Source organism: Fringilla coelebs (genome assembly GCF_963513975.1).
Source record: "Fringilla coelebs genome assembly, chromosome: 21".
Lineage (NCBI taxonomy): Eukaryota > Metazoa > Chordata > Aves > Passeriformes > Fringillidae > Fringilla > Fringilla coelebs.
The window spans coordinates 12,248,644-12,534,461 of record NC_140047.1 but is presented as its reverse complement, the minus strand read 5'-3'; the positions used below and the strand labels follow the sequence as shown (position 1 = coordinate 12,534,461).

Genomic DNA, 285,818 nt, shown 5'->3' with positions numbered 1-285,818 from the left:
GATGCCCCTGGGATGCCCTTTGCAGCTGCAGTGTGCCCGTAGCTCTGGGCCTTTTAGTTTGCAGAACCCTAACCCTAGGCGTAACCCTAACCCTAGACCGGGCAGCCAATCAGCCTAGGGTTAGGGCAGGTGCCAAGGAGAAAGCCCTCGAGGAGGCCAGCTTGTGGCAGTTTTGCGATGCCCCTGGGATGCCCTTTGCAGCTGCAGTGTGCCCGTAGCTCTGGGCCTTTTAGTTTGCAGAACCCTAACCCTAGGCGTAACCCTAACCCTAGGCCGGGCAGCCAATCAGCCTAGGGTTAGGGCAGGTGCCAAGGAGAAAGCCCTCGAGGAGGCCAGCTTGTGGCAGTTTTGCGATGCCCCTGGGATGCCCTTTGCAGCTGCAGTGTGCCCGTAGCTCTGGGCCTTTTAGTTTGCAGAACCCTAACCCTAGGCCGAACCCTAACCCTAGGCCGGGCAGCCAATCAGCCTAGGGTTAGGGCAGGTGCCAAGGAGAAAGCCCTCGAGGAGGCCAGCTTGTGGCAGTTTTGCGATGCCCCTGGGATGCCCTTTGCAGCTGCAGTGTGCCCGTAGCTCTGGGCCTTTTAGTTTGCAGAACCCTAACCCTAGGCGTAACCCTAACCCTAAACCTAGGCAGGGCAGCCAATCAGCCTAGGGTTAGGGCAGGTGCCAAGGAGAAAGCCCTCGAGGAGGCCAGCTTGTGGCAGTTTTGCGATGCCCCTGGGATGCCCTTTGCAGCTGCAGTGTGCCCGTAGCTCTGGGCCTTTTAGTTTGCAGAACCCTAACCCTAGGCGTAACCCTAACCCTAGGCCGGGCAGCCAATCAGCCTAGGGTTAGGGCAGGTGCCAAGGAGAAAGCCCTCGAGGAGGCCAGCTTGTGGCAGTTTTGCGATGCCCCTGGGATGCCCTTTGCAGCTGCAGTGTGCCCGTAGCTCTGGGCCTTTTAGTTTGCAGAACCCTAACCCTAGGCGTAACCCTAACCCTAGGCCGGGCAGCCAATCAGCCTAGGGTTAGGGCAGGTGCCAAGGAGAAAGCCCTCGAGGAGGCCAGCTTGTGGCAGTTTTGCGATGCCCCTGGGATGCCCTTTGCAGCTGCAGTGTGCCCGTAGCTCTGGGCCTTTTAGTTTGCAGAACCCTAACCCTAGGCGTAACCCTAACCCTAACCCTAGGCCGGGCAGCCAATCAGCCTAGGGTTAGGGCAGGTGCCAAGGAGAAAGCCCTCGAGGAGGCCAGCTTGTGGCAGTTTTGCGATGCCCCTGGGATGCCCTTTGCAGCTGCAGTGTGCCCGTAGCTCTGGGCCTTTTAGTTTGCAGAACCCTAACCCTAGGCCTAACCCTAACCCTAACCCTAGGCAGGGCAGCCAATCAGCCTAGGGTTAGGGCAGGTGCCAGGGAGAAAGCCCTCGAGGAGGCCAGCTTGTGGCAGTTTTGCGATGCCCCTGGGATGCCCTTTGCAGCTGCAGTGTGCCCGTAGCTCTGGGCCTTTTAGTTTGCAGAACCCTAACCCTAGGCGTAACCCTAACCCTAGGCCGGGCAGCCAATCAGCCTAGGGTTAGGGCAGGTGCCAAGGAGAAAGCCCTCGAGGAGGCCAGCTTGTGGCAGTTTTGCGATGCCCCTGGGATGCCCTTTGCAGCTGCAGTGTGCCCGCAGCTCTGGGCCTTTTAGTTTGCAGAACCCTAACCCTAGGCGTAACCCTAACCCTAGGCCGGGCAGCCAATCAGCCTAGGGTTAGGGCAGGTGCCAAGGAGAAAGCCCTCGAGGAGGCCAGCTTGTGGCAGTTTTGCGATGCCCCTGGGATGCCCTTTGCAGCAGCAGTGTGCCCGTAGCTCTGGGCCTTTTAGTTTGCAGAACCCTAACCCTAGGCGTAACCCTAACCCTAGGCCGGGCAGCCAATCAGCCTAGGGTTAGGGCAGGTGCCAAGGAGAAAGCCCTCGAGGAGGCCAGCTTGTGGCAGTTTTGCGATGCCCCTGGGATGCCCTTTGCAGCTGCAGTGTGCCCGTAGCTCTGGGCCTTTTAGTTTGCAGAACCCTAACCCTAGGCGTAACCCTAACCCTAGGCCGGGCAGCCAATCAGCCTAGGGTTAGGGCAGGTGCCAAGGAGAAAGCCCTCGAGGAGGCCAGCTTGTGGCAGTTTTGCGATGCCCCTGGGATGCCCTTTGCAGCTGCAGTGTGCCCGTAGCTCTGGGCCTTTTAGTTTGCAGAACCCTAACCCTAGGCGTAACCCTAACCCTAGGCCGGGCAGCCAATCAGCCTAGGGTTAGGGCAGGTGCCAAGGAGAAAGCCCTCGAGGAGGCCAGCTTGTGGCAGTTTTGCGATGCCCCTGGGATGCCCTTTGCAGCTGCAGTGTGCCCGTAGCTCTGGGCCTTTTAGTTTGCAGAACCCTAACCCTAGGCCTAACCCTAACCCTAGGCCGGGCAGCCAATCAGCCTAGGGTTAGGGCAGGTGCCAAGGAGAAAGCCCTCGAGGAGGCCAGCTTGTGGCAGTTTTGCGATGCCCCTGGGATGCCCTTTGCAGCTGCAGTGTGCCCGTAGCTCTGGGCCTTTTAGTTTGCAGAACCCTAACCCTAGGCGTAACCCTAACCCTAACCCTAGGCCGGGCAGCCAATCAGCCTAGGGTTAGGGCAGGTGCCAAGGAGAAAGCCCTCGAGGAGGCCAGCTTGTGGCAGTTTTGCGATGCCCCTGGGATGCCCTTTGCAGCTGCAGTGTGCCCGTAGCTCTGGGCCTTTTAGTTTGCAGAACCCTAACCCTAGGCCTAACCCTAACCCTAGGCCGGGCAGCCAGTCAGCCTAGGGTTAGGGCAGGTGCCAAGGAGAAAGCCCTCGAGGAGGCCAGCTTGTGGCAGTTTTGCGATGCCCCTGGGATGCCCTTTGCAGCTGCAGTGTGCCCGTAGCTCTGGGCCTTTTAGTTTGCAGAACCCTAACCCTAGGCGTAACCCTAACCCTAAACCTAGGCAGGGCAGCCAATCAGCCTAGGGTTAGGGCAGGTGCCAAGGAGAAAGCCCTCGAGGAGGCCAGCTTGTGGCAGTTTTGCGATGCCCCTGGGATGCCCTTTGCAGCTGCAGTGTGCCCGTAGCTCTGGGCCTTTTAGTTTGCAGAACCCTAACCCTAGGCCTAACCCTAACCCTAACCCTAGGCCGGGCAGCCAATCAGCCTAGGGTTAGGGCAGGTGCCAAGGAGAAAGCCCTCGAGGAGGCCAGCTTGTGGCAGTTTTGCGATGCCCCTGGGATGCCCTTTGCAGCTGCAGTGTGCCCGTAGCTCTGGGCCTTTTAGTTTGCAGAACCCTAACCCTAGGCGTAACCCTAACCCTAACCCTAGGCCGGGCAGCCAATCAGCCTAGGGTTAGGGCAGGTGCCAAGGAGAAAGCCCTCGAAGAGGCCAGCTTGTGGCAGTTTTGCGATGCTCCTGGGATGCCCTTTGCAGCTGCAGTGTGCCCGTAGCTCTGGGCCTTTTAGTTTGCAGAACCCTAACCCTAGGCGTAACCCTAACCCTAACCCTAGGCCGGGCAGCCAATCAGCCTAGGGTTAGGGCAGGTGCCAAGGAGAAAGCCCTCGAGAAGGCCAGCTTGTGGCAGTTTTGCGATGCCCCTGGGATGCCCTTTGCAGCTGCAGTGTGCCCGTAGCTCTGGGCCTTTTAGTTTGCAGAACCCTAACCCTAGGCCTAACCCTAACCCTAACCCTAGGCCGGGCAGCCAATCAGCCTAGGGTTAGGGCAGGTGCCAAGGAGAAAGCCCTCGAGGAGGCCAGCTTGTGGCAGTTTTGCGATGCCCCTGGGATGCCCTTTGCAGCTGCAGTGTGCCCGTAGCTCTGGGCCTTTTAGTTTGCAGAACCCTAACCCTAGGCGTAACCCTAACCCTAACCCTAGGCAGGGCAGCCAATCAGCCTAGGGTTAGGGCAGGTGCCAGGGAGAAAGCCCTCGAGGAGGCCAGCTTGTGGCAGTTTTGCAATGCCCCTGGGATGCCCTTTGCAGCTGCAGTGTGCCCGTAGCTCTGGGCCTTTTAGTTTGCAGAACCCTAACCCTAGGCGTAACCCTAACCCTAGGCCGGGCAGCCAATCAGCCTAGGGTTAGGGCAGGTGCCAAGGAGAAAGCCCTCGAGGAGGCCAGCTTGTGGCAGTTTTGCGATGCCCCTGGGATGCCCTTTGCAGCTGCAGTGTGCCCGCAGCTCTGGGCCTTTTAGTTTGCAGAACCCTAACCCTAGGCGTAACCCTAACCCTAGGCCGGGCAGCCAATCAGCCTAGGGTTAGGGCAGGTGCCAAGGAGAAAGCCCTCGAGGAGGCCAGCTTGTGGCAGTTTTGCGATGCCCCTGGGATGCCCTTTGCAGCTGCAGTGTGCCCGTAGCTCTGGGCCTTTTAGTTTGCAGAACCCTAACCCTAGGCCTAACCCTAACCCTAGGCCGGGCAGCCAATCAGCCTAGGGTTAGGGCAGGTGCCAAGGAGAAAGCCCTCGAGGAGGCCAGCTTGTGGCAGTTTTGCGATGCCCCTGGGATGCCCTTTGCAGCTGCAGTGTGCCCGTAGCTCTGGGCCTTTTAGTTTGCAGAACCCTAACCCTAGGCGTAACCCTAACCCTAGGCCGGGCAGCCAATCAGCCTAGGGTTAGGGCAGGTGCCAAGGAGAAAGCCCTCGAGGAGGCCAGCTTGTGGCAGTTTTGCGATGCCCCTGGGATGCCCTTTGCAGCTGCAGTGTGCCCGTAGCTCTGGGCCTTTTAGTTTGCAGAACCCTAACCCTAGGCGTAACCCTAACCCTAGGCCGGGCAGCCAATCAGCCTAGGGTTAGGGCAGGTGCCAAGGAGAAAGCCCTCGAGGAGGCCAGCTTGTGGCAGTTTTGCGATGCCCCTGGGATGCCCTTTGCAGCTGCAGTGTGCCCGTAGCTCTGGGCCTTTTAGTTTGCAGAACCCTAACCCTAGGCCTAACCCTAACCCTAGGCCGGGCAGCCAATCAGCCTAGGGTTAGGGCAGGTGCCAAGGAGAAAGCCCTCGAGGAGGCCAGCTTGTGGCAGTTTTGCGATGCCCCTGGGATGCCCTTTGCAGCTGCAGTGTGCCCGTAGCTCTGGGCCTTTTAGTTTGCAGAACCCTAACCCTAGGCGTAACCCTAACCCTAGACCGGGCAGCCAATCAGCCTAGGGTTAGGGCAGGTGCCAAGGAGAAAGCCCTCGAGGAGGCCAGCTTGTGGCAGTTTTGCGATGCCCCTGGGATGCCCTTTGCAGCTGCAGTGTGCCCGTAGCTCTGGGCCTTTTAGTTTGCAGAACCCTAACCCTAGGCGTAACCCTAACCCTAGGCCGGGCAGCCAATCAGCCTAGGGTTAGGGCAGGTGCCAAGGAGAAAGCCCTCGAGGAGGCCAGCTTGTGGCAGTTTTGCGATGCCCCTGGGATGCCCTTTGCAGCTGCAGTGTGCCCGTAGCTCTGGGCCTTTTAGTTTGCAGAACCCTAACCCTAGGCCGAACCCTAACCCTAGGCCGGGCAGCCAATCAGCCTAGGGTTAGGGCAGGTGCCAAGGAGAAAGCCCTCGAGGAGGCCAGCTTGTGGCAGTTTTGCGATGCCCCTGGGATGCCCTTTGCAGCTGCAGTGTGCCCGTAGCTCTGGGCCTTTTAGTTTGCAGAACCCTAACCCTAGGCGTAACCCTAACCCTAAACCTAGGCAGGGCAGCCAATCAGCCTAGGGTTAGGGCAGGTGCCAAGGAGAAAGCCCTCGAGGAGGCCAGCTTGTGGCAGTTTTGCGATGCCCCTGGGATGCCCTTTGCAGCTGCAGTGTGCCCGTAGCTCTGGGCCTTTTAGTTTGCAGAACCCTAACCCTAGGCGTAACCCTAACCCTAGGCCGGGCAGCCAATCAGCCTAGGGTTAGGGCAGGTGCCAAGGAGAAAGCCCTCGAGGAGGCCAGCTTGTGGCAGTTTTGCGATGCCCCTGGGATGCCCTTTGCAGCTGCAGTGTGCCCGTAGCTCTGGGCCTTTTAGTTTGCAGAACCCTAACCCTAGGCGTAACCCTAACCCTAGGCCGGGCAGCCAATCAGCCTAGGGTTAGGGCAGGTGCCAAGGAGAAAGCCCTCGAGGAGGCCAGCTTGTGGCAGTTTTGCGATGCCCCTGGGATGCCCTTTGCAGCTGCAGTGTGCCCGTAGCTCTGGGCCTTTTAGTTTGCAGAACCCTAACCCTAGGCGTAACCCTAACCCTAACCCTAGGCCGGGCAGCCAATCAGCCTAGGGTTAGGGCAGGTGCCAAGGAGAAAGCCCTCGAGGAGGCCAGCTTGTGGCAGTTTTGCGATGCCCCTGGGATGCCCTTTGCAGCTGCAGTGTGCCCGTAGCTCTGGGCCTTTTAGTTTGCAGAACCCTAACCCTAGGCCTAACCCTAACCCTAACCCTAGGCAGGGCAGCCAATCAGCCTAGGGTTAGGGCAGGTGCCAGGGAGAAAGCCCTCGAGGAGGCCAGCTTGTGGCAGTTTTGCGATGCCCCTGGGATGCCCTTTGCAGCTGCAGTGTGCCCGTAGCTCTGGGCCTTTTAGTTTGCAGAACCCTAACCCTAGGCGTAACCCTAACCCTAGGCCGGGCAGCCAATCAGCCTAGGGTTAGGGCAGGTGCCAAGGAGAAAGCCCTCGAGGAGGCCAGCTTGTGGCAGTTTTGCGATGCCCCTGGGATGCCCTTTGCAGCTGCAGTGTGCCCGCAGCTCTGGGCCTTTTAGTTTGCAGAACCCTAACCCTAGGCGTAACCCTAACCCTAGGCCGGGCAGCCAATCAGCCTAGGGTTAGGGCAGGTGCCAAGGAGAAAGCCCTCGAGGAGGCCAGCTTGTGGCAGTTTTGCGATGCCCCTGGGATGCCCTTTGCAGCAGCAGTGTGCCCGTAGCTCTGGGCCTTTTAGTTTGCAGAACCCTAACCCTAGGCGTAACCCTAACCCTAGGCCGGGCAGCCAATCAGCCTAGGGTTAGGGCAGGTGCCAAGGAGAAAGCCCTCGAGGAGGCCAGCTTGTGGCAGTTTTGCGATGCCCCTGGGATGCCCTTTGCAGCTGCAGTGTGCCCGTAGCTCTGGGCCTTTTAGTTTGCAGAACCCTAACCCTAGGCGTAACCCTAACCCTAGGCCGGGCAGCCAATCAGCCTAGGGTTAGGGCAGGTGCCAAGGAGAAAGCCCTCGAGGAGGCCAGCTTGTGGCAGTTTTGCGATGCCCCTGGGATGCCCTTTGCAGCTGCAGTGTGCCCGTAGCTCTGGGCCTTTTAGTTTGCAGAACCCTAACCCTAGGCGTAACCCTAACCCTAGGCCGGGCAGCCAATCAGCCTAGGGTTAGGGCAGGTGCCAAGGAGAAAGCCCTCGAGGAGGCCAGCTTGTGGCAGTTTTGCGATGCCCCTGGGATGCCCTTTGCAGCTGCAGTGTGCCCGTAGCTCTGGGCCTTTTAGTTTGCAGAACCCTAACCCTAGGCCTAACCCTAACCCTAGGCCGGGCAGCCAATCAGCCTAGGGTTAGGGCAGGTGCCAAGGAGAAAGCCCTCGAGGAGGCCAGCTTGTGGCAGTTTTGCGATGCCCCTGGGATGCCCTTTGCAGCTGCAGTGTGCCCGTAGCTCTGGGCCTTTTAGTTTGCAGAACCCTAACCCTAGGCGTAACCCTAACCCTAACCCTAGGCCGGGCAGCCAATCAGCCTAGGGTTAGGGCAGGTGCCAAGGAGAAAGCCCTCGAGGAGGCCAGCTTGTGGCAGTTTTGCGATGCCCCTGGGATGCCCTTTGCAGCTGCAGTGTGCCCGTAGCTCTGGGCCTTTTAGTTTGCAGAACCCTAACCCTAGGCCTAACCCTAACCCTAGGCCGGGCAGCCAGTCAGCCTAGGGTTAGGGCAGGTGCCAAGGAGAAAGCCCTCGAGGAGGCCAGCTTGTGGCAGTTTTGCGATGCCCCTGGGATGCCCTTTGCAGCTGCAGTGTGCCCGTAGCTCTGGGCCTTTTAGTTTGCAGAACCCTAACCCTAGGCGTAACCCTAACCCTAAACCTAGGCAGGGCAGCCAATCAGCCTAGGGTTAGGGCAGGTGCCAAGGAGAAAGCCCTCGAGGAGGCCAGCTTGTGGCAGTTTTGCGATGCCCCTGGGATGCCCTTTGCAGCTGCAGTGTGCCCGTAGCTCTGGGCCTTTTAGTTTGCAGAACCCTAACCCTAGGCCTAACCCTAACCCTAACCCTAGGCCGGGCAGCCAATCAGCCTAGGGTTAGGGCAGGTGCCAAGGAGAAAGCCCTCGAGGAGGCCAGCTTGTGGCAGTTTTGCGATGCCCCTGGGATGCCCTTTGCAGCTGCAGTGTGCCCGTAGCTCTGGGCCTTTTAGTTTGCAGAACCCTAACCCTAGGCGTAACCCTAACCCTAACCCTAGGCCGGGCAGCCAATCAGCCTAGGGTTAGGGCAGGTGCCAAGGAGAAAGCCCTCGAAGAGGCCAGCTTGTGGCAGTTTTGCGATGCTCCTGGGATGCCCTTTGCAGCTGCAGTGTGCCCGTAGCTCTGGGCCTTTTAGTTTGCAGAACCCTAACCCTAGGCGTAACCCTAACCCTAACCCTAGGCCGGGCAGCCAATCAGCCTAGGGTTAGGGCAGGTGCCAAGGAGAAAGCCCTCGAGAAGGCCAGCTTGTGGCAGTTTTGCGATGCCCCTGGGATGCCCTTTGCAGCTGCAGTGTGCCCGTAGCTCTGGGCCTTTTAGTTTGCAGAACCCTAACCCTAGGCCTAACCCTAACCCTAACCCTAGGCCGGGCAGCCAATCAGCCTAGGGTTAGGGCAGGTGCCAAGGAGAAAGCCCTCGAGGAGGCCAGCTTGTGGCAGTTTTGCAATGCCCCTGGGATGCCCTTTGCAGCTGCAGTGTGCCCGTAGCTCTGGGCCTTTTAGTTTGCAGAACCCTAACCCTAGGCGTAACCCTAACCCTAACCCTAGGCAGGGCAGCCAATCAGCCTAGGGTTAGGGCAGGTGCTAAGGAGAAAGCCCTCGAGGAGGCCAGCTTGTGGCAGCTTTGCGATGCCCCTGGGATGCCCTTTGCAGCTGCAGTGTGCCCGTAGCTCTGGGCCTTTTAGTTTGCAGAACCCTAACCCTAGGCGTAACCCTAACCCTAACCCTAACCCTAGGCAGGGCAGCCAATCAGCCTAGGGTTAGGGCAGGTGCCAAGGAGAAAGCCCTCGAGGAGGCCAGCTTGTGGCAGTTTTGCGATGCCCCTGGGATGCCCTTTGCAGCTGCAGTGTGCCCGTAGCTCTGGGCCTTTTAGTTTGCAGAACCCTAAACCTAGGCGTAACCCTAACCCTAACCCTAGGCAGGGCAGCCAATCAGCCTAGGGTTAGGGCAGGTGCCAAGGAGAAAGCCCTCGAGGAGGCCAGCTTGTGGCAGTTTTGCGATGCCCCTGGGATGCCCTTTGCAGCTGCAGTGTGCCCGTAGCTCTGGGCCTTTTAGTTTGCAGAACCCTAACCCTAGGCCTAACCCTAACCCTAACCCTAGGCAGGGCAGCCAATCAGCCTAGGGTTAGGGCAGGTGCCAAGGAGAAAGCCCTCGAGGAGGCCAGCTTGTGGCAGTTTTGCGATGCCCCTGGGATGCCCTTTGCAGCTGCAGTGTGCCCGTAGCTCTGGGCCTTTTAGTTTGCAGAACCCTAACCCTAGGCGTAACCCTAACCCTAACCCTAACACTAGGCCGGGCAGCCAATCAGCCTAGGGTTAGGGCAGGTGCCAAGGAGAAAGCCCTCGAGGAGGCCAGCTTGTGGCAGTTTTGCGATGCCCCTGGGATGCCCTTTGCAGCTGCAGTGTGCCCGTAGCTCTGGGCCTTTTAGTTTGCAGAACCCTAACCCTAGGCCTAACCCTAACCCTAACCCTAGGCAGGGCAGCCAATCAGCCTAGGGTTAGGGCAGGTGCCAAGGAGAAAGCCCTCGAGGAGGCCAGCTTGTGGCAGTTTTGCGATGCCCCTGGGATGCCCTTTGCAGCTGCAGTGTGCCCGTAGCTCTGGGCCTTTTAGTTTGCAGAACCCTAACCCTAGGCGTAACCCTAACCCTAACCCTAGGCCGGGCAACCAGTCAGCCTAGGGTTAGGGCAGGTGCCAAGGAGAAAGCCCTCGAGGAGGCCAGCTTGTGGCAGTTTTGCGATGCCCCTGGGATGCCCTTTGCAGCTGCAGTGTGCCCGTAGCTCTGGGCTTTTTAGTTTGCGGAACCCTAACCCTAGGCGTAACCCTAACCCTAACCCTAGGCAGGGCAGCCAATCAGCCTAGGGTTAGGGCAGGTGCCAAGGAGAAAGCCCTCGAGGAGGCCAGCTTGTGGCAGTTTTGCGATGCCCCTGGGATGCCCTTTGCAGCTGCAGTGTGCCCGTAGCTCTGGGCCTTTTAGTTTGCGGAACCCTAACCCTAGGCCAAACCCTAACCCTAACCCTAACCCTAACCCTAGGCCGGGCAGCCAATCAGCCTAGGGTTAGGGCAGGTGCCAAGGAGAAAGCCCTCGAGGAGGCCAGCTTGTGGCAGTTTTGCGATGCCCCTGGGATGCCCTTTGCAGCTGCAGTGTGCCCGTAGCTCTGGGCCTTTTAGTTTGCAGAACCCTAACCCTAGGCCTAACCCTAACCCTAGGCCGGGCAGCCAATCAGCCTAGGGTTAGGGCAGGTGCCAAAGAGAAAGCCTTCGAGGAGGCCAGCTTGTGGCAGTTTTGCGATGCCCCTGGGATGCCCTTTGCAGCTGCAGTGTGCCCGTAGCTCTGGGCCTTTTAGTTTGCAGAACCCTAACCCTAGGCGTAACCCTAACCCTAACCCTAGGCCGGGCAGCCAATCAGCCTAGGGTTAGGGCAGGTGCCAAGGAGAAAGCCCTCGAGGAGGCCAGCTTGTGGCAGTTTTGCGATGCCCCTGGGATGCCCTTTGCAGCTGCAGTGTGCCCGTAGCTCTGGGCCTTTTAGTTTGCAGAACCCTAACCCTAGGCGTAACCCTAACCCTAACCCTAGGCCGGGCAGCCAATCAGCCTAGGGTTAGGGCAGGTGCCAAGGAGAAAGCCCTCGAGGAGGCCAGCTTGTGGCAGTTTTGCGATGCCCCTGGGATGCCCTTTGCAGCTGCAGTGTGCCCGTAGCTCTGGGCCTTTTAGTTTGCAGAACCCTAACCCTAGGCGTAACCCTAACCCTAACCCTAACCCTAGGCAGGGCAGCCAATCAGCCTAGGGTTAGGGCAGGTGCCAAGGAGAAAGCCCTCGAGGAGGCCAGCTTGTGGCAGCTTTGCGATGCCCCTGGGATGCCCTTTGCAGCTGCAGTGTGCCCGTAGCTCTGGGCCTTTTAGTTTGCAGAACCCTAACCCTAGGCCTAACCCTAACCCTAACCCTAACCCTAGGCCGGGCAGCCAATCAGCCTAGGGTTAGGGCAGGTGCCAAGGAGAAAGCCCTCGAGGAGGCCAGCTTGTGGCAGTTTTGCGATGCCCCTGGGATGCCCTTTGCAGCTGCAGTGTGCCCGTAGCTCTGGGCCTTTTAGTTTGCAGAACCCTAACCCTAGGCGTAACCCTAACCCTAACCCTAGGCCGGGCAGCCAATCAGCCTAGGGTTAGGGCAGGTGCCAAGGAGAAAGCCCTCGAGGAGGCCAGCTTGTGGCAGTTTTGCGATGCCCCTGGGATGCCCTTTGCAGCTGCAGTGTGCCCGTAGCTCTGGGCCTTTTAGTTTGCAGAACCCTAAACCTAGGCGTAACCCTAACCCTAACCCTAGGCAGGGCAGCCAATCAGCCTAGGGTTAGGGCAGGTGCCAAGGAGAAAGCCCTCGAGGAGGCCAGCTTGTGGCAGTTTTGCGATGCCCCTGGGATGCCCTTTGCAGCTGCAGTGTGCCCGTAGCTCTGGGCCTTTTAGTTTGCAGAACCCTAACCCTAGGCGTAACCCTAACCCTAACCCTAACACTAGGCCGGGCAGCCAATCAGCCTAGGGTTAGGGCAGGTGCCAAGGAGAAAGCCCTCGAGGAGGCCAGCTTGTGGCAGTTTTGCGATGCCCCTGGGATGCCCTTTGCAGCTGCAGTGTGCCCGTAGCTCTGGGCCTTTTAGTTTGCAGAACCCTAACCCTAGGCCTAACCCTAACCCTAACCCTAGGCAGGGCAGCCAATCAGCCTAGGGTTACGGCAGGTGCCAAGGAGAAAGCCCTCGAGGAGGCCAGCTTGTGGCAGTTTTGCGATGCCCCTGGGATGCCCTTTGCAGCTGCAGTGTGCCCGTAGCTCTGGGCCTTTTAGTTTGCAGAACCCTAACCCTAGGCCGAACCCTAACCCTAGGCCGGGCAGCCAATCAGCCTAGGGTTAGGGCAGGTGCCAAGGAGAAAGCCCTCGAGGAGGCCAGCTTGTGGCAGTTTTGCGATGCCCCTGGGATGCCCTTTGCAGCTGCAGTGTGCCCGTAGCTCTGGGCCTTTTAGTTTGCAGAACCCTAACCCTAGGCCTAACCCTAACCCTAGGCCGGGCAGCCAATCAGCCTAGGGTTAGGGCAGGTGCCAAAGAGAAAGCCTTCGAGGAGGCCAGCTTGTGGCAGTTTTGCGATGCCCCTGGGATGCCCTTTGCAGCTGCAGTGTGCCCGTAGCTCTGGGCCTTTTAGTTTGCAGAACCCTAACCCTAGGCGTAACCCTAACCCTAACCCTAGGCCGGGCAGCCAATCAGCCTAGGGTTAGGGCAGGTGCCAAGGAGAAAGCCCTCGAGGAGGCCAGCTTGTGGCAGTTTTGCGATGCCCCTGGGATGCCCTTTGCAGCTGCAGTGTGCCCGTAGCTCTGGGCCTTTTAGTTTGCAGAACCCTAACCCTAGGCGTAACCCTAACCCTAACCCTAGGCCGGGCAGCCAATCAGCCTAGGGTTAGGGCAGGTGCCAAGGAGAAAGCCCTCGAGGAGGCCAGCTTGTGGCAGTTTTGCGATGCCCCTGGGATGCCCTTTGCAGCTGCAGTGTGCCCGTAGCTCTGGGCCTTTTAGTTTGCAGAACCCTAACCCTAGGCCTAACCCTAACCCTAACCCTAACCCTAGGCAGGGCAGCCAATCAGCCTAGGGTTAGGGCAGGTGCCAAGGAGAAAGCCCTCGAGGAGGCCAGCTTGTGGCAGCTTTGCGATGCCCCTGGGATGCCCTTTGCAGCTGCAGTGTGCCCGTAGCTCTGGGCCTTTTAGTTTGCAGAACCCTAACCCTAGGCCTAACCCTAACCCTAACCCTAACCCTAGGCCGGGCAGCCAATCAGCCTAGGGTTAGGGCAGGTGCCAAGGAGAAAGCCCTCGAGGAGGCCAGCTTGTGGCAGTTTTGCGATGCCCCTGGGATGCCCTTTGCAGCTGCAGTGTGCCTGTAGCTCTGGGCCTTTTAGTTTGCAGAACCCTAACCCTAGGCGTAACCCTAACCCTAACCCTAGGCCGGGCAGCCAATCAGCCTAGGGTTAGGGCAGGTGCCAAGGAGAAAGCCCTCGAGGAGGCCAGCTTGTGGCAGTTTTGCGATGCCCCTGGGATGCCCTTTGCAGCTGCAGTGTGCCCGTAGCTCTGGGCCTTTTAGTTTGCAGAACCCTAAACCTAGGCGTAACCCTAACCCTAACCCTAGGCAGGGCAGCCAATCAGCCTAGGGTTAGGGCAGGTGCCAAGGAGAAAGCCCTCGAGGAGGCCAGCTTGTGGCAGTTTTGCGATGCCCCTGGGATGCCCTTTGCAGCTGCAGTGTGCCCGTAGCTCTGGGCCTTTTAGTTTGCAGAACCCTAACCCTAGGCCTAACCCTAACCCTAACCCTAGGCAGGGCAGCCAATCAGCCTAGGGTTAGGGCAGGTGCCAAGGAGAAAGCCCTCGAGGAGGCCAGCTTGTGGCAGTTTTGCGATGCCCCTGGGATGCCCTTTGCAGCTGCAGTGTGCCCGTAGCTCTGGGCCTTTTAGTTTGCAGAACCCTAACCCTAGGCCTAACCCTAACCCTAACCCTAACCCTAGGCCGGGCAGCCAATCAGCCTAGGGTTAGGGCAGGTGCCAAGGAGAAAGCCCTCGAGGAGGCCAGCTTGTGGCAGTTTTGCGATGCCCCTGGGATGCCCTTTGCAGCTGCAGTGTGCCCGTAGCTCTGGGCCTTTTAGTTTGCAGAACCCTAACCCTAGGCCTAACCCTAACCCTAACCCTAGGCAGGGCAGCCAATCAGCCTAGGGTTAGGGCAGGTGCCAAGGAGAAAGCCCTCGAGGAGGCCAGCTTGTGGCAGTTTTGCGATGCCCCTGGGATGCCCTTTGCAGCTGCAGTGTGCCCGTAGCTCTGGGCCTTTTAGTTTGCAGAACCCTAACCCTAGGCCGAACCCTAACCCTAGGCCGGGCAGCCAATCAGCCTAGGGTTAGGGCAGGTGCCAAGGAGAAAGCCCTCGAGGAGGCCAGCTTGTGGCAGTTTTGCGATGCCCCTGGGATGCCCTTTGCAGCTGCAGCGTGCCCGTAGCTCTGGGCCTTTTAGTTTGCAGAACCCTAACCCTAGGCGTAACCCTAACCCTAACCCTAGGCCGGGCAACCAGTCAGCCTAGGGTTAGGGCAGGTGCCAAGGAGAAAGCCCTCGAGGAGGCCAGCTTGTGGCAGTTTTGCGATGCCCCTGGGATGCCCTTTGCAGCTGCAGTGTGCCCGTAGCTCTGGGCCTTTTAGTTTGCAGAACCCTAACCCTAGGCGTAACCCTAACCCTAACCCTAGGCAGGGCAGCCAATCAGCCTAGGGTTAGGGCAGGTGCCAAGGAGAAAGCCCTCGAGGAGGCCAGCTTGTGGCAGTTTTGCGATGCCCCTGGGATGCCCTTTGCAGCTGCAGTGTGCCCGTAGCTCTGGGCCTTTTAGTTTGCAGAACCCTAACCCTAGGCCAAACCCTAACCCTAACCCTAACCCTAACCCTAGGCCGGGCAGCCAATCAGCCTAGGGTTAGGGCAGGTGCCAAGGAGAAAGCCCTCGAGGAGGCCAGCTTGTGGCAGTTTTGCGATGCCCCTGGGATGCCCTTTGCAGCTGCAGTGTGCCCGTAGCTCTGGGCCTTTTAGTTTGCAGAACCCTAACCCTAGGCCTAACCCTAACCCTAGGCCGGGCAGCCAATCAGCCTAGGGTTAGGGCAGGTGCCAAAGAGAAAGCCCTCGAGGAGGCCAGCTTGTGGCAGTTTTGCGATGCCCCTGGGATGCCCTTTGCAGCTGCAGTGTGCCCGTAGCTCTGGGCCTTTTAGTTTGCAGAACCCTAACCCTAGGCGTAACCCTAACCCTAACCCTAGGCCGGGCAGCCAATCAGCCTAGGGTTAGGGCAGGTGCCAAGGAGAAAGCCCTCGAGGAGGCCAGCTTGTGGCAGTTTTGCGATGCCCCTGGGATGCCCTTTGCAGCTGCAGTGTGCCCGTAGCTCTGGGCCTTTTAGTTTGCAGAACCCTAACCCTAGGCCTAACCCTAACCCTAACCCTAGGCCGGGCAGCCAATCAGCCTAGGGTTAGGGCAGGTGCCAAGGAGAAAGCCCTCGAGGAGGCCAGCTTGTGGCAGTTTTGCGATGCCCCTGGGATGCCCTTTGCAGCTGCAGTGTGCCCGTAGCTCTGGGCCTTTTAGTTTGCAGAACCCTAACCCTAGGCGTAACCCTAACCCTAACCCTAACCCTAGGTCAAGCAGCCAATCAGCTTCGGGTTAGGGCAGGTGCCAAGGAGAAAGCCCTCGAGGAGGCCAGCTTGTGGCAGCTTTGCGATGCCCCTGGGATGCCCTTTGCAGCTGCAGTGTGCCCGTAGCTCTGGGCCTTTTAGTTTGCAGAACCCTAACCCTAGGCCTAACCCTAACCCTAACCCTAACCCTAGGCAGGGCAGCCAATCAGCCTAGGGTTAGGGCAGGTGCCAAGGAGAAAGCCCTCGAGGAGGCCAGCTTGTGGCAGTTTTGCGATGCCCCTGGGATGCCCTTTGCAGCTGCAGTGTGCCCGTAGCTCTGGGCCTTTTAGTTTGCAGAACCCTAACCCTAGGCGTAACCCTAACCCTAACCCTAGGCCGGGCAGCCAATCAGCCTAGGGTTAGGGCAGGTGCCAAGGAGAAAGCCCTCGAGGAGGCCAGCTTGTGGCAGTTTTGCGATGCCCCTGGGATGCCCTTTGCAGCTGCAGTGTGCCCGTAGCTCTGGGCCTTTTAGTTTGCAGAACCCTAACCCTAGGCCAAACCCTAAGCCTAACCGTAACCCTAACCCTAGGCAGGGCAGCCAATCAGCCTAGGGTTAGGGCAGGTGCCAAGGAGAAAGCCCTCGAGGAGGCCAGCTTGTGGCAGTTTTGCGATGCCCCTGGGATGCCCTTTGCAGCTGGAGTGTGCCCGTAGCTTTGGGCCTTTTAGTTTGCAGAACCCTAACCCTAGGCCTAACCCTAACCCTAGGCCGGGCAGCCAATCAGCCTAGGGTTAGGGCAGGTGCCAAGGAGAAAGCCCTCGAGGAGGCCAGCCTGTGGCAGTTTTGCGATGCCCCTGGGATGCCCTTTGCAGCTGCAGTGTGCCCGTAGCTCTGGGCCTTTTAGTTTGCAGAACCCTAAACCTAGGCGTAACCCTAACCCTAACCCGGGCAGCCAATCAGCCTAGGGTTAGGGCAGGTGCCAAGGAGAAAGCCCTTGAGGAGGCCAGCTTGTGGCAGTTTTGCGATGCCCCTGGGATGCCCTTTGCAGCTGCAGTGTGCCCGTAGCTCTGGGCCTTTTAGTTTGCAGAACCCTAAACCTAGGCGTAACCCTAACCCTAACCCTAGGCAGGGCAGCCAATCAGCCTAGGGTTAGGGCAGGTGCCAAGGAGAAAGCCCTTGAGGAGGCCAGCTTGTGGCAGTTTTGCGATGCCCCTGGGATGCCCTTTGCAGCTGCAGTGTGCCCATAGCTTTGGGCCTTTTAGTTTGCAGAACCCTAACCCTAGGCCTAGCCCTAACCCTAGGCCGGGCAGCCAATCAGCTTAGGGTTAGGGCAGGTGCCAAGGAGAAAGCCCTTGAGGAGGCCAGCTTGTGGCAGTTTTGCGATGCCCCTGGGATGCCCTTTGCAGCTGCAGTGTGCCCGTAGCTCTGAGCAGTTTAGTTTGCAGAACCCTAACCCTAGGCGTAACCCTTACCCTAACCCTAGGCCGGGCAGCCAATCAGCCTAGGGTTAGGGCAGGTGCCAAGGAGAAAGCCCTCGAGGAGGCCAGCTTGTGGCAGTTTTGCGATGCCCCTGGGATGCCCTTTGCAGCTGCAGTGTGCCCGTAGCTCTGGGCCTTTTAGTTTGCAGAACCCTAACCCTAGGCGTAACCCTAACCCTAACCCTAGGCCGGGCAGCCAATCAGCCTAGGGTTAGGGCAGGTGCCAAGGAGAAAGCCCTCGAGGAGGCCAGCTTGTGGCAGTTTTGCGATGCCCCTGGGATGCCCTTTGCAGCTGCAGTGTGCCCGTAGCTCTGGGCCTTTTAGTTTGCAGAACCCTAACCCTAGGCGTAACCCTAACCCTAACCCTAGGCCGGGCAGCCAATCAGCCTAGGGTTAGGGCAGGTGCCAAGGAGAAAGCCCTCGAGGAGGCCAGCTTGTGGCAGTTTTGCGATGCCCCTGGGATGCCCTTTGCAGCTGCAGTGTGCCCGTAGCTCTGGGCCTTTTAGTTTGCAGAACCCTAACCCTAGGCCTAACCCTAACCCTAACCCTAACCCTAGGTCAAGCAGCCAATCAGCCTAGGGTTAGGGCAGGTGCCAAGGAGAAAGCCCTCGAGGAGGCCAGCTTGTGGCAGTTTTGCGATGCCCCTGGGATGCCCTTTGCAGCTGCAGTGTGCCCGTAGCTCTGGGCCTTTTAGTTTGCAGAACCCTAACCCTAGGCCTAACCCTAACCCTAACCCTAACCCTAGGCAGGGCAGCCAATCAGCCTAGGGTTAGGGCAGGTGCCAAGGAGAAAGCCCTCGAGGAGGCCAGCTTGTGGCAGTTTTGCGATGCCCCTGGGATGCCCTTTGCAGCTGCAGTGTGCCCGTAGCTCTGGGCCTTTTAGTTTGCAGAACCCTAACCCTAGGCCTAACCCTAACCCTAGGCCAGGCAGCCAATCAGCCTAGGGTTAGGGCAGGTGCCAAGGAGAAAGCCCTCGAGGAGGCCAGCTTGTGGCAGTTTTGCGATGCCCCTGGGATGCCCTTTGCAGCTGCAGTGTGCCCGTAGCTCTGGGCCTTTTAGTTTGCAGAACCCTAACCCTAGGCCTAACCCTAAGCCTAACCCTAGGCCGGGCAGCCAATCAGCCTAGGGTTAGGGCAGGTGCCAAGGAGAAAGCCCTCGAGGAGGCCAGCTTGTGGCAGTTTTGCGATGCCCCTGGGATGCCCTTTGCAGCTGCAGTGTGCCCGTAGCTCTGGGCCTTTTAGTTTGCAGAACCCTAACCCTAGGCGTAACCCTAACCCTAACCCTAGGCAGGGCAGCCAATCAGCCTAGGGTTAGGGCAGGTGCCAAGGAGAAAGCCCTCGAGGAGGCCAGGTTGTGGCAGTTTTGCGATGCCCCTGGGATGCCCTTTGCAGCTGCAGTGTGCCCGTAGCTCTGGGCCTTTTAGTTTGCAGAACCCTAACCCTAGGCGTAACCCTAACCCTAACCCTAACCCTAGGTCAAGCAGCCAATCAGCCTAGGGTTAGGGCAGGCGCCAAGGAGAAAGCCCTCGAGGAGGCCAGCTTGTGGCAGTTTTGCGATGCCCCTGGGATGCCCTTTGCAGCTGCAGTGTGCCCGTAGCTCTGGGCCTTTTAGTTTGCAGAACCCTAACCCTAGGCCTAACCCTAACCCTAACCCTAGGCCGGGCAGCCAATCAGCCTAGGGTTAGGGCAGGTGCCAAGGAGAAAGCCCTCGAGGAGGCCAGCTTGTGGCAGTTTTGCGATGCCCCTGGGATGCCCTTTGCAGCTGCAGTGTGCCCGTAGCTCTGGGCCTTTTAGTTTGCAGAACCCTAACCCTAGGCCTAACCCTAACCCTAACCCTAGGCCGGGCAGCCAATCAGCCTAGGGTTAGGGCAGGTGCCAAGGAGAAAGCCCTCGAGGAGGCCAGCTTGTGGCAGTTTTGCGATGCCCCTGGGATGCCCTTTGCAGCTGCAGTGCGCCCGTAGCTCTGGGCCTTTTAGTTTGCAGAACCCTAACCCTAGGCCTAACCCTAACCCTAACCCTAGGCCGGGCAGCCAATCAGCCTAGGGTTAGGGCAGGTGCCAAGGAGAAAGCCCTCGAGGAGGCCAGCTTGTGGCAGTTTTGCGATGCCCCTGGGATGCCCTTTGCAGCTGCAGTGTGCCCGTAGCTCTGGGCCTTTTAGTTTGCAGAACCCTAACCCTAGGCGTAACCCTAACCCTAACCCTAGGCAGGGCAGCCAATCAGCCTAGGGTTAGGGCAGGTGCCAAGGAGAAAGCCCTCGAGGAGGCCAGCTTGTGGCAGTTTTGCGATGCCCCTGGGATGCCCTTTGCAGCTGCAGTGTGCCCGTAGCTCTGGGCCTTTTAGTTTGCAGAACCCTAACCCTAGGCCTAACCCTAACCCTAACCCTAACCCTAGGCCGGGCAGCCAATCAGCCTAGGGTTAGGGCAGGTGCCAAGGAGAAAGCCCTCGAGGAGGCCAGCTTGTGGCAGTTTTGCGATGCCTCTGGGATGCCCTTTGCAGCTGCAGTGTGCCCGTAGCTCTGGGCCTTTTAGTTTGCAGAACCCTAACCCTAGGCGTAACCCTAACCCTAACCCTAACCCTAGGCCGGGCAGCCAATCAGCCTAGGGTTAGGGCAGGTGCCAAGGAGAAAGCCCTCGAGGAGGCCAGCTTGTGGCAGTTTTGCGATGCCCCTGGGATGCCCTTTGCAGCTGCAGTGTGCCCGTAGCTCTGGGCCTTTTAGTTTGCAGAACCCTAACCCTAGGCCTAACCCTAAGCCTAACCCTAGGCCGGGCAGCCAATCAGCCTAGGGTTAGGGCAGGTGCCAAGGAGAAAGCCCTCGAGGAGGCCAGCTTGTGGCAGTTTTGCGATGCCCCTGGGATGCCCTTTGCAGCTGCAGTGTGCCCGTAGCTCTGGGCCTTTTAGTTTGCAGAACCCTAACCCTAGGCGTAACCCTAACCCTAACCCTAGGCAGGGCAGCCAATCAGCCTAGGGTTAGGGCAGGTGCCAAGGAGAAAGCCCTCGAGGAGGCCAGGTTGTGGCAGTTTTGCGATGCCCCTGGGATGCCCTTTGCAGCTGCAGTGTGCCCGTAGCTCTGGGCCTTTTAGTTTGCAGAACCCTAACCCTAGGCGTAACCCTAACCCTAACCCTAACCCTAGGTCAAGCAGCCAATCAGCCTAGGGTTAGGGCAGGCGCCAAGGAGAAAGCCCTCGAGGAGGCCAGCTTGTGGCAGTTTTGCGATGCCCCTGGGATGCCCTTTGCAGCTGCAGTGTGCCCGTAGCTCTGGGCCTTTTAGTTTGCAGAACCCTAACCCTAGGCCTAACCCTAACCCTAACCCTAGGCCGGGCAGCCAATCAGCCTAGGGTTAGGGCAGGTGCCAAGGAGAAAGCCCTCGAGGAGGCCAGCTTGTGGCAGTTTTGCGATGCCCCTGGGATGCCCTTTGCAGCTGCAGTGTGCCCGTAGCTCTGGGCCTTTTAGTTTGCAGAACCCTAACCCTAGGCCTAACCCTAACCCTAACCCTAGGCCGGGCAGCCAATCAGCCTAGGGTTAGGGCAGGTGCCAAGGAGAAAGCCCTCGAGGAGGCCAGCTTGTGGCAGTTTTGCGATGCCCCTGGGATGCCCTTTGCAGCTGCAGTGCGCCCGTAGCTCTGGGCCTTTTAGTTTGCAGAACCCTAACCCTAGGCCTAACCCTAACCCTAACCCTAGGCCGGGCAGCCAATCAGCCTAGGGTTAGGGCAGGTGCCAAGGAGAAAGCCCTCGAGGAGGCCAGCTTGTGGCAGTTTTGCGATGCCCCTGGGATGCCCTTTGCAGCTGCAGTGTGCCCGTAGCTCTGGGCCTTTTAGTTTGCAGAACCCTAACCCTAGGCGTAACCCTAACCCTAACCCTAGGCAGGGCAGCCAATCAGCCTAGGGTTAGGGCAGGTGCCAAGGAGAAAGCCCTCGAGGAGGCCAGCTTGTGGCAGTTTTGCGATGCCCCTGGGATGCCCTTTGCAGCTGCAGTGTGCCCGTAGCTCTGGGCCTTTTAGTTTGCAGAACCCTAACCCTAGGCCTAACCCTAACCCTAACCCTAACCCTAGGCCGGGCAGCCAATCAGCCTAGGGTTAGGGCAGGTGCCAAGGAGAAAGCCCTCGAGGAGGCCAGCTTGTGGCAGTTTTGCGATGCCTCTGGGATGCCCTTTGCAGCTGCAGTGTGCCCGTAGCTCTGGGCCTTTTAGTTTGCAGAACCCTAACCCTAGGCGTAACCCTAACCCTAACCCTAACCCTAGGCCGGGCAGCCAATCAGCCTAGGGTTAGGGCAGGTGCCAAGGAGAAAGCCCTCGAGGAGGCCAGCTTGTGGCAGTTTTGCGATGCCCCTGGGATGCCCTTTGCAGCTGCAGTGTGCCCGTAGCTCTGGGCCTTTTAGTTTGCAGAACCCTAACCCTAGGCCTAACCCTAACCCGAACCCTAGGCCGGGCAGCCAATCAGCCTAGGGTTAGGGCAGGTGCCAAGGAGAAAGCCCTCGAGGAGGCCAGCTTGTGGCAGTTTTGCGATGCCCCTGGGATGCCCTTTGCAGCTGCAGTGTGCCCGTAGCTCTGGGCCTTTTAGTTTGCAGAACCCTAACCCTAGGCGTAACCCTAACCCTAACCCTAACCCTAGGTCAAGCAGCCAATCAGCCTAGGGTTAGGGCAGGTGCCAAGGAGAAAGCCCTCGAGGAGGCCAGCTTGTGGCAGTTTTGCGATGCCCCTGGGATGCCCTTTGCAGCTGCAGTGTGCCCGTAGCTCTGGGCCTTTTAGTTTGCAGAACCCTAACCCTAGGCGTAACCCTAACCCTAACCCTAGGCCGGGCAGCCAATCAGCCTAGGGTTAGGGCAGGTGCCAAGGAGAAAGCCCTCGAGGAGGCCAGCTTGTGGCAGTTTTGCGATGCCCCTGGGATGCCCTTTGCAGCTGCAGTGTGCCCGTAGCTCTCGGCCTTTTAGTTTGCAGAACCCTAACCCTAGGCCTAACCCTAACCCTAACCCTAGGTCAAGCAGCCAATCAGCCTAGGGTTAGGGCAGGTGCCAAGGAGAAAGCCCTTGAGGAGGCCAGCTTGTGGCAGTTTTGCGATGCCCCTGGGATGCCCTTTGCAGCTGCAGTGTGCCCGTAGCTCTGGGCCTTTTAGTTTGCAGAACCCTAACCCTAGGCCTAACCCTAACCCTAACCCTAACCCTAGGTCAAGCAGCCAATCAGCCTAGGGTTAGGGCAGGTGCCAAGGAGAAAGCCCTCGAGGAGGCCAGCTTGTGGCAGTTTTGCGATGCCCCTGGGATGCCCTTTGCAGCTGCAGTGTGCCCGTAGCTCTGGGCCTTTTAGTTTGCAGAACCCTAACCCTAGGCCTAACCCTAACCCTAACCCTAACCCTAGGCCGGGCAGCCAATCAGCCTAGGGTTAGGGCAGGTGCCAAGGAGAAAGCCCTCGAGGAGGCCAGCTTGTGGCAGTTTTGCGATGCCCCTGGGATGCCCTTTGCAGCTGCAGTGTGCCCGTAGCTCTGGGCCTTTTAGTTTGCAGAACCCTAACCCTAGGCCTAACCCTAACCCTAGGCCGGGCAGCCAATCAGCCTAGGGTTAGGGCAGGTGCCAAGGAGAAAGCCCTCGAGGAGGCCAGCTTGTGGCAGTTTTGCGATGCCCCTGGGATGCCCTTTGCAGCTGCAGTGTGCCCGTAGCTCTGGGCCTTTTAGTTTGCAGAACCCTAACCCTAGGCGTAACCCTAACCCTAACCCTAGGCCGGGCAGCCAATCAGCCTAGGGTTAGGGCAGGTGCCAAGGAGAAAGCCCTCGAGGAGGCCAGCTTGTGGCAGTTTTGCGATGCCCCTGGGATGCCCTTTGCAGCTGCAGTGTGCCCGTAGCTCTCGGCCTTTTAGTTTGCAGAACCCTAACCCTAGGCCTAACCCTAACCCTAACCCTAGGTCAAGCAGCCAATCAGCCTAGGGTTAGGGCAGGTGCCAAGGAGAAAGCCCTTGAGGAGGCCAGCTTGTGGCAGTTTTGCGATGCCCCTGGGATGCCCTTTGCAGCTGCAGTGTGCCCGTAGCTCTGGGCCTTTTAGTTTGCAGAACCCTAACCCTAGGCCTAACCCTAACCCTAACCCTAACCCTAGGTCAAGCAGCCAATCAGCCTAGGGTTAGGGCAGGTGCCAAGGAGAAAGCCCTCGAGGAGGCCAGCTTGTGGCAGTTTTGCGATGCCCCTGGGATGCCCTTTGCAGCTGCAGTGTGCCCGTAGCTCTGGGCCTTTTAGTTTGCAGAACCCTAACCCTAGGCCTAACCCTAACCCTAACCCTAACCCTAGGCCGGGCAGCCAATCAGCCTAGGGTTAGGGCAGGTGCCAAGGAGAAAGCCCTCGAGGAGGCCAGCTTGTGGCAGTTTTGCGATGCCCCTGGGATGCCCTTTGCAGCTGCAGTGTGCCCGTAGCTCTGGGCCTTTTAGTTTGCAGAACCCTAACCCTAGGCCTAACCCTAACCCTAGGCCGGGCAGCCAATCAGCCTAGGGTTAGGGCAGGTGCCAAGGAGAAAGCCCTCGAGGAGGCCAGCTTGTGGCAGTTTTGCGATGCCCCTGGGATGCCCTTTGCAGCTGCAGTGTGCCCGTAGCTCTGGGCCTTTTAGTTTGCAGAACCCTAACCCTAGGCGTAACCCTAACCCTAACCCTAGGCAGGGCAGCCAATCAGCCTAGGGTTAGGGCAGGTGCCAAGGAGAAAGCCCTCGAGGAGGCCAGCTTGTGGCAGTTTTGCGATGCCCCTGGGATGCCCTTTGCAGCTGCAGTGTGCCCGTAGCTCTGGGCCTTTTAGTTTGCAGAACCCTAACCCTAGGCCTAACCCTAACCCTAACCCTAACCCTAGGCCGGGCAGCCAATCAGCCTAGGGTTAGGGCAGGTGCCAAGGAGAAAGCCCTCGAGGAGGCCAGCTTGTGGCAGTTTTGCGAAGCCCCTGGGATGCCCTTTGCAGCTGCAGTGTGCCCGTAGCTCTGGGCCTTTTAGTTTGCAGAACCCTAACCCTAGGCCTAACCCTAACCCTAACCCTAGGCCGGGCAGCCAATCAGCCTAGGGTTAGGGCAGGTGCCAAGGAGAAAGCCCTCGAGGAGGCCAGCTTGTGGCAGTTTTGCGATGCCCCTGGGATGCCCTTTGCAGCTGCAGTGTGCCCGTAGCTCTGGGCCTTTTAGTTTGCAGAACCCTAACCCTAGGCCTAACCCTAACCCTAACCCTAACCCTAACCCTAGGTCAAGCAGCCAATCAGCCTAGGGTTAGGGCAGGTGCCAAGGAGAAAGCCCTCGAGGAGGCCAGCTTGTGGCAGTTTTGCGATGCCCCTGGGATTCCCTTTGCAGCTGCAGTGTGCCCGTAGCTCTGGGCCTTTTAGTTTGCAGAACCCTAACCCTAGGCGTAACCCTAACCCTAACCCTAACCCTAGGTCAAGCAGCCAATCAGCCTAGGGTTAGGGCAGGTGCCAAGGAGAAAGCCCTCGAGGAGGCCAGCTTGTGGCAGTTTTGCGATGCCCCTGGGATGCCCTTTGCAGCTGCAGTGTGCCCGTAGCTCTGGGCCTTTTAGTTTGCAGAACCCTAACCCTAGGCGTAACCCTAACCCTAACCCTAGGCCGGGCAGCCAATCAGCCTAGGGTTAGGGCAGGTGCCAAGGAGAAAGCCCTCGAGGAGGCCAGCTTGTGGCAGTTTTGCGATGCCCCTGGGATGCCCTTTGCAGCTGCAGTGTGCCCGTAGCTCTGGGCCTTTTAGTTTGCAGAACCCTAACCCTAGGCCTAACCCTAAGCCTAACCCTAGGCCGGGCAGCCAATCAGCCTAGGGTTAGGGCAGGTGCCAAGGAGAAAGCCCTCGAGGAGGCCAGCTTGTGGCAGTTTTGCGATGCCCCTGGGATGCCCTTTGCAGCTGCAGTGTGCCCGTAGCTCTGGGCCTTTTAGTTTGCAGAACCCTAACCCTAGGCGTAACCCTAACCCTAACCCTAGGCAGGGCAGCCAATCAGCCTAGGGTTAGGGCAGGTGCCAAGGAGAAAGCCCTCGAGGAGGCCAGGTTGTGGCAGTTTTGCGATGCCCCTGGGATGCCCTTTGCAGCTGCAGTGTGCCCGTAGCTCTGGGCCTTTTAGTTTGCAGAACCCTAACCCTAGGCCTAACCCTAACCCTAACCCTAACCCTAGGCAGGGCAGCCAATCAGCCTAGGGTTAGGGCAGGTGCCAAGGAGAAAGCCCTCGAGGAGGCCAGCTTGTGGCAGTTTTGCGAAGCCCCTGGGATGCCCTTTGCAGCTGCAGTGTGCCCGTAGCTCTGGGCCTTTTAGTTTGCAGAACCCTAACCCTAGGCCTAACCCTAACCCTAACCCTAACCCTAGGTCAAGCAGCCAATCAGCCTAGGGTTAGGGCAGGTGCCAAGGAGAAAGCCCTCGAGGAGGCCAGCTTGTGGCAGTTTTGCGATGCCCCTGGGATGCCCTTTGCAGCTGCAGTGTGCCCGTAGCTCTGGGCCTTTTAGTTTGCAGAACCCTAACCCTAGGCGTAACCCTAACCCTAACCCTAGGCCGGGCAGCCAATCAGCCTAGGGTTAGGGCAGGTGCCAAGGAGAAAGCCCTCGAGGAGGCCAGCTTGTGGCAGTTTTGCGATGCCCCTGGGATGCCCTTTGCAGCTGCAGTGTGCCCGTAGCTCTGGGCCTTTTAGTTTGCAGAACCCTAACCCTAGGCCTAACCCTAACCCTAACCCTAGGCAGGGCAGCCAATCAGCCTAGGGTTAGGGCAGGTGCCAAGGAGAAAGCCCTCGAGAAGGCCAGCTTGTGGCAGTTTTGCGATGCCCCTGGGATGCCCTTTGCAGCTGCAGTGTGCCCGTAGCTCTGGGCCTTTTAGTTTGCAGAACCCTAACCCTAGGCCTAACCCTAACCCTAACCCTAACCCTAGGTCAAGCAGCCAATCAGCCTAGGGTTAGGGCAGGTGCCAAGGAGAAAGCCCTCGAGGAGGCCAGCTTGTGGCAGTTTTGCGATGCCCCTGGGATGCCCTTTGCAGCTGCAGTGTGCCCGTAGCTCTGGGCCTTTTAGTTTGCAGAACCCTAACCCTAGGCCTAACCCTAACCCTAACCCTAGGCCGGGCAGCCAATCAGCCTAGGGTTAGGGCAGGTGCCAAGGAGAAAGCCCTCGAGGAGGCCAGGTTGTGGCAGTTTTGCGATGCCCCTGGGATGCCCTTTGCAGCTGCAGTGTGCCCGTAGCTCTGGGCCTTTTAGTTTGCAGAACCCTAACCCTAGGCGTAACCCTAACCCTAACCCTAGGCCGGGCAGCCAATCAGCCTAGGGTTAGGGCAGGTGCCAAGGAGAAAGCCCTCGAGGAGGCCAGCTTGTGGCAGTTTTGCGATGCCCCTGGGATGCCCTTTGCAGCTGCAGTGTGCCCGTAGCTCTGGGCCTTTTAGTTTGCAGAACCCTAACCCTAGGCCTAACCCTAACCCTAAACCTAGGCAGGGCAGCCAATCAGCCTAGGGTTAGGGCAGGTGCCAAGGAGAAAGCCCTCGAGGAGGCCAGCTTGTGGCAGTTTTGCGATGCCCCTGGGATGCCCTTTGCAGCTGCAGTGTGCCCGTAGCTCTGGGCCTTTTAGTTTGCAGAACCCTAACCCTAGGCCTAACCCTAACCCTAACCCTAACCCTAGGCCGGGCAGCCAATCAGCCTAGGGTTAGGGCAGGTGCCAAGGAGAAAGCCCTCGAGGAGGCCAGCTTGTGGCAGTTTTGCGATGCCCCTGGGATGCCCTTTGCAGCTGCAGTGTGCCCGTAGCTCTGGGCCTTTTAGTTTGCAGAACCCTAACCCTAGGCGTAACCCTAACCCTAACCCTAGGCCGGGCAGCCAATCAGCCTAGGGTTAGGGCAGGTGCCAAGGAGAAAGCCCTCGAGGAGGCCAGCTTGTGGCAGTTTTGCGATGCCCCTGGGATGCCCTTTGCAGCTGCAGTGTGCCCGTAGCTCTGGGCCTTTTAGTTTGCAGAACCCTAACCCTAGGCGTAACCCTAACCCTAACCCTAGGTCAAGCAGCCAATCAGCCTAGGGTTAGGGCAGGTGCCAAGGAGAAAGCCCTCGAGGAGGCCAGCTTGTGGCAGTTTTGCGATGCCCCTGGGATGCCCTTTGCAGCTGCAGTGTGCCCGTAGCCCTGGGCCTTTTAGTTTGCAGAACCCTAACCCTAGGCGTAACCCTAACCCTAACCCTAGGCCGGGCAGCCAATCAGCCTAGGGTTAGGGCAGGTGCCAAGGAGAAAGCCCTCGAGGAGGCCAGCTTGTGGCAGTTTTGCGATGCCCCTGGGATGCCCTTTGCAGCTGCAGTGTGCCCGTAGCTCTGGGCCTTTTAGTTTGCAGAACCCTAACCCTAGGCGTAACCCTAACCCTAACCCTAACCCTAGGTCAAGCAGCCAATCAGCCTAGGGTTAGGGCAGGTGCCAAGGAGAAAGCCCTCGAGGAGGCCAGCTTGTGGCAGTTTTGCGATGCCCCTGGGATGCCCTTTGCAGCTGCAGTGTGCCCGTAGCTCTGGGCCTTTTAGTTTGCAGAACCCTAACCCTAGGCCTAACCCTAACCCTAACCCTAGGCCGGGCAGCCAATCAGCCTAGGGTTAGGGCAGGTGCCAAGGAGAAAGCCCTCGAGGAGGCCAGCTTGTGGCAGTTTTGCGATGCCCCTGGGATGCCCTTTGCAGCTGCAGTGTGCCCGTAGCTCTGGGCCTTTTAGTTTGCAGAACCCTAACCCTAGGCCTAACCCTAACCCTAACCCTAGGTCAAGCAGCCAATCAGCCTAGGGTTAGGGCAGGTGCCAAGGAGAAAGCCCTCGAGGAGGCCAGCTTGTGGCAGTTTTGCGATGCCCCTGGGATGCCCTTTGCAGCTGCAGTGTGCCCGTAGCTCTGGGCCTTTTAGTTTGCAGAACCCTAACCCTAGGCGTAACCCTAACCCTAACCCTAACCCTAGGTCAAGCAGCCAATCAGCCTAGGGTTAGGGCAGGTGCCAAGGAGAAAGCCCTCGAGGAGGCCAGCTTGTGGCAGTTTTGCGATGCCCCTGGGATGCCCTTTGCAGCTGCAGTGTGCCCGTAGCTCTGGGCCTTTTAGTTTGCAGAACCCTAACCCTAGGCCTAACCCTAACCCTAGGCCGGGCAGCCAATCAGCCTAGGGTTAGGGCAGGTGCCAAGGAGAAAGCCCTCGAGGAGGCCAGCTTGTGGCAGTTTTGCGATGCCCCTGGGATGCCCTTTGCAGCTGCAGTGTGCCCGTAGCTCTGGGCCTTTTAGTTTGCAGAACCCTAACCCTAGGCGTAACCCTAACCCTAGGTCAAGCAGCCAATCAGCCTAGGGTTAGGGCAGGTGCCAAGGAGAAAGCCCTCGAGGAGGCCAGCTTGTGGCAGTTTTGCGATGCCCCTGGGATGCCCTTTGCAGCTGCAGTGTGCCCGTAGCTCTGGGCCTTTTAGTTTGCAGAACCCTAACCCTTGGCGTAACCCTAACCCTAACCCTAGGCCGGGCAGCCAATCAGCCTAGGGTTAGGGCAGGTGCCAAGGAGAAAGCCCTCGAGGAGGCCAGCTTGTGGCAGTTTTGCGATGCCCCTGGGATGCCCTTTGCAGCTGCAGTGTGCCCGTAGCTCTGGGCCTTTTAGTTTGCAGAACCCTAACCCTAGGCGTAACCCTAACCCTAGGCCGGGCAGCCAATCAGCCTAGGGTTAGGGCAGGTGCCAAGGAGAAAGCCCTCGAGGAGGCCAGCTTGTGGCAGTTTTGCGATGCCCCTGGGATGCCCTTTGCAGCTGCAGTGTGCCCGTAGCTCTGGGCCTTTTAGTTTGCAGAACCCTAACCCTAGGCCTAACCCTAACCCTAACCCTAACCCTAACCCTAGGTCAAGCAGCCAATCAGCCTAGGGTTAGGGCAGGTGGCAAGGAGAAAGCCCTCGAGGAGGCCAGCTTGTGGCAGTTTTGCGATGCCCCTGGGATGCCCTTTGCAGCTGCAGTGTGCCCGTAGCTCTGGGCCTTTTAGTTTGCAGAACCCTAACCCTAGGCGTAACCCTAAACCTAACCCTAACCCTAGGTCAAGCAGCCAATCAGCCTAGGGTTAGGGCAGGTGCCAAGGAGAAAGCCCTCGAGGAGGCCAGCTTGTGGCAGTTTTGCGATGCCCCTGGGATGCCCTTTGCAGCTGCAGTGTGCCCGTAGCTCTGGGCCTTTTAGTTTGCAGAACCCTAACCCTAGGCGTAACCCTAACCCTAACCCTAGGCCGGGCAGCCAATCAGCCTAGGGTTAGGGCAGGTGCCAAGGAGAAAGCCCTCGAGGAGGCCAGCTTGTGGCAGTTTTGCGATGCCCCTGGGATGCCCTTTGCAGCTGCAGTGTGCCCGTAGCTCTGGGCCTTTTAGTTTGCAGAACCCTAACCCTAGGCCTAACCCTAACCCTAGGCCGGGCAGCCAATCAGCCTAGGGTTAGGGCAGGTGCCAAGGAGAAAGCCCTCGAGGAGGCCAGCTTGTGGCAGTTTTGCGATGCCCCTGGGATGCCCTTTGCAGCTGCAGTGTGCCCGTAGCTCTGGGCCTTTTAGTTTGCAGAACCCTAACCCTAGGCGTAACCCTAACCCTAACCCTAGGCAGGGCAGCCAATCAGCCTAGGGTTAGGGCAGGTGCCAAGGAGAAAGCCCTCGAGGAGGCCAGGTTGTGGCAGTTTTGCGATGCCCCTGGGATGCCCTTTGCAGCTGCAGTGTGCCCGTAGCTCTGGGCCTTTTAGTTTGCAGAACCCTAACCCTAGGCCTAACCCTAACCCTAACCCTAACCCTAGGCCGGGCAGCCAATCAGCCTAGGGTTAGGGCAGGTGCCAAGGAGAAAGCCCTCGAGGAGGCCAGCTTGTGGCAGTTTTGCGAAGCCCCTGGGATGCCCTTTGCAGCTGCAGTGTGCCCGTAGCTCTGGGCCTTTTAGTTTGCAGAACCCTAACCCTAGGCCTAACCCTAACCCTAACCCTAGGCCGGGCAGCCAATCAGCCTAGGGTTAGGGCAGGTGCCAAGGAGAAAGCCCTCGAGGAGGCCAGCTTGTGGCAGTTTTGCGATGCCCCTGGGATGCCCTTTGCAGCTGCAGTGTGCCCGTAGCTCTGGGCCTTTTAGTTTGCAGAACCCTAACCCTAGGCCTAACCCTAACCCTAACCCTAACCCTAACCCTAGGTCAAGCAGCCAATCAGCCTAGGGTTAGGGCAGGTGCCAAGGAGAAAGCCCTCGAGGAGGCCAGCTTGTGGCAGTTTTGCGATGCCCCTGGGATGCCCTTTGCAGCTGCAGTGTGCCCGTAGCTCTGGGCCTTTTAGTTTGCAGAACCCTAACCCTAGGCGTAACCCTAACCCTAACCCTAACCCTAGGTCAAGCAGCCAATCAGCCTAGGGTTAGGGCAGGTGCCAAGGAGAAAGCCCTCGAGGAGGCCAGCTTGTGGCAGTTTTGCGATGCCCCTGGGATGCCCTTTGCAGCTGCAGTGTGCCCGTAGCTCTGGGCCTTTTAGTTTGCAGAACCCTAACCCTAGGCCTAACCCTAACCCTAGGCCGGGCAGCCAATCAGCCTAGGGTTAGGGCAGGTGCCAAGGAGAAAGCCCTCGAGGAGGCCAGCTTGTGGCAGTTTTGCGATGCCCCTGGGATGCCCTTTGCAGCTGCAGTGTGCCCGTAGCTCTGGGCCTTTTAGTTTGCAGAACCCTAACCCTAGGCCTAACCCTAACCCTAACCCTAGGCAGGGCAGCCAATCAGCCTAGGGTTAGGGCAGGTGCCAAGGAGAAAGCCCTCGAGGAGGCCAGCTTGTGGCAGTTTTGCGATGCCCCTGGGATGCCCTTTGCAGCTGCAGTGTGCCCGTAGCTCTGGGCCTTTTAGTTTGCAGAACCCTAACCCTAGGCCTAACCCTAACCCTAACCCTAACCCTAGGCCGGGCAGCCAATCAGCCTAGGGTTAGGGCAGGTGCCAAGGAGAAAGCCCTCGAGGAGGCCAGCTTGTGGCAGTTTTGCGAAGCCCCTGGGATGCCCTTTGCAGCTGCAGTGTGCCCGTAGCTCTGGGCCTTTTAGTTTGCAGAACCCTAACCCTAGGCCTAACCCTAACCCTAACCCTAGGCCGGGCAGCCAATCAGCCTAGGGTTAGGGCAGGTGCCAAGGAGAAAGCCCTCGAGGAGGCCAGCTTGTGGCAGTTTTGCGATGCCCCTGGGATGCCCTTTGCAGCTGCAGTGTGCCCGTAGCTCTGGGCCTTTTAGTTTGCAGAACCCTAACCCTAGGCCTAACCCTAACCCTAACCCTAACCCTAACCCTAGGTCAAGCAGCCAATCAGCCTAGGGTTAGGGCAGGTGCCAAGGAGAAAGCCCTCGAGGAGGCCAGCTTGTGGCAGTTTTGCGATGCCCCTGGGATGCCCTTTGCAGCTGCAGTGTGCCCGTAGCTCTGGGCCTTTTAGTTTGCAGAACCCTAACCCTAGGCGTAACCCTAACCCTAACCCTAACCCTAGGTCAAGCAGCCAATCAGCCTAGGGTTAGGGCAGGTGCCAAGGAGAAAGCCCTCGAGGAGGCCAGCTTGTGGCAGTTTTGCGATGCCCCTGGGATGCCCTTTGCAGCTGCAGTGTGCCCGTAGCTCTGGGCCTTTTAGTTTGCAGAACCCTAACCCTAGGCCTAACCCTAACCCTAGGCCGGGCAGCCAATCAGCCTAGGGTTAGGGCAGGTGCCAAGGAGAAAGCCCTCGAGGAGGCCAGCTTGTGGCAGTTTTGCGATGCCCCTGGGATGCCCTTTGCAGCTGCAGTGTGCCCGTAGCTCTGGGCCTTTTAGTTTGCAGAACCCTAACCCTAGGCCTAACCCTAACCCTAACCCTAGGCAGGGCAGCCAATCAGCCTAGGGTTAGGGCAGGTGCCAAGGAGAAAGCCCTCGAGGAGGCCAGCTTGTGGCAGTTTTGCGATGCCCCTGGGATGCCCTTTGCAGCTGCAGTGTGCCCGTAGCTCTGGGCCTTTTAGTTTGCAGAACCCTAACCCTAGGCCTAACCCTAACCCTAACCCTAACCCTAGGTCAAGCAGCCAATCAGCCTAGGGTTAGGGCAGGTGCCAAGGAGAAAGCCCTCGAGGAGGCCAGCTTGTGGCAGTTTTGCGATGCCCCTGGGATGCCCTTTGCAGCTGCAGTGTGCCCGTAGCTCTGGGCCTTTTAGTTTGCAGAACCCTAACCCTAGGCCTAACCCTAACCCTAACCCTAGGCCGGGCAGCCAATCAGCCTAGGGTTAGGGCAGGTGCCAAGGAGAAAGCCCTCGAGGAGGCCAGGTTGTGGCAGTTTTGCGATGCCCCTGGGATGCCCTTTGCAGCTGCAGTGTGCCCGTAGCTCTGGGCCTTTTAGTTTGCAGAACCCTAACCCTAGGCGTAACCCTAACCCTAACCCTAGGCCGGGCAGCCAATCAGCCTAGGGTTAGGGCAGGTGCCAAGGAGAAAGCCCTCGAGGAGGCCAGCTTGTGGCAGTTTTGCGATGCCCCTGGGATGCCCTTTGCAGCTGCAGTGTGCCCGTAGCTCTGGGCCTTTTAGTTTGCAGAACCCTAACCCTAGGCGTAACCCTAACCCTAAACCTAGGCAGGGCAGCCAATCAGCCTAGGGTTAGGGCAGGTGCCAAGGAGAAAGCCCTCAAGGAGGCCAGCTTGTGGCAGTTTTGCGATGCCCCTGGGATGCCCTTTGCAGCTGCAGTGTGCCCGTAGCTCTGGGCCTTTTAGTTTGCAGAACCCTAACCCTAGGCCTAACCCTAACCCTAACCCTAACCCTAGGCCGGGCAGCCAATCAGCCTAGGGTTAGGGCAGGTGCCAAGGAGAAAGCCCTCGAGGAGGCCAGCTTGTGGCAGTTTTGCGATGCCCCTGGGATGCCCTTTGCAGCTGCAGTGTGCCCGTAGCTCTGGGCCTTTTAGTTTGCAGAACCCTAACCCTAGGCGTAACCCTAACCCTAACCCTAGGCCGGGCAGCCAATCAGCCTAGGGTTAGGGCAGGTGCCAAGGAGAAAGCCCTCGAGGAGGCCAGCTTGTGGCAGTTTTGCGATGCCCCTGGGATGCCCTTTGCAGCTGCAGTGTGCCCGTAGCTCTGGGCCTTTTAGTTTGCAGAACCCTAACCCTAGGCGTAACCCTAACCCTAACCCTAGGTCAAGCAGCCAATCAGCCTAGGGTTAGGGCAGGTGCCAAGGAGAAAGCCCTCGAGGAGGCCAGCTTGTGGCAGTTTTGCGATGCCCCTGGGATGCCCTTTGCAGCTGCAGTGTGCCCGTAGCCCTGGGCCTTTTAGTTTGCAGAACCCTAACCCTAGGCCTAACCCTAACCCTAACCCTAGGCCGGGCAGCCAATCAGCCTAGGGTTAGGGCAGGTGCCAAGGAGAAAGCCCTCGAGGAGGCCAGCTTGTGGCAGTTTTGCGATGCCCCTGGGATGCCCTTTGCAGCTGCAGTGTGCCCGTAGCTCTGGGCCTTTTAGTTTGCAGAACCCTAACCCTAGGCGTAACCCTAACCCTAACCCTAGGTCAAGCAGCCAATCAGCCTAGGGTTAGGGCAGGTGCCAAGGAGAAAGCCCTCGAGGAGGCCAGCTTGTGGCAGTTTTGCGATGCCCCTGGGATGCCCTTTGCAGCTGCAGTGTGCCCGTAGCTCTGGGCCTTTTAGTTTGCAGAACCCTAACCCTAGGCCTAACCCTAACCCTAACCCTAGGCCGGGCAGCCAATCAGCCTAGGGTTAGGGCAGGTGCCAAGGAGAAAGCCCTCGAGGAGGCCAGCTTGTGGCAGTTTTGCGATGCCCCTGGGATGCCCTTTGCAGCTGCAGTGTGCCCGTAGCTCTGGGCCTTTTAGTTTGCAGAACCCTAACCCTAGGCCTAACCCTAACCCTAACCCTAGGTCAAGCAGCCAATCAGCCTAGGGTTAGGGCAGGTGCCAAGGAGAAAGCCCTCGAGGAGGCCAGCTTGTGGCAGTTTTGCGATGCCCCTGGGATGCCCTTTGCAGCTGCAGTGTGCCCGTAGCTCTGGGCCTTTTAGTTTGCAGAACCCTAACCCTAGGCGTAACCCTAACCCTAACCCTAGGCAGGGCAGCCAATCAGCCTAGGGTTAGGGCAGGTGCCAAGGAGAAAGCCCTCGAGGAGGCCAGCTTGTGGCAGTTTTGCGATGCCCCTGGGATGCCCTTTGCAGCTGCAGTGTGCCCGTAGCTCTGGGCCTTTTAGTTTGCAGAACCCTAACCCTAGGCGTAACCCTAACCCTAGGCCGGGCAGCCAATCAGCCTAGGGTTAGGGCAGGTGCCAAGGAGAAAGCCCTCGAGGAGGCCAGCTTGTGGCAGTTTTGCGATGCCCCTGGGATGCCCTTTGCAGCTGCAGTGTGCCCGTAGCTCTGGGCCTTTTAGTTTGCAGAACCCTAACCCTAGGCCTAACCCTAACCCTAGGCCGGGCAGCCAATCAGCCTAGGGTTAGGGCAGGTGCCAAGGAGAAAGCCCTCGAGGAGGCCAGCTTGTGGCAGTTTTGCGATGCCCCTGGGATGCCCTTTGCAGCTGCAGTGTGCCCGTAGCTCTGGGCCTTTTAGTTTGCAGAACCCTAACCCTAGGCGTAACCCTAACCCTAGGCCGGGCAGCCAATCAGCCTAGGGTTAGGGCAGGTGCCAAGGAGAAAGCCCTCGAGGAGGCCAGCTTGTGGCAGTTTTGCGATGCCCCTGGGATGCCCTTTGCAGCTGCAGTGTGCCCGTAGCTCTGGGCCTTTTAGTTTGCAGAACCCTAACCCTAGGCGTAACCCTAACCCTAGGCCGGGCAGCCAATCAGCCTAGGGTTAGGGCAGGTGCCAAGGAGAAAGCCCTCGAGGAGGCCAGCTTGTGGCAGTTTTGCGATGCCCCTGGGATGCCCTTTGCAGCTGCAGTGTGCCCGTAGCTCTGGGCCTTTTAGTTTGCAGAACCCTAACCCTAGGCGTAACCCTAACCCTAGGCCGGGCAGCCAATCAGCCTAGGGTTAGGGCAGGTGCCAAGGAGAAAGCCCTCGAGGAGGCCAGCTTGTGGCAGTTTTGCGATGCCCCTGGGATGCCCTTTGCAGCTGCAGTGTGCCCGTAGCTCTGGGCCTTTTAGTTTGCAGAACCCTAACCCTAGGCGTAACCCTAACCCTAGGCCGGGCAGCCAATCAGCCTAGGGTTAGGGCAGGTGCCAAGGAGAAAGCCCTCGAGGAGGCCAGCTTGTGGCAGTTTTGCGATGCCCCTGGGATGCCCTTTGCAGCTGCAGTGTGCCCGTAGCTCTGGGCCTTTTAGTTTGCAGAACCCTAACCCTAGGCGTAACCCTAACCCTAGGCCGGGCAGCCAATCAGCCTAGGGTTAGGGCAGGTGCCAAGGAGAAAGCCCTCGAGGAGGCCAGCTTGTGGCAGTTTTGCGATGCCCCTGGGATGCCCTTTGCAGCTGCAGTGTGCCCGTAGCTCTGGGCCTTTTAGTTTGCAGAACCCTAACCCTAGGCGTAACCCTAAACCCTAGGCCGGGCAGCCAATCAGCCTAGGGTTAGGGCAGGTGCCAAGGAGAAAGCCCTCGAGGAGGCCAGCTTGTGGCAGTTTTGCGATGCCCCTGGGATGCCCTTTGCAGCTGCAGTGTGCCCGTAGCTCTGGGCCTTTTAGTTTGCAGAACCCTAACCCTAGGCGTAACCCTAACCCTAACCCTAACCCTAGGTCAAGCAGCCAATCAGCCTAGGGTTAGGGCAGGTGCCAAGGAGAAAGCCCTCGAGGAGGCCAGCTTGTGGCAGTTTTGCGATGCCCCTGGGATGCCCTTTGCAGCTGCAGTGTGCCCGTAGCTCTGGGCCTTTTAGTTTGCAGAACCCTAACCCTAGGCCTAACCCTAACCCTAACCCTAGGTCAAGCAGCCAATCAGCCTAGGGTTAGGGCAGGTGCCAAGGAGAAAGCCCTCGAGGAGGCCAGCTTGTGGCAGTTTTGCGATGCCCCTGGGATGCCCTTTGCAGCTGCAGTGTGCCCGTAGCTCTGGGCCTTTTAGTTTGCAGAACCCTAACCCTAGGCGTAACCCTAACCCTAACCCTAACCCTAGGTCAAGCAGCCAATCAGCCTAGGGTTAGGGCAGGTGCCAAGGAGAAAGCCCTCGAGGAGGCCAGCTTGTGGCAGTTTTGCGATGCCCCTGGGATGCCCTTTGCAGCTGCAGTGTGCCCGTAGCTCTGGGCCTTTTAGTTTGCAGAACCCTAACCCTAGGCCTAACCCTAACCCTAACCCTAGGCCGGGCAGCCAATCAGCCTAGGGTTAGGGCAGGTGCCAAGGAGAAAGCCCTCGAGGAGGCCAGCTTGTGGCAGTTTTGCGATGCCCCTGGGATGCCCTTTGCAGCTGCAGTGTGCCCGTAGCTCTGGGCCTTTTAGTTTGCAGAACCCTAACCCTAGGCGTAACCCTAACCCTAGGCCGGGCAGCCAATCAGCCTAGGGTTAGGGCAGGTGCCAAGGAGAAAGCCCTCGAGGAGGCCAGCTTGTGGCAGTTTTGCGATGCCCCTGGGATGCCCTTTGCAGCTGCAGTGTGCCCGTAGCTCTGGGCCTTTTAGTTTGCAGAACCAAACCCTAGGCATAACCCTAACCCTAGGCCGGGCAGCCAATCAGCCTAGGGTTAGGGCAGGTGCCAAGGAGAAAGCCCTCGAGGAGGCCAGCTTGTGGCAGTTTTGCGATGCCCCTGGGATGCCCTTTGCAGCTGCAGTGTGCCCGTAGCTCTGGGCCTTTTAGTTTGCAGAACCCTAACCCTAGGCGTAACCCTAACCCTAGGGCGGGCAGCCAATCAGCCTAGGGTTAGGGCAGGTGCCAAGGAGAAAGCCCTCGAGGAGGCCAGCTTGTGGCAGTTTTGCGATGCCCCTGGGATGCCCTTTGCAGCTGCAGTGTGCCCGTAGCTCTGGGCCTTTTAGTTTGCAGAACCCTAACCCTAGGCGTAACCCTAACCCTAGGCCGGGCAGCCAATCAGCCTAGGGTTAGGGCAGGTGCCAAGGAGAAAGCCCTCGAGGAGGCCAGCTTGTGGCAGTTTTGCGATGCCCCTGGGATGCCCTTTGCAGCTGCAGTGTGCCCGTAGCTCTGGGCCTTTTAGTTTGCAGAACCCTAACCCTAGGCGTAACCCTAACCCTAGGCCGGGCAGCCAATCAGCCTAGGGTTAGGGCAGGTGCCAAGGAGAAAGCCCTCGAGGAGGCCAGCTTGTGGCAGTTTTGCGATGCCCCTGGGATGCCCTTTGCAGCTGCAGTGTGCCCGTAGCTCTGGGCCTTTTAGTTTGCAGAACCCTAACCCTAGGCGTAACCCTAACCCTAGGCCGGGCAGCCAATCAGCCTAGGGTTAGGGCAGGTGCCAAGGAGAAAGCCCTCGAGGAGGCCAGCTAGTGGCAGTTTTGCGATGCCCCTGGGATGCCCTTTGCAGCTGCAGTGTGCCCGTAGCTCTGGGCCTTTTAGTTTGCAGAACCCTAACCCTAGGCGTAACCCTAACCCTAGGCCGGGCAGCCAATCAGCCTAGGGTTAGGGCAGGTGCCAAGGAGAAAGCCCTCGAGGAGGCCAGCTTGTGGCAGTTTTGCGATGCCCCTGGGATGCCCTTTGCAGCTGCAGTGTGCCCGTAGCTCTGGGCCTTTTAGTTTGCAGAACCCTAACCCTAGGCGTAACCCTAACCCTAGGCCGGGCAGCCAATCAGCCTAGGGTTAGGGCAGGTGCCAAGGAGAAAGCCCTCGAGGAGGCCAGCTTGTGGCAGTTTTGCGATGCCCCTGGGATGCCCTTTGCAGCTGCAGTGTGCCCGTAGCTCTGGGCCTTTTAGTTTGCAGAACCCTAACCCTAGGCCTAACCCTAACCCTAACCCTAGGCAGGGCAGCCAATCAGCCTAGGGTTAGGGCAGGTGCCAAGGAGAAAGCCCTCGAGGAGGCCAGCTTGTGGCAGTTTTGCGATGCCCCTGGGATGCCCTTTGCAGCTGCAGTGTGCCCGTAGCTCTGGGCCTTTTAGTTTGCAGAACCCTAACCCTAGGCCTAACCCTAACCCTAACCCTAGGCAGGGCAGCCACTCAGCCTAGGGTTAGGGCAGGTGCCAGGGAGAAAGCCCTCGAGGAGGCCAGCTTGTGGCAGTTTTGCGATGCCCCTGGGATGCCCTTTGCAGCTGCAGTGTGCCCGTAGCTCTGGGCCTTTTAGTTTGCAGAACCCTAACCCTAGGCGTAACCCTAACCCTAGGCCGGGCAGCCAATCAGCCTAGGGTTAGGGCAGGTGCCAAGGAGAAAGCCCTCGAGGAGGCCAGCTTGTGGCAGTTTTGCGATGCCCCTGGGATGCCCTTTGCAGCTGCAGTGTGCCCGTAGCTCTGGGCCTTTTAGTTTGCAGAACCCTAACCCTAGGCCTAACCCTAACCCTAACCCTAGGCCGGGCAGCCAATCAGCCTAGGGTTAGGGCAGGTGCCAAGGAGAAAGCCCTCGAGGAGGCCAGCTTGTGGCAGTTTTGCGATGCCCCTGGGATGCCCTTTGCAGCTGCAGTGTGCCCGTAGCTCTGGGCCTTTTAGTTTGCAGAACCCTAACCCTAGGCGTAACCCTAACCCTAGGCCGGGCAGCCAATCAGCCTAGGGTTAGGGCAGGTGCCAAGGAGAAAGCCCTCGAGGAGGCCAGCTTGTGGCAGTTTTGCGATGCCCCTGGGATGCCCTTTGCAGCTGCAGTGTGCCCGTAGCTCTGGGCCTTTTAGTTTGCAGAACCCTAACCCTAGGCGTAACCCTAACCCTAGGCCGGGCAGCCAATCAGCCTAGGGTTAGGGCAGGTGCCAAGGAGAAAGCCCTCGAGGAGGCCAGCTTGTGGCAGTTTTGCGATGCCCCTGGGATGCCCTTTGCAGCTGCAGTGTGCCCGTAGCTCTGGGCCTTTTAGTTTGCAGAACCCTAACCCTAGGCCTAACCCTAACCCTAACCCTAGGCCAGGCAGCCAATCAGCCTAGGGTTAGGGCAGGTGCCAAGGAGAAAGCCCTCGAGGAGGCCAGCTTGTGGCAGTTTTGCGATGCCCCTGGGATGCCCTTTGCAGCTGCAGTGTGCCCGTAGCTCTGGGCCTTTTAGTTTGCAGAACCCTAACCCTAGGCGTAACCCTAACCCTAACCCTAGGCCGGGCAGCCAGTCAGCCTAGGGTTAGGGCAGGTGCCAAGGAGAAAGCCCTCGAGGAGGCCAGCTTGTGGCAGTTTTGCGATGCCCCTGGGATGCCCTTTGCAGCTGCAGTGTGCCCGTAGCTCTGGGCCTTTTAGTTTGCAGAACCCTAACCCTAGGCCTAACCCTAACCCTAGGCCGGGCAGCCAATCAGCCTAGGGTTAGGGCAGGTGCCAAGGAGAAAGCCCTCGAGGAGGCCAGCTTGTGGCAGTTTTGCGATGCCCCTGGGATGCCCTTTGCAGCTGCAGTGTGCCCGTAGCTCTGGGCCTTTTAGTTTGCAGAACCCTAACCCTAGGCCTAACCCTAACCCTAACCCTAGGTCAAGCAGCCAATCAGCCTAGGGTTAGGGCAGGTGCCAAGGAGAAAGCCCTCGAGGAGGCCAGCTTGTGGCAGTTTTGCGATGCCCCTGGGATGCCCTTTGCAGCTGCAGTGTGCCCGTAGCTCTGGGCCTTTTAGTTTGCAGAACCCTAACCCTAGGCCTAACCCTAACCCTAACCCTAGGCCGGGCAGCCAATCAGCCTAGGGTTAGGGCAGGTGCCAAGGAGAAAGCCCTCGAGGAGGCCAGCTTGTGGCAGTTTTGCGATGCCCCTGGGATGCCCTTTGCAGCTGCAGTGTGCCCGTAGCTCTGGGCCTTTTAGTTTGCAGAACCCTAACCCTAGGCCTAACCCTAACCCTAACCCTAGGCAGGGCAGCCAATCAGCCTAGGGTTAGGGCAGGTGCCAGGGAGAAAGGCCTCGAGGAGGCCAGCTTGTGGCAGTTTTGCGATGCCCCTGGGATGCCCTTTGCAGCTGCAGTGTGCCCGTAGCTTTGGGCCTTTTAGTTTGCAGAACCCTAACCCTAGGCGTAACCCTAACCCTAGGCCGGGCAGCCAATCAGCCTAGGGTTAGGGCAGGTGCCAAGGAGAAAGCCCTCGAGGAGGCCAGCTTGTGGCAGTTTTGCGATGCCCCTGGGATGCCCTTTGCAGCTGCAGTGTGCCCGCAGCTCTGGGCCTTTTAGTTTGCAGAACCCTAACCCTAGGCGTAACCCTAACCCTAGGCCGGGCAGCCAATCAGCCTAGGGTTAGGGCAGGTGCCAAGGAGAAAGCCCTCGAGGAGGCCAGCTTGTGGCAGTTTTGCGATGCCCCTGGGATGCCCTTTGCAGCTGCAGTGTGCCCGTAGCTCTGGGCCTTTTAGTTTGCAGAACCCTAACCCTAGGCGTAACCCTAACCCTAGGCCGGGCAGCCAATCAGCCTAGGGTTAGGGCAGGTGCCAAGGAGAAAGCCCTCGAGGAGGCCAGCTTGTGGCAGTTTTGCGATGCCCCTGGGATGCCCTTTGCAGCTGCAGTGTGCCCGTAGCTCTGGGCCTTTTAGTTTGCAGAACCCTAACCCTAGGCGTAACCCTAACCCTAGGCCGGGCAGCCAATCAGCCTAGGGTTAGGGCAGGTGCCAAGGAGAAAGCCCTCGAGGAGGCCAGCTTGTGGCAGTTTTGCGATGCCCCTGGGATGCCCTTTGCAGCTGCAGTGTGCCCGTAGCTCTGGGCCTTTTAGTTTGCAGAACCCTAACCCTAGGCGTAACCCTAACCCTAGGCCGGGCAGCCAATCAGCCTAGGGTTAGGGCAGGTGCCAAGGAGAAAGCCCTCGAGGAGGCCAGCTTGTGGCAGTTTTGCGATGCCCCTGGGATGCCCTTTGCAGCTGCAGTGTGCCCGTAGCTCTGGGCCTTTTAGTTTGCAGAACCCTAACCCTAGGCGTAACCCTAACCCTAGGCCGGGCAGCCAATCAGCCTAGGGTTAGGGCAGGTGCCAAGGAGAAAGCCCTCGAGGAGGCCAGCTAGTGGCAGTTTTGCGATGCCCCTGGGATGCCCTTTGCAGCTGCAGTGTGCCCGTAGCTCTGGGCCTTTTAGTTTGCAGAACCCTAACCCTAGGCGTAACCCTAACCCTAGGCCGGGCAGCCAATCAGCCTAGGGTTAGGGCAGGTGCCAAGGAGAAAGCCCTCGAGGAGGCCAGCTTGTGGCAGTTTTGCGATGCCCCTGGGATGCCCTTTGCAGCTGCAGTGTGCCCGTAGCTCTGGGCCTTTTAGTTTGCAGAACCCTAACCCTAGGCGTAACCCTAACCCTAGGCCGGGCAGCCAATCAGCCTAGGGTTAGGGCAGGTGCCAAGGAGAAAGCCCTCGAGGAGGCCAGCTTGTGGCAGTTTTGCGATGCCCCTGGGATGCCCTTTGCAGCTGCAGTGTGCCCGTAGCTCTGGGCCTTTTAGTTTGCAGAACCCTAACCCTAGGCCTAACCCTAACCCTAACCCTAGGCAGGGCAGCCAATCAGCCTAGGGTTAGGGCAGGTGCCAAGGAGAAAGCCCTCGAGGAGGCCAGCTTGTGGCAGTTTTGCGATGCCCCTGGGATGCCCTTTGCAGCTGCAGTGTGCCCGTAGCTCTGGGCCTTTTAGTTTGCAGAACCCTAACCCTAGGCCTAACCCTAACCCTAACCCTAGGCAGGGCAGCCACTCAGCCTAGGGTTAGGGCAGGTGCCAGGGAGAAAGCCCTCGAGGAGGCCAGCTTGTGGCAGTTTTGCGATGCCCCTGGGATGCCCTTTGCAGCTGCAGTGTGCCCGTAGCTCTGGGCCTTTTAGTTTGCAGAACCCTAACCCTAGGCGTAACCCTAACCCTAGGCCGGGCAGCCAATCAGCCTAGGGTTAGGGCAGGTGCCAAGGAGAAAGCCCTCGAGGAGGCCAGCTTGTGGCAGTTTTGCGATGCCCCTGGGATGCCCTTTGCAGCTGCAGTGTGCCCGTAGCTCTGGGCCTTTTAGTTTGCAGAACCCTAACCCTAGGCCTAACCCTAACCCTAACCCTAGGCCGGGCAGCCAATCAGCCTAGGGTTAGGGCAGGTGCCAAGGAGAAAGCCCTCGAGGAGGCCAGCTTGTGGCAGTTTTGCGATGCCCCTGGGATGCCCTTTGCAGCTGCAGTGTGCCCGTAGCTCTGGGCCTTTTAGTTTGCAGAACCCTAACCCTAGGCGTAACCCTAACCCTAGGCCGGGCAGCCAATCAGCCTAGGGTTAGGGCAGGTGCCAAGGAGAAAGCCCTCGAGGAGGCCAGCTTGTGGCAGTTTTGCGATGCCCCTGGGATGCCCTTTGCAGCTGCAGTGTGCCCGTAGCTCTGGGCCTTTTAGTTTGCAGAACCCTAACCCTAGGCGTAACCCTACCCTAACCTAGGCCGGGCAGCCAGTCAGCCTAGGGTTAGGGCAGGTGCCAAGGAGAAAGCCCTCGAGGAGGCCAGCTTGTGGCAGTTTTGCGATGCCCCTGGGATGCCCTTTGCAGCTGCAGTGTGCCCGTAGCTCTGGGCCTTTTAGTTTGCAGAACCCTAACCCTAGGCCTAACCCTAACCCTAGGCCGGGCAGCCAATCAGCCTAGGGTTAGGGCAGGTGCCAAGGAGAAAGCCCTCGAGGAGGCCAGCTTGTGGCAGTTTTGCGATGCCCCTGGGATGCCCTTTGCAGCTGCAGTGTGCCCGTAGCTCTGGGCCTTTTAGTTTGCAGAACCCTAACCCTAGGCCTAACCCTAACCCTAACCCTAGGTCAAGCAGCCAATCAGCCTAGGGTTAGGGCAGGTGCCAAGGAGAAAGCCCTCGAGGAGGCCAGCTTGTGGCAGTTTTGCGATGCCCCTGGGATGCCCTTTGCAGCTGCAGTGTGCCCGTAGCTCTGGGCCTTTTAGTTTGCAGAACCCTAACCCTAGGCCTAACCCTAACCCTAACCCTAGGCCGGGCAGCCAATCAGCCTAGGTTAGGGCAGGTGCCAAGGAGAAAGCCCTCGAGGAGGCCAGCTTGTGGCAGTTTTGCGATGCCCCTGGGATGCCCTTTGCAGCTGCAGTGTGCCCGTAGCTCTGGGCCTTTTAGTTTGCAGAACCCTAACCCTAGGCCTAACCCTAACCCTAACCCTAGGCAGGGCAGCCAATCAGCCTAGGGTTAGGGCAGGTGCCAGGGAGAAAGGCCTCGAGGAGGCCAGCTTGTGGCAGTTTTGCGATGCCCCTGGGATGCCCTTTGCAGCTGCAGTGTGCCCGTAGCTTTGGGCCTTTTAGTTTGCAGAACCCTAACCCTAGGCGTAACCCTAACCCTAGGCCGGGCAGCCAATCAGCCTAGGGTTAGGGCAGGTGCCAAGGAGAAAGCCCTCGAGGAGGCCAGCTTGTGGCAGTTTTGCGATGCCCCTGGGATGCCCTTTGCAGCTGCAGTGTGCCCGCAGCTCTGGGCCTTTTAGTTTGCAGAACCCTAACCCTAGGCGTAACCCTAACCCTAGGCCGGGCAGCCAATCAGCCTAGGGTTAGGGCAGGTGCCAAGGAGAAAGCCCTCGAGGAGGCCAGCTTGTGGCAGTTTTGCGATGCCCCTGGGATGCCCTTTGCAGCTGCAGTGTGCCCGTAGCTCTGGGCCTTTTAGTTTGCAGAACCCTAACCCTAGGCGTAACCCTAACCCTAACCCTAGGCAGGGCAGCCAATCAGCCTAGGGTTAGGGCAGGTGCCAGGGAGAAAGCCCTCGAGGAGGCCAGCTTGTGGCAGTTTTGCAATGCCCCTGGGATGCCCTTTGCAGCTGCAGTGTGCCCGTAGCTCTGGGCCTTTTAGTTTGCAGAACCCTAACCCTAGGCGTAACCCTAACCCTAGGCCGGGCAGCCAATCAGCCTAGGGTTAGGGCAGGTGCCAAGGAGAAAGCCCTCGAGGAGGCCAGCTTGTGGCAGTTTTGCGATGCCCCTGGGATGCCCTTTGCAGCTGCAGTGTGCCCGCAGCTCTGGGCCTTTTAGTTTGCAGAACCCTAACCCTAGGCGTAACCCTAACCCTAGGCCGGGCAGCCAATCAGCCTAGGGTTAGGGCAGGTGCCAAGGAGAAAGCCCTCGAGGAGGCCAGCTTGTGGCAGTTTTGCGATGCCCCTGGGATGCCCTTTGCAGCTGCAGTGTGCCCGTAGCTCTGGGCCTTTTAGTTTGCAGAACCCTAACCCTAACCCTAACCCTAACCCTAGGCCGGGCAGCCAATCAGCCTAGGGTTAGGGCAGGTGCCAAGGAGAAAGCCCTCGAGGAGGCCAGCTTGTGGCAGTTTTGCGATGCCCCTGGGATGCCCTTTGCAGCTGCAGTGTGCCCGTAGCTCTGGGCCTTTTAGTTTGCAGAACCCTAACCCTAGGCCGAACCCTAACCCTAGGCCGGGCAGCCAATCAGCCTAGGGTTAGGGCAGGTGCCAAGGAGAAAGCCCTCGAGGAGGCCAGCTTGTGGCAGTTTTGCGATGCCCCTGGGATGCCCTTTGCAGCTGCAGTGTGCCCGTAGCTCTGGGCCTTTTAGTTTGCAGAACCCTAACCCTAGGCGTAACCCTAACCCTAAACCTAGGCAGGGCAGCCAATCAGCCTAGGGTTAGGGCAGGTGCCAAGGAGAAAGCCCTCGAGGAGGCCAGCTTGTGGCAGTTTTGCGATGCCCCTGGGATGCCCTTTGCAGCTGCAGTGTGCCCGTAGCTCTGGGCCTTTTAGTTTGCAGAACCCTAACCCTAGGCGTAACCCTAACCCTAGGCCGGGCAGCCAATCAGCCTAGGGTTAGGGCAGGTGCCAAGGAGAAAGCCCTCGAGGAGGCCAGCTTGTGGCAGTTTTGCGATGCCCCTGGGATGCCCTTTGCAGCTGCAGTGTGCCCGTAGCTCTGGGCCTTTTAGTTTGCAGAACCCTAACCCTAGGCGTAACCCTAACCCTAGGCCGGGCAGCCAATCAGCCTAGGGTTAGGGCAGGTGCCAAGGAGAAAGCCCTCGAGGAGGCCAGCTTGTGGCAGTTTTGCGATGCCCCTGGGATGCCCTTTGCAGCTGCAGTGTGCCCGTAGCTCTGGGCCTTTTAGTTTGCAGAACCCTAACCCTAGGCGTAACCCTAACCCTAACCCTAGGCAGGGCAGCCAATCAGCCTAGGGTTAGGGCAGGTGCCAAGGAGAAAGCCCTCGAGGAGGCCAGCTTGTGGCAGTTTTGCGATGCCCCTGGGATGCCCTTTGCAGCTGCAGTGTGCCCGTAGCTCTGGGCCTTTTAGTTTGCAGAACCCTAACCCTAGGCCTAACCCTAACCCTAACCCTAGGCAGGGCAGCCAATCAGCCTAGGGTTAGGGCAGGTGCCAGGGAGAAAGCCCTCGAGGAGGCCAGCTTGTGGCAGTTTTGCGATGCCCCTGGGATGCCCTTTGCAGCTGCAGTGTGCCCGTAGCTCTGGGCCTTTTAGTTTGCAGAACCCTAACCCTAGGCGTAACCCTAACCCTAGGCCGGGCAGCCAATCAGCCTAGGGTTAGGGCAGGTGCCAAGGAGAAAGCCCTCGAGGAGGCCAGCTTGTGGCAGTTTTGCGATGCCCCTGGGATGCCCTTTGCAGCTGCAGTGTGCCCGCAGCTCTGGGCCTTTTAGTTTGCAGAACCCTAACCCTAGGCGTAACCCTAACCCTAGGCCGGGCAGCCAATCAGCCTAGGGTTAGGGCAGGTGCCAAGGAGAAAGCCCTCGAGGAGGCCAGCTTGTGGCAGTTTTGCGATGCCCCTGGGATGCCCTTTGCAGCAGCAGTGTGCCCGTAGCTCTGGGCCTTTTAGTTTGCAGAACCCTAACCCTAGGCGTAACCCTAACCCTAGGCCGGGCAGCCAATCAGCCTAGGGTTAGGGCAGGTGCCAAGGAGAAAGCCCTCGAGGAGGCCAGCTTGTGGCAGTTTTGCGATGCCCCTGGGATGCCCTTTGCAGCTGCAGTGTGCCCGTAGCTCTGGGCCTTTTAGTTTGCAGAACCCTAACCCTAGGCGTAACCCTAACCCTAGGCCGGGCAGCCAATCAGCCTAGGGTTAGGGCAGGTGCCAAGGAGAAAGCCCTCGAGGAGGCCAGCTTGTGGCAGTTTTGCGATGCCCCTGGGATGCCCTTTGCAGCTGCAGTGTGCCCGTAGCTCTGGGCCTTTTAGTTTGCAGAACCCTAACCCTAGGCGTAACCCTAACCCTAGGCCGGGCAGCCAATCAGCCTAGGGTTAGGGCAGGTGCCAAGGAGAAAGCCCTCGAGGAGGCCAGCTTGTGGCAGTTTTGCGATGCCCCTGGGATGCCCTTTGCAGCTGCAGTGTGCCCGTAGCTCTGGGCCTTTTAGTTTGCAGAACCCTAACCCTAGGCCTAACCCTAACCCTAGGCCGGGCAGCCAATCAGCCTAGGGTTAGGGCAGGTGCCAAGGAGAAAGCCCTCGAGGAGGCCAGCTTGTGGCAGTTTTGCGATGCCCCTGGGATGCCCTTTGCAGCTGCAGTGTGCCCGTAGCTCTGGGCCTTTTAGTTTGCAGAACCCTAACCCTAGGCGTAACCCTAACCCTAACCCTAGGCCGGGCAGCCAATCAGCCTAGGGTTAGGGCAGGTGCCAAGGAGAAAGCCCTCGAGGAGGCCAGCTTGTGGCAGTTTTGCGATGCCCCTGGGATGCCCTTTGCAGCTGCAGTGTGCCCGTAGCTCTGGGCCTTTTAGTTTGCAGAACCCTAACCCTAGGCCTAACCCTAACCCTAGGCCGGGCAGCCAGTCAGCCTAGGGTTAGGGCAGGTGCCAAGGAGAAAGCCCTCGAGGAGGCCAGCTTGTGGCAGTTTTGCGATGCCCCTGGGATGCCCTTTGCAGCTGCAGTGTGCCCGTAGCTCTGGGCCTTTTAGTTTGCAGAACCCTAACCCTAGGCGTAACCCTAACCCTAAACCTAGGCAGGGCAGCCAATCAGCCTAGGGTTAGGGCAGGTGCCAAGGAGAAAGCCCTCGAGGAGGCCAGCTTGTGGCAGTTTTGCGATGCCCCTGGGATGCCCTTTGCAGCTGCAGTGTGCCCGTAGCTCTGGGCCTTTTAGTTTGCAGAACCCTAACCCTAGGCCTAACCCTAACCCTAACCCTAGGCCGGGCAGCCAATCAGCCTAGGGTTAGGGCAGGTGCCAAGGAGAAAGCCCTCGAGGAGGCCAGCTTGTGGCAGTTTTGCGATGCCCCTGGGATGCCCTTTGCAGCTGCAGTGTGCCCGTAGCTCTGGGCCTTTTAGTTTGCAGAACCCTAACCCTAGGCGTAACCCTAACCCTAACCCTAGGCCGGGCAGCCAATCAGCCTAGGGTTAGGGCAGGTGCCAAGGAGAAAGCCCTCGAGGAGGCCAGCTTGTGGCAGTTTTGCGATGCTCCTGGGATGCCCTTTGCAGCTGCAGTGTGCCCGTAGCTCTGGGCCTTTTAGTTTGCAGAACCCTAACCCTAGGCGTAACCCTAACCCTAACCCTAGGCCGGGCAGCCAATCAGCCTAGGGTTAGGGCAGGTGCCAAGGAGAAAGCCCTCGAGAAGGCCAGCTTGTGGCAGTTTTGCGATGCCCCTGGGATGCCCTTTGCAGCTGCAGTGTGCCCGTAGCTCTGGGCCTTTTAGTTTGCAGAACCCTAACCCTAGGCCTAACCCTAACCCTAACCCTAGGCCGGGCAGCCAATCAGCCTAGGGTTAGGGCAGGTGCCAAGGAGAAAGCCCTCGAGGAGGCCAGCTTGTGGCAGTTTTGCAATGCCCCTGGGATGCCCTTTGCAGCTGCAGTGTGCCCGTAGCTCTGGGCCTTTTAGTTTGCAGAACCCTAACCCTAGGCGTAACCCTAACCCTAACCCTAACCCTAGGCAGGGCAGCCAATCAGCCTAGGGTTAGGGCAGGTGCCAAGGAGAAAGCCCTCGAGGAGGCCAGCTTGTGGCAGTTTTGCGATGCCCCTGGGATGCCCTTTGCAGCTGCAGTGTGCCCGTAGCTCTGGGCCTTTTAGTTTGCAGAACCCTAAACCAAGGCGTAACCCTAACCCTAACCCTAGGCAGGGCAGCCAATCAGCCTAGGGTTAGGGCAGGTGCCAAGGAGAAAGCCCTCGAGGAGGCCAGCTTGTGGCAGTTTTGCGATGCCCCTGGGATGCCCTTTGCAGCTGCAGTGTGCCCGTAGCTCTGGGCCTTTTAGTTTGCAGAACCCTAACCCTAGGCCTAACCCTAAGCCTAACCCTAGGCCGGGCAGCCAATCAGCCTAGGGTTAGGGCAGGTGCCAAGGAGAAAGCCCTCGAGGAGGCCAGCTTGTGGCAGTTTTGCGATGCCCCTGGGATGCCCTTTGCAGCTGCAGTGTGCCCGTAGCTCTGGGCCTTTTAGTTTGCAGAACCCTAACCCTAGGCGTAACCCTAACCCTAACCCTAGGCAGGGCAGCCAATCAGCCTAGGGTTAGGGCAGGTGCCAAGGAGAAAGCCCTCGAGGAGGCCAGCTTGTGGCAGTTTTGCGATGCCCCTGGGATGCCCTTTGCAGCTGCAGTGTGCCCGTAGCTCTGGGCCTTTTAGTTTGCAGAACCCTAACCCTAGGCCTAACCCTAACCCTAACCCTAGGCAGGGCAGCCAATCAGCCTAGGGTTAGGGCAGGTGCCAAGGAGAAAGCCCTCGAGGAGGCCAGCTTGTGGCAGTTTTGCGATGCCCCTGGGATGCCCTTTGCAGCTGCAGTGTGCCCGTAGCTCTGGGCCTTTTAGTTTGCAGAACCCTAACCCTAGGCGTAACCCTAACCCTAACCCTAGGCCGGGCAACCAGTCAGCCTAGGGTTAGGGCAGGTGCCAAGGAGAAAGCCCTCGAGGAGGCCAGCTTGTGGCAGTTTTGCGATGCCCCTGGGATGCCCTTTGCAGCTGCAGTGTGCCCGTAGCTCTGGGCTTTTTAGTTTGCGGAACCCTAACCCTAGGCGTAACCCTAACCCTAACCCTAGGCAGGGCAGCCAATCAGCCTAGGGTTAGGGCAGGTGCCAAGGAGAAAGCCCTCGAGGAGGCCAGCTTGTGGCAGTTTTGCGATGCCCCTGGGATGCCCTTTGCAGCTGCAGTGTGCCCGTAGCTCTGGGCCTTTTAGTTTGCGGAACCCTAACCCTAGGCCAAACCCTAACCCTAACCCTAACCCTAACCCTAGGCCGGGCAGCCAATCAGCCTAGGGTTAGGGCAGGTGCCAAGGAGAAAGCCCTCGAGGAGGCCAGCTTGTGGCAGTTTTGCGATGCCCCTGGGATGCCCTTTGCAGCTGCAGTGTGCCCGTAGCTCTGGGCCTTTTAGTTTGCAGAACCCTAACCCTAGGCCTAACCCTAACCCTAGGCCGGGCAGCCAATCAGCCTAGGGTTAGGGCAGGTGCCAAAGAGAAAGCCTTCGAGGAGGCCAGCTTGTGGCAGTTTTGCGATGCCCCTGGGATGCCCTTTGCAGCTGCAGTGTGCCCGTAGCTCTGGGCCTTTTAGTTTGCAGAACCCTAACCCTAGGCGTAACCCTAACCCTAACCCTAGGCCGGGCAGCCAATCAGCCTAGGGTTAGGGCAGGTGCCAAGGAGAAAGCCCTCGAGGAGGCCAGCTTGTGGCAGTTTTGCGATGCCCCTGGGATGCCCTTTGCAGCTGCAGTGTGCCCGTAGCTCTGGGCCTTTTAGTTTGCAGAACCCTAACCCTAGGCGTAACCCTAACCCTAACCCTAGGCCGGGCAGCCAATCAGCCTAGGGTTAGGGCAGGTGCCAAGGAGAAAGCCCTCGAGGAGGCCAGCTTGTGGCAGTTTTGCGATGCCCCTGGGATGCCCTTTGCAGCTGCAGTGTGCCCGTAGCTCTGGGCCTTTTAGTTTGCAGAACCCTAACCCTAGGCGTAACCCTAACCCTAACCCTAACCCTAGGCAGGGCAGCCAATCAGCCTAGGGTTAGGGCAGGTGCCAAGGAGAAAGCCCTCGAGGAGGCCAGCTTGTGGCAGCTTTGCGATGCCCCTGGGATGCCCTTTGCAGCTGCAGTGTGCCCGTAGCTCTGGGCCTTTTAGTTTGCAGAACCCTAACCCTAGGCCTAACCCTAACCCTAACCCTAACCCTAGGCAGGGCAGCCAATCAGCCTAGGGTTAGGGCAGGTGCCAAGGAGAAAGCCCTCGAGGAGGCCAGCTTGTGGCAGCTTTGCGATGCCCCTGGGATGCCCTTTGCAGCTGCAGTGTGCCCGTAGCTCTGGGCCTTTTAGTTTGCAGAACCCTAACCCTAGGCGTAACCCTAACCCTAACCCTAGGCCGGGCAGCCAATCAGCCTAGGGTTAGGGCAGGTGCCAAGGAGAAAGCCCTCGAGGAGGCCAGCTTGTGGCAGTTTTGCGATGCCCCTGGGATGCCCTTTGCAGCTGCAGTGTGCCCGTAGCTCTGGGCCTTTTAGTTTGCAGAACCCTAAACCTAGGCGTAACCCTAACCCTAACCCTAGGCAGGGCAGCCAATCAGCCTAGGGTTAGGGCAGGTGCCAAGGAGAAAGCCCTCGAGGAGGCCAGCTTGTGGCAGTTTTGCGATGCCCCTGGGATGCCCTTTGCAGCTGCAGTGTGCCCGTAGCTCTGGGCCTTTTAGTTTGCAGAACCCTAACCCTAGGCCTAACCCTAACCCTAGGCCGGGCAGCCAATCAGCCTAGGGTTAGGGCAGGTGCCAAGGAGAAAGCCCTCGAGGAGGCCAGCTTGTGGCAGTTTTGCGATGCCCCTGGGATGCCCTTTGCAGCTGCAGTGTGCCCGTAGCTCTGGGCCTTTTAGTTTGCAGAACCCTAACCCTAGGCGTAACCCTAACCCTAACCCTAGGCCGGGCAGCCAATCAGCCTAGGGTTAGGGCAGGTGCCAAGGAGAAAGCCCTCGAGGAGGCCAGCTTGTGGCAGTTTTGCGATGCTCCTGGGATGCCCTTTGCAGCTGCAGTGTGCCCGTAGCTCTGGGCCTTTTAGTTTGCAGAACCCTAACCCTAGGCGTAACCCTAACCCTAACCCTAGGCCGGGCAGCCAATCAGCCTAGGGTTAGGGCAGGTGCCAAGGAGAAAGCCCTCGAGGAGGCCAGCTTGTGGCAGTTTTGCGATGCCCCTGGGATGCCCTTTGCAGCTGCAGTGTGCCCGTAGCTCTGGGCCTTTTAGTTTGCAGAACCCTAACCCTAGGCCTAACCCTAACCCTAACCCTAGGCCGGGCAGCCAATCAGCCTAGGGTTAGGGCAGGTGCCAAGGAGAAAGCCCTCGAGGAGGCCAGCTTGTGGCAGTTTTGCGATGCCCCTGGGATGCCCTTTGCAGCTGCAGTGTGCCCGTAGCTCTGGGCCTTTTAGTTTGCAGATCCCTAACCCTAGGCGTAACCCTAACCCTAACCCTAGGCAGGGCAGCCAATCAGCCTAGGGTTAGGGCAGGTGCTAAGGAGAAAGCCCTCGAGGAGGCCAGCTTGTGGCAGCTTTGCGATGCCCCTGGGATGCCCTTTGCAGCTGCAGTGTGCCCGTAGCTCTGGGCCTTTTAGTTTGCAGAACCCTAACCCTAGGCGTAACCCTAACCCTAACCCTAACCCTAGGCAGGGCAGCCAATCAGCCTAGGGTTAGGGCAGGTGCCAAGGAGAAAGCCCTCGAGGAGGCCAGCTTGTGGCAGTTTTGCGATGCCCCTGGGATGCCCTTTGCAGCTGCAGTGTGCCCGTAGCTCTGGGCCTTTTAGTTTGCAGAACCCTAAACCTAGGCGTAACCCTAACCCTAACCCTAGGCAGGGCAGCCAATCAGCCTAGGGTTAGGGCAGGTGCCAAGGAGAAAGCCCTCGAGGAGGCCAGCTTGTGGCAGTTTTGCGATGCCCCTGGGATGCCCTTTGCAGCTGCAGTGTGCCCGTAGCTCTGGGCCTTTTAGTTTGCAGAACCCTAACCCTAGGCCTAACCCTAACCCTAACCCTAGGCAGGGCAGCCAATCAGCCTAGGGTTAGGGCAGGTGCCAAGGAGAAAGCCCTCGAGGAGGCCAGCTTGTGGCAGTTTTGCGATGCCCCTGGGATGCCCTTTGCAGCTGCAGTGTGCCCGTAGCTCTGGGCCTTTTAGTTTGCAGAACCCTAACCCTAGGCGTAACCCTAACCCTAACCCTAACACTAGGCCGGGCAGCCAATCAGCCTAGGGTTAGGGCAGGTGCCAAGGAGAAAGCCCTCGAGGAGGCCAGCTTGTGGCAGTTTTGCGATGCCCCTGGGATGCCCTTTGCAGCTGCAGTGTGCCCGTAGCTCTGGGCCTTTTAGTTTGCAGAACCCTAACCCTAGGCCTAACCCTAACCCTAACCCTAGGCAGGGCAGCCAATCAGCCTAGGGTTACGGCAGGTGCCAAGGAGAAAGCCCTCGAGGAGGCCAGCTTGTGGCAGTTTTGCGATGCCCCTGGGATGCCCTTTGCAGCTGCAGTGTGCCCGTAGCTCTGGGCCTTTTAGTTTGCAGAACCCTAACCCTAGGCCGAACCCTAACCCTAGGCCGGGCAGCCAATCAGCCTAGGGTTAGGGCAGGTGCCAAGGAGAAAGCCCTCGAGGAGGCCAGCTTGTGGCAGTTTTGCGATGCCCCTGGGATGCCCTTTGCAGCTGCAGTGTGCCCGTAGCTCTGGGCCTTTTAGTTTGCAGAACCCTAACCCTAGGCGTAACCCTAACCCTAACCCTAGGCCGGGCAACCAGTCAGCCTAGGGTTAGGGCAGGTGCCAAGGAGAAAGCCCTCGAGGAGGCCAGCTTGTGGCAGTTTTGCGATGCCCCTGGGATGCCCTTTGCAGCTGCAGTGTGCCCGTAGCTCTGGGCTTTTTAGTTTGCGGAACCCTAACCCTAGGCGTAACCCTAACCCTAACCCTAGGCAGGGCAGCCAATCAGCCTAGGGTTAGGGCAGGTGCCAAGGAGAAAGCCCTCGAGGAGGCCAGCTTGTGGCAGTTTTGCGATGCCTCTGGGATGCCCTTTGCAGCTGCAGTGTGCCCATAGCTCTGGGCCTTTTAGTTTGCAGAACCCTAACCCTAGGCCAAACCCTAACCCTAACCCTAACCCTAACCCTAGGCCGGGCAGCCAATCAGCCTAGGGTTAGGGCAGGTGCCAAGGAGAAAGCCCTCGAGGAGGCCAGCTTGTGGCAGTTTTGCGATGCCCCTGGGATGCCCTTTGCAGCTGCAGTGTGCCCGTAGCTCTGGGCCTTTTAGTTTGCAGAACCCTAACCCTAGGCCTAACCCTAACCCTAGGCCGGGCAGCCAATCAGCCTAGGGTTAGGGCAGGTGCCAAAGAGAAAGCCTTCGAGGAGGCCAGCTTGTGGCAGTTTTGCGATGCCCCTGGGATGCCCTTTGCAGCTGCAGTGTGCCCGTAGCTCTGGGCCTTTTAGTTTGCAGAACCCTAACCCTAGGCGTAACCCTAACCCTAACCCTAGGCCGGGCAGCCAATCAGCCTAGGGTTAGGGCAGGTGCCAAGGAGAAAGCCCTCGAGGAGGCCAGCTTGTGGCAGTTTTGCGATGCCCCTGGGATGCCCTTTGCAGCTGCAGTGTGCCCGTAGCTCTGGGCCTTTTAGTTTGCAGAACCCTAACCCTAGGCGTAACCCTAACCCTAACCCTAGGCCGGGCAGCCAATCAGCCTAGGGTTAGGGCAGGTGCCAAGGAGAAAGCCCTCGAGGAGGCCAGCTTGTGGCAGTTTTGCGATGCCCCTGGGATGCCCTTTGCAGCTGCAGTGTGCCCGTAGCTCTGGGCCTTTTAGTTTGCAGAACCCTAACCCTAGGCCTAACCCTAACCCTAACCCTAACCCTAGGCAGGGCAGCCAATCAGCCTAGGGTTAGGGCAGGTGCCAAGGAGAAAGCCCTCGAGGAGGCCAGCTTGTGGCAGCTTTGCGATGCCCCTGGGATGCCCTTTGCAGCTGCAGTGTGCCCGTAGCTCTGGGCCTTTTAGTTTGCAGAACCCTAACCCTAGGCCTAACCCTAACCCTAACCCTAACCCTAGGCCGGGCAGCCAATCAGCCTAGGGTTAGGGCAGGTGCCAAGGAGAAAGCCCTCGAGGAGGCCAGCTTGTGGCAGTTTTGCGATGCCCCTGGGATGCCCTTTGCAGCTGCAGTGTGCCCGTAGCTCTGGGCCTTTTAGTTTGCAGAACCCTAACCCTAGGCGTAACCCTAACCCTAACCCTAGGCCGGGCAGCCAATCAGCCTAGGGTTAGGGCAGGTGCCAAGGAGAAAGCCCTCGAGGAGGCCAGCTTGTGGCAGTTTTGCGATGCCCCTGGGATGCCCTTTGCAGCTGCAGTGTGCCCGTAGCTCTGGGCCTTTTAGTTTGCAGAACCCTAAACCTAGGCGTAACCCTAACCCTAACCCTAGGCAGGGCAGCCAATCAGCCTAGGGTTAGGGCAGGTGCCAAGGAGAAAGCCCTCGAGGAGGCCAGCTTGTGGCAGTTTTGCGATGCCCCTGGGATGCCCTTTGCAGCTGCAGTGTGCCCGTAGCTCTGGGCCTTTTAGTTTGCAGAACCCTAACCCTAGGCCTAACCCTAACCCTAACCCTAGGCAGGGCAGCCAATCAGCCTAGGGTTAGGGCAGGTGCCAAGGAGAAAGCCCTCGAGGAGGCCAGCTTGTGGCAGTTTTGCGATGCCCCTGGGATGCCCTTTGCAGCTGCAGTGTGCCCGTAGCTCTGGGCCTTTTAGTTTGCAGAACCCTAACCCTAGGCGTAACCCTAACCCTAACCCTAACCCTAGGCCGGGCAGCCAATCAGCCTAGGGTTAGGGCAGGTGCCAAGGAGAAAGCCCTCGAGGAGGCCAGCTTGTGGCAGTTTTGCGATGCCCCTGGGATGCCCTTTGCAGCTGCAGTGTGCCCGTAGCTCTGGGCCTTTTAGTTTGCAGAACCCTAACCCTAGGCCTAACCCTAACCCTAACCCTAGGCAGGGCAGCCAATCAGCCTAGGGTTAGGGCAGGTGCCAAGGAGAAAGCCCTCGAGGAGGCCAGCTTGTGGCAGTTTTGCGATGCCCCTGGGATGCCCTTTGCAGCTGCAGTGTGCCCGTAGCTCTGGGCCTTTTAGTTTGCAGAACCCTAACCCTAGGCCGAACCCTAACCCTAGGCCGGGCAGCCAATCAGCCTAGGGTTAGGGCAGGTGCCAAGGAGAAAGCCCTCGAGGAGGCCAGCTTGTGGCAGTTTTGCGATGCCCCTGGGATGCCCTTTGCAGCTGCAGTGTGCCCGTAGCTCTGGGCCTTTTAGTTTGCAGAACCCTAACCCTAGGCGTAACCCTAACCCTAACCCTAGGCCGGGCAACCAGTCAGCCTAGGGTTAGGGCAGGTGCCAAGGAGAAAGCCCTCGAGGAGGCCAGCTTGTGGCAGTTTTGCGATGCCCCTGGGATGCCCTTTGCAGCTGCAGTGTGCCCGTAGCTCTGGGCCTTTTAGTTTGCAGAACCCTAACCCTAGGCGTAACCCTAACCCTAACCCTAGGCAGGGCAGCCAATCAGCCTAGGGTTAGGGCAGGTGCCAAGGAGAAAGCCCTCGAGGAGGCCAGCTTGTGGCAGTTTTGCGATGCCCCTGGGATGCCCTTTGCAGCTGCAGTGTGCCCGTAGCTCTGGGCCTTTTAGTTTGCAGAACCCTAACCCTAGGCCAAACCCTAACCCTAACCCTAACCCTAGGCCGGGCAGCCAATCAGCCTAGGGTTAGGGCAGGTGCCAAGGAGAAAGCCCTCGAGGAGGCCAGCTTGTGGCAGTTTTGCGATGCCCCTGGGATGCCCTTTGCAGCTGCAGTGTGCCTGTAGCTCTGGGCCTTTTAGTTTGCAGAACCCTAACCCTAGGCCTAACCCTAACCCTAGGCCGGGCAGCCAATCAGCCTAGGGTTAGGGCAGGTGCCAAAGAGAAAGCCCTCGAGGAGGCCAGCTTGTGGCAGTTTTGCGATGCCCCTGGGATGCCCTTTGCAGCTGCAGTGTGCCCGTAGCTCTGGGCCTTTTAGTTTGCAGAACCCTAACCCTAGGCGTAACCCTAACCCTAACCCGGGCAGCCAATCAGCCTAGGGTTAGGGCAGGTGCCAAGGAGAAAGCCCTCGAGGAGGCCAGCTTGTGGCAGTTTTGCGATGCCCCTGGGATGCCCTTTGCAGCTGCAGTGTGCCCGTAGCTCTGGGCCTTTTAGTTTGCAGAACCCTAACCCTAGGCCTAACCCTAACCCTAACCCTAGGCCGGGCAGCCAATCAGCCTAGGGTTAGGGCAGGTGCCAAGGAGAAAGCCCTCGAGGAGGCCAGCTTGTGGCAGTTTTGCGATGCCCCTGGGATGCCCTTTGCAGCTGCAGTGTGCCCGTAGCTCTGGGCCTTTTAGTTTGCAGAACCCTAACCCTAGGCGTAACCCTAACCCTAACCCTAACCCTAGGTCAAGCAGCCAATCAGCCTAGGGTTAGGGCAGGTGCCAAGGAGAAAGCCCTCGAGGAGGCCAGCTTGTGGCAGCTTTGCGATGCCCCTGGGATGCCCTTTGCAGCTGCAGTGTGCCCGTAGCTCTGGGCCTTTTAGTTTGCAGAACCCTAACCCTAGGCCTAACCCTAACCCTAACCCTAACCCTAGGCAGGGCAGCCAATCAGCCTAGGGTTAGGGCAGGTGCCAAGGAGAAAGCCCTCGAGGAGGCCAGCTTGTGGCAGTTTTGCGATGCCCCTGGGATGCCCTTTGCAGCTGCAGTGTGCCCGTAGCTCTGGGCCTTTTAGTTTGCAGAACCCTAACCCTAGGCGTAACCCTAACCCTAACCCTAGGCCGGGCAGCCAATCAGCCTAGGGTTAGGGCAGGTGCCAAGGAGAAAGCCCTCGAGGAGGCCAGCTTGTGGCAGTTTTGCGATGCCCCTGGGATGCCCTTTGCAGCTGCAGTGTGCCCGTAGCTCTGGGCCTTTTAGTTTGCAGAACCCTAACCCTAGGCCAAACCCTAAGCCTAACCGTAACCCTAACCCTAGGCAGGGCAGCCAATCAGCCTAGGGTTAGGGCAGGTGCCAAGGAGAAAGCCCTCGAGGAGGCCAGCTTGTGGCAGTTTTGCGATGCCTCTGGGATGCCCTTTGCAGCTGCAGTGTGCCCGTAGCTCTGGGCCTTTTAGTTTGCAGAACCCTAACCCTAGGCGTAACCCTAACCCTAACCCTAACCCTAGGTCAAGCAGCCAATCAGCCTAGGGTTAGGGCAGGTGCCAAGGAGAAAGCCCTCGAGGAGGCCAGCTTGTGGCAGTTTTGCGATGCCCCTGGGATGCCCTTTGCAGCTGCAGTGTGCCCGTAGCTTTGGGCCTTTTAGTTTGCAGAACCCTAACCCTAGGCCTAACCCTAACCCTAGGCCGGGCAGCCAATCAGCCTAGGGTTAGGGCAGGTGCCAAGGAGAAAGCCCTCGAGGAGGCCAGCCTGTGGCAGTTTTGCGATGCCCCTGGGATGCCCTTTGCAGCTGCAGTGTGCCCGTAGCTCTGGGCCTTTTTAGTTTGCAGAACCCTAAACCTAGGCGTAACCCTAACCCTAACCCGGGCAGCCAATCAGCCTAGGGTTAGGGCAGGTGCCAAGGAGAAAGCCCTTGAGGAGGCCAGCTTGTGGCAGTTTTGCGATGCCCCTGGGATGCCCTTTGCAGCTGCAGTGTGCCCGTAGCTCTGGGCCTTTTAGTTTGCAGAACCCTAAACCTAGGCGTAACCCTAACCCTAACCCTAGGCAGGGCAGCCAATCAGCCTAGGGTTAGGGCAGGTGCCAAGGAGAAAGCCCTTGAGGAGGCCAGCTTGTGGCAGTTTTGCGATGCCCCTGGGATGCCCTTTGCAGCTGCAGTGTGCCCATAGGTTTGGGCCTTTTAGTTTGCAGAACCCTAACCCTAGGCCTAGCCCTAACCCTAGGCCGGGCAGCCAATCAGCTTAGGGTTAGGGCAGGTGCCAAGGAGAAAGCCCTTGAGGAGGCCAGCTTGTGGCAGTTTTGCGATGCCCCTGGGATGCCCTTTGCAGCTGCAGTGTGCCCGTAGCTCTGAGCAGTTTAGTTTGCAGAACCCTAACCCTAGGCGTAACCCTTACCCTAACCCTAGGCCGGGCAGCCAATCAGCCTAGGGTTAGGGCAGGTGCCAAGGAGAAAGCCCTCGAGGAGGCCAGCTTGTGGCAGTTTTGCGATGCCCCTGGGATGCCCTTTGCAGCTGCAGTGTGCCCGTAGCTCTGGGCCTTTTAGTTTGCAGAACCCTAACCCTAGGCCTAACCCTAACCCTAACCCTAGGCCGGGCAGCCAATCAGCCTAGGGTTAGGGCAGGTGCCAAGGAGAAAGCCCACGAGGAGGCCAGCTTGTGGCAGTTTTGCGATGCCCCTGGGATGCCCTTTGCAGCTGCAGTGTGCCCGTAGCTCTGGGCCTTTTAGTTTGCAGAACCCTAACCCTAGGCCTAATCCTAACCCTAGGGCGGGCAGCCAATCAGCCTAGGGTTAGGGCAGGTGCCAAGGAGAAAGCCCTTGAGGAGGCCAGCTTGTGGCAGTTTTGCGATGCCCCTGGGATGCCCTTTGCAGCTGCAGTGTGCCCGTAGCTCTGGGCCTTTTAGTTTGCAGAACCCTAACCCTAGGCCTAACCCTAACCCTAACCCTAGGCCGGGCAGCTAATCAGCCTAGGGTTAGGGCAGGTGCCAAGGAGAAAGCCCTCGAGGAGGCCAGCTTGTGGCAGTTTTGCGATGCCCCTGGGATGCCCTCTGCAGCTGCAGTGTGCCCGCTGATCTGGGCCTTTTAGTTTGCTGAACCCTAACCCTAACCCCTAACCCTAAACCTTAACCCTAACCCCCTAACCCTAACCCTGGAGATAAATGCTGAAAAATACCCTAAGCCTGCAGATAAACACTGAAGAATAAACTTACCTGTCATCCAATTTGGCGGCGCCCAGTATGTCATGTGACACAGGACTATATGGCGGTGTCCTCTAGTCACGTGGTATGCGGCAAGATGGCGGCACCCAGCGAGTCACGTGTTCTGCTGCAAGATGTCGGCACCCATGGTATCGCCTGATGCAGGACAGAATGGCGGTTTTCGGGACAGATGTTTTTTCCTCGGTTTCTGGTGCTTTTTTGTTCTTTCTGCGCATCCCGGGTAGACGTGCTGCTAACTCTGCTTCGTCAGTGACCAGCGGTGTCGCGGCAAGTTTTTTTTAGGGAGCAGTTTTTTTATCGGCATTTCGGTCGGGCAGCTGGCAGGATGACTATGTCGTGGGGTCTTTTTTGAGGCACGACGCATCAGTTACATCATTAGTGAGCGCCTGCAGCGCCCCACGCAAGACAGCAGGGGGCGCTGTGAGTGCAATGCAGTTTGAAGGACAGCAGGGGGCGCTGTGAGTGCAATGCGGTTTGAAGGAGGGCAGGGGGCGATGAGTGGGTGTTGGGACGAAGGGAGACGGGACATCCTTTGATCATCTTTATTAGGCGAATACAGCAGGTTAAATACATTTCTTAATAAGCTTCATACATATTGCAAATGCTGAGCTCAGGATTGGTTCGCTTACTTATCATCCAGTTACATCTACTTCTACAATCTTCTAGGTTTTTATTGTAAACTATTGAAACTGATCTCACTATTCTGGCAAGGTATTATCCTCCTACCTCTTCATGTTGCAGTATGGTCACTATGACCCAGCTTTACCATTGGACACTGACTGATGACTGTCAGGCCTGTATACATGCTCTCTGTCAGCTAATCCTCCCTGCTATGTCCCTTGCTAGCAAGGCAGTCCTGCACAAAATCCTTATACATTTCCCCCGTTTTCTTTTTGGACAAGCAAGGTTTGATTAAATGCAGCAGATATCAACAATATTTTGCAAGCATATACAAAAACAAGGCAAAATTAACACTACTAACAAAGCTATAATGCTTACTATAATACCAGCTTTAGCAATAGCACGTAGCCAGGACCCCAGGCCTAAGGATTTAAGCCCACTATCAAGACCAAGGCCTGATTCTACCTGCAAGTTCTCAGTCAGCCTCCGCAACTCAGAGAGCTGGGCGTGGATAGACTGAGAATGGTCAGAAAGGTTCATACAACACATGCCTTCAAATTCTTCACAACTATGGCTTTGTGCAAGCAAAAGAAAATCAATTGCAGCTCTATTTTGAAGCGTTGCATGGCAAATAGAATTAACATCAAGCAAAACGCTAGAAAGCGCCATAGAAGTAGCATTGGTTTATTTCGCGAGCCAGCATCCCAACTTATTTAGGGTGTCATGGGCACCTGCAGCTGACACCCCTGGAGCTAGAAAGGATGCTGTAATAATGGCCTCTGGGGACCAAAACTTTACATCGTCTTTACAGTCAGCAGTAAATGCATGGGCCATTCTTTTACTGTATAATGGCAGCAGCTCATATTCAATATCATGGAAGTGTTTGGTGTAAGCAGAGACAGCTGTCCAATTGTACATGGCCCCCCTGGCAGCATAGATGGGATACTAGGCTAGGCACGGTCTCCATATATTAAAAAGTAACCTGCTGGCAATTGAATAGGGTCATTTGATGAGATTGACACCTTCTTTGTAATATAACTGCACTAGATGGTTGCATTATGGTATTTGTATCATAGAGAAAGAAATATTTCTAAATGAAATTAGTACATTTAATGGTAGGCTTCACTTAGCAAACTACTTGGTGTAAAGCAAAAATGTGTGTGCAGAAGCTTCAGACTGACAGTGATTTTTGCTTTAGTGTTTTTTGTTTTTAAACTCTTGATGGAAAGGTACATTTGTAAAAAAGTAATTTGTTGCAATTCCACTTGTTATTGAGCTATCTGCCACTGTTGCCTCATATGCAGACACAGATATCATATATAGGCTTTATAGTATTCATCTGCAAAATAGTCTTTTAACTTTCTCTCTTTTTATGTCATACGAAAATTACTAAAGATGTTTTCTATAGTCACCTATAAAATACCAGATGTTAGTACAAATTATATAAACCTCTATTTGCTAATATTTTAAGTAGCCACCAAAATACTAGAAATCACTAGAAACTACAAGCATCATTTATCAGTACAAAGCTAAAATAGTTTTGTTCCTCTTTTTAAAGGCAATTGCTCAACCCACACCCTGTCTTCTGTTTTCTATCAGGAAAGTCCATGCAATGGCAGTCTTTATAAAGATGTCTTAATTGTGCTCACAGGTCACAGCTTAGCAAGGCGTGGACACCCTCAGGGAGTGGTATTACAGAAACCGCACAGGTGACAGTCTTTCCTCTATAAGAATTTTCAGCAGAGGGGATGTCCGTGCAAGCGTGAGTCTTGCTACTCCTGTCACTGTAGCATTTCCTTCATGGGTGGGCTACTAAGGTGGCCATTTCTGCGTCCCTATGATGCTGACATCTGCGCCGGCGTCCAAGAGTGCAATCAGGGTGTTGGTGTGACCTTGATACTGAACGTCAATATGTTTTTTAGGACAATGCTTTAAGTCCACTGTTAACAAAGCCATTGTTCTTGTGGAGCCAAAACTACTCTCACCCCGTTGCTGCTTGTCTAGTGATAAAGTTCCTCTGGTTAATTGAGGCAAGGGAGTAATTCGTGATCCGGCCCAACAAAGGGAACAACGTTTGTGCCATTATTTGTATTTTTCTTGTATAATCAGCATCAATAAGTCCAACAAGAATAGTAAATCCCACCATGCTGGCAGACGAGCATCCAATCTATAAAGCCACCACTGATTGTCCACTTGCTGTAACAGGACTTTTAATCCCCGTGGGAATACGCTGAGGTTTACAGTCTCTTAAGGAACAGTCCACTGAGGTTGCTAAGTCCAAGCTGAGGCTTCAGCACCAAGTTCTCTGATACATCCTCATGGGTCAGAGGAGCAGCAAACCTGGTCCATCGGGCAGTTGGTGACATGGCCTGACATTTGCTAAGTGGATTGCCTAAAGCACACAAACAGGAATAGATGTTTAGAGTTGCTTCAGAAAGTGAGACCTGAGCAATAACCACTGCTTCAACACACTATTCAATGCTCACCGTGCCTACCTCACCTTGACTGCTGATATCTGCCTTGACTTCCTAAAAAGAAAGACCAAGAACAGTGCTGTGACAGAGTCACCATTTCCACTCCTCCTGCAGAGACAAACACTGACTGACCTGCTCGGGGGATGCCCCTCACCCAGGATGGGGCACGCAGCCCTAGATTTTATGCTTCCTCACCTGAAAGAAAGTGAGGAAAGAAGTCAAAGTGCTGCAGGATAATTTAAGAGCCCCAGACATCTTGTGTCCATCTACAAATCCTATCTAGAGTCCCACTACACCCCACATTACCAATTTCAAGTCCCAGGGACATCTCCTATACCACCACACTATGCAGCAGGGCAGAGCAGCTCCAGCACAAACCTGTGCAGACACCCGTGACACAGGACAGGACATGACAAACAATGGGCACACAACAGGATCAGAAAGCATGAGGCAAGGAAAATGACTGCAAGGACTGAGAGAAGGCAAAATGAGATAACTGAGATGAGACCGAAGGTGAGCTGATGAGGCTCAGAGAATCCTAGAGGAAGAAGATGCTAACTGAATGCAGTTCTTGGAATAAATCAAAGATGGATGCCTGAGAATACTACAGTCAGAAGCCTCTACTTGATCTCACATTCTAACAAGTCCTAATCTGACATTGTGGATCCTTGTGAGGCACAGCTGTCCATACAGCTCAGAACAAGACCTGAGAAGACATGGGACTGGATGCTTCTAAAGAGAGAAGAGATTCTGATGCCTGTCTGAGCTCCCAAGTCAAGAGTTCTATGGCATTGATGCCAGGATAAAGAACATAAAGAACACAGATCACAGATGCCAAGAATGGTTTCTGATAAGCCCCTCAAAGGGCTAAGGTAAAAGACACGACATACCCAAACAACACAGAATGCATGACAGACAAGTGACACCACAGATACTGGGACTGCTCTGCCCTGCGCACCCCAGCTCTGTCATCAAATGTGAGAATTTCCTTTTATGTGGTCTAAGGAGCCACTTCATGGACACTCCCATCTCCAAAGCCAAATCAAAAACCCCTCCTGGTAACTCATGATCATCCCCTCTGTGGGTCTTAGCCCTCTACTTATCTCTCAGATATCTGGGCATGCCAGTCTGTGTCAGGTGCACAAGAAGGCCACCTGGCCATCTGGGAAGCTCCTGCTGTCACCAGGCTGTTGTCTCTCAGTCTGCCAAGAGAAAGGAAACCAAACATCAATGCACAACCTCAGCAGCACAGCAGCCAAAACACAATTCTGCTACTCACTATTCTCCTGAGAATGCCCGGCTCCTCAGGCCCCAGGCTTCAGGCTTGCTCGGAGGCCAACACCATTGTGGCAGGGTGCACCTGGGTTAAGGGGAGACAAGGTGACGTGGCACTGCTGACACCTGAGGGGAGCCTTGCTCCTCCTCCTCCTCCCTACCTCCCCAACTCACCACATCTCCTCAGCAGTTGCCGAAATCTACCTTGGTGACACCTGCGAATAGAAAAGGCTGAGGCTTCATCACCAAGTCCTCTAATGCATCCAGAGGGCTCACAGGAGCAGCAAACCCCGTGCATCGGCCAGTTGGTGACGGGGCTTGGCAGACTCCAAGTGGATTGGCTAAAGGACACAAACAAGAATAGATGCTTAGACTTGCACCAGAAAATGAGACTTGAGCAATTACAACTGCTTCAGCACACTATTCAATGCTCACCTTGCCTACCTCAACTTCACTGCTGCTCTCTGCCGTGACTTCCTAAAAAGAAAGACAAAGAACCGTGCTGCAACAGAGTCACCACTTACACTCCCCCTGCAGAGACAAATGGTGACTGACCTGCTCGGGGGATGCCGCTCACCCAGGATGGGGCACTCTGGCACAGATTTAATCCAGATGAATCTGAAAAAGTTAGGACAAAAGTCAAAGAGCTGCAGAATAACTTAAAAGCTCCAGACATCTTGTGTCCATCTACAAATCCCATATACAGTCCAACTGCACCCCACATGACAAATTTCAAGTCCCCAGGACATCTCCTTTTGCACCAGGCTAAGCAGCAGGGCTGAGCAGCTCCAGCACAAACCTGTGCAGACACCCGTGACACAGGACAGGACGTGACAAACATCGGGGACACAACACGAACAGAAATCTCTGGGCAAGGAAAATGACCAGAAGGACTGAGAGAAAGCAAACTGAGATGACCGAGTGAGGAGAGATGTTGAGCTGATGAGGCTCAGAGAATCCTAGAGGAAGAAGATGCTAACTGAATGCAGTTCTTGGAATAAATCAAAGATGGATGCCTGAGAATCCTACAGCCAGAAGCCTCTACTTGATCTCACATTCTAACAAGTCCTAACCTGACATTGTGGATCCTTGTGGGACACAGTTGTCCATACAGCTCAGAACAAGACCTGAGAAGACATGGGACTGGATGCTTCTAAAGAGAAGAGATTCTGATGCCAGCCTGCGCTCATGAGTCAAGAGTTCTACAGCATTGATACCAGACCAAGGAAGGCAGGGATCACAGATGCTAAGAATGATGCCAGGGTTTCTGATAAGCCCCTCAAAGACCTAAGGTAAAAGACATGGGATACCCAAACAACACAGATAGCACAACAGACAGGTGACATGACACACATCGGGACTGCTCTGCCCTGTGCACCTCAGCTCTGTCATCAAAAGTGAGACTTTCCTTTCATGTGGCCTAAGGAGCCACTTCATGGACACCCCATCTCCAAAGCCAAATCAAAAACCCCTCCAAGTGGGTCCTACCCCAGCACCCCACTTCCATCCCCTCTGTGGGTCTTAGCCCTCTACTTATCTCTCAGACATCTGGGCATGCCAGTCTGTGTCAGGTGCACAAGAAGGCCACCTGGCCATCTGGGAAATCCTTGCTGACACCAGGCTGTTGTCTCTCAGTCTGCCAAGAGAAAGGAAACCAAACATCAATGCACAACCTCAGCAGCACAGCGACCAAAACACAGTTCTGCTACTTGCCAGTCTCCTAAGAACGCCCAGCTCCTCGGGCCGCAGACTTCAGGCTTCCTCGGAGGGTGACGCCATTGTCACAGGATGCACCTCGGTTAAGAGGAGACAAGGTGACATGGCACTGCTAACACCTGAGGGGAGCCTCGCACCTCCTCCCGACCTCCCCGACTCACCACAACTCTTCGGCCATTGCCAAAGTCTGCCTGGGTGACACCTTTGAACAGAAATGGCAGAGCCTTCATCACCAAATTCCATAACACATCCAGAGGGCTCACAGGAGCAGCAAACCTGGTCCATCGGCCAATTGGTGACAAGGCCTGGCACAATCCGACGGGACTGACTAAAGGGCACAAATGAGAATGGATGCTTAGAGTTGTACCAGAAAGTGAGACCTGAGCAACAACAACTACTTCTATACACTACTCACCTTGCCCAGCTCACCTTTACTGCTGGCATCCAGGGTTACTTCCTAAAAAGAAAGACAAAGAACAGTGCTGTAACACAGTCACCATTTACACTTCTGCTGCAGAGACAAACATGGACTGACCTGCTCAGGGGTAACCCCTTCACCTGGGATGGGGCACTCTGGCACAGATTTAATCCAGATGAATCTGAAAAAAAAGGGAGCACAATAGTCAAAGTGTTGCAGAATAACTGAAGAGCCCCAGACATCTTGTGTCCATCTACAAAACCTATCTAGAGTCCCACTACACCCCACATTACCAATTTCAAGTCCCAGGGACATCTCCTATACCACCACACTATGCAGCAGGGCAGAGCAGCTCCAGCACAAACCTGTGCAGACACCCGTGACACAGGACAGGACGTGACATGACAAACAATGGGCACACAACAGGGACAGAAAGCACGAGGCAATGAAAATGACTGCAAGGACTGAGAGAAGGCAAAATGAGATAACTGAGATGAGACCGAAGGTGAGCTGATGAGGCTCAGAGAACCCTGGAGGAAGAAGATGCTAACTGAATGATTTATTCCAAGAACTGCAAAGATGGATGCCTGAGAATCCTACAGCCAGACTCCTCTACCTGACCTCACATTCTAACAAGTCCTAATCTGACATTGTGGATCCTTGTGGGGCACAGCTGTCCATACAGCTCAAAACAAGACCTGAAAAGACATGGGACTGGATACTTCCAAAGAGAGAAGAGATTCTGATGCCTGTCTGAGCTCCCGAGTCAAGAGTTCTATGGCATTGATGCCAGGATAAAGAACACAAATCACAGATGCCAAGAATGGTTTCTGATAAGCCCCTCAAAGGCCTAATGTAAACGACATGACATACCCAAACAACGCAGAATGCACGATACACAAGTGACATGACACACACTGGGACTGCTCTGCCCTGCACATCTCAGCTCTGTCATCAAAAGTGAGACTTTCCTTTTATGTGGCCTAAGGGACCACTTCATGGACACCCCCATCTCCAAAGCCAAATCAAAAACCCCTCCTGGTAACTCATGATCATCCCCTCTGCGGGTCTTAGCCCTCTACTTATCTCTCAGACATCTGGGCATGCCAGTCTGAGTGAGGGGCACAAAAAGGCCACCTCACCATCTGGGAAATCCTTGCTGACACCAGGCTGTTGTCTCTCAGTCTGCCAAGAGAAAGGAAAGCAAACATCAATGCATGATCTCAGCAGCACAGCAGCCAAAACACAACAATTCTGCTACTCACCATTCTCCTGAGAATGCCCGGCTCCTCAGGCCCCAGGCTTGCTCGGAGGCCGACACCATTGTCACAGGGCGCACCTGGGTTAAGGAGAGACAAGGTGATATGGCACTGCTGACACGTGAGTGGAGCCTCGCTGCTCCTCCTCCCTACCTCCCCAACTCACCACAACTACTCAGCAGTTGCCAAAGTCTACCTTGGTGACACCTTCGAATAAAAAATGCAGAGGCTTCGTCACAGAGTCCTCTAATGCATCCAGAGGGCTCACCGGAACAGCAAACCCGATCCATCAGCCAGTTGGTGACGGGGGCCTGGCAGAGTGGATTGCCTAAAGGGCACAAATGAGAATGGATGCTTAGAGCTGCACCAGAAATTGAGACCGGAGCAACAACAACTGCTTCTATACACTACTCACCTTGACTGCTGGTATCCAGAGTTACTTCCTAAAAAGAAAGACAAAGAACAGTGCTGTAACACAGTCACCATTTACACTTCTGCTGCAGAGACAAACACTGACTGACCTGCTCAGGGGTAACTCCTTCACCTGGGATGGGGCACTCTGGCACAGATTTAATCCAGATGAATCTGAAAAAAAAGGGAGCACAATAGTCAAAGTGTTGCAGGATAACTGAAGAGCCCCAGACATCTTGTGTCCATCTACAAAACCTATCTAGAGTCCCACTACACCCCACATTACCAATTTCAAGTCCCAGGGACATCTCCTATACCACCACACTATGCAGCAGGGCAGAGCAGCCCCAGCACAAACCTGTGCAGACACCCATGACACAGGACAGGACGTGACAAACAATGGGCACACAACAGGGACAGAAAGCACGAGGCAATGAAAATGACTGCAAGGACTGAGAGAATGCAAAATGAGATAACTGAGATGAGACTGATGGTGGGCTGATGAGGCTCAGAGAACCCTGGAGGAAGAAGATGCTAACTGAATGATTTATTCCAAGAACTGCAAAGATGGATGCCTGAGAATCCTACAGCCAGACTCCTCTACCGAACCTCACTATTCTTACAAGTCCTAATCTGCCATAGTGGATCTATGCCAAGTGCAGCTGTCCATACAGCTCAGAACAAGACCTGAGAAGACATGGGACTGGATGCATCTAAAGAGAGAAAAGATTCTGATGCCTGTCTGAGCTCCCGAGTCAAGAGTTCCATGGCATTGATGCCAGGAAAAAGAACATAAAGAACACAGATCACAGATGCTAAGAATGGTTTCTGATAGGCCTCTCAAAGGCCTAAGGTAAAGGACATGAGATACCCAAACAACACAGAATGCACAATAGACAAGTGACACGACACACACAGGGATTGCTCTGCCCTGCGCACCTCAGCTCTGTCATCAAATGTGAGACTTTCCTTTTTTGTGCCCTAAGGGGCCACTTCTTGGACACCTCCATCTCCAAAGCCAAATCAAAAACCCCTCCCGGTGGGTCCCACCCCAGCACCCCACTTTCATCCCCTCTGTGGGTCTTGGCCCTCTACTTATCTCTCAGACATCTGGGCATGCCAGTCTGTGTCAGGTGCACAAGAAGGCCACCTCGCCATCTGGGAAATCCTTGCTGACACCAGGCTGTTGTCTCCGAGTCTGCCAAGAGAAAGGAAAGCAAACATCAATGCATGATCTCAGCAGCACAGCAGCCAAAACACAACAATTCTGCTACTCACCATTCTCCTGAGAATGCCCAGCTCCTCGGACCACAGACTTCAGGGGTGCTCAGAGGCAGACACCATTGTGGCAGGGTGCACCTGGGTTATGGGGAGACAAGGTGACGTGGCACTGCTGAAACCTGAGTGGACCCTCGCTCCTCCTCCAGACCTCCCCGAGTCACCACAACTCCTCAGCCATTACCAAAGGCTACCTGGGTGACACCTTTCAACAGAAAGGGCAGAGGTTTCATCACCAAGTCCCGTAACACATCCACAGGGCTCACAGGAGCAGCAAACCTGGTCCATTGGCTGATTGGTGACAAGGCCTGACACACTACGAGGGGATTGCCTAAAGGGCACAAACAAGAATGGATGCTTAGAGTTGTACCAAAAAGTGAGGCTTGAGCAATAACAACTGCTTCGGTACACTACTCACCTTGCCCAGCTCACCTTTACTGCTGGTATCCAGGGTTACTTACTAAAAAGAAAGACAAAGAACAGTGCTGTAACACAGTCACCATTTACACTTGTGCTGCAGAGACAAACGATGACTGACCTGCTCAGGGAATATGCCCTCACCCGGGATGGGGGCTGCTGGAACAGATTTAATCTATCTCAATCTGAAAATAAAGTTAGGACAATAGTCAAAGAATTGCAGGATAACTTAAAAGCTCCAGATATCTTGTGTCCATCTAGAGACCAACAACACCCCACATTACAAATTTTCAGGTGCCCAGGACTTCTCCTATTGCACCAGACTATGCAGCAGGGCAGAGTAGCTCCAGCACAAACCTGTGCAGACACCCGTGACACAGGACAGGACACGACAAACAACGGGGACACAACACAGACAGAAATCTCTTGGTAAGGAGCATGACTGCAAGGACTGAGAGAATGCAAAATGAGATAACTGAGATGAGATCGATGGCAGGATGATGAGGCTCAGAGAACCCCAGAGGAAGAAGATGCTAACTGAATGCAGTTCTCGGAATAAATCAAAGATGGATGCCTGAGAATCCTACAGCCAGAATCCTCTACCTAACCTCACCATTCTTACAAGTCCTAACCCACCACAATGGATCCTTGCAGGGTGCAGCTGTCCAGACAGCTCAGAACAAGACCTGGAAAGACATGGGACTGGATGCTTCCAAAGAGAGAAGAGATTCTGATGCCAGTCTGAGATCCTGAGTCAAAAGTTCTATAGCACTGATGCCAGGCCAAGGAATGCAGGGATCACAGATGCTAAGAATGATGTCAGGGTTTCTGATAGGCCCCTCAAAGGCCTAAGGTAAAAGACAGGACATACCCAAACAACACAGAATGCATGACAGACAAGTGACACCACAGATACTGGGACTGCTCTGCCCTGCACACCTCAGCTCTGTCATCAAAAGTGAGACTTTCCTTTCATGGGGCCTAAGGAGCCACTTCATGGACACCCCATCTCCAAAGCCAAATCAAAAACCCCTCCAAGTGGGTCCCAACAGCACCCCACTTTCATCCCCTCTGAGGCTTTGGCCCTCTGCTTATCTTTCAGACATCTGGGCATGCCAGTCTGTGTCAGGTGCACAAGAAGGCCACCTCGCCATCTGGGAAATCCCTGGTGACGCCAGGCTGTTGTCTCTCAGTCTGCCAAGAGAAAGGAAACCAAACATCAATGCACAACCTCAGCAGCACAGCGACCAAAACACAGTTCTGCTACTCACCATTCTCCTAAGGATTCCCAGCTCCTCGGGCCCCAGGCTTCAGGCTTGCTCAGAGGCCGACACCATTGTCACAGGGTGCACCTGGGTTAAGGAGAGACAAGGTGATGGGGCACTGCTGACACCTGAGTTGAGCCTCGTCCCTTCTCCCTACCTCCCAGACTCACCACATCGCCTCAGCAGTTGCCAAAATCTACCTGTGTGACACCTGTGAATTGAAAAGGCTGAGGCATCATCACAGAGTCCTCTAATGCATCCACAGGGCTCACAGGAGCAGCAAACCCGATCCATCGGCCAGCTGGGGATGGGGACCTGGCAGAGTGGATTGCCTAAAGGGCACAAATGAGAATGGAAGCTTAGAGTTGTACGAGAAACAGAGATCTGAGCAATAAAAACCGCTTCTCTCCAATGCTCACCTTGACTGCTGGTATCCAGGGTTACTTCCTAAAAAGAAAGACAAAGAACAGTGCTGTAACACAGTCACTATATCCATCCCCCATGCAGAGACTAACAACGACTGACCTGCTCAGGGAATACCCCCGCACCTGGGATGGGGCACTCTGGTACAGATTTAATCCATATGAATCTGAAAAAAATGTGAGGACAATAGTCAAAGTGCTGCAGGATAACTTAAGAGCTCCACACATCTTCTGTCCATCTACAAATCCCACCTGGAGTCCAACTACACCCCACATTACAAATTTCAAGGCCCCAGGGACATCTCCTATACCACCACACTATGCAGCAGGGCAGAGCAGCTCCAGCACAAACCTGTGCAGACACCCATGACACAGGACAGGACACAACAAACAATGGAGACACAACAGGGACAGAAAGCACGAGGCAAGGAAAATGACTGCAAGGACTGAGAGAATGCAAAATGAGATAACTGAGATGAGACTGATGGTGGGCTGATGAGGCTCAGAGAACCCTGGAGGAAGAAGATGCTAACTGAATGATTTATTCCAAGAACTGCAAAGATGGATGCCTGAGAATCCTACAGTCAGAAACCTCTACCTGACCTCACATTCTAACAAGTCCTAACCTGCCATAATGGATCCTTGCAGAGCGCAGCTCCCATACAGCTCAGAACAAGAACCTCAGAAGACATGGGAGTGGATGCTTCTAAAGAGAGAAGAGATTCTGATGCCTGTCTGAGCTCCTGAATCAACAGTCCTACGGCATTGGTGCCAGGATAAAGAACACAGATCATAGATGCTAGGAATGGTTTCTGATAGGCCCCTCAAAGGCCTAAGGTAAAAGACAGGACATACCCAAACAACACAGAATGCACGATAGACAAGTGACACGACACACACAGGGACTGCTCTGCCCTGGGCACCTTGGCACTCTGATCAAAACTGACACTTTCCCTTTATGTGGCCTATGAGAACACTTATTGGATATCCTCATCTCCACAGCTGACTCAAAACCCCTTGCAGCCAGCCCCATCCCAGAGGTGCCTTTTCATCCCCTCTAGCCCTTGACTTATCTCTCAGGCATCTGGAGATGCTGATCCCTCTCCGGTGCACGCCGTCAAGGAAGCTGCTGCTGACAGCACTCTGTTGTCTCTGAGTCTGCCAAGAGAAAGGAAACCAAACATCAATGCACAACCTCAGCAGCACAGTGACCAAAACACAACTCTGCTACTCACTATTCTCCTGAGAATGCCCAGCTCCTCGGGCCCCAGGCTTCAGGCTTGCTCAGAGGCCGACACCATTGTGGCAGGGTGCACCTGGGTTAAGGGGAGACAAGGTGATGCGGCACTGCTGAAACCTGAGTTGAGCCTCACCCCTTCTCCCAACCTCCCCGACTCACTACAACTCTAAGGAAATTGCCAAAGGCTACCTGGGTGGCACCTGTAAATTGAAAAGGCTGAGGCTTCATCACCAAGTCCTGTAACACATCCACAGGGCTCACAGGAGCAGCAAACCCGATCGGTGTTGGGGGCCTGGCAGAGTGGATTGCCTAAAGGGCACAAATGAGAATGGAAACTTAGAGCTGCACCAGAAACAGAGACCTGAGCAATAACAACCACTTCTCTCCACTGCTCACCTTGACTGCTGATATCCAGATTTGCCTCCTAAAAAGAGGGAAAAAGAACAGTGCTGTAACACAGTCACCATTTACACTCCCCCTGCAGAGACAAACACTGACTGACCTGCTCGGGGGAACCTCCTCACCCAGGATGGGGCACACTGCCCTGGATTTTATCCTTCTGCATCTGAAAGAAAGTGAGGACAGAAGTCAAAGTGCTGCAGGATAACTTCACAGCTGCAAACATCTTGTGTCTATCTACAAATCCCATCTAGAGTCCAACTAAACCCCACACTACAAATATCAAGTCTCCGGGACTTCTATTCCACCAAGCTATGCAGCAGGGCAGAGCAGCTCCGGCACAAATATGTGCAGACACCCGTGACACAGGACATGACAAACATGGAGACAGTAAACACAACACATTATGCTACAAACAGAGGGACACAAGGATAAGGGAAGAGTTCCTGGCAGGATTAATAATGGCAAGGACCAAGAGGATGCAAAAGGACATGACCGATGCTAAGATGACAGTGGATGGAGGAAGCTCCACTAAGGAGCAGAAGAAAAGACGGGAACAGAGTGACCTAAGAACTGTTGGTCACAATGACCAAGATGCCTGTGAGACAATGCTACATTTAAAATGCTCTCCATATCATACCATCTTATAAGGCCCTGAATGTACAGCTCACAGCTGGAAAGGATGGATAGTGATAGGCCTGGAAACAAAGCCTCAAAACACACCTGACTCGATGCTGCTGAGATGTGACTCGGATGTGGCTGAGCCCACAGGTAAAAGAACAAATTATATTGGCATTGTGCCGAGAAGTGCGAGCGTTTGAGAAGCCAGAGATGATGGCTGATACTCATGGTGAGGGCCTCAAGAGGAAAAGGCAGAGATATCTGATCCAAGGTACCCCAAAGACACACGAGGTAACACAGGACACCAGACAACACAACACAGACTGGAGCTGTTCTGCACCGCATACCCTACAGCTGCAATGAAAAGTAGAGCCTCTCCCTTTAGCTGTCCTAAGGGGCCTCTTAGAGGACATCTCTTCACCCTCTTCTAATTTTTAAATCTGTCCCAGGAATTTCCAACCCACTACTCTCCCATCCTCCCACCTCCAGGCCGTGGCCCCCAACTTATCTTTTGGATGACTGGTGATGTGAATTGGACCTGAAATGAGCCTGCCTCAGAGGGCCCCGTGATGGCCTCTTAGCCTCTCGCTCAGCTACAATAAAGAAAACCAAGAACAATGTATGAGTTCAGGGTTATGTGGGCCAGATCCCAGCAAGTCAGCTACTTACCCTCACCTGAGTGCACCTGGGTCTTGAGTCTCCAGCTGCATCCTGATTCCAAGGCTGTGCCTGTTATCCTGAGTGGCACCTGGGTTAGAGAAAGGAAAATTAGATGGCATTCATCTGAGTGCAGTGGAGGAGTTTGTGTGCTCTAAGACCTGGGAATATCTCCACTACACATGTAAAAACACTTTGGGAGCCCCTCAAACAGACACCCTTTCTCACCCTGCTGCCTTCAACCCCCCCCCAATAACTCCTAACCAGACACCTGCTCACCCTCCCTCTCCTCGTCACAATCCTCAACTCACCTGAGGCCTCAATCTCAAACACCATCTTTGGCACTGGGCAGATGCCTTTTGGGACACGACGAACCTGCTGAAAAACGTGCTGTACTTGACCCAGCCTGGAGTTTCTGGAAGCTGCACTCCTCCTGAAAAAAATAAATAAAAAACAACAAAATAAGAACAAAACCAGGAATTACAAAAGCACTTTACCACCCCTGAACACACAACCCAAAACGATGAACTTAAATACTCCCTGTGTTCAATGCTGCTTTCTTCCAGGATCTTCAAAGCCTCTATGACTTTAGATGCCCAAAAGCACCTACAGAAAACAAGCAGAAAAAGCCTCATCACAGAAACAAAAGGACAGCACTTACCCCAGCACAGCCCAGAGACAGAATGAAGCCCCTAGCCAAGGCTGGGGTTAATATACCCCTGATTGTGCCCACCCCTCGTTCCCACCACACCCAGGAAAAGGGAGGGGGCAAATCCCACCGGGTATAAAAGCCCTCGGAGCAGCTGCAGCTGGTTTGGCTCCTCTGACTTGGATTCCAGGGGGTAAAGGGCTTGATAGAGAAAAAAAACTCTTCAGAGAAATAACAGCACTTTCTTTTTTGCCACAACTACTTGGGGAAGAAAACTGGTAAGAGATAAAACTTCAGGAAACCAGTAAGAAATAAAACTTCAGAAAACTGGTAAGAAATGAAACTTTGTGCTTAGGAAGCACAGCTAGGTGAATCAGGTAATTTGCTGCTAACTTACATAATTATTCCTACAGGTGTCGCCCAGATAGCCTTGATGACTACTGAGAAGGAGAAGAATGTTAATGATGTGAAATAGTGTAAGCCTCCATGGGACTGCTAATTAGGTTTATCCATATTGTGAACAAAAATAATAAATCAATAAAAGCCTCCTTGGCAGTATAAGGGTGAAGGAGATGCCAGGCTCACCCTTCTCTGAGTTATCTGGTCCTAAGGTACAGAATGAAGTGCCCTGAAATGCACATTTAAACGCTTAAAATGCTGGCCCTCAGGGCCCCTCTCGGCTTCTGTGAGTCATCCTGAATCCCTCTTATTTGCCCCTTTGCCCCTCAGCCCCCTCTCAGCTCCTGTGTGTCACCCTTAGCCCCTCTCCTTTGCCCCTCAGCCCCCTCTCAGCTGCTCTCAGCTCCTGTGTGTCACCGTCAAGGCCCCCATACCCCTCAAGCCCCCTCTCAGCCCCTTAGTGTCACCCTCCAGCTGCCCCTGCCACCCTCAGCATCTCAGTGTGTCACCCACTGTCCCTTCTCCCTGCTCCTCCCTCAGCTCCCAGCCTCTGCCACTCTCAAGCCCCCCGTTTGCCCCTCAGCCCCCCCTCAGCTCCTGTGTGTCACCCTCAAGCCCCCCCTTTGCCCCTCAGCCCCCTCTCAGCTCTTGTGTGTCACCCTTATTCCCTCTCCTTTGCCTTTCAGCCCCCTCTCAGCCCCTCGGTGTCACCCTCCAGCTGCCCCATGCCCCTCAAGCCCCCTCTCAGCTCCTGTCTGTCACCCTCAAGCCCCCTCTTAGCTGCCCCTCGACTCCGGTATGTCACCCTTAGCCACTCCCCATTTGCCCCTCAAGCCCTCGCTCAGCCCCTCTGTGTCACCCTTATTCCCTCTCCTTTGCCCCCCAGCCCTCAGCCTCTGTCACCCCCAAGCCCCCCCTTTGCCCCTCAAGCCCCTTCTCAGCTCTTGTGTGTCACCCTGAATCCCTCTCCTTTGCCCCTCAAGCCCCCCTTTTGCCCCTCAGCTCCTGTGTGTCACCCTCGAGCCCCCCCTTTTCCCCTCAAGCCCCCCCTTTGCCCCTCAAGCCCCCTCTCAGCTCCTGTGTGTCACCCTTAGCCCCTCTCCTTTGCCCCTCAAGCCCCCCTTTTGCCCCTCAGCTCCTGTGTGTCACCCTTGAGCCCCCCCATTGTCCCTCAAGCCCCCCCTTTGCCCCTCAAGCCCCCTCTCAGCTCCTGTGTGTCACCCTTAGCCCCTCTCCTTTGCCCCTCAAGCCCCCCTTTTGCCCCTCAGCTCCTGTGTGTCACCCTTGAGCCCCCCCATTGTCCCTCAAGCCCCCCCTTTGCCCCTCAAGCCCCCTCTCAGCTCCTGTGTGTCACCCTTAGCCCCTCTCCTTTACCCCTCAAGCCCCCTCTCAGCTGCCCCTCAGCCCCTGTGTGTCACTTTCAAGCCCCCACTTTGCCCCTCAAATGTCCCCTCAGCTCCTGTGTGTCACCTTTAGCCCTCCCTCTGCCCCTCAAGCCACCCCTCAGCTCCTGTCTGTCACCCTCAAGCCCCCGCCATGCCCCTCAGCCCCCCCTCAGTTCCTGTGTGTCACCCTTAATCCCTCTCCTTTGCCCCTCAAGCCCCCTCTCAGCCCCTCAGTGTCACCCTCCACCCTAACCCTAGGCTGGGCAGCAAATCAACCTAGGGTTAGGGCAGGTGCCACAATTAAAGCCATCGCAGAGGCCATGTTGTGGCAGTTTTGGGATGCCCTTGGGATGCCTTTTGCAGCTGCAGTGTTCCTGGAGCTCTGGGCTTTTTAGTTTTCAGAACCCTACCCCCTAAACCTAACCCTAACCCTAGGCCGGGCAGCAAATCAGCCTAGGGTTAAGGCAGGTGCCACAATTAAAGCCATCGCAGAGGCCATGTTGTGGCAGTTTTGCGATGCCCTTGGTATGCCTTTTGCAGCTGCAGTGTTCCTGGAGCTCTGGGCCTTTTAGTTTTCAGAACCCTACCCCCTAAACCTAACCCTAGGCCGGGCAGCAAATCAGCCTAGGGTTAAGGCAGGTGCCACAATTAAAGCCATCGCAGAGGCCATGTTGCGGCAGTTTTGCGATGCCCTTGGGATGCCTTTTGCAGCTGCAGTGTTCCTGGAGCTCTGGGCTTTTTAGTTTTCAGAACCCTACCCCCTAACCCTTAACTCTAACCCCAAACCCTAACCCTAAAAACACGTGCTTCCGGTTTCAAAATGGCGGCGCCCGCCAAAAACCACGTGCTTTTGGTTTCAAGATGGCGGCGCCCGCAAAAAAACACGTGCTTCCGGTTTCAAAATGGCGGCGCCCGCCAAAAACCACGTGCTTCCGGTTTCAAAATGGCGGCGCCCGCCAAAAAGCACGTGCTTCCGGTTTCAAAATGGCGACGCCCGCCAAAAAACACGTGCTTCCGGTTTCAAAATGGCGGCGCCCGCCAAAAAACACGTGCTTCCGGTTTCAAAATGGCGACGCCCGCCAAAAAACACGTGCTTCCGGTCTCTAAATGGCGGCGCCCGCCAAAAACCACGTGCTTCCGGTTTCAAAATGGCGGCGCCCGCCAAAAAACACGTGCTTCCGGTTTCAAAATGGCGGCGCCCGCCAAAAAACACGTGCTTCCGGTTTCAAAATGGCGGCGCCCGCCAAAAACCACGTGCTTCCGGTTTCAAAATGGCGGCGCCCGCCAAAAAACACGTGCTTCCGGTTTCAAAATGGCGGCGCCCGCCAAAAAACACGTGCTTCCGGTTTCAAAATGGCGGCGCCCGCCAAAAACCACGTGCTTCCGGTTTCAAAATGGCGGCGCCCGCCAAAAACACGTGCTTCCGGTTTCAAAATGGCGGCGCCCGCCAAAAAACACGTGCTTCCGGTTTCAAAATGGCGGCGCCCGCCAAAAAACACGTGCTTCCGGTTTCAAAATGGCGGCGCCCGCCAAAAAACACGTGCTTCCGGTTTCAAAATGGCGGCGCCCGCCAAAAAACACGTGCTTCCGGTTTCAAAATGGCGGCGCCCGCCAAAAAACACGTGCTTCCGGTTTCAAAATGGCGGCGCCCGCCAAAAAACACGTGCTTCCGGTTTCAAAATGGCGGCGCCCGCCAAAACCCACGTGCTTCCGGTTTCAAAATGGCGGCGCCCGCAAAAAAACACGTGCTTCCGGTTTCAAAATGGCGGCGCCCGCCAAAAAAACACGTGCTTCCGGTTTCAAAATGGCGGCGCCCGCCAAAAAACACGTGCTTCCGGTTTCAAAATGGCGGCGCCCGCCAAAAAACACGTGCTTCCGGTTTCAAAATGGCGGCGCCCACCAAAAACCATGTGCTTCCGGTTTCAAAATGGCGGCGCCCGCCAAAAAACACCTGCTTCCGGTTTCAAAATGGCGACGCCCGCCAAAAAACACGTGCTTCCGGCTTAAAATGGCGGCGCCCAGGACGGGGTTTTTTCCTTAGTTTCTGGCACTTTTTTCTTGCTTCCCGTGCCTCCCGGGTGGACGTGCTGCTATTCCAGTGCAACTGCACCCAACAGCGGCACGGGATGTTGGTTTCAGGACACGGTTTTTGTGTCGGTGTTTTGGTCTGGCAGCTGGCTGGACAACTGCATTTTGGGGGTCTTTCCTGGGGTGTGTCGCTATTCTGATGTCATTGAGTGGCTCTGTGAGTGCAACGCAGTGCACAGGACAGAAGGGGGCGCTGTGAGTACAGGTCACGAGGCACTGTGCATGCAATGTGGTGTGTGGGACAGCAGGGGGCACTGGTGGTGGCAGCTGATGGGCACCTGGTATGGGGAGCTGGGTTAGGGGATAGGGTTGTTGGTGGAGGGGTGTCAGGAGCTGGGTTAGGGGGTGGGGTGGGGGCTGGTGATGGTGCTTGATGAGCACCAGATGGGATGGCGTGTGGGTGGGAGGGGCTGGGTAGGGGGACCCTCTATACTATATATAAAAAGAAGAAACACTATATGTCCGGTGCAGCAGTAGAAATTTTCAGGCCCCCCCGGGGAGTAAATGGGGTGCTTTTTTTCTTTTTTTTTCGCGTGCTTCACAGGGGGTGGGTGGAACTTGGTGATTGACAGGGGGTGTGGGTCAGGGGGCTGGCAGGGGGTAGGGTGAGGGTGATTGACAGGGGGGTGGGGTGAGGGGGTGGGACCTGGTGATTGACAGGGGGTGGGAACTGGGTGATTGACAGGGGGTGGGGTTAGGGGTGGGGTATTGGTGATTGGTGGGGGGCCTGGTGATTGGCAGGTGAGGGGGGTGGGACCCAGTAATTGATAGGGGGGTGGGGCTGGGTGATTGACAGGGGGTGGGAGGGGATCCCTATACCCTATATATAAAGAGAATAAAAACTATGTCTGGTGCAGCAGTAGGAATTTTGGTGCTCCCGGGGAGTAAAGGGAGTGCTTTTATTTTTTTTTTTTTTTTTACTCCCTGGGAGCCTGAAAATTCCTACTGCTGCTTTTTTAAATCTAAAGCTAGAAAGGAAAGGAAAGTTAGAAAAAGGGAGAGAGAGAGGAAAGGGGTGAGAAGAAGAGGGAGAGAAGAGAGGGACAAGAGAGAAAGGACAAAGAGGGACAAGAAGAGAGAGAGAGAAGAGAGACAGAGAGAGAGAAGAGAAGAGAGACAGAGAGAGAAGAGAGTGAGGAGAGAAAAGAGACAGAGTGAAGAGAGAAAAAAGAGAGTGAAGAGAGAAAAGAGACAGAGAGTGAAGATAAGAGAGACAGAGTGAGAAGAAGAGATGGAGTGAAGAGAAGAGAGACAGAGATTGAGGAGAAGATAGAGAGAGTGAAGAGAAAAGGGACATAGAGACAGAGAGTGAGAAGAAGAGGGACAGGGAGTGAAGATAAGAGAGACAGAGAGTGAAGAGAAGAGGGACAGAGAGACAGAGGGTGAAGACCAAAGACACAGAGAGTGAAGAGAAAAGAGAAGAGAGACATAGGGTGAAGAGAAAAGGGACATAGAGTGAAGAGAAAAGGTACAGAGTAAGGAGAGAGAGAACACAGAGAGGGAAGAGAGAGAAGACAGAAAGGCAAGAAGACAAAAAAAGGAGATGGGACAGAGAGAGAGAAAAGACAGAGACAGAAAGGAAACTAAAGGAGGAGAGGGGTGTGAAAAGAAAAGGTGAGTTTAATAACTGAAGGAAGATGAAGGTTAGAGGGAAAAGAAAAGGAGAGCAAGAGACTGAAAACAGAGAGGAGCTAGGGGGAAGAGAAAAGGAGAGTGAGAAACTGAAGAAAGACAAGAGCTAGAGAGAAAATAAAATAATTAGAGTTACAGTTAAAGTGAAACAGGGCTAGAGGGAAAGACAGATTAGGAAGAGAACACAGATAGGAGAAGAAAGACGACTTACTTACCTTTACAGGGAAAAAGGGGAAAAAAAGCTGCAAGGTATAGACAAGAGAGAGAAAGATAAATACAGTCAGAGACAAATAGTGACACAGACAAACAGAAAGAAGGAAAGACAGAGGCAGAGACAGAGAGTTAGAATGAGTGAGGACCAGAAACAAGGGGTTAGACATAGATGGTAATTTAGAAATAGAAGACTAGAGGGAGGAGGAAAAGGAGGGAACGGGGCAATAAAGTGACACAACCGCACCAAAAGGACACGAAGGCCGTGGTTGGGGGAGGGTGGGGGTTATCTTTATTAGGGTTGATTGAACTTTATTAAATGAATTATTTTATTTACACTTTGGCAAAACACATAGAAATGTTGTCTACAAATGTAGGTACAGATACAATCCATATACACACTGGAAAAGGTCTAATTTACATAGACAGCAATACAGGGAAATGCAGCAACTAATGCAAATACAGAAGAATACAGAACAATACAACACAGAACCCATATTTACACAATATAATAGCAATATACAGAATGCAAATACAGAAGAATACAGAACAATACAACACAGAACCCATATTTACACAATATAATAGCCTTTTGTATATTTTCATTACAAGATGATGTATTGTTACAGGAAACCCAGAACAACAAAGGCACACAGAAAACAATGCTCTACCTTTAACAGCCCCCTCAGAAAACACATAAACTCACCGTTGCTCTCATTACAACTGCTAAATAAGACACTGGTAATCATTGGTCCTCGGGATTTTTTCTACTGCACCAGGCTATGGGGCAGGGCAGAGCAGCTCCAGCACAAACCTGTGCAGACACCCGTGACACAGGACAGGACAAACAACGGGGACACAACAGGGACAGAAAGCACTTGGCAAAGAAAATGACTGCAAGGACTGAGACAATGCAAAATGAGATGACCGAGGAGAGAATGACAGCAAGCTGATGGGGCTCAGAGAACCCTGGAGGAAGGAGATGCTAACTGAATGATTTATTCCAAGAACTGCAAAGATGGATCTCTAAGAATGCTACGGTCAGAATCCTCTACCTGAGCTCACATTCTTACAAGCCCTAATCTGCCATAATGGATCCTTGTGGAAGGCAGCTGTCCATACAGCTCAGAACAAGACCTGAAAAGACATCTGACCGGATGCTTCTGAAGAGAGAAGTGGCTCTGATGCCTGCCTGGAAAGGATGGATGGTGATACACCTGGAGACAAGGCCTCAAAAAACACCTGACTCGATGCTTCTGAGATGAGAGTCAGACACTGCTGAGCCCACCTGTAAAACAACAAATGACATCGCCATTGTGCCGAGAAGTGCTAGCGTTCGAGAACCTAGAGATGATGGCTGATGCTTTTGATAAGGGCCTCGAGAGGAAAAGGCAGAGATATCTGATCCAAAGGCACATTAGCGAACACAGTACACCAGACAACACGACACAGACCGGAACTGTTCTGCGCTGCGCACCCAACAGCTGCGATCAAAAGTAGAGCCTCTCCCTTTAACTGTCCTAAGGGGCCTCTTAGAGGACATCCCTTTACCCTCTGCTAATTTTTAAATCTGTCCCAGCAATTTCCAACCCATTACTCTCCTACCCTCCCATCTCCAGGCTGTGGCCCCCAACTTATCTTTTGGATGACCAGTGATGTGAATTGGATCTGAAATGAGTCTGCCTCAGAGAGTCCTGTGATGGCCTGTTAGCCTCTCGCTCAGCTACAATAAAGAAAACCAAAACCAACATATGAGTTTAGTGTTATGTGGGCCAAATCCCAGCAAGTCAGCTACTTGCCCTCTCCTGAGTGTGCCTGGGTCTTGAGTCTCCAGCTTCATCCTGGGTCCAAGGCTGTGCCTGTTATCGTGAGTGGCAACAGGGTTAGAGAAAGGCAAAGTTACATGGCATTTCTGTGACTGCAGTGGATGAGGCTGTGTGCTGTAAGACACGTGAATGCCTCTGCTATGCTTGTGAAAAGCCTTGGGGGGCCCTCAAATAGACACCATTTCTCACCCTGCTGCCTTCAACCCCCCCAGTAACTCCTAACCAGATACCTGCTCACCTTCCCTCTCCTTGTCATAATCCTCAACTCACCTGAGACCACAATCTCAAACATTATCTTTGACACTGGGCAGATGCCTTTTGTGACACAATTAATCTGCTGAAAAAAGTGTTGTAGTTGAAACAACCTGGAACTTCTAGAAGCTGCACTCCTCCTAAAAGGAAGAAAAAAAACCCAACAAAATAAGAACAAAACCAGAAATTACAAAAGCCCTTTACCACCCCTAAACACACAACCCAAAATCATGAACTTAAATACTCCCTATGTCCAATGCTGTTTACTTTAGAGTATCTTCAAAGCCTCTATGACTTTAAATGCCTACTGAAAAGAAGCTGAGATAAGCCCAAAAGGCCTCTTCTCAGAAATGAGAGACCTCTTATCCCAGCAGATCCCAGACAGCCAGAGAGGGAATGAAGCCCCTCAGCCAAGGCTGGGGTTAATATACCCCTGATTGTGCCCACCTCTCGTTCCCATGACACCCAGGAAAAGGGAGGGGCCAAAACCCACCAGGTATAAAAGCCCTCAGAGCAGCTGCTGCCGTTTGGCTCCTCTGACTTTAATTTGAGGGGAATAAATAGCCTGATACAGGAGAAAACTCTGCAGGAAAATAACAGCATTTTCTTTTTTGCTACTGCTACTGTGAGGAAAAGGGCAAAAAACAGGTAAGAAATAAAGCTTTATATTCAGGCAGCAGGGCTGGGAAGTTAGGTAATTGGCTATCAACTTACATATTTAGTCCTTAGTGACTATTAGGTATTGCTGCATGCGTGACTAAGTACGGTGGAGAGGAAGACTAGTTTTATAAATAGCCAAAGTCTCCTCGGGACCTCTAAGTACAACTATCTACATTATGACTAAAACAGGAAAATAATGTATTCCCAGGCAGCATTAGGTGTAAGTATGTGCCAGGCTCACCCTCCTCTGAGATACTGGTCCTAGGGTACAGATAGAGGTATCCTGAAATGTAGTTTTAAACCATTAAAATGCTGAAAAAGGAAGAGCTTCCTTTGAGTCAAGCACTTAAAATGAGGAAATGGGCAGTGGCTGCCACTAAAACTGATAAAAATGCAAATAAATCTCTGGTGCTCTTTAATTTAATCCCTTAAAATACTGGGGAAAGAGGGAGTTTCCTCACTTTAAATCTCTCCAGTGATGAAAAAAGAGGGATTTTTCCCTCCATCCAATCCCTTAAGAAGGGGGAATGGCTGGGCTTTGCCCTCAATTTAAGCCTTAGGACATCAACAAGGGGGCGGTTACCCTTAATTCCAACTGATAAAAAACATCATCAAGGTTTTCTCCTTCTATTTAAACTAGAAAATGATGGAAAATTTGGATTCCCTGTCAATTAATACTCCTAAGTGCATAAAAAAGACAGGGATTCTTTCAACTGAGACCACTGAAATTGCAGGGAAAGCAGATTCCCTCACCGTTTGAACACCAAAAATAATGGAAAAGGAAGGTTTTTCTCTTGATTTAAACCCCTTTTCTCCCGATACTCTCTCTTTTCTGGGAGTGCTGTGGAGGGTCTGGGAGCTCTAGGGAGGGACTGACACAATAAAAGGAGAAAGTTGAAATCTCTCCCCTGGAACCCCACGTCCTGCCCAGGTGGTGCCGCTTGGCAAGAGGGCCCTTCCCTTGGCATTTTCTCAAAGCGCTGCTCTGTGCCCAGGTGGGTCTGCCTGCGCCGTGGTCCCTTGCTGAATGTTCCGACCGTGGTTCCTAGAGGGACGCTTGGGATACCCCCGTTGGCCCCTCTGGACTGGTGGCTCCGTGTGTGGGTGTGCCCGGGTAACCCTCTGACAATGGTCGGTCGCACAGGTGACTGCCACACCTTGGAGTGGGAGGTGAGGTGAAGAAAGGTCCCGTGGGGAGTTCCCTCCCCTACACGGCCCTTAAACAATGGGGTGTCGGACTTTCCTTTCCAAGGAAATTGATGGTCTTTCCTCTCTGTGTGCCCGTGGCCAAAACTGGGATTAGGCCTCCAAAACTGCAGACAGTGAACGGTTTCTCGCAGACTGCAGCTGCCTTTTTGGAGGGTGTGTACTCTGACCCTGACCATAATTGTCAAAATTATATAAAGAGTCCTAAAATGGCTTTGAAAAAGCCCCAAAAATACCATAAAGAATCCCAGAAAAGTCCTAAAAAACCTTCCAAAATCCCCGAAATATCTTTAAAAGTCCTAGGAAAAAAATCAAAAACACATGCTCAGCCTCCAAACTATACCTTTTGCTCTCTAGTCCTCAGATGTCATCCCTACCCTTTTAGCAGTGGGTCTTCTTGTCTCTGAGGGTTCTGTCGTGGTCCTGGTGTGAGGCTTGCTGTCTTGCCCCACCGGGAGGGTTCCGGGGTGATCTCGCTGTTTGGGTTGCTGTGTTGTGCTGCTGTTGAGGGAAAAGGCTGTTGTTAGGGGGGCTGGTTAGGGTGAAGTTAGGGCTGAGGTAAGGGGTGGTACGCCTGTACACAAACTTACCTCCTAAGGTGTACTCTGTACCCCTGATCTCCACTGGACTGGCCAGCCCTCAAGCCCTCTCCCTTTACCCCTCAACCCCTCCTTCTGCCCCCCAGCCCTCAGGCTCTGTGCATCACCCTTGAGCCCCTTCTCTGCTGCCCCTCGACTCCTGTGTTTCATCCTGAATCCCTCTCCTTTGGCCCTCTTCCCCCAGCTTCTCCGTGTGCCCTCTGGCTGCGCCTGCCACCCTCGGCATCTCTGTGTGTCGCCTGCTGTACCCCTGTCCCTGTTCCTCCCTCGGCTCCCGGCCTCTGTCACCCTCGAGCCCCTGCGGTGCCCCTCAGCCTCTGAGTGTCGTGCCATGAAAAGACCCTAAAAACCCCCAATCTTAAAAATGTCCTAAAACCCCTTCAAAATACCCTTAAAATACACTAAGAACCCTGTACTTTTAAGAAACACCTAAAACACCCCAAAAATCCCTAAATATACCCTAAATAGTCCTAAAAGAGCTAAAAAAATACCCCAAAAATCCTTAAAATTCCCTGGTAAGACCTTTAAAAAAAACCCCTAAATATTCCCTTAAAAACAGTAAAAATACCCTAATCCATATAAAGTCCTCTTATACCCTCAATAGTCCTAAAAAAGCCCCAAGAACACCCAACAACCCCCTAAGAAGTTCTAAAAAGTGCTAAGAAAGCCCTTAAAATACCCTAACAAAATCATTTAAAAGCCCTAAAAGTATCCTACACATTCCCATAAAGTCCCTAAAAAACTCCCACAAAAAAACCTTAACATTTCCTTTTCAGGCCCTGAAAAGAACACTAAAAAAAACCCTACAAAACTACACAGTCACCAGTTCCTACCTTTCACTCTCTAGCCCACAAACATCATTGCTACCTTTTTATTACAGTTGCTGCCTTGTGCTGCTGTTGGGGAAAACTGGTGATGTTTAGGGTGAGTTTAGGGCTGGGGAGAGGGCTTCTGCACCTGTAGCCTAACTTTACTTGCTACTCTGTCTTGTCCTTTTTACCCCTAACCTGCAGTGTGTGCTGTCCACCTGTCAAACCACCCCTCTTTGCCCACATGTCTTTGTGTCACCCCCAGCCCTCCAACTTTGTCCCTTGGTCCCCTGACCTCGACTGCGAGCTCTCCACCTGGGTAGGGGTGGTTTTTAGGGTGAGGAAAAGGTCAAGGCTTCATCAATGAGCCCTGTACTCCTTCCCGAGTTCCCGTGAGAGCGACGAACAAGGTATGTTGGCCCATTTTTTATGCTCAGCATAACATGCATGGACCATTTAAAACATGCAAACAATAATGGATGCTTAGAGTTGCATCAGAAACACAGGTAGACAAATACGTAAGTTTTAAACAACAAAACTCCAAAAAAACTCCACCAGAAAACCCAGCTCCAATTACCTATAACCACCTACCTAATATAAAAACAAAGACCCCATGTCCAATCCCCCTAATAAAACCTGTAAAATCTTTACCAAAAAATCCCTAAAACTAAAAAAACCCTTCCTGTTACCAAATAAAAGAAACATGTCTTTTGATCTATACAAAATCATTAACCTAACACATAAAAACCACAAAAATATAAAACCTTACTGAACAGCATTACATGCTAATTTCATTACAACATATAAAATTCCACCTATTTTTAACATAACAAAATCTAACTACAATAAAACCTTAAAAACCTCACTAAAAATAAAATTTGAAAATTCCATTATAACCTGAAAACTCATACATTACTCATACATACTAAACATGGATTTTCTCCAAAAAAAATATTCCTAAAACCCAAATATCTCAAATAAACATTTAAAATAGCTACTAGTACATAAAACAATTAAAAACCTGGCCTCAACTATCTAAAACCATGTATAATAACTCTTCTTAAAAAACACCCCAACAAATACCAATTACCACCTCAACAATACACCATCAGCAACACCCAACAACTCAAAATACTGTCATTTCTGTCCAAAAAATAAACTAAAGCACCAAAAACAAAAACAAAAAAAAACCCCACAAACCAGCAAAACCCACTCACCCTTTAACAACCCCATTTAACCTACACACATAACCAAAACAAATAAAAATTAACTATAAAGTATCATACCTTATTTAACTCCACCATTAAACACTGCTTTACCAAGCTTAATTTTAAAAAAAATCACAAAAACCAAATTACAAGTAGTAAATAACACCAAAAAATAAACCGACGCACTATATACCACCAAAAAATGCATAAAAGTCACATATAAATGCCCCTATTTATTAAACGGCACTGCCATTAAATATATTTACCTGTATGTATACATAAATGTATACATACAATTAAAATAGATTAATATGAGCATTAAACCGACACTATAATAAAATAAGACATCCTAAAGTGATCATATAATAGGATATCTGCTATCATCCTCATCCAAATCCTCTCTAAACTATATTGCCAAACACCAACAACAGAAAAAAATTCCATCTTTTACTTATTTTACCTAACTTCTCATGTATTAGCCAAAATGAAAAATTTGGTCAAAACTGTAATTTCTTCTTCTAAAGCTATTCAGCTTTCTTCTAAAACTCTTAACTACTCCGATACAAAAAACCAAACCACCAAAACCCTCATGACGAGAAGATGCTCGTCACACCCCCTCTGCTATTCCCTCTGCCCCTGCCGCTGGATGGACGCAGCAATGAAAAAACGCACACCCGGAGGTCTCACGACACAGTGCGAAAAGCATGGAACGCTGTTTCCAGAAGACGCCCGCGGTATTACTTAAAGCTGTGGCTCGCTTACAGAGCAACACCAACAAATCCAACACACAAAAAGCCTGCGTGGTCGGGGCTGGGTTTTTTTTCACCTTCCCTCCTTTCAGTGACTTTCGCAAGCACGCTCCGAAGACGAGGAGCCGCAAGCGTCCCCCAGCGCCCCTTGCCGGGACTCGCTCCCGGCTGGCGCCGCTCCGGGGGCGGGAGGCGCCGGGAAGGCCACGCGAGCCACGGGAACGGCGGCACTCGGCGCCCCGGGGTGGCCCGGCGATCCCGGCACCGGATGAAGCGCGGCTCCCGGCAAGAAAGCGGCTCCGCCGGCACGCGGGGCCAGCGCCGCGCCGAGAGACTTCCACCCGCTCCCACCTACCTGCCCGGCGGGGCTGGCACCGAGCCCGAGGGCCCCGGCGGCGCCTGGGCCCCGCGCCCGGAGTGGACAGAGCGGAACCGGCCGGAGCAGCGCGGCGCCCGTGCCGCCCCTCCCGCCCGCCGGCCCGGCGAAGCTCCCCTCGCCTCCGCACGGCTCTCGCCGGCGCGTCCCGCCCGCGCGCCACCCCGGAACCGCCCTGGCGGGACTTTCCGGCACGAGGTCGCTTCCGCCGCCTGGACAGGGGCGGGCACGGGGGTCGGGGAGGTGCAGCCCTGTTCCGACGCTGCTCGCCCACCCCCGCCCGCTGCTCCCGGCCCGCGGAGCGCTGCGACCGCGCCCCTGCCGCCCGCCGAAACCAGCCCGCCGGGCCACCCTCGCCCCTGCCATCCACTTCAGTCATCGTGTCCTTTTGCACTCCTGAATCTCCTTCACCCCTCCCTTCTATCTACAGACACCGCCCCGCTCGCCGCTCGCTCCCCCCCTCGCCTTCCCTCGCTCGGCAGCTGCTCTTCGCCCGCGCCCCTTGCACCCAGCGGCGAGGGACAGGGCGGTGGCTCGGGGGGTCTGCAGTACCGCTCTCTGTCCACAAGGTGGCAGACAGACCGTGGTCCTCGATTTGCCCCACCTTTTCCTGCGCCATGTTGAGAAGGTCAAGCGACTCCGCGACATCGGCGACACGCCACTCCAAATATGGCGAGAGCCATGACAGGACCCGGGCAGAGAGAGGCGTTTCGTCGATGCCTGTCAGCAACCCGCCGCAATAAGCCCGCTCGTGGCGCCGCTGACCACACAGCCCGTGTTCGCGGCACTTGAAATGCCACACAAAATCCCTCCAGGGCCGCTTCGGAGTCGGCGTGTCGTGCAGGCAGCCCGTTTAGACAGACCGCGGTCCTCGATTATCCCGCCCTTTTTGCCGCCACCTTGAGAAGGTCAAGAGAGTCCGAGACACCCGCGGCATGCCACTCCCAACATGGCGGCCGCGCGGCTGCCTGCCGCTGCAGGGCTGCAGTACCGCGCTCTCCCACAGTGCGGCAGCACTGCCGCGCACCCCAGCCGGGGCTGCCTTGGGGCTGCGGGCAGGGAAGGCGGAAAAAAAGAACAGGGGCGATCCCCGCCAAAAACTCCTCTAAAATAAGTGCCCAGGATTTCTCCCGGAGCAAAGCTGCCCCTGCCGAGAACTCGTGCTGCCCTGGCAGTGCCAAGCACCTCCTGCAAACTGGCATGAGGAAATGCAGGGGGTGAGTTTTTCTGCGCAGAAGTTCTCAAAGACCAAAGGTGAGGGCATCTAACCCTAACCACAACAACTTAGCTAGGTCTAAAACGTACTGGCAGTGGGGAACCTAATCCACTGTGCCACCACTGGCCCCTTTCTAAAGCATTCCACTGCAGTCCTAAAACTTTGCTTTTTCAGAGGGTGTTTCCTCTGACCCTGACCATAATCTTCAAAATATGCTAAAGAACCGTAAAATGGCTTTGAAAAAGCCCCAACAATACCCTAGAAAAGTCCTAAAAAACCTTCCAAAATTCCCGAAATATCTTTAAAAGTCCTAGGAAAAAAATCAAAAACACATGCTCAGCCTCCAAACTATACCTTTTGCTCTCTAGTCCTCAGATGTCATCCCTACCCTTTTAGCAGTGGGTCTTCTTGTCTCTGAGGGTTCTGTCGTGGTCCTGGTGTGACGGTTGCCGTCTTGTCCCACCGGGAGGGTTCCGGGGTGATCTCGCTGTTCGGGTTGCTGTGTTGTGCTGCTGTTGAGGGAAAAGGCTGTTGTTAGGGGGGCTGGTTAGGGTGAAGTTAGGGCTGGGGTAAGGGGTGGTATGCCTGTACACAAACTTACCTCCTAAGGTGTACTCTGTACCCCTGATCTCCACTGGACTGGCCAGCCCTCAAGCCCTCTCCCTTTACCCCTCAACCCCTCCTTCTGCCCCCCAGCCCTCAGTTCCTGTGTGTCACGCTTAACCCCTCTCCTTTGCCCCTCAGCCCTTCTCGGCTGCCCCTCGACTCCTGTGTTTCATCCTGAATCCCTCTCCTTTGCCCCTCTTCCCCCAGCTTCTCTGTGTCACCCTCCAGCTGCCCCTGCCACCCTCAGCATCTCTGTGTGTCACCCACTGCCCCCTCTCCCTGTTCCTCCCTCAGCTCCCAGCCTCTGCCACCCTCAAGCCTCCGCAGTGCATCTCAAGCTGCCCCTCGGCCTCCATATGTTGTACCATGAAAAGACCCTAAAAAACCCTAAAGATTTTCAAAATGTCCTAAAAATCCCACAAAATCCTAAAAATAGCCTCAGAATATGGTTAAAATACACTAAAAATACCCTACTTTTAAAAAACCCTGAAAGCACCTCTAAAAATCCCCAAAGAACATTTAAAAATCCCTAAATATACCCTAAATAGTCCTAAAAGAGCTCTAAAAATACCCCAAAAATTCCTAAAATGCCCTGATAAGACCCTTAAAAACCTAAAAATTCCCTCAAAAACCCCAAAAATACCCTAGTCCTAAAAAGTGCTCAACATACCTTCAATAGTCTTAAAAAAGCCCCAAGAACACCCAAACCACCCCAAAAATTCTTAAAAGTACTAAGAAACCCCTTAAAATAACCTAATAAAATCTTTTAAAAGCCCTGAAAAAGCCCTGAAATGATACTAAACTTTCACAAAAAATTCCTAAAAACTCCTCCAAAAAAGACCTAAAATATCCTTTTAAAGCAATGAGAAAAGCCCTAAAAAATTCCCTAAAAACCTGCTCAGCCCCCAACTCCTGTCACTCTCTAGACCACAAACATCATTGCTACCTTTTTATTAGGGTGGCTGCGTGCAGCTGCTGAGAGAGTTCTGGGGCTGTCCCACCATTAGGGTCGCTGCCTTGTGCTGCTGTTGGGGAAAACTGGTGACCTAGGAGTGCTGTTTATGGTGACCTTAGGTTGGGGGTGAGGGCTGCTGCACCTGTACCCTAACCCTACCTGGTATTCTGTGTCCTTTGCACCCCAAACCCTCAGTGTGAACTCTCCACCTGTCAAGCCTCCCCCTCTTTGCCCCTGAGCCCTCAAAGTCTGTGTGTCACCCCCAGCCCCCCAACATTGTGCCTTGGCCCCCTGACCTCCACCGTGCACTCTCCACCCGGTTAGGGGTGGATTTTAGGGTGAGGTTAGGGGTGGTGTGAGTGCTGGCTCACCTGTCCCCCTCAAGCAGCCCCCACTTTTCCCCTCAAGGTGTCTGCTCCCCCTCAGCCTCTCCTTGTCACCCTCAAGTTCCCCACTGCAGCCTCTCAGCATCTCTGCGCCTGGAGCCATCCAGTTGCTCTTAAAGCCCCCTTCTGCCTCTCAGCTGCCCCCATCCTCTGTGTCATCCTCCAGCCCACCCCCCTCAGCCCGCAGCCCTTTGTGACACCCTGCAGCCCACAGACGTTGTCCCTGCCTGTCTTATTTAGATGTTGTCCTGCTGCGAGAGCTGCACTGTCCTCCAAGGGTTCAGGCTCCCACGGGCTGCTGGACGGGACTCACAGGTGGGCGGTGAGTGAAATAATGGATGGAGCAGGGAGCGTGGTGGGGAGAGGTGAAAGGCAGAGTGAGGGATGGAGCAAGAGTGGGCTGGAAAACAGAGTAGGTGTTAGGGGTGGAAAAGGGGATGCAGCAGTAGGGGGCTGAGATGAGGAGATAAGGGTTAGGAGGAAGCACCTCATAACTCCAAGACCAAACCTGCGGCCAACGAGAACTTTGAGTTACCTGGGAGCACCAAACGCCTTCGGCAAACCGATGTAAGGAAACTGGGGTGGTGAGTTTTGTTTCCCATGGAAAAGGGACAGCATTCGTGTCCATGGGCCTGCACCCTGCCCAGGACCTTTGGTCTCGAGTGGGCTGCCACCTCCTAAAATTCCAAACATTGCAGGTGAGACAGGGGCTTGAAACTTGGGGTAGAAACCAATTTTGGATTTAGCTGGTAAAGTCTGCTGGTGAAACTTGTGTAGTCTGTTAATTGGTGTACTTGCAAAAAGGCCTGCAGAGAGAACAAAGGAAGGTCAAGGCTACTTAGAAAGGAATGCAGGCATCCAAGCTGAAGAGAGATAAGAGAGGGGCCCCCACCATCGGAAAAAGTGAATCTGGATTACAACTGAGTGCATGACCTTGTCCCTGTGTGAGTAAAAGTTTGAGGTTTTGCCGGCAGCCATCGCCGAGTGCTGAGGGGCCCCCTGGTCGATAGGGCAACTTGGGATGGGTATAATTTTAACCCAAGTCTCGGGACAGAGCTGATGGCTCCTTTAGGACAACAATATTTACATGTAGAAGCAATTCCCTCACTTTCATCTCATTTTTATTTAATCCCCAATAATTCGATACATATCACAAGCAATGTGCAGTTCTGGATTTTCCCTGTACGCTATTTGTACAAAGGACTTGAACACAGAACGCAGTCGTGATTCAATTGAATCAATCCTGGTTTACATTTCAAAGGGTCGCGCTGTGAAAAACATGTTCACTGTGCTGTGAAGATTTAAAAAGTTTATTAAAAGACAATAGGAGACAAGAACCATAAAGCAAAGGTTATTAAACTATTTTACATTTTCCAGGAACTATTTTACGTGGCTCCTCCTCGGGTCCGCCTTTTAGAGCATGCATGTTTCTTGGCTGTGGTTTTGGCTCCTCTTCATCACTTCCAATTTGGTCCTTGGTCCATATTTTATTCAGATGGAGAGTGCTGATAGTTGGCATATCTGTAGCACGTGTCCTCATCCTGTGTTCATTGGATGTTATCTCATCCAAGCAGGCATTTAAACACAAGCACAGCTATTTCACTGCTATGTCTAAGCTTAATTAACAGTAGAAATAGAAGCTATATTTTTACAACAAAGTTACCTTAACATCGCACATATAGAATCCATTTTAATATATGTGAAAAGCCAATATTATAGTATGTATCTAAAACATGGCACTAGCACTGCATTTCCAGATCTGGACTGCTCAGCTACCCTCGTGGCCACATTCAAGTATGTGTGCAGCCCCAATCACAGCCCTGCAGTGCTTACAGCTCCGGCCTTACAAGTCCCCTTTCTGAACATGGGTGCTTTTGGCCCACAACCCACAAACTTTATTTCACTACCAGCTATGTTTTTCCAGCTCCAGTGGAAGATTTCTCCAGCTCTGCTTCAGGGCAGGTTCTGCTGCCCTTCAAAGGGAAGCGTATTCATCTTGGCTCCAGCTCTGCAACAATTCAGCTCCCCCCTGAGGGCTGCTAGGCCCACCCCAACATCAATATCCCAGCCCCACCGTGACTGCAAATCCTGCTCTACAATCCCCTGTAACTGTGACAGCTCCTGCATGAGTTCACCTTGATGCCCAAAAGTCCATTCTCAGGTCTAGATTCTTTTCCATTTTCATTCAAAGTCCCAGCCCTGCAGTCCACTTCGCACCCCACAGTGATTTCACCTCCAGCCCTACATTGGAAATCACAGACCTAGGCAAAATCCTGGCATCATTAGGATTTTGAGGCACAATGTTGCAGCTCCCATTTCAGATCCACGTGTCCATTTTCAGTCACTATACGAAGTACCAGCATCGATGTCCAGGGCCTACAATTATACTGGTGCGAGAACACTGGAGAATTGTAAAAACACGACAGTTCCTATGCCGCGTCCAGCCCCAATGCCAGCCCTGCAGTGATGAAAGCACTGGCCCTAAAGACACCTTCACACACAGAGCAATTTCAGCTCTTGAGCCACAAGCTTTATTACACTGCCAACTCTCTTCTTCCAGCTCCAGCTCTGTGTTTCTCCAGCTTCAAAGGCCAGCTTCTTGGCCTCGGCTCCAGCTCAGCAACACTGCAGCACCCACCCGAGAGTCTCTAAGCCCACCCCACCATCAAGATTACAGCCGCACCATGATTTCAGGTCCCGCCCAACAATTCCCGGGCAGTGTCACAGGGCCAACAAAAGTTCACCTTGGTGCCCACAGCCCCATTCACTGATCTAGTATCTTTTCCATTATCATTCCAAATCCCAGCCCTACAGTCCACTTCCCAGCCCCACAGTGATTTTGGCTCTATCCCAGGAGGTACCATCACATACCTAGATAGTTTCCCGCCATTGACAAGGCATACAGGCGCAAAGTTGCAGGGCCCTTTTCCACCCCACACAACCTATTCTCCTTTCAGTCACAATACCCAGCCCCTGGATCCATGTCACAGGCCTACAGCGGTTTCAGCACAAGAACAGTACAGCCTCTGCGGCAGCCCTGTGGTTCCTATGCTGTGTTCGTCCCCGATCCCAGAGAGGCAATGATGACACCTGGAGGCACAGTGACTTCAGCCCTTTCAGCTCTTGACCCACAAGCTTTATTTCACTGCCAGCTCTCTTCTTCCAGCTCCAGCTCTGTGTTTCTCCAGCTTCAAAGGCCAGCGTCTTGGCTTCGGCTACAGCTCTGCAGCACTGCAGCTCCCAACAGAGAGTCTCTGAGCCCACCCCACCATCAAGATCACAGCCACACCATGATCTCAGGTCCCGCCCAACAATCCCCAGGCACTCTCACAGGGCTACCATAAGTTCAACTCAGTGCCCACAGCCCCATTCACAGATCTAGTATCTTTTCCATTTTCAGTCCAAATCCCAGCCCTACAGTCCACTTCGCAGACCTACAGTGATTCTGGCTCTATCCCTAGAGGTACCCTCACATACCTAGGCAGTGTCCTGCCATCCACGGCGTGTGCAGGCACAAATTTGCAGGGCCCTTTTCCACCCCACACAACCTAATCTCCTTTCAGTCACAATACCCAGCCCCTGGATCCATGAAACAGGCCTACAGTGCTTTCGGAGCAAGAACAGTAACAGTCTCTGTGGCAGCCCTGTGGTTCCTATGTCGTGTTCAGCCCCGATCCCCAGAGACGCAATGATGACACCAGCAGGCCCAGTGATTTCAGCTCTTTCAGCTCCTGACCCACAAGCTTTATTCCACTGCCAGCTCTCTTCTTCCAGCTCCAGCTCTGTGTTTCTCCAGCTTCAAAGGGCAGCACCTTGGTCTTGGCTCCGGCTCTGCAACACTGCAGCTCCCACCTGACAGTCTCTAAGCCCACCCCACCATCAATATACACGCCTCACCATCACATCAGGGCCTGCCCAACAATCCCCAGGCACGTAGACTGACCCTGCCTCATTTTGCCTCAATGCCAAGAGTCCCATTTCCAGCCCTTTAGATTCTTTTCCATTTTCATTCAAAGTCCCAGCCCTGCAGTCCACTTCCCAGCCCCACACTGAGTTCTGCTCCATCCCTAGAGGTACCACCACACACCTAGGCAGTATCCTGCCATCGACGGGGTTTTCAGGCGCAAAGTTGCAGGGCCCTTTTCCACTCCACACAACCTGTTCTACTTTTAGTCACAATACCCAGCCCCTGGATCCATGAAAAAGGCCTACAGTGCTTTCAGAGCAAGAACAGTAACAGTCTCTGTGGCAGCCCTGTGGTTCCTATGCCGTGTTCAGCCCCGATCCCAGAGACGCAATGATGACACCAGCAGGCCCAGTGATTTCAGCTCTTTCAGCTCCTGACCCACAAGCTTTATTTCACTGCCAGCTCTCTTCTTCCAGCTCCAGCTCTGTGTTTCTCCAGCTTCAAAGGGCAGCACCTTGGTCTTGGCTCCGGCTCTGCAACACTGCAGCTCCCACCCGACAGTCTCTAAGCCCACCCCACCATCAATATACACGCCTCACCATCACATCAGGGCCTGCCCAACAATCCCCAGGCACGTAGACTGACCCTGTCTCATTTTGCCTCAATGCCAAGAGTCCCATTTCCAGCCCTTTAGATTCTTTTCCATTTTCATTCAAAGTCCCAGCCCTGCAGTCCACTTCCCAGCCCCACACTGAGTTCTGCTCCATCCCTAGAGGTACCACCACACACCTAGGCAGTGTCCTGCCATCGACGGGGTTTTCAGGCGCAAAGTTGCAGGGCCCTTTTCCACTCCACACAACCTGTTCTACTTTTAGTCACAATACCCAGCCCCCGGATGCATGTCACAGGCCTACAGTGCTTTCGGCGCATAACCAGTACAGTCTCTGTGGCAGCCCTGTGGTTCCTATGCCGTGTTCAGCCCCGATCCCAGAGACGCAATGATGACACCAGCAGGCCCAGTGATTTCAGCTCTTTCAGCTCCTGACCCACAAGCTTTATTTCACTGCCAGCTCTCTTCTTCCAGCTCCAGCTCTGTGTTTCTCCAGCTTCAAAGGGCAGCACCTTGGTCTTGGCTCCGGCTCTGCAACACTGCAGCTCCCACCCGACAGTCTCTAAGCCCACCCCACCATCAATATACACGCCTCACCATCACATCAGGGCCTGCCCAACAATCCCCAGGCACGTAGACTGACCCTGCCTCATTTTGCCTCAATGCCAAGAGTCCCATTTCCAGCCCTTTAGATTCTTTTCCATTTTCATTCAAAGTCCCAGCCCTGCAGTCCACTTCCCAGCCCCACACTGAGTTCTGCTCCATCCCTAGAGGTACCACCACACACCTAGGCAGTGTCCTGCCATCGACGGGGTTTTCAGGCGCAAAGTTGCAGGGCCCTTTTCCACTCCACACAACCTGTTCTACTTTTAGTCACAATACCCAGCCCCCGGATGCATGTCACAGGCCTACAGTGCTTTCGGCGCATAACCAGTACAGTCTCTGTGGCAGCCCTGTGGTTCCTATGCCGTGTTCAGCCCCGATCCCAGAGACGCAATGATGACACCAGCAGGCCCAGTGATTTCAGCTCTTTCAGCTCCTGACCCACAAGCTTTATTTCACTGCCAGCTCTCTTCTTCCAGCTCCAGCTCTGTGTTTCTCCAGCTTCAAAGGGCAGCACCTTGGTCTTGGCTCCGGCTCTGCAACACTGCAGCTCCCACCCGACAGTCTCTAAGCCCACCCCACCATCAATATACACGCCTCACCATCACATCAGGGCCTGCCCAACAATCCCCAGGCACGTAGACTGACCCTGCCTCATTTTGCCTCAATGCCAAGAGTCCCATTTCCAGCCCTTTAGATTCTTTTCCATTTTCATTCAAAGTCCCAGCCCTGCAGTCCACTTCCCAGCCCCACACTGAGTTCTGCTCCATCCCTAGAGGTACCATCACACACCTAGGCAGTGTCCTGCCATCGACGGGGTTTCCAGGCGCAAAGTTGCAGGGCCCTTTTCCACTCCACACAACCTGTTCTACTTTTAGTCACAATACCCAGCCCCCGGATGCATGTCACAGGCCTACAGTGCTTTCGGCGCATAACCAGTACAGTCTCTGTGGCAGCCCTGTGGTTCCTATGCCGTGTTCAGCCCCGATCCCAGAGACGCAATGATGACACCAGCAGGCCCAGTGATTTCAGCTCTTTCAGCTCCTGACCCACAAGCTTTATTTCACTGCCAGCTCTCTTCTTCCAGCTCCAGCTCTGTGTTTCTCCAGCTTCAAAGGGCAGCACCTTGGTCTTGGCTCCGGCTCTGCAACACTGCAGCTCCTACCCGACAGTCTCTAAGCCCACCCCACCATCAATATACACGCCTCACCATCACATCAGGGCCTGCCCAACAATCCCCAGGCACGTAGACTGACCCTGCCTCATTTTGCCTCAATGCCAAGAGTCCCATTTCCAGCCCTTTAGATTCTTTTCCATTTTCATTCAAAGTCCCAGCCCTGCAGTCCACTTCCCAGCCCCACACTGAGTTCTGCTCCATCCCTAGAGGTACCACCACACACCTAGGCAGTGTCCTGCCATCGACGGGGTTTTCAGGCGCAAAGTTGCAGGGCCCTTTTCCACTCCACACAACCTGTTCTACTTTTAGTCACAATACCCAGCCCCCGGATGCATGTCACAGGCCTACAGTGCTTTCGGCGCATAACCAGTACAGTCTCTGTGGCAGCCCTGTGGTTCCTATGCCGTGTTCAGCCCCGATCCCAGAGACGCAATGATGACACCAGCAGGCCCAGTGATTTCAGCTCTTTCAGCTCCTGACCCACAAGCTTTATTTCACTGCCAGCTCTCTTCTTCCAGCTCCAGCTCTGTGTTTCTCCAGCTTCAAAGGGCAGCACCTTGGTCTTGGCTCCGGCTCTGCAACACTGCAGCTCCCACCCGACAGTCTCTAAGCCCACCCCACCATCAATATACACGCCTCACCATCACATCAGGGCCTGCCCAACAATCCCCAGGCACGTAGACTGACCCTGCCTCATTTTGCCTCAATGCCAAGAGTCCCATTTCCAGCCCTTTAGATTCTTTTCCATTTTCATTCAAAGTCCCAGCCCTGCAGTCCACTTCCCAGCCCCACACTGAGTTCTGCTCCATCCCTAGAGGTACCATCACACACCTAGGCAGTGTCCTGCCATCGACGGGGTTTCCAGGCGCAAAGTTGCAGGGCCCTTTTCCACTCCACACAACCTGTTCTACTTTTAGTCACAATACCCAGCCCCCGGATGCATGTCACAGGCCTACAGTGCTTTCGGCGCATAACCAGTACAGTCTCTGTGGCAGCCCTGTGGTTCCTATGCCGTGTTCAGCCCCGATCCCAGAGACGCAATGATGACACCAGCAGGCCCAGTGATTTCAGCTCTTTCAGCTCCTGACCCACAAGCTTTATTTCACTGCCAGCTCTCTTCTTCCAGCTCCAGCTCTGTGTTTCTCCAGCTTCAAAGGGCAGCACCTTGGTCTTGGCTCCGGCTCTGCAACACTGCAGCTCCCACCCGACAGTCTCTAAGCCCACCCCACCATCAATATACACGCCTCACCATCACATCAGGGCCTGCCCAACAATCCCCAGGCACGTAGACTGACCCTGTCTCATTTTGCCTCAATGCCAAGAGTCCCATTTCCAGCCCTTTAGATTCTTTTCCATTTTCATTCAAAGTCCCAGCCCTGCAGTCCACTTCCCAGCCCCACACTGAGTTCTGCTCCATCCCTAGAGGTACCACCACACACCTAGGCAGTGTCCTGCCATCGACGGGGTTTTCAGGCGCAAAGTTGCAGGGCCCTTTTCCACTCCACACAACCTGTTCTACTTTTAGTCACAATACCCAGCCCCCGGATGCATGTCACAGGCCTACAGTGCTTTCGGCGCATAACCAGTACAGTCTCTGTGGCAGCCCTGTGGTTCCTATGCCGTGTTCAGCCCCGATCCCAGAGACGCAATGATGACACCAGCAGGCCCAGTGATTTCAGCTCTTTCAGCTCCTGACCCACAAGCTTTATTTCACTGCCAGCTCTCTTCTTCCAGCTCCAGCTCTGTGTTTCTCCAGCTTCAAAGGGCAGCACCTTGGTCTTGGCTCCGGCTCTGCAACACTGCAGCTCCTACCCGACAGTCTCTAAGCCCACCCCACCATCAATATACACGCCTCACCATCACATCAGGGCCTGCCCAACAATCCCCAGGCACGTAGACTGACCCTGCCTCATTTTGCCTCAATGCCAAGAGTCCCATTTCCAGCCCTTTAGATTCTTTTCCATTTTCATTCAAAGTCCCAGCCCTGCAGTCCACTTCCCAGCCCCACACTGAGTTCTGCTCCATCCCTAGAGGTACCACCACACACCTAGGCAGTGTCCTGCCATCGACGGGGTTTTCAGGCGCAAAGTTGCAGGGCCCTTTTCCACTCCACACAACCTGTTCTACTTTTAGTCACAATACCCAGCCCCCGGATGCATGTCACAGGCCTACAGTGCTTTCGGCGCATAACCAGTACAGTCTCTGTGGCAGCCCTGTGGTTCCTATGCCGTGTTCAGCCCCGATCCCAGAGACGCAATGATGACACCAGCAGGCCCAGTGATTTCAGCTCTTTCAGCTCCTGACCCACAAGCTTTATTTCACTGCCAGCTCTCTTCTTCCAGCTCCAGCTCTGTGTTTCTCCAGCTTCAAAGGGCAGCACCTTGGTCTTGGCTCCGGCTCTGCAACACTGCAGCTCCCACCCGACAGTCTCTAAGCCCACCCCACCATCAATATACACGCCTCACCATCACATCAGGGCCTGCCCAACAATCCCCAGGCACGTAGACTGACCCTGCCTCATTTTGCCTCAATGCCAAGAGTCCCATTTCCAGCCCTTTAGATTCTTTTCCATTTTCATTCAAAGTCCCAGCCCTGCAGTCCACTTCCCAGCCCCACACTGAGTTCTGCTCCATCCCTAGAGGTACCATCACACACCTAGGCAGTGTCCTGCCATCGACGGGGTTTCCAGGCGCAAAGTTGCAGGGCCCTTTTCCACTCCACACAACCTGTTCTACTTTTAGTCACAATACCCAGCCCCCGGATGCATGTCACAGGCCTACAGTGCTTTCGGCGCATAACCAGTACAGTCTCTGTGGCAGCCCTGTGGTTCCTATGCCGTGTTCAGCCCCGATCCCAGAGACGCAATGATGACACCAGCAGGCCCAGTGATTTCAGCTCTTTCAGCTCCTGACCCACAAGCTTTATTTCACTGCCAGCTCTCTTCTTCCAGCTCCAGCTCTGTGTTTCTCCAGCTTCAAAGGGCAGCACCTTGGTCTTGGCTCCGGCTCTGCAACACTGCAGCTCCCACCCGACAGTCTCTAAGCCCACCCCACCATCAATATACACGCCTCACCATCACATCAGGGCCTGCCCAACAATCCCCAGGCACGTAGACTGACCCTGTCTCATTTTGCCTCAATGCCAAGAGTCCCATTTCCAGCCCTTTAGATTCTTTTCCATTTTCATTCAAAGTCCCAGCCCTGCAGTCCACTTCCCAGCCCCACACTGAGTTCTGCTCCATCCCTAGAGGTACCACCACACACCTAGGCAGTGTCCTGCCATCGACGGGGTTTTCAGGCGCAAAGTTGCAGGGCCCTTTTCCACTCCACACAACCTGTTCTACTTTTAGTCACAATACCCAGCCCCCGGATGCATGTCACAGGCCTACAGTGCTTTCGGCGCATAACCAGTACAGTCTCTGTGGCAGCCCTGTGGTTCCTATGCCGTGTTCAGCCCCGATCCCAGAGACGCAATGATGACACCAGCAGGCCCAGTGATTTCAGCTCTTTCAGCTCCTGACCCACAAGCTTTATTTCACTGCCAGCTCTCTTCTTCCAGCTCCAGCTCTGTGTTTCTCCAGCTTCAAAGGGCAGCACCTTGGTCTTGGCTCCGGCTCTGCAACACTGCAGCTCCCACCCGACAGTCTCTAAGCCCACCCCACCATCAATATACACGCCTCACCATCACATCAGGGCCTGCCCAACAATCCCCAGGCACGTAGACTGACCCTGCCTCATTTTGCCTCAATGCCAAGAGTCCCATTTCCAGCCCTTTAGATTCTTTTCCATTTTCATTCAAAGTCCCAGCCCTGCAGTCCACTTCCCAGCCCCACACTGAGTTCTGCTCCATCCCTAGAGGTACCATCACACACCTAGGCAGTGTCCTGCCATCGACGGGGTTTCCAGGCGCAAAGTTGTAGGGCCCTTTTCCACTCCACACAACCTGTTCTACTTTTAGTCACAATACCCAGCCCCTGGATCCATGTCACAGGCCTACAGTGGTTTCAGCACAAGAACAGTACAGCCTCTGCGGCAGCCCTGCGGTTCCTATGCCGTGTTCGTCCCCGATCCCAGAGAGGCAATGATGACACCTGGAGGCACAGTGACTTCAGCCCTTTCAGCTCTTGACCCACAAGCTTTATTTCACTGCCAGCTCTCTTCTTCCAGCTCCAGCTCTGTGTTTCTCCAGCTTCAAAGGCCAGCGTCTTGGCCTTGGCTCCACCTCTGCAACACTGCAGCACCCACCCGAGAGTCTCTAAGGCCACCCAAACATCAAGATCAAAGAGACAGCATGATTTCTGCTCCCGCCCAACAGTCTCCAGGCACTGTCACAGGGCTAGCATAAGTTCACGTCGGTGCCCACAGCCCCATTCACTGATCTAGTATCTTTTCCATTTTTTTTCCAAATCCCAGCCCCACAGTGATTTTGGCTCTATCCCTAGAGGTACCATCACATACCTAGGTAGTATCCTGCCATCGATGGCGTGTGCAGGCACAAGTTTGCAGGGCCCTTTTCCACTCCACACAACCTATTCTCCTTTCAGTCACAATACCCAGCCCCTGAATCCATGTCACAGGCCTACAGTGGTTTTGGCGCAAGAACAGTACTGTGTCTGAGGCAGCCCTGTGGTTCCTAAGCCGTGTCCAGTATCGATCCCCGAGACGCCATGGTTTCTGGTCCCACCCGACAGTCCCCAGTAATTCTGACGGCCGCTGCATAAATTCACCTTAGCGCCCACAGCCCTGTTCACAAGTCTAGTATCTTCTCCATTTTCAATCCATGTCCCAGCCCCACAGTGATTTCTGCTGCATCCCAGATGTTCTGACACACACACAGGCATTATCCTGCCACCGACGGGATTTTCAGGCGCAAAGGTACAGCCCCCTTTTCCACTCTGCACAACCCATTCTACTTTTAGTCACAATACCCAGTCCCTGGATGCATGTCACAGGCTTACAATGGTTTTGGCGCAAGAACAGTAAAGGCTCTGTGGCTACTGTGTGGTTCTTTTGGGGTGTTCAGCCCCGATCCCAGAGATGCAATGATGACAACTGCAGGCCCAGTGATTTCAGCCCTTTCAGCTCCTGACCCACAAGCTTTATTTCACTGCCAGCTCTCTTCTTCCAGCTCCACCTGCGCTATTCTCCAGCTCTGCCAGACAAGCGTGTTCCAGGTTGAGATAAGAAGGTTTTGTGTTTGGGTGCAGTTGTGAGGTTTCAGCTCCAGGTCCCGATACCATTCTCACCCCATTCTAGCAGTTGCTGTTCTATTTTTGGCTTTTTCATTTTTTGTCCTATTCTATGATTTTACAGTGAGTATCCCTTTTAGCAGTGATCGATGCTATAACACTGTGATCCCCACCCTGGCCCCAGTGATTTCAGATCCAATCCCACAAGCTTTATTTCACTGCCAGCTCTTCTGTTGCTCTTCCTGCTCAACATCTTCCTAGCAGTACTACATAATGCTACTTGTGCTTCTCAGGGCAGGATCTTTGTTTTAGCTCTAACTCTGTGTGGTGTGAGCTCAGATCACAGCCCTTACAGCAATTTCAGGTTCGACCATGCAGTTCACCTCCCAGCTCCACATTCCCTATCCCAGCCCCACAGGGGTTTTACCCCAAACCCTACCATATTTCTGTCTCCTCCAGCTCTGCTGCCTCAGCTCCAGCTCCTCAGCTTCCTACTGCCTGCAGCTAAAAGCTGCTTCTGCTTCTCACTGCAGCTTGAGGCTGTTGATAAGGTCACAAATCAGTTACTGCCATCATTTCAATATGTCTAGAAACTGTCCCACCCACACTCATGGCATTCCAAGTTTGGGGACACTTGAGGCCTGAAGCCCAACATCTACCTTCCCCCTCACCCTGGGTCTCAGCCCAGCACCTGCACAAAGGCCCCCTCACCTCCCCCCAGGCAGCTCCAGGGGCTGGGAATAGCTACCGAGTGCCAAAAGGCACCCCTGGGCTGGTTCTTGGGCCCTCAAACCCTCTGAGCCCCCACACATGCAGCCTCTGTTTGGTACCATGGGGCAGGGGCTGGGAACTCCCAGGCATGTCCTGCAGGCCCTGTACTGCAACTCCATACCCTTCTCCCATGGCATTTATCTAGCCCCAGCATTTCCACCACTCCACATTGTTTTGGGCCTGACTCATGCCAAAGTCCTTATTCCACACCCTGGGGGTTTGTCCCCACTGATCTCACAACTGGTGTTTCAGCCCCAGTCCCACAACCCTTACTGAATTACCATCAGATATCTAATAAAGAAAACAAATTAAACCAAAAAAATGTAACAAGCAAAATAATAACAAAATAAAGAAAAAAATCCTTATTACTAGAAGCAAAAACAAAATAACTAAAATGTAAAAAATCAACTTTATTCGCAGTATTCTGAACATTAATTTAATCCCGAAATCGCAAAATGTCTACTTCCCGGCCGCCAATAAGAGCAGCCGGTCACCCCCACGCCGCTCCAGGCCCCACACCAGCCACCAGCTATCCAAGCCGCGCAGGGCCCGGCAGTAAGAACCGGACAGCGCCAGCCCCCAGACGCTGCCGGAGGCGTCGCGTCCGTGCTCACCAGCGCTCCCCAGATCAGCTGCCGCGGAGGTCCCGTCCTGGCGCAGCGCCGCTCCTCGGATCGCGCATCCATCCATCCAGTCGCTCCCAGCTCCGCCGCCGAACTGACACCTGCGCCACTCCAACGCACGCTATTTATCCCCCAGGGCCGGGCCAGCCAGCCAATCACAACCCGACGCAGCGCCGGCCCCACCAATCCCAGCCCGCCCATTCCCGCCGCTCTCGGCTCCGCGACCCCCCGCGGTCCCCTCAAGTACAGCTCCCGCCGCTGCAGGGGCCGCGTCCGCCTGCTCCCCGCCGTCTGCCCGTTTCCCTGGGAGAAATCCCGGCGAAAACCTGAACTGGAAGCTCCCGCCCGCCCTTCCCGGCCCCAACAGCGCCTGCCGAGGCTGCGGCAGCGGGGACACAGCTCCGCCGGCTCCCAAAGCGGCAGTGGCGGGAGCGGCGTCTCAGGCGTACGGGGGAGTGGAGCCAGGCTGAGGGGCCGGGCCGCGACTGAGCGGGCTGAGATTGGCGGGACCGCGCCCGGATTGAAAGGGCGGCTGTGATTGGACAGGGCGGGAAAAGGCGGGCCGTGATTGGCAGGTTTAGGCGCCGTGAGGCTGCGGCCGGTGGGAGCGTGGGGCGGAGCCCGGGCTGCACGGAGGGCTCGCGGCCGCCGGGGGTCCCGTTCGCGAGACTCCCGTACCCTTCTCCGGCCCTCTCTCGTGCCCAGGTCCCGGCGAAAAGACCCTCGCAGAGCCCCTACCGGAGCGCCCCATCGGCACTCAGGGCAGGGGGCAGGGAGGGGCGCAGCCCGGGAGTGGTTCCGGGCCGCAAAGGCGGACTCTCCGACAGCAGGGCGGACCAGGGAGCGGCGGCGACGTGGTGAGGAGGGGGCTCCGCAGCAGGGAGTGGGGAGGGCATGCAGAGCCCGCTGCGGGCTCTGAGCGCCTCTTCTCCCGCGGTGCTTCCGCTTCTGTGGGGACTTTGCCTGCTCCGACTGGCCGAGAGCTTCCAGAAAGAAGGCAAACACGGGGAGGAGGAAGGAGAGGTAGAGAGAGGGGCAGGTGGGAAAGCCTCACAGAGCCCAGGCTCCACCCCGAACCCGCCCCGCCCTGCCTGTGATGCTGCGCTCGGCGGAGCTCCGCTATTATCTGCTGCATTCGTCCGGATTCGCCTCTCCGGCGCAGCTCGGCTCGCTTCGGCCGAACTCGGAGCCGCTTGCTCCGTTTGGCGCAGCTCTGCTCGCTTCGGCTGAACTCGGAGTCCTCGCTCTGGTCGGCTCAGCTCCCTGAGGGCGGTGCCGCCTCACGTCCAACGCGCACAGCTCGCTGCTCTCTTGCTGCCGAGTCCCGTGCGGCCCGGCCGTCCCATCGACATTCCCCATGGAAGATTAGACAAAGCAGTTTCTATGTTAAACCGTTTTTATCCTATAAAGGAGAAAACTTCTCAGCGTCCATCGTTTTCTCATTTTTCTTTTTAATTTCAAAATCAAAATTTTGAAAACCTACTCAAGCACAAGATTTATTAAATAGTCAATAAAGTTGTCCAGTAAATTTCATAACCTAAAGAAAAAGTTGTACTTCTGTTTCCACAGAAAAGAAATCACAGGAGATTGCTATTTACCGTGTCAAACCTTATCTAAAACACGCAAGAAAAACCAACATAAACAGTTCTAAAACCAAAACAAAACTTATAAGCAACTCTAACTAAAACCACCAATCCAAATACACTGTTTATCAGTCACCAATCCTAAAAACCCATTTCCTACATACATTGTTAGTATACCTGTTAACAACTGAACTTATCCCTCAAAAAATACAAATTGTAAATCAAATAATCCATAATGTAAACTCTTAAAAAACCATTTATACACTCTTACCCAAATTACATTAAACCACTCAAATTAAAATTACTAAAATTAACAGACAAAAAGATTTGTATAATATTTAGTTAGAAAACTCAAAAAAAACACAAAAAAGATACCTCAAGGAATCAAAATTATAATTTAATACAATTAAAAGGACCAGGATTGAACATAATAACACACAAAAAACCCCCCATAATCACTCAAACACAAATTCGCTCCTCAATAACAATTCCCACGAGTGCGACGAACCAGGTCTGACGGCCAGTTGCTGAGGGGGTCTCGGCCTAATTCCACCGGACCGCCTGAAGCGCACAAAGGAGAGCGGAGGCTGAGAGATGCAGCAGAAAGTGAGACCTGCGCAACACCAACCGCTTCCATCCGGGGGCCACTGCTCACCTTGCCCACTTACCTTCACTCCTCCTGCTTCACTTCCTAAAAATAAAGGCAAAGAACAGTGCTGTAAACACAGTCACCATAAACACTTCCCCTGCAAAGGCAAACGGCGCCTCACCTGCTCGAGGGAACCACTCAGCAGGCACCGGGCGCTCTGCCACGGATTTCATCTGGCAGCACCTGAAAGAATGGGAAGACAAAAGTCAGAGCACTGCAGGATAACTTAAGAGCTCCAGACGTCTTGTGTCAGTCTGCAAATCCCATCTGGAGTGCAGCTACACCCTGCATTACCAATCCCCAGGCCCCAGGACTTGTGCTATTATACCTACACCAAGCTGTGCAGCAGGGCAGAGCAGCTTCAAGCCAAACACCCAGACACCCGTGACACAGAACAAGACAAACGAGGGGACACAACAGGGAGAGAAAGCTCTCGGCGAGAAGGATGCCAGCGAGGACCAAGAGAAGGCGGGACAAGATGACCTAGGTGAGAGTGATTATAGTATGGGGTTTTTTTTACTCCCAGGGAGCCTGAAAGTTTCTACTGCTGCTTTTTTATTCTAAAGCTAGAAGGGGAAACAGCGTTAGAAATACAGGTAGAAATAGAGAGAAAGAAAGAAAGAATTTTAAAAGGTTAGAGAAAAAAAGAGAATTAAAGAGAGAAAGACAGTGAAAAAGGAAAAGGGTGAGAGTGAAAAAGGAAGAGTGAGAGTGAAAAAGGAAGTAAGAAACAGTGAAAAAAAGAAAAATGAGTTGGACTGAAAAAGAAAGAAAGACGTTTGGGAGGGGAGGTGCTGACTAAGGTTCCTCCCCGCACAGGAGCGAAGAACCCGTTTGATCCTTTCGCGGGACTGCAGCTCCCGGCGGCGGAGAACGGACCGGTGATTCTCAGCCCGAGACTACAACTCCCGGCAGGCCTCGCTGACGGCGCAGCAGCTTACGCAGCGGCCGACGCGGCATATGAGTGGTTGGCGGGCCGGGGCGGACGCGTGGGGCCGTGCGCCGGTGGAGCGGGATGTGCGCCGGGAGCTCCCGGCGCCTCTCCCGCGCGGGACGGAGCCGCGGGAGCGACGCTGGAGGGACGAAGCCTCCGTCTGGCCGCCCGCATGGAGCTGAGCAGCGCGGAAGGGGCGTCCACCCGGTTCCTCGGCCTCACTCAGCGGTACCGGTGGCGGGGGCTAAGCTCGGGTGGGGTGGTGCGCGGCGTGGCGTGCTCCGATGGCGGAGCGCGAGGCGGTGCTTTGCTTCCGCGGACCGGGAGCTGGAGGGGCCGCCCGGGCGAGCGGCGCTGGACGCTCCCGCGGCGGGCTAGCGGAGGCGCAGGAGCCCCCGAGCTGCAGCCGTCTCCCTCGGGCTGCTGCAGGTGGTGTGGGCGGAGTCGGACGAGCGTCTTCAGAGTCGCTTTCTCAGCGTATTGAGTGTTGTAAGCAGATTGCGCTGCGATATCAGTGGAATTACACGGCTGCTGACTGCGTTAGCGCTTGTGACTCTCTCTTCAGTGAAAACGGATGGACCGGTAGTGGCTAGTAAACACATAGATGGCAAGGAGAATGGCAAGCCCGAGGAGCTTGCAGGCTGTATCCTTCTGATCGCACCGGTCCAATCTGCAAACTCACCCCGTCTGCCTCTACCCTCCCGTCCCCCAAGTAAAATGCTTTCCAGTGTTAAATTTCTGAAAGACAAAACTTGTGATTTGACGCTAGGGTCCAAAAAGCGTCTGCGTTTAGATTAGCAAATGCGTTTAATTTTACTTCGTTGTTCAACTTTCAGGACTGTTTTGTAGGAGTTTCTGTTGAAACGGGAAGAAGCTAGTCCTCTCTCCTCTTCATCGTTACTGTTCATTTGTACAACTGCACCTATGTTTCCAGAAAAATGGGAAAGGGAGGTGGAGTATACTATGTAGATGCCGTACAAATTCATGGAAGCTGGTTAGTTATATTCATATGAATAAAGGTGCATCTGTATTTAAATACTTTGCAGTGTAAGTAAATTTTAAATTATTAAGCCCAACTAATGTGAAGCACTGATGAACTCCTTAGTGCTTAATGATCTTAATATGATGAAAACTACTCTAAAAGTGTCATAACTGGAGCAGCCATTTTTCTTATCTAGATCGGGACTGAGGAAGGATGAAATTCAATGAAGAGAATTAATATGAACAGTCGATTTTAATCACAGTGTATTTTTTAAATTAGCAGATGTGATATGTCAGAGGGTTGAGTACAAATCTTGGTGGTAACCAAGAATGGAGAGCCAAAGAGGTATGCAGGTGCAGGAATTTGTTAGGGAGTACATGTGCCTAGGCAAATTACATGATCATATGAATCTTACCTGTGCCTAAATTGAAGCCTAATTTTTATGAGGTTACCGTTTATGGTAAGTGTTTATGTTGATGTGAGATTCTGCTTTAATTACAAGATATGAAACAGGTGATGTGTGATATACAGTAGTTAGGTTGAGAAGAAGCAGAGATTTGCTCTTGGGTATAATTCTGATTTGTGAAAGGACTGCTAGTGTGTTTGAAGTTTAGGTATGTTTTAGGTAGTTTGAATTGGGACACAAATGACAATATTAAAGCAGTCTTGTTTTAATCATTAGCTCAGATATACTCCTGTTTTATAAATTATTGAGAGTGCTGTCAGAAAAATGCTTTTGATACAAAAGGGTGTGGTTTGTGGCCAAGCAGTCTGTCTTCAAATTAGTGGAATGTAGTTTGTGAAGAGGCGGTGAGTAATGTGATACAATGGTATGAGGTTGGTAATGCAGGTGGATTTTGAATTTCATGTTCTAGGATTTCTTTTGTTTGCTATCTTTGTTAAGGTGGTGGAAGGAAACCTTGGAAATGCTGTTGTTTCCTTGTGCTCTTACGTTAAAATACTGGTTTATTTTCTCATTATGTGTCGGCTGAAAAAAGACTGACAAAAATCAACCTAGTAAATGTGGTCTTACTGAGTTGTATAGTGCAATTGTCCTCTTTGAGGCATTAAGTTTACTTTTTGAACATGGTTATGAGCCACCACCTGCTTTGGAACTCTGGTTGTGTCATGCCTTAGTAATTTAATCATAGCTTTTGCTTCCAGTCAGGACATGGACATTTGCTTTGGGAGTAATGTGAAAGCCAGACTGCAATGGCTGGTAGAGATTGTGCATGCTGTAAGAAGTGTTCCCTGCGGCAATGAGTTTATGTGCTGTGAACCCTATTCGGCAGAAATGACCTTTTTCTAATGGCAGGGTATAGCATTGCGGGAAATGTAAGGCTAGTTGACTTGTGTGCACTGATGAAGTGTTTGTATTCCAGCTCCGTCTCTGAAGATCTGGGTTGCAGACGTGGAGAGTTTAGCAGAAAGCATTATGGATCTGTGGAACTTGTAAGTATACATAGCCTGTCCTTCAGTTTATCAGCTTATAATGCAGAGCTCTAATGCTTTTTTTTTCCAAGTAAAATAATTGGATCTAGTTTGGAAAATGTGCGTTCTCAGCTAGACTTGAAAATTATAAGCTAATATAAAGTGACTTCTGAATAGATATGTATCAGACCTGTGATAGATCTTTTTACTACCTTATTAATTAATTTTTCATTTTAACAGGAAAGGAAGCTTTATATAAATACTGTGTTTACCTCCAGATGGAAATTGAGCCTTTTTTCCTCTTAGAAACGGAAATTAGCAAAATATTAGGGTAGTATTTAATGAAGTACTAGCAATTATGTAAGCTATAAACTGTGTACATACATGTGTATGTAATTTTATATGCACATGACTAGTGTGAGAGGGCTGAAAACTAAATGACCTAGTCAGAATTAGGATTTTGAAAATGGTTCCCTAGAATCAGTCAGTTATTCTGCCTTTGCTTGAAATTCAGATATTAAGTTGGCACTACGTTCTTCTTATATCAATTTCTTCTGCATTGTAAAAATATGTCAGCAGTGTCATTCTGATTACAAGGTCATAATGAAATTACATAAATTTACTGTAGGATAACAGAAGTGGGGAGGAGTTAAGAAAATTATCTCCAGCTCTGTTACTATGGGATGAAATTGCAAGTCTTCTACAAGCTGTAGTTGTAATTTTAAAGTTCTTGGGTAGTATATTTACTAACGTGTATGTAAATTGGGTGTAAAATCGTTGCCTAGTTGCTGGAAGTTGCATTGCAGGAACACTAGGTTCCTTTCTCTTCTTTCCATACATTCTACATAAAAGATGTGTGTTTTAATCCAAAAATGCAAGTAAACTGTTTTCTGGCAAGAGGATCTTTCATTCCTAGTACTTAATGTCTTTTGCTGGAAAATAAAAAGTTAATTATAATAATTATTAATTCACAGTAAGTTCACATGAGTGGTCTCATTTCTTGGTTGTTTTTTTTTTTTTTTTTTAATTCTGCTAGCATTTTATGAAAGTGTGTCATTTTTGGAGTACAGATGTTTAAAGGTTCTTTTTGCCCTTCCAAATTTCTATATGTTTCAAATTTAACTTTTCCTGCTTCATGTTTTCCACAGTAGCATCTCATTTATGTCTCAGAGTTCTTACCGGGTCATTCAAAATCTTTAGTCAAATTGGTAACAGTTAGACTGATCCCCTCTCTGTGGGGAGGCATGGTGCCAGAAACAAAAAGAAATGGTAGCAAGTTTTGATTGCTGATCATATGGCTATTTTTGGAAATAGAACCTCTAAGTTAAACTCTCTTATAGCTTATATCTAGTGATGCTGATGGAGCCATTCAAAGAGCTGGACGGTTCCGTGTGGAAAACGGCTCCTCTGGTGAGGTAAGTGCTCAAAAATACTCATAGAATGCTGAAGAAAATTATTCAGCTTCAGTTATTTTTCACTTACAAAAGATGCATTTGCAGTCACTTGCTAAGGAAGAGGACTTTGAAAATTGTGGCATTTTGTTTCATTTTGGTAGCATTTTTGCTCACTCAATCGTGTTAGGAGAAAAATATGTCTGAATGATGCTTCCTAGTCTCTAGTTCATCACTCTATATCTATCCTTTCCTGTTGGTACTATGATGTTCAAACTGACCTCTGTGCTTTAAAGTTTGCTCCTTGGTGTGGTGAGGTTTGGCTTCATTTTTTTGACTCTTAGCTGTCTTTTGGCAGCTGTGCTTATCTTTAAATAAGAGAGAAATAGGTTGAGTGGAGCCTTGGAGAGTAATTCCCTTCATCTTTCTTGCTGCTAAACTCGCAGTGTGTCCCTGCAACTAGTCCAGTGACAATTAGGTTGCCACTTACCTTCATGTTTTATCTTCCTTTGCAAAACTTTTTCATCAAATACCATCTTAATATTGGAGGAAAGAAGGCCTCATATTCTGGAGATACTTGTAAGGATTTGGCACAGTGTGTATTGAAGTAATAGTAACAGTGAACTGTTACCGATCATCTGCTTGATCATCAGCACTGGCTGCAGAGTTGAAAGCAACCTAACTATTCTGCATTGATTCTTTGGGGAGTTGTGTTTGGTTCTCTGTCTTTTTGGTTCAGTTTCATGCAGTTCAAAAGCTGATTAGCTCATATCACAGATTCGTAGAGTGGGTGCTAAACGGCCACATGGTGAATGAATATGGAGAATAGTTTTTTCTTTGCATGTTAAGTCATAGTGTGCAAGTGCTTCACGGATGCTTGGGAGTTTACCTTAACTTATAAGAAACAGCACTGAAGAACTTCCAAAGCATGATTTGGTCAAGCAAGGAGACTTCTTTGGGGATTAATTTGGGAAGAACTGAGAAAATGAAAGCTGAAGGCATTAATTTAAGTTTTAAAAATGCTTGTCTTCAAGTTCCACATGGATAGACCTTCTTTTAACTGACATTCTAAGACGTTACCCATAAGAGTGGTATAGTAGGACAAGACTTATCTACTTACAGAGAAATTAGAAAAAAGGGTAAATAAGAGGTAGAAATTTTTATTTCAGCTACACACAACGGACTTTGCAAAAATCCTTGCTTTTTAAGTAGCAGTGTACGGCTAAAATTTCACTCTTTATTTGCTTTTGCCAGTATTTTGTCCTCTTTTTTTTCACTTGGCATTTAATGTAACAGTCTCCCAATTCTATTTCAGAATACAGACTATGCTCCAGGTACATGGCACAGAACGGATGTGCATTTGGAAAACCCAGAGTATCATACAAGATGGTACTTGAAGTATTTTTTAGGGAAAGGTAACTATTTTTTTTGTGGATGGATTGGAATTTGGATCAATGAAAATGTAATTTGCAGAAATGCTGCTGCTGTTTCTGTAGTTTTGAACTGTTACTATTTCAATATGGAAGAAGGTAGGGTGTTAATTTAGTATTAAAACATTTTCTGTCCTATACATGAAACAAGTCCTCGCTTCATGTGTTTTTAACGCGAAAACAGGGGATGGGTGTCTGTAAGGAGTTAAACCCCTGCTACCAAAAAGGGGTGTTTTGAAATCCTTCTTGGCTTTGAAAACCGTACTGATCTCTTTGGGTGGTTTTTTTACACAGCTGTATACAAGTACATACTTATTTATGCAGACAATTATATACTTTTATGTATGAGTGCATATGTTTACAGGTGTCTCTCTGATTCTGCACGAGTGGGTGGGTATGTCTTCCTTATGAGTGATGGTGCTGCTTGTTTTTCTACCAACAGTTCATCAGAATTATGTAGGTACAGATGCAGAGAAGAACCCTTTCTTTCTGTCTGTTGTACTGTCTGACCAAAATAACCAGCGCATTCCTCAATACCACTCAATACTTTGGAGAAAAACAGTAAGAAACAAACACTTAACTGCCATTCTGACTTTTGTTTGCTTCTTCTGGATATGTTTATTACATGCTTTTTCCTCATTCTTCAGAATTCCAGTATTTATTACATATTTTTATTTTGTATTATAAGAACATATCATTCTACCATAGCAGATAACTCTAAACTAAATTTGCAGATAACATTATACTAAACTGTTGGGGTTTTTTTAAGAAATTATGCCTAAATTGTTCTTGGTTACATCCTATGATCAGTTTAGGCAGTGACTTTCTACTGCTTTTAGGATTTTCTTGTACAATGGTAGGAAAATAGGCAGGTCTGATACTGGTTTCACTTTTTTCCTACTTAATGTTCCATGAGATTCTTTTATCCAAGCAATTGTTTTAAAATTCTACTGTAGGCATGTATGGTTCACTTTTTTTTTCTTTGCAGCACCCATGACTTTTTGTTCTCTAAATCAGCAGTAAATATAGCTAAGTAAAATTACCTTGGTTTTCTTCCTCCTTTTTTAACGGAATTGTTTTTATTAATAATCCTATTTGAATATGCAGAAAAAGTTGGTATGTCCTGTAAAATATCCTAGCTTCTCTTGTTTACAGGGTACTCAGAAAATATGTCTCCCTTACAGTCCCACAAAAACATTATCAGTGAAATCTATATTAAGGTATGTATTTACAGATAAGTTATCAGTTTAGATATTTGTACCTTTTCCTGTAATTCAGAGCTTGCATTCTGTGGTTTTTATGATAAATCTATAAAACCTGTAAAAATGGTTTTGCAAGTCTTAATCATTGAAGGCAGCAAAAAGTGGTTTTAAAGTCTGTTCTTGACTAGACAAAGTGAAAAAGTGTGAATTTGATGCTGAACTTCTCATTTTTCATTTGACTTGCCTTGAATTACTGAAGAAGAGAACTTGAAAAAGGGAGAAATAGACTTGGTTATGAGCCCTCCTAAAATGCTCACCGTGATTATGTTTAGAGCCGAAGTGAAGGGTGATGTAATAGAGCTCTGTGCTTTATAAGGGAATAAATTTAAACCTGATCTCCACACAGAGTCTTACTAATTTCTGTTTTTAAAATACAAAAGAAGTTTAGGAAGTGTTGGAAGTTAGTATTTTGGGAAAGAAATGGCAGTTTCACAAAACATTCCATTTAACAGAGGCTCTTTGAACAATTCATTTTGTTACCATTGTAACTGCAATCAGTTTGTGGTTCAGTGTTGAAATGTGTACTTGCCCTTCTATAAAGCACTATTTAATTTGCATTTCAGTGCTATGAGTCTTGATAAATTTGAGAAGAGCCCAAGAGAAATTTTTCATCCTGAGATACAAAAGGTAGGAAGTGACTTTTTTTTGTTTGGTTCTTTTTCTTTATTATTTTCTGGAAATATAAGTAATTAAGTATAGATACTACTAGTTTGTTTATTCCAGTAGCAGCTAATAGTAATAATAATGTAATACTACTTAAACTGTCTTTATCCATTGAACTGGCTGTTTCAAATCAAAACTTATAAACACAAGTAAAACCATCATCCTTGTAGAATCTTTAATATGAGTGGGCTAAAAATACTGCTTTTGTTTACAGGATTTATTGGTTCTTGAAGAGCAAGAGGTAAGTATAGACCTAGCTACTTCTAGCTCACAGACCCATCCAGTAAATACAGCTTTGTATTTTGATGGGCTTATGATGACTTTGTAATCAATTGCTCATTGCAGTAAAAAAAAATAATGTTTTTGAACATGACTGCAAAAATAACTTTAAGCACCAACTTAATAATAATAGATAACCAATTTTAGTTAATAATTTTATATTATATATACTATGCTATCAAAGTTTAAAGTTAAATTATTATGTAGTAGGAGATGGAATAAAGTGTATGTTCTAATGTGTAGGATGTATACAAAGATACATACACGAAAGTCCTTGGAGGAAACAAATTTTTATGTCTTCTGTTTGACTGTCTGTTTATCATACAATATTTGGTTTTATTTCCCAGGGATCGGTGAATTTTAAATTTGGAGTCCTTTATGCTAAGGATGGTCAGCTTACAGATGATGAAATGTTCAGTAATGGTGAGTTTTTCACCTTCTCCTTAATTGTTTTGTTCATCTGAATAAAAAAAAGCAAAGTAGTGCCTACAGCTGGAAGCAGGGCGGGAGGCAATGGTTATATGAACAGTTGTTTAGTTTGGTTTCATGTGTTGGGTGAAAAATTGTAGCATAGGGCCTTCTACGTCTGTAGGCAGTTGCAGTAGGAAGCCCTATTGTTACAACTTGAAAGAGAGTGAAATCTCTCTTCTAGAAATAGAATTATTTCTTCTAGAAATAGATTATGTGATGTGAACATTTAGAAAAAAGAGGCATTTGGAGCAGGCAACTCATTAACTCACTGCTTGCAGTTCTTTCACTCTTTTACAGCATGATCACGTTCTCCTATGCACTTGAACAGCACTGGTGCTAGCAAAAGAGGTCACTGTTTAATGTCATGGGATGATGCCTGCACATTGGGGTGCTGTTTCTGGAAAGGCAGTAGGCTTGGGAGACATGAATGGAAACTACCTTAGCTGAAACTTGTATCCTGGAAGCAGGACCCATTTCCTCATTTTGGTCATTTTTGAGATATGCTCTATTACTATGAGTGCGCTTTTTTGGTAACATTTCTCCCTCCCACATGTAGAAACTGGAAGTGAAAGCTTTCAACGATTTTTGCATCTCTTGGGTGACACAATTACTTTGAAAGGCTGGTCAGGCTACAGAGGAGGACTGGACACTAAAAGTAAGAACTCATCTGAAGCAATGAAAGGGGAGGGTGGAGCTGCATTCTAAATGCTGCTTCTTATTGCATATTGTCTATATTGTATATATTGTGGTTATGAAAAAATCCCAAAACGGGCTTCCTTGTATGTGTACTAAATGCTCTACTTCACCAAGAACGAGTCAGGTCATCTTAATGGAATGCAGGTCACTGGTATGGAATGCAGTTATGACAGGTATTATCAAGGCGAACGGTTTCATTTTAAGTTGGAATGAGATGAACAGTAACCTGACATTACTTGCTTCATGATAGAAGGATATTGGGGCTCGTGTGATTTCAGGAGGCTAGGTGAAAGGTGTCATAGGTTTTAAGTGCAAATATGCAGATTAGTTGCAAACTTGGGTTTGGACTCACATGAAACATGTGGTGTGGACATTTTCTAAAATGGATCAGACAAAAAAGGATAACTGAAGAAGATTTGGTAGAAAGACTTGAAATATCTTTCGATCTTCAGAAAACTTAAGAGGAGATAACTCCTCCTTAAAATGTTGCCTTTCCTTGCAGATGATACAACAGGAACCTGTTCCATCTATACAGTTTTTCAAGGGCATGAAATTATGTTCCATGTTTCAACCATGCTACCATATTCTAGAGAGAACAAGCAGCAGGTACATGGTTCTCTCTCTTTTATTTCCCTATTTATTTGTTAAATCACAAACTCCAAAACTTTGTAAGAAATAAAGGAATTCTTGTCTGTTAATATTTGAGAAATGTAAACCTTGAGACTTTTGCACCTTTTTTTCCTCAGTATCCTACCTGATGCTGAAAATTTCATTATGTTTATTAGAAATAATGCATCCTATCATCTCCATTAAAGTAAAGAAGATACTTGTGAAGAAGATCTAAATTGCTTCACTGAGAGGTGATTAGGTGTGATGTTCAGATGTCTTGAAGAGCTTCACTGCTGTAATTATTACCTCAAAGACTTTAGGAAAACTGAAACTTAGCCTTGTGTGTGAATTGTAGGAATATTCACATGTGTAATGCATAACTCCTGCTTGAGTGGCAGTTAATGTCGCTTGAAAGAAATTCCCCTTGTAAGCCTGTTGAGGTTGGTAACTGAAAAGAAGTGCTATCATACTGCCATGGATTAACTAGGTAGGTTCTTGTTCAAATGTGCGGCCATTCATTGCTCAGGCCTTTTTGTATTTATGACAAAAAAATACTTTATAGGCACATGTGTTTAGTATACGTCATACATCCATAATGATTTACCTAAATTACTTTAAAATTAATTGATTTATTATCTATTATGCATTCTTACATTTATTCTTATGCATTCTGACATATGTCAGTTTTGTCATGCTTTTTGCTCGGACTGATGACAAGATCACAGAAGAAAATGGAGGCCAATCAGGATTTTTTTTTTTTTTAAGAATAATTCAGCAGAGTGTTTTGTCCTTTTTTTTTTTCTAGTGGTAGATTTGCTTTTGTTGGAATGCTAGATTTTCCATGCCTGATTAATTAATATTAATTATGGAAACTGAGTGTTTTTCTAAACATATGCCATATCTGTTCTTCTAGAACCTGCCTTGTGTGTGCACCATGTCACTGCTAGGTTTACTTGCTTATAGTTAAGTAATGATTTTGTATTGTCCTCAGTCATATTGACTGTAATTTTTCTGCTTGCAGTTTGGGAATATTGTTTTATTGTTCTGTCACAGAATTGCTAAGATACTTATGTATGTCGTGTAAGTCACTATCTATCTCTTTTTCTGCCTCTTCTTTCTTTTTTTCCTGTTTTCCTTTTTTTTCCAGGTAGAAAGGAAGCGACATATTGGAAATGACATTGTCACTATCATATTTCAGGAAGGTGAAGAGTCTTCTCCAGCATTCAAGCCATCCATGATTCGCTCTCATTTTACACGTATCTTTTCCCTGACATTTTCTAATGTTTTTTCTTTTTTTTAAGATCAATATTACTCTTAATTCTGTCCTGCATTCCTCCATCTATGCTGTTTATGGAAGTGAAGATTATTTTACAAAGACAGTTGCATTTTTGCATTCTCCATCTACTTGACTAGGAGTTTCCAAGTCTGCAAAATCAAAGTGTTTGTTAAATCCCTTAGAAGATAAGGTAAAAGCAGGAATGTGAGTTTTAAATAATTTTATTGAAAGCATTTATTTGTATCATTTCACAAATCTAATTTTATACCTTTTCAAAAAATAGAAATTTATAAATACATTTCTCTTGGTTTTGTAAATTATTTTGGCCTTCAGTTTTGGCATTTTACTCAATATTGTTTTTTAATGTTTAGATGCTGTTTATTTAAAATATTTATGTATTTTAGATCAGTATTTGTCAAATTTTTCAGACAGTTTACTATATATTCTCCAGTTTTTTAACAGGCTGTGTTTTTCAGACTTCGGGTTGAAAAGATTTTGAAGACTATGTGATTGGCCACTTGTTTTTGCAGTCTCTTGGAATTGCCAAGGGGTCACAATAGTAGTAATCTGTACACCCCAACCTGATATGTGTTAGACTAGATGGAATGGAATGAGGAAAAATGAATGAAAAGAAGAAAACTCTAATTTCCATCTATACTCTGTTGCTGAATTTTAAAAAGTTATCACAAAACTTAAGACTTCCACACCTAGTTCTCAGACAGACTAAATGTTCCTAGAACCCACTTGCTAGGGGTGAATGAAAATGAACAAAGTTTGAAAAAATAATAAAAATCTTTACATATCAAAGGAACCTAAATACTAAGAAGAATTGTTTACCACATCAATGTAACTACAGTAGAGCATCAGCCTTAGTATAACTTGCACTTTAAATCATTCTCTAATTTTTCCTATAATTCCGTTGGCTAAATTGTTTCATTGGAATATTTTCTTCAGTGGAAGCTTCGGTATAAGCACGGTTCAGTATCAGTGCTGCTTTATCAACTAAAAGAATTTTTGATCACAAATATATCAAATACAAGTAAGACAAACTTCTGTAGTATGTCTTATGCTGTGTCTGTGGTAGTAGCTTGATTTTTAAAACTGTTGATCAAGCAATAACGTTTTCATATAGGACCCCTTTTATAAACAGTAAAATCTGTATAGTCTAGAATTGTTTCTATATTTACATTGACTTGATTAATATATTTTACCTTTATTAAATCTTCAATGTACTGCACGAAAAGAAAAGTTTATTAAAATACATGTCAGCTTTATTAGAACTGGATTAACTTCCTTAACTGTATGGCAGATATTTTTGCTTTAGTGAGATATAATAAGCAGAATGATAGTTACAGGTAAGTGCTGATTCTAACAAATAATTTCACAATGAATAACTGCTGGTTTAGAGAAAATGGGAAAACATTTTGGCAATGGGAGAATTTTCTGGCATACAGACAGATCCACCTGTTTGCATGCCAGGAAGCAAGTGTGCTTTAGAAATTGAAGAGCAATATGGACTGCATACAGATGTCACTAAAGTGGCTATAAGTAGCAGGTTTCTTAACATCAGAAGCATTGAATTCTGCAACAGGCATAAGCTAAGGTGCAAACCCAAAACTGGTTTTTAGATGAAATATTAAAAATTATGAAAGATATGCTTGGAACTTTCAGACCTGGTGAGATCAATGATGTAGTAAACTACGTAGATGGTGGCAATTAATGCATGTGATGTTGTGATAGCCATGGACTACACGTCCTTACAAATCTCAGTTTGGCTGTAGCTGAGCAAACTAGTTCAATTTTAAGGATTTTAATAGACTACTTGTATAGTTGAACATCATGTACTGAAAACCTACTAGAGTTTTACATATTACTGTATTTCTCCAGCATTCCATTAAATCGAACTCCAGACAAGAGGGATACTTCAGTTTGTGTGTGTGGGTTTTTTTCCCCCTGCCTCCTATTTACAGCTAAGTTTTCTTTTGGGTCATGTCTGTCATGCAGTTAAGCAAAGGAATAGTTTTATTTTGCTTCATGATCTTGTCAGCTTCCTCTTGCAAATGTGTTTAAATTGATGTTCAAAACATGTTCATGATTCCAATGTGCAGTGAAAATGCAGTCACTTCTTTCTTTTTCTTCTTGCTTTGAGACAGAAACCTGGGCATACATCCCTCATTACCCTTTAAGAAGTGATTGTAGTCCTGATTGTAAACTCATAGTCTGTAGATGGGTTAGCCATGGTAAAATGCTTTTTATATTGCTGTTTATGTGGGGAAGGAAATGAGTTGCAGTACGTAAGATAAATTTCTCTTGCATTAAGTAACTGGCAACTTTTACTAGATCAGTCCATCTTAATTGCTTCATTCTGCCAGTCTTAACACATCTTGCCCTAGTACATGTTGCATAGTATTTTTTTCCTATATGACAGCCTTAGAACATTATACTTCAGCTTGCCCCCATTACTTTTCCTTCTGTCCTTTGATTGTAGGCCTGAATAGAACTCATTCCTTCTCTTACTTTTGTGTGTGTGTGAAGACAGTCTTCCAAGCGGTCAACATTTCAGTAAAAAGGAACAGGGGATGCTCTAGGCTTTTGAGGCAAATTTTCCTTGATTCAAATGCAATACCACTATGAGGTCTGACACTGAATTTCTGCTTAAGATGCCTTTATATTTTATGTCACTCAAGAAGTCTAATTTTTTAGTCAGTTTTGTTATGGCTTTCCCTGTTATAATTCATTCTGATCTAGTTAAGGAACATTTCACACCTTTTGTAGTTATAAATGATTGCTTTTTTACCTGGACGTAATTAAATAGACATAAGGCGTCTATGAAACTGTGTCTCAAATATGTGAAACAAATATTAGGATGATCAATATTCATGCAAATGTAGTACTGCGTTTCAAACTGTATGCAGTTCCTAAGCTTTCAAGAAAAAAGACCATATGAAAGTGTTGTGATCCATTAGACTCAATATCAGTCAGTCACTGCTGGTTTTTGGAGAAAGTAAATTCTGTCTGGTTTCTAAAACAGCAGATACAGGTTAAATCTAATATTGCCACTTAACTTGCTGTGACCTGTGTCATCTGCACATGCCACTTGGAAGACTTGTCAGCAAACTATCACTTGAAATAGCCAAGAATGATTACTTATCTTAAAGAAGCTATGCCCTGGTGAACAAATAGGCGTGGGTATTGCCATTCAATATTGCTATGCTGGATTCCTTATGGATCAAAATAACTTGACAGGTCCAGCTGTCACAGAAGTTATTCTGACTCTGTCTTCCTCAGTAAATATGAATTTGCTGTTCCCAAGCTACAGATTCGTATGTTGTAAGCTATTGTTACTTTGAAAGTGTCAAATATTTCATGCGTGTGGTGAATGCATAGGGAAAGTGGAAATCTGAAAGGAGGACATATTTTGTAGGTGAAGACTTGTTCTTTTACAGTGTTTTTGAATAGGACTGTATTTTGCTAGTGCCACTCAAACTATTGCTGCATGAGTAGAACTGCGAAGTTCTGTTCTAATTCTGTGTCCCCGTGTTAGTTTGTGTAGAAGAAATGTAACTTCGCTCTGCTGAGTAATTCCAAGTGAATCTTTTTTTGTTATGCCCTTTGAAATTCTTATGTAAGACAACCAGATAACAATTTCCATTTTTTTCCTACGGTTCTGAATAGTGTCTATAAAATAGGTAGGGTTTGAGTGTGACTTTCAATGTAGATAAAGATTTGTACTTTCAATAGGCTGAAAATATTTTCAGAAGAAAGTGTTCCTCTCTTTGGGCCTCCCCTTCCATCCCCACCTGTGTTTACAAATCACCAGGAGTTCAGGGATTTTGTGTTGGTGAAATGTAAGTCAGTTTTTCTTTTGCTAGAAACACTCTTTAAATAATTGTGCTAACAAATTAAAATTGATGATGCTTAAAATGTATATGCATTTTCTTATGTATTCTGCTGATCTGAATGCAATTATTTTTTTCACATCTGTAGCATAGTTGGGATGTCAGTTTCATCAAACTGTTAGATTAACAAAAAAAAATATTCTCAGGCTACTAGACAGAGGCTGACTTTCACATTTGCAGAACATGCAGCCACATTTAGCTTTGTGTTTTTGAAAAGGGCTTGGGAGATCTGTAAGGATTTATAATGCTGTTCATTATTTAGTAATAAAGGTGTTAATTAAGTAGCTCTGAAAACCTGAGAATAGCGTCTCTCTGAATGTATTCTTAAAGGTGCTGAAGGGTGCCTATGCAGCACTTTTTAATTCTGTAATCATCCAGTTCCAATTTTCATTGACCTGTATTTACACTTCTAAATCATCAAAAAGGAATCTTTGCAAATTTACCATGTTGATCACAATTAAACCTGACAGGAGCTTGATGGCTTGTTTTGTGTGTTTAAATTGTTTAGTACTTAAATTGACTGGCAGTTTGTCTTTAATTTTATTACTTAGGTATTTATTCTGATGCCATGTGGAATTATTCTATTACTAATTTTTCTCCTTTAACTTAAGGGAGAGTTATTCTTTAAAAAGGCAAAAAGGAGGCAATTTTAACAGGGGCAGAGCAGGTGTTTTGATACAGAGGCAAACTAGAGTTGGTGGATAATTGTTGAAGTTCATTTACGTAGTGTATCTTTTTTCCATAATCTTTTAGTAATAAATGGTGAAAAAGCCACCTTGGAAACACCAACATTTTCTCAGAAACGTCAACGCACTCTAGACATGCTGATCCGCTCTTTATACCAAGACATGATGCCTGACCTACACAAGGGAAATGTAAGTCTGAAGTTTCTGCATCCCTCACATGTGCTGTCCTGTTCTAACTAGTAGCTTGAATGTTCTGTCACTTTAAAGGACTGTAATCCTGATGAGCACTGAATTGCATATGACTAAGCTAAGTACTGATTGTTGTGTAACTTACTTTACAGTTATATGAAAGCTGACAGACAGTCCTTTCTGGACAGGACTCTTCACCAGGTGTGAGGAGAAGCATAAAAATGTCATACTTCATGTAAGCTTACCTGCGGCAAGGGGATAGGGAATTTAGATACTATAAATACAGGCATTAGTCTCATCACCATAAAATCTGCATTTCTGTTATGTGTAAATTTGGATGATTCTTACCCCAGGGTAGCTAGGAGGTAACTTTATTTTGGATGATGAAGACTTAGACTTACTCTTAAAGTGATTCTTAACTAAGTTCAGTACTTCTAAAACTAACAAGGTGCTATTTTTTTGACCAATGTTTATTTCTTTTATCTGTATAGATCTGCTTAAACTTTTCTATTTCGTGTATTCATGTCACATATTCCTGTGGTATGATTGTACAGAACATGACAGTGCTAAACTATGACAAGCTGTATGTAAGGTAAAGCACTGAAGGATTGGAAGAGTTGCAGTTTCTCTTCCTTGAGAAGCTGTGCAGTTAGAAAGAAACATTTTCTGTTTTAGAACATGCTTAATAGAAGATCCTTCAGTGATGTGTTACCAGAGTCCCCAAAATCAACACGGAAAAGAGAGGAAGCTCGACAAGCAGAGTTTGTTCGGCTTGGTCAGGTAGGATCACTTTAGAAGGTATGCAGCTATGTTTAAAAAGGCTGTGTCACTCCTTTTGTTAGACTTTAAATCCTGACATAACTGCAAGGTAATCAATGCAGTTTTCTGTCATCAGAAATAGTTTTGTAGTATTGCATTATTGTACGTTACATTAAAATAAAACATGAATAGAAGTATTTGTCTGTTAAGCCTACATGAGGTATAACATGCAGAAATATTTATATCGTACATGAGTTAAATGAAGGTTGTAAAAATCATACCTTAGGGGGATGCCTGGCTATCTATCTATCTATATATATATATATATATATATATATATATAGTTTGCCTTAGTGTTTGAGGTGGAGGTTTTTCTCTGTTACTATGTTTGACTCTTCTTTTCTGAGTTGCCATTTAGGAAGCAAGTAAACAAAACAAAAAGAAAAAAAACTAACCAGGAAACAGCCAACGTATGTTTTGGCAGAGAAGATACTAGTAACCATCTGACATTGTTGAGGATACAGAATTCTGCTTCTTTTTTCATCACTTAAAATGGCATAGGAATTCCAAACTGGAATTACTTTCTAGTCCTAAAATGTCCTTTAAATATAGTCTTTATTGGGTATTGCTGATAAAAACTCAGTTTAAATAAAACATCTGTTTGTATTAGGCATTGAAATTGAAAACCACTGTGAGAGGGGATACCACAGCTAACTTGGCAACCACAAGCTTTTGTAAAAAGGAGGTGAGTGAAACTGTCAGAGTAGTTATGGAACATTTAAACATTATGTAGTATGGTGTATATATATATATATTTACTTCTGTAATTAGATGCTGCAGCAGAAAATATGAAAGGTACAGTGTCAAAGTGATTCTGCAGTCACTATTAGATTAATAAAGGATGAGCCTGGGGGCAGAAACACTTCTCAAGTTAAAGCAAGTGTGGACATTTTTATACCTGAGAAAATTCAATGAAGGCGACATCTTCCATATGCAATCATCTTTAATTTCAGCATGTTTGAAACAGGATTCAGTTGTGTTTACAGTTCCTTTTATTTCATTTGGATTTTGTTTGAAGTCATTAGGGAGTAAAATATGCCAGCTGCACTCTTCTGCATGTGTTTTAAATACAGAAGCTTCAGAAGTGCTTCTAGAATTTTGGAGATTCCAACTAATATATAAATTGGGAGAGATGGGGCAGGCCCTGGGAGGTAAGTACAGAGAACACAGGATGGAAGAACAATTTTGCGGAAAGGCAGAAACTGTACCATGTGCTAGTCACTAAGCATCCTAAGCATCACAAACTGAACCATAAAATGTAAGCAAACTGCGTGTGCGTAGTGGTACATAAATTTTAAGTATATAGGTTTGGGATTTTTAAATGAAAAAAATTATTGCATGATGGTTGCACCGAGTTTCAGCTGCATGTGTTTTAATTCTAGCATTTCAGGTATGTGTCCTCACTTACTAGTCTCCAAACCGCAATTGATGCAGGAAGTCCTCTGCCAGAAAATTATTTCAGTTTTGATGTTTCAAATTCCAGCAATATACTGTTTGGAAGTGTATCCTGCTAAATGCATTTACATGTTATTGCCATTGTCCATCACATTCTGTGTCTGTATGATCTGTATTTTTTAGTGTACTTAATATGTATCCCTTATGTTACTTCATAGCCTTGGGAATCTCAGTCTTTCTGCAGTAATTTTCCTCATGAGGTTGTCTGTGCAGATTCTTGGGGCCAGTCCTTGCTGGTTTCTACAGATGCTGGCATCTTGTTAATAGATGGTTAGTAAATGATCTAGTGTTTTTGTGTCAATTTTTATCTATCTGACCATTTTCTTGAAAATGTGTGTTCATAAACTCTGTTCAGGTGTTAGTTAGTAAGTCTTTATGTAAGGGGATAGTTACTAATCCAAGTAAGTCTATTACATTTATGTAACCTAGTTGCAAAAATTCATTCTGCAGTAGAATCAAGCCATATTGGGGAGCTAGTGTTAATGCAGATTTCTGAATGTGTTCTTATTTCAGATGTTGTTTTCTTGACCATCTGAAAAACTGTAGGAGGTCGCATCCAGTTTCAAGAGATGTCTAAATGGCTTGTCTGGTTTTCTTAGCCCTTGACAATAGTGAGCATGAAGCCAAGGGCTTATGTGACAATGGAATCCTACTTCTTCCCTTAGCAATGATATTGCTTTTCTGACCCCTTATAATCCTCTGTGTGCTACATAAGGCCAGCTGGACTAAGAGAATGAAGTTAGTGTTTGGTCATAATTCTCAAACTTGCCAAAGGAATGTCACTTTTAGATTTCAGTCGCTTTATCTGATTCATGACAAGACTAAAACTGTCCTGTGTGGAAGTATTGACTATGATGCTGTGGCACATGTAGGCACTTTGTGCAGTTCTTTTTGGGCTTTTTTCTCTTCATTTCTGTAAGAAAAAACCCACGACTTTAATTAGGAGAAAGAAATGGTTCAAAACCAGCATCTAGAAAGTTTTACTAGGGTTTGAATACATGTGTGTTTCTTTTTTAGATGGTCAACCGTCAGTGCAAGTATTTGATAAAACTCTCCAAATAAAGCAGATGAATGTGTTGGAAGCTCTGGATCTTTTGATTGCCCGAACAGACAAAGGTAGGAGAGGTCCCTGTTCTTGGATCCTTGCCTGACTCCGGGTATTGCTGGATATGTATGTCTTGTGACAATTTTGTCTCATTCAAAAGGCTTAATTAAATGTGCATAAAATGGGCACTTTTTTAGTGAGGTAGTTTTTACCCAATAAGAGAGTAGTCTATGATTGATTTTCATAAAGGGAACATACACAAAGGAAGATCAGGATCTTTATGTATCAGGAAAGCATTACAGATATAGTTGGTTTATTATTTTTTACCCTCTTATGTCTGTTTCCTCAGTATTTGCTGAAGTTCTGCTTACCCAAGCTTTGGGTAAAACATGGTTCCTTCTGTCTCACTGGGAGTTGCCCAGTTTGGTTGCATCTGGTGAAATTCACCATGAGATTTTACAGAACTAGCTCAAACTACATGAGAGCCATTTGCAGTTCTCTCAAGACACCTGGAGAATGGGTGACGTTTCTGAAGATCTGGCAAGTGTAGTAATATCAAAACTTAGTTTGTGAAATTTCCAGAGAAAACCCTTCTGTATCCTGAAGGGTTCAAACTCTGTTGAGGATCCAGTTATCAGTTGCTCACCTGCATGGTTCCAGCTCTTAAAGTAAACCCTTTCACTCTTGCCCTATAGTTTATATCTGTTGTATTTTTGTTATTTTGCAAGATTTTATGTATTTGCAAAATATTGTGCATTTCAATCTTTGGAAGCTCTCAGATCATTCTTTGGTGCAGCACCACCTAGTGGGAAACTTGGCTACTGTCCTGAAGGGGTTGGTTACTAGAATTGTAAATCCTACAGAGTTCGTAAGTCTTCTGTTCCCAGAGAGGTATTATGCTTTGGTTTTGTTTTTTTTTTTTTTGCTCTGTTTGTCAGGTGCTGCTTCTCATCAGAAGTATTAATTTCAAACTACCGTGTTCTTTTTTTAACTTCTTTTTTCCTGGTTCTCTCCATACGTCAGGGAAAGACTCTCGTATCCTTGTCTTCAGACTCAGTGCTGTCCAAAAAGATATAGAGACTAAAAAAGTCATAAGAAGCAAATACGACTGCAGAGAAAATAAACTGGAGAGAACAAAAGGTGATATTGTTATCCTTATCCTGTGTTAAAAACATCCACTGTGCTTTGATGCTGGTAGTTGCCAGGGGGCTTATTAGCTCTCTTTAGGCAGGTGTAGGTGTTCACTTATAGTTTTTTCCTCTGGACAAGTCAATTAAAAATTTGCTTAGCTTATATTTGAAAGTTACACTAGTACAGTCCAGCATGGCGTTTTTGAATGTTGTAAAAAAATCCTGTTACTTGGAAATTGCTAATGATGAAAAGCTTTAGAGAAAAATTAGGATTTCAGGGTTGGGAGATACGAGAAGAATTTTGTGGGGATATTTGGCTGAAATAAAGCACACTTTAAGCTGGACTGGCACACTGGCAGATCCCCTATTAAACAGTACTGCTTAGATTAGTCTGGGTGTTGCCCATTATTTTTGTAGAAATAAATGTTTGCTGGTCTTCAGAAGTAAGCTGTTTTGAAAAGCTGGAAGTTGCAGAATAGTGACAATCCATGTATTTTGGATTAAGAGTAAAAGTAGATTCCAAAAGGGTCATGGGCTTTTGTCTTTTCCTAGAAGTCAATGTAATCCTATTGAGGAGTTTTTAATTCTGTCTTGCCAAGTCATCCATCAGAGCCCTGTTGTACTAATCATCATACAAAAACAAAAGAAAAAATCAGACCCTATCCCAGCCACTTAGAGTCTAGAACATTATTTCCTCAGGCTGCCATTTGTATGCCATTAATACTCACCACGGAAGCGAACTGAGGATTGTTGCAGCTATTCGGAACAAGCTACTTCTTGTCACAAAGAAATATAATTCGGACAACGCTTCCATCAGCACCTCTCTGCAGTTGTCTCCTGAATCTCCAGTAGAGGAGTTCCAGTACATCCGGGTATGTGTAATCTAGTCACTAATTATCTTAACACACTGAGCAGCACTCAGCTAGTGTGGGGGGTGCAGGGAAGGCAGAGTATGCATTATCATCTTGAACCTACAGACAAATAAAAGTGAGAAGCCATATGGTGGAGATCACTCCTATATATGCTAAATAAAACTTTCAGATTTTTTTTAAGGATTGTGTCTGCTTGTTCTTTGTTATGCTTCTGTGCTTAGAAAACATCTCTTTAAAATCATGAAGTACCTGCAGCACCCACAGTAGGAACTTGAAAAAGAGTGTAATTCTATTATTTACATTATAGGAAATATGCCTTTCTGACCCTCCAGTGGTTATGACACTGGTGGATGGACCTACTGGAGACAGTGACAACATGATCTGTGTAGCATATCGGCATCAGTTTGATTTAATTAATGAGAGTACAGGGGAGTCCTATAGATTGCATCATGTTGAAACAAACAGGGTAAGTTTTCATTGTTGAAACTTTTTTGGCAGACCCTCACTGAGCATAATTTGTTGCAGACTCGGTGCATGCTCTGCTGACCGCTTAGGAGTATAATTTATGGAGATGCTCATGTGTGCTACTTCTTACTTCTATAACCGCTGCTTTAGGACACTCTGTGGTATTTATTCCTTTTGGGATACATGATGATAACTCCCAAGAGAGGTAGTTATAAGATATTATGTTGGGGAAAAAGCCTGTGTTGTTGGAATGTTGTTGTTGTCAAAAAATTAATTTTTCTTCTTTCTTAGCCAGTAGTTAGCTTTTTGCTTTATTTTTGTGGATCAGTATTTTATTGTTTAAAAAATTGCTTCAAAATAACTTCAGTGGTTGACCAGTGGTATCTTGTTCAGATTTGCCTATGTGCATGTATCTAAAATATTTACATATTGTTTATCATTCTATTTAAGAAACTGCTGCCCAGTCAATGAATAATGGAATCTCTATCTGCCTAGGAGATAGGGAGAGGATTTAGGTAATGTCTTTGTTTTCAGAAAAAAGTTCCAGTATAGTTTCTAAATAGAGATGTGGACATGTAGCTTTAGACTCAATAAAAAAAAAGGAAGATTTTGCACAGGTAATCAGTTGTTGTTAATGAGATATGGGGCTACTTTTTTCATTTGATGGTTCTTGATAATCATCTTCTTTTTAAATCATCTCTATTTTTATTTGGATCCAGTGATGAAGAGGTGCTCCTAGCATGGTTGATCAAGTGTAAACTTCTCCACAGCACTGGGAATCAATCTTAATCTGGATGAGGAGGAACTAGAAGTAAAGAATGGGGATGGAGAAGTACATCACAATCACCATCCACCACTCCCATTTCTTTTCCACCCTGGAATCCTTATTTTCTATATACAAGGAAGACAAATAAAGCAGATGATTAATATGAGCTGAGCTAGTGATTTTTATGATGTTGAAATGGGTTGCCTGCTTATTTCTCTGGACAACAGGGCAGCAATGGCTTTCAGTCACTACAAAAGACGGGTCAAAATGCATTTGGTATGGATGCATAAACTTTTAGGTTTTCTTAACAGTTCTTGACCTGCACAGTAATCTTCAGTGAAGGAAAATCAAAGAACTGCTGTTCATGGAATCAGTCTCTCAGCCTTCTCCCTGTCCAAATAGTATATATGTTTTGGGAAGCATTTGTCTAATGTGACCTTATGCATTTCACTAATAAGATCTCATTTTCTGAACAGATATCCTACTTTTCGTGGCTGTTTTGGTTTGTTTTTAATCTAAATGTAAAAGACAAAACCAAAATTGAATTGAGAGAATTTATGTAGCCTAATCTATGTAAAAAATACTGTGGTTTAACCAGCATTGCTTTTCAATTTGTAAATTCAGACTGTTCAGTAATCCTTAGGTACATCCCTAATGTACCTAAGGATATCCCTACATGTTGACCTCTGTAAATGTTACTGGTTTTGAACCAGTAATTGTTGTATCTGATCTTTTTGCTAGTCATGATGTGTATTGGAAGATCACTTTTTGAAAAGAATTGTTATCTTTAATGTATCATGTTGATTCACAGCTTTCTGAAATCATCCTATTTCCAAAAATTTATATTGCTAGATAAGTTATGTTTTTATTGCTTTACAGTGGGGTATGGTTATGAATGTTTGGTACTGTACAGAACCAAATACAAAGGAAACTAATTTTCATCTTAAGAACATCCTGAAAATTACATTACAAAATAAGCCTATTTTTATAAATTTATTTATTTATTTCTCTTTTTTTTTACTTTTACCTGTGGTTGTGCACTTCCCCAACTGATTGTATTGCTTTTTAATCACAACCCAGTTGTAATAACTACAGTATCCTCTGCCTGTTTGTTAATATTTTCCATTATCCTTGCAGGTTAATTTTGTTGCAGCTATTGATGTATATGAAGATGGTGAAGCTGGTCTACTGTTGTGCTATAACTGTAAGTGTTTAGGGAAGGCCAGAAATGGTAATAGCTCAGTCTACATATGTAGATCTTCTTTCATTGGAGTCTAGGTCTGTATCTGAAAGTTTGTCAAAATAGATTCTTTAGAACTTAAATGCATATTGGAGAAATTACAAATGCAAGCATTTTAGTCATACTACCTGTTTTATAGATGTGCAGGTTATATGATTAATGAAATCTTGGTGTCTGTAATAATGCATGTGCATAACAGTCTTCAAAGAATGTCAATTACATGAACATATGACTACTTGAAGGGCAGAGATACAATTCTGCAGACACTGCTTTCTGAAGTTTTCTTGCCTGTTTCTGTATCTTTAGGCAAATTAGGGACCTGGAAACTGCTGAAACAGTAATACTTACTCTGTGAAATATGACAGCTTATTAAAACGTAGGTCTTTTATTTTGGTCTTTCCAGTGTGTTCACAGAGAAAGCAACTTTTGCTTAGCTATTTGGCTATAGAGGGACTTCTACAGGAATGTTTGATTGTGTGCATAATGTCCACCCTTCTGCAAATCTCCCTATAAAATGAGTGGTGGTCACTTACAGTGTAAAGTGACGGATGCTTCTTTTTTCTATTTTGCTGCAGATGTTTGTCAGTACAGAAAGGTATATCCTTTCAGTGGACGTTCTCCACTTGTCCAGCCATCAGCTTATGACTTCCACTTCAGCTGGAATCAAGTTCCTTATGCTGTTGGTAAGAAAAGATCTCTTCTTAGTAGATGATTTTTTGCTACTATTTTTGCCTGCCCTTGGCTCTGGTGGAATTCCAGTGTTCTGGGAATAAGCATGTTACATTCATGATGCCACTTGACTTAAGTTTCTGATAATTTTGAAAAGTGGAGCCTTGGTAGCAAGTTCATCCTTTGTTGAACTTGTTTCCCCTTTCTTTTTTGTTTCTCATTTTCCATTCCCTCTATATTCTGCCAGGCATGAAGAGTGGAATTTTCTTCAATATGTTAGACAACACTTTTCATAAAAGAGGAACATGCCAGAAGAGGTCAAGAACAGTTTTCATGGAGCATCCAAGAAACTTTTGCTTTAACCATTTTTCCTTGCCAAATAACTTCTATTTCATTGCAGTCTGTGCTTTCCCTTATATTCTTGCCTTCACTACTGATTCCATTGAGATCCGATTAGTGGTGAATGGGAACTTAGTCCACACAGCAGTTGTGCCTGACCTTCAACTTGTAGCATCAAGGGTAAGACAGAAAAATTGTTTGGCTATTTCTGTGATGTGGTGGGTTCTAATTAACGTAAAAAGTTGCTGCCACTAAAAACATAACAAACAAAACCGAAATACATGCTTACTTTATCTGCAATAATTGTTCATCTGTCTGCTCCTAGTTTATATCAAGGACAAAGAGAATCGGAAGATGATTAAGAAAGAAGATGATTAAGTGCTAATGATGGGTTATTTGTCATTTCAGTCGGATATTTATTTTAAAGCAACTGCTGCAGTAAGTGGATCATCTGACAGCAGCTCTAAGGAAGTGAGTTCAAAGAGTTCTCCTCAAACACCAACAGCTTACGAAAAGCCAGAATTACCTCTTCCTTCTCTAGAAGGTAGTGTGATCTCTAATCATTTCAACAGCTATCAAATCTCAGTGCGGCTGGTCTTAAGTAAAGATGGTAAAAAAAAAAATGTGAGCTCCTACCTGAAAGTGTGGAGGATAAGAGATTTTCTATTTTCCACACATATAAAGCACTTGGCTGAGCTTTTGCACTGTAATATCCTTTCTGAATACATGGTAGCACTGTTCTGAAGAAATAAATTCTTTATTTAGGAAGGGAGGAATTAAACCTCAATATCTTGATGACTCTTTTGCAATGTGACCACAAGTCATAATGCAAAAAGGGGCATAAAATTGTGAGAAGGCTTGACATTTCACATATGCTATTCCTTCTGTTAAAGCTGAATTAGCACTGAATGGCGGAAGCTCTTTTGCAAAACAAAAGTAAGAAGCCTTGAAAAGCTTTGCACAGACGATTTAGTGTAACATGGTCTGTGAGCGGTCAATCTGTAGAGTAACAATGAAGGAGAAACAAGGGAACATCAACTAAATCATGTAAGATGTGTGTACACCTTTCTTCCTTAAATCTGCTGCTTTACTGTTAGCAGATAGGAAAAAGAGAAGGTAATCACAAATTTCTTATTTGATGGTAAGTTTGGGACTTTGGTTTCTTTTTCTTCTGGGAATTAGGAAGATGTGGTATTTTGTGTTACCTAAGTGGAGTCATACTTTAAATTACTTGGGATCCAAGCTCCAATGTGTTTGCAGTACTTTAAAACACACAGGAAATACTGCACAGAGTGCAGTGTAATAGTCAGAGTATCAGCCACAGGTCATATAAATTCACTTCCTGGTTCTGCTCCTGATTCATCATGTTGCCAAGAGTCAATCTTCTTTTTCTCTCTAAGTCAAATGGCTTGTATTTCTTCCTTCTCCTAGCTTATTTGTATTGAAAGATCTCTAGAGCGAGAAAGATCTTTGTCATTGCAGTTAAAAAGTGCCCAGCTCAACAAGTATAGCTTGTCTTTATGACTTTTCACTTGGAATTAAGAACTGATTCTGTTGTGGAAATGTAATATTCCTTTTTTCTTTCTGTGTTTCAGGTGAAGTTCCATGCAAAAAACTGTACAAAATACCTCTAAGCAATCTGGTTGGGCGAAGCATTGAACGACCTCTGAAGTCACCTTTGGCTCCCAAGGTCATCACTACTACAACATCGAGTGGCATTACCTCTCTTCCAGTTATGCACTCACTCCCTTTATCTCGTATGGAAATTAAAGAAATTGCAAGCAGAACACGTAAAGAATTGCTGGGTAAACTCTCCTCATTCCTCAGTGTTACATATCAGTTGCCAAACATATACTTTCTAATCTTTGCACAATCACAGGTAGGTTTGTAATATGCAGCTAGTATTCATAAATTACTAAAATTAAAAAAGGAAACAGTGAGGAAGCATTATTTGCAAATAGTATAGCCATTGTCTGATCATGTATAAGATGGGCATGTTCTGAGCTAGGATAGATATTGTTAGTAATGGAAACCAGCAACAGATATCTTAACCTTTTCATGAATACTTTGTTTTATGTTGAAAGTATTAAGTCTTTTATTCCTTTATTGAGGTCTCTTGGATGAGCCTATACCCAAGACAGAAAGTGCACAGAAGCTGAAAAAGGTTTCTCGAAGACAGTCAGACCCTAAGCAGGGAGCTGTAAGATCAACTAGTAGTGACAGGTAAATATACTTTAGAAAAGAGCCTAAGTTAGACTGTAAATATTTTCAGAATTGATTGCTCATGCTTATTTCAGTTGGCATGAGGCTAACTGAAACCTTTGTATATCCATGTGCATTTCATGCTAATGTGTTTGTTAGAGTATCTGAATACCATAAGTACTGAAGCACGTACACTTTTTGCTAAAGACATGTTAACGATAATAATAATGATAATAATGCAAGACAAGACTAAATGGTATTTTGTGGGACCTGCTGCAGCTGAACCTGTTATAAAGATTTGGACTACTGCTGCTGCACTGTGCAGACTCTCTTGTTTTCTTTGTATGTTCTTGTGTTGCTGTTTTCAGAATAAATTTTTTGAAAAAGTACTGCAGCATTTGTCTGTTTGGCACTCTCCCAAATTTGCCCTGAACCAGGGCGCCCCAGTCCCATTATCTTGTTTTCATTGTTTCCAAAACCTACGTTTGCCTAGAATACTGGCAGAATACAGAATACTGGCAAGATACAGGAAACTGAGAGTAACAAAACAAAAAATCTCATGCAGTGTAAAACTATGTTTGATATATTTCCTTACTTGGAAATTATTTGGGTGAGGGGCTTCATTAATACTGCCTTTTGATTTTTTTTTTTTTTTTTTTTTTTTTTTTTTTTTTTTTTTTTTTTAGTGGGGGAAAACAGGAGGAAACTTAGTTGTGATGGTCTGTGACTGTCTTTAGGATAACTTGATTGAATCTAGAAGTAGCCATTGTTCCTTTCTGCCCTGACCTGTGTATTTTTTTTTTAGTAACTTGTGTCTTCCTCTTTGCAGGATAATCTCAAGCTCATTTGAAGGCTATTCTGAAAGATGTCATCTTTCCATTAGTTCAGATCCTGATACTTCAGCAAACAGGGAGGAGAGCTCACCATCTAGCTATCCATTTCAGCTGATTTCTTTATATGATGAAGACATCATTGACTTAAAATGAAGACACTTTTAAAACCTTTCTTCCTTACTTCACATTTTCTTACAGCTCTGTAAGCTCTATGGCAATGTCACAAACACTGCTTCTGGTAGTAAAATGTAGCTGGAAGTACTGGTGATAAATACTTACAGAATCCATGTTCTGGTTAGCACAGCCAGATTTGGCAATGTTTATATCTTTGACATAGGTATGTTCTGTCAGTTAAGGAAGCATTACTTTTCATGGCATTCTAACAGTAGGTAATCAGTGGGAGATTTAGGCTGAAACTGAAGTAAACAAAAAGTATTAATTTTACTAAGTTTCTTATAATTTGACTTGCCTAAATGACATGGAGCAAAGTTAATTGCTGTTATTACTATCATGAGTTGTTTTACAACAGTGTATGTCATGTTGGAAGAGGAATTTTATAACACAGATCACTACTTTTGGTTTTTCAGTCTTTAAAAAAACAAAACAAAATAACAACAACAACAAAAAAGGATTGCAGGTCATTTCAAACACTGGAGTCAGTCCCTAAATTGATGCATCTGTGATATGTTCACTGAAGAATCAGGTGAGATATGAAGATGGTGTTTTCTTGGTTAATTGTTTAGGGAAACTTGAAAAAGTCTTTTGGCATAAAAAATCCCTGATCAGAGAGCCCTTCTAGAAGACACAACTTTCAGAATATTTCTTGAAAATTGGAAACTAAAAAAAAACTAAAAAACCCATGAACAAACAAAAAATGTGGAAACAAAAACTCCAGTCCATCTGCTGGAAAACTCTTATTGTAGTGCATCTGCAGATTTTTCCATTACAGGCAGAAGAGCCAACCCAAATTGTCCTTGATTACAAAAAGATTCCTATGTAGACATCATTAGCTGTTGTCTGGGCTTGCACCAACAGTATAAGTAATTATTTCAGATAGTTGTATTTTTCTAACTGGATGCAGACTGAAATTTCAGTGCTAATAAGATAGTCTTCTGTGATGAAACAGTGATCTTGTCTCTTACTGTATTAAAAGACAGAGGATTATATTTAAAGTTTGATTTTTATTTTTTTTTTAACCCTTTCCTCTAGAACACCTTTGCAAGGATTTTGTTTGGTTTGGGTTTTTTTTCATGAAAGCCTTTCTATATATGATGTTTTTAGCTTTATTAGCAAATGTTTCTTGTTCTAAATGTAGAAATACTTCTGTATCCTTGATTTCATTTCATAATACCACCCGCATGTCATGATATCACTTTTGTTCAAGCATGATCATCTGGAGATGCGTGCCTTTTGCTGCCATCTGTCTAAATGTAAAACTGGTTTTGCAAAGTGATTTTTTTTTTCTCAGTTTATTATATAATATGGGTGAATTGCTTCACTTAAGAAAATATGCAAGGTCTTTCTTGGAAGCGTAATTTCTTATTCTTAACTGCGGTGGCTAATCAACAGAAGAAGCAATATTTCCAATAGTAATTAGTCTAGGAGAAGAAGGCTATAATTACTTTAGTGGGTTTTGCACTCATAGATGTGTGAGGTGAACCTTAATAAGTGTCTAAAAGGAAATACCAGATTGAAGTATTTGCAAAAACTTGTAATTATTCTTTGAGAATGTTGTTTCCAAAGATTGTGTTACTTTACCCTATCATTATTTATTTGGACAGTTAAGGTTTAAAGAAAATCTGAAAGTACCACGTGGTACTTATTTTCCTGGAAGTTGTAAACACTTCTGAATCCACTTAATCCCCTTTTGGGGTCACTGCTGGCACTTAGATATTTTTTAAAAAGGAAAAGAACCAGCTTTTTCCAAGAACAACTCTCTCATTGTAGTATTTGATTTCTGGTCTGTGGCTATTTTTGGAGACTACCAGTGTGTTGCAAAACTGGGGCTTTAGTTAAAATTTTAACTGGAAACTTTGCTTTACCCTTTGTTAGGATAAAGGATTTAAAATATACTGCAGATGTTCACCTGTGCCATCACAGCCTGATTTAAAATGATTAACCATTGCTTGATAGCAGTTGAAGCAATATATGGAGATTTTTAAACTTGTTTTGAAGAACCTGAGCAAACACATACTTAGGTATCCTGAAAGACTAGCCTTAGAGATGGAACATTAGAGAGAACAAGAAGAATGAGAAGAGCTTGACAGAAAGCTTGACTACTGGCTATGATGGTAGTCAGAATGCATATAGGTACAGCATTTGCATTATATCCTAAACATGTTTATAGAAGAAAGGGCTATACAGCAGGAGTTATTTTCTTGAAGAAGTGCAGCAGTGGCTGTAAAGTATTACCATTAATTAAGAGAGAGTTGGGGGCTGGGAGTGTGTGTGTCTGACAGAGAAAGACCCTTTGAAGGTTTGCCTGTAATCATAGCATTGATGACATCTAGCAAATGAACTATAAGGAGTACAGATACTGGATTACTGAAGCACAAAACCAGATCATACTGGCTTCATAGTACATACCTGGAACAGGATATTGGTATCATTTGAAGAGGGAAGCCCAGCAACTGCAATTCTACCCACCTCTCCACCTGCTTTTATGCTATAGCTTGACTTAATGGGTCTGGTGCAAGCTGCTAAGCAAGTCACACTAGGAACTACCAGACCTTAACAGACCATTGCTCGTATAGGACAGGAAGGAGCTGAATCCTAGGAAAAAAAAAATAATGTCTTCATTTTTATTGTATTGGTCCAGTCAGCCTTGTTAAGTTTTGCTTTTGTACTTAAGTGTGTTGTAGAGGGATAATATCTCATGTGGCTAAAGAAGTAGAGAGCGATACATTTTGTTTGGGTTAAATGACACCTAGAATTGGTAGCTGAGGCTTTAGAGCTGTGTATATGTAGTTTACTACCTACTTACTGTAGGAGAACAGCCCAGAACACAGGTAGAAGGCAGAGAACATGGAAATAATATTCCAATTCTATTTGACACCAGCCACAGGAACCAAATTCTGTGAAGAACTTTATCACATTTATTGTATCAAAAAACCAGTTACTAACACAATCATGTGAAATTGCTGGTGTACAAAACCTTGTACAAGGATGTGGCTTTTGAGTTTTTAGTAGTCTGAACAGACAACCATGATTTCTGTGTTTCTCCATGTGAGAACTAGCTTCTAGCCATTGTTTATCTCAAAACATCGTCCTTATTATTTAGACTGCTAATTAGAATGTAGAGGCAGTTGGTGGGATTGATACCGCAGCTCTTGTGCATCACTTATAAAGGGCAAAGTTCTTACACACCTGTGGAACCTCTCCTCCTAAAGACTGGCGTAAGATGACAAGGCTTGATGGAAGGCTGCTAGAATGGCTATAGTGTCGTTCACTCCAGCGTTGGAGCCATGTTGTTTGCCTTCTGTTTTTCCAGCATGTGCATGCATATACTCTCTAAAACTTAAAAAGTAGTCTTGGGCACAAATTGTAGCAATGTCCACTGTAAGAAGAACCCTTTCTTCTTTTATGTTGGGTGTTAAAGCTGCCTGTAGGCTGCATTCTTGATGCTGGCTGACCATCTCATGGTTAGGAGAAAAGATAATCTTTGAATCTACTATGTAAGATGGGTGTTATTCTGTTAGGAAAACTGAACACTGTTGCTACAGATGGATGGAGGGAAGGAATTGTTTCCATGAAGGAAGAATTGTTACCAGATTGAACACTTGCTATCAGGCTAAGTTTAACTGAAGGCCCATTCTAGACTCTTGGCTAAGTTTCTGCAAGAAATACTTTCTATCCCAATGTGCTGGATTTGTCGGCAGCAGCAGGGCTCTTAACTCCTGGCTAAGTGGTGTTGGTCACTGCTGGTCATCCCTGTGCCTTAGTCTGACAACATTATAAGAATGTCATTTACATTGGTGCAAGCATTAGATTATAACAGGTAGTTAATTTAGAATGTACTTGTGTGTTCTCACCCGTGTGGTTAATGATGCATGGAATCACAAAAATAGTTGAGGGTAGAAAGAACCACTGTGTTATCTAGTCCAGTACACACACCTGTGCACCACCATTCAAAAATATGCTCAAGATGGATATGCAAGATTTTGGGCTACTTGTTATCTTTGTCCTGCATTTGAATTGCAGCATGCATATAAACACTTTGAGGTGTGACTAGGACTTAAGAACCCCCAGACACATGAGCTAAGTTAATTCACACACACACAATATGGAGCCCTTAAGGCTTTGAAGAGCTGTTCACAAGGTCCCTAAAGCCCAGAATGGGCTTTAGAAACCAGTACAAAGAGTCATATTTGTCCAGTTCCTTATTCTAGTGGCAATGCAGTACACATAAATACCTTGTAAGTGTTTGAAAGTAACAAAACACTTCCTTCTAATAAGAAACAAAGACCCACATGAAATTTGAAAGGACTATGGCTATTAATGGTAGCAAGAGAACTGTTCTCTACGTTCAGTTTCCTGGTTTGCAAAGAAGTAAGGCCTGTTCTAGTTATAGTCCTTTACTAGTTTGGGGGTGTGGCTGGGATTCTTTTTTGTTTTGGTTTGTATGGTTTTTGGAGGCTGGTGGTGTGGGTAGGTTTTTTGTTGGTTTGTTGGTTGAGATTTTTTTTTCAGGTTTGGGGGGGGGTGGTTGGCTGGGTTGGATTTTTTTTTTTGTTTGGGTTTTTTTTTGTTTGGGTTTTTTGTTTGTTTCATTTGGTTTGGTTTTTGTGTTTGTGGTTTTTTTTTTCCTTTGGTTTGCTGTTGTTTTTCAATGCATAACATACATGCAAGTATACACCTGGAATGAGCAGCAGGTTTGTTCCCTGCCTTCATGTGATTATTTCTATAAATTTGCATGTATTTGTAATTGATAGATTCAGATTGAATTTTTTTAGTACTTGACAGTCAACTGAATAAATACTTAAACAGTACTTAAGAGGGCTGGGAATGGGTAACGTTATTGCCTAACTAGTTACATATGGTTAAGGTTGCTACTCCTGACATATATTTTCTGCTGTTCTAAGTATATTTGACCAGTAATGGCTAGCTCGAACATTTTTTTGCTAACGGTGTGGGTCTATAACTTGTCCTTGCAGATGCAGTGGCTTTTCTGGAGCTGTTGGCTTAGTCTGCATTTGAAATATCTAACCCTTTTCATTTGGATTTGGTTTTCAATATATATACATATATAGGTATATATATATTTGTAATTTCTACTGTAAATTTTCAGGGATTAAAAATCCTGAGTTATATATATAGGAATTTAAAGAAATGGGATCATAAAAGGCAGGGGAAGGGAAAATCCCTTATCAGCAAGTGATAAGTATTTCAGAATAATTTCTGTTGCCTTCTGTGTGTGAAAATGGGTATCACGCTATTTTCATTCTTAACAATTTGATGCCATGGTTCATATGCATAGTGCTTGCTTATTCTGTTTCTCAGTTAGGCTTAATCTGTTTTTGTGAAGGACTAAATTATACCCTGGGAACCTAATATTAACAATATGGGAAGGCTCAAGATATTATGCAGCAAACACCTGTACTTGCATGCAAGTTAGAAAGTATTTTTACTCTTATTACTTGAGCACAGTAACTTCACCAGCCTGTATACTGCTTAGCTGCTTCTCTTTGTTGTTGACCTGTAACTGACTGACTCCTCTTTGCTATTGCAAATTGTGGTACTAGCATCTGACTTGAAGAGAAAATGGAGATAATTTTCTGCATATTTACCTGGTCGAATGGAAAATGTTATGTAAAGATTTATGCAGAGTGTTATCGATCTAGAATGTCAGCTTAATTGTCTTTGAATGGTAGCAGACTGCTTTGTAATTTAATAATGGCATACTGTTAAGACTGTTGCTACGTTTGTGATCAAAGACTCTTTACCATTGGTCTTAAATGCTGATGTATTACCATTTTTTAATGTCATATGATAGCATGTATGGTTTGTATTTTCGATACGACATCCAAATAGAGACAGTCCTATCACATCTGAGAGTGTTTTAAGTGCTATTTGTCACCTTTGTGAAGAAGAAACATGATTTATTTCTTCATCTGTAATAAACTATAAATTTGACCCCACCTGTTTCTTTCACCTGTTTCACACACACAGGACTAATGACTTTCAAATCTGCAAAGTAAAAAGACGAGAAATCAAAAAAACAGGATGTAGCACAGAGCACTGCTCTTCCCATTTGAGCTTTCTGAAGTGCTGTATCATACCTATGAGATTGCTGTTTGTGTCTTAAGCTTTACCCATCTTTGATAGAAGCCATAATCTAGCTTTGGTTTATGTTTCCAGGCATCTTTTAAACTTTTGGAGACCTGCTTCAGTTGGGGATCTTTACTCTGTAAACTAACACTACAAAATAGCTTTTCTCCCTTTTTGGCCAAGTGTGTATTCTTACTGTCTCCAAGACCTTGCAATTCCTTTTTAAAAAGCAATCATCTTTCCTGAAGTAGCAAAGACATTCTCTTAATAGCTACAACCCTTTTTGTGATTTAAATGCATTCCTAGCCACCTTGACAACAATAAGAAAAAAAACTTAAATCCATGAAAGCCAAGAACTCATCTTCATTTGGGATTAAGACTTAATTATGTGTTCAGAATTAACAGAAATAACAGCCACACAAACATCAAGTACTGCAGTCTGAAACTAACATTACCAGGCTACATTGTGCACTTCTTCACTGTAACATGCATCCTAAGGAAAAGGTAGAGTTAAGCAAGGAGGATTTCAGATAGCAGCAGCCATGGAGCTGGACCCAGGCAAAGGCAAAACCTGCAATTACAAAGTGAAGAGAATAAATGCAAGTTAAGCAGGAAAAAGTAAATTATGTCCAAATTAAATAAGTAAGGGGGATGGAGTTTTCACGTTAGATTTGTGCGTGATTCCACCAACACCGTACCTCCTCCAGGAGGAGAGAGAATACGTGATTGTAAGTCAGCAATGCACACTAGTGCATTTTTCATGGCAATAATTACAGGAATATTTTTAACAAACAGAACTTGCCAAAACCTCGGGTACGAGTCGGAAGCGGCGGAACCCAGCAGGTAGCCAAATTCCTCAGTCTCGCCTGAGGGGAAGCGTCAACGCGCCCGTCCCCGGCCGCCGCCACGAGCGCGCCAGACAGCAGGGGCGGGCAGGGCGGAAGCGGCTGGGCGTGGCGGCGGGGAACGATGACGTTGGCATGCGCCGGAAGCCGCCTGATCGTGGGAGCGACGGGTCGCGGAGCGCCTTCTCTCCGGTGCCGGCAGAGCACCAGAGAAAAGCTCTGAGCGGGCTTGGCTCAGCCCTCCCCTTCCTTCAGCGCCGGGCGGTCGTGAGGCCCCGGTCTCGTCTTGAGGGTGACCCTTCTGTCGTGGGTGTCTGTACATTGTGGAGCGGGCTGCGGAAGTGCTGAGAGCCAGTCCTGCCGTGGGAGCGATGGCCGCAGGGAAGCACCTGGCCGTGCTGGACTCCGGGAGTCCGCGCAAGCCGTGGCGACTGCCCGCCGACGGACACCCCGCACCGGGCTGCTATCTGAGGTGAGCGACGCGGAGCTTTCCGCAGCAGCGGCGCTGAGTCCGCAGTCCTCGCCGTGCTTTTTGCGTGCGGAGGTATATTGGGAGCGGGCGGGAGGAGCGGATAGGGCTGGCTGCGTAACACCTGGAAAAGAGGCTCGAGCACCGGTTTCAGCGGCCTCACAGCAGCCCTTAATTTCAGTAATAGCTTCACGTATTGAATACAACAAACGTCTTGGGGCTTACGGAGTTTTTATTCGTAGCCGGCCTATTAGAATTTTTTACTTGGTTTAAAGAGAACACATGCCTGTTTCAACAGCAACTATATTCACTGCCATATGTGCTGAGGAAAGCTGGTAAGTGCTGTCTGCAGTAAATGTTACTGTAATGAACTTGTGATTTAATAGGAGCAGCTGCTTCTGTGCATTTGACATCCAGAACCTTCTTGTGTGTTTTACCAACAATTGCATGCCATGTGCAGCCGTTTATAGTGATGACTGTAATTTTCTGTACTCCTATGCCCTGTTAAGAGGTGTACTCTAAGATCTTAGTCTATGATGGTAAAATGTCTGTATAGAAATAAACGTGCTATTGAGTCCCACTCAGATACCTCAGTTCTTTCAGTTTGGGAGTGATGTGAAATTCCAATAGTTATCTAATGAATTAGACCTACGAGAGAAAACAAATGTATGTTATTTTTTAACTGTTTACCTGATGTTTATCTGCTTAATCAATGGTCCCAGGTCACTGAAGGAACTTGAGATGTCACAGGATAGTATAAGAGCGTTCAGGGGCTGGTATTCAATTTCACAGTTAAGTCTCAGTGGAAATAAACTGAGAAAATAGGAAAAAAAATACAACAACAGGATTTTTTGAATGCATTTAGGTCAAAGTGGTGCAGACACGTCAAAACTGATGCTAGACCAGCACATGCTCAGGTCTTTACATGGGCCAAATAGAAGAATTAGAAAGACTAATGTATCCTCCAACACAATTTGTCAGATATCTCTGTATACTTTTTTGAAAACTAACTAGTTACCCACTTTGAATTTAAAATGGTTCAGGAGGAAGGTATGAGTAAATTATGTTAGTAACTAGCTTATCACTCTGCTTATGTGTTTTGTTTTTTTCCTTTTATCAGAATAGTCCATGAGTAAACTCTAAGACAGTGTTTATTTGCTGTAATAGGTGTAAAACTTAAACTAACCCCTACGTGATTGGACTCAGAATTTGAAAGTGTTAATCTAAAACAAGAAATATGTTAACATTCATAATGAATGCTAACATTCACTAGCTACATACAATTTGCTTGTAAGTCTGCTGTGGGACAAATGATAGTTCAGGGTGCATGAAAATGCTTAGTCCTAACCTAAAGAATATTTTAAAATGCATTTGATCGCTTCAATCTGCGTGTTTACATGCCATTTGGAATACTTTTGTACCAGTAATAAAGATGTGATTCATACCTTATTTTCTGAACGGAACTAATACAGTATTTTGATGTATCACAGGTAAATTTTTCCATAACCTTATGGAGAAAAAGGACTTTGAAGCATGGCTTGATAACATTTCTATTGCATTTCTTTCTCTGACGGACTTGCAGAAAAATGAAACTCTGGATCACCTGATTAGCTTGAGTGGAGCAGTCCAGCTCAGGCACCTCTCCAATAATCTAGAGATTCTACTCAAGAGGGACTTCCTCAAACTTCTTCCATTGGAACTTAGTTTTTATCTGTTAAAATGGCTTGATCCGCAGACCTTACTCACATGTTGCCTCGTCTCTAAGCAGTGGAACAAGGTTATAAGTGCCTGTACAGAGGTGTGGCAGACTGCGTGTAAGAATTTGGGTTGGCAGATAGATGACTCTGTTCAGGATCCTCTGCACTGGAAGAAGGTTTACCTAAAAGCTATTTTAAGGATGAAGCAACTGAAGGACCACGAAGCCTTTGAGACATCCTCTTTAATTGGACACAGTGCCAGAGTATATGCACTTTACTATAAAGATGGACTTCTGTGTACAGGTAGGAAGGACAGACAACTTGGGAGTCTTGAAATTCTTTGTTTTCTCTTCCCTCTCATAAGATTAATGACAATTTGCTTTTCTTTTACCTGACAAATTATTTTCATAGTGTGAATACAGATGATGATTCAAAATTACTTATTTTTTCAATTTTTGAAACACCTGGTGTACTAATAAACTCATTAGTCACTTTACTAAGAACACGGGGAGACTGATGTCTTTGTTCGATAAAGAAATAGTAACAGTAGGTATCATTGTCCCTGCCAATGGCACAGTGGTTGGAACTAAATGATTTTTAAGGGCCCTTCCAATCCACATTGCTCCATGATTTTGATCATGCTGTTACTATAAGTAAGCCCATTTGGGAAGTACAGATATGTTAGCTATCCTCTTAAGAGATAGCTTTCAATTAAAAGGACTTTGGGCTGTGAGAGAACTTCAGTCTCCCAGAGCATGGAAGAAAAAGTCCTATCTTCCTTGAAACAAGGCTGTAAGCACTTTCAGTTCCTAACATAAGTGCTTTATGAAGTGCTGTAAAAGTAGATTTAACCTTCCTACTAGTCTGAGTTGCACATAATTTTAGCTTCCTCCTGGAAGAGTAGAGACTTCAATATTTCAGTTTGAACTTAAGTTACCGACAGAACATATATTAAGCCTTAATATGAAAGAATAATAACAGAGTTACAATGAATTGCTGTTAGAGCATATTCCAAGGATTTTCCAATAACTTGGAATGATAATGTTATACACTAAGTTGGGAATACTGACTTCAGTCAGTCATTTGTTGGTACATTACGATGCTTACTAGAAGCCAACAACTAGATTCTAGCCAGTCTTTCACTTACCTACTCAGCAGTGAATGTTATACACAGAAAACAGCATTGTCAAAACTTTCTTACAACTTTTGTACTGAAACCCCCAGGAGAAGAAGCAGATGTAAGGAGTCCAGGGTTTTATTTTGCTCTAGCTAGCAGTTGAAAAATGAGGAGCTTCAGGTAGAGAAAAGAAAGTGGCAGGATATGAGACCTGGTATTCATCTATATTTCAAGGTTTGCTGGAACCCTTTCCTTTCTGAAAGAAACTAAAGCTTGCAGTATAGTCAGTGGCTCTGCAAACCTGAGTGATGTCTCACGTGAAACTTCCATGCTTCTGTTTCAGTAGACACTATCAGTCAGAGGTAGTGCCAGAATCTACCAATCTTGCATTTATCCTGTTGTTGTATATTCCAGGATCAGATGACTTGTCTGCAAAACTGTGGGATGTAAGCACAGGTCAGTGCATATATGGTATCCAGACACACACTTGTGCTGCAGTGAAGTTTGATGAACAAAAGCTTGTAACAGGATCTTTTGATAACACAGTAGCCTGTTGGGAATGGAGCTCTGGGGCAAAGACACAGCATTTCAGAGGACATACTGGTGCAGGTATGTTGAAATTTTAAAATTGTAATTTCACCAATGAAATAACGTACGTCATTGTCAAACAAAATATAAGTTAGCTTTTTGCACACTAGCTTTATCAGTTTGTTCAGCCTCTGTTCTCTGTCATCTGAGTCCCCTCAGTTTCCCTCGACAGGGAACGTGACCAGAACAGACATACACTTGTCCTTGAATATGCCAAAGCTTAGCCATGTAGGGTTTTGCAATTGTATGGAAGTAACAATAAATGCCATGGTTATTCAGTAGCTTCAAGTCTCAAAGGTGCAAATCTTAGGTAGCAGGGCATACATGGCCATGGCCATTTTTTCTATTCCCGCATTGGACATGAGCTTAAAGCAAAGAGCAAAATAGGACCTGGGAATACATATTTGCATTTCCCTCATAATTAAACTCTTTGTCATGTACTTAAAAATACCCTCAGTTCAGCTGTAGTTTTTTTCCCTTGTATTTATAAAATATAATAATCCTGTGAAATTACTAAAACTCAGGAAATAGGAACTAGCTTAAGCTGCACTTTGCCACAATCCAGCCATAAAGGGACCACTGATATACATGCTCTTGATGGGCAAAAAACCCCAGTAATTTTGCCATGTAAACTTAGTCATCCAGAGCAACAATTCATTTATACAGTTCAAGAACAATTAAGGCTATAGTAGCGTATGAATTTAGAAGCTGCTAAATTCATATAGACGCTACTAGTGTCTCACAGAAAAATTCATGCATAGAGACTGGTATTCTTTATTTAGTTCCCTCTTTGCTTGAAGTTTTTAGTGTGGATTACAATGATGAACTTGATATTCTGGTCAGTGGCTCTGCAGACTTCACTGTGAAAGTGTGGGCCTTATCAACAGGAACGTGCCTGAATACCCTTACTGGACACACAGAATGGGTGACTAAGGTGGGAATATTGATTTATAATTAATCTCACACACTTATTTGCACTAAATTTGTAACATGTTCTAAATTTTTATTTCCTAATCCTAATCCTGCAGGTAGGTTTAGAATCTGAAGAACATCTGGAAATACAACGAAATAACATTTCAACAGAAAAAATATTTAAGATGTAATTAAACCTTTCTGACCATTGAAGATATTTTAATTCCAAAGTAGCTGGGCTAATACTAGGAAGCAGTGTTTTGATTCAAAGACTGAATAAAAACTGGTTCTGAAAGAAGATGGCTTTAAAAGTTATGTAAAAAAATCTAATGATCTTGATAACAAAAATCTGATCATGAAACAATATTTTTCCTCTGGTTATTTCAGAATTTGAAAGATGAGGGGTGTGACTGTACAGATGAAGTATGTATGTTTGCTTATTAGTACAGTAAATTGTCACTAGTAGGAACAAAAGAAGCGTAAACTGTAGTTTTCCTTCAGTTGCTAAAAAGTATTTGTACTGCCTTTATTCATGGGTACACTATGCAGGTGGTCAGTGAAATGAAAAATGCAAATGAAAATTTAACAACATCAACATAAATCATTACCATCCTTCAATTACAGGTTGTTTTGCAGAAATGCAAAGTCAAATCTCTTATGCATAGTCCTGGGGATTATATTCTCCTAAGTGCAGATAAGTATGAAATCAAGGTATGTATCATACATCATGCATATATTATTTGGTACATTGGGAAACAAAAAGCTTGAGTAATTTGCTAAACGTTACAAACAATAGAAGAATTTAGTTTTTCCCCACATTACCTGCTTTAAAGGCTGCGTGCAGAATATGAAACTCTTTGGAAGCTACTTTTTTGATGCTTGCCTTAGCATTTAGTTTTAAATGATAGCTCTACAACAACGGTAATGCAAAGAATTGGTGCTTCCAGGTCATGACAGTGAAGCAGGTAAATGCAAATGCTGTTACTGTTGGGGACTTTGGGGTTGGAGAGTGCTGTAAGGTTGTGGCTATAGAAGTGCTTCATAACTGAAACATGTTACATTTCTGTCCCAATTGGATGGTTGTGGTTTTTTTCCTTTTTTTTTTTTTTTCCATTCTTTAAAGTACCCATTTTCACTGGGAATTTTTTAGGCTAGAAACAACATGTGCTGCACCAATACTGTAAGACAAGTCACTTGAAGAATTGATGCTCCTACATAAAAAAGATAAATATTTCTGAAAAAAACTCATGCACACATTTACCTGATGCTTAAAAACAGACTGTGAGGCTTGCTCTATTATGTAACAGTTTATAATGTGAATTTTTTATGGTCTTAAACTGTGTTCTAATTGTAGATTTGGCCTATTGGAAGGGAAATAAACTGCAAATGCTTAAGAACACTGTCTGTTTCTGAAGACCGCAGCATCTCCCTACAGCCCAGGCTGCACTTTGATGGTAAATACATAGTGTGCAGTTCAGCACTAGGATTATACCAGTGGGACTTTGCCAGCTATGATATTCTCAGGTAAACCATTCAGTTTAGGACTCAGTCTTCATTAAATAAATAAGTAGTTTACCAGTTTTAATACCTTACCTTAAACGTGGACCAAAAGAATCTTTAATCAAATCCTGTAAACATCTTGCTTTACAAATATCGAACAGTTTAATTCTAATTTTCTCATCTGATAATATGAATTGTTTCATCGCTGTTTTGGTTTTTGGCCACATGTTAGTTCTCTTCCATATTTTCATTCTGTAAGCTGAAGTGTTTCAGTATAGACTTAAACCGGACTGCAATGCTGTAGTTGTGAATGTGGAAATGTAGTGATGCAGAGCTAATGTTACCATAGAGACTGCTATACAGAGATCCAAGCAGGAATTTCTGTGGGTCCTTTGATGGGACAAGAAATTAAACACTCTTTTTCCTTATAGCACCACTGATCTGTCACTCCTTCTAAGGTTGTGGAATGAGAGTGAAATTGATCAGACTGCAATGAGGGACCGAACATGATGGCATTCAATTTCCACATAAAGAATCAGGCTGTTATGAGTTGGAAATGGTGGCATCAAAGATAGTAACTTACTAAAGAAAAAAATGCATTTTAGAACTGCTAGCAGACTCCTTAATTCAAATACCCTGAATAATTATGGATATTTGGAAGATCTCCAGAAGTGCTTCTTATGAATAAGAATTACTGAGTAATTTCACTTCTTAGTTTACCCTCCCATCTTTCAAAACAGAAAGATGGTCTCTTACTGCTGAGAACAGATTTTCATCCGCACGCATTTTTGTGCCTCAGTTCTTTGCTTTATGTAATGCTATGATCAAACATGCAGGCAGCTGTGGAAGGCTCAACCCTTCCATCTCTGTTCCAGATTTTATTTATTAAGGGAAGCCATCATAAAGGTGTTGGGGAACTAAAAAATACTTTTCTTTCTCCCCATGGTTAATTTAACATAAAACATCAGTAAAACACCATTCTAAGGACCAGTCTTGGACAATTTATCTAACCTCCTTATCACAAGAAGGAATGTCTATGTTTTACTTCTGCCTTTTAGAGGGGGGATCAAAAGAATAGTAACAGCTTTTACCTCTTAGTGTACAGATATTGAGGCATGAAATCCATATGGAAATTTACTGTAAAACACAAGTATATTTGCTCTTTCATTTATATGTGGAAATGGCTTTTTTCCCTTGTGCTCTGCAGAATAATCCCTTTCAAACCTTAGCCTTCACTTATGTTCAGATGAGTCTGTCCTGAATGCATAAAGTTAGAAGTGAAATCACAGGCCTGACTGTAGCTAAGTGTTCAATTGCTTAATTTGAAAGATTTGCATCCAGTTCTTTCTAATTTACTTCAGAATGATGAATTTAGACACATTTTCTGTAGACATACAGGATTTGCTTTAGTAATTCAAGCTCATGACAACATTGTAAGGGAGATTCTAACACTGTTTTCTTTTCTTCTAGGGTTATCAAACCTCCAGACTTCTCAAATGTGTCGTTGCTGGGCTTTGGAGAGATATTTGCTCTACTGTTTGACAACAGATACCTGTACATAATGGACTTGAGGACAGAAAAACTGATAAGCCGCTGGCCTTTACCAGAATACCGAAAGTCGAAGAGAGGTTCAAGCTTCTTGGCTGGTGAAATGTCTTGGTTAAATGGACTAAATGGCCAAAATGATACAGGCTTGGTTTTTGCCACCAGTATGCCAGACCATAGTATCCATTTGGTGTTATGGAAAGAACATGGCTGAAAAGCTCATGCATACAGAATCTTCAGGAATTTATGGCCTATCAGCAGTGTGTCCATAAAAACGAAACTTTGCATGAACCAAAGTTGCACATCCAATGGTATCATCATGCAATGCACAATCATTTATTTTTATTTGGTCATTTGGGAATGGGTTGTTTTGGAAATAATGCAATGCAGCATGCTAACAGTATTCACCACAAATTTTTGTCTATATTCATGTTTAAATACACCTATTTGGGCTCTGAAGTATAGCTTGTAATGTTCAAACCATTCAAATTTGCTACCAAGTCTGAAATCAAGTTGTGCTTGACCTGACTTCTGACCTTTTATTTTTATTGAAACAGAAGGTGAAGCTACTGTTTTAGAACCATAGACTTTTGTACATCTAATAGCAAATACTGGTTGCAGTGCATGGCTGCTTAACAAAAATGACAAAACACCAAACTCTCTCTCTCTCCAGAATCTTTCTCTTCAAAATGTTTTTCCATATGACAGCTTTAAATACTTAAGCCTTTGAAACAGAAGAATCAAACAAGTCCTTTAACAGATATTTGTCCACATATTTTTGTACTATTTGACATGTACTTAAAAGCTGCATCTACATCACATGCTTTAGAAATGCTTTAGGTTGACCTACCCTCCTTCCTTCCTGCCTTCCCTCCCTCTCTCCCGCCTTGAAGTCATTTTTTTTTACACAACTTGAAAATGTGAGTTTTCATGAAAATTGGCTCATGCCCTTGAAAAGACAAAACTGTCTAGCAGTAGTGTGATCACTAGTGTGATTTTTTTTCTTTCCGCTATTCAAGGAGACCTGTTTTCATATTTAATACTGAATGAAGGCCACAATTCCCAAATGTATGTGGTATGAATTACACCAATGAAGGGGAGTTTTCATATGCAAGAATCAGTATTTGAGGATGCCATAGGAGTTGTTTAAAGTCACAGTGGAGCAGTCTCTTAAATACAAGGCCAGACTCTTAAGCACTCAGTTTTTCCACCTTTACACACATCAATTTACTTTGAAAAATGTTGTCTGTACTCAAGGATTTTATCAACCAGAAGCCAAATTCACAACTCTCAATTCAAACTCCACTGTGTGGGGCGTAAATGATGAGCTCGCAAAAGTGAGCTTTTGTTGTCTTACTCCTAAGTGAAGAAAGCTTCCATGAAAAAGAATGTTTTCAACAACTTGTCTTGAAACCCAGTTCTCATCATTCCTAATGTGGGGGTAACATAACAGGATCATTATGTGTGCTTCTGAAGGAATCACCTATACAGCACTGCATTAACTTTGAAAGATTAAATAGAGGCAGGCCAGAAATGTCCTTGTTTCCAAATCAGCAAATAAGGAAAACTTGGTTAACTACTTCTTTTAGTGACCTTGATTATACTGAGTCCACAGAGCACAAGGTGGCTAAGAAACAGACCCAAGCTGAACCCTCCAGACACGAAGGTGGTGGGCATGGGATGGGAAGGTACTGCTACTGTCTCCAGGTAACTAGTAAGCTACAAAGAAGAGTGTGTCTGACTCATTTTGGCATCTTGCAGCAAGACAGTGGTCAATAGCTCTTGTGATGAGAGGAATTCTCCACAGTTTAGTTTAAGACTGAAACAGGTTCCCCAGCCTTCCTAGACAAAGCCCTGAGCACACCATGCTGTAAGCAGGGAGTTGTACTTTCAGATGCCCCTTCTAAATGACGAGTCTGAAATTCAAAATGGACCTGCTGCCCCACAAGATTGTATGACTGACAGCAGCAGGCATCTCAGATTCTAGTATAGCTGCCAGTTTGTTCATGCAAACTGGGAGATGCTGCAGTCACTGTGAATCGAAGTAAAAGTTCCCTTTGGACACTGCTAATGATACTATTCCACTAATGACAGAGCTTTTTAAGGGCACAGGTATGTGCCACTACCAAGTAGATAAAAGAATGAAAGCATGACTAATGTAGGAATTTTTAAAAGCATACTTGCTTTCACACACATTTCTCTCTGTCAGACACCTGTGTCAGGCTATTGCTGCCTTCTGATGTGCCTTCAGTAGGAAGGTTCTAGTATATTGCCACAACATATGTAATGCATGTAGTTCTGGGGTCTCATCAAACAAACTGAAACTGTGAAACTGAAACTGTGAAACAGAAATAAGCAAATGGTTTTTCTGTTTGCTTTGGTTCCCATCTGGCTGTTCAGCAAAAGTCACTACTTAGCACTATTTCCAGATAGAAGTTGGAAAAAATGCAGCTTCTGTACCCTTACACCTACCAAGGATGCAATATAATTCAACTTACTCATCACATAAAAGACTAAAATCCAACTTGTGTCTAAATTTCACAAGATATTTTCCTATGAGGCTTCAAGGTGCCAGAAAAAAACCCCAACAAAATATTGCATTTCATAAAAGTTGTTTGGCCATCTATTGTTTCCTCCTTGAAATAGGTTGGTTTTGGTTCACAAAAGTATCTTTTTTGTTAAGATGAATCTCTATCCCTTGCCTCTATTAAAGCTTTCTGACACAACTCAGCACTTACCACTTTAGTAATTCAGGAACAGGTGCAATCACTCTTCTCAAACTTGTATGTCTCCAAAGCCCAGTTGAACAAGGCCTTTTTTAATCAGCAAAATTCCAATGATTGTGTTTAGTGTTACAATCCAGCATCTTTAGCACACACTATTTCCAAGAATAGAAGGGGCAATTTTTTTACAAGGAAGATTGTATTCAATTACTTGTCTACCTTTTACTCAAACTGATGCATAATAATTTAGTACCCAGTGACATACAAACTGCAAGATTTAAGCAATGCTACCTTTAATACTAATGATTGTATTTGTACTTTTTGTACATAGGTTGAAAACTGTTTTGCATTATTTGAATCAGTTGACAAATACTGATTTTTATTATTAACTGAAAACAAATTGTACATTTCCCAGAAGAGATACTGCAATCTGCATTGACCCTTGGTATCATTAAATGATTCATGGCTTTGCTATATATTCCCTAAATGATTGCAGAAAGATGTAGACTTATGTGGAAATCAATGTAATGTGATTTTTAAATTATATCCTCAGTCTTCCCACAATACAGGTAGCCCTCCACTTTCACTCCTTATAACCAAGGTTTCAATTTTGGGTTTGCAGCATGGTTTGAGATAGAACCTTGTTAACATTCATGATTAATGATGAGTTATATCTCCACAGTGTTGTATCCCTGATGAGAAATTCTCTGGGAAGGTTTTCTTGAAGGGCCTTCCGACAGTGATAAATGAGGGCAACATCCATGGGAACATACACACTCTTCCCATAAGCACGTAGGACAGAATGGACTGAAGTCTGAATCACCTTTCGTGGATCAACTATCATTTTCCTGGGATTAATTACATCTTTCCTGTCAGGCTCTCTGTATACATGCTGTAATATGTTAACACCTGGCACAGTACTCCAGGATGAAATGTTGAACGTGTGAGAAGATATGGTTTCTGGGAAGATATGGTTCTCAAAGAGGAAAACACTAGTCCCTGGGTTTTGCTCCTGAAGACTGTTCATCATTGTTTTCCAGTCAGGGTGTTTAAGGGGAAGAATTATTTCATCAGCATCATTAAGGACCACAAACTTGCTCCTTTCCATATTACGGTATATACAGTCATTTAGAGCTGTGATTTGTCCATAGTAGCCAATGTGTGTCCCATCTTGCATGAAGCGCCATTCAGAAGAAACCCTGAGGTGTGAGTTTATTGGCCAGGGAATTACCTCAACAGTTCCTTCTTCTATATAAAACTTCAAGACTTTCTCCATCAGATGGCTGCAGTTGTTCTTATAGATCACCACTTTCTGTACTCCAAGAATCTTATACATTTCCATACTCTGTATAAACTGCAAGACATTGTTGTAGTTTCCAAACATGGCAGAAATGCATACGGTGAAGTCAACAGAAAAGGTCTCTGACTTGCGATTTTTAATTTCAAACCTCAGCAGCTGGTCAATATTTCCATGTGGAGAATGATGAATTGATACATGTGTTGGATCACAATTTTTAGGTTCCAAACAAACTATATCTGCTGCACCATAAGGGAATCCAAATCTATCTGAGTGAACATCAATTTTTGCTTTTGATACATATAACTTTCCATTGGCCTGACAGCAAAACCAGCAGTACAGTTGTTTTACATCTTCATGGTGAACAATCCCAATCAGACGAGTGACTTTGCTTTCTCTGTCATCAAAGTATGGGGATATAATAAAAGTTTTGTTACCTTCTAATGCTGTTATTGTGCTAATGGCAATTTTCCCTCTACATCTTCTACCTTCTTGAATTACTTTTGGCTGATGAGAAAGTCTCTGTAACTTCAGATAAGAAACTGCAAGCATTGAAGTTACAGTCATAATGAACACAGCAGCAGCAAAGTAAGTTTTTTTCCCAGCACACAACATTTTGAACGTTTCTAAATGTCCATGCAAATTTCTTTGTCCTTGTAATTTATGCTGCCTTATCTGCAGAAAAGAAAAGGCAGTATGAGATAATACTGACCCATGATCATTGCTCAAGAATTTCACAAACAAGATGAGGGTAAGTCTCTATCACAGTGCACTGACTTACTCAGAGACCCAGCTACTGTGCTTTTATGAAAAACCAGTCACAGAACATGCATTTAATGATATGTATGATACGTGACACTCTGAATGCCTCTATTTGTTAGATGTATGGAGCAGTTTCTCTACATGGAGGGTTCTGTAGAAGACTATAACAGAGGTCTATATACAGCTATACAAGGAGTATTTTTTTTCAAGAATCCAAATTTTACAATATCCAATTTAATAACTACGCAGTAATTCTTAAAGCAAAGCAAAACTTTTCTTTTTTTCCACCAACACAGTGTGTATGTAAATTTATGTTTTAAAAATCCAAACTCAACCGGACTTCTCACAAGCTAGAGGCAGATAAATTAAATGTATATAGAATTAATCAAGTTCATAATAAATATGCTAATTGGGGATTACGCATGATGGTCCAGATATAATCATTAATTTATGAATTCCCTAACTTGCAATTCACCACAGATGAGACCATACATACAGAGGAAAGTCAATTCATACAATCCAGCAAAGGCAGGTGCAATCAATGCAGGTATAAAACTCAGTTTGTCACTCTACCCTACGTAACGCTGTATGAGGCAGGAGTTGCACGAAAGGTCATCTCATATTAATGCTCACTAGAGATCTGGGCCTCTTCACATGGGATCAATGCTGTCTCAGATCCTGGCATGATTTGGAGGTTAGGGCTTAAAACTTGCTGCTGCAGGAACAGGTAGGCAGTCTTGCTTGAGTGACTGGATGACCAAAATCTTCAGCAGCATTTGTGCTAGCAAGTGTTAATGCCTGAGTGGGAGTTTATGGCACTCTCAAGCACTAATTTCTGCAAGTGGAGCCTAGATAAAAGTTTTCTCTACAAATTCATCTTTAGGTATTCAGATATGATCCAAAAATAGAAAAGTAACAGGAACTCTCCATCAAAGGCCTGCTTGTACCACAGAGATTCTTGGGAAAAAAAGCGTCCCAGATTAATTAAAGTCATGTCAGATCAGAAAACTGCATTGGTAGAAGAGAGTTTCCCCAACTGCCAGCAGGAAGAGTGGAGTGAAATGCCAGAATGAAATGAACTGATGCTATTGCATAAGAACAACAAAAATGTTTCTAGCAGGCGAAAAATAATTGCCTGTGCCCTCAAATTAATGTATCATATTTTCACAATTGCTGTTTCATGAAAAAGTGAAGCAGGGAGAACCACAGTCACAACACACCCCTGAAAATGTCCCATATGCCAAGGCTGATGTGATTTACAGAAGCCTTTGCTAGCTACCAAGAAAAAAGGGGCACCAAAAATCTCACTGCATCACTAGGCACAAAGCAGAAAAGAAGCAGCAGAGAGCACTGACTCTTCTATCTCTGAAATGGAGATAGTATCCCCATAAATCCCTAAAATTGAGAGTAGAACAGCAAATACATAGTAAGAATCGGCTTGTATTGCCATACGACTTCCAGCTGGAGATTTGTGACTGAAAACAACTCAAACTTTTTAAGTCTATTTATGATACGTTCTAAAGTACAGGTTTCCCCCAAGCATTCCAAAGATGTTATATATTTTAGCATTCTTACAAAGTGAAGGTCACATTTAACATTCTTCCCCTTGGTTTTATCTATTTATGACTTAAAATACTGATCTTACAGAATAAATATGTTTTAATTAAAGAAATATCAAAACACACCAACAGTAAATAACAAAAGAAATTTATTACCTATTCTTTCTTCTGCTTTTTCTAGCAATAAATAATTAACAAGAAAAAAATATATCTTTTCAATTGCATTTTGAAGAGCGAACACTGGAAAGGAAAAAGTACCTTTTAAAGTAGATAGCAGAGTGAGGTTCTGTTCAGTCCTCCATTCATTTTTTGCTAAGTTATTTTGCTAAAATAATCTACTAATTGTTTATTTTAAACAGATAAATACTTTTAAGGTAAACTGCAGTAATTGTTCAATACAGAACAATACTGTGAGGAGAAAAACTGGTACAATACCTCAGATACTTCCTGGCACATTTTATTTCACAAAGCTGTTGCTCTTTTAATGTCAGTAACAGCAGCCACACCTACCAGAAAAACAAGTTTTCCGTCTCTTGAGCAAAGCACATAGTTGTGTTGCAAGAACTTAATTTAAATTACAAGTGAGTATGGAGAAAGACTGAAGAAAACCAAACATTTTTCATGGATTTTTTTAAGGCTACCTAAGTTTTCTTCTAAAAATTAAGATCTTGCATGTTGATGTAAACCCAGTTCACACACATACTTAAAATTAAGTAGAAAAATACACTATATATATATATATATATATCTGCATTTCTTGGACAAACATTTTTTTCATGACATGCTATAAAGCCTAGTTAGAACATGCAGATACAAATTCTGATTAGGAACTGTGAGAGAGTGCTGAAACAACAGCGAGTTCTAGAAGCTAAGAAAAAGAGCAAAATCAAGAGCTCTAAGACACATCAGAATACTGAATCTTAAAGAAATTAAATATGTAGTTATTTGATGAGTAAAATTCATAGTTTCCGCAACACAACTCATTAATTTTGCTCTCCTGAAATAAACAGCACAAATATGTAGTCATAAAATACATTAAGTCAGTGTAATTAAGAACGCTACATTTATATTTCCTCACTATAGAAAGGGTAAAATGGTATATTTTAACTTTAAATGTATGCTTTCAGCATATTTAAATGCTCTTCTTTCATAGTAACAATTCATTTCGATTTTGCATTTTTTAATTCCAATTAATATGCAAGTAAGCATGCCACAAATTATGCAATTTTCTTTAATACTAAATTTAGCTAATGGTATCAATGGCTACTTTGCAGTATTCCACTTAACTGTAAACAGACTTTCTTCCTCCCCACCACCCTGACAGACTGCAGTAGTATCACCTCCTCATCTTCATGTTCATTACCTTTTCATTCAACAAAACAGTTGAATGAAACCATGGTAAAACCATGTCATAAGAAACAGTCTTCCTTCACCAATTGTTTCTCTGCAGTTGGCCCAGTTTCCATTACTCTCTAGTACAGGAGACTAGAAATGTCTGTACCTTATCCATTTGTATGTGGCAAGTTAACAAGCCCTCATCATTGTTGGGAATTTTCTTTCTTAATGTGTGCTCGGATTTCATTTTTTGAAGATGCAACATATTGCACAAACACATCTGAGCCTGTCGTCAGCCTACAATTGATATATCTGCCCAGTCAGTCAGGCAAGTGCAGTTACACAATGTTTTCTTCTGCAGCAAGGTCATAATAAAGAGCTCTTGTCACAGTTAGAATCATGGAATGGCTTGGGTTGGACAGGACTTTAAAATATCTAGTCCCAATCCCCTTGCTGTAGGTGAGACATCTTTCACTAGATTGAACTGCTCAAATTAATCATCTTTCTCCTTATTTCACTGGCAACAGTCCTGCTAAAATTTTCTCTAAAACCCTGTATGGGATCAAGTCTACACTTACAAACTTTTATATATTTAAATCATCTTTTTTCCCCGTCCTAAACCAAGGAATCACTCATGCTTTAGCCACACTGTACCACTATGCTCACAAACACATTTATTAATCTCCCATTACAGGTTCTTCAAATAGCTTGTCTTTTTAGAATTTTGAAAATACATTTTTTTGGTATCACCTTCAAAATGGATGTTGTTTTTACCTTTGCTGTCCAACTTCTATTTTCAGACCTTCTTTTCCAACATCTTTCTAAAACCATCCACAACTAGCATCGTCCTTACCAAAAGCTGGTATCAATTGCTAATTTAGTTCAAGAGTCATTCCTGAGTAATAATTAATCTCCCTCACGTCTTCTATGCATTGTGGCCTTCCTTTGTAAATTGTTTTGTTCACATGGAGATGGATAACTATTTATGCTGCTCATTTCAGTATTTTGACAATGTCTACATTGTATTAAATTTTTCACAATTCTCAAGTTATTACTTTATCTCCCAATCTAGGGTAAGGAGAGAGGGCAAAAGTGACAAGAGGTGACTGCAAAGTTTGAGTTGCTAATATGAAGTATTAGCTTCAGCAGTATAAGAACAATAAACAACCTAACCCTTTTTTATCTAGGGTCTAACTAAAAACCCTCCACTAGAAAAACAGCCTTTCAAAACTTATCATTTTTGAAAAATATTATTCTCTATCCTTTAGTTTATGATTTTTGTCAAAGGTAAAACCACGGATCACTATGCTATTAACACAGTGTTAATATTAACAAATATGAACAATAATTAATCATCTTTACCTCAACTGCCTGTTGCTAATCTTCTGATAGCTTACTTTTTTCAGAAAGGTTCTTTGAAACACCAGGTGTCCTTCCTCTTTTATAAGATCCAAAGTCAAAGCACACTGTTTGAAGGATTAAACTGAAGGCAGTATTTTTCCACTAATGAAATACTACTATTAAAAAATTTAAAGTGTCTATTTCTATTCTAAATACAAAGACAGTAAGCCAGAACAATATACAGTGTTGTCATATAACTGTCAATATACAGTTGTTGTACTTATTTTCTGCCATTAGAACTGACAAACCCCACACTTCCCTGAATACGCTCAAAAACTTCTCTATTATTATTTGCTGTACATCCCTAAGCCAAACTCCTCCTATTATAAATATTTAAACTTTGTGACCTTTGAAAATTAAACAGACTGGGCAAAACAAAAACTGCATGACATTTAAAAGACTGTTATTTCAAATTTTTTCATTCACACTGTACTTTTTTAGCTGGGACCGAGTTCATGCTCTTCCTCGTAGCTAGCAGGGTGCTGTGTTTTGTGACCAAAGAAAGTGCTTCAAACACACTGATGTTTAGCGATCACTGAAAAGTACTTACGCAGAGTCAAGGCCATCTCTCTTACTCCTGTGGCTTCTGTCCCAGGAGGTGGATAGCACAAGAAGTTTGCATGGAACACAGCTGAGACTTCTGAACCAAACCAACCAAAGGCCTATTCCACACCATATGATGCCATGCTCATCCATCTAAGCTGGGGGAGGCAGGAGAAAAGGGGAAACACGCAACATGACAGCATATGGCTTCCCAAGTCACTGCTAAACCTGATGAAGTTCTGCTTTCCTGGAAATGGCTAAAAATGTGCCTGGTAAGGGGACATAATGCATAGATGACACATTCCGTTTCGCATGCTGCTTTGCTTTACCTTTTAAACTGTCTTTATCTCAGGGAAAAAGCATGGGATTTCCCACGTTTGCCTTTCTGATTCTATCGCCATCCCAGCGCAAGAGGAAGGGTGAGGCTTGAGCTGCCTGCCCAGATTAACTCTCAACACACACTGGAGGAGTTTTGCATTCTTCAAATCTAAAGTTAACTTCCACCCTTAGTATGAATTCAGACAGAGACTCAGAAAACCTGGTTTGGACAATTAATAGGTACCTTTAACTTACCCTTAAGCGGTTAACCCCACTACTGAAAAATAATGCTACAGCTGATCACCATCCTCCTGAGTGGAGATAAAATCCCGATTCTGTCGCACCTCTCCCGCGAGCGCTGCCAGCCACAGGACCCCGAGTAGGTGCCGCTGCCGGACCTCCCCTACGTTCGCGCACAGCCGGCAGCGCTCTCGGCTTCCCGTCCCGCGGGACCCGCCCTTTCCCGCACGGGGGTGAGCAGAGCCTCGCCGCCCGAGTCCCGTGCGAGCATCGCCGCGAAAGCCGTGCGGAGCTGGGTCGGCACTACCGGAACCCTCGCGTCTCATACCTGGCTCCCTCTGCGGTACCGACAGCAGCAACCGCAACACGCCTCTACGGGCCGGGGCTGGCGGGAGCGCTCCGTCCCCTCACCTCCCGCCCGGGAAGGCGCCGGCGGCGGCGGCTATGGCCGCGGAGACCCCGCGGCCCCCCGCCCCGCCCGGCGTGGGCCAGGAGGGGCCGTTCGCGTTTGGGACGGCTGCTCGTCGCTTCGAACCGTGGTGGTGCCTCTGCGCGGCTTGCTGTGCACGGCATCGGCACCGACGGTGGGCGAGCGGCTGCGCCGGAGCGCGGTTCCAAGGGTCTCGTTCGGCGAGCGACGGGGAGGTGGCCTCGCACGGAGGGATCCCCGGGCGGGCCGCGGCCTTCCCCGCCACGCCTCTGCCTCTCCCGCCACTTTCCCAGGTTCCCCGAGGCATCGGAGACGGGGTCCCCGTGTAGGACCGCGAATGGGGCAGTGCGGCGGGCCCGGGACGCCAATGCGCGTCAGCGGCGGGGCCGCCGGTCCGTGCCGGCGGCGCATTCTGGGGAGCAGAGCCCGCCCATCCCGCCGCAGAGCCGGACGCCAGCGGCTCCGGAGCGCTGATTACTCAGGTCCACGGGCTGTGGCCCGGGGGGAACGCTCCCACACACCACATCCTGGAAAGGAATGGCATAGACAGCACAAGTGCAGAAGAAGGACATCAGCAGTGCTGCACTGTTCTCGAGGAGGTCTCCGGATTCGACCCCGACGCCTGTCAAATTAACTTGTGTAAAACGGAGAAACACAAACTAGCCTTTATATTTTCAAAATGCAAGTCAATTTTTAAAAAATTACAGGGAAATTGATAATTACACAATGATAAAAATCCAGTAGCTTCATGGAGTTCTGTCTGCTTTTAGAGATAGACATGATAGCTGAATCATTTCTACAATAAAATACAAGGTTGGCATTTGTAGGAATTCTGTGGTGGGATTTTCTTTTCTAGTGCCAAAGGCCATAAGTTACAGACCTTTGTTCCAGTTACAGAGATCTCCCACATAGAGTGTCTTTATTTCTGGGGAGAACACAGAATAAAATGCTTATTACAATGAAATGCTTTAAATTTAATTATTACGTTTAAATTGTAGCATACCAAATATAGTTCTCTTTCAGAGCCAAAGGTGTATATCTCCAAAGGGGTGTATCCTTGATAAGAGGTATGTCACACCAGTTTCCTGCAAAGACATGTAAACAGTGCTATTAGGCACTTCCCAACCACGTGCAAATATCTGTAGAAAATAGTAGACTGAGGTCTCAACCACCCTATGTGGACCAAATAATTTTTTCCAATTTGAAAGTGTCTTTCCTAGATACATTGATCCAAATCAGTTCACAAATCAAATGCATTACCCTCACTGCAAAAAATTTGTTCCCTATATCTAGTCTGAATCAACCTTCTTTTAAACTATAATCCCTTCTCCTATCACTACAGGCCCTACTAAAAAAAATCTGTCCCCATCTTTCTTGCAAGTCCCCTTCAAGTACTGAGAGGTGGCAGGAACATCTGCTTGGCGCATCTTCTCTGGGCTAAACAATTCCATCTGTCTCAGCCTTTCCTCATCGCTGAGGTGCTCCAGCTCTCTGACTGTTCTTGTGGCTCTTCTCTGGGCCCACTCACATCTTTCCTACACCAAGGACTTGAGAGCTGGATGAAGCACTCCTCGTGGGGTCTCACAAGAGCCGAGTGGAGGGGCAGAATCACCTGTCACCTGCTGCCCACACTGCTTTTAATGCAGGCCAGGACATGGCTAGCTTCTGAGCTGCCAGCACCCATGGCTGGGACATGTCCAGCTTCTCCTACACCAGCACCCCCAAGTTCTTCTCAGCAGAGCTTCTCTTGATCTTTTCATTAGAATTACGTCAGCCCGAGCCACTCATCAAGCTTGTCCAGGCCCCAGTGTTCAGGTGTGGCAACTGCATCACTCAGGTTGGTGTCATCTGCAAACCTGCTGAGTTAAATCTGAAGTGCAAAGAAATTTAAGTTTGTCTCTACTTCTTTGGACTTTCACAATCTCACCTGAAAAAGCGCAAATTTGGAGGCTTTTTCAATTTTTTCCTAGAAATGTTGATTCTGTTGTATCTATACTACTAAATGGCTAGACTGTGCTCTTATAAAGTCTGTTCAATTATATTACCATTCATTCACAAATAAAACATGCATGCTGCCTTTGAGCTAAAACATTCCTTCTGTACCTCTCCTATTCTTTTTCAGAATATTTTATTGTCAACAGCATACATACCCTGCACACTTTTAAACTTACAACCAAATGCTATTACTGTTGTAGTAAACAAACTTTTTTTACATTAAAGTATTTAATTAGCAAAACAATCATTATTATCAATGTAACAAACTGAAAAATGCAGCAACTCGATACAAGACTGAGGTTACAAAATACTTTGCCAAAAACCTAGGTTCCAACACCAGAGTTCTTACAGGTGAGACAGTTCACAAGAATTTTAGAAAGAATCCTTTACACAAATGGCATGCAGTGGACTGCTGGAAAACACAGCCAAAAATAGTGCAACAGTTTCCACACAAAACAAACCAAAATGTTGAAATTTATTAACATTATAGTGTGACAAGTCAGTGTCACTTTGAAAACTAGTTTCTTTGCCTCATTTTAGTGCTATTTGGAAAAACATGCATTTTGGCACTGAATTACATTTAAATTAATTAAATAAATAAAAATAAACAATGAATAGTTAAATAATAAAAATTAATTAAATAAATTAAACAATACAATAAATAAACTAATAATATTACCTATAGTTATTATATCTTCACAATTCTGAAAATGGTCATTATGTTATAACGTTTACTTTTACAGAACTATTGTAGTTGCTCTCTTTGACGGAGGAAAACTTGTATGGCTTGTGATTTTTTTTTTGTGGAAATGCTGTAACAATCAGTAGTGATAGGCAACCTATTGTATTTCCATAGCAGCTTTCAACCGTAGCAGTACCTGGTAATAGCTAGTAGTAGCAAATGGCATCATAACACCTCTAATCAGCAGCTAGGAACTGTTTAATCTTTAAAAACTAATTTAAAATTGGTTTAAGATGTTTTACTAGTATTCTTTCACTGCTCTCATTATTCTTTCACTGCCTGAATTTCTCAGTACTCTGCAGCAATTTCACAATTGTGCTATACGGAAAAGATGTTTAATCTCATTGATGACTAATCACAAAAATCCACAGGTGTAGAATAATTCAGACTATATCATAGCGTAACAGTCAAGTCATTTACTGCTGACAGGATGTTACCACATTCAAAAGCTTTTATACCATCTCTAATGGCATTCGATGCTCCGCCCTTGCAGATAACCATGTATTTCCTAGTTCAAAGTTGTCTTAAATTAGCAAAGAAAGAGAAAAACAACACAAATATATTTTTAATTACCACTCTTTTCACAGAGTTCCTCAGTTATCAAATAAATTTTGTCAACTTTACATACACTTTCCCGTGTCCCAGGATCTAAATGCAGTTGTTATCAGGAACTGTTTTTCTTGAAAACCTGGTATGCATTAGGCTTTCAGGATTGTAACATGCACACTTAAAAAAACAATAAATTTACTTTTGACCTTCATTTAATAATACAGTTGGCTTTTTCTCTTTGTTGTTAGAGAAGTTTCAAAATTAAAATGTAGAAAATCATGGAAGTCCACAGAATACATACTGCTAATGCTAGGGAGCTTGTTCTAGTAGAGGTTCTGTTCACTTAAACTGACTTTCATGGTGTTCCTGGCTTGTAAGTTAGAGGCTGACTTACCTCTAGGTAATCTTAGTAAAGTCAGAAGAGGCTTTCTGGTGATTGATGAAGTCTGAATAATGATGCTATATGGCAAAAGAATTTCAAAAAGAAAAAAGTGATGAATTTAACATATGAACAGAAAATTATTCTGACTGCAGTAGCGCCAGCGTACAGCAGGAATACATCACAGAGACAGTTCCTTCGGAGGAGAAGATCCAGTTACGCTTCTTTTGCTTGCTCATTTAGTCTCTGGATATTGATGTGGAGATTTCTTTGTACTTGCTCCACTGTTGAACAGTCTTTCACTGCCACCATGATTCCATAATAGCAGTACCATCTACCAGTACTAATGTCTTGAAGTCACAACACTCAATACTGTAATTGAGTGGAGCCAAGCGTCCACAGAAGGACAGAACAGGAACAATGATATGCAGTCATTCTGAGGAGCCAGGACAATGTGATATAAAACACCTGATTACCTGCTTCCCTGTGCTAAGGGGTTTGAAATGAGCAACATTCAGACTGAACCAAAATACCAAATTATAAGCAACTATGCCATTGGTAAAAGAATGAAAGACAAACTTCAGCACAACATAAATTAAAAGCCTTAAATCTATTACCAGTGTATTCCTGAGCAAAATAACTGAATGAAAAAGAAAACCAATTGTCCTATGCCAAAATACATTTTTCCCAAATAGCTCAAATATGAACAGCATATTGTCCAGAGATTTGATAGAAAATTTGAGGCAGCCACATTTCCAAGCAACTCAGTGCACTTAGGTTATAAAAATGTTGTTCCACAATTTTCTATTCTAATTGACACTCTGGAGCAAGTTAACACTGTCAATCATTCTGTGCATTAGAAAGAACTGAAACCCAACATGGGCCAAATATTCTTCAGTCACACAAAGCAGCTTAACAATAAAAAGAACCATTTGAAAAAGAACAGGCAGAAGATATAATGCTCAGTTTGTGGCCAAATATCAGTTCATGCAGTCTCTGACCACAAATAGCTGAGGGCTCTAAAATCCTGCAGGAGCCAGGATTAATCTTCTGTCCATCGAACTTGTCTCCTTTCATTCAGTGCATGAGACTTTATCTGGTCCTAGGGATAACATTCACTTTCTGCTTTTAAAAGCTGTGTCAGAATCACTTTCAAGTTACATAGGAAAGTGCTGAAATATCTGTGGCTGGCTCATGTCAGGAAAACCATTCTCCTCTTCCTCCTCAGAGAACAATAACCTGTTTCTTCAGTTTGGCACTTGAAGTCACACCAGGTAGGAGAGGAAATTATTCGAATGACATTAGATTAGCAGGTACCTGGAAGAGATTGTAAATTACTCATAGAATCATTACATTTGGGAAAGATCTCTAAGATCATTGAGTGCATCCTAGGATGGTTGCTTTCATTTTCCATGAGACAGTCCCTTCTAAAGAAGAGATGAGGCTATCTTGCTTGAAGCAACTGAGAGTAGAGGTTATATGCTCTTAAGGTAACCAAACCGATAGCTAGACCTGCACAAAACCTGATTTGATGGGAATTCTCTAATTTTAAATAATCTTTCTTTCTCCTATTGAAAAAATGGATCAGCGTACAGAATGAGGAATTATGTCTGTCCCCACAGGAATGTGTGTGCACACAGATTGAAAAAGCTTTTCTAGTAAGGATTTTCTGGAAAATAGGAAAAAGTGAGTAGAAGTAGTTTTCACAACCTTACCTGAGGCTTGTTGCTTTTGCACGCATCATCCAGATGTTTATGCCATAATATTGCATGAAACCTTGAACCAGTCTGAAACTTGTAAACATTGCCTACAAAAATAAGAAAATGAAAGACTCAGAATTTACAGACAGACATGTAGTTTCAAAGGACTCTGATTTCTGTGCAGAAGCCAAAGTCCTGAAGTAAACTCTTAAATTAATTTGCACCTCAAATGCTCAAACATGATGCTGCTAATATAAGAGAGCCCATGTGAGCCATGTTACCCAGCAATTCTTGGGTGAAGCAAGTAATGAGAACATATGTGGCCTCATAGGCAGAAAGGCTGAATGAATTACAGCCACAGAAAAGACCATGTAGGTCGGTGTGTGGCAAGAAAACAAAGAACGCTTAGTAATAAGAGAACAAAGCCCGCTTGGTTAAGAAGACCAAGAACTACTCAGTCAAGGCAAAAGAGATGTAACAAAGTTTCTAAAATGTAACAGGCAGCAGAACCTCAGTAGTTGGCGGAAAAAATTGTTATACAAGCACTTGATTTAAAGGAAAAAGGCTGACGTGAATACTGGGAATGCAATCCCTTATATTATTGGTTAACAGACACGTGAACAGTTACAGTATTGGCTATCCAGGCGCGTGATATTCTAATCTGATACTGAAAATATTATAAAGCTATATACACTTTTAATAAATGTTTCTGGTTATACCACAACTGGGGACTGTGCATCATTCATACGCCGCAGGTCAGATCTAATTTAATCCTGGCTTTCTTCTCATCAAGGCTTCTGTAAACTTAGTTTTCTTCAATGTCCTACTGCAAATTGTTTCCTGCAATCAAATATTTTGTGCATTTTAGTTAATTCCCAGATGATGCACTTCACAGAGTAGATGGGACTCCATATCCAGCACCAAAGCTGAAAACATGGAAACTGAAGAAAGCCTCAAGAACCTGTATGCAGCCACTCAAAGTGCAAAATAACTCCAGGAGTTTTCTTATCTTTTGAAGTTTTTGAAGTTTAATCAAGGGAAATGAGTTATGGCATTGCAAAATTAATAATTAAAAAGTAATAATTACTTTGCAGATTTCTTTTGGTAAATGGTTTGATATTTTAATTGGCCTCAGTGTAAGTCAAGATTTGATATTGACTGATTTTAAGGAAGCTATTCAGAGACTTGTAGATCAGTGTATGGAGATACACGGGCATGCTGCAATCTCATATTAGCTGAGGAATTTCTGCAAAACTTACAGTAACTGTCAAAAGAAATGAATCTCTGCAGGTAGCACAGAAGCACCACAGCATATTGAAGAAATACGTTCCATTTAATTTGTACCTTCCCTGGAAAATTCTGTATTGAAGATCTTCCTCTTCAGTCTTTTATGAGTGCCACTGCCATTTTTTTATGAGTGCCACTACAGTTCTGTAATCTACAAGCTCATTAATAGATATTAATCTACTTCCTGTCACAGAAAGGTAATGCAGACATTGTGCATCTTGTAATATCTACCTTTGTCAGGATTATTTAGCTGGAAAATATCAGGATGCTCTGGGTCATCAGGCAGTGCCACCATCCAGCCTGCAATGGAGACTTTTTTCCCAGGTGTAGATTTATACTGGAAAAGACAGACAAATCAGTCATAGCTGAGACTGTAGCAGAGATTAACTTTTGACTGTAGAAGTTGTGCAGAAATATGGCTTAGCATGGAACAGAAAGTACGCTTTGGATGCCCTTCCACATCTACTTATGAGTATTTAATTTTTGGTTTTAGAATAAATTTAAAGCTTACATGTTTCCTTTCAGTGCCTCTTAAAGCTTTTGCTCCAAAGTACAGAAGAGTTGATCCTGAAAGCATGACCCAGTATCTAGTCCATGAGGAGAGCTGAATGAAAAAGGAAAAAAAATAGGAAAAACTCTACATATCTCTTATATCTCTGCATATCTCTGAAATCTCTGAAATCTCTGAAAAATTTATTCACAGGCAAGTCCAAATGCTACCAAAGTTAATTTTAGTAGCAAGGAATGGAGATAAAGAATGCCTCCTGGTGTAAATCAGCCCAGCTACCTAAAGCTTGATGGCTGGCTGTGAATACAATCCTTCTTTGTTGAGTATCTCATGAAAGTATCAGTACTGATTGTTTAGAGAAGAATAGCATGCAGCCTTCTGCTGTACAGATCTTAGACTTTTGATTAAAAAAATATTATTGAGTTGACTCTGCAATTCTTCAAATTGTTTAGCTCTGAACTGAACTGGGTTGCATGTGAAATACATCAAACAACTCTACAGAAAGCAAATAAATTATCAAATGCATAGGACTAGAACCATGTGAAACCCTTGAATTCAGGTTGACTATGAATTGCCATGACTTTGGTGCTATGGGTGGCTGCCCTGCAGCCTTTCCATTTTAATGTGATATCTCAAAAGCACCAAAATATATTGTAGAAATATTGAATTTGAAACCCTCCCTTGAAAATTCTGTATTGAAGAGCTCCCTCTTCAGTCTTTTATGAGTGCCACTGCAAGTTCTGTAATCTACAAGCTCATTAATAGATATTAATCTACTTCCTGTCACAGAAATGTAATGCAGACATTGTTCATCTTGCAATAACTGCCTTTGTCAGGGTTATTTAGCTGGAAAATATCAGGATGCTCTGGGTCATCAGGCAGTGCCACAAGATTTACTTCTGCCCTCACAACACTGCTTGCTGGTTATACAATTGCTTCACTCCTGCTCAGCTGTCACAGCTAGAAACCTGACTTGCAAACTGCTGTATATCAAATGACACACAAAGGTTACAACCTTGTTACAACCTGGTTATAACCTTGATCAGAAAATTACAATTGATAAACCATTGTTTTGTGTGGTATCAAGCTGCAGGTTTAATATAATTCTGAAAATTAAACCAGCCACTAATTAATTAGGATCATAGGAATAATTACAATTAGAATTACTTACAGTAGGTTTCTTGCCTTCTTTGAGCAGTGTTTTTCTTCTTAAAGGCCCTTCCATGGTAATGACTCCTGTGGAACCACCTGCTGTACAGCTGCATGCACCTGTTGGGCTGGAGAGACAAAGCATTCCTCTATGTATTTGAGCAGAATAAGGATAGCAGGTAAGCAATATAATTTAGCTCTAAATATATCTATCCTGCACTGCTTTATGTATATTGTGTAATCTGAAATGTGACTCTGGAATATGTGTTTTCCTAACCTAGCTATCAAATAGGAATCAAGACCTTTCTGGGGGCTTAGACATGAAAAAATAAAACAGAATAAATACTGAAACCCAAAGTCAAAGTGAAAACAGGCAATTTTCTTTTTTATTCTGATAAATTATAGACATTACCTGAATTTCTGGAAATTTTTGGCTTACAATTTTACAAGAGCTCCCACAAATTTTATTTTAAATTAAATGAAAATACCTTGCCTAATTGGAAAAGAGTTGGGAAAAGTACATTAAAAATAAATAATTATTAGTGATTATTAAAAATCAGTTCAATCATTTATTTACAGAGATTAGAATAGTTTTTCCTTTTCCAGGATGAACATAAAACTTCCCATATACAACAGTGAGAAAGAGATACAACTGACAGATCCCAAATATATGGAAAGTTAGAAATGCAAGCAGCCATTACTAACACCACAACCAAATGTTGATTGGTAGGTTATCTGCTGCTAACATCTCTTCATTGCCACATGATCACAACCCTGGTGATATTATGTGGAGCAAGAGGGTTTATAAGCACCAACTAAATGATGTCTAATAATGAATACAAGGAAAAGGATGTGTATGATCTACCTCACAGTTGTGAAAGGAACACTATTCTGTCCCCAAATTAATCTGAACTCATGCTGGTGCCAACTGACATGCACAACCACGCCTAGGGAAGGACAGCCCTTCCAACTGCCAGGTACATGCATTCTTCCATTGCATGACCTGCCTGGTCTCTGCAAATGTGCATTCTTGCCAATTCTATATTTGACAGAGGCAGTGGAGGGTTTCAGAAAAGGAAGAATGACCACAAACATTAGAATTACTTGACGGTGGATAAATATAAGAAATGTATTTTAGGAAGTAACTCTTCTTTGTTGATTTAATAGGCTTTTCATGTTTTAATCGTAGTACATTTTATATTTCTAGCTTTTATATGTTTTTGAAACAGTTCTATCATGGTCGCATTAAGAAAGTATTTTCCAGGAGCAGCTGCAATACCTGAAATGCTGTTCCAAAATGTATTTCTTTATGAATTTATAAAGTATGCATTTTTATTTTTGTCTAACTTCTAACTTGTGCTGTCATCAGATGTTACTGGCACAAGTAAGGCAGCTGTAATTTATACATTATATAGATACGTCTACAATGGCTGAGGCAAACTAATTTAAACAAAATAAAATCTGACTGGATTTAAACTGCAACTAAATCACAGTAGAATACTGATTCAGGGCCCTATTTTCTTAACTGTTCGAACATATGTCTTCATTTGCCAGCATCACAGAATTTATCAAGTTGAGGTCAGGTATACACGCAAGGAATTATATTTATCCCTCAAACTATATAAAATTTTCAGCGTCACCTCTCTTAGGTCTGTAAATGGATTACCTGCTTCTAGAAAGTCCACTTCTTAGTGACTAGCAACATTGTGAGCACCTGTTATATAAGGCTTGTGGATGTTCCCTCTCTTACTTGAGGTCCAAGGTCATACCCTTTTACTGAACAAAATCAACACACCACACAGACACGGACAGATATTGTGGGTAGCTGTCTGGTAAATCAGGAAATAGATTGTGGGAAAGAGTCAAGAATGTATCCTTCTAACATCATTGCTTGTAATGGGAGTCCAAGATGGCCTTCATGACAAACCTGCTTACACAAAGGTTTCATAAAACTCTAAGTAAAATCTAGTTTTCTGCAAAATAGCAGCCAGACATCAATAGATAAATCAACAGCTAAACTGAATTTCATCTGAATGGGCCATAATCCTGCTTTACCATTAACAGGAGTTCTTACAAGCAGGAGGGGGAGACTTCGTAAATTGTTATGGTCATGTAAGGATATTTGGACCCAAAATGCATTACACTAGGAAAGCGTAAAGACCCAAATTGAGGTTTAGCACCATACAATGAAAGAGGCAGACCCTGAACTGTACCTGTAGACACAGCTTCGACTCCGAGGAGAATTCCTGATCGGTACCCTCCAGTTAGGCCCCAGCGTGGCATATAAACGACCCCTGTTTGTGAATGCAAATATCTGATGAGGGATATTCTAGCTTGAGACTTCAATAGTTAGGGTTTGGTAAATATGACAGAGAGAGCTCCCAATCTTTTTAGGTCCAGTACAGTGCTTTATTTCAGAATGTTTGCCATTTTTTTCCTTACTAATCAATAATTTGATAAAAATAACTATTGATTTAGGGCTTACCTATGTTAGGGATCATTTGTGAATTTCTTAGCTAAGTCTGTAGAGTGCTCAGTGAGTGTACATGAAGACTAACTCACCTTTCAAGCCCTGACGGCAGCTCCTCACTAAATTCTGAGCTTTCACTGCTATCTAGAAAGAGAGTAGTACAGAGAAGGAGTAAGAAAACCACCCATGGGAAAATACACAGCCAATGTATGTGGATCACCAGAATACTCTTTTGTATAGTACCGTGGACACTGTTTACTCAAATCATGTTTTGAAGAAGTGTTTAGAGTTCATGGTAAGATCTTTAGCTGGAAGAGGTTTACATGAGCCTCTCCATTTATAGTATCGCACTCTTAACTCATGTTTTTGCTGTGTTTTAATACCATTACTTTAATTTTCACCATGCTTTTACTTCAGAAGCTGAGCACTTCAGGTACATAAAATCCAGCTCCTTTGTAAGACAATATGTCTACCACAATATCCATAAGTCAATTGAAGTTATTAGATATGGTATCAAGGTTTATTTTCAAGAAGCAAACACACCTCTAATAGAGGATATGTCAGCTGTATGCTGCTGCTAGGAGTTATTAAAATATATATATATATGATGGTATTCATAACTAAAGTGCCTATCTCTCCTTCAAGCCCATCACCCATTTGTCCCTTGTTTTCTGGCACAACTATTTAGCTCACAGTTTTAATTTGCCTAGGACTGATCTTCTCATGCTCAGTTTGAACACACTGAGCTGTTCCTGTATTTTCAGAGGTGCAAAGATCATCTCAGTGTCTAACTCTTGGTCAAGTAATGTGCTGTCTTCCACAGTCAATTTCTTATTCTAGAAATTGCCTAAGTCTCTTAAAAGGTGGCTTTCTCTTCCTTAGAACACAGATTCTTGATCCCTTTTCTGATATTATAATAACTGCTTTATTAATTATGATACCATAATGTGTTCATTTTACGTTTCTTTATAAGTCTTAGAAACTACTACCAAACAAATCCCCCATCTTCTAAACCATATAGTTAAAATTAAAGCTTTCTTTGTGAAAAGGTAGCTTTTAAAATACATATCCACTTTCCCCCTGCTAAAAGCTGACAAACACTTTGCGTCACACACAGAGCATCGACAAAACCAATCTTCCTTCATGCCACTTTTACCAAAAGCATCAGTGGATAATCGAGGAAAGCAGATGTTACATTGACCAGGTAGCAGTTCTGATCTACTTTCACCCATTAAAACGATCAGTCTTTGCAAGGGAACTAATGATCTTCCTAATTCTCTGCTTTCAGCTATCTGTGAGTCTGCAGCGCCATGGGGACAGGAGCAGGGGTGTCACTCCCCAGGCAGATGATACCTATGGAGAGGCCGTTGGCAAGAAGGCGCGTGCTGGGCGTGTGGCCACGCGCTGGGCTGTGACACTCCAGGACACTGTCGTCCAGCAGGTGCCGTGGCCGCTCCGTCGGGAAGGTGGCGCTTTTGCTCTCCACGACGCTCAACTGACACATCATACTAGAACACGGAGGAAGAGAAAAACGAGTAACCCCTCTTATGGCATCTAACAGCAACCCTTGGCTCACATTATTTCCACTCTGCCTCATCAACAGGTTATTAAAGATCAGGCAATTATACACTACCACGTACTGTACATATGCTCCTTTACTACCAAAATGAGTTTCAGATTTTACTTTCTTTGTAAGTAACAACTATTAAATTTCTGCAGCTGGGAAGTTGTAAATGTTTTAACTCCTCCATACAAAACGTGAACATCCTTGGTGGCAGCAAAAGCAGAAACCCAGAAAAAGGAGACACACCAGGAATCCACAGACTAAAGTGGATAAGCAGCTTACAAGTACTGCCAGTGCCTGTCACTAGCAGAGAATAGAGTCAGCAAAAACTAACAACAGTGAAAAGAGAAAACCTAGGGAATACATACCGGAGCGTGAAACACTTTTGCAATACAAGAAATGGAAAGGACAAATACTAGCGTGTTCTCTGCTGCTATCTTAAATTTTTGTGACACATGTAACTGCCTGAGCATGAGACAGCTGGGATTACGCACTTGTTTCCTAGGCTGTGACTCTTCCGGTGCCTTGGTACAGGAGGTGTAGATAGACTTGCTGCTACTGAGGCATCAGGACATGTGGGTCTCCTGCTGAATTTCATAATTGCCGACATGTCAGATGGACCTAAAAGACAGAGATTATTCAACTGGACTGATGCAAATCCCAGAAATTTCATTGGCTGGTGTGTTTAGGAACTGATTAAAATTAATTTTTATAAATAACCAAATGGCACCATTTCTGAAGCACTGTTTCTTGCCCAATAGGGTTACACCATCCATTTTTGTCACCTCCATAATCTTGAACTCCCTGGAGTAATTTTTAAAATAGTTTTGCTCATACTTTTAACAAGGAACTACAAAAACTCTCAGCATCCTTACAACAGCTGGATGCACCAAAGTGTAATATGCAGAGCCATAAAGTCGGTTTGTACTTCAGGTGTGAACAGGAATGTTCACATGTGTTTTGAATTTTGTTCACAACTTCATCTTGTGAATAAACTGTAAACAATCTGCTCATACTGACTCACAGCTTGAGCAAAACCCAGGGCTCTTCATATACCTAATGGACAACACAGATGCATTACTTCTCAAACTTCTATGAGCTCTAGATATGTCTCACTGCAATCATTGTTGCTCTCAATTTACAGATTTTATGAGGCCTCACAGAAAACATGGACAAACTGGCTTTGTTCCAGCTCCTCAATGCTGTTCACAAAGGGCAGGCAGTGACCTTTGCAATACACAGGAAAACACAGACTATCATCATCCTCAGTAAATGCTAGGCTTTTCTTGGCTTCACAGCAAATAGTTGAGATTTCACTTTTAAACACTTAGTTATGGCATTGGTGCTTGTGATGAAAGTGGGAACAGTGGTCATCAAAGTCGCCATCTGCCCCATATCTTTCTCCTTGGGACAGTCCAGGTACCAGCAGAACAGACTTTCCTCTACATTACAAAAATCACTTATTGGAGGTTCCAGCAACCTCAGCTTAGTCAGCTTCTGGACTCTTACCAAAACCCACTCATTACGAGGTTGACACAAGAAGAAACTTTGTGATGTGAAAAACCATGTACAATCATCATCAGAATCTTTGCAAAAGTGTCTGGCATCAAATAAGTAATAAACTGAAACAGGAAAAAAAACTCTCAAAACCAATCCAAAACACCAACATTCCACGGCACAGTTTGACAACAGGATGAACATGAACTTTTAACAGAAATGGTTCTGAGAGACAAAACTTCCCAGGGGAGTGGTCATGGCACCAAGCCTGTCAGAGTACAAGGTGAGTCTGGTTGTATCACAACACTCTTAGTGATATAATTCAGTTTTATGTAGCTCTGCAAGGCTGGAGTTGGCCTCAATGATCCTTAGAGGTCTCTCCTTACTTAAGACCTTCTGTTTCTATTTGTTATACAGGCTGCTCTCTCCTGAAGCACCCTGAAGAAAGGTAACAACTTCTGTCAAACTGAGGATTCATGAGACACAAGAAGAAATAGGAGAACCAGTAATGAGTTTGTCCCAGTAAAAGGCAAAAAAAACCCCCAAATAAATGCAAGATGCTTTCCTGCCCATACTCACTCTGCAATATAGACTTATATCAAGTTGTAGGAAACAAAGAAATTAATTGTAAATCATTTGTGTTCTTATTTCACCATAGCCCAGACTCTGGAATTTCACTGTGAACTGGATTGTAACTATGAAAAATTGCAAAGGGTTTTCCCTAGCAGTAGGGGGAAAGATTTAATCCACAGTGTTCTGCACATTTGAGCAAACAGTTCATTATGCTGCTTAATTAATAATGAAGGGAGCCCCAAGACAAGCAAAAAAGACACAACTTCTTTTAGCAATAGAGAGAGGAGGGACAAGTTTGTTAGAGAAACCTTCAGTAGTATTTTTCATCAGACCATCAATTTAGTAGAACAAAAACTAAACCGTTTTTAAGCATGTTTTCTGCCTCATTCATATATACCATCAGGACAGCATTTTTGCCTGCCCGTCTTTGCTACCATCACACAACTGCAAATTTGTGAAACACAACAGTCATAGCATCAGTCACTGGCATATGCAGCTTCAGAGAAGGTCTTATACCTAATGGCCATGCACAGTTTTAAAAAAATGCACTTTCAGTCATTGCTTCATCCAGAGATTCACCTAAAGACGCACATCTGGGATGTTGGAGAGGGCCCAGTACAATGTTCTTGCTGCACATACAACTAAAATTTTGATGCATTTGGGCTGTAACACAACACTGGAAGCTGCTTCCCTAAAACCAAAGCAGTTCATCTTCCATTCCTGCCATGGAGGTGAAGCAAAAATTAGGACAGAAAAAGTATGATTATGAATGCAATTATGTGTTGCCTAGTTTAATGTAAAAACTGTATGGATTCATAATTCACCATTAGGTCTGAAAAAAATCTTATCTGCTGCATTAGTAGCAAGAATATACATTTCACTGAAGTCTTTTACCATGGATTTTCATTACAAATTAAAATTTATGCAGAGACAAAACAAATGCCTTCAGAAGTTTCAGAAATGATTACAAGTTCTTTAGTTTGAAAACCTCCAGTTCCTCTGATGGACTAGGTTCCCAAAAAAGGAGTTTGGTCTACATGCTTTCTTTGTAGTACCTTTCCATCAGCTACTTTACAAATTGGGAACAGGAAAATACTTAGGACTATTGAGGCATTTATTACCTGCTAAGAAGCCTAAAATATATTGGAACTGAAACACAGGATAAAGACAGTGGCAGCCAAAAGAGAATTCCTCTGAAAATTATGAGCATTTATCAGCAAGAGTTTAATCTGAAACTCAGCATAAACTTCAGTGTTAATATGCCCACTCTGAGGCTTGTCCCTTAATTTGGTTACAGGATTTATTGCTTCCTGCTGTGTCATTCAGGTGTTTCTGATGCCAGTTCTCAATCTTGATTTACATTAAGTTTTTTTTTCACGTGAATGACATTAAGTTCTTTTCAGTTCACTGAATGCTAATGAAGTATTATTTTTAACAAGTTACGGAAACCACAGCCTGTGAAATAGTAGCAATCTTAAGGCATAGTCCTAGAGGATTATCAGTATAGTGCAGTGCTTTTTCACACAGACATTGCGCCACATGTAGAAATAACTGTTAAATTTTGTAACACAATAGTTTAAAGGTTAAGTTTCTCACAGTGAAGAATGAGAGACCTGAAAGCAGTTTGATTAATTTTTTTCCAAAGCATTGATATGCAGCAAAACAAAAGCATGAGACTGCATCAAAATTACTTCATCAGAAAGAACAGCAAAATAACAAGTCCAGTGCTGACACAATCAAGTTATTACAAAATCAAAGCTGGCTGGATTTGACTCCAGGTAGGTTCAAATGTTACTATCAAAACCTACAAAGAGTAAGAGATATTAATCTAGCAAGAAATAATAGTTTGAGACTTCTCACTCTACACTCCCTTTTTTTCCTCCTTCTCTTTAGGGAGCATGGACTGAAATTTAATATGATTGCAACACAAAACTATCTAAAAATTGATCATTATAAAGATGATAATTGCTTGATTCAAGTAAGAGCTTTTACTATCTGGACAGCTTTAGAACAGAAAAAGTTTCATAAAAACTGCCACACTCTCCCTGAAACAAATTATGTAGCATGTCTAAAAGGACTCCACATCTCAGATTATAATATAATACTAGGGAATATTCTGAATAATATAAAAATAATATTAGGGACTAAAATTTCAGTTCACATAAAAATACTGCCAGGCTTAAGGTGTGACGGAGTTTGTGGAAATAGGTGTAAGAGTCTTACAACTTAAGACAACAGTCCAGCTTGGCTTCCTTGCTATTACATATGGCAATCACAATGGCTTGCATCAATCCCATCAAAGAAGGAAATGGACCTGGGTTGACAGACCACTGGAACAGGCTGCCTAGAGAGAGCTTGTGGAGCTTCCTTCACTGGAGGTATTCCAGAGCCATCTGACACAATCCTGTACATGTGCTGTAGGATGACCTTACTTGAGCAGGGAGTTTGGACTAGATGACCCACTGTGGTCTCTTCCAGCTATGCTGTGATTCTGTGACTTATTCAAATTCCTAGTTAGGTGTCTTCAGTGAAGATCCTGATGGCAGAAAACAGAATGCTTTGTGGGATCAGATGAAAACAGAAATATCATCTGTGCTGGTGTTATTATGGCTGGACTGACCATTTTCAATGTAGTTCTGCATCCTCCTTTTCTCCAAGACAAGAGAAGGAAATCCATACAGTTTAGTTCTGTTAGCCCTGTGCTAAGGTAATAAGAATCTGAACTTAAACACTCCTACACAGTCTTTGGATCTGCTCTGCTGCCAAATGTCTATGCAGAAGAATGGTGAAGTTTATAGAGTTCTCTTCAGCTGGCTACACTCAGTTCCGCAAGAAATCTGGGGTGCAGTGAGTGTCAGCATGAGTTATGGGGCATAGAGCAGATGACCTCATTTCTGTAAAGGAGTAAGAGACAAAGAGAGCCCATGTCAAGAAGGATGCCAAAGAGGGTAAGCAGCGAGATACTGATGACAACTGCACAGACCAAGGGATGTTTATGGACATACCAGACTGCTGAGCAATTAGCTGGGGAAGTTATGCCTGATACTGCTGATAACAAATTTCCAATACTTAAATTCATTTGGGATTGAGTTATTTTGCCCCTTTTTTCCAATAAGTGAAGTCATCTGCTACTGCTAACTCTTGTCTTTACTCTTCTGGCTCCACTCCTAGTGCATACTGTTACCATGATTGCTATTCTGTTATTTTGCCTTTCATGGAGACAAAGCACTCTTAGCAGGATTTTCCAGTCAGCTGGCATGAACAAGGGTTAGTTTGGTTTTCATTATTTCTCAGCATCATTTTCAAGATTATGCTGACATGCAGAGGAATGATGTATAAAAATATTAAAATGTTATTAAAAATGTGTTTGTGTTAGGGAACGTGAGACAACTTCATCAGAGCAAGTAAAATGCTGTACAGAGATCTGTGGCAAGAACATTTGGAAAAGTTTACACATATCCCAAAGGATCTCACTGTTTTTTCCTTTGCATAATTTTTCCATGAATAATCCTTCAAATGTTATAAATGAATGTTACTTTTGCAATCCTTCAGTAAAACATGTGAACATTTACAGTCTCCAGAGCTTTTTAAAAAAGCAGCAGGCTGAGGGAGTTACAGTTCACAATTTTTCTCCACTAAAAAGCTATCAATAAACCAGTACTAGATATGCGAACTAAAAACTGAAAATGAGCTGCATATTATATGATGAAGAACTGAGTGATTTTTCAGGAAAGTAGAACAGTCTCAACTATTCACTATTTTTTGGTGAACAGTTAAGAAGTAAAACCTACTAGCTCTGTTTCTAAAAAATAAAGACATTCCAAGCTACAGACTCTCTAGTTAAATCTTCACTGTAAATTTTTACTGCTGTTTCCATTTTAACCAGTATGTGATAATTAAAACTTTCAAAGAGAAATCCCTACATACAAAACACACAATTTTGTGCACAGAATCAAGAATGACAGGAAAAAATTACACCTAGAATGATGGCTATTCTAAAAGAGCAGTTTTAATTTTCAGAGTATTGCTTTACAATTCAACAAAAAGCTACTAATGCATAAAACATGTAATGTTGTTATGGCTGCTTCTCAGACAAGAGCAAACTAAAAACAAGAATCTGAGTTCTTGACTGCACTTCCCCATGCTCCTCCAAGCTCCCCAAAAGCTGTCTCACACACACTCACACACACATGTACTTCTGACTGCACAGTCAGCACACTTGAGTGTATTTCCTTCAAATGCTTCCTGTATAGAAGTGATATTTTCAATTCTAAGTGTCACTTTTATGGAATTACTAATTGTCAGCATCTGTGTTACGTATTCTGTACCAGTGGAATGCTCAAATCCAAGACTTACACTTCAGCAAAAACAATGAAGTTTTTGCAGTTGGATCTACAAGGCAGTACACGGGCTTGGGTGACATCAAGATTGGCAATAATGACATAGCCATTGTGAGAGCATAGCTGCAGGGAAACTAAAGTTTGGGTTCAACCAAATACATTAACCAATCAGTCAAAAAAAAAACCCACCAACTTTTTACAGAAACTATTGCAGGTGACTGCTGTGAAAAAAAGAGTCAAAAACAAAAGACCAAAACCAATTAAACCTCCAAAAAACAAGGCAGAAAAGCCCTTTGTCCTCTGGCTGGTTTATATTTGTGACATTCCTCAGGATAACAGGTTGGTAGTTAAAATAAGCATCAATGAACTAGGACATTAGACTTGTTTGGTAAGGAGGCACAGAAAGTAATAGAAAGTGAGGAACTGAGCACAATCATTCTCTCCATGGAGATTTTGTATTTGTTTTGACAGAATATTCTTCTACAATTTTTGTGAGGCTTTGGTATGTTAAGAAAAAATCCACAGTACACTAATTCCAGCCGGATTTAGTGGTTGATAACATGTGAATCCACTGATTTGTCTGGTGTTAATTTATTTCAAAAATATTCCAGTGAGTTGTAAAAGTTTCTCAGGAAAGTATCACAGAGGAAGAAAACGTAAACCAAAGACTAAATTTTCTGGGCAGTCTGTAAATTTATGTGAAGAAAACTTAGTTCTTCCATTTCTACCCTAAGTCCTTGTGTAAGAAAAGCAGACATGGTGCACATGAAGCAATGACCAAGAACTTGCACAAGGATTAGACAATCCTCATTTCCACAGAATGACTGGCTGCTAAAGCACTTAACACAAACTATTTATTAGTTGCCAAAGCAACCACTAAAACAAATGGCAAAACTAAATGTCAAACTCAGTGTTTACATGGAAAATGACGGTGTGGGGTTTTTTTATTATAAAATGCTGTAACTGCTGTAGAGATATCACTAATGTAGTATAGTTAGTTCAGAGGGTTACAAATGTGCAAACATCCCGAGTCTTTCTTCCTTCTGTTTCTAGATTTTCAACTCCTATGTATCACATACTCTATACCCAATAATCAACCTCTTGTAATTAATTAAAATATATATTCTAAGTTTGTTATGAGCTAGCTCTCAAAGCTGAATGGGCTTGGCAATATGGGCTGAATTTTACTCCGGTAACAAAGAAGAGAATATACCTGTTTCAGATTAATTATTTCACAGTCCTGGTATAATGGTAACAGAAAACCTCTGGTCTAATTATTTTCCCCTCAAGAATTACACCAAGACCTACTTGGGGAGAAAAAAAAAAAAGGAAAACAAAACAAAAAAAAAGGAGGTGTGAGGATCCATCCCTGACTACTGCAATAACAAATGCCCCAAAATAAGGGCCACCCACAGCAGAGGCCTGGCTGTTGCTAAAATTTAATGCTAGGTGTTAATTTTAATGAAGGGTTTCATTAAAAACCACAGAATTGTTAAGACCAGTCTTTGAGTCCCTTAGTATTAGATACAATTTTCTGGATATGGTAATTATTTTACCATTATTTCAACTTCTTATATTGTTTTTCAAGACAGAGTAAATATGCTATATTCCAGAGACTGAGTGAATCACTTTGTATGTTCTGCTTAGCACTGCACCCTGAACTTTTCCCAATAACATGATGAGAAAGAGTATGCATAACAGAGCATTTCTCTACTGAGCTAGTTGGTGTGCAAATTCTGAGTAACTTCAGTTGCTTAGAAGGCTTACATTTACCATATATTGCATTAAATCTTTTCCTTTGTTCTGGGAAAATTTATTGAGTTATTCCTTCCAAAACAACCTAACAGCCATACCATAAATGGCAAGCACCTTTCAGCTAACACTGCAGGAACAGAGATGTCTTTTACAGCTAATTCAACTAGAAACTGTGAACAGTTAGCATACTATAAGCTCTCCAGCTACATTCTCTCTCTCTCTCTCTCTCAAACCACAGCAAGGCAGAATGAACAGACGTAAGTTGCTGCCAAGGAAGCTGTGTGAATCACACAGTTCCCAAAAGCATCCAACTAAACTGCTTAAAGCTCCTTCTTAAATGATACTTGAGAGGGACAAGAATCTCTGCAGCATTATGGAAGACATTAAATCCTCCTGTGAAAGCACTATTCACAATTACATATGCATTTGGTAATTAAATGAGACCCTTTTAGCCACTAATATATAAAACATAGCTTGTTGTGACATAGACACTTTAATCAGATGCCTGCCTCCTGTTTGAATTTACTGGAAAACTAGTTGGCAAAAGAAGTGGAAAATGGACACATGGTTTTCTCCAGCACTTTGCAAATAGAAATGCTGCAGGACTTAACTGAAAAAAAACCCCACAATGTCTCTGGCTACAGTAAACTGTTAGTATTTTTTTGAAAGAGAGAAAACTGGGTGGAAGATAAATTCGCAGTGCTGGCAAACAAAACCCATTTCCATCATCAACACGTGCAATTATGTTTTAGAACACAAAGATGACACTATTCCCTGCACTTAATCCCATTATAGGCTTTAGAATTATCACCAATGACATTGAACTTTTTTTCTGTCCCTGGATACACATGCTGATCTCTAAGGAGGCAGCATGTCACAGGCAAAACAGCTGGATTTATTGCTATTAGGAATGTATTAACCTCTGTATCGAGACAACTGAACTGATGACTGGCCTTATGGGCTAAGAACCTTTAAATTTAAATCACTATTATCAAACTCCCATGCCTTAAACTATTAACTGGAACAATAAACTACTGCCCAAAGTATTTTAAGATCTTCTATTGTCATTGTAGCTTACCGCCTGCAAAGGACTTACTTCTGGCATACAATGTCCAAAGTGGAATTAATTTCAAGGTATAATTTGAATCCAAATAAAATGGACAGCAATACCTGTAAATGTGCTATTTTTAATTCTCCATGTTCAAATATCTCATTACTAATATCTGAGTATTTTTGTTCAGAATTATTCGAAACTAACATATGGCAATACTCCTGTTTATTAATGTTGTGAAATAAACAATACATTATTGCCTTCATGGTTAGTTAGATTTCAATTTGAATTCATGCTAACTTACTTTACTTTCTCCTTTCAGTAAAATGTAGTGGATTCCATTTAGTAGCATTTTTCCAGCCACACAGGTGCAGCTCACTGAAAAATTCCTGTGGGTATTACAAAATGCTGATGGCATTCATTGTCTGACTGGCAGTAAGTGAAAACTCTCTAGCTGAGCAAGAAATAAATACAGCAGTCCACAAAAGGGTCAAGCTTTCGAAGGAAATGCTAACAGAAGAATGGAGCAATAGGAATGACTCAGCACTTGGTTTCTAGTCATCACATTAATTCTCACTCTGAGTAAAGCTACCTTAGAGAGCACTTAAGGGCACTGCAGATTCAGAAGGGAAAATTCACCCTCTCCTAATACTACCAAATACTATAGGATCACATATTCAATGAAGTAGGTACTACTGAACCTTGTCCCAATCATTTTTTGTGGACTCCAGCTGAGATCACTGCAGTATCATGCTGTATTCCTTACCTAGATCAGACAAGTTCAAAATTCTCATTTCCAACTTTGGAACTGTATTTTTAATTGCCTTCTGTTAGAGTTCTAATAAGATCTCAGCCCTTGATTAAGACTTACAGAGTACCGGTGATGATCACATGCCATGCTGCTAGGTCTGAAATTATATTCCATAATCCTACAAAATTAAGTGTTAACATCAAAGTTCAAGAGTTGAGCATGCAGACGTGAGTAATACAAACTAAAAGCCAGAAAATAAAAAGAGCTTCCTTGTCTGCTTTATAAATGTAAGAAAGATGTAACCAAACGAGAGGCAATGACTTCGTTTCGAGTCTCCAGTAAGAAAAATCAAATCCTCACAAAAGCAAAAGAAAATATGGCATGATGTGGTGGGTTGACTTTCATGGGCTGTCAGTACTCCCCAGCTTTCACAGGACAAAGTGAAGAAAATAAGGTACAAAACCTTTGTGGGCTGAGAACGACTGTTTGCAGAAGCAAAAGAAATCAAAAGAAAAATTTATCATCTACTTCTCATCAGCAAGCAATAAGAAGCCACGGCCCAACCCAAGCATTGTAGCACATGCTTAGGAAGATAAACACCTTTATAATAAATGCCTCACTCCCCCCTTTCTCTTAGCTTTTATTGATGAGTGTGTCATTTGGTATAGAATATCTCTTTGGGCAGCTGATATCAGCTGTCCTTGCTATGTACCCTCCCAACTTCGTGCCCATCCCCAGCCTACTGGCCTTTTTGGCAGGGTGTTGGATTTGGAGAGATGGCCTTGATGCAGTGGGCACTGCTTAGCAGAAGCCTGGTAACTTATCAACACCTTTCCAGACACAGATACAGAGGACCATACTGTGATGGCTCCTGTGGGGAAGTTGACTGCCAAATGCATTTCTGTATGAAGAACGCGTTCATTACGAACTACTTTTGAACTCATCTAATAAAATACAAAAATATCCTGTGAACTATTCCTTTATGCAGAAATTAATAATACTAAGCATTAAGCAGGGAAAGGAAAAACGCCTTCCTATAGAAATTGGAGACCAGGTCAAATGTTTATCTGACTCTGGGAATAGCAATCACAATACTAGGACAAACAAGAGGTTCCCTATAAACAACTGGTCATTTGACAGCAGCCAACATGAAGAGCTGGGAGGCAAAGGAAAAACACATGGGCCTTTTCTTCATTTTACATTTAGCATCTTCTTTTTTCTTTCTCTCATTTACTTTGCCTTTAATTGGTGAAAAAAAAAGACATTTTGAATGCCAATTAAATTAAATAAATGCATGTCAGATGTGGTCTGGACTCCTTGGGGTTTTTACATTCACACATGGTTTTAGATAATGAGACAGAAATTTGGCCATTGAGGTTCAAGAGATTAAAACAGAACAGCTTTTGAGATAATGGCTCATATAGCAGGAAGTACATTTCACATAGCCTGATGTTTGTTTAGTCTGGTCATAGCAATAAACAGCAGATTAGCTTTTGTCAACTTATAGATGGTACTCTAGTTTTCCAGATGTTTCTAGAAGCTACTGATGTTTCTAGAAGCTATTGTTGCTACAAATATTTTGTTCCCCTGCTGTCCACAATGAAATTGTCTCAAATGTATGTGATCACACAGAAACCTGAAGGATTTCCTGTGTTATTCACTGCATTGGTTTTTTTTTGTACTGCAAGAGGGCTCTTTTTTCTTCACCTATTAAATAATGATGAAAACACAAGCATTTGTAAAAAAAAAAAAAATCCCATAATCTGACACCTGTTCCAACACTAGCAAACACTCTGTGATATCTCTTGAACTGCAACTGCTTTTATACAAGTCAGCAATCTTTCTTGTTGACTCATGCTATTGATGCACCTCTGGGTTTTCCCATATACTTCAATAGAGGATTTCTGTAATTTAAATTATTTCCTTACTCAAATTTTCAAATGATGTTTTATACCTGCAAGATCTTCTTTGGAGGAAACCAGTCGAGGAGAGCTGTTACCTGGCTCAATTCTTAAAGATAATCTGGAAAAACAAGTTTTTAGAGAAATTAACAAAAAAAAAAATTCTCAATAAAAGTTGAAAGAAATTGAAGAAGTAATTATTTTGGCAGTGCTAACTAGGAATTTTACTTCCTTGGAAGTGTAGTTATTTATTCTGTGATGTAACAAAACAATTTTTCTTTAAGTAAATCACTACCTGTAAGAACCCAGAAAGAAACTCTGAGGAAAGTCTATGAAAGCAGAAAGAGAAATCATTATTTAATCTTCCCTCTCAGTTCAAAAGCATAAGTTCATCCAGTCCTTCACCTTAGGGAAAAAAAAATCTCAAACAGTTAGTAATTCCTATACAAACCTAACATTTTTATTCCCTCTAAAACATGAAAGCAAATTTACTGTTACCATGTCAAAATGTGCACACAGAAATATCTATTTTGTTACTGTGACTTACAGAAAAGAAGCTTAATAGAGCAAAGTGACTGACACCTAATAGTAAAAGAAAGTGATTAGAAGAAAGTATTATATGCCACGCTGCCTCACTCCGTGTGTTTTGTTACGTACTCACTCACTCTTGTGCTCTCAGCACTCCAACAAATCTCAATCTCCCAATGCACATCACTTCTGCCATTTCTTAAGTTTAGGCAGTCTTAACTAGACATTCATGGGTCCTTTGCTCTGTAGAAAAGGGTATTTTTGTCTGACAGAAAGGTATGAAGGACTACAATGTTAAGTAAATTTTAATGGAATGGGCATAAATCCGAAGGAAATAACTGCTGTCATTGCACAGCAGTGAACACACACAAAAGCTGGAAAGCTGCAGCACCCTGCTGTGCACCCCAAGGAAAGGCTTTCTAACATTAGATAAAAACATGCAAATGGGTGGAGGGAGAAACCTATGACAGCATTTCAAAATATCACATTTGGCTCGGTCATCACTTTCCTTATTACTCTTTATTGGGAATACCTTTCAGTTCCTTCTCTACAATATTCCAACCTTGTCAACTACATTTTAGTGTGAAGTCAGTTAACAAAGCTACAGTCCTATTTCATGTTTTCAAATTTCTATTCTTCTGACAGTACTAGATTCTTTTAACTACCCAAAGTAATGTATTTCAAGTAGGTAATGAATCATTTCTTTCCAGACTACTTTTCTTTCTTCCTGTGGCCAGGAAGAAGTAACATAACTCTCTCAGAGAGTTACAATAATACAAGTCATTGCACGATTCAAATGTTGATCACATGGGAATTTCTTTCAGTATGGAAAAAAGACAAAAGAACTTAATGAAGTCCTTAATGAAGACTTAAGGCAAGTGCATTCTTACACCTTCTTTAGTGACAAAAGCAAGTGAGATCAACTTCCATGCAACTACTTGTATTATACTATTTCTCTCTCTTTCTGTCTAAAATTATTCTTGTGAGGAAGAAAAGAGGAACATAACAGCAGGAAGAAAAACCTAACACCTTTATGTTTTTAACAAGGCTTTAGGGAAGAGCTATGCTATGATTACGCCATCTAGAAAGCACGTGTGTTGTGCGCTGCACTTAGAAATTCACTAACAGAGCAACAGATGAGTCTTCAGTGCTATCAAATAAGATTACATCACCCTCCATTGGTCATGTCCCCAGAATATGGGAAGTTAGATAATGTTGGTTATCTCTTTGGTTATGTTAAACTGCACTCTGAATCTTAGCCCTTTCTAAGTCTCTGGCAGTTTGGACGTCAACTTCCATGATGCCAGAATTCTGCAATGTTTCCAGAAAAACTAGAATGCAATTTATCTGTTTTCAACCTACGAAAATACAGAATGTGTAAAAAGAAGAACAAATAAATGCAAGCCTAAATGTATTTTGATAAATATAAAAAACTCATGCTGACATGTTATATTTAAAATAAACTGTTGAGAAAAGGGAATATATTCTGGCAACGCGATGTCATTCCTGAGCCACCTTCTCCTCTATTCCCACTCTTCTCCAGAAGGCTGGAAGTGATGAAAAACATTCTTTATTTCCAAGAAGAGATACTGACAGTCAGTACAGTTTCAATCAGCCCTGGCTTGTTTGCCACCACCCAAATTCAATTTTGCAATTCCTCTGACACTCCATTTTCCATGGAGCAGCACAAGTTCCACACATGCACACACATGCTCAGTGTTTCCCAAAGAGGACTCCTGAAGCCAGAATCTGTGGCCTCTGAGAGGCTTAGCATGATACTTTCAATAGATCAGTGCATACTTTGAGACCTGATGTGCTTACTACCAACATGCATCATCCATATGCTCACACACCTAACGACACTCTCATGTTCAATGTCAATCACTAGCATTATTTTAAATAAAAAATGAACTTGGTTCCAGTATGCCTAATAAACCATTCATAATGCATAAAGACACTCTGTTTAGAGTTTGCCCCTGTGTATCATCAGAAATTCATCTTGCATGTCACTATTCTGTGATATTCATCCAATATCACAGTAGTATTAGGATTTATTTTCTGTTTCAGGAATCCTTTTCAAAAAACAAATCTTTGTTTACCATGGTAAGGAAGGCTAGTTTTAGTGCATGGTCTAAATGTTGACATAACAAATTTCAACATTCCAAAATTATACTGCAAGAGTTCAGTTAAGAGACACATCAAGATAAATCCTAGATATAAGCCTCAGAAACTGCCCACAAAAAACTGAAACTTCAAAACTGAAGAGTCGGTATTAATAATCCAAAATGAAACAAAAATTGAAAGTAAAATCTTTAAGAAAAGAATCAGCATAGAGATTTGCTGAATATGGGGGGATATATTCTGGGGACAATATCCTTCCAGCAGAAGCTCCCAGAAACCTTCTGTTGCTTGAACTACTGTCATAGGACCTACTGTTTAAATGCTAGACAGGTAGCCCAGAATGTTCCAGATATGCTAGACCCGTCTTGTTTGGTACACAAATAACGGTCAGAAATGCCCTAAGGGACAGCTTTGAGGACTGGACTGCTTTGATGCAACTAATATCACCCTTGTTTCAGCAAAGATTAATAAGTTTTGTTCAGCCTCCTCATGGAGCAGCTAAACTTCTGTGAAAGACTATTCTTTGTCTTCATTCACTTGCTTGATGCAAGAAAAAATTCAGTAACATTGGCTGTACTGTCCTAGCAATAGTTCTGTATTCTGGGGTTTGTGGCACTATCATTTTAGTCATCAGTTTCTTTCTTTGTGATATCCAAACCACATCCTATTTCAATGAACCCTTCCATCACTGTTTTATTAGCATACAGTCTAAGTACACATAAATTCTGAGACAACATTCTTAACTGAAGTATTTAACAAAACTGGTAACAAGACTGGTTTTAAGGAAGTTCATTACCACCCTGCTCTCTAAAACATATGCTAAAATATTTTATACTAGCATTGCGTGACTGAACATATGTTTGCTTTGAATACTTCAAATTCTGCTCACCTAAAGAGTTACTCTATTTGTCAATAGCCAATTAATAGCATTGCATCTAATAGCATTGCATTGGTTGACCTATTTAAAACCTTGGTTCCTTAGCCTATGACTTAATTTTCTAGTTCTCTCAGAATTACTGGCCTGGGATTATAATTTCTTTTGACTAGAGCACATTCACATATTGACCAATGTGCTCTCTGGCATCTGCTTCAAACCTCTGTGTGGGTTAACTCTTCTCAGAGTCTTTTGTAAACATTGTTTTAACAGGCTTAAACCCCCAAATCATAAGTATCAACTTATTAAAAAAAAAACTTGACACTGGTAGATGTTCTCAATGTATTATTCATAATATTTTAGAGTCAATGCTGGATATCTTGGAGATTACTTTAGTGTTACTGAACAAAATTCCCAGAACCCATTCATCATGTAATAGAATAGAGACTAGCTTTCCATCTACTCTAAACTGTTACTTTTCACTAGTATATTTCCCTTTGTAAATTTGCCTATAGTCATAAAGAAAGACAGTCATTCTGGATTTTACTTAGCAGAAACACCCTAAAACATCTTCAGCCAAGGGCTTTTTGCTCAGCTCTAAATAAAACTAATGACTACATAATCTTTCTGTTACATTTCCCAATGCGCGAAGAAAAAAACAGCACTTACTTGTAATTGTCATCTTCTACAAACTTCTGAAGTTCTTCAATGTAACGGACAGACTTCAAATACTTTTGCACATGGGGAAGTGTTGTGAGATGATCTGTGGGGAGTTCAAACAAACAAACAAAAGACATTAACATTTATGTCATCCAAAATTATAATTTTTTCAGGTTTTTTTTTTTCTTGTCCTTATGATACCTTCATGGAAACAGAATTGGAACCTCGCTAAAAAGTAAATTGGGCAGAAATACTACTTTGACTCTAAAAAGGTGTTAAAGACTTAACTGAGCAAAAGTGATGCTCTCAGTTGTTAAAGAGTATACAGATGCATTTCATCATCATGAAAGCTGGTGGATTTTATTAGATGCTATCTCACTGATGGAAAAAAATTATCTGCTGCAAAACTGCTTGAATTTTTTGTTCATTGTTCTGGAGAAAATCAAAGCCTCTAGCCACAGGTATTAGCAGTTCTCATATGTCCAAGAACTGAGGAGACTTAAAAGTTATAAAATAACTAATTAATAATTACAATGCTGAATATCAAGAATGAAAGACACTAAGTTCAGAATGACAGAAAAACCTCTTGACACATGGTGCATTTACAGGAAAATGCCTTGTAGTACATAATGTAAGTTTTGCGCTCTTGTAAAGGTAACTGTTTTAAAGGCATGCATTATGCCAGAATATTGTTTCAAGGGCATATTTTAACTTTCATCTCGATTTTAACAAAGGACTCAAAGTTAATGCAAAGCACTGCAGCAACCTACCAAAACTGTAAAAAGGAAAGGGTCAATGAAATAAGGAGGTTTCTTTGTCATCCAAAGTATTCAGAGACAATATGAAACTCACAATAAGAAAATAACACCTGAATAATCTAGCTGTTCAGAATCATACATAATTATGCCTATTTCCTACCTTTAAATACTTTGAAAACTGAAGTTGATAAAAAAGGCCTGGATACTTAAGCTTACACAGTTAACATCTCACCTTGTCTTTTTACGATCTAACAATCCTTTTTCTTTAAGCTCTCCAAAACTGCAGCTTTTAAATTTTCTGAATTTTATTGTTTAGCTGCACTCAAGGCTTTTCAGCTTGTTACAACTTTAACCAATGAAAAGTCATGCTAAGTCACCAAGAGTACACTGAGTATTCACTAAGATACCAAAACCAGCACATTTATTGATATACAGTTTCACTAGCTGGCTAGAACTGCAGTAATAATTTTTAGAGTAAAATTCTGTTAACAAAAAGAAACAACCCCTTGTTTTCCTGACTTCATTCAGTAGCAACATAGGTGCAAAAACTTAGCACATTGAACAACTGCAACGTAGACTAAAATATTTGTATTTCATTTTGTAAATATATCACCAGGATGCTAACAACAAAATGACAACCAAATGAACGCATTCCACACTCTAGACATCATATCTAGTGCAAAGTAAAGGGAAGATATTGAGATAATTCTCTCTGATTGCCTCTGGTGGAAACTGTATATAAGCCAAAGGCAATAGCTGCACTTGAAAGTATGTCATTTGTACCCCACATGTAACAGTAAACTCTACACAACCTCTGTTACCGCTGTTAAAATTTTGAATACATGCTTATCTGCCCAATTTACTGGTAAGACTGAAGCTACACAGAAGTGGAAGCTACATCACTTACTAGTGTTCAACTCTACCAACATTAGCCTCTTGTGCTCCCTCAAAATCTGCTTCCACAATTTTGCACTAAAGAAATTTAATTTAAGGCTTGATAGGCATAACAAAATTTACCAACCATAGTTGCAGGATACTTGCAGGTCAGCTATTATTCGGAGAATATTGTTCATTTGATTGGATCTTTGTTCATTCTCCATGATGCTGTCTGAAGCAGGATATGCAGAATCTATGTAGATTAAATCCAAGAGATAAATTCCTGAAATGAACAAATCAATCAACCAATTGATCTAGTGTTTCAAACAGAAACAGTTGCATAATTTTGAATGAATATAGCAGCCAGAAGCTGTTTACCACCCCTGTGCTCTGGGCCCATTAAACAAAGGAGAGTTTGGGATTTGCATTTTGAAAATTTCTATAATTACTGCTTGAGTTCCATGACACCCCTTAAAAAGACAGAAAAGCTTTTTTGCACTTAGGCTACTGCCTACTATGAGCAATTTGCAGGACCACAAAAAGGACGCTAAAAAAAGAATGAGAGCTGCCCCAGTGGTGCTGACAGTGGGGGAACACAGTGCTGCTGGCTCCCATGACCAGAGACCTGCAATACCTCCTTTGTCTGCCACCAGTGGGGAAGAGCCCCATGAACTTTTCTGCCCTGAGACTTAGGAATACTTTATGGAAATCCCTTGCAAGACTTTTTCTCACTCAAGCTGAGCTCAACACATTATCTGTTTCCTCTACTCTCCGGACCGGTACATTGCGCATTGGATCACACTGTGTTAGGTCCAGCATTAGCCAGGTTGCAATACCTAATTTCTTTATATTTCTATCTTATTCATTCATGCATTCTGAAAATGCCTTACACTGCTTAGGGAGGAATGAATGAAGAAATCACATGACCTGTTATTGAAAACTGAAGAGACAGACAAAGAGGCGACAACAAGCCAGAACAAATTCAGTTTGTTATGAACTGTTTAATGCTTTGCCTGGAAACCATAAGGCCATAACTGTCTCTCAAGTGCCCAGCAATCTGTGATTTTGGACTATGAAAGAACCATATATGCCCATTAGACCCACTGACATGATAAATAGGAGAGTGCTCCAGAGACCAAAGGCAATTTAATAATCCCACCAAAACCGAAAGGGACGTTTAGACCTTGTAAATGAGTGAAATAGAGCTGGATTAACAACTGAATAACATACAAACCATGGGAATTTCCAGTCATACTGAAGTTAAAACAAAGAAAAAAGAAGCTTAGAAATCAGGTCAAGTTTTATAGTCTAGATTAACTTTCTGCAATGACACAGGTCAGTCCTTCAGAAATTTTCATCCCATATTAAAAATCCTCTCTTGAAGAAATAGATCCCATTTTTATATATTTATTTATAAAGATATATAATTGTTTTAATATGCTTTTATATACATTAATATTTATATATTTTTATATATCTCATAAATATAAGTACAGTTTATAAAGCAGGTTCATATGACTCTGACTACCTTAACAGTTTTATCTTAACAGTAACCTGCGGTATTTATTGATTTCTCCCAAAAAAGCATCTTCTAAAAACCATTCTCAACTTATCTTCATTGCTCTCTCTAGAAAAACAGAATGATGTATCATCAAAAGTTATGAATGTTCTGAATTACTGTTTTATTTGCTCTCTTTTCTTAATACAAAATGAAACAAAAAATCCTCTGTTTCTGTAATTTATATTAGTAGTTGGCAGTTCTAGACCTACTGATTAAGTATGCCAATGTGACTCTACTTCTCTCAGCTACGGTGATTCCCCAAGCCAAAGGATGAGTTTAAAGGAAGAGGGAGTAATTGGGGTTTGCTTTCCTAGATTATCAATATATATACAAAAGCAGAGAGATAAAAAGGAAAAAACTATGACTTTATGTGTTTAGAAGACAATTTTGTACAAGTTTGTCAAGGGCAACAATACCTGCTCTTTCTTTGTCCTTTTTCACTCTTGTGAAGATAAGCTATTAATCATACCAGTTTATTATACCTCATACTAAATTTCACATATCATACCAGAGAAACAGAAACAGCACTTTTGTCCTGCTTTGTTTCCACATCTCAGTCTAACTTAGCTTTTAGAGGGAGAAAACCAAATCCAATTATTATTTTCAGCTTTTCTGAACTTTATTTGAACAAAGGTTTCAACCACACTGGGAACTGCCTTGGCCATCATCCCACACGCTCGAGAGACCCTAACACCTACCCAAGGCCAGCACAGACCAGGCACCTTACACCTCAGAATGAGGGAAGAACTCCAATTTCCCTAATATTAGGGTAGCTTTGTAGCAGTTCAATGTTGAGCAAATCCTGAGTCCTCAAGGTTTTCCAATGGCCTAGAGGTCGTACCTAGACTGAGGTTCCATACAGCAGCTCTTCGCTGTTGTCTCTTGTCAAGTGGCACATCAAAACGTAGCTAGAGTTATGACTGTAAAGTTTCTATTTGCTCATAGCCTCTCCACTGCAACATGCCTTATGGCAGCCTGGGCAAGGCCACTTTCCATCTATTTTGAGCAAGTCTGCAGCTTTTCTCATTGATATTAAAGGTATAAACACACTTCCACTCTGTAGCAATGGTTGTAAGCATTTTTTTAGGACAAAGAATCTATTTTCCAGGACAACATACAGATGGGGACCAACAAGGTATACAAGCACTGAAAAGGATGAAAGGCCCTGCAAATAAAAGTGTAAGGAAATGGGCTTTTGGTAGGTAGTGGGGTGCAGGAAGAAAAAACCCAAACTGACAGATGTCAAAAAAATTAGACTGAATGTAAGAGGCTAGAATATAAAAGAACACATTTTTTGTAATTACACACCAAGCCACCCCTTTCCCATATTGTTCCTCTCCCTCTCTTCCTTTAAAACAAGGAGGATAATTAAGTTTTTGGATTTTTTTTTAACCTTGGCAGTGGTATTTTAAACTCTTCTATATATTTGATGCGCTAGTAGGCATAGATAAGAATCAGTTCATTTTGCACAGAGGAATGACAGAATTATTCCCTTCAGCGAAAGACTTCAAGACCCATTTCTCAAAGGAAAGCCTCAGGGCTGCCCCATGCCAAAGCAAACACACAGCACTAGCTTTTCAAACTTTGGCTCACATTTGTGCTACTGTGCACTGAAAAAAGCTAGGATGTGAGGCCACCGGGATATTTTCCAGAGGGTGAGCTCATGGGCAGCTTCTTCCACAGGCAAGTATCATTTTCCAGTGATACTCACTTTTCTCCATTGTCACCAGAACTAATTTTGCAGCTGAATATTGTATGCAGACAACAATGTTCACTAGTTTATGGTCCCATGGAAGTAACAACACATGCTAAGGAAAAGCACAGCCAAATAATCCAGGACTACATTTATTAATAAAAATCACGTTGTGTAAAGGGGACAAATTATTTTTAAGTCGATAAAAGAAAACCAAATCAGTAATACCAAGCTTTTAAACTTCTACTGGAGAGTTCAAACAAAGAAGTAATATTAGTAACAGTTTAAAGACAGGAAAACATTAATATGGCAAAAAAGAGAACTTGAAATGTAGCAGTCAATGCCACCTGCACATTTTGAGTCCTCCATCCACCAGACAACAATTTCCAAGGCCAAATTTTACTGAAAAATATATTTATGGAGAACGGCAGTGTTCAGCGGGATGCAAAACTAAATCTGTGCACTGGTGTCAGTCAGACATTCCCTACTTTGCAACCAAAAATAATTAGCTGATAGAGAAGTAATTCACACAAGCCTGGGGACTTCAATTTATTATTCTTAGGTAACATTTTGATCAAGTACTATAATAAACTATCACAGTTATTTGGTAAATTGTACTATTACTGTGAAAACCACAAACACATGGTGTAAAGAGAGGTAAAAAAGCCCTTTAAATGTTTTAATGAACAATTTACTTCCCCACTTACAATCATGGACACTTCTAAAGATATTCACAGCCCCTGAATGCACATATGCTGCTGTGTAACACAGATGTCTGGGCACAGAGCATTCCTTCAGTACAGGAAGCAAAGTCTGCAAGACATGCAGTAACTGGCACACATAACAGAAGAGAATCTATGGAAAGTAATTATTTTTCCTTTTTGCTCCTCACAAATTGAATAATGACACTGGTTTGACAGGAAGGCCAGAAGAGACAAGGATATATTTCCAATTTGTAGTCAACTATATTTATGAAAGCATTTTCCTACATATGGTAGTGTGGTTGTATCACACTAAACAAAGCAGAGGACAGAGGGACTTGTGGTAGAAAGTCCAAACTACTACAGTCAGCAGTTTGTAAAACCAAAGACACCATTGTTAGGAGATTAGCTCATAGGCAAAAAAGCAAACTGTTTTGTGGTAATGCTGGTTTCAAGAACACTGGATATTTTCCAAGGATTAAGGGCTGGAAAAATTTTCTACAAAACCAAATGTATATACTGGTTAACCTTGGTAGGATTCGGAACACTCTAAAAAAATCTGAAGACAAACCTTTGCTAAGGCAACACCATGTGATTTGTAACATACAGAAATGTATTCATCATAAAATGTCTGAAGAGAGACTTTACACATTTATGACATGGTCCCATGGACAGCCGTGAAGGTGATTACAGGATTGGAAAGCTTGCCATATGAAAAAAGGCTAAAGGAATTGGGTTTGTTCCGCTTAGAGAAGTGAAGAGGCAGGAAGGGAACCTAACTGCTCTTCCAGTACACACAGAGCAGTCACAGGGAAGATGGAAATACTCTCTTCAGAGTGACACCAACAGGTCAAGAAGTGATGGGAGAGCATTCTATCACCATATAAGCAATTTTTTTCTCTGTGAATACACTTAAATATTGAAATAGGTTTCCCAGAGGAGGACAGTAATTTCCCTTGCTGGAAATACTCAAGACATGGCTTAACTGAACACTGGATAACCTAATTTATGGCCGTGCTTTCCACAGAAGGTAGAGCAGATAACCTCCAGGGATCTCTTCAAGCCACAACTCTACTGTTCTATGACAAGTTTGAAAAATGTGCCAGCCTATACCCGCATATCTCTTATTGAAGGGGAGTTTCGAATACAGCAGTTATATGGACTAATTTACTGCAGCAGGAAGGCTCTGTATGTACAAGCAGACAATGGACCCTAATTTTAACTGTGAATAAAGTGAGTACTTCAAGCAATCTCTTTTATCATGTGATATAAGCAAAATTTACCTTATAAAAATATAGAGCTAGAGAGGGCACCTTATTTTGATTCAATCTGTCTCAGCAACATCAACTAACAAAATTAAAATTTGATGTTGATCCCAAGGTCTTTCCTGAGTAATCTCACCCTATTCACCTCCAGGAATTAATCCTTCCACATTTGTCACCAGAGCAATGAAGCCTAATATAGAGAAACAGATCGATAAGTGCAGCAAAACCCAAGGAACTTTCAAACTAAAATACCAGTTTGTGAAAGAAAATGTTACCAAGAACTCAACTGGAATTATATTCAGGAAGCTGTACCATGAATCATCTCTGACTGGTGCAGATCATTTTGTTATCCGCTGAAACAGGCTAAAAAATTCTGAAGCTATCTGGACCTTTCTACCAAAGCTTTCCCCCTAAACAAATCACATTTTCTCCAGAATATTGTCAATGTTTTTTTTTTCATTTTTCCCCAAAACCCAGCTATTTCCTAATACATTTCCCATGAATCAGGAAAAATATATTACAGAAGATTAAATGCTTTAAGAGTGATGCATTTTAACATTTTAAAACATATACTATCCAATGTCAGAAAGCAGAAAATACTTCAAAAAACACTATAGGAAAAAGTCAAAGGTACAATAGCTGTTTTCCAGATGTTGCTTCCTGTCAGCAGCAAGTGGTGGTTAGGGACTTCCTGAGACAGATCTTACATAAACACTTTCGGGTTTAAGTCTGGGTGGTAATTTTTCTTTACAATGTTTTTTCTCTGGATCCATCCATTTTTTCTTTTTCCTGCTATTCCTACAAAACCACTTTTCCTTTTTTAACTTTTGGGTTTGAAAGGTTTTGTGGCAAATGAATCTGGCAATTGAACTGCACCCTGTCTGGAAAAACTATCTGTTTGATTTCTCAAAGTTTACCTTTTTAAGATTGGCACATTCTTATCTCTTTCTGCTTACCTTGAATTTCTGATCACCGACTCAAAGTTAATTTCTATGACCAGATGTTTTATAGTACTTTCACTCATTCTCAAAGCCACGTCTTTCAAACCACTCCTTGCCAACTGCATTACTCTGCTGAAGACAACTGTCAGACTTCACAGCCAGAAATAACTGGATGTTAGTACCTTTCTGCTAGTAGGGTGTTTTACTCTCTAATCATAAACTTTAATACAAGCCAAGATCACCAAGATTCTCAGGATGAAGGACAAATCAACTATTAAATCTTTTGCAAATGACATCATTAAGCCTAAAGCCTCTTACAAAAACCAGTGAACTGCACTTCACAGCATTACAAATGCAAGGAAAAGATATGCCCATTTCCTCCAAGCAGAATACCCATACAAAGGCAAATCCTGTTTTTCTCTTCAGTCCTCCCCAAGAAGCAAACACCTATTGTTATCCAACAATTCAGTTACGCTACAAACACCTGGCACATCCAAATAAAAGCTCCCTGTCATCTATCAAGTCGGCACAACTTCTCTTTTTCCCTGAAGACAAAACTTCAACAGGTTGAAGAAATAAGCTTTGTCATACGCTATTTGGAACAACCCATACACAAAAGCTTACAAGTTATTCAGACAGCTTTTAAGAGACAAAGAAGCACTCAGTACTTAATCAAAAGGCTGATCAGTGTAAAAATATGTTTCTTGTTCAGCAGAGGACAGTCAGAGAAACAGTTTGGCTAATTTTGATTTTTCAAATATTTTATTTATAACATAACTACCTGCAAGAGAATGCTTAATGACTAAAAAATACACCACAAGAGAAGTCTCTAGGCTCCTCCACTGAGTAAAACTTTTAGGCATTTAATCGCATTTATTTAAGTGCTCTAAAATCAATGGACCTAAACTATATGTTAAAGAGCTTAAAAGGGGTTATGGATACTTTATAAATATGGGTCTAAATCAACAAGCTCATCCTCAGGAAATAGTTTTTTTCAAGAACCTTGGTGCTGCGGGGCATAACTTCAATTTAGAAACCTGTATTTTCCTACAAAAGCAAAGAATCTAAAACTGTTCATTTTAAAATGAAAACTAAATACTCCACCCAAGTAGCAATCTAGCTAGAGAATCGCCTATCTAGCGCTACAAGCACTTAGGAACTGGAGAAACTGATCAGGAAACGACGACAGGAAACAACCACTCTAATATCCTGACAAACCCTGATGGCAAACCACTCCCTTCACTCTTCCTGCTGCCACTTCCCTCCCTTGAGCAACTCTCTCCTCGGTTGACAAAGCACCGCGGGAAGGAAGGAGTGTGAATCATACACATGTTGAAAGAAAGTCCGATGGGAATATTGCTAAATTGGTCAAAAATTAACAGAATTATCACTTTCTGATTCTATTAAGCCAGCTTTTTCAGTATAAAACTGGTACAGTATAAAATTGGAAAAGCTTTGGACTGCTTTAAGCAGTACCAAGCGTCCAGACTATGCTCCTAACTAGCACTGAAATGGCCACTCCAGTCAGTGGTCCTTTCTCTTTAGAATAGAAAGGAATAAGCTTCTGAATTAAAATAGAAAATAATTAACATAACAGTAGGAAGTTGAAGGAATCACAGGCCATACAGGGAAGGTACAAAAAACTTAAAAAGCCTAAGGCATATTGAATTGATAGTGTAATACAGTCAGACATGGGGCTTTTTCTGACATTCACTTTTATGATGGAAATAATTTGTCATTATAAAAACAACTACCTGTTCATGTTTTAACTTGAACAGAACTGGTTTTAATACAGTATCTTTAAACCTCTTTATTTGTCTGCTGGTTAACTCAAGCACCCTCCTATTGGTTTCCTCCAATTCTACAAAACCCAAATATCTTCAAAACTACCTGACAAATTGCAAACAAGCCCATTATTATAATACGATACAGCTTTCTTATGATGTCAACAATATACAGTGACTGAAACAACCATTTGGTCTCCTAAACTGTAATAAAAAAAGCCATTTTTATGGTGCAAAGTTTCATTTTTAATTTGCTAATTTCTTTGCAGGATTCCCAGCAAGTTATAAAGGTAGATTTTAAATTCATTCATTCATTCATTCATTCATTCATTCATTCATTCGACAAATCTTTTCTTAAACACAGAACTAATAGCTAATAACCAAAAACATTCTACACAGAGAGTTTCATAATAGCAAATTTTTAGAGGTTCTAGGAAAATTGCAGGAATTTTCATCACTCAAATGAGAAACAGGCTTTAGATTATCAGGACAAGTATGAAGAATCATTCAAAATGCACGGAAGTACAGCTAAATAATGAATTCTCAATCTGCATCAGAATGTTTTAAGAGCTTGCTTGAATTTGGACAATTTTATAGTCCATTATTTCTGCTTTCGAGCTGTTTGTTGCCTGACAAAGATGACCTAGGAAGTACTAAGAAAGGAGCCCCTCAGCGCTACACAGAGCTAGCCTGCTGGCTCCGCTGGCGCCCGCCCGAGCGCCGGGGATGAACATCCATCTCTGCATCCCTGAGCACGCTGTGACGGGATCCGAAGGCAGGAAGTGCCCCCCCGGCCCCCGACATTTTGGGGCCGAGTCCCCTACAGTTACCCACCCTCGCTGCCCTTGATCCAACAAAGCGGACCCGCATTCCTCGCGGTCTCCCCGTTTCCACTTAAACCCGGCATTAGCGTTGTTTCGCGGCTGAAACCGGGCCTCCCCCGAGCCGGGTGCCGCAGCCCGGGCGGGAGGGCTCAGCCGGGGTGGCCGAAGCACGAAGCTCCTCCCGGCAGCCCCGCTGCCGCGGCGGCCCGGGGGCGGAGGCAGCTCGCCCGTCCAACCAGCGCCCGGCAGCTCGCCGCCGCTTCGCCTTCTCTCCCCCTTTCCCGGCCAGGATAAGCCTGCCACAAAGAGCAGGGGTTCAAATGAGGCAGCTCCGGGCTGCCTGAAGGGACGGCCGGGAGCGCCGAGCGCCCCGGAGGAACGTACCGCTTCCTACGCGGGGCGCAGCCCAGAACGGTCTTGAGCAAGAAAAACGCAGAAGAGGAAAGGAATCCCCGGTACGTCCCGTCTGGTCCCGGAACGGCACACGCAGACTGCGAGTCGCCAAGGCGATGTCAGCGCGGTCGGGCCGCGGCGGCAGCTGCTGACGGGAGCGGCCGAGGAGCGCAGCGAGAAGCCGAGCAGCCGCGGTAAGGACGGGCAGTGCCGGGGGCTGCCGCACGGGTGCGGCGGGGTCCGTACGCGCGGCTCCGAGCTCCGGCTGCACGGAGCCACCCAGCCGATGCAAGCTTATCGGAGTAGGACTGCTCCCTAAGATAAAGCAGCAAGCCTGCTTTTTGACTTCAAAAGAACAAAAAATACCCCCGAGCCCAAACAAAAATCCGTCACATATTAAAATAAGCGTTATAAAGATAGCTGAGACATTATGTGCCAGGCAGTGAAAGCCCTGGTATTATTTTCAAGAATACGATTTTAGTTTTTTAAAAAAAAAAAATCTTATTTTTGCGTGTAACTTTGATCTTCACAATTCCTTAAACTTGCCATCCAAGAATTTTTCTAGGACATACTATTTTCTAAAGGACTATCTGTCTTAAAAATTATGAAACCTCCATTCAGTCTTTTTTACGCTCAGGTCTGATTAGGGAGATACAAAACTTTCTGATACTTAATCAGTCTATAAAGTAAATATTTGAAGTATTACACAAAAACTTAATTTAAAAAAGAAACTAGCATTTATGAGTGCATTCATGTAGGCATCAAAGTATTACATGGTCTAACTGCTATTTTTCATAGGTAAAATGAGTCACACTTATTAAAGTATGAATCTCTTTAAAGGCTGGACAATGTGCATGCACACATATGAGCACACACAGTATGAGCACTTTCTGGTAGTGATTGGATTAAGTGAAAATAAGGTGAGGCCACTGTTAAGGGAAGCAACAACAAAAGCAGTGCTTTCTTTCAGTAATTACATTCCACATCTATGACAGAACTTTAGTAAAGCACAAAGAACAATCCACAAACAACTAAAATTCTTGGTAATCAAGAAGAAAATTTGTACTTCTTGTAACTAAAGTTTTTGCCAACATTTGAAGAAAGTTACATGGCAACAAAAGATACATAAACTTCTGCAGTTTCTTGCAGTAACTGATAGTATTTCAAAACAAAAGTTCTCCAAGACCTCATGAGGACACTCTTGTTCTGATGAGTTGCTTAATCATCCAATCCCCTCATTAGAAAAAGTATTACCTTTTAAGAAAACTGAAGTGGTGCTTGAACTAAAATGTCAGTTTTAAGTGGGCAGAAAATCTGACAAGAGAATGTATTCTAACACAAGAATCTTAAAGGAATTAATTGGTTAATGCCAGTGTGGCACTTTTTACACTGGAAGTAACTAGTGGTAAAACTTTAAAGGGGATTCCCCCCCTTAAGTTTGGAGTTAAATTTTTCAATTCAGTTTAGTATCATGTTTTCATAAGTAGCACTGCATGCTACTATGTGTCAGCCCTTTCCTATGTATTTACTTTAAAACTTAGAGCCCAACTTTTTAAAGTTTTTTTTCAATACATGAGGTCTACATATTACTGTGCTGTATTTTCACTGCAAATTGCTGTTTCCTTTAACAAAACAAAACCAAAAAAAATCACTATCTAGGTTTTTCACAGCAATACTTTTCATCTAAAAGTTAAGACGTGAGTTTATTCTAAAAGAAACCCTGCAGCAGTGGAAGTCCCTCCTCTCAGAAAAGAGCAAACTTCACATTAAGTTTGAAGATTACCCTTGAGAGGTAAAAATTGACAGGATAATTTAACATAATTCCATGGAAGAAAACATGTGAAGGAGTAAAAACCAGAGCATGAGCTCTAAGACAAGGGACATGGAGTAGGAAAGTAAGCAGATTCAAAAAATTCATGCTTTTCTGTCTTATCACAATGGTGTTGTGAAATCCAGATCATATTACTGGCTTGGTGCCTGGAACATGCCAGCTAACTGTAAGTCCACAAACACTGGCTATCAAAGGATTCTGTAGAAGCAAAAACCTAAGATTTGTTTAAAAAAAATGCAATACCAAGCCTTCTGATCTTTTCATAGCAGGATTTTACATTTTCAACAGCCTTGCTTCATTTGCTTTTATAATGCAATAAAAATGTAAAAATGCACTAATATAAAAATACCTTTCATTATTAAAGACAAAAGTTTTAAACAGTGCTAGCTGTTCATGTTTCTTCTTTAGACTGCACAGCTATCAAATGATGTATGAATTCACAATAAAATAGAGCAGTTTATCTTCTAGAGAAAAAATGCTGTCTTAGCTAACACTATGCCTTTTGAGAACATGCCTTCCTTTATATGCCTCAGTGCCTGAGGACTCTGCACAGAAGATGGCATATCAGAGGTAAAGAGGAAAAGACAGCCCATCAAAAGGACTCCTGGCCTCATTTCATTAAATATGACCAGCACAAAAAACAGCGATTAACAGTGGTTTAGCATAGCTGAATGAGCTCATTTGTATGTATAGTATCATTTTTTCTTCATAGTCAAAGCAACCATTTCAGAAAATACGAATGTTATGCAAAAGTGTGTGTGTGTGTTACCCTTTTTATATATGTGTTTTTCACCTATCTGGGTATTCTAAAAGGCTTTGATGTGTGAGAGTAATTACAGTGCATTTAGTTCTGGCACCCTGGACCTACATGAGCTCTTTAACAATCCAGCCTCTAGACTGTAAGCCCTTCCTCAGTCAGAGCAATTTGCAGAGATGGAAATAAATGCAGAGTGTTGGACCTTGCCTATCCACTCTTTAATTAAATGAAAGTTACCTATTACAAAAAAAACCCAACCCACACCACAAAAACAAAACTGTATACAGAAAGTAGAGTGAAATATTAATAGAAATTAATCCCCACAATCCTGAAATCAACTTCTAAGGTATGTAATACTCTGGGAGCCTTTTTAGGGAGGCTGAGTGACAATGATTATTGTAAAAACAACAGTTGTTATCCCTAAGATGCAATGACTTAAATGGAGAATCCTACTTTAGTTTAACAGCTTCTGAGCATTTCATTTAAGAGTAAGTCATATGGGAAACCTACTGCATCACCTTGTTTACAATAATTATCATAGCCCAGTAAACTATTAATGCCTCCTCAGTTCCTCAGCTGCAGCATACAAGCCACTAAAAATCTTTTCTAACTTGTTCAAGTTTGCTGCTGTCTGCTTCATATACCAGGTTCTCACTATCAGTTCCACAAACCAAACAGGTAGTGTTTTTTCTTATCTTTGCAGTAAACTCAACTGTACTGCAAACCAAATAGTTACTCAAGTTCCCAGAAATGCTCATGTTATAACATCTGAGTTGTAGCACAGAAAATTGCCTTCTCTGTAAAGCAGTCTCCAAGGGCAGCGAGAGTGCCATGTATCATGTGTTCGAAAGCTGCCTGTCCGTGGATCAATGCATCACCATGTCACACCTATATTTCTCTGGCTTTGTTGCAGTTTATTATACACAGAAATACAAGAGCAGCAGCAAGAAGCAATTCTGTTACTTTTACCCACTGGCATCTGTTATGTTCCTTATCTGTAGATAAGGAACATAGTATTAATGCAATTTAAGATACGAAACTTCTACTCTGGTATGAGATCCGGGCAATTATTTTTCCCATTTGTCTTAGTTAAGGTGTTCCACACAAGATTCACACAGATCATTATTTTGCTTTTGTACTTTTCCAAAATGCTATAGTACAGGTAATGCCTTAAGTATCAAAACCTTTCCTCCTTAAACTGACTTGTAATGTTAAGCAACACATAATAAAGTTCAGTGCTCAGCCACCATCCAGTAGTCTTCCTGCTCTTACTTTTTGCAGGACACTGAAAAGCACAGGTATAAAAAGGACGTAGTATAAACTCCTAGACACAAAATGCCACTCTCACAATGGTTGAAAGACTCAACGTCGCAAAACTACTTGAGATCCAGATGCCAGAGTGTTGACACTATATACTCAGGCTTTCATATACACATATCTTTCCAGAGTAATATGGCAAATGTCTCCTTTATGAACAAATTTCATTCAACAAAAACCAGGCATAGCATTGAAAAGCTACTGGCAGCATTTTCAGATAAGCTTAATGATTCTATGATTATTATTTTAAGCCATATTTTTCATCTGATGGAGACAGATCTTCACTTGTACACGGAATCCCACAGGCAAAATATTTCATAAAACATGAAAGAGAATGTTAATCTGTCTCTTTAGTAAAAATGAGATCCTCCTAGGCATGGCATCAAAACCAACAAAAAATGAAAAAAGGTATACAGGTTGGATTATCCAATATTATGCAAATTGCAAGAGCTGAAACCCAAAAAGACCATAGTGCTGACATTGATACCTTTACTGCTCCCTCTTAAGGCAAGCTGATTGAAAATAGAAATGAACATTTACCAAACAGTAATTTTTTCATGTAGAAATATTTCTACCTTTATAATTTTAGGATCACAATAGTGATTAAACAATATGTTATGAAACACCTGTACAATTTTATATTGTAAGATACTAAAATCTTGTTGAAGTACGTAAATTTCAAGATATTAGTAAAAATCAAAAGGCAACACACTTTGACTAATGAAAAGCTGCATATAAACAAGACAGAATAGAGGACAAAAAAATGTTCCAAAGCAAAGCCAAAGTAAGATTTTATTTACATTTCCTCTCTAAAGGACAGAAAGAGCAATCAAATGCTGAAACATCCAATTTCCATTTCAGAAAATTTATTTCCTCTTTTGTCACCAGATCATGGAAACATCCTTACTTGGGTAAACAGCAAATAAGCAAACTCCCTACTTGCAATTATATACACATCTAGGCAAATATCTGGTATACAAGCTGAAATTTTAACTAAAGCACTTGTGCTGGCTAGGAGTATAAAGCTGCTACAACTATATGCCACGCAACAATGCTGCAAAACATTTTCATACCAATGCAGTTATACGGTAAAAGACAAACAGGAAAAAAAAACTTTTGGCCTTAATAAAAAGTGAAATATACTCCTAAGTAGGGTAGACATACAAAAAACTGAGGTATATCTGCACTAGGGCAAGTCTGCCCCAACTCAATTGCTATGAAAAGGGCTTTTACAAGTATGCATCTTGAACAGCCAGAAAGCTAGAAATAAAATAATGAAATTACTTCAATTTGATATTTAACCAAAATATTACTTTTTAAGTGTGCTTCATTCATCTGTATGCTTGTGTGTTAAAGTTTTGCCAGTATGCGTGAGGGTAAGAGACAAACAATGCTGTATTTCCAGTAATTAAGAAATTTTCCCCCAAACCTACAAGCACGCTTTTAGGTTGAAAAGTCTACAGGTGCCCAAGTGGAATTTTGCACTGGGAACAAATATGGCCCTAGTGATAGTTTCCACCTAGTCCCCCAGAAGAGCTACTGGCAGAGGGCAAGGGGAAGGGAGCCAAAGAAACAGAAGAACTGCGTGATCAGCAAGCAACGGCAGCAGTCAAATACAAGAGTATCAGCAATTATGGGGCATAGGAGAAATGTCCTACACATCAGATACGCTCTTCCTCTCACCTGGGAGGGAATTCTAATGTCCTAAGAATCTGATGTTCTGCTATTCAAAAAGATATTAAAAAAGCATTAAATCCTTGCTTTAAATTGTTTCTCTGGCTTCCCTCCTTACTTTGTCCATTCCAGAAAGCTTTTTTTGTCTCTGAAAGATTAATCATTGAGAGTTGCTCAAATGACGATGTTGTGAACTTCATTTTAAACCAACTGCAGAAAGGAAGGAATGCTATTTATTCATGTAGTCCTTCCCAGTACGCAACAAATAGGCCTCATTCTAAACACTTTTTTTTTTTTAACTAAACAAGTACAAACAGTAAGAGACTTACAAAATTATCATATACAGACTGCAGGAAGGAGGACAGCGGATGACAGTGTGATTCTTGTTTCTGTTTGTACTGGGGCATTCTCTAACCAATGTCACTTTCTTTCCACTGATTTTTCTTATAAGAAGAACATCTTAGAAAAGGTGGCATGCAAGCAAGTTCATGACAGAGAAACATTTCAGGACAGTCTGATTATGCTGATGTCATTCACTGGTGGCCTGCCATCTGCAACCACTGGTCAAACCCTAGAATAGGCTTCCTAGAGTGGGGTCACTCACATCGTCAGGCAGTGGGAGTAGATGATCATTAAGATGATATGTTATAATGAGGCTGATGAACTCTGGCCCATTATTTTCTTACACAGTTCTTAAAAAAAATCAGGAGAACAATCTGTTATATGTCGCTCTTTCTTCAGCTCAAAAAAGAATGGGTACCCCAAAGCCATACTCAAAGCAGAGAGATGCTGATATGAGATGCTGTAACATACAGAAGTGAACTGAGGGGAAAAAAAGAGCTTCTTTTAAGTGGTCACAATAAGTATGGGTTTAGAGGGGGGGAAAAGAGGATATCAGAATTCCAACAGCAGAATAAAACTATTTTACACCTATATGCAAGAGACATTTGCAAAACCAGTCATCTGTGCAGAAACATGAGGCCTGGAAAACTGCCAGGTTTTCCAAGTGTGACCTGCTGTGCAAATGCTGATTATGCAAGTTAAAGCTGTCTGGGGTGAATTTATGTTCCCTATTTTCCAAGACTCAAAATTTTCATCAGACATGTTTTCAAGATTTTTGAAAAGTTCTGTATAGCACAACTCCTTTCTACTTGCAAAATTAAAATGAGTTTATTACAAATAAGAAACTGAGGCAAAAGTATATAACCAAAAATTTTAAGAAGGATTAAGTCCTAGTCACTTTGTTTGAATCTTTTGTAGAAACAACTATTGTTTATTTCACAAAAACAGAAAAATACAAATGACAACCATATCTCTTCTCAGTATGAATAATAAAGGATGCCTATTCAGCATTAGCTTGACATTAAAAAAAAAAAACAAAACTCTTTAAAAGTCAGCAGCTGCCTAGAATCATAAAACGGTTTAGACTGGATGGGACCTTATCTTACAGAGAAAGTCTAGTTTCAACATTAGATCAGGCTGCTCATAGCCTTACCTAAATCAAAACTTCATGTATTTCCAGGAATGGAGATTCTACCACCTATTTGGGTGACTATTTCAGTCTTCAGTCACCCTCACAATGAAGTTCATTTTTTTAATAAAACCCAATTTTTTCCTGAGGTAATTTGTATCCGCTATATACTTTCACTGTGCACTTCCAAAAGGAATTTACCTTCTTTACAAACACCCATTAAGTAGCTGAACGTCCTTCTTTACCTTCTCACCTGGAGGCTACATAAACCTCTCTTCCTGCTACTCTTCATTCGTTACGTCTGCTAGCCTCCAGCTAGCCATGCTGGTGTACTCAGCTGGACTCACTCCAGTTTCTCACAGCTGTTACTATCGCCATTTCATGTAATTTAAAAAAATTATTGTACCAAAGATGACCAAACAGTAATGTGATAGATACTTAAATACTGAATGATTATTCCATGAGAAATATTTTACAAGCAAAGAAAAACACTACGGCAACAGTACCTTGGTTAAAAAGTATCTGACTTTATACACTCAAAAAACCCCATACTGCATTTTTCATTCATTTTAGTTAAGAAAACTAGGTTGCATATACACATGAGCATTAAAAATCAACAATGAAAAGGTTTTAGAAATACATGACATCAAAGTGCTGATCACGTAGCTGGTAAGAGAGTGGTTTGTGACAGGGTATTTCTGGCAGCAGTGACAATGCTAAGCCCATATTTCCAAGTCTACTGTTGCCCACAAAGTTCTGGTATTGATTTATTTTTTGAGAGATTGTGAAGGCCTCGGCTGTCCACCTTGAATATGAATCTGTATGGAGAACTAAGTTGGGCAATTTCACCAAAGGGCAACTGTTGCAGTATGCCAGTAGACACTACCAGCTGATTTAAACCACCATGCACATACGCAGCTATTTTTCCCCTTTCAAGAAGAGACTCTGAAGTGAGATGACTAGGCTGAGTGTAGAGACGTCTCCAGTGAGACTCACAGTAAATGTTTCAGTTGTAAATTCTACTAGTCTAGAAAAATAACAGATTTTACTGCCTGTAATACCTGAGTAGTAGAGTTTTTAACTTACAGTTATTAAGGATCAATGTAAAATAAGTTTTTCCTTTTTTTATAAGCAATGGAGATTCAATACTGCTGAATAAAGTAAAATTATTACATGTCACCTAAGCTGTATGTCTTGCAATGTCTATGCAGTTCTAAAATACTGCAAATTAACAGTTTGATATTTTTAGAACTTTTACCAGCATTAATACATATATTAACTTATATTATGTTTATGTTTAAAGGTTGTATTTGTAACTGTAAAAAATGAAAAGCGTAATTAATATTTAAATGAAAATGCCAATCTTGGAAACTTTTGTGGTATATTTCTGGAAGAAAGGATTCTTAAAATCCCTGTATTTATTGCTTACTTTCTTATGGTTTTTGGCAGGCTTTAGATGAATTAGCAACTAGTAACTACAGTTCTGACCACAGAAAGATACAACTACTCCCCATGATGTCCCCTTAAATCAACACAAATTGATGCTGGACCTTATTGTTACAAATAGTTACATGTACTATTTTGTAAGTTTTAGAAGAGATGATCATTTGTAAATGCACACTGATTTCCTACTCATTACTGTTAAATTTATTTTAAAGCAGATTTTACGAAATTCTTTGCAGAAGAATATTTGACCGGAACTAGAGGATCATGATGACAAGAAGATTCATCTGTTTAATACTAGTAACTGTTGTGGGAGTTACAACAAGTGAAACACAAGAATTTGAAGGCAATGACAAGGAAAAAGCTCAAGAATTCATTTATATGAATAGATATAAGCGTTCCAGTGACACACAGGACAAATGCACTTACACCTTTATTGTACCTCAGCAGAGAGTGACAGGTGCCATTTGTGTTAATTCTAAGGAGCCTGAAGTTCTGCTTGAAAACAGGGTAAATAAACAAGAATTACAGTTACTTAACAATGAACTTCTTAAACAAAAGAGACAAATAGAAACTCTCCAGCAACTGGTAGAGGTGGATGGTGGAATTGTTAATGAAGTTAAACTCTTACGAAAAGAGAGCAGAAATATGAATTCTCGCGTCACACAACTCTACATGCAGCTATTACATGAAATTATCCGAAAACGTGATAACGCCTTAGAACTTTCTCAACTTGAAAATAAGATTTTGAACCAAACTGCAGACATGCTGCAGCTTGCAAACAAATACAAAGACTTAGAGCACAAGTATCAACATTTGATGTCAATTGCCAATAATCAGACAATAATAATTGCCCAGCTGGAAGAACATTGTCAAAGAATGCCATCCATAAAGCCACTGCCACAAACTCCACAACCACCAATTAAAGTGTACCAGCCTCCTACTTACAATCGCATTAATAACCAGATATCAACTAATGAGATTCAAAGTGATCAGAACTTAAAGGTTCTGCCACCTACTTTACCAACCATGCCTGCAGTTACTAGTATTCCAACTTCAACTGATAAACCATCTGGTAAGTAATATTACTGATACATTTACATTAGTTTTTGCAAATACGCAGTGGGCAACATTTTAATTTTAATATCAAAAATGCAGTCAGAATTTATTTAGCTAGTGAATTTTACCTACATGCTATAGTAGAAACACAGAAAGAAAGCAAAAAAACCTGTGAATGTCTAAGACACACTGGCCTCACATATTTTTCTCATGTTACTTTGCTAAGACAAACCCATAATTTCTATTACATGTATGAGATAAAGGACTTTCAGAAAAATCTTAAAATTCAAGTCATCTAAATTTTATTTACCTTTGCTCAAGACTGAACTGCTACAGTTAATGACATCTGAAGGAGTTTGACACTGTGTTAACATATGTATTACAAGTTTTTTGATCTAGCATCTGATAATGTGCTTGTGTAATTAAAAAAGAGGTATCTGCTGTGTACCTTATATGGGGCACTTGTGCTGTAGACAGGAGCAAAGGAAGTAAGTAACAGGATATTATACAGCCGTTATTAAGAGTCTTTAGGAGTTCTGCCACAAGCATGATTTGATGATGTGAAATCACATTAGAGATCAACTGATCTACGTGATAACAAAATAAAAGGTAAAGAACTCAGTTTCACCTATGGTCCCACATTTAAAAAAAAAAAAAATTCAAACCCAAACCAGTTCAGGTATGTGTTCAGTGCTCTTCCCTGTGTGGACAACACATACCCTTCAGAAAAAAGATAGAGTCACAGATCTCTGAACTCCGAGCTGACTGAAATAGAGTAATGCAGGGAAACTACATTACTCTCAATATATTGAGAGTAACACACTCAATATATTTCATGGCTATTTGCAAAATTTTCCAAAGGACATCAACAAATTTTTAGGATCACCCAATAATGCAACTGCCACATGTTCAAAACCAAACAACCCCTGTATTGTTTCTCCATGGCAATACTCACAGTGAAAGAAACTTGAGGAAGTAAGCACTGAGTGTCTTAAGTCTATAAGTCTCTAAAACATTTGCTACAAAGCAGTATTTTCATAGAATTGCCAAAGATAGTGCACCAAAGCCTGCATTGTGGCATGCAAAACCTCTGCCAGAAATATCATGATACTGATGTAAGGAAAATTCTCAGACGAAAATGAGGTCTACTACAACTCTTTTGGAGCAATAAACCATGGCCTCTCTAATAATTACATTTTTACTTCAATCTCAAAGTAGGTTCAAGCTTGGAACAGTATTCCCCTGTCTTTCTGGAAATGAAATACCTTTCCCCTTCATTCCCTTACGCTCTTTGAAAACTTGTTAATTGGTCCACATCCTCCTTGTGCTTTCAAGTCCTTAAACTGGAGCTAAGGATTCACTATCAAACAGCAGAACAGAAAAGTTACTTCTGGTGCACAGTACTTTTGCTGATCTATCCTTAAATGTTTTCCGGCTTTTGAAAAGTAAAGTGCTCATTCCGAACCAGTTTGCAACTGTGTAGAACTCCCAGATCTTCACCTGAGGAAGTGCTGGTTATCCAGCAATTTTTCACATTGATCTCCAGAAGTTCCTCTGGCAGTCCACAATTCTGAGATAGATTTCACATCTGTTTCTTCTCCCTGGATCACATCACTTATCAGAAAAAGAAGTTTCATGTTTCTTCTGTACAAATTGATTATAATATTCTTTCATTTCTCCCTTGCAGCTTCTTATCTGTTCAAGCAAGTTTCCAACCATTGAAGTTAAGCTAATTAAGCTTTTATTTCCATGGAATCCTCCTTCCCCTCTCCTCACATTTCTTTTCAGTCAAGAAATATTTAATACCTTTTCCTCATCTTCCAGAATGTTCTCCATTCACAAACCACATCTGAAACTAAACCCCTCCTTAAAATTAATGCCATAAATGATGCTTTAGTCAGATGTCTGGAGGGAACTAGAAAAAGCCCGCAAAAAGACACCAATAAACAACATTCTGCAAAACAAACAAAACCCACCACTACAACTGCCCAGCCAGTGGGGAAAATCCACCCATACTTTATCCAGTCTTTTCCATACTATGTGTTGAGTTCTCAACCTTATCCAAAGCTCCTGGCTGTACTAACCACCTGATCACAGCCAACCTGTGCAATGAAAACAGGAGCAAAATACAAGAAAAATAGTATAGGTCTTCTGTTAATCTGTTGAAAATCTTCCTTTCTCAAAAAGTAGTAGACCAATAGTCTCTCTGTCATAGACTTAAAACAGTCTTACTAGTCTCAGTAGCTTCACTATTAACTTTGTTCATACTGTTTGTTTTCTGGTTGTGGTTTTTTTGTTGGTTTTGTTTTGGTAGATGCCCCATTCCTGGAAGTGTCAAAGACCAAGATTAGAACAGTGTGAATACTACATAGCATACTGCCATATATTTTTTTACAAAGACAAGGTCAAAGCTCTTTGACTATTTTAGAAATTCTTCAATTATGACTTCCTTTTTTATTTTTAGTCAGTGTCACTACACATTGGGATAAAATAAACACATTGTCATAAAATAAATCAGAGCAATTTAAATTATTAGTGCTCATTAGCATTTTTTTCTCACCTCTCATAATGAGCCATGCAATGGTGTGACAAGAGCATGGCATCTATATCTTAACTGCCAGAAATCTGAACAGTTAGCCCCAAAAGAAATGGAGAAGGAGCTTATAAGCACAGCTCCAGGTACAGTCTCTGATTATGACTGAGGCAACAAGAACGCAGCACAAAGAACAAAGACTTGGACTGCCTCTTTGTACACTGACTTACTGATTAAAATAGTTAAAATAGTTAAAAATACCAAAACCTCAGTGTTTCAATCTCCAAAACACAGATTATTTCTATAAAACTAATTTATTTCTAATGCATTTGCTGAGTACCGTTAGTAGTGTTGGACAATAAATTATGAAAAACCATAGGACTGAAATAATTTAAAACAGAAATTACTCTTGATAGCAGTATATGCTTCAGTAAGGCTCCTAGTCAGAAGATCTGACAAGCCTTACTCCTTCAGTGGGCAGGGAGAATCAATCCAGGGGCTCTAATCTCTAATCCTGAGCATTCTTGTTGACTTCTCTCTTCTGCTGAGGAAGCAAAGCAGCTGGGGGAGTTTATCTGCAGATATCAACACAAACTATAAATCATTTATATCTGAATCTATAAATCATTTATTTCTGAATATTTCAGATTCATTAAAACAGAATCTATGTTACCACTGGAGAAAATTTATTGAAAAAACAGGAATATAAGATACTTTCAAAAAGCATAAGCTCTTTATAGACTCTATTGAACTGACGGAAAAAAATGCATTCTCCTTCTGAAAACAAGACTGTGTTAACTGCAATTTCTGTGAATTCAAAGTATATTAAGTCCTCTCATTTATATAAAGTTTCTCTCACGAGCACCCTATGTTAAAAAAAAAATCTTAATTTCTATGTTATGTTGTAATTTATTAAGGTGGTAGCAGTAAGACCTACGGCCTGAATTTATGTTGTTGCTTCCACGGTTAATGCCAGTGCCAGTGACATTTCTGGAGATCTAAAAAGCTGAATTTCTCGAAGACAGAATCAAGGTCAAACTTACTGTTTTGTTTTCAAAAGGAAATTCTTATTTATCTATGAAGTAATTTATATTTAGTTTCTTCAAATATATAATTGATGGTAAAAGTACCAGTGCAGCTGCCTTAAATTTTTTTTTTTTCAAAATCTACCTTTACCAGTAACTCATTGTGAAATGTTCCAGAAATAAAGTCACAATAAATGGATCTGTTAGAAAACACTTGGTGGATACTCATCCTTTAATAAGAGGAAAAACAAATATGCTATTCAGTGAAACCATAGTATAAAAAGCTACCAACTCAAATACTGCCCTGCTTTAAAGAAATGTTCAGCAGCGGTTTGATGCAGAGCCTTTCTGTTTTGACGCAGGGCCCTGGAGAGACTGTCTACAAGCATTAGAAGACGGCCATGACACAAGCTCCATCTATCTTGTAAAACCAGAAAACACAAACCAGCTTATGCAGGTCTGGTGCGACCAACGGCATGACCCCGGTGGCTGGACTGTCATTCAGAGACGGCTGGATGGATCTGTCAACTTTTTCAGGAACTGGGAAACATACAAGGTTAGGACAAGAGAGCCGATTAATGTTTTCCACCCTCCAGAACTTACTGATAAAGTTAATTTAAAGGGTGGTTTTAGAGTCTGGCCAAGAGCCTACTTGAAAAAGAACTTGTGTGTTTACCCTTCCAGAAGAGGAAATCTTTATAAAATAAGTTACTGCAGTTTTCTATTTAATAATACACTCAGATTTACCACTAACACAGATGCAGGATATTAATATGCTTCTCTTGCTTTCTTTACAGCAAGGATTTGGTAATATAGATGGAGAATATTGGCTTGGACTAGAAAACATTTATTGGTTAACAAATCAAGGCAACTACAAACTGCTCATAACAATGGAAGACTGGTCAGGTCGAAAAGTATTTGCTGAGTATGCCAGCTTCAGACTGGAGCCAGAGAGTGAGTACTACAAGCTGAGACTGGGACGCTACAATGGCAACGCGGGAGATTCTTTCACTTGGCACAACGGCAAACAGTTCACCACGCTAGACCGGGACCATGACGTGTATACAGGTAAGAGGTCCCTCTCAGCTGCCTTGCCATTTTTGCCTTTACATCCCTGTCCCGTCCCCTCTTATCTCTTTCTTTTGAAAAAGGAAAAATATTTTATACTAACACCAAAATTAAAAGTTTTTACATTAGACAAGGGTCTGTAAAATATGCTATGAAGGGTTATTTGAGACAGTAACACCCACTGATTTTCAAGCAAGACAAAATAACATAAAGGATTCTATCTGTAGAACCTAACTACTTAGCTGCTTCCTGAAGAAGCCTAAGTTCACTTTGTACCACAGGATATCTACATGTTAAACACAGTTACTAAAAAAAGCCCAGAACAACCAACCAACCAACCAACCAACCAACCAACCAACCAACCGTTGTACTTTGCTTGCTTGCTTTAAGATTTTTCATTTACTTCTCAGCCTGAACTGGAGCTTTCTTTTGCAGGTAACTGTGCTCATTACCAGAAGGGAGGATGGTGGTACAATGCATGTGCTCACTCAAATCTCAATGGAGTCTGGTATCGTGGAGGACACTACCGCAGTCGATACCAGGATGGTGTTTACTGGGCTGAATTCCGGGGAGGATCATATTCACTAAAGAAAGTTGTTATGATGATAAGACCTAACCCTAACACATTTCACTGAAATAACTCTTTTCTCTTGGTTTACTTTGTTGTTCTAAAAATCCCATGAAGCTATGATTTTATTACCTGAAATCATCTTTTCAGAAATGAGGAATGTAAGATACTGTACATTTATTGATAAGGTATGAGGGCTTGTATATTATATTTTCAAGAATCATCCCTGGAAAAAGAGCTGAAGAAAAGGAACTGTAATAACATTCAGAACACCTCTTCGTCCTATTAGAACTTGCAGTTTAGATGAAAACTGTAGATAAACTTCTGGTTTTTATTCCCTGTAAATTAAGTTTGGATGATAAAAATATTGCCACCACATTTAAGTATTTTTGTATGTTATGTATAAATATTCTCAAATACAGGAAATATTACAAACTGTACAGCAAGAGTTTTATTATTATTATTATTGTTTTTATAAGCAATCATTTGACACAGGAATCATATCCTTTGAACTATGTAGCTAGTATATGTACATCAGTGTGATGCATATGTAATCTTTGTTAACTACCATGAATGAAGTTAGCATTATATAATTCTGTTTTGAGAGCAGATAGTCAAACCATTATTGTCCTGAAAAATCTGGCCTTTTCCCTTCACTGTGTGCATTTAAATAATCTGCTCCTATAAAAGTTCACCATTAATTCAAATATTTTAGATTGAAAACATTAATTATTTCTTACCAAAATGAAGTAGCTACTTGCATATGGAAATTAATCCAGATTTATAATAGGTATTATGTGCTCTATAGCCAACATGTTATACTACACAACTGTTACAGTATTTTGTACCCGACTTCAGTGATTATCTGCTGTGTAGCCTCTATAATCAGAAATGGCTGGATATAAATTAAAGGGTCTATCCAACTTTGCAGGCAAATGATGGATACCAATTTATAAGCTATTTAATAAACTTAGCCTCTAGATAAAAAATTATATAGAGAACTTATCCATAGCAAAAAAGTTATTTTAAACATATTTCACAATTATTACTGTCAAATTATTAAACAGATTTACTCATTTATATTTAGAGGTCAGTCACACTTATGAAATACAGACTGACATAATTCTAATATTCTTCTGAGATCGGTGTCTGTAACAGATTGTTAACACACCCATTACAAACAAACTACTACAAAAAATACAAGTTAAAGAGTGCATAAAAGAGGCAGAGTGAAAGCCTCTAGAAGTTCAACATATTTTTTGGTCAGCCTGTATGACACTGAGTGTTTGTGCGTGTGTGTTTGCATACTTTTCCCTTATTACCTCATCACATCTTTACCACAGTATGATGTATGACGTAGCATGTGCTGTATATAACTGAAAGTAGGGTTTTTAATATATTAGATTACCCCTGTAATATTGTAACCCTTAATAAAGTACCTTTAATAAAGACATGTTGAGATTTCATCTTGTTGTGGTTCAGATTGCTACACAATAGTCTGCATCTGATTCCAACAAACTCTGATATGCAACCACTGTCGACATATGTGAAGTGTTGAAATATTGCAACATAAAAAAGCAAAACAATTTTTAGCTGAAAAAAATACCGAATTTTCACACAGCCCAAGGAGGAACAACTTTTTGAGGGTTATATGAAACACCCACATTTTTCAAACAGTATTTAAGCTTTATCTTCCATGGGGTTATCTACTGAATTCTGGAAAATATTTGTATTTTAGATTAGAATTATTAAATGCACCTACTGGCCCTAAAGCCTGGCTGCAGTACTCTTACTAATTAGTAGCATTAAGGTTACTTCATGCTTGGCTTGAGGAAAGAACACAGAGAAGTTCAGGTATCCATTGTGCTGATCTCAAGAACGAGGCATTCCCTAGAAAAGCTATTACAGTTGCTCTTCTGTAGCTGGAGATATGGCTGGAAACACATCTTTAGAGTAGACACTCAAAATAGGCTTTAAACCCATGTTCAAGCTGACAGTCTTTTGTTAAAATAATCATATTTCTTAACGCTTTTACCTAAAAGGTGGGTCATTTACCTAGAAACTGATCCATGTAATTAAAAAAGATAATGCACAGATGTCAGTCCATGATTAGCTGGAGATACCACATGGCACATCAAAAATAATAAAACATTAGGGATTTAGATCTTATAATGTGAAGTTATTGGCAAGTACATTGGCAGAACCACACATTCACTATGCTTATTTTTTTAAAAAATACACACAACAGAACTCAGTTTGCACTAGGTCCACCTACTGTAGTAGATGACATTACTACAAACCATGAAAGGCCTTAGTTTTTCCCATTTCCCTAATTATTTCCAAAGGTTTCAATTACATTACTTCATTGCTCCCCAAATGTACATCTTTAGCAACCCTGCAGTCTAAAAATCCCATACCATACACTTTCCTATCATTAGCAAAAGCGCATTAGGTGACTTTACACAAGAGAGAATTCCAGCCCTATGGAGAAGATTACTAGCAACTGCAATTCCCCCGTACACCTCCATTTCAAGCAGTGCCGTAGGAAACAGACATTGCTCTTCTGAATTTTTTAAATATCTCTACCTTTTGCAGAAGAGTAAAGAAGATGCTGTCAAACTAATACATTATCTATGTATCAGTAATGAAACAGTGGGGCTCCACCTATAGCATTTAGACAAAAGGCTGTCACAAGATTGATGTAACCTGAGAAGACAACTAGTTATTCTTTTGTATACACCTTTCCAAAGAATTCTTTCCTGAAACTGTTCGATTATCACTCGAAGTTTTCATAATTACCCCCAGTCATTTTCCAAGTGGAAAAGAAGCAAACAGTGCAACAAATCTATATATTATAAGATCATACCTAACTTTGTTTGTTCTGTGACATACAGAGACAATCTAAAAGATCACCAGCAGTGAAGATAAGAAAACCGTAAACTAGCAATTACAGCCATGAATTTTCAAAACAATGTGACTGCTATTTTTCGTAAATCACACAGTGGCTAAACACTTCCAACAGTCCACAGCCTTGCCAATCTCATTATTTGGTTTTTTTTCTTTCTCTCTCCCTTTTTAAAATTGAAAGACCTGTCTGAAAACAAAACGACTGCTAGATGTTTAACTGGTACTTCTAAACATAGTAAGTATTAGTCTCTCATAGCCTGAGTTTGGAAACATAACAGTAGTTGTCTCCCATGTTCATCTGGTTATACAAGAAGTCCAACTGCAAATCTCAGAATGCAGGGAAAGCCTAACTTTACAAGAAGAGCAACACTGCCTAGTCTTTGCCATCAGCAGGAAGAGGGTCTCTCATGTATGAAACAAGATACAACAAATGCAAGAGAATTCAAAGTCTCAAGGAGACTGGCTGAAGACCAGCAGGAATTTCAGACTCAAGCCTGTAACTCAGTTGGATTAGGAAGGAAACATGCAGATTTTTTCCTTTCATTACCCAAGTCTTTTATTAGGCTTGTAACATACAGGTTCATTTCAGAAATATTTTAAATCTTGTATAAAAGTGGCTTGGAGTGATTTTGTAATAACTGGGTAGTATTAAAACATTTCTTACACAAGGCTGTGAGCTAATTCTATAAACCAGAGTAACTGGAAAACTTCAGTGGCAGTTTAAATTCCCCACTACGTCCTCCAGCTCATATCAAACAATCTCAGGCTTCCACAGATGAAATAAGAACCATTCTCTTACAACAAAGTAACTTTCTTGCAGTGAGACAAGAGGCTCTACAGCACAAAACAGGATCCCCAAGCACTCTGCAAATCCTCACACCTGGTCATTCTCAATTCAGTTGTTTTATATTCAGTAGTCACTCCTAAAATCATCTACTGGTCTACTTGTTCATCTACACAGAATAAAGCTGTTCTGTAAGTAATGCTGTCTTCCATGAGAAGACATTTATTCACTGAAACAAGTCTCAATTGAATATTCTCTTTTGATAAGCTAAATATTCATTCAAAGCTGAAATTATTTACAAAGCAGTTTCAGAAACTCATACCAAGCTTTCAATACAGTTTTAAAAGTATGGCCATTAGGAATGGTCATCAAATTTATTAAATAAGAAGTATTTTAGATAAGCAGCGCTGATTGTTTTCCACAGCAAGCTGTACTAGGACTCATGCAGCTTGACCTATTTGTAAGTGATGTGAAAACAGGAATTAACAGAAACAAAAATCTGCTAATGATTTTCATTTACTGAGAGAAGAAAAAAGAAGAGCAGACTGACAGGAATTATGGAAGGACTTATTAGACAAATTGCTTGGACAATAAAACAGAAGACAAAAATCTACAGTGTTGCACACAAGGGGAAAACAAAGAATCCTGACTTTCCATACAAAACAAGAAGAGCAAACCAGTGCCAATAAAGGCATAATCTTAGCATTACAAAGAGTTCATGCTTGCTACTCTGTGATTGCTACTAAACTTTGAGGTAGCTGAATGTCAGAAATTATTAAGTAGAGCTTAATAAAAAGCTTCCTGAAGGAACTGTATAAAATATAACCTGCATTTCTATCTTGAATTTTTCAGGCAGTACACTTTATGTGTACCCTCTTCCCCTAGAAAAAGGATACAGGACTGAAACACTGCCCAGGCAAGTTGTCAAGGATGCCAAGTGGCATCTGTAAAAGGCATGATCAAGTAATCCAAGGACTCTTCCTTTTGGAAGAGAGGTAATTGAAGATTTACTGCGAAGGCAACAGATAACGACTGAAGTCCATAATGTCAGGAGTAGCCTCAAGCTGTGTAAGAACAAGGTAGCGTTTATCTAGTGAAGGTAAAAATTACCATGTTCAATTCAAGCAAAAGAATGTGGTACTGGAAAGTGTTGAAGAAATTCTGCCATCTGGGTGTTGTGCATGCAAGTTTATGGGTGCTTAAAGCAAGAGTGCAAGTGTTCACAGAAGATAAATCTACTGAGACATTAGGGCTTACCAATACAGATAGCAATTCTGGCCCAGGAAGGCTAAGCAGAATTCCTGAGCTCTTATTATCCAGGGTCACCAATTTAAAAACATTTATTCTTTTTAGCTGCAGTTTAGCATCTGACGAAATCACTAACAAAGCCAGAAAATTACATTGGACTACTTTCATTAACAATAACCTTTGTGCAGAAATATTTGGTCAGGTGAAATACTGACCAAAAAACCAATTCATCAAATGGCTACTTGGTGCACGTCACAAAAGAAAAGGAGACAATATCAAGACTGGACAACATTTTAATTGCAGGTCTCCCTTTTAATACATTTTCACATTGAATTATGTATATATTTATTCAGCACCTGAGAGAAAAACTCCTTCCAAAAGTATGTAAACATATGTATAGCCCAAAAATCTCAACCTGACCTAATTTTTCCAAATATGAAATGTAGTGAACCATTCTTCTAGAGAAAGCGTTCTTCAGGTACACAACATTAGCACTCATCTGCCAGTGAGCTACAGATAAATAAGGTAATTGTTCACACTCACCTAAATATGGAATTGTAGGAACCATTTTTAAGCTTCTGATGTACTCTCGTGTCCTTTTATAATTATCTTCCTTAGACAGTAAATAGTCTAACTTCTCAAAGGTGGTCTTGTCTTTCCGATTCAACAGCTACAGAGAAAATGGAGATCATAAAATTTTCAAAGGCAAATCCACACAAAACTAACAGTCAATAACTTGTTGAATTGCCCAGAGTAAAGGAGAGCATAGTCTAGTTAGGATTAAATTTATCATCATCATCCAAAGCAGCACAATGTTTGAAAATATGCTACCTGTTTTAAAAAAAGGCCATTTAGTGACCACTATTTCTGACTAATTTATCAGTGATTCTCATATCACTGAGCAAGTTTTGAATAACCTCAGCAATATTATATTTTTTGAGAAAAAGTATATTATAATACAGTCACCAACATTCCCATAACTTGGCAGATTTGCCAAAAATCCTCTAAACTTAGGACTACAAACAGCAATGGAAAATGCTCTAAATAAATGCAAATTGTGCCATTTCAACAGTACCTTATTAAAGCATGACAAAACTTTTCAGAAAAAAGTATATGTAAAGTAAATTATTGTGATATTAAATCCATTTTCCATTTTTATTAGACTTATTGCAGAAATCTAGAAAAACATTTAGGAATGCAAAAATCCTAGTCACAGGCAGCTGAAAAGTAAACACAAAATACACAACTGTAGCTATAAGAACACATTTTCTGTTTCATCTGTGTTAAGAAACCCCAGCAATATTTTTAAGATGGTCTTAAAAGCCAACTGAGTCGGGAGTGGAGAATTATGGCACTGTACATTGGCTTCTTGCATGTGTCCTTTCTGACAACAGACAGCACATTCCTTCATATACCTTCTCCTCTGGAAAATTCCAGATCTTGTACTGCCTAGCTTTTAAGTCTAGTTAATAAAAAAATAACATAAAAAAGATAGAAATAAATATATCAAAATAATTTTGCTGTTTTCTTTTTAGCAGCACTGAGAATTACTTGAGACCCTGCCACTGCAATGTGTTGTATTTTTGAACTACTGTGCCTACAAGGGTCTGGCACCTCTTTAGGTCTAAGTCAAATCAGACACATACTTCATTTCACACATGAGCAATTCTCCCTATTTATTTCCAGCTTCATTGAGATGCTCAAAACATCAGGAACTTACTTTTTTATTAGATTATAACCTCATTCTGAGCAATTAAATCATAAAATAGTTGCAAGCATTTTAAAAGCTTGATAGACCTATCCAAGACCTAAGGTCTGAACTATAAGACTTATAAGGTCTGAACAGTCAATGTGATCCATGGTGTGTGGAATGGAAGAGAGCTACCCACACCTTTGTATAGTTAGACATTACATGGAGTAGAAATAACCTATAATTATGTATTCCTCTTTAACGAAATATTTAAATTTACTCTAAGTTTGGCTAAGAAATTCTATCTTGCAGAGATGGAGCTTCTGAAAATAGAATTATCAATACTTTTAATTTCTAACATAAATAAAAACTGAAATGCATCACACAATAATCACAAAATTAATGCTTGTGTATTTGCAACATGCCTTTTTCCTTCCTTTTAGGTAATGTATTAAATGATATGCTACGTTTTGGATAAGGGGACACTGATACAGATACATGTTCTGTACAAGAGTGTTCTAAGATTACTTATCAACAGAAGTCTTGAGCATACAACCAGTGGCGTCTAGAACACAGGGAAACAGGAAATTTACAGGAAAATAGATGCAGCCAAAACTATTTTTCACAAAACACGTAACAGACCACTGCTTCTGCTACAGTAAAACAAAATCAAGAACATAAAAGCGCATTCTTCCAGAGTTTACAATATGATAAATCCAAAGAACCTCAGAATTCAAACAAGACAGAAGGGACAAAGGTCAAGGCAACACTTACAGCCCAGGTTTTCGTCAGCCTGAAGATAGGTGCGCTCTGCAGTGCTGACACCACAGACATAAGAGAATGAAGATTGTTCAGTTCTAAAAGCTTCTGAAAAAAGGGAATAATAGCTTTTAGCACCTTGGAAAGGGAAGCAGGGTTAATTAATATAAAAGTTGCATTAATAAACCATTATTTTTTAATTAATAAAATACAAAGTTTTCATCTATGACTGCAGACAAAATATTATCCTAATGCTGTCATGTGCAAGATTCTTAAGACCACTTTAAAAGTTGCTAATTTTACAAGTATCCCCATCAATATAACAGGCATTTCAGTTTTGAGAATACAAACAGTACTTGATTTCAGTTCGTTATTTTCTAAGGTGATTCCTTCAGGAAGAGAAAATAGGGAAAAAGTATTTGATGCATTGTTTTTGAAAAAAGTCATGTAATTTTAGAAATCAAATATTTCATCAAGCAAAAACATTACACAAAGATGCTGACAACCCTCTCAGAATTAACACAACTTTTACCTTTGTAATCTGCTTTATAGGAAAAATTTACCTCACTTCAATCTATTTTGAATTTACTCTGTGTGTTGACAATTACTCAAAACACACTGATCTCAGGCAGACAATGCTTTGGAATAAAGCTGTCAAGATGATAATGCTTGCTACAACAAGCATAAAAATGTAAAATAGAAAAATGAGAACTGTGTCACCTAGCTTCTTTGTAAAGCTTAGTAAGAGGCTGGATTCCTCCTTGACTGATCCATTTACACACTGCATTCAAGCATTCAAGGAAGATCTGGACTTTATGGAGGGAAAAGCAGGAAAAGCAAAAAAGCAAGAGAAGGAAAGAGGCAGTGTTCCCCCTCATGCAGGCTAAAAAAACCCCAAACACCATAACTCTTCGAAGAACAACCTAGGACCTCCAAGTCGAACATTGTCCTATTACTTGGACTATTTTTTTGTGCCAGTAACTTACCCAGATAAATTTTCTTCTAAAAGTACAAAAATGCTAAGTAAATTGATTGGAAGTATGCACAATACAAAAATTGTTTTGTACTACATGGAAAATATTATTTTAATTACCCACACACATATGCAATTTCACACATAAAAAATTCGCACTTGGGACTTTGATCCAAGTGCTGTCACTCAGGGTCACATAAAACAGAATGACTGCGGGTCATGAAAGAGACAAATACTTTAAAATTTGTTTGTTTTAAAGTTAAGAGTAAAATGCAGCGCTCAAACTCAATAAAATAACTGAGCTTTAACAGCTGTGCTTTATACCAGCAACTACATATTGCAAGCAGGAATACAAGTCTCACAATAGCTATTTTAGAAGCAAGGAATTTCTTTCCATAAAAGTTAAGTTTGAAAATGGTGGGAGACAAAAACCAGAACATTTACAACCACATTTGATGTTAAACTTGGTAGGTAGAGGTACAAGATGAGTCACACTGAACCGGGTAGGTTCATCTAACCAAGCAGAAAAGAACAGTTCTCTTTCCCTTCCTTTATCTTAATCATGTAGTACAACATAACAGATACGCTAAAACAGAATTGTTACCCTCTGCAATCCAACTAGGGCTCACAGGAGTATTGCAGAAACAAACACAAAGGAATTAAGGTTTTGAATGACAGTGTAAGAAATCTGCACTTACTTTAGCTATTTTCACAAAGTGGCTCAGTATTTCTGCCCTTATTTTTAAGGTCTGTGCTGTTAATATTTCTCGTACAACCCAAAAACTGACCTATAAAGTAAACACATACAACTTTAATTTATTACAAAAAAATTGACTTTATTAGTCTATTAGATGAAATATTTGCAAACTCCACAATGCTCCAGGATCAAAACAGGGTAAGGAAAGAAAAGATTTCTGATCCCATGAATTCTCATGTGTATCACTGCAACTGCCCTGAAGCATTACCAGCATAAGAGGTAGAGAAGTGAGACAACACCAAGATAACTGAATGAGCAAGTGGAACCCAGAAAAAAAGGGAAAAAAATTACTAATGTTGCACCATAGCAAAACAAATCAGGAACTCATAATTAGGAACAAGTGCTCTAGAGGAACAACATGAAAATGTGGACAAAGCAATTGAAAACAGGAGTTGTAATTTAAAAATCTCAATCCGTATTTGGAAAAATAGGTTTTAATTCACATGAGCAGTTCCGTTTAACTTTATAGTCAAAGACAACTGTCAAACAGTACCTGTTCATGACAGTAATCAAATTATATACCTGGTTAAACCTCCTAGTAAAGGCAACAATATTTGGAGCGAGGGTGTGTTTTTCTTTCTTATTCCATCCACAGCTGGCTAGTTCCTAGGAAACACATTTTAAAATTACCTTAAAAACAGAAATGAGTTCTCCTTAACATTAATTCTAAATCACTCTTCTCTTTTTAGAACCACAAGTCTCAATTGCAATCAAAATGTTGTTCAACTTTCCAAACGTACATTACTATTTTAGACACCTTCATACAAAAAGGCAGAGTCAAAGAGAATTCTGCCTCTGAAAAAGCACTTTGTAATGCTGATAAATGGAACACATTCTAGAGATCTGTACATGCCTGTGTGAGCAGCAGGAAAAGCACTTCCAGCTCCAAACACATTTTGAATCCCCATCTCCAGCACTTAAAACTTCTGCAGATAAAAATGCCAATTTGCATCTGTCAGGACACACATTCTCCACATGAAAAGTCCATGTCTGGTCTTATGATACTAGAAATCATATGTTTATGTGGGAAAAAAACCTCAGACATTCTACAAGGGACAGCAAAACTTACCTTTGTCAAAAAAGTGGAAGAGATCAGTAACCTAAGGATATTAAGGGGTTTCAAGAGGGCTAGTGAGTAACAATGGAAAATCCTGTGTATGGCAAAATCATTTGACTAGGTTTAAATTCAGACTGAATAGGAAGGTTGATAAAAGAGAGTGATTCAAAATGCCCCTACTGATTTTTTTATACTGCTACAATATACAGTGTTTGAGAATTACACTTCATCTTTTTTTTTTTTTAATGGAGGGATGCTGGCAGTTTCCTTAATGCGCACAGTCACAGGAAACATTCCCATCAAGTGTGTAAAACCCTGAAATTTGCGGAGATTGCAATTTCAGGACTTGAAAAAAAATCTAAATAAAATCACATAGAAATCTAAAATGTAAGCATAATTATTTCTGCTGGAGAACAAAGAATTGTTAACAAGACATCCTCTTTCTAAACACTGCAAAGTAAAATGCAGATGTGTTTCTTAGTAATAGCTGCTGAAGAGCAGGAAAAAGCCTCAGCAAATATGCCACACCTAAAGGAAGTTTGTGTGTTTGAGATAAGACTTAGCAACCAAAACTCTAAAATCTTACGTATTTCCATCCATGCATTAAGGTGATGTTAAAATAATAAAACCTTAACTTTTGACTAGAAAATGTTAACTTTCTTACTCTAATAACTTATCTAATAGCAAGGGGCAGTTTCATGACAAATACACAGACTATTTTTTGCCTTAAAACCTAGTCCTACAATTGGCAAAATTTCAGGATAGAAGCAGTTGCTTCTTTTTGGCAAACAAACTATATTGATGATTCCAATAAAATGAAAATCAGAAAGCACAATTAACAACTAATAGTTCATGGTAACTGCTACATATTCAAAGATCTATTCTAGCAGAAGCTGTAAATACAATAGTTTTCCTTCTGATCACTCCTCAGTGAGTTACATCTACTTGCCAGAGTAGCACTTCAGGAAATTTCATTTCCAAAAGGCAAAATGAAGCAATTACAAAGGAAAAGAAGAACAGCAAATCAGTTATTTTGGGATATTTTTTGCTATAAAATTCTATGGCACAGGTTTCATAGCAACTAAAGTAAATGCAAAATTTGCTTTAAAAATGAACATCTATAGTTTTGTATTTTGTTTTTTAGTTCATTTGTCTTCTCAGAGTATGACACTAACTGTGCTTTCGGCAAAGGTAGTTAGAATAAAAACCCCCTCTGTTTTGTTCTGATATTTGTCTAAAGAAAACCTCCTCATAGAAAAGTATCTATGTATCAATTTGTACATATTGAAATTTTTTTGCTAGCAGATTTTTCTATGGGCATTGCTAATTTCTTATTGCATTATTTGTTTGCCATTTTCTTCCCCACAGGAAAGGAAATTCTTCCCAACTGCCTGGAGCACACACGTAATTTCAGAAGCATGAAAGCATTTTCAGCTATAAAGCTGTCTCAGTGTTCTTGGGGGAAAAAAAGGAATTATCTGACAGGAAGGATAGACAACAGATAGACAAATTTTTTATTTCCTTCCTATATTTTCTCAAAACAGAAGGCTGCTAATCTCTCTGAACTACTGTAATAAATGATGACTTGTTTTGTAAGTGACCTAATTAGGTGGCTAGAGCTTCCACTAAAAACCTTCTAAACTTGACTGCCCCTACTGATGTTGTCAGAAATTCAGTTCTGCTGACATTATGGGGGAGCATGGGCTGCCATTCATATAACCATGATATTCCAGCCTCAGGACAAGAAGACAACAAGCCACAATGAATACATGTTCTTATATTCAAAACACCTGAAGCAGGAGTCATGTGATTCTTGTACCTTTTGCAGTAAATAAATTTATCATATTTTTACGCAAATTTGTCATACTCTGACAACTACTTTTATTTTTCATTTCTCAAGTTCTTACTACTGATTTTCAATGTCTTTGTTAACTTTGACTGCTTTTCCTCAACAGGCCTCAGGTTCCCTTACGTGTCTTTCTTAAAAGGTTAAAATCTTAAAAGACGATAATACACTAACTTTTAAGGGTTTGGGCTGATTTAATCCCAGCATTTATTATTCTGAATCTTAAAAATTGTACAAATTAAGAAGCTTATAAAGCAGCTGATGCAGTCTAAATTGAGATTACGGCCAGAGGCAGGAGTCAAAAGTCTGAAATCAGATATGAACTGAAAAACAGCAGCAGAAGGGAGAATAGAGAATTTTTACACTTGATAAATTTATCCTGAAGAAACACTCCACTCAAAGCAAGACAAGAATACTTCCAGAAAAGCATAGTTATCCCCTTTGGCAACAGATGACAAACCAAAGTAACTCATGCTGGATTACAGATTCACAGTACTAACGGGGAATACACCTAGAAAAACACTAGTGCAGTGCAAGAAGGTGAGCATTTTTGAACAAAAAAAACATTCTTTAAATTGCCACATTTCCTCAGGCACTGAATTCCAAAGATGTAAGCAGATGGTTTAAGAAAACCTACCTCAGGCTGTATAGCTTTAAATACTGGCATATCCATCAATGTTATCTGGCTCTGAAATGAAGACAGAATTTTATATCATGTAATATGAAGAGCTAACAATGACGTATTTCTACCTGCCCTTCAGTAACTACAAACCATACACATATTTCTCACTAACCAGAACTAACCTATGCTATGGTCTCTTAAAGACTTAAAAAAATGCAAATTACTTTATACAGTAAAACATATAGGCTGTGTCAGGTCAGTACTAAATGATTAAATCCCAAGACAGGATTATTTTATTGAAGTTGATAAAACTAGAAACTTGTTTTCAAAAACACGGGAGGTTTATTTAAAAGTTGGGTTTTAAGAAAAAATATTTCATGTATTTTTTAGTACTCTGCAACCCTGAGTATTACACAAGCTTAAATGCAAAAATAACATTTATACTTACAGCAAACTCCTCAGGAGTTACTTTCAACACATCAAATACAACTGCATCGTAGCTTTTATTGGCATAATCTGAACTTCGCCCTTCCAGGGAATCTGAGCTGCTACTACCCTAAAAAGAAAAAATAGTAGGCTTATCTGCAGAATGATTAATTTCATCTCAAAATGACTGACTCCATTTTGATGGTATATTACATTGCTCTGAACTCAACAATATTACAGGGCTGCTCTAAGTTACAGAGTAACAGGTCAAAAGTGCCATTTAAAATGAAACAAAATGAGTAAACATTAACAACAACAAGGCTGTGAACACCAAAAACCATGGAGTGTTCCATAATTACTCTCTTGCCATGTTAGTTCTTTTTCTTACAAACGGTGTGGTATGCCACTAGTAGTGGAAAGGGCTTCTGTGAAAGCTGAAACAAGCAAAAATTTCCATTTTGATACAGGAGCTAATAAAACCCAACGAACTGTACCTCTGGAGTGGCGGAGGTGACCATCACACTGGCCATGAGGTCATTCCTTTTATACATGCTCTCCACAAGGTGCAGGAAGTTTCAGCTCAGCCAGCACTGGTTGAAAACAGAAAACAGAAATTCCTGCAAAGCAAATTATTTGTGGAATAAATCAAATTTATTAAAAAACCCAAAATGCACACAGAAAATAACCCAGCAATACAAGATATTTCATTTTTCCTAATCAGAGCAAAGGACTTAGGAAACAAGATTTATCTTAGGAGATGGAAATGAAAAGAGCATCAAAGTACCACCCGTGAAGGAGTACGATTGAATATTGCTAAAGCCATGCCAAGTCCTTACCCTTACCTCCACTCAACTCCAGAAATGCAGGGGGAAAAAAGTGTATTTTTTGTCATTCATGTTGAATTAAGTTTTATATAAAAGTCCTCCTTCTGAGACAAAGTCTCAGAATCTGCAGGCTACCACAAACTGCTTACAGAACTAGCAAGTCACTCCAGCTTCGATTCTCTTTAACTGAGTAAACAGGGTGGTTGTGTCATCATTCCCCACAGCACACATGTATGAGGCCGTGGCAGGCACTGCCACTGATTCCTGTAAATGGACTCTTTCTGCAAAACCTGTAGTTGCTCATATGTGCAGCAAGGGATACTGCAACATCTTCCTCCGCGTCCTCACGTTCCCTCCCACAACACTGATGACATCAACAGAAAAATTCTGAAAAAACAAAACAGCTAAGAATAAAAATATCCTCTTATTTTACTCTCTTTTGAAAGATGAAGTTTTCACTTCTCATTCCTCTAACAACAAACAACTCTCCCCAGGATCTTGCATGAAACAAGTCACTATTTTGCTTCAAACAATGCTAAAATCATCTCTGCTAAACAAGGCAACAGTTAATTTCTCTTATATTTTCTCCTGATAAGGTTAACTCAAGTTGAACACTAACAGGCTGCTAAGTATTTCTAGGTCTGGAGCTGCTCTTCTTAACAGTCCTTACAATCCTGAAGTGGAAAGTAATTCTGTAGATGCAATTTCTTTAACATGTGGCATTTACATTAAGGCCACAAAAATATTCTTGTGGCCTCCATCTCTGCCTTTCTGAATAGGTTCTCCAGGGCATGAGGAATCAATAACGATGTGACAGGGGAAAGAAAAATCCCATATGTGAACTTGTATCATGCCCAAGTTCAGTTTTACACCAAGTTTCAATGTTCATTATATCAAAGTGAGAGAAAAATGCTTTAATGCCTAAACCCAAAAGCACTAATATACTTTTGCATTTCAACATTCAGCACATACACAAATCTTGCAAGGCTAGAAACTTTCATTCTAGACATGACCAAATAGATTCCCCTCACCTTACCCCCTCCTCCCAAAATGTTCCAAATATAACACAAGCATTAAAAATGCCCTGCTTTTTCCTATGTGCAAAGATTTCTTCAAGATTCACATCTATGAACATTTTTTTCTCTACACACCCACTTGTTTTGCTATCTTCATGAAAGTCATAGGAAGCAATTATCCTTTTAAGTCAAGTCCACTTGATCATTTGAAGTGTTTCCCCGCCTGCAGAAAGCATCACTCTGCACACAAAGTAACACAGGACCTAATACTATGACCACAGTATGAAGAGGCTGTCAGACAACATAGAGAAAGATATTAAAAATAATATCCCCCTGTACTTGCCATATTTCACACAAACAACATTAAAAAGAATTTTCGCAAATCCCAGAAATTACCAAAGGCCCAAAATGTTGGCAATAAAATGTAAGAAGTAACTTAAATGACATACAACTTCTTTTCACAGCTTTTTATTCATACAATTTCTTTCAACTTGCTCAGTTAATTATTAAAATGATGCATTACACAAACAGTGCTAAAAATCAAAACTAAGGAAACACCTTATCTGTTTGCAGGGAAGGTTCACAGGCACACTGCAGTAGATCTCCTTCACAGACTGCCAGAAGCAAAGTGGATATATCAGGATGCAACAGACACCAGAGTTTGTCTGTTCTTCTTTGCCAATGTGACAAACCCATTTAGATATGGAGTGCTCTCTGAAGCAAAACTGAAGACAGTGCAAAAAAAACTGGAAAAAAACCCCAAAAATACCACCATCAAAACCAAGCACAGAAGCAAACTTTAGAGCCATTATTTTACCAGCATTTGTCAAATCTTGTTATCTATCCCACAGAAGCAACATCCTCTGAAAGCAAAATGCAAATTTTATATTGCTGTTAGTAATATGCATGTAATGCAGTCAAAGTGCCCACAAAATCAGTCTCAGCACTAGTTACCCAGCTCACAAGAAAGTCACTGAGACACTTACGCACAGAAAACTACTTCTGGCCAACAAAGTCCACTAATTTGTGGACTTTGTCCAAAACAAAGTCCACTAAAGTGCTCCAGTTTCTGAATGCTAGCAGAGCAATCTGACGAAGTTACTGCCTACCACAGTGCTTTCAGCAAATACAAAGATAACCATGTCAGCAACCACTGATGACCATTGTTCTTATTGATTTTTTCACTGAAGGAAAAAATACTGAGCTATATATGCTTCTTACCAACCCTAATTCAGCCATTCCTGACTCCACAAGTCAACTGGCTTTGCTGATTTCAAAAACCATTTACTCACTACTTTCATTAGTTGATTATGGTTTTCCTAATACCACTGAATCATGAACTGAGAGCTGCAACATGCCTTTAAGAAAATATACTTCAACATTCTACCAAAAGATAAATGTTCTTTCTTAAGTTAAATTAGCTGGACGATCGGTTCAGTGAGAGCAAAGTGCACCAGGGCCCTACCAGGGCACTGCTAAACTTGATTAGAACCAACGGAAGTAACCAGTGGGGTTTGCAGTTTTTAGAAATAAATTTAGAACAGCTTAGTTTCAGTTGGAAGGGGCATACAATGATCATCTAGTCTCACTGTCTGACCACTTCAGGGATGACCAGAAGTTAAAGCATATTATTAAGGGCATTGTTCAACGGCTCTTAAACACTGACAGGCATGGGGCACCAACCACATCTCTAGGAAGCCTGCTCCGGTATTTAACCAGCCTCTCAGCTAAAGAAGTGCTTACTGATGGTCAGTCTGAACCTCCACTGGTGCAGCTTTGAATCATTCTCGTATGTCCCACCCCTGGATTCTGGGCAGAAGAGATCACCATCTTCCTCTCCACGTCCTCTCAGGAAGCTGCAGAGAACAACAAGGTTCCCATTTTCAGCCTCCTTTTCTCCAAATTAGATAATCACAAAGCCCTCAGTTGCTCCTCAGAGGATACCAGAAGTATACAGAAGTCTTCCAGAATTTGGTATCAGACATCAGAATGTTAACTGGCATTGATCAAGACAAGGGAATGAAGAATACCTACAAAATCTTGCTTTTTACCTTTAGCAAGACCAACAATATACTACCACACTCCACGGGCAACACCCAGCCTGAAGACACACTTACAACACACCATATAATCAGAGCTCATATTCAGTTCTGAACTGTTTTTCATCATCGCATTCACTTTCCTTTTCTTCATTCCTAAACTATTCTTCCAGATGTTCACCACCAGAACGTTTCGTTCCTTGATGAACCATGAACAAAGTCATACTCAGATGCTGTGGACATAGAGTACAGACCAAACTATGTTAGTACAGCTAACTACTGGAAGAAAACGGTTCTATTACAAAAACAGAATGAAACAATAACAGGGTTATATTTTTTGCCCCTGTGCTTGCAATCAGTCACTGATGAAAAGCTTGTATCACCGTCTACATCATGTGCAGCTTCAGCCCTCTTGAGGGCAGGGTGGTGGTTGGGGAGAAGTCCCATCTTTTTGTTCTACTGGTAATAAAGACAAAAGGGCAAATACCATCGCAGTATCTAAATCAATGCACTGCTTGTTCTCCATATCTAGATGTTTACATATCTTTTCCCCCCCTCTCATTAGGTTTCTTTTAGGTCAGTATCATAACTTGATTTAAAACGAACAAAAGAGTAAATTCAAAAGGATTTCAAATCCTTTTGAGTTTGCACAATTTAGAAGCTGTTTTTCACTGCAGTGACAGAGCAAACGATCCTGAAGGATTTGGAGAGGAGAATTTCTTTATGTCTTTCAAAGCAGCAGCTGCTGAGTGCTACATGTATACTTCCTAACTTAGAGAAACACAAACCACAAGCACTAAGCAACATTGATGCAAGACCATTTAATTCCTGACAGCATCCTTTCCCAAAAGTACAAACACCGTGTGTCTTCATTTGTGCCCCACCCAATAAGTATCACCCCTCAACCCCCATTTCCCATCCCCTCACATATGACTCCTGCAAAGTGGAGGGGAAAAGGACCGTATCTCCTAGAGTAATTATAGAAATTACTCATGTAAACTCTACTTCCTTCAGAAAATAACTATCTGAGCCCTTTTATGATATCCACTTCATGAACAACACAGATATGAGACCAGACAGTTGAGCTGCGTTAATAGTCATAATGCTTTATATGAAAAATATCTTAATTTCAAAAAATCCTTTTGAAGTAATTAAGCAATAAACCTTGGTGGACATTTGGACAACATGAGAAATTCTAGAGTATTTGAAAGCCTGGATTTAAATAATTGCCTACTAACAGTTTATTAAGAACAAAGTAATGAGGCTACAGAAGATTAGTCATAGAAATGTGAATGGCTTTTTAAAGATCTTCCAAAGCAAACACTTGTGTATTTTCAGTATCCATTTCACTAGGAAGTCCCTAATATATTTCACTGTGCTTTAGGCAACAGTACCACCTATAGATAAAATACACTATGAACAATTTAGCAGATTCATGCACATCCTTTTCTGAGAAACTTCTTACTATATTTAATGATTAATAATGAAAATGTAACAGAAATAAAATGGGGCTGTGGATTAATTCAGCTGACCATAAACTGAGATCACTCAAGTAAATAACTATGCCTCAATAACATGCATTGTCCCTGAGTAAGTAGGCTGAAAAAACCTGAATCTTGCATCATTTATTTCCCAATAGCTGCCAGTGGATCAAGTCTAATTCCAGGAAAAGTATATTCAAAGTTGACTTCCCTTTCTAAAATTCTCTCAACTCTTCTGCTTCCACCTCTCCAGTGCATGCACTCAAATGAGTTCAACTGTGAGCAGAGAAGCAGCTGCTGTGATGAGTTCAGGAAACAATTTCAGAATCCAAGTCCTAAACTCTTGGGTTTTATGAATACACAACTGATTTGAATTATATCTAACAGTACATTAGTACATACCTAATGCACAGGTCATGCCTTGATGACATGCTTTAGTTGATTTGTCACGTTACACTAGACTGCCATTGGTCCCTTTGTTGTCACTAAGCTGCCCTACAACAATTAAAATTCCAGCTTTTCAAAGTAACTGTCATAGGGCAACCTGGATACAAAGACATATGTGGCAGTCACTACACCAAAAAGGTAAGCTAACATTCTACAAGTGGAATAAAAATAAGGTTGTCTTATTTTTCAAAATTATAATGAATGCAATGTCTCAGTTTTCTAGTTTAAGAGCTGTATGTAAAATTTCATAACAAAAGGCTGCCAAAAATTATTTCAAATCTCACACAATCCTCAGTTGCTAAAACCATGAAAGAATAGGAAGCTGACAATGCTGGCTTGAATGTCCAATGCTATTCTTCTGATTACGCCCCACATCTTTACTATATCCACTGATTGCTGAGCTCACTCTAATGACCATTTATTATATTTACAAATTTACTCTTAAGTGTTCTCTTCTCCATTCTTCAGTCTGCACTATTACTTACTGCATCAGGAAGTAAAGTAATAGAATGATCAAAATTACTTGTATAAGCCCAAAAAGTACAATAAAGTGAATTCTACTAAGTAAACATAGTAGACATATCTCCATCTGGCTACATAAACAAATTAAGACAAGAAATACAGTACACGTTTCTAATTATTAGGAACCATTTGAAGAACGTTGCATAGCCTGAAATTTTATCTGCGTCTGGAAATCTTTACATTAATGTTCCATATCAAGACAGAATTGCAGAGCCCTCTCTAGCAGAAGTCCTCCTGCAAAAGTCATTACCCTTCAAGCAAGTCTGCAAACTTGAATATCTTAGAAGACCAAGATGTATGTTTAGGGAAGTTTTACTTTAAGGGAATCACCATGAAAGGAAAAAATCTTCAGTTACAGGAAAAGAAACATATATCTGCAAATTATAGTGAAATACTACTACAACTCAAGTTCTCTAAAAAAGAAGGGAACTGACAGACCCTTCTGTAATCTCTGGTTACCAAATATAGGTGAAAATGTGAAATACCTGTAACTTTAAATGCAATTGCATACTTACAGTGGAATAAGGCAGCTGTGCTCTCAACCCATTTTGCTGCACACCTCCATTAGTTCTTTTCTGGGTCTAGCTCTGGTTTTTCAGCACTTTTATCTCTTGTTTAAAAGCATAACATTCCTGTAAGTACCAGGAAACAGAATTACAGTGACATTAATTTTACAACTCAATTCTTCTCAAATTGCGCACTTCTCACCTGAAACATGTGCTCTGGTATTTTTATTCTTACCTCTCCCTCACAACTTTCATTCTAGTTTCATTGGCATTTAACAAATTCCCAAACTCAAAAGAACTACATATACCTCACAGAGAGAAGAGCAATGTATTATAAGTTTCATAGCTAAATATACTCCAAATATGTGCGTGTGACTCCCCCTCACTCTGTCAATCAACACAAGGTCCAAGCCAACACACACTATTTATTGTATTATTTATTGGTTTCACTCACTTCTTTCAAGGTGCTTTATGAATTGTAAATGCTACTCATCCTCACACCATTTTCTTCAAGGCTTAACTAAACAAAGCAAAATAGACACAAATCCAAATACAGTAACTCTTTTATCTCTGTATCAGCAAATAAAGCCATGGCTCTCCCAACAAATATGATCAGCTACAAAGCTGAGAAAAATATTGCTTAGCTAACTCATTTTGGTGATATTTACATTAGGCATAGCCCTTCCCTTTTCTCCTCTTTTGCCTTATACCAAGTTTTATAAAACCTAATGTTTAATAAAACTACACATAAATTACACATCACATGAGAAGAAAATCTCAAAGACAGCTTCTCTTATATAGACTGACATGAAAGTCTCATTAAAGCCCATGTTACTTTGATAAAGGTAAAAATCACTGCAGGTCACTTGGTGTTACTGTACCTCTACGACAGTTTTTATTTTCGTTCTATAACTAGGGAACCTCCCCCTTAAAAAAGTCTGTCTTCTAGACTATAACTATACACAATTCCTACTGGCATCAAAGCAAACTTTCTTTTGCTAGAAAAGCAGTATTCTTTTGACACACTCAAAACTCATCCAGTAGGCACTCCTTGCATGAGCAAATGATCCTAGCTCATAGAATAATCAAAATGACAAGTTAAAAATTGGTTAGCATCCATTTAAGTATGTCAATCAAATTACAGACATGATGCCTGTTGTCTGCCCTGCATCACATGGCATTTTAGTAATGACAAGGGGAAACCTTGTCATTACTATGCATGTGAACTTCACTAAAATAAGGCAAATAAACAGAAAAACGAATAAAATAACTTGGTTTGAAAGTGTTTTGTACTTATTTTTCTTCAAACTGCTGCTGCATCATGCAGAATGGGAAACATACAGAAGACAAACAAACAAGCGTGTGTAGTTCTGCCCTGTACAACAGCTTCCTGTCCTCCTCAGACATGAAGAACTACCAGGTATGGCATGAATGGTCAACAAGAGAAAAAATATCTGACTATCAAAGCTAGACATAAAAGACAAATTGCAACATTCATAGATAAGGTTTCTGAGGCAAGGAATATTATTCTGTATTTCAGAGACACCAACACATTTCAATTTTTTCAATAATTAGTAAGACAAGAATACATATGCTGCATTTAGTTGGGTTCAGAACAACAAACCACAGACAAAAGGCATCATGTACTTCTACAACCAATAATTTCAACAGCCATTCCTCCATCCACTACATGCCAAAGCCGCAGGCTGACATAAACCTGCAGAAGCTAGACCAAAAACTACCTGAAGTGATTTGAAAACAGATCGCAGTAAAGGCTCTTAACAAGACCTGCACGGTTTCATCCACATGATATGCAAACAGTTTTCAAATGTATTCCTAAAGACACAGGAGGATGTGGCCAGCCCTGGGTGGTTTCCACCTGTTCCCCCCAGACCCCACACCCGTACCAAGGCTGCTCCCGCTGTCCGCCCGCATTCGCGCAGCGCCGACTGCACGTGCCCGCCCCGCCTCGCCGCACCGGGCCAGCCCTGGAGCCCCGCGGGCGGGCAGGGCCGTGGGGACCGCCGCCCCGCGCCGGAGCGACATCGTCCGGCGGGGAGGGGCCCGGGGCCCTTTCCGAGAGAGGCCGCGGGGCCGGTCGGGCGCTCGCAGAACGGGGAAGCGCCGCCCGGCCCCGCCATCGCCCGGCGCCCAGCCCGCCCCCCGCGCACCTGCCGCACCCCGCGCAGGAGTTGCCCGGACCCGCCACGGCGGCCGGCGATGCGGCAGCGCCCCGCGCCAACCCCGGGGAGCCGGGAGCCGCCAGCCTCCCGCTAGCGGCGCCTCCGGAGGGTGAGCGCCCGTCTGGGCCTGTCGCCGCAGAGCTCCGCCCGCAAACACACGCCCGGAGAGGGGACGGCAGAACGCGGAGGGACGAGGGGCTGTGGCGGCCTGTCCCACCTTTTCTGCCGGGCACGCGGGGCTTGTCCGCAGCTCACCTGTTCGGGACTTGATGCCCCCAGCAACGCCCACGAGCTCTCTCGGTGAGAGGGAGGCGCCCTCAGCGCCGCCGGGGACGAGGCCCGGCCCGGCTGGGGACCGCGGGGCGGGGCCGGAGCGCTCGGACTGACGCGCGCGCCAGCCAACCGGCTCCCCGCGCGGGAGCGCGCACCAATGGACCCGGGCGGGGCGGGAGCGCGCGAGCGCAGGTGCTGCGGCGCCGTCCTTGGCCGCGCCCGCCCCGCCTGCGCCCCCTGGTGGTCTCAGCGCGGCTGCGCACGCGGCTCCGTGAGGGCGGCGGGAGCCCGGGGCGAGGGGCGAGCCCGGGGCGAGGGGCGAGCCCGGGGCGAGGGGCGAGCCCGGGGCGAGGGGCGAGCCCGCTCCGAACAGCCCGAGCGTCGCTCCCGGTCGCGGCCCGGCCCCGAACTGCGGCTCTGGTCGCTCCCGGAGAAGAGTCAGTGAAGTGCCGGTCGTTCGCGTCCCCTCGCCGCAGCATGGGCTGTGCCTCTCCCTTCCCAGTGCATCGACGAACCTCTCGGAACCTCCGAACTAAAACCGGGGTCAGGTTCAGGTCCGAGTGATGATGCTGCGGGTCAGTGACCGTGTGTGTTCTTCCAAGGCAATCAAATAGAGCTTTGTGGGCTTCTTGGTAATTGAGAGTGGTACTTGAAGCAACGAGGCAAAAAGGTAGTGCACCTTTCTCTGATTTACAGCTTCTATAAAAGCAACGCTCAGGGACTGTGTGTGTAGGCATCGCTACAGGAAAACATTGGCTCTGTGGACTGGTAGCTACACGCAGGGGATTCCACTCAGCCCACTGGACTGGCCTGCAGGTTTGCATGTTAGAGAACAAAAGCTTAGTGAAGGTATGCAGAGGAAGCTTTGAGATACTGCATGATGCCCCGAATACATTTATAAGGTGTCTTTCCAATTTCCTGGTTACCAAAGGTTTTCAGTACCTATCAAACTCAGAGCAGTTTAAACATCTTCAGACGTCACAACTAAAGGTGTATGAGTGTGCTTTTCAAAGCAGAAAAATTCAATTTGAGAGTAAATTGTAAAAATAACATTATGTAAACATAGATTTGAGATCTGTTACAAGTCCTGATGCTCACAACATCAATAACTATATCAAAGCCAAAGGCATTACACAGAAGGTATTCTCCCTACACTTCCCTCCCCCTCAGAAAGGCTATAGAAAATTAATTTCATATGAATCTCCAATCGTTTAATTCTTATTTGAGTTTATCCTTTTGGTGTACTGCCGAGCAACACACTTTCCTCTAATACGTATAGCATCAGTTCCCAGCAGAGCAAAATACAGAATTCTCTGGCAAAATGTTTTCTTCTCTGTCCTGTATCTGCCAGGACCCCAAAACAGCAATCCATGTGCTACAGTCTTTGAAAAATATACATTAGTTACTAGGATTTTTACAGGAATTTAACTGTTAATCCAAATGATTATGAGATTCTGACAGAGTTACCAAACTGATGCTTGAAGTACTATAAAATGGTGGTGTTCACTGCCCAGGTAGGTCTCATGCAGCACAGCACAACAGCCTCTGAAATCCTGGGTATAAACACTGCTCTTCTAACAATGGAATAACCCAGCACCCGCTCCTCTTGAAGGGGTCATCATGAGGAATGGGAACTTCTTTTTTTGTTCCTATTTTAGGCTTCTGTTATGTACAGCGCCTTAAATGACCCCTACATAATATATTTTTTAAAATAAGTCAGCCCCCTCTGGTGGAAAAGAATGCATAGACAAGGAAAGTTACCTTAGACAATGCCATCAGCCATATAATTTCCCTACATTTTAATGAAACGTTTCTGTCTATAATTCAACTGACTTTTGACATAATATTCAATTTAAAATTTTCCTAAACCCATGCACAATACAAATGTACTATGCTATTTCATATAGGTCATGAAACGTAGCATCCATGGGATTTGGCTTCATTTTCTTTGCATGATTATTGCTGGAAGAGTATAAATTCCATATGCCATATTCATTGGCTATTCTACCTTTCCCTCAACCTGTTTTCAAGAAGTCTGCATTATGAAAAGTTAAGCAATGGGGCCTATGTGTGCATGTACACAAAGAGCAGGTGAACAAAACTGGTTCTTTTTAACGTAAACCAAGTTTTATCCTTAGCCATCTTAACAAAACTTTTTCACAAAATCCTTGTCTTCTGTTTTCTGCTTTGCTGAAAGTGGTATTTCGTAGCACTTTTTATACAAGTATCCAATCTCTGGGTCTGGTTTTCCCTTGATTCTGAATTCAGATGTGCCAGCTATGATGAGAGAAATTCAGGTATTTCAGAACATTCATAGAATCAGAATGATTTGGGTTGGAAGGGACTTAAAAGCTCATCTCATTCCACCTCCCTGCCGTGGGCAGAGACACCTTCCACCGGACCAGGTTGCTCTAAGCCTGGTCCAGCCTGGCCTTGGACACTACAGGGATGGGGCAGCCCCAGCTGCTCTGGGCACCCTGTGCCAGGGCCTGCCCACCCTCCCAGGGAACAATTCCTCATTCCCAATATCCCATCCAGCCCTGCCCTCTGGCGGTGGGAAGCACTCCAGGCCCTTGACAAAAGTCCCTCTCCAGCTCTCCTGGAGCCCTTTTAGCAGCCCTTTTAGGAAGGGGCTCTGAGGTCTCCCAAGACCCTTCTCTTCTCCAGATGAGCACCCCCAGCTCTCCCAGCCTGGCTCCATAGCAGATGCTCCAGACACCTGATCATCTCAGTGGCCTGGATACCAGTGCAACAGTATGTTTATCCCACCCCGAACAGTCAGGTCTTGTTTACCCCATTCAGACCTTATAAGAAGGGGATTTGAAAGGAGGTTTTGCTGGAATAGGTACTCTGACACCAACAGGGACTCGGGCACTAACCCACGCAGCTCCAGTCCCTCCAAATCCCACTGCCAGTCAAGATAACCATGGCCTACAGCTGCACTGGGGCTGCTTCTGTTAAATTCAACATCGTGGGTGAGGAGGAGTGTACCTACACTTGCTAGGAGCAGCATCACCCCTACCGATGTATGCAGCAGAACATAAAACATAAGTGCTGCTGGAGGAATGAAGCAGGGTGTCCCTCGTCAACAGACCGGCCTTGGAATGGCACAGATGGACTGCCACCACTTGGCTGCGTTTTTTGTTTTGCTCTGAAAGTTGGATGAGGTTTTGGAACACACAACTCAAATGATTATCTGTTCAGAACGAAGCAATTAATGCTGGCAAAACAGAGAAACCTCAAGAGCAGTTGTCTCTAAAGTCTTTTGATTTCTAGCTGGTAGATCAGTATTAAAATGCTTCTTATAACACTTCAGTAATAGCATCTAAAATGCAAACTCCTCAGTAATTAAATATCTAAATGTAGACACTGACACCACAGATTTGCTCTAGAAGCATTTTAATTTACAAACAGCAATTCCGATTGACTTTATACCATAAAAAAGGCAATTTACAAGCAAGAAACAAATTCATCAGAACAAAATAAAGCAGCACAGAAATATTCATGTCACAAATCTAAAAACAAAGTGAATACAAGAGTAAAATATCATCTGAATAAATATTTAAAGTTCATGCTGTAAAATAATCCTTAATGGCAAGATACTAATTCTTACAGCATCAGCTTAGCTAGCTTCATTTACTTCACGTGGCGATGAAGTGCAGAGGTGTGAGGTTCCCGGTTTATATTGCAAGATAATGACACCAAGTCAAGTCATTCAAACTGTTCAATTATTTATCTTGAAAAATAACCATACAAATAAAATTTATTTAAAAATACAAATTTTCAGTCAGAAACAAACACTGTTAAAATCGTGCAAGAGCTCTACCTCTAACCAGATCTACAACCAGAGGTTCTCGGGCTGTGTTCAAAGGCTGAATCCCTGGCCTGTGGGAATGGGAGTCAGCAGTTCTGTATCTGCCATGGCAGGAGTGAGCTACAGGAGCAGGAAGCAAACCTGCTCAGTCAGTGATACGTGGCTTCACATCCCCTGAAGAAATACAGGAACACGTGTCCCAGGCGTACTTATTCGTTTAGGTTTTTGTTTTTGTTTAAATGTAAACTTGTGTAACTTAAGTTAATGCTGCCACAGGGATGTGCAAGTAGTATTAAATCTATAATATTAAATACAAGTATTCTGGCACTTGATAAAATATATGTAAAATGCACACAGATTATAAAGTTTGAACATTTTGAATGACTTTACTAAACTTCCAATTTGATCACTGAGTATTATGAAATTTACAATTCATGAAATAAAGAGATTCATATAAAGAATTTACATAATTCCCCAAATACTTTCAAATATAAAATTTAATAAATAACCCTGACCAGTCAAAAAGCACCATTCAAGGGTAAAATTCCCTTGGAAAATAGATTAGGTGTTGCATATTTGAGTCCCTTTCAATGGTTTCATGTAAAACCTGTTTAGAAAAATGACAATAAAAGAATCACAGTAAACTAATACAAAAATTAAAATTATATATATATATATATTTAAAGGTAAAGCTTATTCAATATTTTCCCAGCCCTTGATTTTATTCCTGTTGTTCTTCCCATAATTCAGCCTAAACATATTAAGCGGCCTCATTGTTTTGTCTAAAGGAAACCAAAGGCTTCAGCATAAAACATGAATTTATGCTGGGGAAGACTGCATTAAAACTCTCAATTTAGGCCTACAGTCTATCCTGCTGACAGTGAACTGACAGTATCCTTTATGCTACAGAAAAATTTCACACTCAAAAAGCAGAGCCAATCTTGAGGCCTTAGTGAACAAACGGAACTTTTAATACACTTTTAAGTATTTACAAAGCTATTTTCTAAACGTATTTACAAGTTTAAAAGAAGCAATATGGAAGATAACTGATAAAGAAAACTAAAATAATAGTTTTAAACCAGAAACGTTAGCAAAGGCATAAAATCCTTTATTTTCACAGTTTGTCAGAATAGGTTAAGATCTAGAGGAAAGGACACTGTCATTGTTTTCACATTTGTCTAGAATTATAAAGGTAGATTAAGAAGAGACTCAATTATGAACCAGCCTGTGTAATTTCATTACTTATTTTGCCGTCAATCAAATATTTCTTCACATATTCTATTGACTTCCGCATTTATAGTAAATGAAATGTGTAACAGCCCTGTGCTGAGAACTGCACAGACACGAGACACTATACGGTGTTTCCACCCTTTGCTGCTCGGCGGTCACACCTGGTGTCTGCGGCAGTGTGGATCCTGGCACCCCGCGATGTGACAAGGCACAGTGGCAGTGCTGCTGCCAGGGGTGACGGTGGTGTCCGGCAGAGGGGCGCGCAGGGCACTGCCCGAGCCCGGGCGGCCGGAGTGCTGCTGGACCGCAGAGCTGGACTATGGCTTGGAGGCAAGAACGCTGCCCACGTGGGGACGGACTTGCACACTGCTTGTACAAAAATGGATCATTTCCTGCCCCTTAACAGTCTGTTACAATGTTTTGAACCTGAACCTGTACAATCAACATGATGTTGTTTTCTTGTTTGCTTTTGTCTGAGACAATTTTGGATAAGTCACTCTTTGGTAAACTCAAACCTTTTTAATACATTTACAAATACAAAGAACTAGATTTAAATAATGCTAAGATTGTGACACAGAGAAATTCAAGAAATATAAATTTGTACCCATATCCTGCTATCCTCAAGTCATCCTTCCAGGGAAAAAGTCACACCAAAGGCACCACAGCACAGGTTCAAGATAAAGAGTTAAGAATAACTGTACATATCTTGGATTTTGAATGTCTCAAACTTAATTTACCAAAACACACTTTTTGCATTTAATTACTTAAAACAAACACTGAAGGAAAAAAACTGTATCAGAAACACCCATGTTTTTAGTTGAGTAAACATATAGACTACCTGCCTTTAGACACTGACTATCCCTTCCCTCACTGGAAACAAAATTTCTGTTGTTGCTTCAAGGAGAGAAACATCTCCCCACCGGCCCTGCCTCTTAATTTAGGCAGCTTTAGGACAAAGAGGCAAATGATGCACTTAATTTAACTGAAACTACTCCATGGAGCAGGTGGGGGTTATACTATAAATCCATGTTTGAGAGATTAATTCTTATTGCAGAGTGTCACAATATGAAGAACTAGTGTATTTAATAAAGCTGCTGCGCAAATATGCCCCAGCTTCACAGAGGCCAAAAAGTTTTACAAGATAGCAAACCTACCTTTTTCTTTCCAATAATTCAGAAATGCACTTTTATTTTGTAATTTTTGGGAGTTAAACAGCACGTTCACAAATGGATTTTCAGTATCAGCTAAACAAACATAAGACCCAATAATATAAAACCTGTATTCTAAAGAAGGATGTGATTAGTTTAATAATTAATTCTGTTCATCAGGTAGAATGTTAAACAGTAGTGTTTGCCAGCCCATGCTTTTGAGGTCTTTTAAGCCATTGTTTTTTTGTGGTATGGGATTGGTTTTTTCTTTTTTTTTTCTTTTTTCTTTCTGTCTTTTTTTCCTTTTTTTTTTTTTTTTTTCTGTTTGGTTGGGATCTTGGGGGAGTTGGTTTGTGTAGAGGGGCTTTTGTTTGTCTGTTTTTCCTGATTTCTTTTCCTTGACCATTATGTTTCACATGTTATATATTATACTGACCTAAATTATGAAGTTAGCACCATATTAAAAACACGTATTTGGTGTAACAAAAAAGATTTAGAGTATTTTTAAAGTTGTTGGTAGCTCCTTTATAGAGAAAAAAACCACTGAAAAAAACAGAGAAGCCATAGCAATACTGGCTTCTGTAATACTCACACATGAAATAACATATTGCTCAAAATTCCCATAAAGTATTTGTTTTTCTATACAAAAAAAGTACAAATTCCAAGTGCTGGCATATCACTCGGAGTTTTAAGTAGGAAGCCAACGTGCACCTGAAAACAGCTCTCTCTGAAGAGATCTATTAAAATACTGCTCGGAAATACTGTGGTTTAAACTACATCTCTCTCATGTTTTAACCAACCATGAAGAGTGATGAAGTTAAGTTTAATTACCTGGTATGGTTCTACAGTACAAAATGAAGGTAGATTCTGAGGCCAGTAAAAACACATTTTAGACCACAATGCTACTTTTAGGTTTGCTAATATTTTTTTTTTTAATATATATATATGTGTATATCTATATATATAGATATATCTATCTCTATATATATAAAAAGGTCAGCACCACAGGTTGTCCAGCTTGCATTCTAGACAACTAACAAAACCTTTTAACAATTTAACCATAGTTTAATAGATTTATGGCATTTGGTTTACATATGTTATAAAGCAAAGCTATTAAAACAAGATAATTCACTTTGCTCACTTTTGCACACAAAGTAAGAGTTTAATAAAATGAAAACCAAACAACATTTGTTTAAAAACAAAACCATCCTCCCAAAGTCCGAAGTTCTAAACCCTAAGCAGAGAGGAGTCCTAACGGTTGATAGAGTGGCATATGGGATTAGCCTTGACACAGAACAGGGAAAGTGAAAGCATTTTATATATATAAAGCAAATTTATATATATAAACAGTCTCACTACCAAAACCAGTTAGTAAGAGTGAACAGATTTCATAGTGACAGGAGAGGAATCAAAGCTGTAATATTCTCTCTCCCAACTGCTGTGTAACTCATTACCAGCAACAGGATTTAAGAAATAAAGGAAATTACAGCTTCTTTGAGCATTCTGCAGAGCTGCCAATCTTACTCTAATATCTTTCTCCACTGGCATTCACGTTTCATCAGATCAATCAGCAGGGACACTTCACCAGACTCTTCCTAGCCTCTCCCCAGTACACTGTCTTTATATTCTGAGCGTCTTCAAATATAAAAAAACAAACCCCAAACAATTCAGCCTCCTTCAAAAACAAAGAATACTTCTGAAGTCTTCTCCAGAAACCATTTCTAACTGACTTCCAGAAGGTCAGAAAAATGAAAAGGCTGTTTCACTTGTATTGAAGATTACTAAATGAATAAAATACTTTAAAAATACATTAGTAATGTGCTTGTCTGTGTTTCACTTAGATGCAAGATTTTAATCAGATGTGTTAGACATTGCATGAATTTCAATACTAGAATCCATGGCTTCAGAAGCTGAAGCATCATTATCTACTTTCTGTTCCACAAATGCTTCTGTTCTGTCTGGAGACTCAACCCTGTTTCTCACTTCTGTAACCCCCGGGTGATTTTTTCGCAAGTGTTGGTTTAGTGTACCCTGGAAAGGAAAACATTTTCCACAGATCTCACAGCGAAAGGGTTTGTCATCTGTGTGACCACGAATATGATACTCAAGTTGGTCCTTACGAGTATATTTCTTTCCACAAAACTTGCACACAAAAGGAGTTATTCCCATGTGCAATCGCATGTGTCGATCGAGGCTCCCTTTCTGGTTGAAAGACTTGCCACAGTAAATACAAATTAGCCTCTCATTGTACGGATACCAATGACCTCTTGCATTTCTTTCCCGTGGACTATTTTCATATCCTGGATTACTCACAATGGATTCGCTGTCAGCCCCTTGCACCAAGCCCTGGACATCACTATGCAAGTGACCTGTAGGTACTCGTTTTTGGCGTGCACGACCCCCTCTGAAACAGCTCAGCATTGACCTTGAAGGACTTGTATTGCTCATGCTTCCAAAGGTTTCTGACACACCTGTCGCCTGTGATGAGGCATGAGTAAATGAATAAACATGTTGTAAGACAGACCCATAGGAACCAACGTTTACCGCCACCACCTGCTCTCCATCCACCATTTCAGTGTGATATCCATCATCACCAAGGGAAGAGCTATCAGAGCAGCTTGGTCTGTCAGACTTTTCCATTTTAACTTTCACCTCTGCAATCTGACTTTCCCTTACTACCAGGTCTCCTTGCTCATGATCACCTTCAATCTGAATCTCATATTCAGAGATACTCCCGCTGCTCCCTCGGTCTGAATGCCCTTCTTCTTGCAGACGACTACGAAGAGTTTTGCCTGGAGTAGTTTCCATCCGAAGGTCGCTGCCTGCTGTTGGCTGTCGCACCTGAGAGCAATAGGGAGGAGATATCTCAATAGGGTTGGCAAAGTAGCTGCCGTCTTTAACGCCATTACGATTCTCTGAATTTTCTTCGGCACCAACAGTAACAGAATCGACATCACCAACACTGATCTTTGAATGAATACTCTCCAGTATCTGTGTGCACTTGTCAATGACACACTGCATCTGCAGGAAGCTAGCTGCAGTCAGAAAACTGACAACGTCCTTCAGTTGCAAGGACATCCTTCCAGTGTAACAAAAAGAAAGCAACTGTTCAAAAACATTGGGGTTTTTAATAACTGATATAGATAGGCCACTCATGGTGCTTAATGCTGAATGGTCGCGGAAATACGGAGAACTGGCAGCTAAGACAGCTTTATGGGCACGGAACGGCTGACCCTGGATGTGCACGATTATGTCACAGAGTTTCCCTTGCAAGCGGAGTTCGTTTAACTGGCTCAGAACAGTGTTGCTGTACTCCGGCACATCAAACTGAATGAAACTGCTGCTGTCCATTTCTACAGATGTAAAGAGTAATCTGAAAGAAAAATTAGAAGACTTAAAACAGAGAATGAATACAGAGTTCTCCATTTCAAAAACAAATGCTTGCAAATGTTTAAGTCACATCACCCCATTGATCACCCCATTAAAGGTGCATTACAACAAAACATTTAGCATAAATACTCCATATAATAAAAAAGTACAGTCTTAATCTGAAAGATTTGAAAGCAAAATGTTTGAGCCACCCATGGACTTCCAATTTTTCTAAAAAAAAAAAAATTCTCTTGTGATTTTAGTTGTTTTTTTTTTTTTTTAACAAACTGTCGTGTGAACTTTGAAGTTCATTTGACACAGCTAGAACAATTTGACATTTAAATTTTAACCTAACTTAAAAGCCATGGGTACTTAAACAGCAGGAAAAGGACACTCAAAGAGGCCTTAAAGAGGTGTATATAGAGCTCCAAACAAAAGTTAAAGAAAAGCACTTTTCACAGATTACTATTGTAAAAAGCACACACATACACTCTCAGCCTGAGAATGTTGATCTGCAACATTACCCTACATAACGGGTACAAGACTGGACACTAATCAAGTGCCCAAGATCCCTCAAACTTTTATTGCTATTCTAGTTCATATTAATGCAGAAGTCTAAAGACATAATATTGCGACCATACCTGCTTTTCCAATTGAACAAACAGATCTCAACATCATCCATTGACTTCAGATGCAGGAAGCATATCCAATGTATCACAATATACTAGTGGATTTTTTTTTCTATTATGTTACATGCTGTAATGGGACACAGGAACAATTTAAATCAAATTACGAAAATTCAGGTATTCTAAAAAGAAAATTGACAGGTAGAAATAGGATTAAAAGCCTAAAAGGAAGCACTGGAGTTCTATCAGCTGACCCTCAGTTAAAACTAACATTCACAACCTTCAAAAATGGAACTTCTTTTCAGCAGCTTCCTGTCTGGACATTATGTTTGACTTAGAAAACTGGCAAAAACTCTCCCAGAACATTCAAAATCAATTTACCAGACTTGCTAAATATGTTCTCTAACTTACCAGTGTCATTACCCATTAAAATGGGTAAATGGGACTTCATTTGAGGTTTTTGGCTGAGATGTGTGAGAAAAAAAGACATTTTTTAGGCTCTTACACCTGAGGTGGGAAATAAAGAGTGCAAGATGGCTATCAGAAGTGATATGACTGCAGCAATCCCTTCAGAGATGGCTTTGGCAGAACAGTTCTTTTATTCAGCAAACAAAGCTACAAAACAGTTCAGAGCTATGAGCTAATATAAGTCAACAATCAAACAGCACAACACATAACCTATCCCAGTTGTGGGGTAGTTACATGGCAAGATTAACTTTGCTTTTCTGAGCATCCCTGCCTGTTGTGCAGAGAATTGCTAGCCCAGTTCCATGCAGAAGACAGGAGTTTCAGCAGTTGGATGCATTTTTGTGTTACGAATGAGTGTTTTAAGGACATTTAAGGAATCACCAGGGAGGAGGGAATGCACCAACACAATCTGTCACCTTCACTTGTGTCTGACAGGGCAGCAAGCTTCCTGGAAACCTTTCATTTGTGGGGCTTACTAGCTATGCACAGATGCAACATCAGCCATTCTTGATTAAGTTTCTCTGCTAAATTGAGGAAGAGTTTGTGTTGACACAAACAGACAAGTTACCTGAGTCAGGGACTCTGTAGAAACCAAAAGACCAGCCCCCAGCAGCAACAATTTGTTCTGTCTAAACACAGAAAGTTTGTCACAAATAGACAGTGGAGTTCCTCCTTGTCCCATACTTCCCTAAGGGCTCTTACCCATCAAAATGGAGAATAACTTAATCCTGGAGAAAATATTAAAGTATAAATTGTCACCACTAGCACTGGTTCAGACTGAATGAAACAGACAGACAGAAGGAATGAATTAAGGATAGGCACCTGAGAGGAAAGAAGATGGACATTTTATGCCTTATGATAGAGGGGAAAAAAAATTATGTTCTTTTCATCATAGAATCTCTAGATGAATTCACAGTCCCTGGGACACGGCCATACATTGAAAATGGACTGTAAACACACACCAGAGAAAGCATGAGAACCAGAAAGACATCAAGGAGATAGGAATACACAGTGATCCTCGCCTATCATGACTGTTAAAACACCCCATTATCTCCATATGCATATATGTATCTGTAAGTAACTCTACATCCTTGTTTTCAGAGTTGTTTCATCTTTCTTTTGGGAAACAAAGAAGTTTATTTTGCCTAAGATGCTAGGAGTAAACAGCACATCCTGGCCATGAGTGGAGAGGATGATGGAGTCAAAGGTCTGTAAGTCTGTTCACCAGTGTAGCAGAAAAGCAGTAAAAACCCTGCAAGAGGGATCAAGGGAACAGTGTTGCCTTGAGAGCAAGCAAATAGGTCAAGTACACACTGCCTAAAAGGCAGTGCACAACAAGATTCTATACCCATCTGCTCTTAAAAAACAAAGAGAGCAAGCTACAGCATACTCTTGTGAGTACTTTTCCAACTTAGTTCCTTCCCTTGCAGATACCTGCTTCCTGTAACCTTGAAATCATCTGTGGAAAGCTGGGGTTAAATGACAAGAATTTTGAAATACAGCAGCAGTGGACAGAAGGGAACCCTTCTTCCGATTTCAGCCACAACCTTAAATTCCAGCTAGAGGGGAATTGACCAAGTTACCAATGGACACCCCATTCAGGAGCAGCCCAGACTGTAGCAGGGACAGCACTGAGGCTGCAGTAATTTTAGGAGGGTTAGTACCAGAGCATCCCAACTTCCTCATGTCAATTTGGGAAAGCGAGACTGGAGGGAAAATCTGAGCACTACACACAACAGAGAAGCAGGCACCACTCGCCATGTTTTATTGGTGAATAAGAGCCAGAGGAAAAATGATCTTATTTATTCACAAAAGTCCCGAATGTTACTATCTAGAAAATAAAAGTAATCCATACATTATATTCCCATATACAAGAAAATTTTATTTTTTTTGTATATAGGATCAACTTAGCAGCTCCATAATAAAATTCTAGTAACATTAACCAAAATAATGTTCAGCAGGGTACTGTACCATAACAATACTCAATTATTCTTCAGTGCTGGCAGAGCAGTAGCACTTTCAAGACAATCGTATTTATGGCTGAAACATTTCTGAAAGAATCTGGGAAGATCACTACAGTTTGAAAAGGCTAGTAAGAACTCTCCCAGGTTTTTAACAGCTTCCTTCAAGTTGAAACATCTCCCTAACGTCTTCTCTTTTGGGGTCAGGCATATAGCATTAAACTGAAGAAAGAAGGTACTTTAAAACACAAATGAACTTGGGACACATCCACTGTAAGCTCTAAAGAAATAAAAAATCTCTGCAGTTAACTAGACAGTCATAATGAAACTTACACACATAACATTCCTTACAGAATTAGCACAGGTGAAGAAGAAAAAGAAATCATGCTCAGTCAGAAGTCCCATTCAGTACCTTCCATATTATCTCAGCACGTGCAGAGATTATTCACTGTTATTTAGGCTGTGTTATTTAGGCTCAGTACAGTCACATAGAACAATAGCTCAGAATTATGACAGTTTTATTTGGAATATATAAACTCGAGCATTTGAGGGGTAGTGAGAACTAAGACAACTTGAGCTGGATTCAATTATACTTTTGGGTCCCTTCCAACTGAGAATATTCTGTGATTCTGTAAACTCACAGCAGCGTCAGGTAGAATCATGGTTAAAAAGTAATGCTTTCATCTTGCTTTAGTTTTCATCCCTGCCTGGGAGTTAGTGTAAAGTTAGGGTAAAGCCCTGCAAAATTAGGTCCTCTCTTAACTTTTCCTCAAAAGTATGTCAAAGTCCTTAAGGTTTTCATAGCTATTATGTATCCAAGAAACTGGCTGAAGGCGCAGGCCAAAACTGCACACCAGGTTCACTAAGTCCTAGAAGGGCTCTGTGTTGAGCCTCATGTCTATTTTGTAGCAGATGATGCAGTCACACTCAAAAGAATCATATAAATTCTCTTTGCATCTGCATTACATTTATTAATCAGGGTTTTATACAGCATATATAGCCTGCAAAATGGCTTTAGTAGTAGTGGATTGCTGCCCTATGTCTTCAAAGAAGTGTTCATTGAAGTACCTCTGAACATCAGAGGGATAACATTTCTTATTAGATTTCAAAAGAAATTTCCTTTAAAAATTATGTTCTATGAAAATGCTTATTTAATTTAAAAAACAAGAATAGATGTTGACAAACCACATTAGGTATTTAATTTTACTGACATCATACAGTAGCAGCAGAGAAGCATCATATAACTATAACACGAAGCTGTGTGTCTGCCAACATAGTATTAGTTTCTGCTTCTAAGTCTGCACCTGTTTAATTTCCTTCACTCACTATAGTATGATTCACTGTTCCCCCAGACAGGTGAATGACACAAATAATATTCATTTTAACTCACACTAAGGTGTGAGAAAAGATCCCTTGCATTTTCTTAAATTAGCTCAGCAGCAAGGAATCTTTGGGAAAAAAACCCACATTACAAACCATTACTGTTGTAGCACATCTGAGAACAGAAATGCATAGAAAAGCCAGGAGGGTCATAATGAAAAGTTAAGACAAAATCAAAACAAAGTACTCCATGACACCAAAAACGCCTCAGCCAGGCAGCAGGCAAAAGCCTCAACCTGCAGCAAGGGAGATTGAGGTTAGAAATCAGGAAGAATTTCTTCACTGAAAGGGTTGTTAAGCATTGGAACAGGCTGCCCAGGGAGGTGGAGGAGTCACTATCCCTGGAAGTGATAAAGAAATGACTGGATGTGGCACTCAGTGCTCTGGTCTGGTTGACAATGTGGTGATCAGTTAAAGATTGGACTCAATCTTGGACGTCTTTTCAACTTCAATGATTCTGTGATACTCTCTCCATACATTACTGCTCAGAATAGAGAGAAAGTGGAGAAAACAAACAGGTATTTGTATAAATCAGTGCGCTCCTCCCTTCCATTTTGTAGGACCTAGTATCTGCACTATCTGTGTGAGAACTCAGGACATCACTGCAAATATCATTCAAGAGAATTTTAATCTAGGAATGTTACCCCTTATCAGCTATGACCATGGAAGTTTTTGGGCCAAAGTCTTCATCACTCGTACATCAAAATAAAATCAATTTATTTAGATATATGTACATACATGGACATTCATACATACACACATGCCAATACCAGCAACACTGCAAAGTCATTCTCAGTTGTTGGCATGGTGCAGCAGAGATATTGTTGGAAATGCATACTTAAGATTTTATAGGAAAAAAAAAGACCCTCTTATTTGAGCAAATATCCACAGAAAGCAGATATGAAACTGAAGTCCAAGTGCCACCTTCATCCCTTATTCTCTTAACTGTCTTCCTCAAACTCCTTGCCTGTGTGGAAGTGATTGAAAAGGAAAAAATGAAACACCTATCAATGCATAAAAATAGTTTCATCTAACAATTAGAAACCTCAATAGAAGTAATCTCTAAATCTTGACTCTAGAAATCAAATTACCACAAAAGTAGTTGCAGGCACACATCTATTTCTGAATGAAAAAAAAAAGTTACCAGGAAGCAAACTGGAGATAAGCCAAGATCAAAAGGTGCCTTCCAAATAAAACTATTCTATGTGTCTATGATTCCAGTATCAACAAATGTGCCAGATAAACAAAACAAAGGGGTGTGTTGATGATACATACACTTCAAATCAGCAAGATCTTACAAGTAGTGATCAAAAGCTTTTATTTTGTGCACAAATTTCACAATATCCCCATTATGTAATGCTAAATAGCCACATTTTCTGAATAACTGAAAACTTTGAGATGTCACTTCCATTATAAAAGAACTCCAGCCTGTATTTTGAGAGTGAGGATATATACACAGCTGGAACTTGCACAAAGCGGGAAGAGAGCTCTTGAACCTCCCGACATAACAATTTTATTTACTATCAAGGTAATACTTCATCACTATTGCGCATTTTGCAGTAGATTTACAAGCTGCGAAGAACACATTTTCGTGGTATTTTCCCTGCACACTACTCGGGACAGACGGAATTGTTTGGATCTGTCCTTGGACAGGTAATGAAACACAGGCACATTCTGATGCAGATGTTGAGTACTCTGAAACATGTAACAACTGCAGTGCACTTTGTTTTCCCTTGGAAACCAGGCTCACCCACATTAATGGTTCTGAGACTCTTCTGGCTTGTTCCAAATTAACTCGCAACTCTGATTTACTGTAAGACAATTCCAACTCTACACGCCGTGCACACCTGCCGGGATTTGGAAAGACCTTTGCATTACGGAGATTTGGGTTTCACTAGAACTTCCACCTTCCCTGATGGAACAGCAGCAGCTGTAAAGTCCCCCAGCTCCTGGCAACGAACACCTCCCCGAACAGGGCCAGGTTCGTTCCGCGCCAGTCCGCCGTGCCGGAGATTTTACGCCTCGCTCGGGTTAACAGCGGACCCCGACACAGGCGCGTCCGCCCTCCCTCCCCGCACGCCAAAGCTACACGAGAGCCACCGACTCGGGTTACGCGACAGCTCCTGCCGAGGCACGGCCGGGCGAAAGCCGCCTCGACGGAGCCGCTGCCGCCGCTCCCGGCAGCCGAACCGAGCCACGGCCCGCCGGGCCGCGGTCGCCGCCCCCGCGGGGCCTGTCAGGGGCCGGGACCCCTCCTGAGCACGGCCCGTCCCATCCGGCAGCGCCGCGCCGCCCCGGGGCCGAGCGCCCCTCGCGCGCCGCTCACCTGGGGCTGTCTGGGGCTCTCACATGGCGGATCCCGGCCGGCCCGGCCCGCTCCCAGCGCCGCTTCCCGCCCGCTCCCACAGCCACTCGCACCCGGAACTGATTCCGCTGGCGGCCGTTCCGCTTCCTGGCGACGCCCCGGCAGCGGGCGGTGCCCCCGGGCCGCTCGGGAACCCGCCCCGCTCCCGGCCCGGAGCCCGGGCGCGCCCCCCCGCCGGGGTAGGGCGGAGCCGCCCTCGCAGCGCGACTCCTCAAGAAGGCAGAAGGACTTGAGCATTGACTGAAGCCGCGTACGCGGGCAGAGCTCTTCCGAGAACTCTCACGGTGTGCAGCTCCAGAAGACAACCCAGAGCCATACCCCGATGGGTAGTCGCAGATAGAGCGAGGGAACTTTTGGGGGAGGACATCCCCCGCTCCAGCTGTTAACTGCCACCTTTATTGAGCAAAGAATTAAGAAGTTCACCTGTGTTATACTGGCCTTGTCACTCACAGGAATCACTTCGGCAAGCACGTACTAGCTTTTTTTTTGCGTTATCGTGCATTTGCTTGTAGGTCACGTAGTGCAACGATTCATTTGATGAACCAGACAGTTCATGTACTGGTTATCGTGTACTACTTGAAAACAGTCAGAGTGACTGGTGCTAGTAGGTCCTGCTGCGATATCCACCCGGTCTAACCAGACACCACATTCTGTCTTCTGGAGGTATGTCTTTCTCTCCCTTTGAGACACAGAACAGAATCTTCGTACGTTAAGCATTGAATGCTGATCAAATTAAGCAGTGGTCTGGGAATCATCCTGGCCAGGGCACAAATAACAGAGCTAAAGAACACAGAGACAAACTGTTCACTTAGAGAAAAAATGCTTAAACAACTGATTCTGAACAGGCAGAAAACGTTGGGCTTATTCTTCCATGTTCAGTAAATGTAACCAAAATAGAAAATTAATTTTCTTGTACCATATTCCATTTGAATTTGCTGAAGACTGAGTGTGTTACATAAATATTGACTTCTCCAGGTATTGACTGAACATGCTTTCGATGACAATGAGCTCATTTTTTGCTTATGTTGTAAGCAGTGGCTGGGACAGTTCCACAAGGACTGAGCAGATGGAGGCTGGACAAAATCAAGTGTTCAGTATAAGTAACTAAATTTAGTCAAGGAGAGAAAGAAGCCTCACAGGATGGTAAGGGAAACTTAATCTTTAGTACTTTTTACAGCATGAAATTTCCTTCATACTTCGACAAGAAAAAAAAAATCTATGTTATCTGTACCTACTTCAACTGTACCAAGGGGCCTTTTGGGCATGTGGTTGCTGCTACTATGAAGTCAGTGTTCTGGAATTTTCCTATTTGCATGTACATTCTCTATTGATCTCTACTGATCTCTTCAGAGATCACCATTCTGCAAAAAACAGTTGCAACAAAACCAGTTTGACAAATTTGAACTAGCATGGAAGCCAATTACCTAAAGCAGTGAAGAAATTGGTCTAATTCCACAAATTCATCAAACTTACTGTGTCATAAAAATCAGGTTTTAGTTTAATGTTTTCTTGGACTAGGCTGACATGTTATCATTATTTCAAGAAGACACATTACTAGATACACTTTTTAATATATTTAATAAAGTTATATATCAACAACTTTTGGATTTGTACTTTTGAGCACTTATTTTGGCAAAGTGAAATATTAAATACTAGTACTAGACATGCATTCCTTTCATTCAAGCTTAAGAAAACATTTACAAAGTTGACAGATAACATTTATTAAAACATGTTATAGAAAAAAAGGGGCATGGGACTCTTCTATAAGAAGAAAATATTGAACAGTAACATTAAATTAAAACCATGCTGTACAATTAGGACAGCAATATTTATAGACAAAACTATCCAACCTCCGCAATACAGGCATAACAGCTCACAAAATATCAAGATATGCAAATTTACTATTATAAATGACTTGTTTAGAATAAAAACTTATAGCTCATTAAGGAAGATTCACTTGACTTGCATAAACAGTTACATTTCTGAAAGAAGTATGGAATCCCATGAATAAAAAAAAAATGAGCAGCAATCAACAGACACAGGCTTCAAGCAAAAATCAGAACTTGCAATTTAATCACATTAAAAATATACCATCTTCTTTTCCAGCATCTCCCCCTAGGCCACTGACAGTTTACAGCTAATAGCTAAAGAAGCCAAGCTACCGATGAAGCATTTAGAAGATAAAAAACCCCCAACTTTCCTTTGTTGCTTTGAGAAAGGTCCTAATTCTGTTATAGCAAAACACTCAATGTACTGCTGTGGGCTCTCATAATTCAGAGACAGGTCATCTTGCTGGCACCTGGGCAAAAGTATTGAGATTACAAACCCTGATATGCCTCCATTCTTTCACGATCAATAATACTGGAACACTCAATACATCAGCCTTTGATCATCTGCCTTGCTTATGATACGGGACAGTTTCTCACGCTTAGACACACCTCAGATGAAAAAAGCTATGACCAAAAACTGTACTGACAATATCTTCTAGGGTCTATCTGCTCACCCATAAAGCTAACGAGGAAAGTTAAAAAATGAAACAACAAAAAAGCACCCTGCAAACCAACACTGGTGTGTGAAATAGGAACCTTCTCCCTCAAAAAGGTCCAATATACACGTAAGCAGATTTTAAGCCTGCTAACAGTTCAATTTTTCAGAATGGTGGATACACAGATTCCAAGGTAATTAACATCATAGTTACAAAATGGAATAAAAAGGAACTTAGCTGTAGTATCATTAAGTCTTCTTACCACTGCTAGGACAATGGCTTCAAAGCAACAGGAAAGTCTGAAAGCCACCCGGGTATACAATATTGCTGGTTTTCAGAAGACACTCACTTTACTACAGCCAACAGCCACATCATCAAAGGTACTGAAGCATACGGGAAGATAAATGAAATTCATCATATACATATGCTGTCATATAATATATATACATATATATATATATGGATTGCTTCCCTCCTCCCCACAAATAAGAAATAATTTTTCATACCTTGAACAAGACCACTCCATTAGCAAAGATCAGAGGCTTGACAGAAGCTGCATCTGTATATCTTGCCTTGCTATGTTCAACTGCACTGGCCACCAGTGGCAGGGACTGCAGGGGTGACACACGGCTAGAGTTTGCAGACTGCACTGCACTCGTCAAAAGAAGTTCAGCATGCACAAAAAATGGATGCAAACAATCCACTGCAAGCCAAAATCTCAACCAGAGGTGCACATAATGCTTCTACTTAAATATACTTAAGGAAGAGTGGCAGTTGCTAGCAAGAGGTGCAGGGAGACACATGGAGAAGATACTCCTGGGTGCAGGTGGAGAAACTGAAGAGCTGCTCTTGGAAAAACACCTGAAGAAGTCACTGACAACATGTATAGACACACTCACAGAAGGACATAGTCCCTGCCTGAGGAGATTCACTTCTAAGATGACTTTTGGCCTACAGCTAAGCCCTCCCAGAGCAGGTACACCTCTGAAATAACTGAGTTCCAAAGTAGAACCAAGCTGGAACAGACACATCCCTGAAGGAACTGTGGCCCAGTGTCACCATGAAAAGTGACACTGACCAGGCCAAAGCACCAGAGGACACCCAGTAAGAAATGAAAAGCATCAGACAAGGAAGTGTGCATATGACCCCAACCTCCTCTGTGACCTGTCACCTTACTAAAGGAAATGGCAGGAACTGAATACAGCTCTTGGTGAAAGCAAGGGAAAATGAGAATACAAAGGCAGGGAGAAGAGGTGTTAGACTTAAGCTGAGCCTGAGAAAGATGGTTTAAGTGATTTTTTTACCTTCCCCCCCCGCCCCCCCAGTACCTGAATTGCTGATTAGAAGTTTGACAAAGGGCAATAAACTGAGTTCAAGAAAAACACCACAAGACAACTGTTTCACCTGTGACATGCAAAAGTAAGGATTTTAGACATGTATCTCAAGCTGTCCTTGAATCATCAATCCTCTCAACCTGATCTCATGACAATCAGATCAGTATTTTTCTGCAATCAGTTGGTTTCATGTAAATTAACAGCAGAAAGCCAAGTGCTACAAAAATCAGTGGAGCAACATTTGCTGGACTTTCAAGACAATGTCATAATACGGGGTAAAACAGCAAAAGGCAAATACTAAAAAGTTACTATTCATGCTAAGTCATTAAAAAAGGACACGGTTCTATAATATGATCTACTGAACCTGTTATAAAATCTTTAAAGTGTCTCTCGCAGTACATTGGATTTTAAAGCTTTATTTCAAAGTAATCTAACTGCAAATAGAAGTAACATTAAACCTTGAAATATCCCATATAAAAGTCATTCCAAGCTGGTAAAAGAAACAATTTTGCTGGCAGCTCTGTAGTATAGTCTGAGTTCAACATTTTTGTTTTTTTTGACCACAGTTTTCAGACTGGTGTTTCTGTCCAGCCTTTTTTATGGTTAAATGGGAAGAGGCACCCTTAACCTTTTTATGCAAAACTAAAGTGACAATTGGAAAGAGGCTGAGAACCAATGTAATATACAAGATCATTCTTGAAATGAGTATGAGAATAAACACCGTGGACATGTTTACGGCCAGGCTGGATGGGGCTCTGAGCAACCTGGCCTAATTGAAGGTGTCCATGCCTATGGCAGGAGGGTTGGAAGTAGATGACCTTCAAAGTCTCCTTCCAACCTGAACTGTTCTATGATTCTAATGCCTTCCTTCAAATGTGATGATGGTACTTGCAGAAATGACACCATGTATGTGGTAAGGCCTTGGAGAATGGAAAAATAGGGCCACCAAGTGCGAGAACCCTTTCCTCTACCCTCATGTAAACAGGCAAGCATTATAGTATTTTTTAGTATTAAAAAGGACAGTGTTAGCAGTGTGTAAACAAACCATAGAGGGAATATAATTTCTAAGTTTAAAAAACATACTTATAAAGTATTATGGTTTGGTTTTTTTGTTGTTTTTGTTTTGGGTGGGTTTTTTTTTTTTTGTTTTGTTTTTGTGGGGTGGTTTTTTTTTTTTTTTTTGGTTTTGTTTTGTTTAAATACAAAGTGCTATACATTAAGCAGGTTACAGTGTTAGTGAGCAAAATCCCTGTTTCAGTACCTTGATCACAGAAGTTAAACATGGCCACCATGGTATTTGTAGAGTTCAATTAAGTGCTAAGAACAGGAACTCTGTGGTGCTGATCATTCATGCCCATTGCCAGCAATGGGTTCATTGTACTTGGGAACATCTGTTTTAACAAAATTCCATATGAAAAAATATTTGAAGCATTAGAAGATTAATAATTAAGAGTCTCTTAAAAAAAGTTTTTTTAAGTAGAATGCCAGTAAAGAAATTACAGTAATTACAGCTCACTGAGTAGAAAACCCTCAGCTTGCAGCAGACATTCACTTTCAGGATACAGTTCAGTTGTATCTTAAGACAATTTCTAACTGGGAGCTCAAAAAAGAATCTGAAGTGTAATAATCTTTGTGTGGTTTTGCTTCACCATACAGGGTCATCTGTTCAGTACATTATCCTGCACACAGCAGCGCCTAATACAGAAATTGGGGTCAGACAGGCTTAGGTCTTTAATGCTGGTTAACGTTTTCCCCATGTGGATAGCACTGTACTTGGTTATCACCTCTTTCTATTATTTTCTATGTATGTTCTTTCCTTGTCATATTTCAGTAAGCTACAAAGAAGCTTTTGCTTACTAAGAAGCAATTGCTTTTGCATTGGACTGCATTAAGCTTTGAACCCCAAAATCCTGTTGTCACCTTTACTACTGATGCCTTTACTCAATCTGCAGAGCTGGCAGCATCCCTTAGATCTATACACACTCCATCTATCTCCATGAATGAGAGCCCCACACACAGATCATCATCTTAACATAGAACAAGTGTCACTTTCCCAGCAAAAATATCAGCTTCAGACATAAGCATGGTACCATGTTCTGCAGTACCATTTGAAGATCCAAATCACATACTTCCTACCTTTTTCCACAAGCAACTCCGAGGAAGCAAACAACTCTGCTTGTGATCACCAGCCACAGTAGTTCAGTACCAACAATCAGTATTATATACTATTCAAATAGTAAAGAATTAAAAGTATAAATATCTATGAATGACAATGTAATCATCCTAAAGCAGGTTTCTAAAACTAGATAGAAGTTTTCACAGAAGTTTTTGTACCAATAACAAGCCAGTTCATGAATCCAGAGTTTGGTACTTGCTACTGTAGTAAGCCACAAAAATTTGAACAGAAATTTACACTTTAAATATTTGACTATTTTGAATAAGTTCCAAATGTTACATTTTACTTTAGTTGGTGTCTTATTTTTTAATAAGACATACTTATTACACACACTTCTAAAAGCTCTCACAACATAGTCATTAAAATCTAATGAAGTCAAGAGTCGTACACCATTAGACCCTAGAAGAGCAAGTATAAAGTATACTTCAGTATATATTAAGTTTATATAGTGAAAACTGTAAGTGCATTACAGACTCTAAACAGAAATCACCACAAAATTAGACATTTGTTTTACTGAAGATAAATTTTAAAAAAAGATGTATAACTGAAATCTAAACCACCTTTACCACTGCCTTTCATTAAGCAATACAACAAAGGCTACTGAGTGATGCACACTACCTAATGATGCTTCAGCTTGAGGTGGAATTCTCTTTTTTTTTCATTTAAATGTGAATCATATAAGCCAGTTTGGTCATCTTAGTTTTCTTTTCCATTAAGGAGTACTACCTGAATTTCTCGTTCATCTAAGTATTTTCAGGATTTTTGTCAATTTAGAGCTGAGTTTTACTGTGAATTTAGATGACTCGGAAATACAAGACAGCTTCTAAATACTGCTGTGATTACAATCAATCTCAGACCTGATTTTGCAGACACCTTTCAGATTAACCCCATCCACTTCCCACAATAAACACCTGAAGTAATATTGCAGGAAACAAAATACATTTGATCTGTTTATACCAGCATACTTATTAAAACTTTTGTTTTGAGAACATACAATAGCAAGTACCAGACATTATTTGCATAATTAGTTTATTTTTCTTACTCTACTAAACAAACATAAGCACTAATGTCTTAATTCATCTCAGTAGTACTCTGCTCAGCTTTAGAAGCCTGATAGGACTTGGTACAAGAGGTCACATGCCGATGAAAACTGTCCCGCCACATAAATCTTTTCCCACAGATGTTACACTCATACGGTTTTATGCCTGTATGAATTTTCATATGGCCTACAAGATGGTGTTTCATTTTGAATTTCTTACCACAGACACCACAGCCATAAGGTCGAAGACCAAGGTGCATACTCATATGCCGATCTCTCTGACTTTTGTGTGTAAAACTTTTTCCACACTGACAAGGATAGAGCTTATCGGCATGGGAGAATCCAGTGAGAGATGTTTCTTCTTTAATCCCGGCAGCCATATCAATGCTTTCACCATAGCCTGCTGCCATCATAAGATCCTGTCTGTGAGCACTTAAATTTCCATCTGCCCTTTCACCGGAAAATTCTTCCATAGACGAGCCATAGAAGTCAACTTGTTCATCATAATTACTTTCATCTGCCTGTTCATCAAATTCTGCTTCCATTTTTTTGTCACCTATGTGAAAATCTTCAACACCTGAAGACTGGATTGAGTGATCTGCCTGAATGGTATTCATGGATTCAGAGACTTGGTGTTCATCATAAGGATTATCAACGCCTTCACAGTCTTGTTCAAACCTTTCTGGTTTCACATGGATCCACCGCTTGTGAGACATGATACTGGGTTTGCTATACATTGGTCTGCTATACTGGTACTCTGCACTATCACTAGTTCCCTCTTCCCCATCCTGACTGGTCATTCCAGTGCTAAGTCTATCATGTTCTGTGGAAGAATTACTAGGAAGGTACTCATGTTCTGTCAGCTGACACGACAGTTCATCTTTAGAGCTCTCTTCTTCATTTTCACCATCCCTTAGTTCCTGCACTTTGTGGAATTCTGTCTGTCCTCCAGAGCCAAGTTCAAAGGTTTCAACAAGGCCATTGTAGCTACTACTGCTCGGGGACTGATGGTCACTGCCATGATTCATCTTCTGACACAGAACTGTTGGGTTTCCCTCAAGCACTTCCGTGCACTTATCCACTACGTGCCACATCTGAAGGAAACTTGCCGCTGTCAGATAACTAACAATTTCTGGCGCAGGCATTACCAGCCGGCCTGTATAGGTAGACAGAAGAATGTTTTCAAATACTCTGGGATTCATCACATCAGGCAGGACTATTCGCCTGCTGTTTTTCAGGAGAACCTGATCACAGAAATAAGGTGAACTAGCTGCAAGAACAGCTTTATGGGCTCTGAAGAGATGGCCCTGAACCACAATGGACACATCACATAATTGTCCTTGCTGGCGCTGTTGGTTTAACTTCTGCAGAATGGTGCTAGAAAAATCTGGAAATTCCACTCGAAAGGAGTTTGACCCAGACTCCATTTCATTACAAATTTAGTGTTGCGCTGCAAGAAGAAAATATAAAATAAAAATAAGAAATAAAATTAGAAATTCTGCTTGGTCAAGTACTGACCTTTCCATTTTCTTCTACGTTTTTTTTTTCTTCTTTCTTAACAGACTCATATGGAACTCAACCTTTTGCCACTGCTGTATTTCTCTCAAGTAATCTCATTTCTCTCTTCTGAAAGCTGTACTAAGGCCATAAATTGCTATGCCAGCATATTTTGTTGTGTTTCTTCTCTTCAAGAGGACTCACCAACTACAGCAGGAGCTACAAACGGCAAACTATCCAGTTGGGATAGACTAAGCATTTCAAACATGAGTTTAGGCTAATGAAACCGTTATTTCATGGAATTATACAGTTCTAACTCAAGGATGTCCCACAGTTTGTATCAGCATATGAAAGATTTTATATTTCAAATGCCAACAAAATCATCTCATTTGTCCCCCAACAAACACTGATTTTACTCATTAAATATTTCACTTAAGATCAATTTTTCAAAAGCAACTGTATCAACTCACAGGAAGACACTGGAAGCACAGGCAGAACCTCACTAAGAGTAAGGCTTATGACCCTTCTCATGTATTTCCCTATTGTTTCCCTAACTGACACGTGGCACAGCAACAGCTTGTACAGTTTTTTATTCCAAGCTTATTGAGATATTTGGGTTAGGGCTAGGATTATAATGTTCCTCTTAGATAAATCATACAGAATTTAAAACGTCAATCAAGAAATTGATATCTTTGCCGCACAGAACTTTTCCTGCTTGTTCCTCATGTATTTGTAACAACATAATGATTACATGACAGAATCTCAGCTAAGGGCTCCCAGATTTTCACATCTGTACTCTTACATAATCAAGATTAACAACCCTTTTAGCAGTAATACAACTTTTTCAAAGGCATACTTGAAATTTTAAACTGAATTTGATATAAATTTGCACGTTATTGTAATTAGAAATGGCAGAAATTTAAATGCCACTATGAAAAACCAACATTAACTGCTTGAGTAAGTTAAACTTGTGCAACTTTTCTATTTGATAATGTGTAAATTGAGTGTTATAGGATTCCTGAAGAGCCATGGAGTAGCAAGTGGTTTCAGTGGTCAAGTTCCATGAAGTTGCCACCCACATAATTGCTGAAGACCACCTTTAAATTTACTGCCTTCAGCACTCCTCAGGTTCTTTTCCTGAAAGCACCAACACTCTTCAGAACTGAATCAGCTACCAATACTTTTACAGTGAGCAACAGAATAGTGCACCTGCCAGTTCAATTGTTAATTTTTCTTACCACTTCGCTTAAAACAATTTGACATAATTATTGAAGTATTTCAAATTATCTTATTCCTTGTGTATGTTACATCCATTTTTGGAAACAATCAGATTTTCTTATACAGATGCAGTTCCTTACCTCCCTTCAGAATAGTCTCAGATTTAAGATTCTATTTTTCAATATTTGCCTATAAAAAAAATAAGCCTTCAGAAGATGTTCAAATGAAGTTTAAAGACAGATGCCTGTAGAATTTACACACAATTACTGATAATCTAAACTGCCATCTTTCAGCAGGGAGTCAGCATGTCACCACAAAAACATTTCCAGATGATAACGGACTTTTTTGTATTTTAAGTTGTCAGGCAGACAAAACGTAAGCAAAATATTTTCAATTAACAAAGCCATACAAGTCAAGCAAACCGGTTTTCGAAAGGGGTTTCACTCCCTCCTTCTACATTCTGTTTTGTTCTGCACTTTTACTCCAAACTCATAAAGAACAAAGTCGTTCTACTTCAATTAATAATAACTAAAAAAACCAATCTCCGTGCTGGAGCATTGAGTAGAGCATACAAGTCACATTTCATTTCCTTTAAAATACCACTAGCCCTAATGGTGGCTAGCAGGGAGCTCCTTGCCCTCTCCCCGCGCAGGCCCGCAGACCTTGATCTCTCGCCCTCCCAGCGCCCCGCGATGCGGCCGCGGCCGCCCCGGAGGGGCCCGGCCCGAGGCGCTCCGGCCGCGGCACCGGACAGGCCGCAGCGCCTCCCGCGGCCGCGCGGACCCGCCAATAGGCTCCGGCCGGAGCGGACCCCGGTCCCGGTGCCACCGGGGACAGCGACCCGGCCCGACCGAGCGCGGGACCTGCGACCGCGGGGCGTGGGAAGGCCTCGCGCGCCGCCCCGCCCCGCCCCGCCCCAACGCGGACCCGCGGACCGGGCCCGGCGGCAGCGCGGCCGCCCGGGGCCCACGAGCGGCAGCGTCTCACCTGCGACTCGCGGCGTCACTCTCATAGCGGGACGCGGTCGGTGCGGCCCCGGCCCTGCCCGCGCCCAGCCCGGCCCGCACCGGAAGCAGCTGCCCCCCTTCCTGCAGGCACTTCCGCGTCCCGGTCACGTGACGCTCGCGCAGCCCTTCCGCTCCCCACCCGCAGGGGGTTCTCAGCCGGGGCGGTGACGGCGCCCCCTGCTGGCTTCGTTTGGGAGCGGACGGATTTGAGCGGCGCGCTTTGTAGGAACGATTCGCACCCCAAAGCCCTGGGCCGAGCCGTGCCGCCCCGTCCTGCCCCGTCCTGTCCCGTCCCGTCCTGTCCTGCCCCGTCCTGTCCCGTCCTGTCCCGTCCTGTCCTGTCCTGTCCTGTCCCGTCCTGTCCCGTCCTGTCCTGTCCTGTCCTGCCCCGTCCCGTCCCGTCCTGTCCTGTCCTTTCCTGTCCTGTCCTGTCCCTGTGCGCCGCAGCTGCTCCCCAGGGCAATACTCTCAGCGCTGCTGTGAGCAGGGTCCGCCAGACAGCACCACTGAAGCCCGCCGTCCTCGCCAAGCGCCGGCGCGGCCCGCGTTTCCCTCACAGATGCCGGTGTGCTGGGGCACGGGACTCGTCCCACAGCCAAGCCGTTCCCACGGGCACGCAGCCAACACCCCCGCGCCGGAGCCTCCGCGCCGCTCGGGCTCGGTCCCGCCCCGCTGCGGCCCGCAGGGGGCGCCGCTCCCCGCCCGGGCCGGCCTTGCCGGCCGCGCCCGAAATCCGCCCCTTGCTGCGGGAAAATGTCCCAAATAAACGGATACAAAATTAGTACTAATTATGCTTAATCCTTAATGTTTTTTTACAGAAAACGGACGACAATATCTCAGTTTTTAAATGCATCACAAAGACTTCCCTGTTGGTTGGCAGCCGTCATCCAGTAAGATGACGATGGTTATACTTTGCTGCGTGAGTCAGACTTCAACTACCGAGCTACTCAGAAGGGCAAACCAGTACCTCTGGAGTCTGTGTAGTTACACAGAAAAGTTTCTTTCTCCAGAAAACTTGAGGTTCGACACCACAGACCCTGCTCAGATAAATCTCTTGCTGGTTTTCAGTGCTGGAGAACTTGTCTCAGAGACAAATAGGGAGGATATTTTTTTCTTTAATCAGCATCTTCAGAGTTTTTAAATTTCTTTCTTTAAGTGAGAAGAAAAAATTGATACAGCTGTAATTATGTAGGGTGGGTCATTTGTATGTTGTTTTGGTTTTACATTTGTATAAAATGTTATATTCCAACAGACACTGTCTGTAAATGCATTGTAGCACTACTGCTCAGAAATACAACAATCTATTAATCTCCCCATTATATTATTGAAGAATTAAAAAAACCAGTGAGCATTGATGGAAGTCTAGGAAATAATGATGTGTGCATCAAACATTTATTGTTTGCTCATAAAAAAGGGAATGCCACAATGATAAGACAGATACACTTTAAAACGTAAGAAAAAGAATTGTAAAATTTTATAGCACTCATCAAGAACAGGAAAGTATTCAGTTCCACATCACCTTTAAATTTTAAACAGACACACATTGCAAAATCCCTTGAGCAAAGCTTAAATAATACATTATAGAAATATAAATTTCATTCTGTTTCTCCCCAAAAAGGCATGGCTGTGTGCTGAGAAAACCATCCCATGTTGAAAATAGACCCCAACATCAATGTGTGCAGAAAACAAACCAACCAACCAACCAAACCTCCATTTATGATCCAGCTATAGACTTGTTTTTATTGTACTTATAAAATATACATAGCCTTTTATTGAATTGCCTGCTGTCGAAATCTGCAAGAATTTTATTGCTTTTTACTGTCCTGGAGACGAATGAAGCAGCAGCCTCTGTGTAATTTCATAAGAAGGAAGGACACTAAATCTAATTTTGCTGAATATTGGCTCAATCATAAAAAAAACCCCCACGCAATGACCAAAATTTAGAATTTTGGAATACAGAGTATCTGTATGTTTCTCCTCATTTGTATTTTTAAAAAAATCTACTGTATCTGGACACAGACTGCATTACAGTGCACTATGTGCACTATTGTAAGCTTGGCATTTATGTACCTCTCATGATAGGTGCATGAGTCTGTTCCAGTATTAAATCAGAGTCTGTGCACTTTAAAGCAGTATCTCCTTTCTTCCACTTGGAAATGGGGTGGACCAGACTCTGCAATACAATGGGAATAGGTGGACTTGGCTATTGAACAAAATGCTTTCCTTGCTTTTTATTGCCTTTCCTCTGAACTTATTGAGGGATCAAAGCATGACATGCCCAGACTGTCTCCAGAGAAGTTACTGTCCTTGAACCTGAAAACTGGGATATAATTTTTAAGTAAAATGTGTAGCTTAGGAACTTCTCAACAAGATTCACAGTATGCTTCTGTTGGCTATGTGTCCAGTCTTGGGATCCACTGTGTCTTTCCCGAATTTCCCAGATATCTGAGAGAATGTTGGACCAATATATGCCTCATTTTTTGTCACATCCTTTCAGGGGTGAAATGAAGTTCTTGAAAAATTATTTGACCTCCTATTTGCCAGATACTGATGTTGAGCAACAAGGTCAGTTTAACAGTTCAAGAAAAAAGTAGGAGGAAAAAATACTTTTCTATTATAAGTCTAGTAGTTTTACATGAGGAAAGGACATACAGGAGCTGATCTTACCAGGCACGGTTCATCTGCTCTTATTCTGGAGGCTCCCAAAGCACTTCACAGTTTAAAGTTCTGATGCGGCTTTGACCCAACTCCTTGAAACTTTGATCATTGGAACTGAGATGTTCAGAATCAAACTGTTAAATTAATAACATTCCAGGACAGGCAGTCAAGAAGAAATAATAATCCTACTGAAGGTTTTGAATGCAAAGGGGATATGAAAGGAGAAAATTTACAGAAGAAGCAGTATTGCACGCAGATGGCTGAGAAAAAAAATCATCTTCTCAGCACAGGACATATGAGTAAGGGACTGTTTTTGTTGCTGCCAGAAGACTACAGCATCTCAGTCACAATAAAATATGGAACGGCCTGGATGCAGGATTTTCTTTTACCACAACATGAAAAGCCCCTCGGTCATAATAAGACCTGTCTGTGAGTCATAAACTTGTTCCTATCTTGAGTGTTGAAAATCTTTACTGATCTTTTAATCCAAATTTTGTTTGTAAAGGCCATTGAAGTTTAAATTAATTATGTTTTCATGTAAAAATAGTGAATTTCATCCCAGGGAGAAACCTGCAGAAAGCTCCCATGGGAAGTAGTTGGGCTTCATTTGAGTAAACAGAATAAACACTCCTTAGGATGAGTTTGAGTATCATCACAAAATTCTGTAAAAAGAAGTTAGTGCCTGTATGGGAAAATTCATTGAGAAAAATCTATAAAGCAGAAAAACATTTTAGCTCAGCTTTAATAGAGCAGTTAGGGGGAGGATGCATCTCTGATGTCAGGTGGGGACTTTGGCCAGTACAGGTTTGCCCTGCCCATCACTGGTGATGGATGGAGCCCGTTCAAGGCAGGCAGAAGAGCCAGCACTGAGCAGCCCTGTGGGACACACACGCTGAGATGCTGAGCCTGTAGGCTGTCCTATCCCACCCTGTTCAAGGCACTGCATGGAAAGTGCAGATGGAGCTGGAAGCACTTCAGAATTTACTACTAAATTGTGGTGGTTGTTACGGAGGTTTTCTGAGAGGTAAAAAGAAAATTCTGTGTCATGTGTCTCAAAACAAGTACCTTATTCTCAGATATTTCTTTACACACTGCGTTTTCATTCCCTCTGAATTTCTTTTGGGGGTTTTTTGGGTTGTTTTTTTTTTTTTTTAACTGCACAGGCACTTATGAGGAGATATCTCTCTGGAAGCACCTTGGACAAAAAAAAAGGCAAAAAATTATTTGGTGTCATATGCTATGTCATTTTCAAAAAGCAGCTTGATGCCAATGACTGCAAGTAGACACCTATTTTGGAATAAACTGACACCAGACTCCTGCAGGAATCATTTGTTATCAGATGCTGGCTCTTTAAAGCTCTTAGATACTGGATATCTGCAAAAATTCAATTCATTCTTTCTTGTGAAGCAATCTGATTCTAAATGTTTTACTGTCAAAAAATCTGTCACAAGGCCAGGAATGAGACATAGGGCTCTGTGTATGTACTGGTGCTGTCTATTCTTTCAGCAACCTCAATGAAAAAGGAACTCAAAGGAAGTTGAATACTGAGGAAAAAAAGCCATGTTAACCTTTCCTCAGATGTGCAGGCATGAGAGTTATCCAAAAATGAAAGGCTACAACTTTGAGCATGTCACTGGTCTAGGGTTGAAAAGGGTCAGAAAGGGTCAGCCATGCGAAAATTGACTCTATGAGTGGATCCTCTTAAACTTCAGCTCTATTTCTAAAAGCATATCTCTGGAGAACTGCTCAGACTGGGGGTATGCTGGGATCTGCTCATGCAGGGCAGGTTTTGTGTGGCTGTGTGAATGAACTCATGGGCAGGGCCAAGGAGCCAGCTGGGCACCCTAGCAAAGGGTATGTGGGTCCAAAACCTGCAGCAACCCCAGACCTGGTGCTGAGGAAAGCAGGTCATCCCCCAGGGCTAAATAGTTTCAGAGGCCAAAGTGAGTGTTGCCAGCCAGTTGCATTTTTTTTTTTTTTCTGGAATGTGAACTACTGTCTTTAAAATCAGTCTGTTTGGGGATTGGTGGTGGTGTCGGTCTTGCTTTTGTGTGGCTACAGCTCTTCTGCACATGAAGAGTTTTTGTTGGCGTGGCTGAGTCTCAGGCAGGACAGTGCACAGCCAGGCCTTCTGCTGTGGCTCAGCTGATTAACTCCATAGATCACCCCGGCTGCGGTGGGATCAATGGCCGTGGTTAAAGGTCTCCTAAAAGGCTTTTCCAGTAATGAGTTTGTAACAAAGCTGCCACCAAATAGTTTAGTGCCATGTGATTTCTCCTTTATTGATTTCAATAAAAAGGCTAATTTGGAGATATGCAGGACTGTCATTTCTGGGTGGAGGATGGTTAATATAACTAATGGCATTGCTAGGGCACAATGGAGACATCGACCCTGTCACACAGAGAGCGGGGGGAGTTTAGCAGGCAAAGAAAGATGTTCTAAGTGCATATCCTGGGCTTGACAGGACGTGGCAGCTGCCCAGCTGCATGCTGGTGGAAGTGCATGTAAAAAGCACAGCCAGATTGGCCAGGTTCTCGCTTGTTCTAGAAAACCAGCAGCGGTGTCCAGGTCTCACTGGTGTCCTGCCAGCCCACGGCCATGGTGTGGCTGCTGGCCCACTGAGGCTCTCGAGGGACAAGGCCATCCTGCTGCAGGCAGAGGGACAGAGCCAGCCTGGCCTGCCAGGGTCTCGGCAGAGTGGTGGCCGGTGCCCGCTGTGCCACAGCGCTGGTGAGCGGCTCCATAGTGGGAGCCAGCTCTGCCAAAAGGGGACCACAGGTGTTGTGGACTGGGTGCTGGCCTGCCCCAGGCCCTGGCTGTCACCAGGCTGAACCTCCAGAACCACAGTGACATTCGGACCAAAGCTGCTCCCCTCTGTGCTCCCAGACCACGTTAGTGTTTGCAGGGTCAAGCAATCTCTGTGCCTAATCCTCTGAGCCAGAAGACCATGGAGGGCCCCTGAGCACAGTCAGGGAGGTTCCTTCACCTCTGCATGCTGCTAGAATTCACAGAGATTATTTCTTCTGGGCTCATGTTTCCTTTGGTTTAGATCCTAATCTGTTCACTGCATCATCTCATAAGTGTTGGGATTATAAATTCTAATGCTTTTCGGAGTGCCAGGAATACTCTCAGAAGAAGACTGCTGTCAGAGAAGTTGATGCAAGATTTGCCACAATAGTTTAAGAACATAGAACTTGCCTAGAAAAAAAAAAGTCAGTGCAGACTCTGAAGTACGTGGCTCTGAGCCATTTGAGATTGTGCCCATAGCTTTTTAAAGAATTCTGGCTTTGGAAATATTAGCTTAAGTAGTTCTGAGCAATATTTCAGGAAAGTATTATATTGACTTTAGCTACTATAAGTCCAGCATTAGTAACAAAACTCCAGTTAAATACTTGATGAGAAAAAAAAACATTCTCAAAAAACTGGTTCTATTTAAAAGCAGCATCCACTTTGGTTATATTAAAAGTTCCCTTATTTCAAAAGAAAAGGATTAAACAGATTTTTAAAAACCCACAAAACTAAACATAGTTTGACAATGAAGAAAGCCTGCTTCACTGCGATCTCTTCTAAATACTAACCTCCATTCAGTGCCACATAGTGGGAGCCTGAAGCTGCCTGCTGAGGACTCTATGGCTTGCATCTTCTCTCAAGGTCATGATGGAAGGTGAGTTAGTCCCAGTACTGCTGCTCGAGCACCAGCTGCTTACAGCCCCAGACCCTGGCACAATGCAGCCCGTGGAAGGACTCACACTCATTTGCAGAGTGATGGAACTGAGCCTGCGGTGACAAGGGCCTGTTCTCATTTCCTTTCCAGACTTAAGGCAGAGAACACAACTGAGGGACAGGTCAGTGAAACATCATATCCACTCTCTGCCCTGTCTTCCTAGTCCTCTCATCAACTCTGGATCTGCATCTTTCCTCTCCCACACCTCCCAGCCCCTCTTCTCTTAGGGAAGTGCTAGGTGACTTCTGAGACTATGTGGTACTAAAAGTAACTTCCTAGTCTTGTTTCCAAGCAAGAGTGTATCCAGTTGCCCTAGTCTGTAGTTTCTGCCTGTGTTTTAACTTGCTGTGACCATAAAATGATGTTATAATGTATTTGCTGCATGTTTAGCTTTTGCATGTTGTTTACTCAAGGAAAGGTTAACAGCTTGGAAACCGGTAGGTGTATGATGTATGCAAATCTGTGCACACACGAGGCTGCATCACCTGTTTGTAAAGATGAGTAGCATGTGGAGACCTGCTTTCTCGTTTCACCTCCTTTTACTTTCACGAGTGGACACATCACGCAAGTGTGTACGTCCAGCTTCCATGATCTGATAGGGGAGTTCTTCAGTTTTCATCTCTGCTCATAAATTAAATTGGTCAAATCACTGTGGTTTAAGATAGAAAAACACAACAGAAGCTGCTCAGCTGAATGATTTTTACCACAATATGAAGAAAAAAAAAGGGTTCTGGCTTCTCTTTCAAATAAGTGCTGTGCTCTGCAGAGCAAAGATCAAGCCAAAGTTCACCTTATCAGCTGCTGTACCTCACCTGGGGCTCTGTTATTGATAGGTCTGTCATCCTCCCTAATATTGGAGGGGTAATAGCAGCCGATGATTAGGCCACTCTCAAGCTATTAACTACATTTCTTATCCCTTTTATAAGAGCTTCTTAGTCAGCTGGGAAACAAAGGCTGCCTTCAATGAACAAGAGCCCAAATTGTGGGTCTGCATCCTGCAACCTGAAAGACACAACTGTTGCACTTAGAGGAGCCTCCGACAGCAGCGAGGGGGTGGATGTCAAAGGTTACCCCGTGGTGTTATCTGAAATGAGCGGGCTCTGGCTGCCTCTTGTGCTGACAGAAGCTTGCAGAGAAATTACAGAAAATTGCCTGTTTTGTCAACATTTTCTCGTGAGGTTTAGAAAAGAAAAAGGACTCTAGTTTCAGCAAGTCAAAGGGGCTCAGTCAGCCTAGAAGTGACTGACAAACACTCTATTATTCATCTATGTAAAAAAGTGATATTTTATATCATTTCTTTGAGTGATTGTTAAGTGACTGGATAGTGACACTGACATGCAAGCTAATCCCAGTAATATTTCCAGTTATTGCTTGAAGGCAGACTTACGTATTTGCCAGCACTGATAGTAGATATATTCAAAAAGAAGTGGTGATGAAGAACCAGCGCCTAGTACAATCCCAAAGCACTGGGAGGACCTGTACCCTCAGATCCCAGTACAGAGTGCACAGGCAATGGACAGGACTGTGGTAGAAAATACAGTCATGTAGTCCCTTTAACAAGTCATTCACCTAGGGTAAAACTACAGAGATAGGACTCTATAGTCCTGTCTAGTAGTACAATAGGACTTCTGCCACACTGTAGCTAGAGAAATGTTTTACTGTCTGGCTCTTGTTTCAGCCATACAGCAGAACATTTTTTCTGTACAGCCTGTTACTGAATTGGAAATATTTTTACAGGAACGAAACATCCAGTAAGTTAGAAAAAAAGTCTCTTTATTGAATCTTGCTTAAGGATGGTGGATGGAGGCAGTGAAAGGATCGGATCTGTAACTCTTCTTGCTTTCTCACAGAACATGGAGTCTGGTCACTGTTCCTGTTGTGAGGAGACTGCCCTGTGTAGTTTACCTTTGGAGGCTCATTGCTGGTGTCACGAGAAAGAAAGGCATGTTTAGCAGAATACAATTCTAGCTAGCCTGCCTTATCATAAACCTGAAGAGTGGTCTTGTTACAATTTATTGCTGATCCCTAGCATTCTACTGAAATGGCCCTGTTGTGCCCTCCAGCATTTGTTCAACACTCAGGGTAGCTGTTATCATAGGTACATGCTAGCTGTCACATTGCAGTCATCACCAGCTGGTACCCCAGCCCTGTGCTGTGACAGTGGCTTGAAACAGTGATGTTTCCCTCAGCTGTTTGCACTGGGCAGAGCAGATGCTAGAGGTGTCTTTTTGAGTCTGGTAAAGGCTATTTACATCTTAGATGAATTGGTGGCTCTTAGCTACAATTCATAAAACCATTAATGACTTGTTGGATTTGCTGTGTCCCTGCTGGTCAATGGATGTTGTCAGATTGCCAGAGAAAACATGAGAGAGCAACTGATCTAAAAAGACAATTTGGAACAAACACACGTGAATGTACTATGAGACATTATCTAGGATCAAATATGAATTTTAAAATAAATGTAGCTTTAAGATCTGGGATCAAGTATGACTTTTACAGTAAGTGTAGCTTTGAAGTACTCTACTGACATATGTTTTGAGAAAAGGTTACTTTGGTGATAAGGTCTCTTTGCATTGGTGCTGCTGGTGACCGAAGGCTTACAGTGAAGGAGAGAGATGTAAAAGCACATCAAAGGCTAGTGGTGCTCAAATTGGGATTGCACTCTTGGAATGCTCACCAGGAGCTGCTGGCATTCACATGTGGAGTCACTGCAAAGTAAAATCTATGGAAGTGCAGACGCTGTGGATGTAGGATGTTTGGGTGCCTCCAGTCTTAGAGAGGAGTGAGAACATATTTTAGTAAGGAGAAAAAATGGTTTGGGAGAGCAAATTCTGCAGACCAAGTGCAACTTTTAGTCAAAGAAAAGTAGATCATAAAAATTGGACAAACTTACTACAAACTGTTAGAATTACACTACTGAAATCTAAGCTCTAGGGCTACTCTTTCATTCTTAAAATGATACAATGCAGATATCAGTGAGTCCATAGGCAGACAACAAAAAGTGTTCAATTTTACTGTAAATAACTTGGTTTTGTTGGGAGAAGAGATGAAAAGAGAAAATGTAATCATGAGAAATCAAAAAAGTCCGCAGAAAATCACACTCACATTTATCCTTGCTCATAATGTAAGAACAAATGCAGCTGAGGACAGGAAAGGCTCTTCTACCTGGCCTTTAGAACTCTTTGTAGTCCTACTACATACAACACCAATGTCCCAATTAGACAAAGGTGTGACAAATTTTGTGCAACAAGAAAGACCAAACTGTTATCCTATGAAACCATAGAAGTTCAGGATTCAGCATGCTACTTGTTGGCAATAATCTGTGATGTGTTGAAGTAATTCTCTTTTCTCCCTTAGCTTATACTTTCCAATTGGAATATTCGTAATGGTAAATGAATCTGTATTCTACCTTCTTCTTTGTGAATTGAATTGGGGAGTGCTGCCTTAGAACTTTTCATGCACAAGAAGAAGATATGTAGAAATAATGTAAACATGACTGTTGATACTGTTCACTCGCAATGGTATTTTGTATGATTTTATGAAGAAAACAAAATTCTTTAATCCTACTTTGGAGAGCCTAGTAGTATTCCCAGCAGCCATAAGGTCCAATCTCTTGAAAACTTGGTGTCCCTCAGCAGTGACAGTTCAGATTTACCTGCTACAGAGCATTGGGTGTTTCTCTGCAAGTATTTTTTTTTAATAGACCCTTTAATATGCTCTAAAAATGCCTTCCCAACCTGAGTTTTCTCTCAGTGTTATTAATTTTTTTATTACAGATCTTGTTATTTTCAAGGTTCCCAAAGGACCTATTTACAGCAGACATTTGTGGAAAAGAAGCATGGTTAAACTGGTGAAAATAACTGCAGAAGTCATAAGTAAGTAATATAAGCTGTAGCAAGGACACCGTGTGTTGTTTTAATTTCCAAAATAGCAACAGTTCAGACATTTAATTGCATTTTTATGACTTTTTTTTTCATAGATGTCTGGTGTAAAATAAGCTGCCAGTAATATGTAACTGCTAATAACTTTAAGTTTCCTAAGCTGGCATTAGATTTCTTATCCTATTGGAGAGGAAGGTCACTTAATATACTCTTCATCCTTATGAAGAAAAAAATAGCGGATGGTGGATATATATCTATGTTTTTACATTTGCATTACCTGAAATCTTTTCTTCAGTAAGAAAGATACAGGACAATTAATTATTAATGTCCTCTCATAGTCTTAGGTGTGTAAAGGGAGCTTTTCTGCCCAAGGGATGTTTTGAGAAGCTAGCTTAGCTTAATTTTGCAATAACTGACTCCTAGGGTCATAGCTCTATCCTACTGTGCCTTCCAGCTCTTATTGTGTAGGGACACAGGCTGTTGCAGTGCTCAGCTTGGGCCTTAATATTGAACTAAACAAATATTAATACCAATAGTAACTTATGAGAGTGGTAAAATGTAGCAGACAAAGACAAAATCTTACTCTGTTTGTAGGTCACGTCTGTGTTGTTCATGGTTAGTGTCTTTTGGGAAAGTGCATATCTATCCATACCTGCAGAAGCTGGTCATGTTTTCCTTGCATGCCATGTACTCCCAAAACACCTAATTGTATTTTCTGTAGTAATTAAAGGTGCGGGGTGGGGGCTAGATGATTTTTAAAACATTGCATAGAGGATGAATGTTCTGTGCCTTGTGGCATGGCACAAAAGTGGATTGGAGACTTTTGAGGTAGTGTTCAGTGCCTGTCCTGGACAGAGGCAGAGTAATTTGCCTCTCATGCAAATGATGCATTTGCATTTCTCATGCATAATTTCTTCTTATGTGAATTAGTCAGCTAGTGCTGCTTAGGTTACTTTAAGGATGGAATTAACTACCACTAGAAAGGAAGTCAAATATTGTAACTGAAGTTTGGGTTATGCAGACACCAGGGTCTACATTAAATAAGGAGCAAGTTAGATTGGTAGGTTAGCCACAGAGAGGACTAAATCACCTATCAAGAACCAATATGACCATTTAAGTAACTTCCTTCCTTCTCTGCATCATATCTTTAATCTTGATGCCAAAAAAGAGATATACAAATTCTCTAAACTCATAACAAGGCATTATTCACATCATGCTCTCTCTCTTGACCTCTTCTTCTTCCATCCACTGACTTCTTTCTAAAACCCTGACAGTATGCTGAGGAGTCACTGTATTTATTAGGATCCAGTAATGCATTACATACAATGCATTCTTCCAAGTGATGCGCTTCTAATTATTCCCTTGGGGATTATTAAAGCAATACTGATGTTGGGAATATACATTGTGACAGTTCAGGTTAATGGCCTAGTGATTCCTTAGACATTCTTAGAAAGTAGTTGATTGTATTTACTGTTCACTGACTAGTGTGAACCCCAGCTGCTGCACTGCCCTGCCAGCACTGGCCCAGAGCTTCTGCCACGGCAGCATCAATGGGGCGAACTGTTGTCCTATGTTGTGCCATGGCTGTTGGATTGCCTTGTTTTACTTTGCCCAAGGCTGGGATCTGCTGCCATTGACACTCAACTCTAAATCTTTCAGGAGATCTGTGATAACATCTCAGAGTGGAGTTGGTGCTGAGGCAGGGGGAGTGATGTTGAGCTGGCAGTGAGGAAGGTTACCTGCTCTTTGGCACTGGCACACCTTAGGTTACTCACTCGCATTCAGAGCAGTTGAAAACAGGGAATTTTGCAAACCTCTGTTACGCTCAAAACAGCAAATGCCTTGGTGAAAGTCCTATTGCTCAGAGAGAAAGCAGCTGTGATTTGAAGGCTCTCACAACTGCTGAAGGTGAAGACTAAATGGCCTGCAATAGTGAGAGATAAAGCAGAACGACAGGGCCTATTATGACCAGCTCTTACATCATGTACTCCATTTTTCGTATGGTAGTGCTCCCCTTGCCTTTGCTGCAATGACCCAAGGAAGACAAACAGTTAACAATGCAGCTCCTGTTACACCTGAGATTTAAAGCAGCCTGTTAGCCTGTGCAAGCTATTTGTGTCCCTGTCCTTTTTTGCATCCACTCTGCTCTGCAGCCTGAGGCAAGACACCTGTCCTCTGGGTTGGGCTTTGGGTTTAACAATGGTAAAGGCAATGGACCAGAAACCTCAAACCTGTGACTGACTGCTGAATCTTCAGGTCTAAGGTTCTAGTTTTTTCTGGTCAGAGATTTATAGCTATCCTCTTCTTCCTCTGGCAGCACAAAAGCTGACATTTACACTGAGTGCTACCAGACTCTCATTCCCTTCTGGGGTGACTCATCCCAGCATCGTTGTGGGCTGCTGGGTCCTCCCTGTCCTGTGTAGCTCTGAGAGCTCATTCTCACAGGTCAGAGAGATTTTCTAGAGTAGAACTGACACTGAAATATGTGCCAGACACTGTCTGGAAAGGTCTGCTTTAGATCTGCAGGAATTGCTGCATACTGGTGACAGAAGGAAGGCTTCCTTGTGGAATTAGCTCGCCATAGAATGCTTTATCCCAGAATGAAAAGTAAAAATTCCCCTACACAGGGAGCAAAACCTGGTTCTTTGTTCTGTGTTGCCCTGAGCTTGCAGAGGGCATTGCTTGGGCAGGAGTAGCTGTGCTTACAAGTAACCTTTCCAAGATGGAATCACATGAGATGTAAATCACCTGAGATGTAAATGTCACCTGTCACCAAAAAGGGGCTGTCACAGAGGGGCACAGAGGTAATACTGAAGACCAGTATAGTCAGCACCAGGCTCTATTTGCAGGGGGGAAAAGTGTGCCAACAAAATTAATATGTATCAAAATAAAAGCAATGCAAGACTGGTGCAAACCTCTATGACAATGATGTATCCCACTATGGCAGTCATTATTATGACCCTTACAGTACCTGGCTTTGAAAAACATAGAATCTATATCAGGCATTCTTATTTCTGATCATTTTAGAGGTCAGACCAGAGAAATTTAGCAACTTGTAATTAAGGTAACAAATTGTAGAAGACTTCATGATAAGGAGTTGAAAGTGTCACAGAGAGTAAACTTTTGTAATTATAGTTTGTTTAAATACTCCCTTAGAGATTTTATCTCTGTAATTTACACTTGCTCAGAATGTTATCTTTGTGAGGAGTCATTGTGATTGATTACTTGGTGAGTATCTGAACAGTCAAATGGAGAAGAGTTGTGTAACTTCTTATAGAGAATCCCTAAATCTTGCAAATTCCTGACAGGACAGTTCTCCAGATATTCTGTACCTAATCCTACCTTTACCTGACATATATATACATGTGTGTGTGTGTTGGTGTGTGTGTATTATTGTATCTACTTATGAAACCTGCACACCTTATAGAGAGCATTGCCCAAGTATTTAAACTCTGCTTTGCTACGCACATATGGAAAGCAATCGATTAAAAAATACAGAAGTAAATGCAAATCAGGACAGCTGCTCTTGTCTTAGAGTCCCTGTAGGGAGAGGTTTGGGGTGTGGAGGAGCTGAACTCTTTGTTGCTGCTGGGTATGAACACATACATCTGTGTACATGGGTCAGACTGTGGCATATGTGGACTGATATAGTCTTTCAGAGAGATAAGGTAAGACTGGCTTCGAGAGACATTAGGTAATAACCTCAATTAGTCTGAATTCGGAAAATAGAATATATGTTTGCCGTGTGAAAATGCAACATCACTGCCAAGAAACAAACACACAGAGAACATACCTTTGTTTTCAATGACTGAAGAAAATGATTTGATACTTTGGAATCAATAAATTTGGCTTAAAGGATGGAGCTCAAGGCAATCTTAACTAATCACTGTTTTTAAAAGCATATAAAATTAAACAAAAAGCTTTAAAAAGAGATATCTTAGACACCATATCAGTGTCAGGGAGAGTCAAACCTTCTTTGAACATCCTGCCAACTGCTAGTCACTTACTGAAGTTTTATAACACTAGTTTAGTAGTGGCAGCCTTCTTTATCTGTCACATCTTGTTTTATTTGCAGCAGAGGCTATAATTATATTCATACAAACTTTACGTCATTTTAAAAGCTGAAAGCTGCCCCTGATTTATGCTCCCTACAAGGCAATATTTTCACTTCTGGATGTAATATGTCACAGAGAAGAGTGAAACTGCAATTGCTGCCATCCCTCTTCCTCCTCCAAGCACGCCTGCAGGACGCTGCGGCTGCAGGAGCCAGGAGCAGTGACCCCAGCAAGGCTCACACGCAGGGCAGCGCGAGAGCCCCAAACGGTCACTCAAAGAGGGCTCACATTGTAAAGGACATGGGGGCATTGCAAACCCCTCTGTCCATACCCTCTCCTCTTTTGGCTAAAGCAATGACGTCCTTGCTTGTGCTTCATCTTCACTCATAAAATATCGAAAATAAATTTTGGACAATAAAACTTTTCTGAGAGAGCAGACATACACCATCAGTGCTACCGTTTCAAAGGCACTGCTGTGAAAAATTTTGCCACTAAACTACTGAATTTTCCTGCAGTCTCCCCAACACCACTTCTAAAGAAATTCAGCTGGATGCCCTGTCAAAATGCCAATAGCTGACTAGAAAGATAGGGCTTTTGGCTGAAAGGCTAAAATGCAGATTTATGGCCTGTGATGAATCTCCCTAGGGTCGTTTCCCAAATTATCACACAGAAGGCTGACACTGAACCCTTACCATATGTATGCTTTGACAACTTTCTTCAAGTTGGCTTCTTATTATCTCTTAAAACTAATTAAAAAATTTTTTTCTGAAAACCCTTGGTAATGTCAGTTAACATGAAGCCAGCTTTCAATTGCTTAGCAAGGGTTTGTCTGAGGTTGACTGTCATGTAAACAGAAAAAGTAAGAAGTCTAGAAAAATTTGAGCCAAATACAGAAGTATTTCTTATGAACAAATACTGTATGGGCTTATGTTTCTAAATGAATTGAGTTTACACATTTCTGGAGAAACAACTGGGAAAGGAAAACCTGACCTCAGAACCATTCCAATCAGTGACAGCATGTGGAAATGCCAGGCTTTGTGATGTTTTCCCTGTTTTTATTTTATGTTATTAAGGATCAGCATGAGCTCACGTCTCTGGTGTGTTCACTCGTGGTCTCTGCTGAAGTCACTGTTGGTTCAGTGCGCAGCCACGTGAGAGGAATGGCCAGAAAAGCCACGTCAGATCTGCCTGACAGGTCTCTCCTGAGGTCGTGACAAGGACCTTCACAGAGAGCAGCACTGTGTGGGCATCAGTCCCTTGGTGTTTCCAAGCCACCACTGGACCTGAATTTTCCAACATCTTCCCAGCCAAAAACGTTTCCCTCTGAAAAGTCCATTCTTGCCTACATCATGTCGTTTTCCCAGCAGCTTCTGAGACCCTCCACAGATGTGTTGAGATTTCTGAGGAAACGTGGGTCACAGAAGGCTGCAGGAGGAGTAAGCCTCTGGAGCCAGTGCCCAGCAAGTGGAGCTGAGGAATTTACAGCCCTCCTAGTGCTCACACTTTATTTCTCCCCATGGCCATGTGACCCTTCTGCGTTGTGTCAGCAGAGATCTTGAACACGAGAGCAGAGTGCGTTCCAGTGCCTTGCTTGCTGCTGTTTTTCCAAGTTTCCCATCTCTGAATTCAGGCATGTTTCCCTCCTGCACAGGGTGTGTGGATGTCATGGGTTGGAGCAAGTGGGGGCAGGGGTTGTCCCTGGGGAGCAGAGGGGAGCAGGGCTGCCGTGGTTCTGGAGGGAAGGACAAACCAGCTCCCTGGGACAGGGGGACTGATGGCCCCCAGACCCTCCCAGGACAATATGCACTTCTGCATTGCTCATAAACAAATGTATCTAAACCACCACACTTTGCATTCACTTAAAATTCTGAATACCTTTTCATTTATCTAAAGCTTGCTGAGGTGAGTTCCTATAAGGGAAGACTTATTTCATTTCCATGAAATGTTTATATTTTCTGGGAAGTTTCTCTCTCACCTCTTTAAATTTTACTGCAGTTGGCGTGCAGCCTGTAGTAGGGTCCTCCCAAGGAAGCTGGTGAGGCAGAAAGGTTCAAGAGGGACTATAAATTTCAAACTTTCTGGGTTAGAATAATTTAAGTGCACCAAGTTCTTAACCTTAAAGGATCAATAGTGAGGTTTTTTTTCTTGTAGTGCTGTAAAATACAAGTTAAAAAAAAAAAAAGGCAAAAAATACTAACAAAACCCAAACCCAAATCAAAACCAATTCCCCCCATATCCAGATTTAAAATAAATAAAGGTTGTATATGAACAGGGGATTGATCCTGAACTGTTTCTGGAGTTTCAAATTCCATTGTCTGAAGGATGTCTGCTTTGGCTGCTCAGGAGAATAACCATCTCATGACAGTTCTTTACAAAAAAAACTTAGTACTCATAACCTAGTACTCATCCTTGCAAAATGGATGTAGTTCTCTTCCTGCTGTTAATTTCTTTGTTCTAAATTCAGAAGGGACTTGGCCATTTCAGCACTGATTTTTGGAGTGGATTAGGGCTGGCTGATCTGATATGTGCCCGTGGGTGAGTCTGTGGCTGCACAGACCACTTCTCTGAATTACATCCTGCTCTAATTACATTTTCTGACCAGTTTGCTGAGGCTCTGGCTTAATATCAAGCATATTTATGCCATTTTAAAGTTTTATATTCTCTTGTATGGCATTTGTATTAAAGGCATTGACCAACCTGTTACCTTCTCAGAATATTAATGCATGGCCTCAGTGAAATATCTTGCAGTATATTCAGGCATCCATATTTGTTTTGGGGAAAACCCCAATACCTTCAAATGAGATTCACAAACTTTTACCAAAACACACACAACAAATTCCAGCGCAATACAAAAATCCCAGCTGTTGTTTCTCCAGCAGGAATGTAAGGTAAATGCAACTCAAAAGAAATATTAATATGCCATATCTAGCAGAATAGATACCACATTTAGCAGAATATATGAGATCATCAATCTAATGTGGGAAACAGGACCCTGAGATCAGCATTTGACAAGTACTGCAGGAGAAACTATTTTACAAAAAACAAATTCCCATTTAGCCTCTAACCCTTCATATAGTCCCTAACAAGAATTTTCAGTCTGAAATCTCTGTCTTCAAAGGGAGGATGATGCTAAGTCCCCCTTCTACAGAGGTAGAATGACAGGGGATGGAAAGGGTCAGTACAGGCCACATTCAAGATGTTTTAAACACTTGTTCCTAACAGCCTGGCCCAAAATAAAAATGTGAGATCTAAACAATCAGAGCAAACTAGGGTCTCTGGGTCTGTTTTGGAACTGTCCAGGAGCAGCCCTATAGAAAAAATTCCTAGATTATTCTTCTGGATGCCTTTCCTTGATCTGGGATGACAGAGATGAAGTTCATTTTGGCATCTTACGTAGAAACTCCATTTGTAGATGCCAAGAACTCCTCAGAAGAAATAAAAAACACCCTGTGTGACAGTGGCAAGGCTTTCTACAAGGAAAGTATTATCTTTACAAACCAGATGTGTAGCACAGAAGCACCCCATATGCACAGTCCTGGGCATTTCACAGAGCCTGCAGATCCACCTGCCTGTCTGGAGGGTGAAGGGCTGCACCTCGAGCCCACCTGTGGCACAGCAGGGCAGGTGTGCAGTGATGGCAGCAGGTGACAGTACTGCTGCTGCTGCCCCGTTTGCAGGCTCAGTGCCTCCAGAGACACCATCCTGGTCAGGCACCTTTTTCTGCAGTGACCCTCGCTTTGGTAGGGTTTAGGAAACATAACTGAATGCTACTGAATGTATATGAAAGTCTGAGGACAAATTGTACTGACACCGCTCTATTCTAAGGACTTGGGATACAAGGCACGGTTTCTCCTGACAGAAACATTTAAATTGGAAGTATTCAGCCAGTGCTTGGAAAAGGACTAAAGAAACCAGTGTCTTAGATTTAGCTATTATCTAATAATCCTATTCTGTATATTTCCTGCCAGTTTTTTCAGGCATAGTTTCTAACTCCCAAAATCATCTCTGGGCAGTGACACAAACTATGAATTCATACTCAGAAATCCCGCCTTGACCCATCAGTGGACCTTCTAAGAAGCCAAAAACTAGCAGAGGTAAAGTTTATGGTGCTTCTAGTCATATCAGCTTCAGGTGAGACTGGTCTTATTGGTCATCAGCCAACTGGAACCCACAGGGACCACTTAGCAGCAGTAAAGTCCACACTTGACTCTCCAGTGTGCATGCACCCACTGTGTGTGTTTTATCCAGAAAAAATACCCAAATATGTTCTAGATGAGCATCTTCAGGCCAGTCACAGCCTTTCCAACAGGTGACAGACAGCACTGCAGGGCAGGGGTTTATGAAGCTGCAGTATGGCAGGAGCCAAGGCAGAGTCACATGCTAACATACTCTCTCCTCCTGTAGCTTTCAAGATAAGAAGGGAAACATGGCATTGATTTACCTAGTGAAAGTGACAGCTCCCAACATGTGGAACCCATGCCTGCTTGTCACTCAGCCCTGCTTGTATCTATGAAGTTATTAAGCAGGAACAGCCTATCGGAGCAGCCAGGTACCACAGCAGTTCCAAGAGCCTGGGAACTGCCAAATAGCACTCAGAAATCTGCACGTCCAGCTGTGGGAACAGATACAGACACCTGATTCTAAAGAGACACATATCTGATCCTGGATAAATTACTTAGGAGCCTAGTTCAATTAATAATTAACCAAAGCAATTTTTATTTTTTTTTTTTAATCCAGCAAACCTAAGGAGCGATACACTTATGAGTAATATTGTTGAGAACAACATACAGAAGAAAAAGCCTAGGCAATGTATGCACCATTAGTCACTGGCTCTTGCTTTATAAATGTCACAGTAGCCAGGTGTATCTAGTAAATAATTAAGGCTGATAACACCCAGCTGGTAAGAAGCTCCTCCCAGGGCCTGGGGACTTCTGAGCAAAGCAGAATGGATATTAGCCCTTTGTTGGTATCGAAAAGTGCTGAGAGCTGGAACTGTGTCTGAGACAAATGTTAAATGAGGTTGCCTGTTTTGGAAGATCAGTCAGGGTCCTGCTCATCCTTCCTCTCTCTTCATCCTGACTGTCTTAATCAAGCTAGTAAGTAGCAATGCCCGTCTCTGACCTTCTTAGGAAGTAAAGGAGTCTAGCTATTCCTAGACTTAATGTTTTTATTACTTAGATGAACAGTAGCTTTAAAGTTCTTGCACACAACTAACTCTAATAAGAAAAAATTCCTTTGCCATGGCAAATAACGTGAGCTCCAGTGCAAGCTGCAGAGCACTCTGTAGTTCTCTCTGCCGTGTGATCCAGCATCACAGAAAATGAGCAATGGCAACAATAAATAATGACAGAATCAAAAACCATAGAACCCCTTTTCCTGTAACAATATATATCTTTCAGTGAAACACTCTGATCTCACAGCAGTAATGCACCATTATGCCCCTGAGGCCACTCCTCTGATTCCACATTTTATGGACCAGCTCTTTATTCCTAAATTCAGCAGATGCATGGCTTATAGCTGGTCCCAGCATGGAATGCATCACAAGCAGCTTGTCTATCATAAGTGACCTGCTAAAGCAAAGAAATGGTGTTTGTATCCTCTGCAGCATTTTTAAAGCTGAAAAAGGATACGTGAAAGATTTCTTTTTTTCTGGATCCTGTGTATTGCTCAATATTAAGTATTTGGAATACAAAAAACCCTGAAGACCAATCAATCATTCATTTTTCTTTTGGAAACAGAGGATGAGTAGTGGAAATTCTTGGGGAAAACTCTGCTTGAACAGTAAGACAACTAGAAATTATCTACAACTGCTCTCTGGGATTTTGGCTGAATAATCCTTCTCATATGGAACTTTACAGGCTTTACTAATAGTATTATTTTTTAAATAATCTCTTTAAATTGTTGTGGAAAGTTTTATAGGGTTTTTAAATTTATTTTGAAGATTTCTGTTCAAAGGATCCTTATGCTTTTCCTTTAACGTTGTATTTGTTATGATAGCACAGTGTATACTAAGTAGCCCCAGAAGTCTTCTTATGTCCTTAAAAATGTGTATTGTACCTTAAAAATGTGTATTGTACACCTTAAAAAGGTGTATTGTACAGCTGTCCTTCCAGACCACAGGCTCCTCTATCTAGTGCCTGCTCTTGGGGTGCAGGGGTCAGCTGTGTGCCAGGTTTGAAGTGGTACACAGCCTATTCTGGTAAACATCTATCCACATTCCTGAGATACTGCCAGACAAATCTATGTGTGTGTCAGTTCACCTGTATACACACACATACATGCATCAAATCAATGGAAAAAATATTTTGGGGACGCAGTCCACAGGATCCTTGAAAGCACAGGCAGTCTGGAGCGGTGATGAGTAAAGGCTCCAGCTTCCACTGCCTGACCGCTGAGGCTGTTCCTGTCCTGACTGGGGAGTGCCTGTCTCCTGTGGAGATGACTGCAGAGGAGTTCACGTCTGGGGTGTGCCTCTGGTTGTGACCCTGAGTGACAAGGCCAGGCTCCTCTATGCCAGGTCATCTTTCTTTTTGGCTGGTATTGCTGGACTGGCCATTGCCGGCAGCGTAAAGAAGACCTACGAGGAATTACTTCAGGATCTGTTTATTTCCAATATTTTTCATGTTCTTCCAGTCCCAGAATTCTGCAAATAAGTCATAGCAATAGAGGTTGCTTTAGTTGCCTTCTGCAGATTTTCTCCCTCACAGCCTTGTCCATTCCGTTCCCAGAGCTTATTTACAGGTCAGCTTTCTCAGAGGTTTTGTACAAGTGTTTCAAACAGACATTCTAGAGCAGCTCACAGCAGACACTGACTTGTGAAGGGCATGCAGAATTAAAGAGGTCAGTATATGCATATGCTCTCTTTAAACACCACCTGCACGTTGTGTCAGGTCTCAGTTGTGGCATCGTATGGGGATTCGAATTGTCACCGCAGACTGACTATTCCGTAACCAGACACCGAAGCATACAGCACAAAGCAGAGAAAATATTTTCTTTCTCTCTTGTTTTCCTTCTACTAGCTCCAGCTCCCTGCCCTGCCAGCAAAAACCAGCTTTGTGCATGAAGACACACCAGGCCTGTGCTGCCCCTACAAGTCCAGCGTGGAAATAAAATGAAAGGAAAAGCGGTTGGGACCTGTGAATTAAGGAAAATATTACACTGTGGTATATTGACTGAATGAACATGTGCACCCTAAAAAGTGTAGAGAACTGATCGTTTAGATTCCTCCATGGGAAAGGCTGGAGTGGTGTTCTGCAGCAAAGTGCTGATGATACAGGGAATATTTAAAGAATGGGCTTGTACTTTCTCAAGCTAAGATCTTCATTTCCTCATTACAAGCCAATCTAAAAACCTCTGTGTTACCTGATCACCCAACTTGCTCAGCATGCTGCCCGTGTCAGAGGTTGAAAATCCCTCTTTACCAATGGTTTATTTTTCAGAATGTGTACTGCAATTTACAAAGCAAAAAAGATAGCATATTGGGGAAAGGAGAAGGCAGTGGAAGAACTAGCTCCCATGTTATGGAAAAATCAAATCTTACCTGAAATTATTGGGCATCAAAAGACAACATGACTGCAGCAGGAAAAGGGAGAGAGTGGTCATTTCTTCCCTGGAATGGAATGAAATGTCTCAAACTAATACTTGGCCAAGAAGCTTTATTATTGTTGCTTTGATTTCAGAATTATAAGGAAAAAGCTCTGAGTACTGATGGGGAGAACTTGCACTCTTCCTTCATGCTTAAAATTTAAAATAATCCCTTGAAAGATGAGCGCAAGTGAAATCACAGTTGAATGTGTTGATTCTTGTCCCTGCAAAGTCTACAGAGAGCCTTAAAAAAAAGGGGTAAAAATCATCGGTGTGGCCTTGAAACCTTATATAATGTTTCAGTGTTGGGCCAATAAAAAATATCCTAACTGTTATTTTGTCTGAGCTCAAGTCCTGAAGGAAATGTCAGATTGAGTAGGAAAAAAGTTCTACAGTTACAGGTCTTATAATTCTCAGAGCTTTCCCCCAAATACCCCCTATTTCCAAGCCCTGTCTCCAAACACTCCAACTGTGGAAGTGATAACCTGCAGACTTGGCAGTGTACATGACATTTTACTAAGGGAGCTAATACAAATATTATCTCAAGTGAAATGAGGGTTTAATTCTATTATCTGTGGCTTTTCCTTCCCTGGGGTCAAAAGTACAGAAAGTGGTCATGTTGTCTTTATAGCCCAAGAAACAAAAGACCTGTTTTTAAACCAAATAATTAGTCATCCAGAACTAATGTCCCACAGCACTAACCACCAAGGGGGCTTTGGAGTGATCTGAACGAGCATGCAGCTCTCCAGACACATCATTTCAGAGGTGCTAGTATGGAGCACAGCAGAGGATTTTTTGGGTGGCTGACACCACGGCCAGGGAACGAGGAACGGGGGCGTTGCAGGTACTGTAAAGAAACCCTGCAATTGCCTATTTCTCCAAGAGTCCTACTCCTTGTTTTACACCGAGAATTCCATTCTCTGTTGCTTTGTCTTCGTGCAGGTTGCAGGTGTGTGGCTATGTGTGACAAAGCCTTTTGACAGCCAGCAGTGCCCTGCAGAGAGCAGAAGGCAGATCAAGGGGGGTGCTGGTAGAGTTCAAATATGAATAGTGTGCTCTGGCATCCTACAAGGCGTGTTAAATTCTGCAGCTGTGATCAGAGCTGCTCAGAAGGAGGAACCAGCATCAGCTCAGATCTGCTCTTTGGTTTTGCCTAATCACTCGCTTTTAGCAGCTCTTGTGCAAAACTAAAAGGGTCCAGCTTCAGTTTTCTGCCTTTTAAACTGTTTGTGTCCCAGATTTGGGAATTCTGAAATTTGCAAGGGACTGAAAAGCACTAAAGCAATTTTTTTAGCAATGGAACTAAAATCTGAGTAACTCCAATGTCTGAATCTTGTCTCCTCTGCTTCTACTGAGGTTATGGGCTCCAAGGAGCTCACAGTCTAGACAAAAGACTCATGGAAAAGGCCCACAGTGCTGGAACAATGTTTACTATACATGCTGGGTGACATACTCCTGCGGAGTTGTCTCTGTAGGTGATGAGTACTGTAAGGAAAAATGAAACAAGCTCCCTCTGACCAGGATTTTGGCAGTGGATCAGGTCAGAGGTTGTGCAAAGAACTTGTGGAAGTAGCATACCTGAAAGAGTGCATTGGCCAGTGCCAATGTACCTGTGCCAGTGATGCACACATCCAAGAGCTCTGCCTTTTCTGGCAAGTGACACTGCAAATAGAGCTGGGTGAGCCTGAAGGGAAAGCCTCAAGTGCTCACAGTAGTCAGGACATTGGCTCAGGGGCTTATGGAATTAATAACTTTGTACAGTTCATGTTCCAAGGCAAATCCTTTAGCTGGTAATTAATTTACAACCAGTGCCCATAGGACTGATTATTGTTCCCTAGAAGAAATCTTCAAGTCCAGCCAAAGGTTTTTTAATGCTTCCCTCTCAGATGCC

The 285,818-nt window shown here is 44.8% G+C and overlaps 7 protein-coding genes across 22 annotated transcripts; 3 read left to right on the top strand and 4 right to left on the bottom strand.

Annotated features, from left to right (window-relative positions):
* Positions 1 to 106,047: 106,047 nt before the first annotated feature.
* Positions 106,048 to 134,639, top strand: GARNL3 (GTPase activating Rap/RanGAP domain like 3). The gene is made up of 29 exons (XM_084219592.1): positions 106,048 to 106,193; positions 108,330 to 108,399; positions 109,719 to 109,793; positions 111,085 to 111,184; positions 111,642 to 111,760; positions 112,355 to 112,419; positions 113,025 to 113,088; positions 113,339 to 113,365; positions 113,751 to 113,826; positions 114,431 to 114,529; positions 115,073 to 115,176; positions 116,327 to 116,435; positions 117,765 to 117,810; positions 120,197 to 120,303; positions 121,108 to 121,229; positions 121,905 to 122,009; positions 122,659 to 122,733; positions 123,662 to 123,773; positions 124,521 to 124,619; positions 125,572 to 125,688; positions 126,378 to 126,550; positions 126,858 to 127,016; positions 128,919 to 128,985; positions 129,597 to 129,704; positions 130,091 to 130,209; positions 130,438 to 130,573; positions 131,625 to 131,834; positions 132,141 to 132,252; positions 133,061 to 134,639. The coding sequence occupies exons 1-29, from the start codon at positions 106,138 to 106,140 to the stop codon at positions 133,215 to 133,217; spliced, it is 2,988 nt and encodes a 995-aa protein (XP_084075718.1). The 5' UTR covers positions 106,048 to 106,137; the 3' UTR covers positions 133,218 to 134,639.
* Positions 134,640 to 140,393: 5,754 nt separating this feature from the next.
* On the top strand, positions 140,394 to 149,520 carry FBXW2 (F-box and WD repeat domain containing 2). 2 transcript variants are annotated; one of them, XM_084219515.1, is made up of 7 exons: positions 140,394 to 140,648; positions 142,136 to 142,645; positions 143,874 to 144,068; positions 144,848 to 144,981; positions 145,584 to 145,670; positions 146,314 to 146,483; positions 147,930 to 149,520. In XM_084219515.1, the coding sequence occupies exons 2-7, from the start codon at positions 142,156 to 142,158 to the stop codon at positions 148,216 to 148,218; spliced, it is 1,365 nt and encodes a 454-aa protein (XP_084075641.1). In that variant the 5' UTR covers positions 140,394 to 140,648; positions 142,136 to 142,155; the 3' UTR covers positions 148,219 to 149,520. The 2 variants fall into 2 exon arrangements, with proteins under 2 accessions (XP_084075641.1, XP_084075642.1); XM_084219516.1 differs by having other exon boundaries at positions 146,314 to 146,413; positions 147,930 to 148,054.
* A 1,776-nt stretch (positions 149,521 to 151,296) lies between these two features.
* Positions 151,297 to 152,591, bottom strand: LOC311161699 (uncharacterized protein; the record flags this gene model as incomplete). Its single annotated transcript, XM_084219495.1, has 1 exon — positions 151,297 to 152,591. The coding sequence occupies one exon, from the start codon at positions 152,589 to 152,591 to the stop codon at positions 151,332 to 151,334; it is 1,260 nt and encodes a 419-aa protein (XP_084075621.1). The 3' UTR covers positions 151,297 to 151,331.
* Positions 152,592 to 160,740: 8,149 nt separating this feature from the next.
* Positions 160,741 to 235,000, bottom strand: RALGPS1 (Ral GEF with PH domain and SH3 binding motif 1). Of its 10 annotated transcripts, XR_014616670.1 has the most exons (23): positions 234,891 to 235,000; positions 232,462 to 232,578; positions 228,016 to 228,203; positions 226,112 to 226,234; positions 225,640 to 225,747; positions 225,207 to 225,257; positions 222,189 to 222,272; positions 221,608 to 221,697; positions 219,952 to 220,044; positions 218,031 to 218,157; positions 188,786 to 188,923; positions 187,016 to 187,109; positions 182,877 to 182,944; positions 171,450 to 171,576; positions 170,745 to 170,899; positions 169,484 to 169,535; positions 169,135 to 169,215; positions 166,944 to 167,049; positions 165,776 to 165,868; positions 165,496 to 165,601; positions 164,697 to 164,817; positions 163,993 to 164,084; positions 163,560 to 163,594 (listed from the first exon to the last, which is right to left on the bottom strand). XR_014616670.1 is itself a non-coding variant. In XM_084219880.1 (22 exons), exons 4-22 carry the CDS (start codon positions 226,166 to 226,168, stop codon positions 163,565 to 163,567), a joined length of 1,752 nt encoding a protein of 583 aa, XP_084076006.1. In that variant the 5' UTR covers positions 226,169 to 226,234; positions 228,016 to 228,203; positions 232,462 to 232,578; positions 234,891 to 235,000; the 3' UTR covers positions 160,741 to 163,564. The 10 variants fall into 10 exon arrangements, 8 of the variants coding, with proteins under 8 accessions (XP_084076006.1, XP_084076010.1, XP_084076009.1 ...); XM_084219880.1 differs by lacking the exon at positions 164,697 to 164,817 and having other exon boundaries at positions 160,741 to 163,594; XM_084219884.1 differs by lacking the exon at positions 164,697 to 164,817 and having other exon boundaries at positions 160,741 to 163,594; positions 188,786 to 188,893.
* ANGPTL2 (angiopoietin like 2) lies at positions 197,716 to 214,008 on the top strand. 3 transcript variants are annotated; one of them, XM_084219890.1, is made up of 5 exons: positions 197,716 to 197,996; positions 206,535 to 207,370; positions 211,275 to 211,468; positions 211,710 to 211,980; positions 212,416 to 214,008. In XM_084219890.1, the coding sequence occupies exons 2-5, from the start codon at positions 206,563 to 206,565 to the stop codon at positions 212,613 to 212,615; spliced, it is 1,473 nt and encodes a 490-aa protein (XP_084076016.1). In that variant the 5' UTR covers positions 197,716 to 197,996; positions 206,535 to 206,562; the 3' UTR covers positions 212,616 to 214,008. The 3 variants fall into 3 exon arrangements, with proteins under 3 accessions (XP_084076016.1, XP_084076014.1, XP_084076015.1); XM_084219888.1 differs by having other exon boundaries at positions 206,514 to 207,370; XM_084219889.1 differs by having other exon boundaries at positions 206,511 to 207,370.
* A 3,337-nt stretch (positions 235,001 to 238,337) lies between the features above and the next one.
* On the bottom strand, positions 238,338 to 251,294 carry ZBTB34 (zinc finger and BTB domain containing 34). Of its 2 annotated transcripts, XM_084219804.1 has the most exons (3): positions 251,231 to 251,294; positions 245,111 to 245,225; positions 238,338 to 244,473 (listed from the first exon to the last, which is right to left on the bottom strand). In XM_084219804.1, the coding sequence occupies exons 2-3, from the start codon at positions 245,149 to 245,151 to the stop codon at positions 242,952 to 242,954; spliced, it is 1,563 nt and encodes a 520-aa protein (XP_084075930.1). In that variant the 5' UTR covers positions 245,152 to 245,225; positions 251,231 to 251,294; the 3' UTR covers positions 238,338 to 242,951. The 2 variants fall into 2 exon arrangements, with proteins under 2 accessions (XP_084075930.1, XP_084075931.1); XM_084219805.1 differs by lacking the exon at positions 251,231 to 251,294 and having other exon boundaries at positions 245,111 to 245,341.
* Positions 251,295 to 252,885: 1,591 nt separating this feature from the next.
* On the bottom strand, positions 252,886 to 262,133 carry ZBTB43 (zinc finger and BTB domain containing 43). 3 transcript variants are annotated; one of them, XR_014616662.1, is made up of 3 exons: positions 262,006 to 262,133; positions 254,261 to 259,753; positions 252,886 to 254,137 (listed from the first exon to the last, which is right to left on the bottom strand). XR_014616662.1 is itself a non-coding variant. In XM_084219489.1 (2 exons), the coding sequence occupies exon 2, from the start codon at positions 259,728 to 259,730 to the stop codon at positions 258,336 to 258,338; it is 1,395 nt and encodes a 464-aa protein (XP_084075615.1). In that variant the 5' UTR covers positions 259,731 to 259,753; positions 262,006 to 262,133; the 3' UTR covers positions 252,886 to 258,335. The 3 variants fall into 3 exon arrangements, 2 of the variants coding, with proteins under 2 accessions (XP_084075615.1, XP_084075616.1); XM_084219489.1 differs by having other exon boundaries at positions 252,886 to 259,753; XM_084219490.1 differs by lacking the exon at positions 262,006 to 262,133 and adding an exon at positions 261,159 to 261,205 and having other exon boundaries at positions 252,886 to 259,753.
* Positions 262,134 to 285,818: the final 23,685 nt, after the last annotated feature.

Excerpts from the sequence above, each read along its gene's own strand:
- ZBTB34 (XM_084219804.1), bottom strand. The coding sequence starts at position 245,151 with ATGGATGATGTTGAGATCTGTTTGTTCAATTGGAAAAGCAG. Across the intron at positions 244,474-245,110 it reads TTGTTCAATTGGAAAAGCAG|ATTACTCTTTACATCTGTAG; the intron begins GTATGGTCGCAA and ends TTTTTCTTTCAG.
- RALGPS1 (XM_084219880.1), bottom strand. The coding sequence starts at position 226,168 with ATGTATAAAAGGAATGACCTCATGGCCAGTGTGATGGTCACCTCCGCC. Across the intron at positions 220,045-221,607 it reads ACTTTGTGAAAATAGCTAAA|AAGCTTTTAGAACTGAACAA; the intron begins GTAAGTGCAGAT and ends CCCTTTTTTCAG. Across the intron at positions 182,945-187,015 it reads GTAGAAGATGACAATTACAA|ATTATCTTTAAGAATTGAGC; the intron begins GTAAGTGCTGTT and ends TTGTTTTTCCAG.
- ZBTB43 (XM_084219489.1), bottom strand. The coding sequence starts at position 259,730 with ATGGAGTCTGGGTCAAACTCCTTTCGAGTGGAATTTCCAGATTTTTCT.
- FBXW2 (XM_084219515.1), top strand. The coding sequence starts at position 142,156 with ATGGAGAAAAAGGACTTTGAAGCATGGCTTGATAACATTTCTATTGCA. Across the intron at positions 144,069-144,847 it reads CAGAGGACATACTGGTGCAG|TTTTTAGTGTGGATTACAAT; the intron begins GTATGTTGAAAT and ends CTTTGCTTGAAG. Across the intron at positions 144,982-145,583 it reads ACACAGAATGGGTGACTAAG|GTTGTTTTGCAGAAATGCAA; the intron begins GTGGGAATATTG and ends CTTCAATTACAG.
- ANGPTL2 (XM_084219890.1), top strand. The coding sequence starts at position 206,563 with ATGATGACAAGAAGATTCATCTGTTTAATACTAGTAACTGTTGTGGGA. Across the intron at positions 207,371-211,274 it reads TTCAACTGATAAACCATCTG|GGCCCTGGAGAGACTGTCTA; the intron begins GTAAGTAATATT and ends GTTTTGACGCAG. Across the intron at positions 211,469-211,709 it reads GGAACTGGGAAACATACAAG|CAAGGATTTGGTAATATAGA; the intron begins GTTAGGACAAGA and ends CTTTCTTTACAG.
- GARNL3 (XM_084219592.1), top strand. The coding sequence starts at position 106,138 with ATGGAGCTGAGCAGCGCGGAAGGGGCGTCCACCCGGTTCCTCGGCCTC. Across the intron at positions 108,400-109,718 it reads ATTATGGATCTGTGGAACTT|CTTATATCTAGTGATGCTGA; the intron begins GTAAGTATACAT and ends ACTCTCTTATAG. Across the intron at positions 126,551-126,857 it reads AGGAGTTCCAGTACATCCGG|GAAATATGCCTTTCTGACCC; the intron begins GTATGTGTAATC and ends TTTACATTATAG.